The 250,522-nt window shown below is 39.3% G+C and overlaps 1 protein-coding gene across 1 annotated transcript; it reads left to right on the forward strand.

The window, feature by feature from the left end:
• The first annotated feature begins 8,965 nt into the window (after positions 1 to 8,965).
• thsd7aa (thrombospondin, type I, domain containing 7Aa) lies at positions 8,966 to 236,255 on the forward strand. The gene is made up of 28 exons (XM_084738887.1): positions 8,966 to 9,403; positions 105,180 to 106,383; positions 117,194 to 117,442; positions 122,780 to 122,961; positions 138,890 to 139,045; positions 144,198 to 144,401; positions 165,560 to 165,754; positions 175,238 to 175,478; positions 180,085 to 180,200; positions 183,358 to 183,490; positions 184,482 to 184,585; positions 188,058 to 188,252; positions 188,343 to 188,609; positions 192,388 to 192,566; positions 192,780 to 192,785; positions 193,040 to 193,173; positions 193,421 to 193,574; positions 197,257 to 197,398; positions 198,261 to 198,376; positions 198,465 to 198,582; positions 204,903 to 205,048; positions 205,354 to 205,528; positions 211,610 to 211,783; positions 211,916 to 212,011; positions 216,716 to 216,798; positions 224,682 to 224,895; positions 226,895 to 226,982; positions 232,425 to 236,255. The coding sequence occupies exons 1-28, from the start codon at positions 9,250 to 9,252 to the stop codon at positions 232,510 to 232,512; spliced, it is 5,313 nt and encodes a 1,770-aa protein (XP_084595013.1). The 5' UTR covers positions 8,966 to 9,249; the 3' UTR covers positions 232,513 to 236,255.
• Positions 236,256 to 250,522: the final 14,267 nt, after the last annotated feature.

A 250,522-nucleotide genomic window follows, 5' to 3' on the forward strand; every position in this document is an offset into this window, starting at 1 on the left:
CTTTTGTAAAAGTAAATCTACAGTAAAAGTAAAGTTACTTTACTGAGTATTTTTACTTGAGCAATTTATAGTTGTTCATTTAATAGACCTGTCTTATCTTCTCTTTTGTATATTACCATTGTTCTTAAATAAAGCAAAAGTAATGTAATAGAAAAAAATGCAGAACACATAATATTTCTTATCTGATTACTCAATTAATCACCAGAATAATCAATAGATTATACTTTAATTTTACTGGTCCATCCCACTTGAGATCAAATTGGGCTGTATGTGGCCCCTGAACTAAAATGAGTTTGACAGCCCTGATCTAAGTGAAGACTAAAGATAGAGAGAATGAGAAACAATTAAGGTGGTAAAATAAGTAGAGGAGCCTCGTCTTATCATGTGTACCCTGTGTCATGGCAGCAGCTCTGAGTTATGATGATGCTCTGCTAATGGAGACGGTAATAACTCTTTTATGTGCTGCCGTCAGCCTTTGAGTGCCTGGAGGCTTTTATTACATGGCTCCCTGTGATATGTTCAGTTACAAGCGCGGTGCACATAGCTGCTGGCTGGAGTGTTTCAAACAATGGAATTAATGTGTTGTGCTGCATTTGCATTAGCTGTGATATGCATTCCTGTGCCTGTTGATCAGAGCTCATGAGGGAGGAGGCTGTTGCTGTGTGTGTGAGTGTGAGCATGTACCACTGTCTTCATTATCCTGCCTCTGCTCGGATCTGCTCTACTTATACAACACTATTATTCAAATACACCCCCCTGCTACCCCTCCCTCCCTGGCTGTTCTCCACATATATCTGTGCCCTGGATGGCCTCCATATCTCTCTCTCCCTCATCATCATCTCACCTGATATGTCTCTATGGAGACCTGTGATATCTCTCTTACACACACTCATACGTTCCCATGCCAGAACTCTACAGTACAGCGATGTTCTCAGGGCTCTGGCGGATCCTTAAATACCCAGCATGCTCATTCAGCAGTAGCTCATCATGGAGCAGCTTTTGGTTCAAAAAGAGAATAATGAAGTATTTGATAAATAGGATATATCATTTTCTTATGCTTGCAAATGCTAATTTCACTTGTGTGCCTTTGAGACTATTTTCAGAATCATCATTGCTCAGTTAAAATCATATTAGCTTTTAAAAAGGGGCTACATCATCTTGGATTCTTTATGCTTTTCCTCTCATAAAAGCTGAAAGACACACTGATGAGTTAATAAATACATAAAAATGTGTAATATGCTCTGCTGCCATTTCTTGAATAAACTGTGAAGCTCACACTGTAACAACAATAAAACAATGGACTATATTATAGTTTATAATATACTATATACTATGTAAGTGTACTGTAGTTTACTATGCCCTATTATACTTAAGTACTTTAGGGCTGGGGCAATTCATTGAAGTAATCAACACTATCTATTACAAAAATATGTATATTTGTATATCGTGCACTGACACGTTGCTGTGTCCGGTCAGAGCATGGAGTCACCCACAGAACAAGCTGCAGAGAGCAAGAGTCACTGCGATCATCTAAAGTGGTTGAGTATTTAGACAGAGGTGCAACAGTTTGAAAGGAAACTGCTGCACACGAGTACTGGAAGTGAAGCACGGAGCGACCTGTCCTCCTCCTACAGCTGCAGCATCATCCTGTTTTACTTTCTATCTGCATCCAGACATCATATATGAAGATTATCAACATGTGGGACATGTTTCTGTCAGTAGAAGTCACTTAAAATAGATTTTCTACAAGTTTCTTCATCACCCTCATGTTAAAAGTGATGTCTGCACTGCTGCTGTTAACTTTACACCATGTGTCATTGTTATTCTGTTGTTTTGTACTTTCCGTTCACTTTATCAGCCACATATGAGGCAGAAATGGATAAAACTGACATTACAGACTGTCTGTAATTTATTTCAGCGATTTCAAGCGATGACATGTATTTTCTTTGGCCCACACTGATGCAAAAATACACTGCCAGTGATCATCTCACCTGCATATGACTCCAGGGATGAAATAACTTCATGTCATAACCAGTTTAAGTCAAAATACTGATTGTTCAGTTCAGTGAAGGGTTGACAGTGATCATTATTCTAATGTACTTTACATGTCTGTTTTTCAGGATTATTACTGAATCAAATATTTAAATATTAATGGGACAAGTTTTGGTACATATTTTAGTTAAACTAATTCTTATGTAATTGAATAATTTAAAAAGATCAGTAGATTAATCAATAAATTAATGGATTAGTCAGAAAATAATCAATAGCTTAATTGTTAGGTGCAGCAGAAATTTAATGTAAATATGCATTAATATAAAGCAGGAAATAATTATATAAGTAATTTTTTAAATTTGCATCAGGTTGAATGTAAAGAGCAGCATCAAGATGTTGATAATATGGTGAACATCTTCACATAGAAAGTTCACCACCTGGGAAACACTGTCCATCAACTGGGTATGAGTTTCATCCTCTGACATATTCAACATATCTCATGTTTTCCTGCAAGTTATAGCAGCTTGTTAGCAACAGCAGAAACACACTGTTACCTTTAATAAATTAAAGATGGTGTTTGAACTTTGTTGGAAATGTTTGGATTGGTATAAGTACACAATTCAACAAAATATATAATTCATGTGTAGTGTTTTTGGACAGTTTAATCCAGAGATGTTATGTTTTATAGCATAAAGTGTGCTTAATATTGATATTGCACTAACTTGTATTTAACAACTACAAATATGATTTTGTGCATTTTTAAAGGGATAGTTCACCCAGAAATGAAAGTCCAGTTATTATCTACTCACCCTCATGCTGTCTGAAGATCAGGTCTAGTTTTTTAATCCACAAAACACTGCTGGAGTTTCACAGGAAAACAGTGTTGCAGAATCTCATTATTCAAAACAACTGAAGTGAATAGTGACTGGTTTTCAAATGGAAAAAACACAACCAAAAATACCCCCATAAATGCCCCCATACTGCTCATCTGGTGTAATCCAAGCCTCCTAAAGCCCCGACATGCCAGGTTGACTTGAAAGTTGTCATTCACACCATGTTTTCAGCCTAAAGCTTCACTGTAGATCTTTAGCTTGGAGCCACATTCACAAGTGTATGCATACCGTCTAAACCGGGTGAGACGGTGTGAGCACGAAAGAGAACAGCATGTTGGGGCTTTAGGACACTTGGATTACACCAGACGAGCAGTATGGAGGCATTTTATTTTATTTATTTATTTATTTTTTTTATGTTTGAAAACTGGTCACCATTCACTTCCATTATTTGGGAGATTCTGCAACACTATTCAACACCTTCAATCAGAATGAAGGTGCGTAGATAATGACTGACTTTTCATTTTTGGATGAACTATCCCTTTCATTAAGTCTGAGCAAACTGAGAGTTTTAGATTTAATAGAAAGTGATGTCATATTTTAGTCTTAAAATAGTTTCATTTCATTTTTCACTTCTCTAGATAATAATTTTCCCATCAGTTAAACTTTACACCATTGTCTTCATCTTCATCTTCATCTTCATCACTGTCACTCTGTCACCTGTTCTGTTCATTTTAACAGGGCAATTTGTCACATTATCACCATTTAAATGTCAGGAAACATGTTGGGATACAACTGAAATGGACAACATATAGACAATCATTATCCTGTTAAACACTCATTGAATGATAATGAGGAAAATGAAGATGCAGTTCATGTTATTAGAAACAAAGAGAGATTACTCTCACAGCTGCTAGATTGTTGTGGAATAACTTGATACTTCGGTGTATATGAATACATAATTTGGATATGCATGAATATGCCTTCGACAGATACAAACAGCATCTGGATTGTGCATTCTTATTCATCTGGGCGTTGTCTCATTATCACAACTTCCTGGTTTTAAAGAAAATCATACAATATGGCAAATGCAATTCTGACTGGTAACAGCCCGCTGTTATGGTGTGGTTTACTGAAGCTGTTTACTATACACACACTACATTATATGTTATAGTATTTAATTTAGGCTTCATCATATCTAATACTATTATAATACATTCTAATCAAACATTATAATCTGTTTTTTACTGTATGTGATTAGCTCTGTCCTTGAGTCACTGCTGTGCAGCTGCTCCGCTGGTATCTGCTCTCTCACTTCTTCTCATTACCACTATCTGTTTGTCGTCTTAAATGCAGCAGAGACTGTAATCCCACCCAGCAGATTTCCACTAATCAGGGTTAGATTCAAGCCCCTTAGAGCCCTGATAAGCCCTCCACCAGCCTCGCACTCTCTCCCGCTCGCTTTCTCCAGACTTCATTGTCTTCCTCCATGAGATGCTCATGTTTCAATAAAGTACAAGTCACCATTATTACACATTTTCAATAAAATATAAATGCATTTCATATATATCGTCTTCAATTTAAGTTAGCTTGTGATTTTAGATAATTTATGCAGTTATGGCCGTTGCATGCATGTTAATGATTCTGGCTATCACGGGTGTCTTGAGCAAAGCATCATGCCAGCTGGGTAGTTTTGGACAGAGGGGGCCCAGCATGGCCGGTGCTGGGCTAATTTGTCGTGGGGTCCACATCGAGCAGCGGGTGGGTTTTATTAAGCTAATGGCTGTGAAATGACTGAAGGGACCTGGGGGGATTGGGGAGGCTGTGCAGAGTGCAGGGAGGGTCCGGGGTGCTGTGGTGGTCAGGGCTGGCAGCAGGAGGAGGGTACACATGCTGGGGCCCCTCTGCCAGTCAGGAACGAGGAGCCACCAACTGTTTGCAAATCACTGCTGACTGAGTGTGAGTTCATACATATATTTATTGTATACATAGTCTTTATGTGACTGATGTGATGCAAGTTATAATCTGTGGCCGCTTTATGCAGAGAGACAAAGATAGTTTCTGTCATTTTAGACAGCAGGGGCTATAAAAAGGGGGTTTCATGTCATGATTGACAGCCGAGCCCTGCTTGTGTTGGAGTCAGCTGGGTGTCCAACCCCGATCAACTGCACAGACTCCAAATGACAGTTAAAAAGAGCTAGCTCAAAGTTCACTTCACACAGAATAAAATCAACTAACTGAACCTCCTCCTACCAGGGATGCTGGAGTCTTAATGATGTTACGCTAAGTGGTGCGTGATATTCGTGTTTTAATTTGAAGTCCCAGGATTAGTCATATCTACAGTTATCAACATTTTGCAACAATTTAAGAACACGCTACTTTTACACTACAGCACACAGCAAACCTGAACAACAACATACTGTTTTCTGCAAATTGAACGCCCCATAATCCAGGAGAACTGCAAGGAGATGAGAAAGAGGAAAAAGAGTGAATATAACACAGATCTCTCAGTCTGTTTCTCACTGTAACACAACCTCCAGTCTGCAGTGTAGTTCACGCGTTTGATGCTACATGATCAACCAAAGTTTTTATACCATGTCGGCATTTCTGTTCATATTCATGCGCTCTGTCTCTCTCTGCTGCGATTGTACTTTTTTAATCAGCTGACGATGTGAGCGCTGCACAATGCTCACATTCATTAATTGCAAACTGTACATGGGGGGTCTTCAAGCTATGAACCCCTTAACTGATAGGGAGACAGAGCAGGGACCCCGTACTCATAGTTGTTCAGCAGTTGTAGCATGGCTAATGTTAGCTGTGTCAGCTTCACTGTCTCATTTACACAGGTGGTTAAATATATATTTTCCGTAATATTTTGATAAAAAAAAAGATTTTATCTTACTTGATAAAATTATCAAACAGTAATTTGCCAGTCCCCATGCAGTGGATCTCAGGCTCCCCTACAGGCCCATAATGTAAAGTTAACTTTCATTTAAGTGTAGTTAAGGGGTGATGTGGGTCCTTAAATTAAAATGAGGCAAAAGTTACAAAACAAAAAAGACAACGACAACAAAAAGAGATTAATTAGTTGTTTGCGTTTGCAACTATCTGTACAGGAAAATACATGAAATTTGCAAACCCCTATTCATAATTCATTAAACATCAAAGTTTAAAAAGTAAGTAATACTCTGAGTAGTTTTTGAAACAAGTACTTTGTACTTTCACTTAAGTATTTCTCTAGCAGCAGTACTTGTAACTTAATAATATTTTATCAGTGTAACAGTACTTGTACTTGAGTACAGATTTTCAGTACCCTATTCAACTCTGGGTGTCAGTCACTATCAGAGCCAAGATTGGTGAACAGAGAGAGAAAAGAAAATATACAGGAAGGAAATAATATAAATAAGACACGCCCTGTTGAGTGTGCTGCTCAGCCAGACACTGAACTGAACACAGACACACACGCTCAGAGTTACACACGACAAAAAATTCACTTGATTTTCTGTGCAAACACACCAACATTTATCAACAGAAAGTACAGAATGTTGGGAAATTCTAATACAGGGCTGTTTTTTTATTTTATTAAAAAAAAGTATTGAGAAATACTAAAATTTGGATAAACTGTGCAACATTATGAAAATAGACACAATGATTGGGCTAAAACCAGGTTGAAACAAACAACTTAGCTTTAGCTTTTGTATTAATAATGATTATGGTTAAAAAGACAGAAGGGTGCCACCAATCTGAAGTCAAAATATGAACAAAATATAAGGCAAACTGTCAAGAGAGAGAACAGCAATGAAATACTACCCCCCAAAGAGGTATGGATACAGTACAGTAAATGAAATAACAGCTCACATCATTCCCATGGCTGGTTCGCGGGGTACGATGACTGACACTGTCCATTTGATTTACTCACCCTCCTGCCGCTGATCAAATTTATGATCTGCTTTCATTGAGTGCAGTGGTCGGCCCTCATGAATAATAAGCACCTCTTCTAACTGAGCGGTGAGTCTGGGGCTTGAATATCATACAAGGTCAAACTGAGCCACATCAATAATTCAACCTTTTTACACTTTTTGTATTTTGGGATATCATTTTTTAACAGTTACTTCGACACACAAGCAGATGAAGATCACTCGATAATTTATATGTTTATTATTAATATTTTTATCTGCTTACAAGGACTCCAAGTACACACGCAAGGGTGCAAACACTTAATTACAGATGATTACATGACCTTTTTAGTTGTTTTATTGAGTGTATACTTACAGGGATAAGTGCATACCATGGACCAGTCCCACATACTACAGCAATTATACACAATTCAACAAGAACACACATACAGAACAACATCAAACACAATGTAACAATAGTGAAAGGGACCGGATCATTCATTTAAACGTGACGGATCTCTCTAAATTGTTTCAACTTGAGTTTGAGAACTCACTCATGATTCATTTGTGTATCTGTGGGTCAGGATGTCCATATATTGATCTTCCGAACAGAGAAATGTGTCTGTCCAAAGTAGGGGTTCCCAAATCAGCACCTTGAAAAATTGCTGCAGTGGTGGCACATGTAGATGCCGTGGTGGCCTTCAACATTCACTACTTTTCTCTTTTATATGTTCCTCAAAAATATTGAAAAAAAATCTCTGCACAGTGTGAGAGGTGTGTCGGAGGAAGATGAAACTCAAGGACAAAGAGAGAAAGACCTGTACACTGCCTGGCCTTCTGCTGATATATTTATTACATATCAACATTTTAGTCTAAATGACCTTCGTACTGAAGATTATTTAGACCAAACTGTTGATATTTAATTGTTCAATTGAGGATTTTTGCAAGCTATTTTTGTCAGTTTTAAGCCAGTCCTGTTTTTGAAGCTAATGGGAATGCCACTGCCCATTTTCTCTGTTTTCTCTGGTAATACAACAATTTCAAAAGTATTTGCATCTTTATACTGCATACAGAAAAACAGTTGGCCAATAACAGAACACGGGAGAATCCCTGTTTTACTCCCTTTTTGTTGATGTTAATGATGACGCTGTTCACACACACTCATCTAAAATTTGAACCAGTGTTAAGTTTTGTCAGAAAAGTTTAATCTGAAGGAGAATGTTCTGCATGTCAAACAGCTTTTAAAGATGCAGAAAAACTGCTTCCACAATGTCATCTTTATCAACTGAGGATTGTTGTGATTTTTTTCTCTGTTTTCTCTGCTAATGTACGCCAAGCACCATCAAAAATATCTGCATTTTTCTACTGCATAGACAGCCCGGTTTTATGAAAACACCATCTTTCTGGTGAAATATCACTTTAAGTACTGCAACAACTGGAGTAAACTGAGGAAATAGTTAGAAGTACAATACAATATCATCTACATACATGAAAATCAGCTCCATAATGTGATTTTTATACATTCTTTACATACAATTTACACTTTAAGACAAACAATTTCCTATTCAACGTCAAATTTATCAGTTGAGGATTTTTGTAAGCAGTTTTTGTCTATTTTTGCATTTTTTAAGTAAAAGGGAATGCCACAGCCCATTTTCTGTTTTCTCTGGTAATGCACAAGGTAAAGCACAATCAAAAATATTTGTGTTTTTTTACTGCACAGACAGACCATTTTTCTGAAAACACCATCTCTCTGAAATATCAAATAAAGTGCTGCAACAGCTGGTGGAAACTGAGGAATGGGTTAGAGGTACAATACAATATCGTCTGCGTACGTATAAATCTGCTACATAATGTGATTGTGGTGTATTATTTAGAGTTTTGTCAGAGAAGCTAAATCTGAAGGAGAATATTCTGGTTCAGGATGTAAAACTCCTTCCTAAAGATGCAGAAAAACTACCTCCACATCATATTTATCAATTGGGGATTTTTCGAAGCAGGTTTTATCTATTTTAAGCCACTTGCATTTTACCAACGAACACACCTCCACCTGCCAGATCCAGCTTCCCACTTCGATCGGAGTGCAGAGCAGCTTCACTGAGGGGGATGAGAGACGAGTGAGAGGGAGGGAGGGAGGGTTGGAGAGGGTGGGCGTGTGTGCATGTGTCTGTGTGTGTAAGAGAGAGAGAGAGAGAGAGGGAGAGAGGGAGGCGCTGCATCAACCCGGCATACAGCAGCAGCAGCAGCAGCAGCAGGCTGGGCTTAGGGATCTATTGTTCCCTGTTTTATTACTGCTAGACCTTGTTCTCTCTCATTAGGGATCCAAGGGAGAAAGAGAAACAGAGAGGACGAGGAGCGCGAGAGGAGACCTCAGCCCCGTTCGCCCGGGATTACTTCTTCTTGGACGCACCGGTGTGTGGACAAAGCAGAAGCAAGAAAACACACACTTTTCAGTCTACCTCGTGGCCAGGCTTGCTTTTTTCCCCCCTCTTCACTGCATTGGGAACTACAGTACTTGCCGTGCGGTGGCCATGGGACTGGCCGGCAGAGCCACAGGGACGCTGGGGGTCTCGAGAGGGACAGCGCTCCTCTGTATCTGGAGGATAGCGCTGCTCTTTCTCCTCATCTGGGAGCTGGATGCACAAACCGCAGTGGAAACTAAACCCCAGTACATCTGGCAAACAGGTACGGTCCAGCCTCTCTACGCTATCCCCTGGGGTTCTGAGGGGGGCGGGGGGTGTCCTGGAGATGCTGAGTGGCTGTATGGATGTCCCATCCACTACTACTCTTGATGAAATATTAATATGTAAATGTTTGTGTACCCAACAGCAGGGTGCAAAGAACTTGCTCAAAGTCTTCTTCTTTGTGGTTTTTGATGAATTGTATTGTTCACTTTTTAGAATTTCATCAAATCTCCCTGCAAATGAACAAAACCTTAATTTAAAGTTTCTTCCCTGAGCCTCCTTTCTTGCATGTGGCAGAGGTTGATGCATTGGAGCCATCTTGCTACTGTATCATAGTGTGGTAACATATTTACTGCAGTCCCTGAGGTGAACGTCTCTTTGCCCCCAGACTGGGGGGTTAGAGGAGCGGGGCTGTGCTGGCTGTCTTTGCATGCGCTTCCCCCGTTCTCGGGCTGAGGCAGCTGGGACTCCTCGGATGCCCCACACTGCTATTGGGCTCATTTATCACAGTTTGACATGTGTGCAATTGATGAAATGGTGTGTGCACTGTAGCTGCATGTGGCTCTGCTCTGAGCGCGGGGGAAACACAAGCATGCTGCAAAGGAGACGAGAAGTGCTCTGTAGTATTTTAGTGCTGATGCAGGTGTTTGATTTGTGGGAAAAGTAACCCAGTGGTGGGTGTTGATGGGTTAAACCAGCATGTTGTGAGTGTAGTAGTGGCTTTACAGTGGAGGCAGCGGTGCAGTACAATACAAGGCTCCCCGCTGCTGCTGTTTTGGGTGGTGCCTGCCTCTCAGCGGTCGAGGCTCATTCTCTGTGAGAGAACAGCACATGGTCAGAAGGACACAATACTGATCCATGGTCCAGCGAGCAGAGTGAAGGAGGGGAGGAGGAGGAGTGATGGGAGCAGGAGTAGGGGGATGGACACCCCCCCGACACACACACACACACCCCTACCCCTCCACCCCCCAACCCGACCCATCGGGACAGGAGTGCCCTTTGGATGCAGCTGGAGATCAATGTTCTCTTTCACATACTGTCTAATCTCTCTCTGTTTCGCTGGATCAATGTACTGGTTTCACTGGGATCCTGCAACCCCCTCCACCAGCAGGAGCTGATCAATGGGTATGGTCCTGGCAATGCAGCTCAGCCGGTATGGGATCAATGCTGGCTTTGGGTGGAGACTAAAATGTAATCTATACTTGTTAATAATCTGTGTTTGCAATATCAGGAACATGCAGGATGCAAATACCTTCATGCTTCAGTACGCCAACTGAACTGAAAATTAATGTTTGGGCCTGTATCCTTGGTGTTTGTTTTGAATTGCACAATTATTTAATCAAAGTTGTAATTACCTGAAATAATGTAATTATATTATAATTATATATAGCATCCCCTACATCGGTGTTGTCCCAGAGGGCTTGAATGTTGGTGCACTGACGATGTCAGAACTTTAATTCAATTGCGGAAATATCCTTTGTGGGTGGGCACTAAAAATAGTATGATATATCTCTTTAATTCCAGAAAGCTAACAGAATTGAGTTTAGTTATAGCTAGTCTCGGATAGCCAGACCTCCACAGCATTGCCAGCACTGGAGAAAAGTCACCACACATTACTAATACCAGTGGGGAAAATCCTCACCTTATTTATATCACTTCAACCTAATCACAATTGTCTTGGGCGGCATAAAGCCCAGGATGCAGTGATGGTTCCCCTGCAAAACAGGGGAGCTTGTTTTGGTGGAACATTTGCATGTGGGGGTGCAAGTCCTGGCATTAAAATGGCTAAATCCAGCAAAATAAAAGGTTACAGCTGCTAGCTTGTTTTTGTTTGCACTGTTGGTGGGAGGATGTACACCATGTACACGCCATTTATAGCATGCAGGTTACCAGCTCAGAGGTTCTTGTTGTTTCCCGTAGCAATGGGCATTTTGAAAACAGTTACAAGCAGATAGCAGATGCCATCTGAAATAGGCAGCTGATGGTGGGCTTATACCCACAGTGTGCATCCAGTGAGTCAGACTAAGTTTCGTCTAATTTCAAAGGGACGAACATTGTTACTTGTTGCATGGCCCAATCTGTGACACTGTCGCTGTCAGTTTTGAGGAGTTGTAATTTGCCATCACTACATCATCATAAAAGAAAGACAGATAACAATAGCTGGAGTGTTCAAGACCTATCGACACACCAACTCTTGCAAACTAGACTTCCACTAGCCTTCATTGCAATACAAACCTGAGTGCTGGCAGTTGTGAAAGGGACAGAGAGCTTAAATTGCAAAGACAAAAACTATGTATTAACTTTGGTAATCTTTACTGTAGTTGCTACCATGTCGTTCAGCAGGGAAGGTGAAAGCGCATCACCACTGCCTTGGAAACTATCCACTCAAAGGATTGAGGCTTACACAAACGGGCCTGTCTTCACCAATGAGCTCAAGTTTTTAAGAATGATCAAACTGACTGCCCACTATTGAGCCTGGTTCCGCTCAAGGTTTCTGCCTCTTTAGAGGAAGTTTTTCCTCACCACTGTCACCTCAATGCTTGCTCATGGTGGGAAATGTTGGGTTTCTGTGAATAATATAAAGAGTACAGTCTAGACCTGCTCTATATGATAAGTGCACTGAGATAACATCTGCTATGATTTGGCACTATTCAAATAAAATTGATTTAACTTGATTCCAAAAGAGCTCAAACCACATTATAGGCTGTTATCAGCTTAGTAATGGTCTTGTATTGAATATCATCTATCAGCCACTTTAATCTGAAGAGTTTCCATTGCAGCTGATAAAATTAGTCTCTGAAGCCTGGCAGGCCATTGTATTTTCTTCACACATTTTATGTTTCTGTCTAATTGTCCAACAATTGTTTTTCGTTTTAAAAACAAGCCACACACATATGCTTTTTGGCAGAAAAATGGCAAAATTCAACCACAATTCAATCGCTGCTTCCCTTTTTTCAGTCCTGTGGGAGCAAATTTTAGCAGAGGAGGGAAATTGAGAGATTTTTGGCTGTGAAAGCTTTCAGTGCCAAAAAACCCAAATTTATAATTAACTCAGAGTTTTGTCACAGAATACGCAGCTCAATCCAAAACACTTTACAAATAGGTCAAACTCTCTTTACATTCTCTGTTGTTGTACCTTGAGTGTTTTTTTTTGTCTTCCTCCCAAATTTATTGTTTACCAGCTTCATTGTTCACACCCTGTGCAAAGGAATGGAAATCCTCTGGTATTATGTGCTGTACCTCCCACCGTGTTAAGGCAGGGAGGAGATTAACGCTAGAGAAACCAGAGCAGATTGGCCAGACAAAGTTAACCTAGATACGGTATAGACATGTTTATGCGTGTGTGTCTCCTCTTGGCTTAAGTGCGTCGGCACTTGGCTCCCTGATGCTGGTTTGGCTGGCTGAAAGCGCCATGGCACCGATACTGAGGTGAATGGTGGCGAACCAGTTTCGCATGTTGGCGTGTTCTCATCTTTGATGTGACATTTTTGGTGAGGATGCTTTCCTCCCCCGACGTGCTCCACACAACAATGCATGAAGCTCAGTTTTTTTTTTTTTTTTACACCTCAGCTCTTCTTGTCTGGGAGGAAAAAAGAGCTCTGTTGACATCTTGCGAAAGGAGTTTTTTTTTAAGGGGAGTGTAATTTATGTTTCTGCAGTGATAAATGGGCTAAATCCACACCTCTGGTACAGATGGGCGGCTGAAATTAGCCACAGGAGTAATGTGAGGGGCGGGTTCTCAAGAGACCACTGTTCCCTGCAATGTGTGCGGAAGTGCCAGGAGTATGATTTCACTAAATGCACTATGGAAATATTAGTATTTAATCCGTTTAATCATCCCCCGTGGACTACTACCAAGGCGGATGTGTAACCAGGCCAAGAATGCTTAAATAAAACAAACAGATGAGTCGTGTGTCACATCACTACACTACACTACCTGCATATGTATGGAATTTTGTCGCAGTGTGTAATCTGGCACCGTGTGTTAAATCTTTTGGCAGATGACTTGCTTGTATTGTCTCAGTGTTTGGAGCTCAGAAGCCTCAGACAGAAGGTTGAGGATTTGATGGAGTTTGCATATTGTTCTCTTGGGTTTATTGGACTCTACATGAAAAGATCCTCTTCAGAAATGTTTTGGACATTCCCAGTCTGATACAGCGAGTTTATTTATATTCTGACACAAGGCAATTCAAAGTGCCTTGGATTTAAAAGACCATAAAAACCAGCAAAATGCAAAACCAAGCTAATGAATAGCTGAAACATTACAGAAATTGCATTTAAAAGACAATAAAGCAAAAGCAAATTCATATAAAATGAATAGCTACAGATTACTTTAAGAGGACGTTATGCATCTGCTTTGATACTTATACAAACATATGGAACACAAGATGTTTTCAAGTCCATTCTCAGAAAGCTTCAAGGTTCCACATTATACTAGTGTAAACTGGAAAGATTTAAAGGGATAGTTTGGATTATTTGAAGTGGGGTTATATGAGGTACTTATCCATAGTCAGACCTGGATTAAAAGCACAATAATGTATATCTATCTATCTATCTATATATCTATATATATCTATATATATATATATATATATATATATATATATATATATATATATATATATATATATATATACATATATATATATATATATATACATATATATATTATATTTTCACCAATTTACCTTGCTGTCAGACAGTCTTTTCCAACAGGAAACTGCCATCATATAGGCCAAATAACGTTCTCTCCAAAGACGCCAAACTCCTTTGAGTTCTACAGATCTACATTTCTCAATCTATTTAAATTATTTGTTTTTATGTTCAAGGGACCATGATCTGCGTGGAGTAAGTTAGCAAAAAAAAAAAAAATTTTTCCTACTCCATGTGGGCCATGAACCCCTCAGTATAACATGACTCAGCGAAATCGGTTGAAAAATAAACATTATTGTGCTTTTAATCCAGAAATATGGCAGCTTCCAGGCCAGTGATGTCTACAAATATGTCTACAGGGTTGACCACCATCTAAAGTCAGTAATACACTGACTATAGATAAGTACCAGATAAAACCCCAATTCAGAAATTCCAAACTATCCCTTTAAATCTCTGCAATTTACACTAGTCCACATGCAGTGAGAATGGACTTTTCATTGAAGCAGGAGACATCTTTTGTCCTGGACATTTGCATATCCATAGATTCTTGAATGAGAGAGAACAATGTGGAAAACCCATATCTGATTGGAAATGTTCAAAACAACACAAAATGCATTCAGTTAAGACAAGCTGTCAAAATAAAACTCATTTAATTCTGCTTCAAAAGTTATCCTTTTTCCTCAGCGTTTTTGTGATGTTACAGCTGTCATGATGAACATGTCAGAACCACTGACAGCAGAGATTGAGACAGAAATCCTGCTGCTTTGTGTGAGCGAGAGAGACGGGACATCCACATATGGACAGAAGAAGAGGAGTGTGAAACTGAAACTCATGTATAATTAAGTTCAATTCACAGCTATCTGAAAAATTTGGGAGTTTTGATCCTCACCAAAGGTTGCTGAGCTGAGTCCTGACCGGTCAGTCAGGTTATGAACAAACCTCAAAGTCAAACTTATCTGAGAAAGAACTGTAGAGATATGACCTGAAATAACTGTTGTTATGCTTCAGCTCTGACCTACTGTTCTTACTGTAATGTTGAGTGCATACAGATTTCCTCTTCAATCTTTAGAACTTGCCTGATCCTCTGACCGCTCTGGTTTCTTCCCCTGCTGGACTTCATTGCAGTGATAATACTGTAAGTTAAATGCCACAGTGTTTTTGCAGAGTACAATTTAATCATAACCAAAAGGGTCAAAGGCCAAACCTGCAGAAGTAAGTAATACACTGAAATCATCCTTTAAAATCCACTTTAAACAGCTAAAGGACTGAATATCCCAAGGCTTTATTGGATCTTTTGTAACAGATGCAATAGTGTAACGTAACCCAGCTTTGCTGATGTAGCTCTGCAGGCTTGTGCCTGAGGTAAAAGTCCTTAAGATAGGATTTCCCCTCAAACAAAACCAACTGGGAGAGAAAAGAGTTTAGGTAGAACTGTAGATTTGGACAAAAGAAGACATTTAAAATGGATTTGAACCCCGAAATTCAGAGTGTCTTGTTGATCACGTTGCTGTCTGGTTGGCGTCACATTAGTTTGTCATGATGGTGCAGTCCCTTCTTGCTGTGGTGTATATAGTCAAGATTTCTTGGATGAATGGTGTTCAGATCAAGGCTGGGTGATGTGCCTTATACATAATATCTCAATATTTTTAGGCTATCCCACGATTTACGATATATATCAATGTTAGGGTCTGACTGATACTGAGATTTTGGAGCTGATGCAGATTCCAGTATTAAGAAGTAAAAAATCTGATATTGATACATAATATAATATATCATAAGTCTTAGAATTGTGGCATTTATCCATAAACAGTGCTAAAGCAGAAACATTAGAGGCCATTAACAGAGCTGCTGACCAAGTAATATCCTTTATGTGAATTCTGACCGTAGGTAAATGCATACATTAATGTGTTGAAGGACAAATATAGGGGGTACATGCTGAGCATAGTAATACAATACAATTATGAGATGCCATACTGATGTGAATGTGATAAGATGAACTCCAGTGAATACTAAATATGAAGATTTTTTTCCTTTAATACTTGTCAAACATCAAAAGGCGTGGGGGTTACAGGGTGAGTGGAGGAGTGGGCAAAGGAATGGTTCATTGTTCCACCTTTTTTTTCTGTATTTAGGTGTAAATAATTTGTATAAGTATATGTTTATACCACCATATAGGATGGTGGTAAAAAAAAATACAAAATAGAATATACAAAATTTATTAAAACACATTTTGCTATGTGGTTAACTCTTGTGACAAACATAAATAATGGAGGTAGGATATCTTACAGTTTAACAATAAAATTCAGTGTCCAGTATGAGATCAGGACACTAAAACAGCGTACTTTTACTGGTGTTTTTGATAATTATGATTAGCCACATATATAAAAAACACAGATAGAGCCAAATATATGTATATATTAAACCTGAATTATTAAAACGATGTAAATATACACAGGATGCTGTGTATAAAGCTAATAAAAACAACTGCAATATCTTCTGTTTAATATAGGCGTATATCAGAAAACATATTCTGGTACCAATATATAAATACATGAGGCCAATATCAGACCAATAGTTTTGGTAAGGCTCTCAATATAAATATTTTCTTTAAAATAGCATCCTGTAAATTCTAAATAAAAGCAAATTCTGTAAGAAATGATGATCTTATAGAAAATGATGCATTGCTGTAGATTAAACTACCTAATGTAGGACTGGGAGATATGGACAAAATCAAATATCCTAATATTTTTGACTAAATACTTCTCAGGGATGACTACTGGTCCTTTCACAACATATTAAACAATGAGTTTTTTTGTTTTTTAAATAAAGGAAAATAACAGAACAGCTAGAACAGACAAGCTCAGAAAATTACATCACTTACTGTAATGCAGCCTTTAAAAATCAGTGATATCCAGATTGTAAGATGATATCTAGCCTCATGTCATGATATTGATATAGTATTGATATACTGCCCAGCCTGAATTCAGACTATATATACACAAGTACACTCTGAGACATCAAAGTGGCTGTTCAGGCTTCCAACAGTCCTGAAAAACAGTTTTTGGTGCCGTATATTTCCAGGGTGCACTTGTTGGTCTTTTCAACGCAGCGAACCATCTTCACCACGGGGCAGGACACTTCCTGGTACAATGCAGGACAACAAAGGTCTCTGCAGAGCCGAACAAACCAGCGCAATGACGGATGGTAATTAGCGGGGCAGCTCGCCTGTCCAGACCCAGTCAGCTTCAGAAAGAGCCAATGAATGGAGGCTATTTAGGCCTGTGTAAACCACACACACACACACAAAAAACAACACAGTGTCTCTGTATTGTCCTCCTGCGGCGTGCGGCTCTGTTCAGGCCCTGTGCCGCAGATGCTCGCGTCCATGTGGCGCACAAAAGAAAGAAGAGGCTTCACCTCGAGTCACATGGCCTGTTCTTTGTTCTTCCTCCGATGTCCCCAAAGAACCCCCCCACCCTGCCCCAACACACACGCCGCCACCACCACCCTCTCTGAAGGTGACCTCTAACCTCGGAGCTGAGAGGGGTCTCGTGAGGGTATCAACAGTGAAAAGGAGGCGGGGGGGAGAGGCTGAAATACAGCAGCTTCTCCAGATCAAGTGTCAAGTGCTTAATTCAGCCATTTACACCAGCAGATTTAATAAGGTCCGGGTGAAGCCGAGGTCGACTGATGTAGGCTGTTAAAGACGACACAGTGATACCAGACCTCTTAATGTCTTCGGAGTAAAGTTGCCAGTGCTTCCTATACTTAAAGCAGTACTGATAACTATTTTATAAAATTCAGTTTAATGGATATTTGAGGAAACAGTTTGTTTTATTCAGAAAGGGAATCTGCTAATTTACATCAATGTATCTCTCAATTTAAACTACCCAATATTTCCTCTTTGGTAGACTTTCTAGTTTTCCTTCATCACATTTTAAAACAAACTATTCATTTAGCAGGTACTTTGCTGAATAAGTTTAAGCTCCTGTCTTAACTGTTTGGTAACCATGGTAGTCAGGGTTAGGACCTGATTTAGGAGAAAAACAATTATAGATGAATAGTTCCTGAATCAATCGCAAGTTTCGTATCTTCTCAAAATCTCAAACTCCCCTAACCATATGATGATCATTAAGATATCCTCAGCTTTTCCACCTGTAGCAGTAGCTAACTTGCTAACTAGCTAAGACTACCCAATGGTAGTGTGCACTAAAGTCCTCCACTATAATGCTGTTTTCTCTTCCTTTTTAAAAAAAAATGTGTTTTGATTCTGGTTCTGCAATTTGGCAATGTTGCCACTTCTATAATATTTAGATTAATTGTGCAGCCATACTGACAGTAGTGTTAGCTAACAGTAGTTAATGTGTTTAATCCACATGGCTGTTCTTTAATTGCTCTGATACAACAGATGGTGGATATGTTGGAGACTGTACCTGCTATCTTAGCCCACTGTCTTTCTTTCATCTCCTGAGTTAGCCTTGTTGTAAATTTCGCAAAAAGAACATCTTGGATGGATTCCTCTACAGATGGCACCAACACCTCTAACTTCTCTATTACGTTAGCACCCGTTGTTATTTTTGCTCCGTTTTACATGTTTCAATATATGGTACAGTATGTTTCAATGGTAATAAAACAGCAGTTACAAAGGTACAAAGTGAGATGAAAAAAAAAAGAACTGTTGCTAGTTGACATTAAAATTGATAAGCATTGGATAGAGTCTTTAGGATTTCCTGAGATAAGATATGATTCCTAAAGTTTGTATTTCCTTCTGTAATACCAAATTTGGAAAAATCTTTTATTAGACTGTTGCTATCTTAATTTAAGACCTAAGTTAGGAAGTGTCTGTGATACACCCCAGAAAACTGATAGCATCAGTCGAGGTTTTGAAAAGCTGAAAGGGGCATTTATGAGTCTCCCAGTTTTATAGCAGTATAGTGCTGTATTTAGGCCGAACATTTTCTCATCAAGCACCTCTTGTTGTGCAAAAGATGACTGTTGTCTCCCAGAACAAAAGCCTGAAGTAGTTGTCTGTTGTTATTGCACCACTAAACCTCAAATGGAGGAGGCTGAGTTGGGCAGCTGGCCGTGCTTTGACACCATAGACTGCTGCTCACATCCCATCTCCTCCCAACAGATTGCTCAGGCTTTTGTTTTGAGCTTACCTTAAAGTTTTGGTTGTTTTTGTTTTTTCCAGTTTCACTTTCACTTAAATGTCTGAATCCTTCTTCCACCACTGCTATTTCAGTGCAGCTTGCAGCATCTTAAAATAGTTGTGTCCTCATAGTGAGGTAACTGATCAAAACCCATGACTTTTTTTTTTTGATGTTGCCACTTTAGATAATGTACAACATGAAGAAAAGACAAACCCACCTGGATTCGTCTCTTTACTCATAGTGATAAAACTGATCATTTCATTGTGACAACAAACAAGCTAGTTTCCTAAAATGTCCTAATCTATCGACAGAACTCTGTTGTGTAGCAGCATGTGCAGCGTGGGGGGATGATGAAAAAACCTGTTTTCTTGTTTTTTTTTTTTTGTTTTTTTTTTTTTTTAGTGCTGCTGATGTCGAGCACCCTTTCAATGAAAACATATGGATGTTCACAAGTGATTAAAAGGCATTTGTTGTTTTGAGCAGACACTTGAGCGTCAGATTGGCCTGTGCAGACGGAGCTGGAGGAGTGCTATCAAGGCATAATGGAGGCGGGTGAAATTATTTCTGTTTTCCCTGGGATTCATCAAGTGCCAAATTGCTGCCATTATTCTGTGTGGGTTTGAAGAAGCTGCATCCAGCTGTTCGATCCTGCCTGGCGGGCCGCCCCAGGTGGAGGAGGGCCCTGTGTGTGTGTGTGTGTGTATAAATGCTCACACACACAGGTGCATGTATACACACCAGCACTCCGCTGAACTCAGTCCTGTGTCTTTGTCTGTCTCTCTCAGCCGTCTGCTGTCTCTAATCGTCCCTGTAATTCCCATTAACATTAACACACTGTTATTCCTCCTTTTTCTTACTTGACAAGTAAAAGAAGAATTTATAATCAGATAGTTTAGAACCTCAACACCCTCACAAAAGCTGAGTGACAGTACAATTCGTCTCGCACCCACCTACTAGCTATTTTATGCCATTTCTTTTATTTCTCATTCACACAAACAGCTACAGCAACACCCATTCACACAAAAATACACACACATACACACACTCACAGATGGGCTTTGTGCTGAATGTGTGCGCATGTGTGTGTGGCGTGCCTCATTACTCCCAGAGAGAGGGTTGACAGTGGGGGAGGAGTGCGACTGTCAGTATCCCACCTACAGGCAGTGGACACGGGGAGGCTGAGTAATTACATGGGAGTGGGGTTTGTTCGATCCGGGTGCGACTCCACTGCATGACCGCCACCTTGTCTGTTAACTGACAGGAGGACAAAATACACACTCAGGTTTGACTGATAAATGGGTTTGCAGATGTGTGGAGCTGACACCAGCCAATTATTAACAAGAGGACGTGTTGGTAGAGCGTGGTCATTATGTCCACGCTATGACAGTGTTAACAGGAGCAACAACAAACTCATTGCTAAATCATGGCTATTCTTGGAGCATTTAGAGTAGAGATGTTTCTTTATCATTTTTCGCTCCTGATACTGATTTTAATACCTGAGTTTTGCATATCAGCCAGTAAAGCGTACTGATCTGAGAAAAAAGAAAAGAAAGTTCAATCCATTCAGTTAAGAGTGTTGTTGACCCCATAACCCTGAAATAGTTCCATCCAATTCAATTCATAATCACAAAAGAAAGACGACTCAAAAACTATGCTCCACATTTTACTGCTGAGCCCCACCAAAGCAAACTGAATCAGGAAATAGAGTGAAATAACAGTGTCTGTATTCACAATTAAATAACAGAGATTATATGCAACATACCTATACTCCAGGTAATTAGGGGTACCATTGATCAGTAAGTCACTAACTTTGCAACACAAGCTGATGCCGATGTGAAGTGGGGTTTCTCTCCTTGACGGAACATCCTCATACCTAAAGGCCAGAATAGATGGATTGTCAATTACTCCCAAAACAACATATATTACCAGGGGAAAGTACCGGCAGCAAAAGGCTTATTGGTCCTCAACTACATTATGCAGGTCATATGACATTTATGTTTTAAAACAGTCACAGTTTGGTTAGGTTTAGGTACAGATCAAAGTGTGGGTTAAAATACCTATGTTACATATGTCACGATGGAAGTGATGGCATTCACATGATGACAAATCACATGACACACGTAGTTCACATTGTAAAATGGTCGCAGTTTGGTTCTGTTTAGACACAAAAACTACTTGGGTAGGTTTAGGAAATTATCATGGTTTGAATTAAAATAACCGAATTTTGTATGTTACGTGACGGAAGTGACCCGACAGACATCATATCCATAACAAAACTTTAAATAACTCTTAGTTTATTTATAGTTCCACACAAGACTCTAACTGGGTGAAAGTCCAGTGCTTGTTTGAACCACCCTTCTACCCCACCTCCTCCAAATGTGGACTTTCTCACTCCTTTTAAGAAAATTTGATCATTAGTTTTTACTATCTCTTGTATAGAGGTAGAAACTATGGCCTCTTTGCCGGAACTGAAGAAACAGTTGAGCAAATTTAATGACATTGTGAATATTAAGGTAGCTTGTCATGGACTCCATTGGTCTTAGGTTAATTCTATCCTGTTTTCTGGCAGTAAAGAAAATGTCAAGGGAAAATGAAACGGCAAAATCTTTAGGGGTCATCCTCTGTGAATATGTACACAGAAAATTTCATGGTAAACTGTCCTGAAGTTGTGAAGATATCTTGCTTTGAACCAAAGTCTTGGATGGACAGATGGACCTATTTGACCCCTTTAAGGTCATGCTGACAGCAGAGCCCAAATCAGTTGTTGATTGCATGAGACATCTTAAGATTTTCTTTAATAATGCAATTAGCGACTGACTTGTAAACCACATGCATCACCCTTGGGAAAAACAAAGGCTTTTTTTCAACTGCCAGCAAATCAGATTTGCTCCTCAAATCAGATCTTTAAGACAGACTGTCTACACTGGTATTTGCAAGTGATCAGATCGGATTTGTGTGACCAGATGTCACAAATCAATGTGTAATGATTACTTTGGTAATGATGCACTTCTGAAATCTGATTTGAACATCCAGAGCATTTCACACAAACGCCCCAAAATATGGCTTGAACACAATTTACAAAAATCGCATTTCATGTGTGTTTTTATTGTTCAAATATTTATAAAAAATCTGGATGCAATATGGGTGTGCTGAAAATGTATTTAGACTAAGAGTCCGATCAAACCCAAAGTACAGCTGGCTGAAATGAAAGTCATTGATTTTGCCGGTATTTGGCAAAAAACATTATTTTTCTCCGCATCATGAATATAAGTCAATATGCACCCTCTTTTAGCCCTGTTTTGGTCTCCACCAACTCCTTAGAAAAATATCTGGCTCTTTAGCTCCCAAATGTTCCAGCTTGTTGCCAGTCAATCATGTTTTGAGATATCACCCATCAGAAATGTCTTTACCATAAATGACTGACAAGAAACAGTCCTAATTACGACTATAGGCATGTGGCGCAAGTGGCGATGGCCAAGAGGAAGAGCTGTTGAATGCCAAGCAACTGTTTGTGTGTGGGTGCAGCCAGTGGTCCAGAACAATACCAGTCCTACTAAACCACATTACAGTGATTAGCCGCGTCTTCCTGCTCTGAGATAAACCCTTGTTTCCCTCTGGCTCACTCATGCTCCCTGTGCGGCTTGATTAGCCCTGGGAAACGTGCCGGAGGATTGGCCTAAGCAGCATAAAGAGCTTTTCATCAACCTGCTTCTTCCTCTCCATGCCATCCTCTATTAGCACTCACCTCCAACTAACCCTCACCTCACATATGATCTAAAAACCCAAGCAGCCGAATCACTGTGTCTGACTACAGTTGCAATCGAGGGCATACCAGTGTTGGTATTTGATGACCAGGAAATGAGACCCAACCATGAACTGTCTTCCTTCAGAATGGCTTGTCGCAGCTTTAAGTTTAATGCAATTAAACTATGTGGTTAAGGTTAGAGGACGATGTTAGGCATGGTTAAAAGAAACTGATGTTGATTGTGGTGTGTGCAGAGAGGTGTCTTTTGCCATAATGTAATTTGGGTCAGTAGGGGAAATACACAGCATCTTAGTTGGTGGTAATGGTGCTCAGCCACATGATATAATGGCTTTAATGATGGGGTCTTGCAGAAGGACATCAGACTTAGACAAGTTTGTGTGGCTCTGGATAGTATCTCTACACTATGAGGCTGTGCTGGCAGAGCTCAATGACACACACTGATATGGTGGATAGTACTATTTTAGTTCTGTGTGATGTGTTATAAATAGTCAAGGCGCTGACACCAGCAGAATTCACCTCTGGCAGTCAAAACTGTGCAGCTAGACAAATAAGATGGAGCGCACACATGGACACATGCCCACACACAGAAAATGAGCGAGAGGAATAAAACAAACAAAGCCTAATGGTCTTGATGCACAGTAATGAACAAAAGATCCATATGTTTCTAGTGTTTTGTTAATGACTGTGTCTGTGCATGAAATATCTTACAATGCAAAGAAAGATTTTGCCTGGTTTGAAGCAGGGCTGAAGGGTGGGCAACTTATTTTCATTTTATCAGTCTGTCCAAGACTTCAGACCAAGATATGAGGTCATGGTGCAATAAAAGTTTGGTATGGACATGCATGATCCTCATGACATTCATTGAGCTCAGTCATGCTCCCCAGTGGATGATTCCTAATGATTTCCTCTTTGTCATAGACTGGATTTTCATAAAACTTGGGAACGGTCATGCATGCATGAGAATTGTTTATAATGATTTTTCATGTAAGCCTGTCCTTGAGCATAGGAGAAGGGCCAAGTGAAAATTTCACCTTAGGAAACACATTGGCAAATAATTAGTCTCAAGATTTCCATGAAATGTGTTGTCATGTCCAGAGGATGACTCTGTAACAACATCTGACACAAGACCTCTTCTCAAGAAATACCAAAATGCAATGAAAAGATTTAATCACACTGAACTCCCTGTTCTCTGTGGACCATGACAAGATATCACAAAAACTTTTGGCTGGATTTCAGTTCAGTTTTCTTTTGGTAGTCTAGATCTGGCTTTAGCCAAAGGTTCCAACAAAATACTGACGAAATAATACTGATATGCAGTTTTTGTCAGCAATTGTGGACCTTTTAAATTCCACTCTTTAAAATACATTATTATCCTACTAGCAGATTGATAATTCTTGGTGAGAAGGTTCATGCTTCAAAGGGGATAAACTCTTATGATTTTCTGAGTCCTTAATGCCATAGTAAAAATGTTGTTTAACTGCACTTTGGTCGTGATGAAGCATTTTAGAAACTTATACCTAGATTCTATTAAAACTGTGTTGAATATTCACGGTCCACAGAGGATGAGTCCTAACATTTTTACAGGTCCTCATCACCATATATACAGGAGCATCATCAGGTCAAACTGTCTACTTATACAAAAGAAAATATCATGACTGTAAAGGCTCATACACATATCCAGTTTCTTGTAGACAGGTGTGTAGGAGGAAGTATTAATAGGCAAGAGAAGAGAGAACTCCTGCACACTGTCCTTTTATTTCCACTAAACTTAATTCAAGATGCAACATTTCAGTTCCCAGACCTTCATTGTGTACATGATTCAAGACACAATGCAAAGGCTGAAGTTGTAGGTACCTGATGAAGGTCTAAGGACCGAAACATATATTGTTTATTGTAAATAAAAGGACCATGTGCGGGTTCTCTTTTCTCTTACATAAGGAAATATAAAAATGTAATGGGTTTACTAATGTTTTTAGTCAGTATCTTACCTTTTCTGTAGTGCCAACATCAGGCCAAATTTTTCACCTATACTAAAGAAATATGAAAACAGAATGATTTTAATCACATTGAACTCATGTTCTCTTTGGTTCATGACAAGATACCTCAAAAACTTTTTGCTGGATTTTCATGATTTTGTTTTTTTTGGAAAGTCTCGATCCCCCATTTGCCAAAAGTTCCAAAGCAATGCTCAAGAAATAATATCAATATAGCAATTGATTTTTGTCAGCAAATGTGTATCTTTTGAATTCCACTTTTTATCTTTAAAGACAAAAAAGTTAGATTTAAGATATATTACAATCTAATTGGAAGATTGCCACTCCTTGGTTAGAAGGTTCATGCTCCCAGGGTGATGAACCCTTATGATTTTTTGAGTCCCTGACCTTTTCTCTAATGCGATGGTCAGGTAAAAATGTTTAATTACATTTTGATCACGATGATGCATTTAGGAAATTTATGTCTTCATTATGTTGAAATTTGCTATAGATAATCATGGTCCCCAGAGGGTGAGTCCAAAAGCTTTTGCAGGTCCTCATGACCACTTATACAGGAGCATCATTAGAAAATCAAAATTTCTACTTGCACAGAAGAAAATTTCTTGACTGTAAAGGCTCATGCACACCTAGTTTCTTGTAGACTGGTGTGTAGGATGAAGTATTAATAGGCAAGTGGAGAGAGAACTCCCACACACGGTCCTTTCACTTACAATAAATGTTTCGGTCCCTAGACTTTCATTTGGCACCTGAGACAGATCTAGGCACCCGATAAAGGTCACAGGTCCAAAACATATTTTGTTGATTGCAAGTAAAAATACAGAAAATCTAAAAATCTAATGCAAATTAGACATGACATTAAGTTTACTGATATGTTCATTCATGCTCCCAGAGGTTGAACCATTTTTTATCTCAGTTGCCTTATTCTTCAGCATTAGGACAAAGAGTCATCTTTGTACACATGATATCTAATAATGTTCAGGACTTCTTTTGATATTCTGACCTCATGACCTTTCCGCCAGTGCCACCATCAGTGCAAACTGTACTTTTTTCTACTGTACATTTTCCAGAAACTCTCAGTATGGTATATTATTCAACACTTGTGGTATCCTGGTGTGTCATGTACACTGTATTGGAACCTTTAGGGGGTTTAGACTTGTAGTCTAATTTCAGTTGAGAACGAGAAACAGAGACAGATGGAACGATATGAGATGTGAAATATTTCTTCTTTATCCCAGCAAACACAGTAGAAACTCCCCTCAGTAGGAACACTTTAACTGGAGTCATCACTGTATTATTCATCAGGTCTTGGAGGCAGCAGGTCCCTGGAAGACACAAACACAGTTACACCAGTCATCCTCGGCCTAATGAGGCCCTGAGGAGGCCACTGAAGTCAAAACACAACCAGGGCTCAGCAAGTGAGCTTTCTGTCTCATGGTTGAAAGAGACACACTAACCCTTTAATAAATGATCCTCCAGTAGTAAAACTAAGAGGAAGAGACACGCTCCCTTCTGAAATGAGGGGTTAAATTCAGGTCCCGCGTCAACACAGCGTATAAAACATTTGCTGGCTCTGAGTCACAGCAGCACTTTCATTCTTGCTTAATCTCAGCATTCACTGATAACTCATCAGATCAGCTAATTGAGATGAGAGGATGCCGTTTCCTGAAAAGGGAAGTAGACAGCTGATCACAAGTGGGTGAGATTAATGAGAATTTTAGTAGAGCTAGGGCCACATTTATAATGACTATAAAAGTAATGATTTTAAGACTTATAAATTGACTTACAGATTTTAATTTGCTCAGTGTAGCATATGATTCTGCTTTATTTTTTAGAGAAATAGTTAACAAAAGTAAGCACCTTCTTCTGATTAAAGATTGTGTAAAGCAGCAATAAATATGAAAGTATTAAAGTTGGGCGATATTTAAAACTTTTCCAACCGGCCATCATCAGACCATCTATCTATATATTCCAAGCCAATGAAGCTCATTAACTCCTCGTAAAACACACTTCATTCAAACTCAACAGAAATACATGTAAAACTCACCAAAACCATCTTTGTTAGTCTGTCCACTTTTCCAACAATCACCAAGAGCACAAAGAGTCTGGCTCTGAGGGCTCTTTACCCCTCACTTCTCACCCAGCTCAGTGCACTCATGGTCCAGCTGTGTGGGTGTGTACTGTCCCACTGGATGAGAGCACGTTTTAGCAAAATAAACAGCCAGAAATTGATTCAGCCCAGTCATTAATAGGCAGTATATTCCTCCAATCACACAACTCTACTGAGTATCTACTGAGATAAGATTAGATCTCAAAATCAGCGTATCCGTTCCACTGTCTCAATGTCAAACACCACTACGACCTGAAAACAACCTGAAACATGAACGCTCAATTTAGCAGCTTTATTGGACATGTCCAAGCATGTTTGAACCATCAGAGCCAGAGGACGGTGACAGGATGGTTTCTCTTTTCTTTGGTGTCAGTTTGTTGGAACTGAAGTGAGCTGAAGTGAACTGCTGGACTGATTTGAACTGAGAGAGTCTGTTAGTAAGGGTGAGGGGAAGGGGAGGCAGTATCGTTCATGAGTGTCAGTGTTTTTGTTTTCAGCAAATATGTTCTAACACATATGTGTTTTGAAGAAAAACTCCCATTTTCCTTTACCCAGACTATAAGATGGATTGGACAGGAGCTCCTTGCATCCTTCTCAGATTGTGTAAATACTGTAAAATATAGAAGTGTGTTTTAATTCTTTCGGGTCTTGGTTCCTTGACATCCACTTTAACTTACACTTTCAGTTCGATGTATAAGTTTCTCTTCAACGCATTTCAGTTCTTGACCTTAAGTTCAATCTGTATCTCTTATCAGTATTTATTCTCAAATTTTCAGTATTTCAGCCTCAAGGCACACCATAATTTCCTTCAGCTTTCCTCCATCTACAACATTTTTACTAGAGTTGTGACCAAGTCATTTTTGCAAGTCACATGTTAGTCTCATTGTCAACATTGTCCTGTCCTAAACTTTAAGTACTGACTCCTAAATAAGTTATAATGCGCTCCTCATCAAATGTAATGTAATTTTAACAACAGAGCCTGGACTTAACATTGTAGAACTTCAAATGTTGAACAAAGTTGGAACACATGGTTGTTGTACATTGACAAAATGATCATTTCTTTCTTCTGGAGCTCAGTAACATAATGTTAGTTCTTCATGGTTCTCTCCTGCAACTTGATTGGATGTTGTCGGATTGATTCAAGCATAATGGATCTGGGGAATTAAGGGTTGAATTTGCATGAATGAATAGTGTTGGTCAATTGAGGAAATGAAGATAAATAAATCTGCAGATTCACACTCTTTCAATAAAAGACTTCAATCTTTGAGCTTGGGGGAAAGTATCTTAAGTATTTTCCAGGTAAAAGACTCCAAAGTCCAAGAGAGGTCAGGAGTCCCTGGTGTCTAAGCACAAGTCAAGCTGCAAGTCTACTGATTTTGTCGAGTCGAGTCTCAAGTGACTTGAATCCAAGTCATGTATTTTGCACAAAACCTTACGATATTCACAATATTAAGACACTGAAACTGGTAATTAAACTAAAGCTGTGAGTACATAAAAGATTTCTTCAGAAAACGTGGCCTTCTCTACTTTAATTAACTAAATTGCTAGGTTCTGTTAAGCAGAAGATAATGACAGAGTTTATTTAACACTTCCGTGTCTGCACCATTATAACTTGGCAAGTCTCACATGAGTCTAAGAGTGAGTGTTAGATATCTTTAGTTCTGTTTTCACTGCATTTCCGATAAAGTGGAAAAGATTATTTGTAGGTGAACAATCTGCAGTTTTGGCCTTTGGAGTGCTGCAGGCTGGAGGTGGATTACATGTCCCAGCACTTCAAAAACATTCTGCCTCTACCAGAAATGAATAATTTAAACATTTATGACCAAAGTATACTGAATCCAAATCTGTATCAGATGGTTTGGCTTAGGGGGTTTTAATGCAACCTGGCTGTCAGGAATGGATTAGCTACACCTTACTCCTCCATACTGCTTTGGCAAGTTGCATGCTAATGCTTGAATGCATTAATCTCCTGGCTGAATTATCAGTACAATCAAAGAGTGACTGGCATCCACTTGGTTTCTGAAAAAAAAAACTGAGAAGCTGCAGTTAGAAGTTGAGCTGTGTAAAAGCTGAATACATTAAGTAGTTTGAATATTTTTCTCACAGAACTCTGAATCAATTTTAGATCAATTTAGCAGCCATGGTACAGTATTTTTTACATTTTTTGTTCAAACTTTGATTTCGCACAGCAGTGGTCACTGAGACTCATGGTTAATGAGTGGACATACCGAAGGATGAATAACTTGACTTCTCAGAAATGTGAAAGTGAAATATGTATAACTACTGCCTGTGACATAATCCAAAGCACATTTTCCCCCAAGAAATTATTCAGCAGAGATGGCAAATCACCCAGACCCTGAACACAGTTTCTTGTGATCAATTTTAATATAGCCTGTCCTCACCAGAAAAGGAGCAGCTTATAATGATACATATTTATGGTTATTACCACCTTTAGTGGCTGTAGTACTTATGAAGGATGGATGGATGGATGGATGGATGGATGGATGGATGGATGGATGGATGGATAGATGGATAGATGGATGGATGGATGGATGGATGGATGGATGGATGGGTCAAAAAACAGGATTTTCACCCAGGAGAGTGTTTCTGTCCCTTGCAAGACCAAGAGTCAAAACTGACTTATTGTAAGTTACTTAAGTTACATTAAATCACATGATTTATGTAACATACTTACTGTAACCCAAACAATCATATTTTCCTAAACTTCACCAAGTAGTTTTCATGCCTAAACCTGACCAAACTGTGACAATTTCATAGCATTAACCACATGTTTAACATCACCTTTAACCTAAATTTTATCATATAGTTTTGGTTCCTTAACCTAACACAGTAATTTCAGTGCTTAAATCTAACCATCTAATTTTGTTGCTTAAATCTTAGCAAGTAGGCTTGGTGCCTACACCTAACCCAGTACTTTTGGTGTCTAAACCTAACCAAATAGTTTTGTTGCCTAAACCTTACCAGACTGGTATCATTTCACAAAATTAACCATGTTTTTAATATCATGTGACTTATGTAAAGTAACATACATGTTTACCTGAGCCATGATCTTTCCCTAACACTAACCAAGTAGTTTTGGTGCATCATGTGTCTTATGTTACATACTTAAGGTCCGGTGCTGCATTGGCAGTTGACCTACTCTGATGTTCAGGTATGAGGCAATGTTGATTTAACAAGCTGACTGGCAGAAAGGCATAAACAAATCATACTCATATATGCACAGCTTTTACTGTGCAAATAAAAAAGTGTATGGGTTTTTCTGTTAGAGGAGGTTGTCTTTAGTTCAGTGTAAGAGCACTGTGGAAAAATCTGTTATAATACTGTCAAATATAGTAAAATTAAGTTTAAACAGTTAAATTTTAAATCCAGAAGGTGTTCTCCATTTGATATTTCATTGTTCTTTCAATAAATATGTTAAATGATGGCCCTGCATTCAGCAGAGTATGATCAGACTCATTAAACGTTCTCTGATAACTGGGTCACGTCACATATTCTGACATGAAATGAACCCAGCGGTCGATCAGGAGTGGTCAGGGAGCTCTGCAGGGAGCTTCAACACGCTGTGGGTCAGATCCATGCCTCTGACCTTGATTCATGAACAGAGCTGTTTCCTGACTGTGGTGATGTGATTACTGAGAGATCAGTCTAGTCATCATCCCACAGCTCCCCCAGCGAGAAACTAGCAGGGACTTTGCAAACACAAGTTCTCGTCTAAGAATAAACCACACAGAACGCACAAGGCATATGTTAATGTATTCAGAGTGAGGAAAAATGAGTTAAGTGTTGATAACAGGAGGAAAATGAGCTGTTTTCTTATTTCTCAGTCTAATGTTAGAAGTGAGATTAAAGCAACTTTCAGGCAGCATGTGCCCTCCATGGGAACAAACACTCATTTACTTTTATCACCTGAACCCAAACTCCAGTCTATAGTGAGAATACAGATGGCCTCAAATTAAATAATAGAGCTGTGGAACAAACACAACATATTATCAAATTATATTGTTCATATGGGGAAAATACTGACAGACATTTGCCTATTTACACATCCAGCTGACACAGACATTATCATTCATTTAGAGTCCTGTTTGTGTCCAATTTAGCTCAGTTTTGGTCTCCACCAACTCCTGAGAAAAATATTTGTCTCTCTATCTGCGCCACTACGTTCACTAGCTAGTCACCAAGTTGTCTGTTGTTTGGTGCTGAACAGGTAGTGTACAGTTGGTTTTTAGAGTATTTTCATTGAAGCTAAAAAGCTCTGTAGAGCTGAGCGGAACTGGAACGTGGATAATTCTCTGTGGATTTGTCACTGTGTACAACATCTTTCACATTACAAACAGTCATACAATTAGTAAGACGTACAAAGATTTTTACCAAGATACACAGATTTTTTTAATGTCAACAGACATAAAAGAACATATAAAACAACTAATTCAATCCATGTTTCTAAACTTAAATCTAACAATTTATGCTGCAGGTTCCATAGAAAAGGCAAAGAAACAAAGGGAAATGCTAAAGCTGAATAACATGTTGGGTACAATAATGCCATCCTGTAAAATGACCAAAATGCATCCTGCTTGTTAACCTGCTACACCTCATCTATCAACAAATACCAGCGCTTTGGATTGGTGTCTCCACCCGAATCACTAACCCAAAGTGTCGGTATTATTTAGACAACCTGGAATGAGCCTCAACAATAAACTAGGCTATATTTCTCCAGAGAATAATCTAAATAATTAAAAAGAACAGTGACCACTAACTAGATCAGAAGGTATGTGATTAGAATATTTGAATGTAATGTTTATTAGAATAATAATCATTCATCCTCTTGAGAATTGGGACCCAAAATTTATTCATTCCAATGCTCTAATTCCAATTTTTGGTGAAAATGTATTATTTAAGGATTTCTATATATTAAATATGTGTAATTTGTTGAAAGTTTTGGTTAGTTTTAATTTTTAAATTTTAAAAAACTGATTTTTTTTCAATGAAAATGTTGGCCCTTTAAAGTTGTGCCCTAGATTTCAACTCAGATTTTTACAAAAACCTGATTTAATCAGGCATAAAAAGGGTTAGCTATACCCTAAGGACCCCTGTCTCACTTCTAGTTTTCAAAAAGGTGGGAAGACTTTTCTTCTTTTTTTTTTATTTGACAAATTTTTTCATCAGATGTGTCTCGACCATAACATGAAAACTCTGTAGCCCTTCTAAATTAATTAGATTTATCAATTAAATCAAATTATGATCTAAAAATGTGTATTTTGATTAACATTAAGAGAACTCTGAGACACTTTAAAAATATAAAATGGCTGCTCACTACGATTATGCTGTGAAATGAAAAAATGTAACATTTTGTCAGCTCTGTGGTACGCTTTCCATCTGAAGAAGTTGACGTCGAGATGTAATAAAATGTCATCCCTGGAAGGTTGGCCCATTTCATTTTAATAGTCAAGACTTTGATATTTTAAAATATATTTTACAGCATAATTGAAGAGTAAAAATCAAAACCCATTAAAAAATATGGTTTTGTCCCAGTTTTCAAAAATGACATGATGTATAAAATTGTTTGATGATATTTCCTGTGACTGGTCCAGATTGGAAATGACTGGTCCAACTCAGTTATAATGCATGTCTCAGCCTTGAAGTATTCCACTACCAGCCTCCAGCACAGCTTCAGAGCTCCTTGTCACTGATTCTATGAGTCTGTGAAACTCTACTGGAGGAATGAATGGCAGTCTTCCAAAAGATGCTCCCTCATCTGGTGTTTTGATGATGGCGGTAGAAAGCGCTGTCGGCCATGCAGCTTCAGTATCTCACCATAGGATGAGGAGTGTTAATATTGGTGGTCTTCACTTCATGACCCAAATTAGTCCATGACCTAGAAATTGCTGTCTGGGCCCCTGCTGAAAACAACACTCTACGCTCTCTTCAATAGTGGATGAGATAACTGACCTGTTCCGATGATAGGGTTACCACTGTACCACTTCTTCTTTGTCCATTCTTCACCTGTGGTGCCTCTGCAGCTGCTCACACTGACCGAGCTCCTTCAGAGAGATGTAAGCGTAAAAAAGACAAAGTTTGTGGATAAAGAGGTTGGTTTCATTCGTGTCGTTTTTCATCTCCGGGTGTCTACAGGGCCTGGAGTTAAGTGAGTTACAGGCACCGGTCGATTCATCATACTTATGGCAGTCACTGAGCTCCCCGAAGGAGCGCTCCTTCAAATCATCCTCCTCTTTCTTCCCCACAATGCACCATTACCCACAACCCACCTGCTGCCCTCGGACACCTCATCAGGTTTATGCAGCATGGGACTCGCGGGCTGATGGCTCTGTGTGGACCTGTTGACCATAACAAATACGAAACAATAATGTTTTCTCTGCAGTTCACTGTGCAACAGATTTCTACTGTTTGCACTACTGGCCTCAGATCATATGGTACAGATAGTAAAGAGCAGGAAAGATGGGGGCGAAAGGTATCTATTGCCATTGGAAATATAACTGTAGCATTTTGATGAAGAATCTCAGTTCAAGCTAGCTCTTTACAGCACTTTCAACTGCATCTCAAGGTTTTATCAGTGGATTAAATTAAATGCATTGGAATTAAATGTCTTGATACTGTTTTCCAGTCACGTCAAGTCAGTTGTATTTATATAGTGCCAAGTCTCTTTTTAATATTATGTACAGAGACCCCACAATTCCCACCATGAGCAAGCACTAGGCAACAGTGGTGAAGAAAAACTTCCTCTTAAGACAAATAAACCCCAAGTAGAATCAGGTTCAGTGTGGGCAGCCATCTGCCTCAACCGGCTGGGTTGTGGATATATGCATCCATTCTTTTTTTAGCATTTTCGTAGGTCGTAGCCCATTTCAGCATCAGAAGAAATGTTAAACCCTTTCAGGAGAATTGATCTTTGCTCTGCAAAATTCACGTCAGTCTACTGTTTCAGCAATGAAATTACTTGTAGACATAAGTGGCACTTTGGACTAATATTGGTGCTAAAGAAAAGCTTGTAGTTCATGGAAAGGGTTCATCCTCTGTGGAGCAGGAATGTACTGAATTAATGTCAGGAACAGCTACAACTAATAATTATTTTCATTAGCAATTAATTTGTCAATTATTTTCTCAATTAATATGTCCAAAAATTGTGAAAAACTTTGACTCCTGTTTCCCAAAGCCCAAGGTGACATTGCCAAATGTCTTGTTTTGTCCACAACTCAGAGATATTCAGTTTAATGTCAGAGACGAGGAACCCAGAAAATATTCACATTTAAGAAGCTGAAATCAGAGAATTCAAACATTTTTTTCTTAAGAAATGATTCAATCAATTATCAGATTAGGTAATGATTAATTTCAGTCTACTCATTACAGTTTTATACCTGCTGTGTACAGATGGAAGATCTGGTGTGACGGTGATGTCAGGAGAAGAGTCACAAAACATATTAGAATTTATTTTCTAAGACATATGAATATATATATATATATAGCAAATTCCACAGCAATCTGGCCAGAAGGGTTTAAAATATTTTGTAATCCACTTTCTCACCACTAATCGCCTACAATTGCTACTGCTACCATGCTATGCTACAGGACGTATTATGTTAATGGATTCTCCATGTAAATGCATTAATTCTCTTGGGAGTATGAATGTTCTTAGCAAATTTCATGGCAATTTTGATATTTATTGTGTACAAATGAAAACATTTGTCTCATGGTAACATAAAAGATAAGACCAGGAGGTCACAAAACAATTTAGATCATGAATATTTATGGAAAATATATTAGATTTCTTGTTCTTGACCAAGACATTGGATGAACTGACCGACCAACCAATCAATAATATTCCTGGGCCACTTTCAGGGGTCTGGTAGATTTCCAATCAAATGTGAACCCAACTGCAGACACAAAACACATGAAAGGTAACTAATAAACTGAAGGTGGTGACTTAAGGCTGTGGAGTCCAGGTGAGTCCAACAAATAATAAAGAGTGTAGTCCAACAAAACAAAAAAGAAATCTAGAGAGTAACCAAGGTACATAAAGTTCTGCCATTACGGCCTCTAGGATTCTGGAAAGAATTTGGAACCTGCTCCGATTCCAGAAGTATTAGTGACAGTGATATCAGGGGATATGGCCTTGTTCGCAGTCAATCTTCCAATAAACCCCAGAGGTATAAAGGAGAAACACTGTCAAGCCAGTAAGGACTGAAGGACTAGGGCGTCCACATACTGAAAGGAACCTTTAACCAGCTGGCAAATTGTATATAAATGGTGGATTGTGAAAGTTGTGCAGGGCAGCTGCAGTGAACAGCAGCATCAGCAGGAGCAGCAGCTGATCTATAAAGGTTACAACCTTTCATTTCAGCCAGGTCAACACACACCAATTGAAAATCCGACAGTCTTTTAAACTAGTCAGCAACTGGACATGCTGGAGCTTTTGGCAACAGTTCTTTATCACATGTAGGATTGTATTAGTACTGGTAATCCCCTGCTGCTTTTCAATCAGAACTCAACCTGGAGTCTTATCTGATTTAGCATTTGTTGTTGATGTACTGGCCAACAATATACACAATTTATATACAGGTACACTGAGAAGAAGTAACATATATTGTGTTCCATTTCATTTTAAAAGGCCACTTTTTTTCATCATGTTCAATTTCAGCCTGTTCTCACTGCCAGCATGTCTGATATGATAACAGCCTGGTCAGTTCCCTGATGCTTCAAACTATGGCTCTGTAGGTATCACTCAAGAATTATTTCTGGAGGCGTTCCTCTAGTGTTATGTTATGATGTACAGTCAAAGCCAAGTGATGCAATATAAGGAGCAGGAAAGTCTGGATGATGTATGGATGATGTGGGATGGATGGTTGGGTCAAACTTCCACAGTATTTTCAGCCAGGACACCAGGGTTGACTTCTTTTCACAACGCTATGTATGTGACATTACATAACATACATTCACTCACATAATTTAGTCAAGGTTTACTTTGTTTTAAGTTCTGGAAGTAACTTTAGATACTTTCTGTATGTTAGGACTTTCATCCAGGCGACCAGGTTTCATATCAAGTGTGAAACCAATCATTAGCATTGACTTCTTTTTAATTTAATGTATCGTATATAAGTTACATAACATATGTAAGTGATATTAAATAATCTAAATAAGTTACATTACATAGCTTGTGTATCTTACTTAAGTTACGTTACTTGTGTTATGTAACTTTCTTACATTATGTTAGTTACACTACTTATGCCAATTTATTTTATGTAACTACATTACGTACATACTTTACATATGTGATGTGCCTTATACTAACTAATGTAACTTTCATACATTACTTAAGTTATGTTACCTATGCTAAGTTATGTTAATAAGTACATTACAAGACTTACATTGCTTAGGCTAACCTATGCAACATGCACACATTACTTCTGTTAACTAATGTTGTGTAATTTGCGTACATTACCCAACTAATGCTAATTTAAATACATTAAGTTACGTTACTTATGCTAACTTATGTAACATTAAGCACATTAAGTTATGTTACCTACATTAATTTACGTAACATACTTATTTTAACCCAAACCATAGTCAAGTAGGTTTGTTGCTGAAACCTTAGCAAGTTGTTTGTGAGCCTTCATTTTGAAAGAGTACCTGGACATTGAATTTTTATTCTTTCTAACTTGACCGTGGAGCTCTGCACATGAAAAAACAACACTAGACTGATACTTACAGCATTATAGTTTGAAGTGTAGGACCTCTGACCAAGCTGCTGTATTGGATGAGTTGGGAGTGAGAATGTGCTGCTTATCATCATAGTTTTCATTGGTAAAATTAATACTGCTTAGTAAATACCATTTACGTTCAGATTAAGGGCTTTACTACTTGCGAAAACACTCTTGTGCCTTCTTCAAAAGGAAAAAGAAGAAGCTGGAATTACAGTGAAAGACTGTTTATTAATCTAATGACCATGCTCACACTTATTCCCAGACGTTGTTATGCACGGATGGATTACAGATTATTAAATGTAGCTTACAAAAACTTGTGTATAATGCTTTAAGAGGATTTGAAGACTAGGTAACATGCACTTCTGCTCCAGCTTTTCTGCTCTGCTTTAGAGCTCTGATTAAAGGTGTACAGTCACTTGAATCACTCATAAACTGACAGCCTATTTACAAATAGTCTGCAATCCTTGCCAGAGCAGATATTTTAGGATCATTTTATCCCGTTTGACCCATTTTCTCATGCCTACTGTTTGTGCTCAGTGTGTGCGTGGAGCTCATGCAGACTCTGTTTGGCTGTCCTGATTACAACATGTCACAATATCTTTTTGGAGATGTGGTGCTTGGCTGTGGCTCCCTGAATAAAGGCTGTGATGATATTATTAACAGTAACATCAGAGAGGTTCTACTGCTATTACAGGTATTTAGTGGAATTCATAATGTGATGGAAAAAGGGAGGATTTTTTTTTTTTTTTTAGAAAATAGTTGCTGAAAACACCTTCACATTTTCCGTGGTCAGGATGTTTTTTTGGTTGGTCTCCCCCAACGCTATATAAGCCCCACTAACCAACACACAAACAACTCCGCCTTCCCCTCCCCTCACCGTCCCTGATGGTCAATTAAAAACATACCAAGTCTAGTCCCCAGTCCAAATCAGCCCAGCAGTTCACTTCAGCTCACTTCAGTTCCAACAACCCGACACAGAAGTAAAAAAAGCAATCCTGTCACCATCCTCTGGCTCTGGTGGTTCAAACATGTCTGGACATGTCCAATAAAGCTGCTATAGGGAGCGTCCATGTTTCAGGTAGTTTTCAGGTCACTGAGACAGCGGAACGGACACGCCCCCCAGCGTTTCAGAGCAGAGAGAGACCTAATTAAGTCCATATACTCAGAATTTTTTTAATCATTGAAATTCAGCTGGATGGTTAATAACACATTTCTGTAATGTGACAAACTCAGAACAGATATTTATTTTTGCCTTACACAGACTTTAAGTTTTGCCATGTTTGCAGTTACACTGGTAGGTTTCTGTCTGTGAAAGAAGACATAAAAAGTCATAATTATGAGATGAACAAAACTGAAATTCTGAGATGAAAAGACCTCATATTATGTGTTTTTTTTTACTTTTATCTCATAATTACAGCTTTTTTAAAATCTCATTTTGACATTTTGTCTCATAATTATGCCTTTTTATTCTCATAATTATGACTTATCATGGGGATATATTTTTCTTTCACCGGTGGAAATGGGCTTCTATACAGGTCGGAGCACTCAGTAAGCCAAAGATGCATGTAAGCCTCTGTGCAGATTCATGCAGGGACGGGTATACACACACACACACACACACATACACACATACAGAGATACACACACCTCCTCCTGAATATTATGCGTGTCCAACAAACTGATTGGTCCACCTTTGGGTGAACATGGGGTCTCAAAAGCTTAGAAGTAGAAAGCTTAGAGAAAGTTGCTCCTCGTAGGTTGTATGTAATATCGTGAGGCACAACCTTTTCGTATCATCGCTGCTCTTGTTACACTTTAACCAGCTTTCAGTCCAGCCTCACAGCCCTCATGTGGTCCCGCTGCTGTTTATCCCGCGCTGCCTCAGTCTGTCCGCTCATGTCAGACAGCCAACATCGTGTCTGCACGCTCTGCCAAGCCTTCCTGCCTATTTAACTTCACCACTGTGTTGGATCTCCGAGGTGTGTGTGTATGAGTGTGTGTAGTGACATTCCCCGGTGCGTCTGTTTCGCACCACTGGCCAGCAAAATAAAATGGTCTCCATGCTGCGCTGACACATTGACACACACACTCACACCAGTACAAATGTATGACACCCTACACACACCTCAAATTCTCCCTGTCTCTCTCCTCTCTCTGTAACACACACACACACACACACACGCATCATTAGGGTTGTGTGGACTGCTTGGTTCAGTCTGGCCCTTCATAACCTCACCGCTACAGAAAATTATTCTTTCCACTTCATCATTTACTGCCAGCGCGTTAAACAAAATGTCACAGACCGACAAGTGCTCCACCTCCTCAATAGCTGTAATTTGCTCGCCGCTTGAGGGGCTAATGGCAAGCAAACATGACAGTTGGAATTGGTAAGTGTTGGTGTCTGGCTCGCGTGAAACAAAAGGGCAACAGGCCGGGCCGAAGTGTTTTTGTCTGAACGCGTAGTCATCAGATAACGCTTCAGCGGGAACATGAGAAGACGGCACAGTTCAGTGTTTTCGTTACGCTGCATAAACTGTTAACTGTCTCCCTCTGTGTGTGTGTGTGTGTGTGTGTGTGTGTGTGTGTGAGCAGTGTGGGATGACTGCTATAAGATCATAGTGCATTAAGATCGGTCATTTGGCTGTCCTCCACATACTTAACACGAGCAACGCTGCAACAATGGGAAGTAAATTCTTTCTTTAAGTTTCTGTTGAGCTGTAGTGAAGTCTGCCATGATAGTTTTCTTGCTGATGACACATCTCTCAGTTTACACCATCAACAGACTATAAAACAGTACAGTTTAATGACTCGGTAAGCCTGACAGTCATAAAGAAACACCACAGTGCAGTGTCGGTGTGCAGGAGTCTGTGAAACTGTGTGTTCATCACACACAACTAGTGTTTTCTGATCTGCCACCTCTACACTGTACAATATCTTACAGGAATCAACTAATCTTTTCTTATTAACTTAACATAAATGTACAACTTTTATTTTTTCAGGCTAATTAAACTTAAAAGAGCAACATGTGGCAACTGCACATTCAATATGGTATATTAAATAGATTAAAATCCTATTTAATATATGATCTATGATCACACCCTCCTCCAGAATCAGGGAAACCTCTGCAGGAGCTCTGCAGGAGTGCAGGACATGTGCAACATCATAAATTAACAATAACAAGTGAGGACAAGTGCTCCACTGTATAGTGGATAAGTGCTCCACTATAAGTGTCAAGTGTCTGTCAATGTAAAGTTAAGCTCATTATCCTGAAGACAAAAGCCCACTGCTCTGAAATAACATATTTTAAGTTAAGTTGGCCTGCTGCCAAATTCTATTAACATTTTGCTCAATTTAACTTTTATAAACATCTACTCCTTCTACAAGATTATTGATGATTTAATACATCTTTGAACAAACACTCCTTTCGCAAACATTCATCATTAATTTGAAAGGTAATTAATGTGAAACAGCAAACTAAAACAGCTACTCCAGCCCAGAGTAGAAATTTCAAATGGGGACACTGTGGCTGGTGATGCCAGAGAAGTGTCAATTTAGTATCTTTCCTTGATCTCTGGTGAGATATTGTAGTCATTTCATGACTTATTCCAGTAAATATATTACAGATTTCTGCTTTAACATTTGTAGTATTTATTATGAGAACCAAGAGTTTTTCTATCTTGAAATGATGAGTTGAATGAATGTACTGTACAGAGTTCAATCAACTCATTAATTAAAGTTTTTAAAGAGACATGATCAGCATATTAGCAGACTTCCCAGCATGCATTGTTTGAGAGTTCAATTCTCCCAAGTCCTTTCTTTTTATAGTCAAAACATATGAGTATTAATTACAATACTGGAACAACAATAACAGCTGCAGCGGCTCCAGCAGGAGCAGTTCTTTATGTGTAATGAAAAACTGACTCTTCAAACTGAGAAAATATAGAAGGAAATAAAATGTATTCGTAATGTTCATCAGTGTGACTGAAGAATTGTTGGCTCAACTTAATATCGTAATCTTACTGAATGTGTTTTCTCAAGTACAACTGAGTCAGTATCAAGTTAATTTGACTATAAAAGTTTTTGTTTTGAACCATTACAAAATTACCTCAACTTCTCTTTTAAAATTCAGTCAACTAAAGATTTAAAGGCGGTCTGGACAATAACTTTTTTCAGTTAAAACAACTTAATATAGTTTATATTTACAGTGTGTGGTAAAGGTTTAGAAAGTTTGAGAAAGATGGGACAGATGGTAGTCAATGTTGTGCAAGTTACTTTCAAATGTAATAGATTACATATTACAAGTTACTTTCATTTGAAAGTAATAAGTTATTAAATCATATTATAATACTACAGTCTCTGTAGCTTAATGTGTTACATTACTTTTGTGTTACTACCCCTATATTGCGACATTTATTCCTGTCCATCTCGTCTCTTCGCTGGCTCCATGTGTCTCAGTTGTCTCACAAGTGCAACTGAGACCAGAATCATTTATTTACACTTCAGATTTTGTAAATGTAATGCTGATTCTCAATGAAAAGGCACTAAATAAATATATTTATCTACATTTTGCAGCCTAGTCAGAGCAGAGCGGCCTGCTCTGTGGCTCTCTGCTCCTGTTTGTAATGTAGGTTAAAATTATTGTAACTATGGCCCACATTTCTCATCATGTCTATAGTGCTGGACTCAGTAGTTCAGAACATAGTGGTTTGTGTTGCTAATTATCATTTTTGTGCTGGTTTATAGTTTTAGCCATTAGTGGCTGATAGGATGCCTGTAACATTTCATGACCCCAGCTGTATTTTTTTTCTTCAGTTTCACAAACTTACTTGGTCCCTCAGTTCTGAAACCATAGCTCCACCACTCCTGGATAAAAAACCCAAATGTTGACCTTTAGCTAGAGATGTGAGTGGCACAATCTAGAAAAAGACTGTAGTCTTAGTTAAATGTTAATTAAGTAAACATGCCCCGTCTTGTTTTTCAAGTCACTCGACCTTTTCAATATTTAATAAAAACCTAACCTCAACCAAAAAACACAACCATAACAAATAATAATTATGCATTAGTTGCTACAGTTGAATATTGTATTACTAATAAAACATGTTGTCACTGGATGTTTTGCAGTTATTTTATCCTGTATGAACATATTGCAACTTGGCAGATGGGCTACATTCATTATGAATATTTCTGCATTATGTTGATTAAAAAAATTCAGATGGCAGTACATTTCTCTCTGGGAATATTTTCCATTTTTAGCAGTAGTATATAAATGTTATTTCGAGGACACAGGGCTGTGTTTGGCATCAGCATTCGTCAGCTCTTTAGAAACACGACAATTATCTCCTCACATTGGCACATCCTGCCTGCAGTACCTGTCTGCATGATGTGTTCGGTGACCACTGGCAGCTGGCTATTGAGAGCAGAGAGTAAAAAAGCCAAGTAGAGGGAGAAAAGCTGCTTACAGTGACACGGCACAGGGCAGCTGGACATTAACCTTCAGGTGTTGTCACTGCAGGGTCACTGGGCAGTTTGCTGGAGCGTATCCTGCATGTCAGAGCAGCTGTGTGAACACCATCCATACACACACACACACACACACACACACACACACACACACACACACACACACACACACACACACACACACACACACACACACACACACACACCTCTGCTATAGGACAAATAATACAGGAGGAGAGAGAAAGTTAGGACCAATCCTTCACTTTTCCTCAACACTTACATGGACCCACACTGAAGGTCAGCTACAGAAATACTACGGTAAACATAAAGATTTTAAAAAATGTATAGGCCTAACCGTTTTCCTAACAGCTGGATAGTCCAGTCAAATACAGTAGCTTAGTCAGTGCCTGTGCTTCAAACCGATGCTGTGGGTATGGTAACGCTTTATATTAAGGTGCTTGTAATAAGTGTTAATTAATAGGTAATCAGGCTCTATAAGATGCTCATTAACATTAACATGCATTAATAAGACCATATAAGTGTTAATAAATGCATAGTAAATAATAAGTAATGAATGTGTGTATGAAAGGTTCTTCAAAAATAAAGCTGAGGTGAGATGAGCTGAGTTGGGTTTCAAATTTCATGAAGTTTCTCTGTAGCTCACCTGGTAGAGTGGGTCATTATTGCAGAGTCCTGGGTTTGAATCCAGCTCTGGATGTCCCCTCTTACTCTTCCCTCTCTCATTTCTCTCTGCAGCTGTCACTGCCCAATAAAGGCAAAACGCCTCAAAATACTAATAAGTATAATAATAAGCATGCTCCCAATGCATAGTTAACTGTTAATAAGTGCATAATAAAGGATTAATTAACCTTAATAAGTATTATTCACACTTTAGATCTGTTGCATACTATATTATTATTATTATTGTTATTATTATTATTATTATTATTATTATTAGTAGTAGTAGTAGTAGTAGTAGTAGTAGTAGTAGTATCATTATACCTGCCATAACATTTGCTGAGTATCTTGATGCTCATATTTAACTCTGACCAGAGACAGTGAAATTGCTTCTTGTATTTATGTATTTTATTCCTTTCTACACAGTTGGGTTAAATGAACCTTCACATCATAAGTTTCTGACTTGTAAACTGTATTATTGTCAACAACCTATGATTTGGCACTATAAGCTTATAAATAAAATTGAATTGAAATTGAACCTTTTCAGAATTATAACTGGAGTTGTTCTTAAACATAAAAAAACAAACAAACCACTTCATCACCCATGTATTTTTAATTCTCACATAACCAACTCTATAATCCTTAATCTTTATACCATTCAGGATGTAAGGTGTACCAGAATGTTACTTCAAATATGTTTTAGCCCTGTGGGGAGAAATGCCAAGTTTTTTGGATTTCAAGCCTGTATTTCAGTTATCAGTTATGAGCAGTTATATTTCAGTGTCTGTGTTAGAAAGGGAGATGAATGAAAAGGTTTGAGTTTGGACATGGCAGTGAAAAAGACCAAAAAAAAAAGATAAAGACAGAGGCAGGATAGATTTATGAGCTGCAATATCAACTCACATCACGGTCAGTGTGTGTGTGTGTGTGTGTGTGTGAGAGAGAGAGAGAGAGAGAGAGGGTGTGTGTCAGGCTGTCAGTCAAGAAATTGAGTGATGAGACGTCAAGATGTCTTATTGCACTGAGATGCAATATCACCTCCTCCTCTCTTCCTCTCCTCCCCTCTCCTCTGCAACTGCAGCTGTTGTCACATCAGTCTAACAGTGATGACAGGTGAGAACGCAGTCTTAAAAGGCTCTGCTACCTGTCTTTTACAGTGAAATATTTTCAATTAGTGATGTCAGTAGAGGTTAAATGCTACTTATAACAATAAAACATGATGACATGCCAGTTGTGATGACATAAATTCAACATAGAAGAAAATTAAATGAACACATTCTCTCAGATTTGTTTAATCTATACACAAACAAGTGTGAAAATAACAGTTTGTATTTTGAGGGGGAGTTAATATGTCTGTGCTCACCTGTGCTACAAGGCCACGCCCACTGAAGACAAAGGGATAACATCTGGTAACGTGAAATAAAGGCTGACGAGGTGACACAAAATATTGTTTTTTGTTTTATTTTATGGCTTAATTTAACAACAATGACCTGCTCATTGCACATTATCCTGCTTGTTACTTGGTTACTTACCAAAAAATATCAATAATTTGGCACAAAGTTGATTTTTGAATGATTTCTTTTGTTCCTCCAGAGTCTGTGATTATAACTGTGCCCATAGCAACGGTCTGCTATAAAGAAATAACAGATATTAGAAATACTGTAATTGACAGAATTCAACAAAGCCATGTAAGGACAAATAATAAATTGTTCCAGCTTACTTCTCTGGTCATGTACAGATTTAACAAACCAGATACAATGTGTTAATCAGTGAGCTTTAGAGGAGGTTGGTGTGTTTTTGAATACTGGACAGAGCCAGCCTCCAGCTCGGTACTTAAAGGGATAGTCTGGATTATTTGAAGTGGGGCTGTGTGAGGTACTTATCCATGGTCACTGTATTACCTGCGGTAGATGGAGGTGGACACACCCCCAGTTTGGAGAAGCAGAAGCAGTACCCGTGTATTTAAAATATTTTCACCACTTAACCTTGCTTTCAGACAGCCTTTAGTGACAGGAAACTGCTGTTATATGAGTCAAATATCGCTCTATTCCAAACCCTCCAGACTCCACTGACAAAATCATTTTACCTCACAGCACAGAGGAATTGCTGGTCTGCTGTTTTGTGTTATTGTGTGACTTTGGTGAAAGCAAGCTAATCCTTTAAAAGTCACACAGTAATACAAAGAAACTCACAGACTAAAGCGGCGGTAGCACAGCAGCTCCTGTGCTCTGTGCCCTGTGTTTTTGTCAAAGGAGTCTGGTTGCTTTGAATAAAGGGATATTTGGCTTATAACAGTGGTTTCAGACAAAAGTCTGAAAGTGCTGGAAAATGGCATTAATTACTTAAACAGATTTTTTTTAGGTGTCTGAAATATGTGCACAGCAGTACATTGCTTAGCTTCCTACACCGGTACTCCTGCTGCTTTTCCAAACTGGCAGCTCGTTGCCACCTGCTGTAGATTATACACTGACTATGGAAAAGTACTTGGAATGATAACAAATAATCAATAAAATATAATCAATCTGCTATCAAATAAAAATCTGAAATAGAGATTATTTTTATGAGCGAACTCTGCATATCATGTGATATTAGACTTTGAAAGTATTTATTATGTAGACATTTATGTCTTCATGTGTTTCGTAGGCTATGTAATGCTGTCAGAGAATATGCAATATGTTGCTGTGGAAATGATGCTTTGACTGAGGGCAGAAAAACTCATTTGGTAACTTTTAAAAGATTTTTTTTAACAATAATGATTAATTGATTGATTATTGTTAATGTTAATGTTACCATTGATTGAATAATGAAAGTGCTTAGAGTTTGCAACCCTAATAAGTACCTCGTACAACCATGCTTCAAAAAAAAAAAAAAACAAATAAAAAACCCCTGAACTATCCCTTTAAAGGTAAACTCCAGTATATGTTCTCATAATTGCTATCTGCAGGACACCTGCAGTGTAAATATTCTGGAAAACAACATTCTGGCAATAAAATAAGCTAATTAAATTTCTCATAAATCATTTCAAATGCTTGTGTCCAGCTGACAGTAAACACAAACATTAGTCTCCTGCAGGCTGTAATTACTGACTGAATATAGATCTACTTTTGCACAACTAAACTTGAATTTTATTTAAACAAACAGGTCTTCTCATTTCACTCAGAATACAGAAAGCAGGTATATTCCCCCCAATATTTGCACTATTCCTTTAAAATAATACTGATCGGCTGGATATAGTGTTCAGGTCAAAGACAGTTTTGCAACTTAATCTCAGAGTCTGGGTTTACACTAGAACAGACAGCACAACACAATGTGATTACAGCAAACGAGGAGCAAATGGCCTCATTGTAATTAGCTGGCTGCACTGTGCCATTAGCTCAGACAAGGTCTCTTCATTTCTTCCTCTGGCTCCTCCCCCTGTGCCGCTCGGCTCGGTCTCATTAAGAAAAACTCTGAGCATCAGCACAAAGCCGGCGGTTGGGAGCGGTCGGCGCCGGCCTCCCCGGGACACACATCCCTGAATATTCTGCTGTGTTTCTAGCAGGGTGGAGGGAGAGGTGCTGCAGCATTTATGCTAAACCTCCAGCGACTGCAGAGAGAGGGGGGAGATAAAGGGGGGGGGCTTGGGTGGGTCAGTGGCTACTTTTGATCTTTCCCCCGCTGATAAAGAGCGGACTTTAAATGCAGAATCCTGCTGATTGACTGACTGTTAAAGCAGAACTGGCAGGGAGCGCTCAGTCTCACAGACGGGGGAGCTTACTGCCAAAACTACTCTTTTACTATTCTACTAACACTCACACTCCAGTGTGTCTCAAGAGCTGGAATCTGAGGGAAACGCCAACTCACTCAACTCTAAATATGTAAATCAACATGATCAAAGAAACAGGCAGACATTTTGGGAAATATGCTTCCTCCTCAGATGTGAAGATCAGTATCAATGCACGTTTTTGTATGATGTTGATGTTTTGATTTCAGGTTTTTGAGGCTCATACTGATAATTGAAATGAACAAAAATCAAACAATATCTTCACATACATATAAAACATATGCATTCATAAACAGATATGAACTTAATTAAAGTCAGAGCATAATGCTTAACAGTTAACATTATTACCATTATTTTAAATAATGCTGCATAAAAACACACTAAACAAAATTACATTACATTTAATGGGAACATTTTGGGAAAAATAGTCAAATATACATAAAATGCAGTTTTTCACTCACTGTGTGACACGTTCAGGTGCAAGTGTCTGGAGACAAATGTGCCTTGGGATAATAAAGACAATCTGTCCACGTTCTTGAAAGCTCTGTAAAAATTTAGTCGGTGGACCTTGAGTTGAGATTGTTTTGTCAAATTGAAACAAGTAGTTCTTTTAATCACAATGACAAAGACTCCCCAAGCCCAACTGGAGTGGTTTTTATGTCTAAACCTAGACTGAGAAGTCTGTCTCTGAATGTTTCGCTGAATAGAGACTGAGATTTTGAAATCCGGTCACATCTCACACATAAGGACAAACTTCACAGACGTACCTGAGGAGAGAAGACGATCTAACATGGTTTTGTGTGATCGCATGTAGCAGAAGAAGTTAAACAACTTCGGATGAGAAAATGTTTGGCAAGATGCAGTCGACACGGCTGGACTATTCTTGAGTGAGAATTCAGTTTTCACATCTGTCAGTAGTAGTATGCAAGCTAACATTAGCCAGAAGGGCTACAGTTTGCCGTTGTTTGGCAAAACCTCTTCTTCACTTATGCACCGACAAAATCAAAAGTTTTAAAGTTTTAGAGTGGCCTTGGTTATTCTAAGAGCAAACTGGAGTGGTGAAGATTGGATCTGTAAACCCCTCACATTACCAGATAATCTGAGCCGAACATTGGTACTGACAAAGGTCCAGAATTCTTGGCAGGGCTGAATCTAAGGAAAATTGGTATGAAACTCCTGAGGTGCCAGCTTAAGGTGGGTCCTTGAATAAATGTAAGGGGCCCTGTTTTTTGTTAGCAGCTGTACTACACTGCCGTTCAAGCAACTACCATGCATTTAGAAACCCCAAGACCACTGGTAGGCAGCAAGATTTCAGATTGTAGTCTTGCAACAGCGGACACAGTCTTACGATACCTGACAATCGGAGGCCAGTTACAAACGACACAACAAGGTGTATCTAACAATATTTAGCTTGGAGGACTTAACAATAAACATATTTCATTGACTCAAGTGACAAACAAAATAGAAAGACAATAACAGATGTGAACATGGTGTCCAAGTCAGTAATGAGGTCATAGACAATGGCATTAAAGTCAGATTATCCATCTATTCCCGACTGGAAGCAAATCAAACATTTCTAACACTCTAATGTTGCCTCCCTTCTCCCATACAGCCTGTATTCTGTAGCACCGGCTCACACGGGCGAGTGGTGACACCTTAACCCCGGCTTCCTTTCATTGCTCTCTGCAGCTGCCTGGCCCTCGGGCTGTTTTGACCACACTGGCTGCTTTGGCAAAGATCTGCTCCAGATACAGCTTAGTCCTCGCAGAGATTTCATTTGCCAGTTTGATGTAGTCTTTCCGTGGGTGTGAAGGAGCCACCCACCGGGTGCACCTTTAACTCTCATCTCTCTGGACTCACCTCGGCATATGGTTTCAGGTGATTGTTCGGAGAGGTTTTGTTCTGTCAGAGAGGAGCTATAAAGGCCAGTAGCTGCAGGGCTGCACGGAGTCAGAGAGGGCACACAGAAGACATGGGCCTAAAACGAGCAGTACAGAGAAAGGTTGTAGTAAGTTCAGATTCTCCACTGACTCCAGATACTTCACGCAAGCAGCAAGTAAGGCTGTGAAACTGAGAATCACACTTCATAGTAAACCTTTTCTTCTGTCTGATCAGACTCTGCTATGGTTCAAATTTCTAAACTTGTTGTGTTTCCATTTACTGCTGAGCTCTGTTACAAAAGCAGATGCTGACCTGCCCTTCATCACCTCCACCAAGGACATCATGCTTTTATACAATAAGCATTCAAGGGAGACTTCCTCTAGGCATGAGTCAGTATTGTATGAGTCTTTTTGTTTCATATCTTGGAGTTTATCAGATAGTATTCTAACACAAATACCTACTGGGGAGGTCACAGTAGTCCCACATTACCAGTTTAATGAGTTTAGCATTTCAATTACTTGCAACATTGCAGAGATATCAGTTCTGGCCTTTCAGGAGACATAATATGTTTGAATTTACATTACCATTAGTCACTTTTTAAAATTGTCCTGTGGACTAGTTAGGTCGCGACAAAAGACCAAAAAGTCCAAACATTTCTGTTTTTGCATATTTAGTTATGGTTATCAAATGGTCTAAATTTGCAAAGCAGCTGGAGTCACAAAATCAAGCGAGAATGTGCTCCTGTGTCTGAATCACAGTGGGTTAGACCAGTCAGCACACTATGGGGAACTACTGGCAGCTGGTTTATTGGTAGATGCAGCTGGAAATGAAAATAACAATGACAGCTCATCTATGCCCCCATTACGTCCTGGATTACGTTCAAAAACACACATTTTAATATTTTTTTCCTTTTATTTTATGAAATATTCTATGGCAATGATGGGACTGTTAAGGCCAGGGGTCATAAGATGGTTATAGCATGGATAAAGCTGCACTAATTAATAATTAATAATTAACTAATTAATAATTACCATGTGTATTGTGAAATGTGTTGTTCATATTAATGAATTCAAACAGAATTCTGCAGTTCGCCTCAGCTCCACAGAGCATTTGAGCCTCTCTCAGCATCCTGTTCTGGTCTACCGAAACTCCAAATTTACAGTTTTGGTTAATTCTCGCAGTTTTCATTCAGCCTGTTCTCACTTCTAATGTGTCAAATACAGCAGCTCGGGCAGTGCCAGTGACAAAGCTTATGTATGTTAACTTTGATTGTGTGCACTAACTAACCAACCGACCATCCAACCGACCATCCAACCAACCAATCAACAACCAACCAATCATTCAACCAACCAACCAACCATGTACTTTAACCTGATCCATATTTTTTTCCTAAACCTAACCAAGTAGTTTTGTTGCCTTAATTCTGAAAGTCTTCCCCGATGTTGTATATTAATTATTACTAATTTCACCACAGAGCCTTGCGTGTGCTAAAAAGACGCTATATGATAGTTGAGTTGGGAGTGAGAATGTTGTTCTAGCAGCTGTTTGCACGAGAAAGCTTCAGTAAACCCACTGTACACTACCTGCCCAGCACCAAAGGGCTGCTTCATAGTTTGCTCTGGATCACATGATTAAACCTACAACATCGAACACTGTTTCCCATCGTAATTTTAGTAGCATTTCCTTGAGTATTTTACAACAAATAAACACAATGACGGGTCCCATTGTACTCTATATAATATATGAAATTATACAGTGTCTGTTTATTGTAAAGGGGAGCTTGTGTAAATAACTTGCAAGGGCAGCTTTAATCAGTTGTTTTGCAGGTAGAGTGTTTTTGCCCAGGGGTTCAATGAATATTCCATCAGAGAAAGTCGATGCGCAAACAGCAGCAGCGCTGGGAGTGATGCTTCCTTACAAGCCACTTACAGCATGATGGCTTGTTTTAATGTAAACTGCAGTGTGTTTAAACTGCTCAGGCCAAAGAGAATAAAACTGCTGATGTGCAAAGATACTGCATGAATGCATTTATTACTGGACAAAGGCCATATATAACGATAATGATATTACTGACTCTGCGTTAGAGAGGATACAGGGGCTGTTCCCTCTCTGGCTCGCCTATTTCATCTAGTTTATCATTTCACTTTAAGGTGTTCACTGCATTTCTTTTGTTTGTTCCAGTCCCCCACAATTAAGATACATACATGAAAGAGGCCCCAGCAGGAAGTTTGTCTTTTTGTCATCCAACAAAAGCAACACGCTGGATTTTATTTCTTGTTTTATTTCTAAACTTCAGATTCACGTAACAAGCTTTCTCCAGAGCTTTCAAACATATCCCATAGCTTTCTTCAGCCAATTAAAAAAATGCTCACCACCCCTCACTTGTTATGATGTGACCAACTGTCTTCCAGTGATACATGACTTCCTGTCTCCCATACAGTTCTTAACTCTGAGCCTTGTTGTCATGGCTGTGAAAACTTGATAAGAAGTGAACTCTGACATCAGTTGTTACCTAGATAGTAAGTTCACTAAACCAGTCTATATTAGGGGGGTATTCTAGGAAATAGAACAGTATTATAGTTTCTGATGATGTTTAACGTTCTGAATCACAGACATGGCTTTTCCTTGTATGTCATTTTGCATATTCTCTGTATTTCTTGCAGAATATTTTTGAGTCAGATCACTTTGATGATATCAGAGGCTGTCTACTAGTTTGCCCCTCATTGTCCTCTGGCGCTGGCTATTTTTAAACCCTTGTAAGCAGTAGTGTAGAGCAGGGTGTGTGGAGTGTTCTCACATATCTTTCAGCTGGCATTGTGTTTCACCACTTCTAAATCCCCTCTGATTTGCATCATTAAGAAGCAGGGTGACCAGGTGTCCCACTTTAAGTGGAATTGCACAGCATTTTTATCCTTCGTCACACCGTCCCACATACCGAGATGATGTCCCACATTTTGATTGGCTGTAGTTTTCAAAAGCCAAACCAGGATAGGCGCTTTTCTAAAATCTTGGCTTTTATCTGATTACTGTGAAGAAAGCGGGAAAGGCTGTCAAGTGCAGGTTAATCTGCCACCATCTTTACTACACTACACCCAGCGGGAAAAAATGTGAGTCACCGCAAAGTCACAAGATGTGCAGATTTAGATGGAATATATGGAAACTAACACAACAAAAATGAAATACAGCTACAACACTGTAAAAAAAAACAAGCTAAAACTTTCAAGACAATTTACCTCAATAGATTTGTGAGTTATGAGCCCATTTTAAACTTTTGAAACAAACAAACAACAACAAAAAAAGACAAACAACTTATAATCTTTGGTTAAGATAATTTACTTTTCCTTTTTAGATTAACTTAAATTTAGTTTCAGAAACTCAAAAATTATGGTATTTCAAAAATTTTGTCTTACATTGTCCCATTGTTGCGTAGGCATGACTGGTCCTACTCTGTCTTTGATTGGCCAGTACTCTTTGCTTTCATTGAGTGATTCAAGAGTGATGATTGGTTCAGGTTAATGTAAGAATATCAGGGTAAGCCAATCAGAGTAGCAGGTTCAGGCTTGAACCTACTGCACGAAGAAAGTTTGGGAGTTGTGAAATGCCATACTTTGCTATTTGTAACTTTTATTTTGGAAAAAACAAGAAAGAAAATAAACAATAATTATGCATCTTCAAGTTTTTGAACCGCATACAAGATGGCAAAGCAAAATATAAAGTGATAGATATTTTGAAGAAATCCAAACAAAAACTTTTTTTCTTGTTTGAGCCAGTTAATGTTTTTTCAGTGTACTACTGTATTTGCTGCAGGCTCAGTCTCCTACTGTCTGCTCTCCTGCAGCTTTTCAACATTTCCTTGAAGTCATACACGTCCATGTTGTCAAAAATTGATGAAAAACAGCTTTAAGAGACACTCTGCTGCACTGATGCTCGGCAGCTGTTATTTTATCCAGTTTAGGCTTGACTTTTGCCTCTCATGACACAAGTACTGCAGCTGTATCTTCAGCTCTGTTCTGTTCTGCCACAGCTGGATTTGAAGTATCACACTCAGCTGCAGGTTTCCCACTGAAAAAAAGTGGAAATTATCTGGTTCAAAACTGTGAATTAGTCAGCTAATAAAGTTGTATGCTCACATACGCACACGGTGTGACGTGATGAGTGAGTGGGTGGACAAAATAAAAAAAGGGAAACATCTAAATCAGTGATGCTACGTGCCACTTAGCAGCATTTGTTCACCCACTTCACACTGAACTAACTAACCAAGTGTGAACAACAAAGGCTTTTGTTTCCTGGATGTTCAGATGGATGCTGTCAGCCTCCACCTCCCCCCTCTCTCCCTCTGCTTCCTCCCCAAACTCCACTGTGCAGCTCTCCCAGGAGCACTTATGGGCATTGTGGGTAATTTCATGCCACCAACATAATTAAATTCCGTGCTGAAAATGGAGAACTGGTTGTGGTTGTGAAACGAATGTGCAGTCCCTCTGAATACTAACCATGGCTGGAGCCTGCTGTGTGACTACAGCAGCTAAATGGAGGTTTTCCTCCGGTCATGTTAATATCTGCACCACTCAGGCGTGAACACCATTATTAGCCAATTAACCATTGTTCCTTATTGCTTTTTCCAAAATGGACTTCTATTGGTTCCCTGAGTTATCAAAGGCTGAGCTAAACAGCACAATGTTGTACTTTTATGCTGCTGTGCAAGAATAAAAGAAACAATTAAAATGGCACACATGTCATCAGTTACTGCAGTCAATTAAAGTCCTCAAAGACTAAATACAGATATTAATTTGCTCATTTTTTCTGCTATAGCATATAGTTCTGCTCTGTAAATAATGCCATCATCTTTCTTGTATGTTAAGGTAGACAAAGACCTTGTGTACATATAACCAATCAAATTATCTCTTTTAAAATGTATATTCATTGAGCATTTAATCACAGACAGCAGTTTGGTCAGTGCCCCTCACTGTAAAAATGAAAAAGTTGAGAAAAACAGGTTTTGAGTTTCAAAAAAGTTGAGATAATTGACTTTTCTTCTTTCGATAAACTTAAATCCTTGAGTTTCAGAAAGCTCCAAAAATTGTTTCTGAAAACAAAAAGGGTTAAGTTCACTGAAGTGAAAGTGAATGATGATTAAAACTTTAATATTTTCAATTAAAACCAGTTAATATATAGGCTTCTTTGAATTTGTTAAACTCAAAGTTTCAAGTTTACCCAAAAAAGAAAAGTAAGTTATCTAAACTAAATATTATAGGTCAGCAAAACTTTTTAAAGTTTGTTTCAAAACTTTTTATTTCAGAGGCCCCCTCGAGCATTATGTTTGGAAACCAAAAGTCAGCATTGATTTCTTTTTGGGTTATGTAATGTACATAAGTTACATTACATATGTGATCTTAAGAAACTAACATACTGATTTTAATGCAATCCTTTGCAATGCAATCCTTTCCTTTATTTTGAAAGCTTGGACACATGTCCTCTGCTAGCTTTTTGAATAAGTAATAAACATCCATCCAGCTAATGTCAGCCAGTAAGCTATTTCAGCTGTAGCACACTGAATAGCTTAAAGTCTCAGGGCTCTATCTTCAGCTGTCATTGCTAATTTTGATCAAAACAGTTGTCATTTCTCACCCAGTGCCCACATTGTGTAAGCAGCCAGTGTACTTGCACCCATGTATGTGCCCTTTGGTGTGTTGGTCTTAAAATGAGGCGTGGTCTGGTGCAATGTTAGGACATTGCTATCTTTAGCAGCAGAAAGTGACTGTGCCACTGACCAACAAAAACCTGATCCAAAGTCAATAGTGCAGTATTTTCCTGTTATTTAAAGGGTGCATTATTCAGTATTCATAACACGCTCATGCTGTCCTTTTAAGGCACTGCAGTTAATCTTCGGGTCATAAACATTAACATTCTGATCAATAGCAGATGATTGCAGGTGGGTGAAATGGGACAAAGCTGTGAGTGCATAAGAGAGAGAGACACTGTGTGCATTTATGCACAGCAGCTGTAACTTCATCGACTGATAATTAATGTTATGTGTTCTTCTACACGTCCAAAAGATCTCTCACGCAGTTGAAGTTCATGCGGTGAAATTGTTTGGAGTCGTATAAATCCTGACTTCCATCACAGTTGTCTAAAAATGATTATGTCTGTATTTTCCTCCTCCCTTCTCGTCATTACTACAAATTTTACCACAATTTTGCTGCTTTACTACTCACAATATTTGCTGCAGTGACATTACTGCACACATTCAAATGAAACAGAAAGCAGCCTCTCTAAATATTAAATCATTGTTTAAATGATGTTGGGCTGCTCCGGCTTTCGATGTGCTTTCTTTGTGTGTTGTATTTACTTTAATGATGAGAGAGGCTGCTTTCAGTAATTGATTTTCCATGTGTGCTGTAATGTCACAGCAGTCATCATTGTGTGCCTTGGATCTGGTGTAAAGTGTGCAAACATAGTTAGGACAGAGGAAGATTCTCCATCCTATTTCACCCACGTGGAGCTCATCCGCTGTTAATCACAATGTTTTTTCTTATGGCCTGGTCCACCCAACCAGCAAGTTAACTGCGGTACCTGAATCTACCAGTGGATGATTTCGCCATCTCTGATCATTTCTCCAATTCTTTTGAGAATTCCAACGCGTTCCCAACTCGTCAAATAAGAGTCAGTTTGGTCAGTGGCCCTGTACACTTCAGACTATGATGCTCTATGTACACTTCTAGTGTCAGTTTTGCACGGGCAGGGTTCTGTGATCAGATTATATTTATTTGACTTTTTTTTAAAGGATATCTTGTGCAGTCAGTCAAGTGCAAAGGTGTTCACAAAGGCTCTGCTGATGGAACAGACTTAGGTAGCTCATTCCACCATCAGAGAACCACAAAATGAACAAATTAGTAACAATAAATATGCAATGTTGGATAAGATTTTCAAAATGAAGCTTGCTGGGAAGTACTAACTCGATGCACATGTTTAGCAATTTGAAACTGTTGCATTTTGGGTAGGTCTGGGCACTAATACTGCTTGGTTTAGTTTTAGAAAAGATCATGGTTAAGTTACGCAACTTATATAACTTTGATATATAAGTGTTCAAAAATTATTTTTGACATACTTTGACTAATATGAAGAAATAGCACAGCTTGAAAACTGTATTCTATTTTTCAATTTCACTTGAATTCTTATCTGCAAAAGTCAATACAAATGCTAAATATTAATCATATACCTCAATATAACTGTCAACAAGCTAAGCTAGTTAACAACAAACTGTTTACATTGTGTCTCTCTTGCCCAAACACACAGACAATTGAAAACTTGATCAACATTTATGATGTCTTTTCAAATGATATTCATGATTTAGTCTGTGTTGTTTGTTTCACCAAAATCCTACACAAGGCTGAAGACTTTGATGCCGTGTGAGGCTTCTCCTTCTAACACTATCTGCTGTAGATTGTCACACATGCAGATGTTGTGATGTTTTAATTGTCTGCTCTCATGCTGTGCAGAAGAAACAGTCACACAGCTGTAACACAATAATACACGGTAGCATATGAATCACATTTAGCTTTCTGTTGGAGAGAAAAAGGTTGTAATGGTGTTATGGATCTCAAAGAAAATAAAGGGCAGCAGAACAGAGCGTCAGTGTCTTGCTGTGAAAAGCGATTGGCTTAGCGGGGCGTCGATGTGATTGTGGCTGACTGAGTCACTGAATGATGCCACGGGTTTATGTGTAATTCAGTTTTCATGTGCATTGTCTTTGTGTTAACCAGGGATTAGTGTGTTGTGTGTATGTGGTTTTAGTGCAGCAGGTTCAGTTTGGATTAAGACATGCCCTCTCTTCATTCTTAGCTTTTTTTACACAGGTCCTGTGGGAGTCTTCAGCTCTCCATTATGCCCAGCCAGGTGAATATCACCGCGGGGCAAGGCAATCATTCCCCAGTCTGCACGTGAAATGATACTTTAACATTAAATATTAATGCCAGTTATTGTCTGTCAGTGGTGCCCTCCAGAAGACTGATGAACTCATGGAGCCCACGTTTGTCATTTTACATTCTGGGTGTCAGCAGAGTGTCAACACAAAGAACCAACCACTGAAACCCCCAATTATTTCCAACAGTCTGCTGCTACAGAGGTGAAGACCTGTGACAATTTATAACAGCCTTGTTGATTTGTACAATTTCCTGTGACACTTTGTATTCAGGTGCATATAAGAAGTATTAGTTAATAAGTAATAAGATACTTACAAGATGCTTATTAACATTAATATGTGTTAATAAGACTGTTAGTAATAGCATAATAAATATTTATTGTGAGTTTCTAAGACATTATAAGCATTTATTGATTTAACCTCATTGATTTGTACAATTTTCAGTAAAACGTAATATTAAGGTGTATGTAATTAACTACTATTAACTATGTAACTGTTAGTTAATTGTAATAAGACACTAATAAGATGCTTATTAACATTAATGTGTGTTGATAAGACTCTTCCAGTGTTAGTAATAGCATAATAAATACATTTATGTTGCTTAAAATGATTTATAAGCATTTATAACAAACATGTAAACAGTTTATAGACTGCTGAAGAACATTAATAAAAACATACAAGTTTCTTATATATTTTTTCTTACAAGTTTATAATAGAATTATAAACACATTTATTCACTTTAAAAACATAGCTATTACTCATAGTTAGATGTTGACTAAGCTTTTGTTGTTGCTTTACTATTATTTATACATACTTTATTATGCATTTATAAGCAGTTAACTATGCTTTTTGTGGCTATTGGCTCTAAAGTGTGAACAAGGATTATTCTAATTAATAAATCATTTATGATACCTTTTAACATGTATTTTTGGCTGTTGATTGTAAGGATGCTCAAAGCTTATTAACTTTAGGAAATCCTTTATTTAGCCACAAAAAGGAACTGTTACTAATAAGTGCGTAGTAAATGATCCATTAAACTTGATAAATATTGTTCACACATTGGATCCAGTAACCACAAAATGTGTAGTTAACTGCTAATAAGTGCATAATAAAGGATTCATTATCCTTAATAATCATTGCTCACCCTTTAGATCCAGTAGCCACAAAATGAATAGTTAACTGTTAATCAATGTGTAATGAAGTATGTAGAAATCTTAATCAATCAGCAACAAAAGCTTTGTGGAAGTTTAATAATGACATTATAGGCAAGTTAGTTAAACTCAATAAATGCGTTTGTGATGCTTTTATAAGAAATTCATAAAACTTTTATTAACAGTCTATGCTATTATTGACAGAGTCTTATAAACAAATATGAATGAGCATGTTATGAAGGCCATACTACCTATTAAGTAACAGTTATTACAGCCATTAACACAAAGTGTTACCCAGTTTTCTCTTCTTCTTTGGTGCTCTGTGCTCATGATTGTGATCTGATGTGGTGCTTTGATTTTAAATGTTACATGAATACACAAGCTTCTTCTCTGTATGGTTGTTTTTGTTCCACTTGGCATCACACTTGTATCCTCGGGGACACTCAGAATAAAGCTCTCCTCCATTGTTGAACACAGCTGGATGTCTAGTCTACAAATCAATTAGTGCTGAAATAAATGGTCCATTAATCAATTAGTCAATCAACGGAAAACTAATTAATTTTTATGAGTCATTTATATGTAAAAATACCAAACATTCTCTTGTTTCAACTCATGTATAAATTTGCTGCTTTTCTTTTTAACACTGCTGTATCGTGTTTTGTCTCTTGACAAAAATAGTCATTTGAAGATGTCACATTGGGCTCTACAAAACTGAGTAAATTGGAATTGTGAGCAGAAAACCTGATGCTTTGCTTCTTGAACTCTGCGTCGTGTTTGATCTTTAGATGTTTGCTTGTGTTGAGTGCCTACTTTTCATGACGTGGTATCGGGTGTGGGGTATTGGAGTCATTTTATGAGTGCAAGTACATGAGGACAGTATGGGACCGATACCTGATGCTGATATCGGTATCAGTGCATCCATCGTGATAAGCACTCATAAATATTCTTAATGCTTTTAACACATTATAAAGCATTTTGCAATGATGTATAATGTCGAGTTTCTTAATATTATGTAATTACTACTCAGTCACTGATGTTTCGTCCTGCAAGAAACACCAGAGACAGGGTTAGAGTTATTTCAATTTAATTACTTCACTCAAAGCACCCAGTCACCACTTAAAGTAACTTATAATCACACTATAATGCTCTATAACAGTGATTATGATGCATTACTAAAAAAAACGTGAGTCAGTGAGTGACCAGCAATTATGAGGTATAATGACCTTGTAAGTCATTATAAAGTGATTATTGTTTTATAGCATTACGAATATTTGTGCTTAAGGTACTAATTATTACAGTGCTATAAGCAGATTAGAATGTGTTTTAAATATGCTTATAATGCATTATAGACATGGGTGTCATAAAAAGTGTCTGGTTAGTGAGAGTTGATTTCAGCACCAGGAGCTGTCCACAGTCTGCTGCAGAGGATCACTGTGCACTTTCTTCTCCCCTCATGCAGTCTATGGATTATAAGTAAATACAGATAATAAGAGTAAATTAAGGTAATTTTTGGTATAATATGCATAGGCTTTTTATAGAATCAGCATTTTAAGTACAATAGAATTATGAATAATTTAACTTTCACCATGTGCTCAGAGTCAACACAAAGCAGCTTTTTGCTTTGTGTAAAAATGACCACAGGACTGTTTGTACACATGCGTTCACTCTTCACCATGCACCGCCTGTTCAACATACTGTACACGCGCACTCTGGGAATCATACAGCCGTGGGATAAGTGTGAATTTTTTTTAGAACATTCCCAACCTGTGCAGATATTTCGTCACCTGAAGTGATATAACCCAGGGTGAGTTCACATTGAATAACACTCTCAGCTTTCCTTCGATACAAGTAAGAAAAAAGGTTGGGAATGATCCTGGGAATATAGATGATCCTGAATCATTTTTGGGACAACTGTTTCCAAAAACCCCTCAAAGTTGACATTTCTAAAGCAGAAGACCAAATGAGAAAAGATGTGGCTTAACTGAGAGATTTAAAAGCTGAAAGAATTTTGCGTCTGCGCCAAGCCATTTTTGAGATAACTGTAAAGATGTTAATGGAACACCACCACCTTGAGGTCATTGAGTGTCATTTTTTCTGTTATAAGTGTTCAAAAATTATTTTTGACATACTTTGACTAATATGAAGAAATAGCACAGCTTGAAAACTGTATTCTATTTTTCAATTTCACTTGAATTCTTAGCTGCAAAAGTCAATACAAATGCTAAATATTAATCATATACCTCAATATAACTGTCAACAAGCTAAGCTAGTTAACAACAAATTGTTTACATTTGTTACATTTTTTTTTGTAGCAGGTGAAACTTGCAACCCACCTGCCAATTTTGGTAATTTTTTGTCTTACAGTGCATGAATGCTTTTAGCAGAGAAAGAAAGAAAGAAGAGTGACACTGGTGCTAATAGTGCATACCACCAACTTAAATAATAGAGAGATTCTGAGCCTGCAACAAGCCTCCATATAATCAATGACAAAGTTTTGGAATATTTAAAGCCCACGCTTTCTTTCTACAATATCTGCTTTAACAATGGAGACAAGGGCCAAGGTTACAGAAAGATTGTGGTTACAGTTAAACAAAATGATGGTATTCATTGCATTCTGTGACAAGAACTTTCTCCCTCAAGAAAGTCAGACACGCTCTGTGCACAAACCACCACCCTGACCTCCACCTCTTACTGTCTGCTTTCACTAAGGCCATGCTGTTTCTCCCACTGGTACTTGCAACATGTGGAAACATCCAATATGGACAGAATTCCTGGGGATACTGTGCTAAAGCATGTTTACTCTTTCTCATATTGTATTTGAGTGCTTGTGTGAAAGTCTTGTCAACGTAAGTAACTGCACACCAGAGGAAGAGCAACCAGACATCTCTTCCTAAGAAGTCTTCTTTTACTGTTTTGCTGATTAAAACATTTGTCTAAAAATGTCATGTATCATTTAGGTTTTAGCTGGTTTTTTGTCTTCGGGGAGAGGGGCAGACTAATATCTTGTAATTTGGCTGTTGCGGAGCAGCGCCCATCATCCCGTCGCCTGCAGGCAGACTGCAGCAGGGTCAGTCAGCGGTTCATCTTCGCTCTCAGTGCGGCCCATGATGAAGCTTCATGGTAAACAACTGTCAGTCAGGAGCGGCTGTGTGTGTGTGAAATAGCACAGTGTGTTTGCAGAGCCTTAAAGACGCTCGTGTGCTGAGGGCTCTATTGTTTGTCTCAGGTGATGTACACACCTCTGCTGGAGCTTCCAGATGACAGATTAGAAAATGTCAGGGTGGAAGTGACAGACAGCCGGTACACTGGAGGACGCCGCCTGTAGCTTTCACTGGTCTGAATCCTGTTGTATTTTTATTAAACTGGGTTCATCATAATTTCCATAATCTCTTCTAGTTTTAGAATTTATACCAACATTGTTTCTGACATATAGCAGCAGGATAAAATGAAAAAGTTTTTGAAAAGGGGTCTTGATAGGAATAAGATATTGGACCTCATGCAAGCACATTTTTGTGTTCTTATCTTAAATTTCTCTTTCATACAAAGGGCTCATATGAACACGCCATGTCAGGTTCAACAAATGCATGCACACCCCAATAACACCATATAAGGCTATGCTTCCTGCCCCATATTTCAGGAAGTATTCGCTCATGAAAATAGCATCCAAGAGAGAAAAAGAAGAACTTAAAGAGTTTAGGGTTTGATGTTCTGTTCAGAGATCCATAAAGGAAAATCTGTCATTTTAACAGCGTCAGCAGTGGAACTAAAAGACCTGCTAAAGCAAAGAAACGGGAAAAGCGAGTGCTGTAATGTGGTGTTACTGGAAGGTTGGACTGTCACTGAAATAAAGAGGACATGTCTGGATATAAAAATGACTTAAGAGAAAAAAAAATGACTCATTGAAGTAAGGGGTGACCAATGACTGCAGTGAGAGGAGAAGGTTAAGGGGAAGTCTTCATCATGGAGACAGAGGACAGAAAAAGTGAGGATGTTTATCTGGACAGAGACTTCATAAACCTGAACCATAAGCGTAATTTATTTTTCAAACTCAAATGTCTTCCAGCTAATGAAATATTCAGTCGTTAGTGAAAAACTTTGGTCTGGGCACCAGCAGACTGACTGCACAGGACTCTACGAGGTCTGGACCTCGTAAACTGTGTTCTTATCTCTACGAAAATTCAAAATACAAGAAAATTGGTGAATGCAACAAGTTCTCCTAAATCACTTGTACATACCACTTAAGAACAAATCTATTTGTACGAGTAGTTCTTGCATGAGGCCCATTCCCTCTTCTGTGTTACAGGTGTTTAGTTACTCAAGTATTAGACACATTTTGACCTCATGATGGCGCTAGATGGAAAGTCAGAGCAGGATTAATTATCTTGGAACAAGGAACGTTTGTTCATTTTCAGGTAAATTCATCCAATAGTTGTTGGTAAAAGCTAAAAATGTCAACCTGCTGCTGGCGTTCAGGGGTCAGAGGATCACCAAAGTCAGTTGGACTCATCCTCTGGGGACCATAAATGTCTACATGGAAGAGCCACAGTCCAGCCTTGCATTGCCATCTTGGGAACGTGGCTAAAAATAGATATTAACAAAGACAAACTCATTACACATCTGTTTCTTCTAATAGACGCTGTGTGTCAAGACTGTGACTGGCACTTCAAAATATGAGAAAATTGGTGAATGAGACAAGTTCTTCTAAATCACTCGTACGTACCACTTAAGAACAAATCTGCTCATACAAGTGGTTCTTGCATGAGGCTACATATAAAAATGTCCTACCCTTTCTTTTTGTCAGTGCTGTTGTGACATAAGTAGCTGCTACCAGAGGCTCTGCTGCCAGGACCAATGATAAGGGTGATAATGGGCACCCTTGTTCAGTAGTGGAGGTACATACTGTATATAATGACAATAGGCCTAGATATATGTTAAGTTGTTTGAAATATTAACTGTTAGAGAATGAGAAAGCTATTGATAAAAAAAGGCGCAAAATGGCCTGTTAGTACAAGACTAAAAGTATTCATATTTGTTTCAGAGTATCTAACCTGCAGTACAGACTGCAGCAGGGTTCATGACTTCTAAAAGTGGTGCATGTAATTGATGTTGAGAGCCTCACCGCTGAGTGTCGGCTCCCTGCTCAGCAGCACATCCACCTGCGTGGCTGCAGCCCTGCACACATCTCTGCTAATTTACCACCTTCATTAGGCCACGCACAACTGTGCACATTAATATTTCAATAGAGCCATATGCTAATTTGAATATTAATATACAATGGTCAGCGTGGCTTATCTGAAGGCGTTCTCCAGCCGTGCAGGAGATGGAGGAGAGGATATTAGAGAGTCAAATCAATTATGGAATGTGTTTGATTGTACTGCATGTAGAAGTCATCTGCACATCTACATGCCCCACTTATGCGGAGATATATCTCATATCTCTGTGGTTTGAAGAACATTATCTCATCTGCAGATCCCATTCACACACGTTCACAATGATGCTTTCATCTAATAATACACAGAGCCTGAAGAGTTCAAGACTGTGAGATTTAATTGAAACCCGTGTTCTTGGTGACAGCGCTGGAGATGGATCCTCTCAGAGCTTTTGTGCGTGTAACTGCTTGTGTGAAGAACACAGGGAAATGGATTACGCTGTGTGTATTAATACATTTCTTTTAAAAAAGGGAGAAAAATGGATTAAGCATCAAGTCTGTGGATTTCCAGAGAGCGTGGCAGCAGGTTTATGCCAAGTGATAAACCCACCGAGGCTGGAAATCATCATCCACACACACCCCACCCTGATCCTATATGTGAGAAACGCTCCTGACTGCGAGTGATGGAGCTAAATATATCATTGGCAGCACGTCACAGCCGAGATCTCGGCTAGTGTACGGTGGGCTAATCAACACCTCTCCCATCCTCCCATCCATCCCCCACCAACACACACACCCCTTCATCCTCCCACCTTCACCTCCATAAAGCCCTCCCTTAGGTGCCACCGAACCCCATCTGCTCTGTTTACTGCAATTAGCCGGAGCAGGAGGAGATGGCGCACGAGCAGGGGGTCACTCGCTTATTTTCCCAGAGTGCCTTTCTCATTCTCTTTCATATTGTCTTTTAGATTCTCTTCTATATACCTCATCTATCTATGCATGTGCATGAGTTCTGAACGCGACAGTCATGTTTATGTTGAGTAGTTCACAGGCCGCCCCCACCACCTTTCTTTTGTTGTGGGGAGAAAAAAAAAAGGTGTGTTGTGATTCACATCCTGAACTATTCCATATTCATTTATGAAATCACACATTCTTGAGAACTGGGACAAACCATCTTCTACCAAAAGAAAAAACAAAAACAAAGAAAAGGTTTTAAAAATTATTAATACCAGGAATGTAATTCCAATTTTTTGGTGAGGTAAGGATTTACATACAGTATATATGTTTTTTGGTATTTGCTTAAATTCTGTACTCTCTACTTGAAAACAGCCTTGTCCCAGACAACAATTCACAACCTCAAACAACCCTGACTCAATTCCTGGTTTAAAAAAGTGAGAATACTGCTCAAGCCCACCGAGAATGGGAAAGAACTACTACAGCAAACTGTAATCAGTCTCTGGCTTGTTTACATCTGCTTCAACGGGATGATGTGAAATCACGTTCCCCGTGAGATCTTGTGAGATCATGCTACCCCTCTCCAGTTTAATTTTACATTAAAGAAAAGTTGCAAATTTTGCACATTCTGTCAATTATAGTTCTTAGAAAGACTGAAAGTTGGAATCGGACAAAATCTGAATCGGCAGGTCAGACCCAAAAAAATCAGAAATCGGAAATTGGAATCTGCCAAGAAAATAGCGATCAGGGCATCTTTAATATTATGCTCTTTCAGCATTTGTGAAAGACTTTAAATTTGAAACTGAGCAAGAAGTTTTTAGTGATGGTAGCTTAACAGCTACAAAGTAGAAAGAACTACAATTATCTTACAGCATGGTGCCTCACTGGTTAGCACTGTCACCTCACAGCTGCTCCTGATACTTAGGATCAAGGGGTCAGATGCAGAGAATACACTGAACTGTACTGTGTATGACTATGTTACCTTTTCCTTTAACTTGAGGTATTTATTAACCAAATAGAGAATGAAAACAGTGTTTCTGTATTCAGAGAAGAGACACTGTAACATGACAGTGTAACATGACTGTTTTTGAACTGATGGATTTTTCCTGTGGAAATGTCAGAGGTTCTTCCAGGTTCATACGCCTCTACCCACTAACAAATCTTTGTTCTCAGAGTGTGACCTCCTCCCATCTCCTGCCTGCCTTCCCTTCACCTCGTTATTGACTGAAAATGAACCAAAAAGGATTAAAAAAAAAAAAAGAGAGAAAAAGAAAAGAAAAATGACACCCTCTGTCTTTTTCATATTCTTCTATAGTAAAGAATACTTAGGTGATATCACACAAAAACACACATGCTGAGGCTTAACACTGCACAGGATAAATCTCTTTTGCTATGGTTATTAATTTCTCCACCATATTCAGATCAGATTCTTCGGAGCTGCTGGCCAGCACATGGAAGTGTTTTTTTTTTTTTTTTTTTTTTGTCAGGGGATTTTATACGTGAAAAGAGTCCATGTATGAAGCTCTTCTCTGTTGCTAGGGAGCTTTTTTTGCTTTTTGCTCTTACTACTTACTGTTTTCTGAATGCATTCCCCCTCTCACTAAAAGATGGCATGCTACCACCCACATCACAGTTGCAAGTGTTTGTTTTTTTACACTACAAAGGCTGATTTGATTCAGTGTTTCTATGAAAAATCTTGTTTGATGCAGCTTTAAAACAGTTTTAAATTAATTCTGCAAATCAGCAACCCTGGTTACTCGAGTGGCTTTAACAGCCTGCTGTTGTTGTTGTTGTTTACAGTTTACAGAACGCATTTTATGCACTGTTGAATTGTGTTGCATGTGTATTCATACTGAGCGACTGTATGTGTGTGTGTGTGTGTGTGTGTGTGTGGACTCCCATCCCCCACACATCAGCGTGGAGCTTCTTTTGAAGAACATGGCCCACAGGCTGGCTGGCAGACACAGACACAAGATGACAGCTCTTCCCAAACATGGTGACACATGGTGACCAATAATGTTTGTTTTGGTCTTCAGTCATATAGCTGACTGTAGTGTGTGTGTATGCATGCGTGTATATATCTATATTTTACATACATATTTTATTTATTGTTTTACTTTTGTAAAATTGGATCTTTTGTCGTAGTGTTGTCATAACTGGGGCAGTCAAAATTACATCATCATTCTTAAAATTCAAATGTGGCATCATATTTAGTGATGACTGCTATGAAGCTATGTGATTATGATGATTCTCACATAGGCAGATATTTCCTCACGGTACTCAGTGGTGGAGAAATGTCTGGTTCCACGCACCCACATCCTGCTATAGGGGAAAAAACGCCCTGCCTTGTTTCCATTTCTTTAAACCAGTCACAAACATCTTGGGCGGAGCTAAGCCCAGGATGCAGCGACGGTGCTGCTGCAAAATAGTGTCAACAGGGAACTCGGTTTTGGTGGAACATTTGGATATAAGGTGGCGAGCTCTGGTGTTTAAATGACTACATCACTGCAAAAGAAAAGCTAACAGCTGTTAGCTTGTTGACTTTTGTACCATTAGCATCCCAGGTGCTAATTTACCGTTTTCAGCATGTAGGTTGCAGCTCATATGTTGATCTTGTTTCCCGGGGACTTTTAAGTAACAAAGGCAACACTTGTACCAGCAGCGTGCATCCGGGGGTCGGATGAAATTATGACAAACTCCTGATAAATTCTTCTATTTAGTTGCTTCTAGTCTCAGTCTCTTCTCAGTCCAGTCGTGAGTTGCTGCTTGGCCTATAAGACTATATTGTGATGATGTCACGAACTGAGAAATTGCTTTTTCTCAGCTTGAGGAAAGTTTTACAAATATAAAAAAACTCCATGGATCAAAAATTCTTAATAGAAAGGCTCATAACTGAGCTTGTTTGCAGTTTGAAGTGTCCTGTATCTTATATAATGGTGGCAAATGGGGGAAAATGCTTTTTGGGCCGGTGGAGGAATACCATGAGTGGCCACTGGGAAAAACTGGCTACTCTGGAGGCACTGCTGTCTAGTGAGAACCGGAGTTCGAAAATGACACAATCAGCTGATGCTTGCTTGTTCAAAGACCTACAGGCTCACCACTCTGAGGGTCTTTTAGACTATAAAAAGATGCAGTCAGCTCCATTCACTTGTTATGCATGTTAACTAGATAACAGCTAACGGTTTGGTCAATGGTGGGAACTGGGAAATCAGAATATCCCAGCTGGAAATTTCAGCTGCTCTGTGCAGCAATAGTAGTGAAAGCTGCAGTAGTACATACTGATGGCTGTCTTTTGTGTCTCATTAAAACATCTAAATTATGTCTGTGGACATGTTGCTATAGCGATACAGCATAATGCTTTGTTTTCAAGACAGAGCAAGCATGCATAGTTCTCCTGGAGGCATCCCTCTTGGTTTTCCAGCCTGCACTGGAACGCAGTCAGCCTGGTTGTGATGTCATTCCCACAGCTCCGACTTCAGAGGGAAGCAGTTTAATTAACATGAACTGACTACAGCATCAAATCCTTCCCTTGTTTTTACACACTGGACACAGTGAGGAGGCAGTGACAGGACATTCAGCAGGGCTGAGATGGAGAAGTGGCTGATGGTCTGTCACAGATAGTGACATACTGTTTTCTTGTGTCATAAGCTGATGGAACAGCAGCGACATCTTGTACAGTCATACTGACATACCACTAAGGCTCAATATGGTAAACAAGAGTGAACGACCATCGGTATGCCAGTGGACGCTGATACAGTAAATGTAAGCCATTTACTGTATAAGTCACACACGGCATCACAGGCGGCTTTTCTTAAAAACTTTGATACATGTTACATTGTTTTGGGGTGTTTTATTGCATTGGAGTTGTGGAAGCAAATGAAAATTGCAACATTTTCTTCTCTATAATTCATTAAAAGTCAAAGGCATCTTGTTTCAGGAAGAATAAACCCACTCTTAGTTCTGAATATTCTAGGTGACCTTACCAAAAAGACTCACAAAAGAATAAAATATGCTTTATTTGTAAAAGAATAAGAGCACCTGGAGGGTGTTCCACAAAGAAACTAAATGTTTTTGGAGCTCAAACTCAGTCAAAGTAATAATACAAAATTATAAAATATAAAAGCGCACAGAGCATTTATAAATGTCAGTAGCGATAACAAAAGTGTGACAAAAAAAAACAACAAAAAACCCTGCTGTGCGGTGATTGGACAAAATTGCAAGGTTGTGCAGAATTCCTGTGAACTGGCTGAAATTGTTTTAATTATTGCAACTGCAACATAAAAAACTTCCTAGAGGGACTGAAAAACTGACACTCAGAGTGAACACAGGAGACAAAAGCATCACATCAGCCACTTTTTGAGTTTAACATCGCCATACTTTTGTTTCAAATGAGGAACTGTTGCATTATATTTTTTCCATCCCATTTATAAAAATGAGGCAGACTAAATATCAAAAAATCAAAAAATATATTGCCAGTATAATTTAACATAAAAACGAGCCTAAAGTTGTGTTAATACTTCTCCAAAACAGTTTCCACAATAACTACACATTACAGCTTTCATGAATGTAGGATTTATGGCAGGATTAGACTGCATTAGTTATATCTGTGTGGTTTATATTCACAGAGTGAGACAGACCAATATGCTGCATTGTGATGAATTAAGTGCAGCTTCTGCATCTCTGAAATTTGAATATTTTTACTGATGGAAATTCAGGCTCCCCTGGGCCAAATAGTAGCATGCACCGGGGGGGAGGGGGTCATCACTAAGCCTCGTCAATACAGCCTAAGCTTGCATTTCTCTGCATGCATTTTCTTACTGTGCATATGCATATGCATGCTGCATGCTTTAAACACACCAAACATAATCCAACTCTCGTTTTCTACACAGTACACACTGCGGTTAAATGATTCTCAGAATCTTTCAGCTGATAACTTAAACACCCAGTGTCATATTGCATTTCATTTGTGTTTGCCACCATCCAGGAACAACACAGCCTGATCCCCGCTTTGAATAATTCATCAGTTACAGTATGCTGCCAGACATCGACTGGAACAGGAGACTGTTTCAGAGCGGGAGGACTGTGCTGGCAGCGGCTGGGTAGAAATGCCAATGAGGTTTCATTTCTGTCACATTATACTTCAAAGGCGCCTTCAAGGTAGCAGCTCTCCTCCTCCAGTAACACAGAAGAGATATCATCAGTGGCTTTCAGTTCCAACACAAGCTGTTAAAACGGCGCTATTCATTCCTATCAAGGCTGCCGATAAAACCTGAAGACTGTTTTCCTGATTGAAAATCTTCCACTAAGTCTTACACTGAACTTGTACAGTAAAAACTATGGTGATTGATGAAAAAGAAAGTAATGATCTCTTTGTGTAATTTGTGTTGGTGACACTATGATTCTGGCTGACTGATTCACATGGTACATTTGTGTGTGTTCACTGACACACTAGCCTTGATCCTCAGAGCTAATGCTACGAGGCAAGGCTGTGTGTGTGTGTGTGTGTGTGTGTGTGTGTGCAGTGTGCTAATTTCATTCCCGTCAGAGTGGAAAAGCCTCTGAAACAGAATTTGACCTAAATGACACTGTACCACTCCACTTAAACCCTGCACATTAATACTGCTTATGATACTAATGCTACATTACTGCTGCTGCAACAGCTCCTAAAACATACTTGTTTTGCTGGTCAAAATGTCAATGACTAACGTCAAATACAGGTGTAATATTAACCAGCTTTCCAAGAGATTTCTCAGTCAGTGTCAGCTGGCTTGGGCTGCAGCTCTCTGCTTCCTTTTAAAGGATAAGCAGTCATGGAAGGATGGATGGAGCTCAAATGAATGCTAATTTTTTGCAGAATGAGTTAGTGTTTGTTTGTGAGACATAAGAAATCATTAACAATCTTGTAGAGGGTGTAGGTGTTTATAACTGTTAAGTTGAGCAAAATGTCAATGGTATTTGGCAGGCAGTGAGTCATTTAACTCGTCATACAGTGTGTTATTTCAGAGCAGTGGGCTTTTGTTTTCAGGATAATGGGTTGAACTTTACATTGACGGACAACTGACAGCTGTAAACAGCTGACTGCCAACACAGTCTCATGGCAGTTTGTGAAATTGTCACACAATTTAATCTATAAATTCATGTGCGTAGGCACAAATTTTACTTTTTTGTGACACTGACTTCCAAAATAATGTATTATCCACTGTTATTCTCATTTTGTGGTCCAGTTAGCAATAATAAATATGTAACATCTAATTAAACTTTCAAAATAAAGGTCTGGCCCTGTACAGTGTGTGTAAGCCCTACAACTCCAAAGGTCTACTGTTTCCACATGGATAACACAGACCACACTCTGCTGCGTTATTTTTCCTTTAGCAGAAGGGCAAAAATTAAATGAACGAAAGAAAACTGATGAATATTAGTTTATGCCTGAGATTTACACAAGTTTCTGCCAGAGGGGCGACTCATTCTACATTGTCTCCCAAGAATTTTTTAGGTCTCAAGATTGGCAAGTATGCAACCCATCCACCCCGTCTTCCTCCCTACAAGGACTGACAGTTCTGTGTTTGTCCTTATTACTCTGACAGTCATTCTGGCTGTTGAGAAAAACAAAAAAATCATGTTCATGTACACAAATGTATAGAGTACATTCTGTGACTTTTTCGCAGACTGCTGTGATACTGAGCTGCCTCAGCAGTAGTGTCACATGATGATGATGTCATTGATTGTTCAACAGGATCATTTATCTATCTGAGCAAACTCCGCTGCAAGGTGACCTATGACAGTGAAATGAGTGGAAGCCGATGGCCACCTGTCAGAGGTGGCAAAAGTACATTTGTTCTTTACTCAAGAAGATGCAGATAATAGGGTTAAAAAAAGGGGGGAAAAAGGACTTCTTTACTACAGTAAAAATGAAAAAGCTCTGAAGTGTACTCAAAGTATAAAAGTAAAAAGCTGCCATCTTTTATTTATTTTTTTTTAACTTATTACTTATCTTTTCAGTCTTCTTGTCTTTTTTGTCGTGTTAAGTCATTATATATATATTTTATATTGTTACTTTTTTGCATCTTGTTATATACACACACAAACATATATTTATATATTTTTTTTAAATTAAGTAATTAATTTATTATTTGTTTGTCTATTTACGTCTTTTATGCCTTGTTATGTAATTTTTAACTACTTTAACTTTTAAACTAGAGCTTGAGATCTGTGCCCGAACCTGCAGGGACCCAACAGGACCCAATGGGTTTGGGTTGGGCCGGGCCTTATTTCTCACTTATTTCATGTGCTTATGTCGGGTTTGGGCTGTATTATTATTATTATTATTATTATTATTATTATTATTATTATTATTATCATTATTATTATTATTATTAGTAGTAGTAGTAGAAGTAGTGGTGGTGGTAGTAGTAGAAGCATTATTATTAGTATTTTTTTCTCCATTTTGTTTTCATTGCTGATTCCAATTCCCCCCACATATTGTCCCCGTCACTGTCAACTCCACCTGTTTGGAACACAGAGGGAAGCTTGTTAAGAAAAAACGTCGAGTGTCGGCTGTAATGAGGTTCAAGCTGAAATATGCTAATAAGGGATGTGTTCAAGTTGGTTTTGGACAGAATTTTATCGGGCTTGGGCCTTGTCAGGCTCAACTTTTCAGACCTGATTAAAGTTCTACTGGTTACGTCTTTTCTATGTGTTATTGTTGCATCCATTAGGTTGAAATCAGTCTTGATGTTAGGAAGGTGGCGTACAATGATGCAAAATAAAAATAATCAATAAATCTCCACAAATACAAGTTTTGAAAATGTACAGAGTAGAAAGTACAGATACTTGTCTTCAAATATACAGAGTAAAAGTAAAAAGTTGTCAAAAAAATAAATATTAAAGTAAAGTACAGATACCTGAAAATTCTGCTCAAGTGCAGTAATGTTATTTTCCACCTCTGCCACCTGTAAACTAGAAAACTGATTTAAAAACACATCACAAATTTCTTGTTTTTGTTGGAATAAACCCTTTAACTCCAAACAAGGCAGAGACAAATGGGACCAACTAACAGTGTACTGTTATTTGTGGAGACATAATTATGCACGCATCCAATCTTAAGTGTCTGCTTAACACACACAGAGGACAGTATCTAAAAGCAATTGACTGTGTGACCAGGAGACACGCTGGTTCTTATACCGCTTCAGTTTCTGCAATTCACGGGAGGAAAGAATCAATTTTGCAATCAAATTATTCACACATACAGCGAAAAACAGCCCGGGGGAGCACTCCACTTAAACAGAGTGGAAACACAAAAATGATCTGCCTCCTCTCTTGTTAGGCAATAACTGAGAGCTTGTCAAACACAAACAATGAAATATTCATCCTTCAGGCCCTCTCAGTGTTCACCTTTTCACACTTTGACTAATCACTGCAGTTCAAAGAAGCTCCATCAGAGGACCTACAGAGCTTTACAAATCCTGTCTCAATGAAGAAGTCTGATTCGGGGCTGGAAAGTCATTTCGGAGACACTCGGCACTGAAGAAATGGCTGTTCTGTGTGTCATATCTGAGCCCCGGGGTGCTCCATGGGTGCTGCTGGTGTCTCCACCCATGCAGGGAATCCCCTCGTATCATTGTCTCCACCCCGCTGTGCTCACTGAGCCGAGCGGCCCTTCCCTGCACCTCGCAGGCCGACGGGGCCGCTCTGATGAATATTCAGAGCTTTTTCGGAGGGTTTTAATGTTGATTCAGAGCAACTACGGCGCAGCATGCTCATTTTAGTGACCTTGTCGTACAGTTACTGGTCATTAGTATTCAAAGCACAGAGGACGGTCACTGCTATCAGCCTCATTGTTGTCCGTTAAATCATAAGCTCTGCTTAAACAAACCTGTAATATCTTCCTGATCCCTCCTTTCTCAATACAAAATAAATATCACTACTTTTCATTTGCAGTGATTCACTCCACAAATCTCAGAGTTCATCGCTGTCCTTCTAAAACCAGAATAACTGAATGATCAGAAAAGCCAAACAGTGTGAAATGAATCCAACTTTTTCTGACTCTTCTAACCTTGCTCTCCTCTAACCTTGCTCATGATAGCACTGGGAATTATTCGGTCCCACAAAAATGTGTCTCTGTCTACTATTTCTCATTAATCAAGTGGAAGCTATTTCCCTCGAGACAAATTTGACTTTGCCTCTATTTCTAATCAAAGTAGCGACAGTTCTTACACTCATCGAGTCGTTGTCTGTTCTTAGTGTTCAGCATTGAATTAAAGAGGAGTTTGACTACTTATTAGTCAAATGGAGATGGGGATGGGATGGAGACTTTGTTAACAAACACATTTTTACAGTGAGGTCTCAAATTGCACAGAGAAAAAACAAGGCCTTTATTCAAAGTGGTCTTATATTAGAGACAGGCCTTTATTTCTAATTTTCCATTTTCATTAGTATGTCTTTTTATTAAATATTTTAATTATAATACACCCTGATTAGTGATCCACAGTCATTTTAATCTGCTGTTAATTCTTCATCCATGTTAACCTGTTAACCCTCAAATTCATAGTCAAGTCCTTAGCCGCCTCAGAACTACTGTATATTACACAATGTCAATGTCAAACTATTGTTTTTAACAATGTTCTGGTGTAAAAATGCCATAAAAATCTTGTTTTTCTGATGTTTTTCTCTGAACAGTTAGGGTCAAGACAAACCCGAGGCATGTAAGATTCAGAAAGTCAAAAAGTCTATGGTTGAGTCTATGGTTGTAAACATTTAAAAACTGACAAACACATTTTTGTGTGTTTGTTATTGTAAATGCTATGTCATGTTTACAAGCAATATCATTTTAATGTTAATATTATTAACTTAATCTGCATTTTGTACACTAAAAAACATTTTTCAACTATTAGATGTTGTTGTGACTGAACTTAAAAAGATATGTTGATGCAATTTGTAAGGTTCAAAACAACTAAACTTTTCTAGATAAAAAATGTAATCTATGTGAGAAATAGTATCATATGGACAAATGCAATAATCAGTAATGAAGGTGAGTATGTTAAGAGGTCATGAGATGCCTTTTTATCTCGATGTGTTGCTGGGACACTGTAATGATGGAGCTGCACCGCTGACTATAAGACTATAAGGTTTGATTACACTGAACAAATAAAGCATGTATATTTACGTTACGCTAATGAGAAAAGTGTTAGGTTGCTAAAGGCCAGCGGTATATTGGAATGGCTTTAAGTCCATTTTGCTGTCTGTTAAGCTAAAATTGATCAATTCAATCCTTCCTGCATGGATGTTTTACATTAAAGTTAGTCCAGTGGCTCAAAGTGCATCATCCCTTTCTTGTCTGTTGGGCTTTTAATGTGAAACATCTCTGGAGCTGTTGAGTCTCCACAGCTTAGTTTGACCACCAGGCTGATTGTGTTTATTTTCCACCAACCTGCCATTTGTCTGTACCAACTATACAGACTAATAAAGCAACACACACCAAGTGTAACAAGAAAAATAATTAAAATTACATATTTCCTTTCAAGAGTTGCCATTCGTGGCAACTTTCCAGAGATTTTCTCAATCCTGGGGAATCCCTGATCCCATTCTTATCTCCTAAAGAGCTTTAATAATGACCTCTTGTACTCATGACCTCTGACAGACCTACCCAGCTAGAGGACAGTCAAGGATAGGCTCTGATAAACACCCATCTGATGAACAGAACACCTGACAGAGTTTTACAGTGTTTACTTTTTAGAGATATAAACTAACCCAAAGAAAATAGGGTGTTTGTCATTGCTTGCCAAAAAATCTGTTTGTTTTGCGACCTGCCAACTGTATGGTGCGATTAAGCAAATACTTTGATTAAGGTTAGGGGAAACCTGTGACTTAGTTAAAAGAACTTAGTGGAGAAATTGTGCTCCCATCCATCCACCCCAGCATCCTTCCTAAGAGGATTTCTAGGTGATGTGTCGATGTCATGCTGCTTCCACCTTTGCTTCTGAAAGGGGACAGTCATTATTAACATAACCACACAACCTTATTGCCACTGGACTGTCCTACCCAACTCCAGATAGCGTTCAATGCAGTTATGCTCTGCAACATTTGTGCATGTCCAACTGCATGCTGTTAAAAAGGAACTCAAAGTTTCGCTTCAGGTTTTGAGGATGATGACTTCATATGTGAAAAACATTGTATAAAGCCGTTTTGTGTCTCAGAGGGTGCTTTTTTCTGATTAATTGCCTCAAGTGATGTCACCTGAGTCAGCATCAGTTGGGGCTGAAGACTACAAGTTTGACAAAGAAACAAATCAGAGGGTGTGGAGTCAGAAAGATGTGAGCTCAGACCAGACTTCTGTAGACTGCTCCTCATCTCTGCTTGAGGCTAGACGCTCCAGGCTACATTAGTCACTACTAGACGAATCTCCGACCAACCTGTCAGTGGTTGAGTTGCATTGTGGGTGATGTTGATGCAAGGTTTTGACAAGGAAGAAGAATAAATGGAATAAAAAAAAGGATGCTATCTTGGGTTCTGCTGCATTGATTTATAGGCTTTTTGTAAAGACTGTCCACCAATGTTGTAGGAGTGAAATCACAAGAGTACTAAAAACCTTCCCTGTAAAAATAAAAAAGTTGGGAAAACTCAACATCTGAGCCCAACTCAAACTCTGAACCACTAATCTTTTATTGACATCACTTGCTTTTCTTCTTTAGATATAAATTAATCTTTAAGTTTTAGATACCCAAATAAATTTATTCCAAAACATATTGAGTAAACTCAGCGAAATAAAATGAATAATGATTAATATCCCATAATAAATCATTCAATTTTCAGGTCTCCAAATAATTAAAAATAAAGTTTGCAGAGCTTTTTTTGAGTTTCTAAAATTCAAACATTCAAGAAGAAAAGTAAATGATCCATACTAAAGATTATAGGTCAGGAAAACTTTTTATAGTTTCAAAATTCAGAAGTTTGAGTTGGGCTCAAAACTTTTTTACAGTGTTGGTATGGGCAAACTATAGCTAAAGAATGTAAGGCTGGACTGTTTTATTATTTCTGTATCCACCTCCTTTACACAGCATTGTACAGTTTATGTTAAACATGAACCAAAGAGCTGGACTGGATGTTTTACAGAAACTATTGTAACACTTTTGGTCAAAAAGGCACCATATGCCCTCTTGACATGAAGCTCCGTCTTATTGACTTAATCTCCATCTTAAAATTTAATCCTCATTCACATCCGATGTAGAGACGCTTATTCTTAATCTGCTGCTGCTGATCCTGCTGTGCAAACTTCAGTCTCCTCACTGCTATGAATCTGCATTTTTATTAAAATTTCTTCTGTATCAACTCGTCCTTGCATGATAATGGAGCCCAAAGAGACATTTTCATCCCACTTTAAAAGAACAGAAGTAAGGTCAGTTAAATGTCATCCACAGATTAGTGGTATCCCAGGTCTGATTTAACTGATGTATTAAGATGTCTTTGTGGACCTGATCAGCCCTGGCTTCCGTATCCAAACAGATTTTCCAAGATTTCATCTCATCTGCTTGTGCTTTGCTGCGACACTGTCTGTTCTATCCCCAGAGTCTGCAGTCTATTATTCTTGCCGTTAGCTGGTGCTGATCGTGTGAATGCATCCGTGCGGTGTTATCTTCCTGTATCCTGACAGGGAGGAGCAGGTATTTCCTGGGTAATGTACCCTGTGGGGCAGGAGCTAAAATTGATGCATGAGTGTGATGATGGTGGTTAAAAAGCTTGAATTAATTTTTTCACATCTGGAGTAAGAATGTGTTATCCCCCCCCTAAAAAAAATCTTAAAGACTTGGCAGCTTTAATGTCTGACTTCTCTGGCTTCTGGATTTGGGAGAGAACAGCACATTTTACAAGGTTACAAGGTCCATTTATTTATCATTTCACAGCACAGGGCTGCATAACAAGATGCTAGTTGAGATATCAGTTTTATGTGCGTGTTAAGTACACACTGGAAGCAGTGTGAAACAGCTAGACTGGCTTTGCCAAAACTGAAAACATGTCTATCAACATCGCTTAAGATAAAAATGATAAAGATTATGAACATGAACAAACATATAAAATGGCCATTTGTGGTTTTGTGCTCAGACTATTTCTTGATGATCTTCAATTTCTCTGTGCAGTGTCTTTGACTAAAGTGTGGTTTATTTGATCAGACTTTGTTATTGAGCACAGGTTTTGGTTTTGGTCTCTGGACAGGAACAGTGGTACCAAAGATGACAACCTCAACTGAAGTCATTGTTACTTCTTGCTTTCTGTATAACAAATTAAAAATGAAGAGGAAAAAAAAAAACAAATACCACATTATGTTACAGTAATTAGCAAACGTCAGAGGTATTGGTAACCTATTTTTGAACTTTGGACAGAGTCAGGATAGCTGTTTCCAACTATTTCCAGCCTTTATGCTAAGCTAGGCCAACCACATCCTGACTCCAGCTCTCTACTGTCAACATGTTCTCATACGTTCCCAATGCATCAAATACATTAGCTTGGTCACTGGCCCTATGCTATAAACTATGACCCCTTTAGTGTAAATTTTGCACTTGCAGGCCTCTGGTCAAGTAAGTAATAATAAATATGCAACGTCCAGAGAGATTAAGTAACTATATATTACATAAGTTAACATACAGAATGTAAGTTGATACTTACATAACAAAAGTCAACTTAAGGAATGTAACGTAGCCAACATAAATTATGTATTTTACATACATTACACAACTTACATTGTACAAAGAAACTGGTTTCACACAGGACCTGAATCCCAGGTGAAAGTCCTGTGTTTGTTCCATCCAACCCACCTCCACTGTATGTGGTCGCACCTCCAGAAATTATGCTAGATGGATACCTGTAGTGTCATAGTTTGAAGCTGGGTTGCCATGTTTGACATGAATGAGAACAGACTGGTACTAAACACACAGACATAGGTATCATGGAATCAATCAGTCTCACTATCATACAGAGAGTGAATGTTTGCATTTCCCATAACTATTCCAACTTTGATTAAATCATGCCTCTGTTATGAATTGTAATGTCCACAAAGAAAGTATGATTGTGGCTTTCTTTTTTGCTATGTAGATCTGAATGGCTTGTGCATTTCAAATAATGAATGATATTTTTTTGATTTGAGACAACTTATAATAATCAGTTTGCTCCAGCATTCGAAACATGAATTGTATGGAGTTAAAAAATGTCAGGTTTAACTGAATGGACTCTTTATATTAAGCCAATAAACATGGCTTTTTTGTATTTAGGACAACTTGAAATAATTGTATGTAATAGTATGTGTGGAGTTAAAAAAAAATATATATTAAAATTAATAAATTATTTACTCTGTATCAACCTCAAATATTACATGTCATCGATAACTGTACATTTTTATAAAATTATACTGACATCCTGATTGGATAATGCAAAGTTCCTGTTTTCCTGTGTTTCCTTACATTATGTGTCTCTTAGTAAGCAGACACCCCCATATCCACCCACCAAATCCACCCTCCTTCTCTCCTTTGTCTCATCTCACCTCACTCCCAGTGACATTTAAGCAACCTGCCCACTTCCCCACCCCCTACCCCACCATCGCCATCATCCCTGCCACCCTTTGTTCCCCACCAGCCTGCAGAAGGTCTCCTTTTTTCTTTTTGCATTGCACGTGTCTGTCTCTACCCTGCACCCTCTGACATTACAGCTTTAAATCCTCTCTTCATTATATCACCTGCTCGAACATTAAAACTAGATTTAATAATCTACTGGTTTCATAATACACCAATTTATGTGATCAATATGAGCCTTAAGCTTTTATTAAGTTCAAAAGGGAATGGCATTGTCCTCCATTCACTGAACCCTGATATTAATATTTTAATAACCTGGCCCTCACCACTGACTTATGGTGATCATTATATAAAGAAAGTAAAAAAAGATGGTAGAAGAAATCCTCCCACTGTCATACACACTTCTTTGATTTCCTACATGCTTTAGTCTTGGATATTTTTTATTGCTCTCAAGGCTCGGCTAAGCTAATCAGCATGCTGATGGCACACATAACTGGTACATGGTGATTCAAACTGGTTATGCTGCAGTTTTTATTCACCTGGCAGTTACAGTATCTGCCATGAGAACATGCATGAAAAGAGTTCATTTCAGTACGATGGATTTTTGCAGCTTGATGATTTGAACATTTCTAAGAAGTTGTTTGTTGGCTTCCAGTGACTCGTGCTCCTTGAACTCATCACATCAAACAAAATGTATGGAGGGATCCTGTTGTAGATCATTTTCTCCATTTATTCGCCCTTCTTAGATATCTTGTGTCAGTGAAAATGCAGTAAGAACATCTTGGATTTTCGGTTTCCTGTTGGTTGTGGACTTTTCTTTTATGTTTGCTCAACTGCAGCAGCTGTCACTGCTCATTCTAACAGCCCAGGTCTTCCAAACTGAAAATATAAAAACAAGTATATAAACCACAATGTTCAGAACAGCAAATGAGTACTTTATTTTTAATTTAAAGGATTATTCCAGTTTATCACAGTTTGGGCCAACATTCCCATTTGTGTTAATATGTTGTACTCAATAAGGATGCCACGGTGAGGAAATTTTCCCACCAGTTAAACTTGACAACACCAGGGTTACCAATTACAAGAAAGGACAATAGCCTTTAGATCTTCCTCTTACTTTTAACACAACAAATGTTTATGGTTCAATATTAAGTTTTGAGGTGCCAGATCCATCAAGCATCCCCTACGCTGACCCCAACAAATATAAATGCCACCGATGAGTTGTGAAGTGATGCTAATGTAAAGAATATGTCGGTTGTAGTATAGCTTCTTTCCAAGGCTAGCTTGGTTTAGCCAAGTTAGCCTTAGTTTAGATAATTAGCACCACCTAATGGCTTCATTGACTGAACAACAGAATACTCACTTTTATGTCTGTGCACACCTTATGACCATATGGGGATGCTAAGTCTCTGTATAACTGTCCTTCCAGCAGATTTCAGTCTGTGCAACCATATCCAGTGTTCAAGCAGCCTCATGTCAGGCTGTGATTAGTCTAATTTTAGAGGTTTCTGTTTGAAATCATATTCCTGCTACTCTGGGCTGTGATTGGACTGCAGACACTTTTAGCTGTAACTGTAGCATCCATTGTCAGACTCAGCGGGCAAGTAATATCATCGTTGTATGTCCGAACACTGGTAACACCGGTAACACCGACAACCGTAGCAAGTCTTATACTCATCAAGTTCAGTTTGACATCTGAAAAAAAGGCTACATCAATAGGCTATTGGCATCAAAAGTTTGACAGTGCAAGACACATGAGCAGTCAGCAGGTCAGACAAGTTGCGAACAAGCCCCAAAGTTAGCCAAACTTATTAGAGAAAATGAAGGTGAACAGTGAAAACAAAACCCAAACTGTTTGTGTAGGCAGTCTTTAGACTTTACAGACCTACTTCCTGCTTCAGCTTTGACCAGGCATGCATACTGAAATTGTATGCACACAATGGCATACAATTTGACAATATGTTTACTTCACTTCACTTTTAGTTTTACCCAAACCATGAAGTGGTAAATAGTGGTAAATTGGATAAACAGCTATAGTTTGCATCTTATCAGCATATTTTCCCTTGTTAGCCTCAGTTATAGGGGTTAGGGCTGGGACATTATGGTAACAGTATCAATACTAGTACCCTTACTGGGGATTTCCACCAGATGAGGCTCTGTGATGTTGCGTGTGTGCTGCGGTTTTGTTCTGTCATACGAGTGATTGCAGTTCCCACCAGCAGTGTTTCAGAAGCGTTTCAGCAGCGGAGCATTTTGGCCGTCTGACTATGTTTACTTCCTCTGATTTTGTTGATTAAGTCCTCTTACCTTGCTCTTTGTGCTTCTACCGTGGATAAGCAGGCTACGTAGTTATTATAGTTTATTTTCTGTCTGTCTTTATGATTGTGAGTCTGCATGGGGTCTTTTATTTTGAAAATTAAACAGATTCTCCCTGCCTTTTCCATGCTTGACTTCCTACCCGTTCGACCTGCTCTGTGCTAATTGACGTGGCATCCATCTAAAATAGACTAGGTGCGTATTCTCCACAAAGCGGAGCGCCGAGCTGCTTCTGGGAAGCGTCTGAAATGCGCCACAGCATTTCTGGTGGAAACACAAGCATTGTCTAGAATCGGCTCAAATGCCACGGTGTAGCCGTGATGCAGCACAGACACGCCTGGTGGAAATTAGGGGTTAGAGTAATACTGATACCAATAAAGTACTACATTTTTTCAACTTCATACGATACCCATCTTGAATGGAAGCATTCCTGACATAATCCTTCCATATTTTATGTATTTATCTTTATCAGAGTTTTGAATGCTTTGGTGGCATCTCAGCATGCTGAACTGACAGAACAGTGATCGTCCGCAAGCAAAACCATGCTATATTTTTGCTTCAATCTGGATAGAAAAAGACTTGTGGACAATAAAATTTTCATATTGTATTCCTTTTAAAGCCACCTCAAGGAAAGAAATTCCAGTGGTCAGTCCCCAGTCTTTTTCTGAACCCCTCTCTTTGTTATGATAACGGATGTGTTTATATAGTGTTTCAAGATGCCATTCCGTTCTTTCCAGTAAAAGGCTGCTCGGTGTTTGCATTTCTCAGAAAATGTTCTGCAGGTTTCTGTGTTCTGGGGCCCACAGAGCATGCACATTACAGGTCTCTGGCTATGAGATATGATGCATAATTTGGCGTATTTGTGTCGCATTGAAAATGTACCTTTTTTTGGCCAGTTGGTGCAGCCTAAGAAATGCTGTTGAAATTGGATGATTCCACCTTCACAGTTTACATCTTATGTCAACGTTCAGTGGCAGTGCAGGGAATAAGATGTCCTTAATGTAGCAAGTCAGAATCATGACCGTGAACCGACAGCCCTTGGGTCACTTTTTGCTTAACTAACCCTAACCCAACCCTACCCCCAACTCTGACCAATTGTTTTAGCATGATCTGTAATGTAATCTGGGGGTTTTGAAACAGAATCACCAAATATCATAGTTATGCTTTGTGTTAGGATTGATGTGAGTCATGGGGCTTTCAATTCATACTGCCTCAAAACTCCTGACTGGGGCTTTGGTTTGGCATCATATTTTACCTCCATTTCATGTTGAGCTGCACCATGGCATTGCATTGTGGGAAGGGCTTTCTATATGCAATTTGTATGATTATGTTAGGTTGACGGGTGGTGAAGAGCAGGTAGAGCAGAGCATGGACTGAAGCTACTGTTGGCATTTCCCACGTTGCCAAGCAGAGTCTGATAATCAGATGAGGACATGTGGATTAGTGCCCTGACTGCAAAGCTGGTGACAACAGCCTCAGCCACCGAACTGCTCCCTCATAAACAGCCCCTGGCTTCAGCTCTCTTCTTCTGTCCATCGTTTTTCTTTCTTTCCACACCCTCATCCTGTCTCCCGCCCTCCTCCTCCTCCTCCTCCTCCTCCTCCTCCTCCTCCTCCTCAGGGAGTGTACTTCCCCATGTTTCCCAGCCAAATCCAATCATGTTAGCCTCTCCACTCCCTGGTCCTGGCTGACTAATGCCTTTTCATCTAAAGGGCAGATTTCGCGAAAGAGTCACCCTGCTATCTCCTCTCTGATGCCATTCGTCCTCTCCCTCTCCATCTACTCACTATGTGTCTCCTCCTCCTCCTCCTCTTCTTCCCTCGGGGCTCCTATTTCTTTTCAGATCAACCTCAGCACAGCCGGGCCCTCAGGTGTCTTGATAAGGTCGGCAACCACTCAAAGCATGATGGTTCTTCATATTTCCTCGATGCTCAGGGATCCATCAGCACAGCAACACCTTTAACCCTTTTTTCGTCCAAACCTCATGTCTTGGAGGGGGGATCAGGCTGCATTCACCTTGAGGACATTTTTATCAGCACCTATTATTATTTTTCATTCCTACAGCAGGCAGACTAATTAATATTTCACAGTTCTTTAGTGTTGCTTCTCATCATTTATTTCTGCGAGCGGCGGTTAAAGTGGCAGATGAAAAACGTGGGATAATTTAATTTCAGGAGAGGAACACTGTGATACATTTTCAAACCTAATGGGTGCTTTTTATTCACCGCGTATCTCTTGCTTACAGCGGCTGTTTTTCCTGTTAACATTGTGATGAGGACAAACAGTCCCTGCTCGCCTCAGTCGCACAGTCGCTGAAGTAAAGAACAAAGGAGGAATTCTTAACATCTGGGGGTGGTGGGGTTTTTTTTAGGGTGAGACTGTGGGAGGATAGGGGGGTGGGTTGGCAGTTGCTACCATTAGGGGGAACAAACCAGGAGTGATTGTTTTCAGTGGAGCTCAAGCTGTCACAGCAGGAATGGTCAGTTAAGGTGTTACCAGCGAGCAGGCTTGCAGAGCGTGGTTAGAGTGATAGTTGGAGCCTGTAATGGGATGTTATTACATGTACTTATCACTGTGTAGCTGTGTTTGTGGCTCCATGGCTTGATCTAGCCTGAACCATTCCACATTTCCACATTTCATCTTGTGGAGGTGTGATCAGCAGCATGGTACTACACCAACCCTCTCTAAATGGTAGCCAAGGAACTGACCATTTATTGCAAATGGTTAAACAGTTCGACTGTTCCGAGCAGCTCTTTCTCATCTCCGGGTCATGAAATACCAACATTTTGTCATGCCCCTCCACGTGTTACACTGATGCACATACCCTTTAGCATGTGATGCACCAAGCCTTCTAGAAACTTCAAAATAAACCCATCAGGGGACACAGAGCAAGAAAGCCCATGAATGGAGGAGGTGGAGTGGATGGATGAGTCAAGCAAACACAGCAAACATGGGACTTATAGCCGGGCTGTATTTTGGCACCCATATTAATATGTTAGAGCAGCCACACACCCCGTGTGAGCAGGGTGGCTGCAGCTAGGGTTAGGGGATGTCTACTGAACTGACACACACAGGCTGTGTGTTTGCTCTAACCCAGAGATTCCCAGTCCTCTTCACCCACTGTTCTGCATGTTTTAGATGTTTTCCTGCTCCAACACACCTGATTCAAATGATCAGCTCATTGTCAAGCCTCTGCAGAAACCGGATTATGACCTCTTCACTTGAATCAGGTGTACTGCAGCAGGGAAACATCTAAAGCATGCAGGGCAGTGAGCCCCAAGAACCAGGATTGGGAAATGCTAACCTGTTAATATTGGTGCTGAAATACAGAGGCTATGTCTATGGAATTTGCATATGATGATTTCCACGGTGAAACATCATGACAAACAATGATCATCATCATTGCTGGGTGTAAAAGGTTCTTGGCCTCGATACCACATGTCTCTGACTTTGTTGTTTTTTTTAAAGAAAATAATAAACAGGCCATGGAGATGCAATGAATGAATGAATGAGTGCAATGAATGGCAGCAACAACTTATGTCAAAATGGAACTGGCAGCAACTCTACGGCAACTCTGAGGGAGCACACAACCTCAACAGAAGGCTTTTAAATCATGATGTTACAATGGAAGAGAGATCAGGTGTTGATAACTGTCAGCCATCACAAATGACATACTTCATTTTGAGATTTGGGGTCTTATCTGTATTTTCCATGAGACATGCACAGTTCTCTGCAAAAATACAGTGAAAATGATCTGCTGACAGTCAGTCTGAGATCATATCAGCAACATGTCACATTTTACTACAGTTTTTAATGTCTACATCTGTAGAATATGTCACAGATGTGAAAAAATCAGGTGCAGAGCAGGATTTTTCCAATGCACTTTCTTTTTCTTTCTGTTTTCTCCCCTACTCTCTGAGGGGGAAAAGTCACCTTGCTTTCTGGTTACATTTCCATCTTTTCAAAACACTTCTGCAAACTTTATGTAGAAAGATAGAGGCTGGAGCAGGAGCAGCACCACAGTAGCAACACTGCCTGTGTGGACACCACGGGTGTGCAAGATGCAGTTTAGCGAGGTAGCTATCACATGCAGGTACATGCTACCAATCTGGCCTGAGTGTTTTACCAAGGTGTTGGTGTTCCATGTTAAACTGTAAGACAGCATCATGTAAGGTTATTTGACTTAAGGACCATGATGTTTTCCTAAACCTAAAGCTGATATTTCAGGTTTAACTGTGCAATGTTTGTACTAGTGCTGATGCCAAAGGAAAGGATTACTCCTATGGGGAGCATGCAGGTGCTCAGTAAATTTCATGGTAGTCTGCCAACTAGATATTTCTTGCATAGAGGTTTTCTTCTTCCATCAGCTGCTCCCAATTTAGGAGTTGCCACAGTGGATCATTTATCCAAAGCAGATCATCTGTGTCTTGCTGGCAAACCAGGCAGCATCCAACCAGGCACAGGAATCTATTTTTATGATCCATTACTAGATCTGCATAGGTTTTTTACACTGGATGCCCTTCCTAATGCAACCCTCCCCAGTCTGCTTGCGCATCTGTAGTAGCTAGGGTTCACTGTCTTGCCCAGGGATACTTTGACACATGGACAAGTAGCAATGGATGATGATGCAGTCTACCTCCTGAGTCACAGCCACCCCATTTCTTACATACAAGGTCAGCGGGGTCAGCAAAAGCACCAGGAGCCATCTTCTGGGGGGGTCATGAAATCCATAGACAGTTTCCTGGAAATCTCAGCAGTACCTGTGGCTGAAGTATTGCACTCTGAACCATCCAAGACATTGCCATACTCGCACAATCAGTAATTATATGTATGAAATGCAATTATTATTGACTTGCTGGCTGTCTGTGCACAATTGTAGTGTTGCTCTGTTTGCTGCTTGATGTGCTTTTCCTCCATGACAGGAATAGATTTTTGGCAAGAAACAACATTTTCAGTGCATCACAAAATATTGACTGGCTGCAGAGCCGGTTCAAAAATATCTATGTATATCAATACTGTTTGAAGCATTGAGTAGTAGAGAGCCAGGCAGGTATTTTGTGCCTGTTTACAGCTTGTTTGTGTTTCATTAATGGTAATGTAGCAGCAGCTGCTGCAAGGTTAACATGGCATAGAGAGGTCCTCCCTCTGCAGAAGACACGCTCTTTAACATTGCCGTCATGTAGTAATACAACTATATTTGATTGCATGCTGTATGAATATCAATTAGTAATATTAACAGTGGTATATGTGTGTTTTTCTGCGTGCCTTCAAGTGCTGTGGGTGGGTGGCAGTGTGTAATTAATCCTTTTAAAAACACTTGAGATAAATGTGTTCTTATCTGTCTCCAGTCACACTGGCATATTTAGTCTGATAACCAGCATCTGTTTTCTGCCTGAGTGGTGCAGCAGCATTAAATAGACTTCTCTGTGCATGTGTTATGTTTTTGTTGACTGCATAGGTAACACACTGATGAGTCACTGTGGGCTGGCAAACACTGCAGTCTGCTTTGCCTCTAAGGTCAGCCCGTGTTTACATGAACAGATTCAAAAAGCCATTTTAAACAAATCAGCAGCTCAAACAAGCTGTGTCTGCATGGCACTGTTACAATTAACGGAAACCTTCTTGAGTCTTGAGTCTGCTGAGTTTATGACATTTTTATCTGCTTTTGCACTCACATACTCCAAGCCAAGCATTCTTCACTTCATTTTTCAGGATCCAGAGTTGGACAATAGACCCATGTGATGGTAGTGGTTATTCTACTGGTCTGTGTCACCACTATGGAAACAGGGCAACTTTACACAGCCTCCATGTGAGAACGTTTTCATTTACTTTTACACATTGTATAAAATGACTGAATGGCAAGATGTTAACTGTATCCAACTACCTCTTGTGTCTTTCACGTGAAAGAAAAAACCCTAACATTGCGAACTTGTCCATAAGCAATATAGGGGGTTTGCAATGTCGCGATCACAACAGTTAATGCAAATTCAACCAATCCCTGGGAATTCTGCACGACACTGCAATCTTTTGCAATCACGGCAAAGTTGACCAAACATCATAGCTTCCCATGAGTTCCACCAATTTTTTATACAAAAAACTGCAACTTTTTTCACTTCACAAAAAATACATAAAACCATTGCAACATACATCCCATTTCTTTTTAGAAAACCTGCTATGAAATCAGGCACCCTGATGTATGCACATGGGCCTGCTATGACCGGTGAACCTCGCAGGAAGCTACAATGCTGGATCAAATTTGCAGAAAAAATGCAGTGGTTGGACAAAATTGCAGGTTCATGCAGAATTCACTGAGATTGTTTGAGTTTGCATAAATTGTTAGGATTGGAGGATGGCAACTTCCTGGAGGGACTGATTGTTAGTACTCACAGTAGTTGTGTTCCACCAGCTGATCACTCAGTTTCTGTGTCCTTCACAGCACAGAAAATGCCCTCCTTAGGGTGAGCTATGAACCTCCTCGACTGCTGATTCAGGTAGCTTCTCAATCCTGGGCCTCCAGGACTTGAGCTCTGCCTCTGACACCATTGATCCCACTGTCTCTTAAACCAGCCGATGGGCTGCAGTGTGGCCGTTAACTGGTTGCTCTCCTGGACAGTTAGTATAGGTGATGTCGTATAAAACCACAACACTCAGTTCCATTTCTACACTGAAGACACACAACTTTACCTGCCAATCAAGTCTAACGACAAAACCAGCCTATAAACTCTTCACACCTTGCGACTCCGACCTTAAATAGATCTCCATGTAGAAAAGGTTGTTCAGTCCTATTGTTTATTAATTTAGGAATATCAGCAAAACCAAAGAACCTTGTTGTCATTCACCAATCTGGAGAAGATATTCACACTTTCTGAAGGCCTGTGACAGCCACAAATACTGGATTTTTCCTTTGTTGGAGCATTTGATTTATTGATTCCTGTCTGGATGTAAAGACAAATATAAAAAAAACAAATAAAATACATTACTCTACCAACTCTAACTTATAAAGCAAATTATTAATTATTATTATTATTATATTAAGAGTTCTGTCTTGTGTCTCATAAAAGGTAGACATAGGTTTTTGTTCACAGAAAATCATATTTTTATATCATCAGATTTCTCCTTAAATTATGGCAAGTCAGGGCAAAGAAACCAGTAAAACACTCTGATGTCTTCAGAAGTAGAATCTGGTGGATGTTTTTGGAGAAATTTGGCAATATGTCCAGCTGAAAAAGTGTCCAGTTGAAATATTTGAAGCAAAGACCAAAGATCTCACAGAGACCTAATCAGGCGTAGGAGTGATTCTTGGATACGTCTGTATGATGGTAAGAAATATGATTTTAAATTAGACGATTGCAAAAGGAATAGCAACTAGTACAGCATCATGTAATACAAATAATGGGAAAATAATTCATTTAAGTGTAAATAAAATGTCATGCATGTCAGTGAAAAGACTGCATCCTTTGATTTTTCCATTCCAGTCCATCCATTAAAATGACTCGTCCAGCAGAGTACATGTATACTAGTCATATATTTTTACATAGTATATTCATTAGGCATTGAGTCTGACCTCTGTCGCAGTATTTCTGTAGCTGCTTGTATGCGTTTGTTAGCAGCAGAATGATTTGCCCTTTACTCACGTTTACAGAAACCTTGCAGAACTCTTTTGTTCATCAGTGTGTGGACCTAAGCTCCATCTATCCAATTAGAGTGTTGCTCCAATCCTATGGAACACTGTAGCAGCAGGAGATTCAACTAATTACTCCAGGGTCTATGCCAAGACTGCTTTTCTGCCTTTCTTGATTGCATGGCTAGAATTTCACACAGCTTGGAATCGTCTTTATGTGGGTGCTTTCTTGTGATGTAAATTGTGAATGTCTTGTTTGTGTTGTGTAGTTAATTCTCAGTTCATTTCAAGCTGATAAATCACTCCTTTGCATGTTTCCATTTACCTGCTTCCTACTTAAAAGGACTTGGAAAAGTAATTACTCCCACAGTTGAACTTCATTCTCTCCCTCTTTCTTCTTTATTGCTCTTTTTTGCCAGTGACATTTTTAAAGGTCAGGGTAAGCCAAAGAAAGATTCTAATCGTGGCAAGACAATGTGAAAATGAACATAGTAGCGAGGGTAGGATGACTTCTAGGAACACCAGTGACTTCTACATTCATTCACAACTGATGGAAGAAAGAGCTGTAATATTTTTAGAGGAAGAATTTAGTAGTTTTGGGTTTGTTCCAAGTTCTCACACATTGTAGAGAGATATGTGCCACAACAGTGCAAGGTAGAAGACTGACTGGAGTTTTTATGCTAATGTTAGCATAGAGCATCTGAGTCACACAGTTGCCCCTGGTGAGGGAAAAATAGAGTTGTACAGCAGTTATAATGATGCATTGTTCCAAAGCTGTTCTTGTTAATTCACTTCGTTTAATGTTGCTTCCTAGCTTGCAAGAGGTGCAAACCAGTTTGATGAAGTAAGTTTGGTGTTGGCTGAGGGATAAATTGTATTTATACTCTTATCTTAGCTGTCTGTCTATTGGTTTGAAATCAGATGTTACAAGAATAAATCATTTTTTTATGATTCAAAGCAGGGATATGGATATAGCAAGTTAATTGAATTCTTATGTTTAACCAAAAAGACAAAAGATTGGAATTGGAAAAGCCATGGTAGGAGCTCTTTGAGGCAGTAATGCTCACTGTTAAGAAAACTTCAGATAAATTCACTTGACTTAATTTCTTCTTACATTCTGTTGTGTTTGAAATTTACACTGATGAAACTTTTCATCATGTCCTGCCTCTTCTCTTCTCTGCTAGCTTGATAAACGTTAGCTCCCTGCTCTACTGGCACAGAGTCTGCAGAGGTACTTGGGAAATCACTGTGTGCGCTGCAGGTGCTGCTGTCAGCCATGAGTGAGATAGGGTCGTGTCTAGAAGAGAACCCCAGATCCGTGAAATACTGCATTAAAGTGATGATTTTTATGAAATAAAAAGAAAGAAAATGAGTGCAAATCTCACAAGAGCTTTGCAAATAAAGGGTTATCTGTCTAGACACGACTTTAAAAAAGGAGTGTGCAGTATAGAAAGTCAATATATGGTCGCTACAAAAAAAATATGAATGAATGGGAAACACTGGATTTTGAAACAAAATGTATTAGTAAGGCTAACAAAAATCTGACTATTCTGATTTTGGGGGTGTGCCAACTGTCTTTTTGGGTGGTACAGGCATACACGTGGCTATGCCGTGGCTTGGGGATATGAATGCCGTGCAAAGATTTATTGCAACCCACCCAATAGTTGATTTCAGTCTGAACCAAAGTGGTGGACTGTGACTGGCTGACCAGTATTGCGTTTGAGTCACAATGCTAAGGGCTTGTATCTTGTAATTTGATTGTTGCGTTTTGGCCAGACAAACATATTTTAGCCTATCAGTTAAGATTTTAAGGTAAATTTACTTTGTCATGAGAAGTGCAGTATTACAGTCTTTGGAAAACGCAGCTTTTAGAGAACTGTGATACCAGAAACTGGAACATGACTGAAGTTTTTCCATCCTGTCAGAAATTTTGAAGAAAACACCGCATAACTGGATTTTCTGAGCTTGAATGAACAGCATGCGTCTATACGAATTTCAAAAGTACCAAAAGAGATGGCTGCTGGTCATAAAATATCCTTCTTAAAATTCTGACCCAGGCAACAAACACAAAACAGAATACAGTCGGTACCATCTGTTTGTGTTTAGCTTCAGGTCTGTGGTACAGTAGCCACAGCCAAGCACTGCATTTAACAAGCAGCATGCCCTGCTCTGTACTGCTGTACTGAAGCTGTTTTCCATGTAGCAGCACGACATCCCAAATGAGCCGTGTAATGTCCCTTCCTGAAAGGGATGGCTCCGCTATTCTGACAAGCCTTATGAAAGATGCATGAACACTGGTTTGTTTGAGCCTCTGGTGCTTCTACATACCTTTATCTAATAAACCAGACAAATTGTAGCTGTGTTATTATTCTCACCATGCTCTTAGGTTACAAACTAAATATTGTCTTTGGATTAGTGTTCACTGCTTTTCTGGATGTAGTATAATGCTTCACAAAGCCTTCACCATGTGAGGTCCAGGTCTTACAAATCGACCAAATCTACTCATATTGTGCAGCTGTGTTTGGGAGGCTGATACGGTGCAATCATGTAGAGGCAGATCTGCTTTCATGCTATACCTTCCATCAAGCCAGCAGGGGGTCTTTGGTGACCCTGGGACAAACACAGACCACTGTCCTGTCATTCCACAGCAGCTCTCCTTTTGATCATCCTGTCTGCAGATCAAAGACCGGAGGCACTCAGCCAGAGTCGAAACACAGTGAACCTGAAAGCCGTTCGCCCTGAAACAAACAGGAGAGGTGTAAAGATCGGAACAGACAGATAGTGATGATATGAAACAATGTTCCCCACAGGTGAGACGATGCACAATAATGCAGATAAAGCTGAAACGGGGTTCTGCTTTCATTTGTGCTTTTTGGTATTTTTTTTTAAATTCTTCATCCTTAGTGACACGCTAACAGTAGAGAAGCGGTTATCACATATGTTTTGCGGTTTACATCAATTATACACCAGTATCTGCCCCAATAAAGACCAAAAAGGTCATTTTGTAAGTATTCTTAAAGGAACGTATGACTTCCTGGAAAATGATGTTAATGATTCATCCCAGACTTGGGGACATGTGCTAATTTTCTGTCCAATTAAATGTTTCTTGCTTTCTTTTTTAAAACGGAGCATGGAGAGTGTTTCCGGGGACTGATTACTGTCAGAGATGGTTCAGTCTGTTGCAGAGTGTCTTTTCACTGTCAATAATCTGGGTGAAACTGGTTCATATTGTGTGGAGAAAAAATATTCTGTTTTTTCTTCAACTCTTTCCCCCGAAACTCTTGGTGAGTTACAGTTTCCTGATAGACAGATGGCTTTACTTGTTTCTGAAGTAGCTAACCGCTAACTGCTGCTAACTAGCAGGCGACTGAATCATGCTCAGCCTGGGAACAAACACAGCCTCTGAGACAGATGGAGGCCAGTTTGCATGACAACATGGAAGACAGTATCAAGATTATTTACTGAGTTTCCTGATTGACAAATGGCTTTACATGGAAAAAGTAATCAACTTTTATCAGCAGCAAGTTAGCTAGGTAGCCTGGTTAACCATGCAGCCAGCTGACTCAGCGTGAGGTGCCAGGAGCCAAACCCTGCGAACCAAAACAAACCACCTCAGTACTTTATTCCTTGTTGTCAAACTGGCCTCAATCCAACCTGTTTTCATCTGATGTTTTGTCGCCACCCCTCAGTGTTATTCCGAAGCACAAAGTACCCTCTAATGGCTGTATGCAGTACAGCCAGAGAGACTTTTTAACACATTGTTAATATTGTGAAATGGTCGCATTTTGGTTAGGTTTAGGTGACAAAACTCCTCGGGTGGGTTCAGGATAAGACCGTGTTTGGGGCTACAATAAGTATATTACCTCATGTATGTCATGTGACATCATGGAGTCACAAGATGAAAGTCATATTGTGCATGTAACGTTGTGTACTTTATTACATTTAATAATGGACATAAACCTGGTCTCCTAAGTCAAAGTCATGTGTTTATTTGACCCATCCATCAATGCCACAACTTCAAGATGCAGATTTTCCCTCTTATGCTCTGTTGACAGTCTGGTGCATCTCATACAGCTGGGAACGGGTACCACGTGTGTCTGTATAAGTCACTGAGAAGGGGTAAAAAAGCATCCGTATCTGAAGAGTTGGGAATGAGACCAAGCTGATAAGACAGAGGGAGGCCAGTTTGCTTGATAAAAGGGAATACAGCACCAAGGTTATTTTGGGAGTTTCCTGATAGCAGATGGCTTTACTTGATGCTAAAGGAGTAAACCATTATAAGTAGCTGGTTAGCTGCCATTAGCTAGTTAGCTTGATTAGCAATGCAGCTAGATTACCCAGCGCTGGAGTGCCAGGAGCCAAACCTGACAAGAAAACCACCTTGGTACTGTGTTCCCCGTATTCAAACTGGCCTCTGTTGGTCTTGGTGGCTGTGTTTGGTCCCAGTCTGACCTTGCACAGTTGAAGCTCCCAGTCCACAAAGACTTAGACCGCGATGCCAATCATGAGGACTTTGTATGTATTCTCCTGTTCTCCTGCTACTGTTTCTCCTAGTTGATGAACAGCAGAATTGTGCATTACCATCAGAGGTTTCTATACTATACCACGCATACCTACAAGAACCATACAAAGCCAGAGACAAGAGAAAGATGGTATCTTACTTGTGCACAAATGGTAATAATAATGATGAATGATAATTTAGTACCACCTGTGTCTCATCAAACCCTCACCAACACTGAGATGCAGTGTCTTTCCTTGTTTCATCCAAATCTGAGGCAAGATATCGTGAATGATGCAGTGATGAGCCCAAAAACAAAGAATCACTGATGATGAAATCAGCAAAATGAGAGTGCAAGAAAGGTACAGCTGCAAAAACAAGACACGCTGAATACGTGAAAGTGGCAGAGAGAATGGTGCAGAGTAACACAACGACAGAGAGGCCGGAGAAAGACGATAAGTGAGTTAGCTTGTAAGTCTGCAGTGATATCAGTAACAGATTGCTTTCCCTTGAGCCCGTAGGGCTTGGCAATTCTTATGTTGTGAAAGCTGCCAGGAAGAAGTCAGTAATGCACACAGAGAAGCACCACAGGCTGGCTCAGACCATTTAGGGCCATTACGTTGGTGAAGTCTGTATTAATATGGAGCCTTGAGATTTTAGCATTTAGCAAAACAAACAGCACACCTGTGCTAATGTGGCAAATATGCTTTGCTCATTGACTCATCATCTCATTGGGTAGTATGTTTCTCATTACGGCATGCTACACTGCTGTATTTTTTTTTTTTTTATCTTTTGAACTGATAATTAAACACACCACAAAATAATAAGTGAAGATCTTCTTGATGTGATGTGATTAATTTTCATCCATTTAATTGTGTTGCTAGATTTGAGTGGCTTGATTTTGAGCTTGCTTCTTTCAGCGAGGTGTAGTGTCTCCGTAGCTCGTAGGCATCGATCACATGGGTGCTCTGGCACAGCCAAAGGGAATGTGGCCAGTGGATAAGGTAGTAACTCAATTTGGGCACGAATGGGCAAAAACATAAATCAGTGCTTATGTTGTAGCTCAGCTGCTTCCAATGAAAAGTTGCCTGTAGCTTCACTAGCTACACTTTGAAAGCTTTTTGCTTTTGCAAAACTGGTTATCATTAAATTTCATGGATATTGTACTTTTGTCTGTGTAAGTATAATGGCATGTATAAATTGTCATATCAATATACTGTCTGGGAAACTTAAGAACTTGGGGCTATGACCAAAAAAGTGTGATTATATATATATACAATAGACATTTGTATACAATGATGCTATGGATTTTTTTTCTCCCTGTGGTGTTTAAGCCACCAAAGAATCTTTAGTTCAAATTTTATCAGGGTCTGAAGCTTATAACTGTACCCTGACTTAAGGTAGCATCTGCTCTCCTGGCTTAACTCATTCTCATCCCAAATACCGACATCTCTGTCACACCCCTCTGCATCTCAAACTGATGTATAAGGTCCCCTTGTGCGTTTACCATTTAGCATATGTGTATGAGACACTGCCAGAAAACCTTTATACACATTGTTAATATTGTGTTTGGTCAAGCTTAGGCACCAAAACTACTTCATTAGGTTTAGGAAAAGGTCATAGGTTAGATTAAGGTTGTTATGTTGTGTTCATTATGTTACATACCTTGTCGCATGTTGCATAGATTTTGTCATGTTTGTCACGCAACGTTCATTACATACAATATGACACATACATGTTATGTACATCACTAGACATTAACAAAAGTTGCAAGGCACCCACGTAACTTTCTGTAATTTAAACCTTTATATAGCGTTGTCCTTTGGTTTCACACAGGACAAACCCTGGCCTTGTGGGTCAATGTCCTGTGATTGTTTGACCCATCCATCCATCCACCCCACCTCTTCCATAAGCAGACTTTCTCACTGTTTATACCATGTCACCTGATGCCTTTGTGTTTACACTGAAGTTGAACTGAAGCTAACTGAAAGATTGTTGCATCTCATAAATACACTAAAGTGTACATTGTTTGCAGGGAACAAAATGAACAAAGATTTGCCAAAATTTGAACATTCACTAGCCATTTTGCTTTAGAATTTGATTGATCAAGTAAAATTTAATCAATCTCCTATCAAATAAAGATCTGAAATAAAACAGATTATTTTTATGAGCATAGTCTGGATATTATGTGATATTGCAGTATATGTGTTGCCTTAATATCTAATGTAATTCTGTCAGCAAATATGTAAGATATTGCTGTGAAAATAAACCTTTGATTGGGGGAAAAAATGTTTAGTATTGTTTGGCATGAGTAAAATTTATTAATCGATCAATTGATCATTAATGTTACTAATGATCAGGTAAAGAAATGCTCATAACTTGCAACCATACTGTGGACAGAATAGTTCATTCTGCACCCTGCTTGTGATTCTGTATGAGATGTCGAGGGCCATTGGCGTTTGACAACCTGGGAATGAGAAAGGGCTCCTCTGGCCACATTTATGCTCACCTTCATTACATATCAGCTGTCCATCAGATGCAGCTGCCTCACCAGCTTTTCAGCTGCCATTTCCAAGGCATGCAGTATGTTCATCTTGGGATTGTTTTATATTATTTTCAGGGTCAAAACTGAACTTAAATGCTTATTTTTTATTTTAGTAGTGGCTTTTTTCCCCATCAAATCAAAAGCAAAAACAGTGAGACGTTAAAGGGTTTACATGCTGTTTGCTTGACAGCAATTCACTGATGCTGTTTACAAGATCCAAAAGCAGGGCAGTGGGTCAAGGGCTCTATTGTAGGAGCACTGTATGTAAATGAAACCAATTTCCAGTACAGTCAGACAGTCTGTGGTAGCAGAAAATTTAAAATCATTTGCTGTCTGTTTATCTTTGTGGCACGCCTGTTATTGGATTTCCAGCTGGAATAAGAATTCTGTCTTTCTCTGTGTTATGGAAATATTGGCTCTGTATGAGGGCATCCAGTAGTTAATGGTAAATCCCTGACCTTTTCACAGTCTCTTTATCATAGACATGTGTTCAGCATATGAATACAGATTGACTGCCTGCTGCTGCTCTCATTTCTCTTGCCTTTCTATCCAAAAGCCACTGGTGGGATGCACATCTCACACTGGTTTCCATTATCCCTGTAAATGCCAGTGCCAATCTTCTGTTTGGCACCATGGGAAAAGTGGGAGGGAGATCGGGCAGGAGGTCTGGGGGTTGCAGGGTGGGGTGCGGCCAAAAAGAGCTGTCCCATTATTGGGGGGGGTGAAATCATTTCACACAGATGTCAATTTTCTTGCGCTGGCAAGCTACAGACAAGATAAGCCTGTTGAGAAACAACAAGAAAGAAATCTTTTTTGTCCTCCCCCGTGGCCTGACGCCTATTAAGTTGACTTATCTCTGAATAGTGGGTATTAAAGAAGTGTGTTGCAGCTGTACAGACATCATTTACTTCCTTCAAAGATTGACCTTTTCTGCTCTATTGATTTGTATCCATCTGCTGAGCAAGTAGCTCAAATAAAATTAAAAACTACAAAGAAGAAAATTGAATTTCTGCATAAAAGTCAGGAGGTCAGTATTAGAATTTTGTGTGAAATTAAAGTGTGCAGGGCACGGAGAAGCATTTCTGAAGCCCTGACCACAATTTTATTTGAATTTGAACTGCCTTTGGGTGGCTATGCATGTAGTTGCAGGTTAATGGAGTGGTAATTTATGTGTGTTATGTGCTGCTGAACTACAGCTTTGGATTTGTCCACATGCCAAAGTGCTGTGATGAGATATATTCATCATTTAAAGATTTTGGAGGTCTTTTTGTAAACCTTTCTGAATGGACTAGCCAATGTATTTCTCTGCTGTAACCCACAGTAGCAATCAAGTGAAACTGCCAAGGCCAGACAGAGCAGATCATAGAGCAGAGCATGAAGGATGGTAAACCTCCTGGGAGCGTAAGACACATTATTCCACTGCTGACTTTGTAGTCACATCATGTAAATAGCCTAAATCAGCTTTGCTTAATCTGATATAGGTTTATAGTGTTTGTTAACAAGTGCAGTCAGGAACATATGGTGCAAAGCTCCTTTATAATTAGCTGAAACCCTTAAATTAAAGTTAATATTGGATTTTATTTCATGAACTGCCAGAAATGGTTGCTTTTTTGCCACTGCCTTTTAAAGTTCTTTTCACCAAAATGCAGATGTCTGACAAAGATTTCTAACTAGAAGATGGATGTGGGCTTTTTTTTTTTGTAAATTATGTACAGCCTGAACAAAATGCAGTGATAGACAGTGATGTGTTAAAGTAATGTGATTACTTTTCTCAGTAACAAGTAGTGTCAGGAATGGCTACTTGAAATTCAATACTGAAACCTGTATCACTTTATGACTCAGACAGTGTGGGGGTCAGGTTGTTTGGTTGGTTTTATTGGGACTTTGATAGATGGTTGATATCAGTTTGTTCTCTCTGCATTCTGTGCACTGACTGGTACAGTACATGTTAGCCTGAAGATAAAAAGAGGCAGTTGGCCTCTACCAAAAGAGGACACATGGACACATGATGACATCAAAACTATCTTACCTCGCAACCTTTGTAGCATACAACCTTCATTCAGGAAACACCTGGTTTTGTTCAGAGTTGGAAATCCGACCCGTTCTCATCCCAGGTTGTCAAATACTGATGCTTCTTTGTCACAGCCCCTTCATGTTTAATATTGATGCACAAGGTACCCTTCAGTGTCTGCATGAGACACTGCTAGAAAGACTTTTAATCCGTGGTTTATGTGAAATAGTCATTTTGGTTAGGTTTAGGCACCGTAACTACTAGCTTTAGGAAAAGATCAAAGTTTGGGGCAAAATAAGTATGTTACAGGATGCAAGTTAAGATGCATGTAAAGTTATTTACTTTAAAACTTGAGATAATTGACTTTTGGTTTCACATGGGGCATGAGCTGTGGTCTCCTGGGTGAAAGTCCTGTGTTTGTTTGACCCATTCATTCACCCCACCTCCTCCATACACAGACTTTCTTGCTCTTTATACTACTTCACCAGATGTGGATGGGTTTAACTGTAGTTTATATGACATTGTCAGGGATAATAGAATAAAGAATATTATTTCCAGTGTGCTCCCTGATGTTCCATCAAACTGTCCTTGCTATAACAAGATAGAGCCAGCCACACAATGTCCATGACAGGAGATGCACAAAGTACAACAATCCACTCACATTCACACTTACAAATATACTTACAATGTGTATTTTCTAAACCCAGTTATAGTGTTTTAAAAATGCCCATAACCTTATTTGTAGATGTTATCTAACAGCCACTATTTGACCTTTTTCTTCAAGGCTTGTGGGTTCTTCTCCTTGATTACAAGAGGCAGTGTGTTCCATTCCATTGCTCTAGTTTATATTGAAGTAATTTGAGAGTCTGGTGCATTTCATAAAGATCCTCAAGGGTACCTTGAGCGTCTGCATGAGACATGACAAAAGGTCGGTGTTTGATGACCTGGGGATGAGAATGAACTGATGGATCACAGATTCACTGAGGCACAGTGTTCGGATGGCCTTTGTTTAGTGAACACTTTGATTAAACTGATTACATTTTTCAAGTAACTTGCCCAACTAGTATGACAGGAATGTGCCATTAATCAAATGACTGTCTTCCCATGATGGTAGTGTCCAAAATCATTCATTTATTCACTACTACCCACTCACTATTTAGGGATTTCTATGCAGAGGACCATATCGTGACCTTTCGGAAACTCTGCACTGTTAATTATGTAATTGCTGCAGTTTTTCTTTCAGCACAATGCATGATAGTATAGTGCTTGGTTAGTGACCATCAGTTCTGCATTACTTGTCATAATGCATTGTGGGATACTTTGAGTCCAGTACATGGATTACAGTGAAGAGTAAGTGATTTCAGTCATAGCCATAGTTAGTTACTTGTAGTTTTGTTACCATAAACACCTTTTATTAAAGTCTTTGTGAAGGAAAAGGGGATTTTTTTTTTTCTTGCTAAAAACAAGACATCTATGTGTTCTTTGTGTTAGTAACGCTTCTTGGGAATCAAAAATAGACTAAGAGGTTCTGGTGCAAAGATAGCGCAAATATTGGTCATATTGGTCATCCCCTAGATAGTTATTTAACCCTGTTCAGTGAGATATCTCAACATCTACATCATGGATTGCCACAATATTTTGTACATATGTTCATGGTTCCTAGATGATGTATCCTATAGTCAATAGGATACATCATCTAGGAGCCTGTGACTCCTTCTCTTGAACCAGTTGCAGTTTGACAACTTTGGCGTGTAATGTCTCAGCAACTATTTGATGACTTGTAATGGAATTTGGTACAAACATTCATGTTCCCCACAGGATGATGTAAATTATAGTTTGTATAGTCTATTCAGTTTAGCGCTTAATATTGTGGAGGTGCCTGAAAATTTAAACTAAAAGAAAGAGGGAGTTTTTCTTCTAAACACATTCTACATGTTCAAAAATAGTTCCTGAAAATGTGTAAAAAGCTTGAGAACTGTGTAGTACTGAACTGTGGAGTTAGCCATTTCTGTGTTCAAGATTTTTTGGGCAGTCATGGTGCCCCGGTAATACTTAAGCTCCACAAACCGACTCAAGAACGACACCACCCTCCCCAACCTCCACCCTCCCCAGCGTTCATTTATAAATGAACCTTCAGAGACTCTCAGTCCAATTCAGCCCAGAAGTTTACTTCAGCTCTCCTCAGTTCCAACAAGACATGATGAAAGGTCCATGTTTTAGGTGGTTTTCAGGTCGTAGTGGTGTTTGACACTGAGACAGTGGAGTGATCACGCCCCCAGCATTTCAGAGCAGAGAAAACTACTCATTTTTTCATGACTTTTAGGCCTAATTTTATATATTTACCAACTGCTTTAATTATTCAAATTTGGCTGGGTGGTTAATAACATGTTTCTGTGGTGTGACAAACTGAGAACACGCATTTATTGTTGCTTTACAAGATCTTTAAACAAAAAACCAGCCAACACTACGTACTCCTTTATTTGCAGTGAATAGAAACCTAACTCCTCGTCAGTATAATAGTAGCATTGCTGCTGGCTGTTTGTAGTATGAGGATGGAGGCGGGCGATGATTAGATGTGTGACATCCCTCCTGGAGTTTCAGTCTTGTTGGCACAGTGCCCTCCATCCCTCCTGGCTCTTCTCAGTGGGTGATGGGCGATGTAGGCCAGCATTGGTACACCCACCCTCCTTCAGCTTCTTTGCTCACCATCAGCCCGGAAAGAACCGTGTCATTCAGTGGCATGTTCATAAATTATGTTGAACACCTGTGTGGAGCTGAGACAATACTGGCTGCCAGTGAGCTAATACTTTATGGCCGTGATCACGCTGGCCTCTTTAGAGAGCCGGATGTGGTTGAAAATCCCAGCCCAGATGGCTACTTAGCCTTGCAGCATGTAGCCTTTTGTCTATATTGTTAATTACAAAATCAATTTATGGTTGTTTTTCAGCGCTGACACAGTATGCTACATTAAATGTTACATTAAATGAGCGGTGTGCCTCAGAAATCCTATTCTTCCTGTGGTGTGTCTCCTCATTCCCAGTCAGAGAGGATAATGGCAGCTAGTGAGATCTGTGACTGGCTGCAGCTGTCTCGTGTGTCTGGGGCAGTTTCTTGCTACCTCTATTGATTTGTATTGATCCAGACCCTCTGCCTGCAGCTGTAAGCTAATTCAGCCTGCTGCTTCTTCCGCTGACATTTTCATTGCCGTATCTTCACTTTATTGAGTGAAACCATAAAGCACTGCCTCTGAGTCTGAGCACAATAAATTATTGTATTGTACTGTCGAGTGGAGACACTTGCAGCTCAGATTTTTTTTTCCTCATGGCTACTCTCACTGGGAGTTTTATGCAGACAGTCTGGCAAATCACTCCATTTGACCCAAATTTGCATCGCAACTGGTTTTGTCGAAATTCTTTTTTTTTTTTAAGCCACTCTGGCAGCAGTCTGTGGGTCTGGTCGATCCAAAACTTTCAATGGATTCATTCAGTAGATTACTGTGAGAGTTACCACAAACATTCAAGATCATGAGAGGATGAATCATATTGAATTTGGTTATCCCTGACTTTACCTCTCACACCACTATGATGTTAACAGTTTTAGTTTTAACTGAGATACGTTGACAACTATTGGATGGATTGGCATTGGATTTAGTGCAGATGTAACTTGGGAACAAGACAATTCTGCAGAGTTCATGTTTTCATTTGCTCTGGAAGATGTCTGTCCCCTTCCATTCAGACATAATTTTACCAACCTTGGATCCGAGCCTCCACTATTTCCACTATGTCACACGTTTCATCATTGTTACTGGTTGTAGGTCTATCCAATACTGCTCAGACCCACTTTGGTTGGTGTTAATAACGCTCCATGGAAAATCAAAAATGAACTAAGAGGTTCTAGTGTTGCAAGGATAGTACAGATTGGTCACCCTCCAAATAGTTATCAACCACCACCACCAGGTCAAAGTTGTTCAACATCTACTTCATGGATTGCCAAAAAAATTGTACGGACCTTCATGGTTCCCAGATGATGTATCCTGTTGACTTGACTGAACCTGTGACTTCTTCTCTTGCACAGAGCAGGTTGACAATTTTGGTGTGTAGTGTCTCAACAATTATTTGACGACGTCATGGAATTCGGTACAAGCATTCATGTTCCACACAGGATGATGTATAGTACAGTATATTTAGTATATTCAATTTAGTGCTTAATATTATGGAAGTGCCTGAGAATTTAAAGTTTGTGTGAAGGAGAAAGGACGTTTTCCTTCTACAAACATCAGAAAATAGTTGCTGCAAACATGTGAAAAGCCTGAGAACTATGTAGTACTGAACTGTGGAGTTAGCCATTTCTCTGTTCAGGATTTTTTGGGCAGACCTGAAATATGGCTCGGTAACGTGCAAACCCGTGGTCTCCCAAAACTATACAAGCCCCACAAACGGACACACAAATGACACCGCCTCCTCCTCCCCTCACTCTCCCTAACAGTCAGTCAGTTACAAACGTACCTTTGGTGATTCCCTCAGTCCAAATCAGCCCAGCAGTCTATGATTCAGGTGGTTTTCAGGTTGTGGTGGTGTCTGACACTGAGACAGTGGAGCGGACACGCCCTCAACATTCAAATTTGGTTTTGGTGGTTGATAACACACGTTTCTGTGGTGTAACAAACTCAGAACACATATTTATTGTTAATTTATGTGAACTGTAAACAGATATGGACCAACATTTAAGGTTCAATCCCAAATGTAAGAGAGGAAGAGAGCCAGAGTTACTGCTTCCATGGACATTTATGTTACACACACACACACACACACACACACACACACACACACACACACACACTCTCACACATATATGTATATGCACTTCTACAGTGCATGATGGTAAACCCTGGAGTCAGTTAACCACAGCCTGTGGTGTTTTCACTGCAGGGCCTGGTTGCTGATGGGAAGAAATGACCCACTTCTCTCACTGCACTGTGATTAAAATGTCTTTGATCAAGCCGGGTTTCCCCTCGGATAGGCTCCAACATCATCATGAACAGGCTCTGTAAGACTAAACCAGTGCAGCAACATTCTCTGTGTTTTTACCAAGAGGGCATGGGCAGGAAGTACCTACTTGTGGATGATTTAAGGATTTGAATTTGAAAACATCAAACTTCTCAGTTGAGATTCATTTTTATTCAGATTTAATTGTGCTGCATTTTTAAAATCTCATTGCTGCAGTGTTTTATTTCAATACTTTTTCCCTTTTGCATCGATGATCTGAGCTAAGTCACTGATTTTCACAGTTTTTTCCCTACAATTGATGTCAAAACAAAAGTGTGGGGAAGGAATGTGGCTTCTGTTTCTCTGGATTTTCTCTTGAAGCTTGTTTCATGTCAACTGCTTTATTCTATGGAGAATGTGGAGAATGTTTGGAATAATTATTTCTTGATCACAATGTAACAGCTGTGTTTTTTTTTTGTGATCATAAACCACTTATTTCATGATCAGGAACACAAATGGCCAACGGGAAACTGGAAAGCAAAAGATATTTAATCTGTTATTATTAAGAAAATAAAATAAATAAATAAATTAAAAAATGAATAAATTCACATTTGTTATCTGTTCATCTAGCAATTTTTTTACTCTGAAGAAAAATACATATTATACTTGTTATACTGGAAGATTTTTCTTTTGATAGACCGAGCAGATAGATATTTTACAGGTGCAAGTGTAAACCAATTTTAATTTAGCCACTGGCTGTAAAATAAATAATAATGAATAACAATCACAGAAGTGTGGGGAAATGCACGGTTACATTTGTTTTGGGTCTTACTTTAATGAAAATATTAATTATGATTCACATTGATATCTGCTAAAAAATAGCGATTAAGATTAGAACCACTGTTCTTAACTAGCTTAAAATCCCACTGAAATATAAATGAACTTCTCTAAAAATCTCTGATTTTGCTGCTAGGAGCCTCATTACTGTGTTTGAGTGATGCTTTGCCAAGTCTCGACCTGAAGGTTCCCAGCATTGTAGCACCAGACAAGGCTAATGATGTACAAGGCCGCGCCATTCCTCACATCAGCTAATTTTTATGTTGCCGCTGTATTGATTGAATCTTCAGCTGCTTTGGCTTTTCATCTGCTGCGCCCCTAACAGCCATTTTATCCTGAAAGTCAATGTTTACTTAGACCTACAGTATAATTGCATTCTCATAAATCCAGTGGAAGTGTAATCACAGTATTGAAAGAGTGATTTAACAGCAGGCCTAAGTGTGTATTTGTCAGGGCATTATTATTGCAAGCGGAAGCACTTAGATTTCAAATACACATTGTGGAAGAGCAGTGGTGTGGTCTTTAGAAGCACTTTAAAACCATTAATAACATTAATTTTCTGTGAAAAACTAAGTCTTGTTTTGTTGGTCTTTTTGTGATCAGTTTGTACTGACTGGGATAGAATGGTCTCCAGTGGATCGTTTGTTAGAGTCCGACCGTGAAACATAGATACCCTTAATATTTTCTTAATATTCACGTTCAACAGCCTTTTTGATGAAAGAGAGAGAAAAATATGCCTTTTTAAAATGAACCAAGTCTGGCCATGGTCTTCCATTTATACAGCTGGAACAGCTCTCCTGCTGAAGGGCTGTCAGTAATAGCTGTTAAAGCATAATTCTGATGTATCATATCTTAGGTCTTACTTTTGTTGATTTTTGGTTATGATACCATTGCAGTCACTAAAAGAATTGCTTAGGTCTGGGTACATGGGGGCATATCTACAACATGATCCAATAAGACAATGAAAAACCTGTAGTCAGGCAGTCAGGTGGGTTGCAAGCAAGCTGAAAGTATCCAAATGATTTAAGCCCAGACTGTTTACTAGAGGTAAAACTGAAAGTGATTGCACTGCTATTAACTATAGGTCAAGGTTGAACCATGCAGTCAGTCTGAAAATGAGATGGAAGTTTACAACAAAGAGTTACTCTTCACATTCATGTCCTCATCTGAATAGGTTTGGCTAACCCAGAGGTTTGTTTTCTAATTTTTGTTCATTTGCTGTATTCTGCTATGGTGCTATTACATGGTTTTAATAAGGGCTGTTCCGATACCAATATCAGTATCAGAAAATGTCTCCAATACTGCCTAAAATGCAGCATTGGCTATGAGCAAACACATGAGTCTGTGCAGTGATCCAGTGTCATGTAATGTATTAGCACCGAAACGGAACCCTGCAGCAGCTTGTGGTAAACAGAAGCCTGGTCTCTGGAGTCAGTGTCAGGAGGAGGAACAATCTGCTGGTTTTTGTATTTCCCAGTTGAAGTTTCTCCTGGAGTCACAGGTGTCTTCGCAGAGTTAAGGCAGTTGCTGCAAATCTGACCAATTTGCTCACTGACTGACTGATTAACGGAACTGCAAGCACCCAGTGTCTGTAACACACAGTGTGTGTTAACCTCTGTTATTGAACAGCAAATATACATGCCTTTGTTTCAGTCTTTATTTCCTGCTTCAGTTTGTGTGTGTTGTGGGGATCTGTGGGAGCTTTTTGCTGGAACAGACCTTTCAAAACACAGTTTTTGTTATTTTGTCATTGTGAACTGGACTAGGCTGAACTGTTTTAGGGTGGTGGGGAAAACAAAATAGACTCTACCAAGTGAATTTTTTTGTTTGACACACTGGTAACGGGTTGGTACTTGCAACTGGTCAATATGCAAAGGTCAGGTATCAGGGAGAAAAAAATGGTAGTTTAGTTGTAATAGACTGGTAATGAATCCTTTATAAAAAAAAAATGGAGGCCTCTATTACATCTCTGAACAGAAACCATAGTTCTATTTTCACTCTCATTATGACCCTTCTTTGACCTCTCTTTTGTCTTACTCTTGCAGGTCCATGGGGTCGTTGTATGGGCAGTGAGTGTGGACCCGGCGGCAGCCAGAGCAGGGCAGTATGGTGTGCCCATTCTGAAGGCTGGACCACCCTTCACACCAACTGCGACCAGTCAGAACGGCCGAACAACCAGCAGAGCTGCTTTAGAGTTTGTGACTGGCACAAAGATCTGTACGACTGGCAGCTGGGTGCCTGGAACCAGTGTGTCCCGGTGTCAATGCGCAGTGCCGGGGTGCAGCGCCCTGCTGTGTGTACCCGGGGTGAGGAGGGTATCCAGACACGTGAGGTGGGCTGCGTCCAGAAAGCGGATGGTGAGCCTGCAGAGGATGCAATCTGTGAATACTTTGAGCCTAAACCACGTCTAGAGCAGGCCTGTCTTATCCCTTGTCCGCGGGACTGTGTGGTGTCTGAGTTCACCCCCTGGACTCTCTGTTCTAAAACCTGTGGGATGGGTTTACAGAACCGGATCCGCTTTGTTCTGGCTCCTCCGCTGTTTGGTGGGGCAGCCTGCCCAAACCTAACAGAGTTTCAGACGTGCCAACCAGGGTCCTGTGAGGGAGAGGAGAGCCTCTACAGTCTCAGGGTGGGACCCTGGGGGCCCTGCTCTGTCCCGATGCCAAGGCAAGCCAGACATGCTGAAAAGCCAGGCAGAGAGGGTGAAAAGCCATCCAAGGACAGTGACAAACTTTCCAAAGAGGGCGACATACAGTCTAGAGAGGGCGAAAAAACATCCAAAGCAGGTGACAAACAAACTGCAGAGGGAGTCAAACAGCCGAGTGAGGATGACAAACAGTCAAAGAGGGGAGACAAACAGAGCAGAGAGGGGGACAAACAGCACAAAGAAGGAGACAAAAGGTCCAAAGAGGATAAACTGTCCAAAGATGGTGAAAAACCATCCAGAGCCAACAGAAAACTGGGCAGGGCCCACAGGAAACCAGACAGGCCGTCCCGACAGGCAGACAGGCCCAAACGAGAGAAAAAGGCCAAAAACAAAGAGAAAAGAGAGAAAAAAAGAGAGAAAGTCAGAGAGAGGTTAAGGGAGAGGGGGAAGGTGAAGGATCCTGAGACCAGAGAACTCATCAAGAAGAAGAGGAACAGGAACCGCCAGAACCGTCCAGGAGGAAAGTTCTGGGATCTGCAGGTTGGCTACCAGACCAGAGAAGTGACCTGTGTGCATAAGAACGGGAACGTTGAGGCTCTCAGGTAAGAACGACTCACATCCTTCACAGCCTTGACTCATCTCCATGTTTTCATCCACAATGATGTGCTTCTATCCAATAACTGTGTGGGACTATTCGAGGCTGGTTTGGTGTCAGCATTAAGACTAGAACAATGGTTATGCATTTTTATCAAGGTTCAGTGATTTTAGCATCAGGACTTTCATCTTTATTTCATTTTTTTACATTCTTAGAAATAAAAGTGCTACCATATTTGGCTTGTCCCCATGGCAGAACCTTTACTGGGTGTTCTATTTGGAACTTTTCCACCTTTTGAAGGTGTTAACAAGAACTAACCTGGGGTGTTCTTAAGAAAGCCCTTTTCTATTCCAAGGATTTCATCTAGAACCCATCTAGAGTGCTCTACTGAGAACCTCTTTAAATTTATAAATAAATAAACTTTTAAATTTTAAGCGTTTAACCTAGAACCCACACAAGGGGTTCTACCAAGAACTCTTATATTACAAGGGTTTCATGTAAAATCCTGTTGTTTTCCAAGGATTCTACAAAGAACTATATTGTTTTCTACAGATTAGACAAATTTTAACAATCTGTGGTACAATTATCAGAGCTGGAACTGAGAAAACATCTTACACCCATGCTTTCAACAATCCTCCAGGAGCTCTTTCTTCCTAAAATGATTCTTTGGATGTAAATTGTTCTCAGTGGAATCCCTTGTCTTACAAAGAACCCTTGATGAACCCTTTCTTCAAAAAGATTTCTTCCAAAGCAAATTGTTCTGAGCAGAACCTCAACCCTTCAGGAAGAACCCTTACTTCTAAGAGTGTAGGATTAGGATAAGGCAAAGGTAAAATTTAAGGTTAGGGTTGTGGTGCCCGGGTCAGAGTTAAGACCTGAATATACTCCCAAGCAGAAGACTACATGGGACAGTATTCTACATGTACACCCTATGATGACAAAAGCTGCATGAATCCTTGTGTACACACAGAACTTGTAGGTTTGGGTTCTTTTATTCTACGACACAGGGTTATAGAAGGAAATCCCACAGCGTACCACTCTGTGGCATGGTCTGCAATCCAGCACAATGCCCCTGAACTTGTACTTGCATGATGAAGTAATCATGTTTTTACTGTGTGCCAGGATAAATAAAACTGAATTGTGTCCTCTAATAAAAGGTTTAAACAGGCCCTCATCCTGTTTAGCATCAGGTCAAACTGAAAGGTGACAAATCACAAGAAAATACCAATAAATCCCTCAAATTTAACAAGAAATAGTGTTTGTCCATGCCCTCTAGAGCAACACATACTACTTTTTGATCAGACGGCAGGACAGCATCATTTGTCTGTGCCTTCCTAATCACTGTTGAGAACGTTAGTTAGTTTTATGTTATGAGGGTTTGTTAGGTTCAAGCAGATTTAGTCGTTTTGGGGCATTTATTGAAACAATTGATGCTGTCATCTTCAGACAATATCAGAAATACACAGTCTGTTGTGTTTTCACTCTGACAGTCTTGAGTTATTGTAGCATTCATGCAAAAATCAAATATTGCTGTCATATAGGTCATTGCTAACACTGGTCAGAAGTCAGGTTAATGTAAAGGCTGATATTGTACAATTTACAACAACAGATTGTGCTATCATAACATTTGCAAATGCAGTATAGAATATAAAGCCCTCATGCCTTTAATGCCTTTGGGTACCACTTCACAAAGTGTTTACAAAGTGAATACAATTACGTTGTCCTCAGGGGATGGTTGCTTGACTCTGTCTGGGGAAAGTGGCTTCTCAAAGCAAAAGGAACAGTTTTAACTCACAGTCAGTCAATTCATGGGACTTGAACAGCAGCCATATAGGTGACCATCCTGTATTTGCTCATCCATCCATCCGTCCATATATCCATCAGCCTTAACAACTCCAGACACAGATTTCCTCACTCTTTATACCAAGTCTCTTGACTTGGATAGCATATTAAACATAATGCTACGACATACCACAGTGTCATAGTTTGAAGCAAGGGGTCACTGACCAAGCTGCTGAATTTGGTGCATTAGCCGTGAGAACGGGCAGGCTATTCTCAGATTTGACCAATGAACTTTAAAAACATTGTCGTTAAACCTCTGTAGCAAAATAGACATGTATAAATTTAAAAATGACTTAAACTATTATTTTTTTCTCTTTTACAATTTCTTTGTGCAGCATTATTGCTACATTTCTTGCATGAAAATGATCCCTTTGGTTGCGTTTCATTGGCCGTTGAAGAACGGTGTTGTTTAGTTTGTTGACATCTTTCCACAGGAGGCTTGTGGCTTGTTTGTTGTGCACTGTCAGAGTGCTGCAACTTCCAACTCAATGCACAGTCTGTGGCACTCAGTAGCTTCAAGTGTCAGTGCTTATAACACTCAGTCTTACTGTATGTGCTGTGAAAGCCCCTAAGCCTTCAGTTTTATCTCTGTTTTCTGTCTTGAATCTAATATTTAGTCAGTGCTAATTAAGATTATTCACCATGTAGACTTGAGTTTAATTAGTGACCTGCGTCTGTGGGTCTTTCATTGTACTAACATAATTTAGACTTATATATACAGTGATTTATAACACCACAATGTAGGGGCTCAGTAATTATGACAAAGGTCATGAGGAAAATTCCTGTCAGTTTCAATTAGTCAGCTTTGAACATCATTTTGTCTATTCTACTTCCTCAGCTCCTCCCAGCTCGATAACACTGAACGCATTCTTCAAAGCTCCACTGTGAGATCCATGCTAAGACGTACAGTCTCTATACATGTTTTTCTGCAGCGAGGTCAATGTCCATGTGGTGTCTGAGAGCCACGCTCTTTGTTGCGAGATGAATGCCCTCATTCTGTCTCACTGTGCTTGCTCGGCTCTAATAGAGGCCAGTGAGCAGCTTCCATTACATCCTGAGAAAATCAAGGCTCTTGTGATACATTTGCTTTTAATGCCCGAGAGAAGGTCAGAATTCATAAATCATTCAAACTTCAAGCAAATGCCACTCGTCATATCCCGGCACTCAAGTAGAATATTATATTTGCATGGTACACACTAAAATTGATATCTGCTCTGGAGTATTTATCCAAAACAGACCCACAGATCCATACCAATGTTTCAGCACAGATGGCTGGAAGCTTCAAAGAGGATTAATTGATAGTGATGACCGTATTAATGTTGGCCAGAGCTCAGGATCAAGTTTATTTACAGTTGGAGCCATCACTATGGGAATTTCTAATTTTATCTGGTGGCTAAAACTGCTAATTATCCCCGCAGGTCCAGGCTTTAAAATGATGAAGAACTGTACATTTCACTGTAGCTTTATCAAGTGTTTTAAAAAGAAAGACATATTTTAATTGTCAGAAATTTTATTTAACGTCTTCCACTTCCCCCTCCCTACCATAGACTAATTTTTGTCATTTTTATAGGGGGACAGGGATCCTTAGGGAGATAGCAGGTCAACAGTGCATGCCACATAGAAGTGGTATACATTATGTGAAATCTGAGAAGCTGAACAGTAATTTGAGATGTGACTCAGTATTCTGTGTCAAGTTTTTCTAGTTATAAATATGTAATAAACATTTTAGGTGCCTATTCAAATTTCGAAAGTTTTGAGTATAAGGCACAATTTCACCATTTCTGACTACTCCCAAAAATGGTAAAAAAAAAAATCCTTCTAAAATACCACATTAAGACACCAAGACCTTGAAGAGCATCACAGAAACAGTCATGCTGTGATTTGGGACCAAAAACTTTTGACATTTGGAGATTTCAGTAAGAACTGCATTTTTTTGGTGATTGGATGGCGAACACTTCTGTTCTGGGGATTGCTCAGTGACCTTCTTTTTGTCAATATATGTTTCGGAAAGCCATCGATCCTCTGAATAGTACAGGTCTCTGGTTTGCGGTTGTAAAGTCTCATGAGGCTGTGATTATCCTAGAGGTCACTAAAGGTCATTTTTTTACAGTGAGGTCAAGTTTCAGCTTTCCAGTAAGACCCAATTTATAATTTACTCCAATACTGTTTAGTGGTCCCAGTATGCAGGAATTTTCAAATAGAAGAGGTGAAAATAACACATTTATTGCACATGGTTTTGCTCAAAAATATATGGAATTAGAATGAGGTGGGTATGTGTAAAGGGGAAACTCTTGGGTACCCATAGGACCCATTTTCATTCAGACATCTTGAGGTGAGAGGTCAAAAGACCCCTTTTTCCCTTGCAAAAACTTAGCGTAACTTTGGAGCATTATTTAGGCAACTTCCTGACAAGGTAATATGACATGTTTGGTATCAATGGATGTCTTAGGTGTTCTAGTTTCATAATAGGCTACCAGTATCTAGCTATAAAACTGAGTCCTCCACAGCCTGTGACAGACAGCAGTGTTGGCCATGGACATCCAATTGGAGTTGATTCTATTTGCATTAGAAAAAGGTTATTATTTTGACTCTGTTATTAAGATTTGAAGTGTTAATATTTGAATATCAAATGTTTTTCGTTACCCAAAAAACAGAAGTTGTACGCCCAATAACTAGTAGGTGCCATTTTCATATTGAAGATGATGTAGTCTCTAGTGGTAATGGCCAATATTTTTGGGCTTCCATTGTGGTCAGCCAGTATCTGGACAACAGTTAATAGATATCTGGACCAAGACTTATTTTCTTCTTTTCTGTTTGCAGGTCATTGTTTACAGTCCAATTAGCAATTTGAGACTGTGATCATGAAATACTGCAGTTAGTGGCCCTACACTTCAAACTATGAGGCTATAGGTACCCCCCTACCATCAGTTTTACACGTACAGGACTCAGTGGTCATGTTGCAATAATAAATATGCAACATCCATGTAGACTTTAAAAATAAAAGAACAAAAACTATTTCAATCAGGAGAGAGTAAAAGAAAATAGTTTATTGGCACGTGCATGAGATATGAAACACGAAAGTCTTTGGTGGTTAGACTCCGTTGAGGTGAAACAATAAGCACATATATAAATGGGGGTGATGAAGCTGTAGTGAAGAGAACCCCCCGGGGTCTAGACACTGGTGGTGGTGAAGAGGTGAAGTGGCTCTGGACTCCTGCTGCCTGGACCTGAAGACTGGAGGAGAGAGGGGTGGAGGAGGGTCACACGACTGACTGAATGACAACTGATGGAGCAAAGACAGAGGCAATTTAAAGTTTGGCAGCAGCAAATTGACTGGCTATCGTGACCGTGGCAAGATTTTAGAAATGTTGGCTTTGCACATTAAAATTATCATAAAATAACTAAAACAAACATGAATGAATTGGCAGAATTACTTAGCTTTTTCCCCCTTTTTTCCCTTGCTACATTTCTTACATGTATATATTTTATATTATGAAAATTATCTTTTTTGGGTGCATTTTATTGTCTGCTGAAGAGCAGTGTTGTTCGTGTCTGAGTTGTTGACATATATTTTACAGGGATGCTTGTGGCTTGTTTGTTGTACACTGTCAGAATGCTGCATCTTCCAGCTCAATGCACAGTCTGTGGCACTCAGTAGCTTCAAGTCAGTTTTCATGGCACGAGACACGGCATGTCTGTAAACAGATATCTGTATATGTATATTTTAAAAAAGATAAATTGATGACAGATGTTAGCTGATTGGATCAGAGACTGCATTTTGGCCAATGTGTTCTGCCTCTAGTGCTCGCCGTACAGACTGTTAACCTGTATGCAACCAAAGCCCACTCAAATGTGATTGGCCAGAAGATTTCCGATTCCAAAATCTTGCCACTTGCCTACAGGTTCTGCATTCATATGCAAATATATGTTTATAGTGATGAACTATTCTAGAATAACTCTTCTCTGACTTTCTTTTGTGTGAAGGTGCCTCTGGTCACTTTCTGTCTGCTCGCAAACAGCATAAAAATGTCTGAAATCTGTTGTGTGGTCGGATGTAATACTAACAGGGAAAGGAAACCAGAACTAAGTTTTTCAGACACTGCCGAACTGGACTGATAACAAAAGAGGATACAGACAAACTGCAGATGATAGTGCTAATTGGGCCATGAAAGATCTTTGTTAGGTTAAAATGATGATCTTACCTGGTAATTCAGCCAAATAGTTAGGTAGGCACAGGATGCAAAAATAATCATTTAACCTGCTAAAAAAAAAAAAATAAAAAAAATAAGCTCCCAAGCCTAATTGACAAAATAAGTTGTTTGCTGGTGCCTTCCATAACTGCTCAAGTGATTGTTTTTTTTTTTCTATATTGCCACCTGTACTGCTAAGGTTAAATCTAGCCAACTAAAACTATTTCAATCAGGAGAGACTAAGAGTAAAAGAAAATGGTTTATTGGCACATGCATGATATATGAAACATGAACAGACTTTGGTAGTTAGACTCCATTGAGGTGAAACAATATGCACATATATAAATGGGGGTGATGAAGCTGTAGTGAAGAGAACCCCCCAGGGTCTAGACACTGGTGGTGGTGATGAGGTGCAAAGCAGAGACTGGTGAGGTGAAGTGGCTCTGGACTCCTGCTGCCTGGACCTGAAGACTGGAGGAGAGAGGGGTGGAGGAGGGTCACACGACTGACTGAATGACAACTGATGGAGCAAAGACAGAGGCAATTTAAAGTTTTGGCAGCAGCAAATTGACTGGCTATTGCGACCGTGGCAAAATCTGATTGGATAGTAAAGACGAAGGTGATGGCCACAAACAGCTGATTAGAGGGAATAGGAGGAGAGAGACAGAGTAAAGGAAAGTTATGAATGAAGGCAGCGTAATAGAAGGTCTTCCTGATTGAACTTACGCTTCATTTGGGTAACATTAGAGAAATACGCTTGTCACAGTTAAAAGAAATGAATAATGATAGTTGGTAGCAGAGAAGATCCTTTGGCCACCAGACACAAAGCCGTAGTGCTCCTGGCACACCTGATTCTTCAAGGTGATAAGAGCTGACTTTTTCATTTGTTAATTGGATGTTTGGCCTAAGCTTCCCCATGAATTAATCAGGGAACTTGGGTACAGCTGATAGGTGTATCCCTCTGTGTGCAGTTGACACTAGGGGCAGGACAGGACAGGATACCCCTGCGCCCCCTGGTGCAAGATGGCACCTTGAATAAATTAAATGCATGCACCTCGTGCTTTCAACTTGCGCTTTAGATCAGATATGGACTTAAGAGAACTCACAAGAAGTATTTGGAGGAAAATGTAAATACAGGTTATTCTGTATGAAAACCTTTTCCCCTGATGATCAACGTCAAAATGTTACATTTTGTAACATAAGTTTGACTTTTTATCTCATAAATATGACTTAATTACATAATTCTAACTTATTAACCCATCATTTTGACTTTTTATCTCGTAATTATGAGTTTCTATCTCATGATTTCAACTTTTTTCTCACAATTTCTGAGACTGTTAATGTCATAATTATAATTATTTTATTATTATTATATTATAATTATTTCATAATAATGACTTATTGTGTCATTTCAACTTTTTTTATCTCATAATTTAGACTTTTTATCACACAATTTTGAGTTTTTATCTTATAATTATGAGTTTTATCCCATTCACCTCATATTTATGACTTAACATAGGAATATGTTTTCTTTCACTGGTGAAAATAGGCTTATTGCCACCTCCGTGATCAAGGTTTGTTTAAATCTAGCAAACCAAAATTATATGTTTAAAGTTAGGGAAAGATGGTGACCACTGTTAAAATAAATGAATGTTGACTGTTGGAAGGAGAGAAGATGCTTTTGCCAAGAAACTGCAGTATCCATATGCCTCCCACACAAACATCTATGCTTCTGAGATTGACAGAACTCACAAGAGATAAAACATAAATGCAGGTCATTCTGTATGAAAACCTTTTCCTGCTGATGATCAAAGTCAACAAACTGTTTGCATTTTGCATCTGTAAAGCTTCACAGTGCCGTGGTGGTGTCTGTGTCGAGACACAGCTTTACCATACAAGGTTTAAAGAAAGAACCCTGATGGCTGCAGGAGAACTGTGATAACAACCTGAAAAAAATAGATTGAAAAAAAAACTGAAAGAGCACACAGTGTGTGTGTTTGTACACAAAGCTTCAGAAGGCCTTCACAAGTTCAGGGGAGTTGAAGAAAAAATTGAACTGTTGAGAGTAAAAGGGAAGAGAAGCAGAAAAGAGAAGCAGTGTGTCATTATCCCAAATGGCCTATCAGCCTCTACAAACCACAGAGAGAGAAACCAGCGTCTTTCAACTCCACAGCAATCCCATCATCAAACAAAGCCCTGGTGCTGTGAAGCAGCCGCTGCAAATACGGAGAACAAATTGTTTGGGTTTGTAATGAACAACTTTCAAAGCCCATTTATCACATCGGCTGAGTCTGACAAAGGGAAGCTGTAGGGTGTACAGCAGTCTGTTACGTCTGTAATCCCCCACACTACACTCACTTTAGAATCATCCACACTCTGAATATAGAGGCATTTTAACTGGAAACTCTTTGTTTCCTGTCAGTCTGTTGTCTTTATCTACTGATGTATGGATGACTTTCTCTGGATATTCACATTCATTTGCACAAAGGCATTTCACCTATTCTTAAGAACTGGGGCAAATCATGTCCTACCAAAAAACTGTAAAAATGATTAACAATAACACTCAAACTCCATTGTTTTTGGTGAAAATGTAAGGATTTATATATATTAAATATATGTTGTTTGCTTTAATTTTTAAAATTTCTAAACTTGCTATGTGCCAGAAAACAGCCTTGTTCCAGACAAGAATTCACTAATACAATTTGAAAATGTGTTAAAAGCCTTCAAAATCAGCACAAAGGACCAACTATTCAAATCAAACTGCCTGCAGGAGGTCCTGCCACTTTCATATTTTTTGGAGCTGTCCCACTGTCCCTCTGTGGATCTAGGCAGACTTGAATATACAAAGCGGGATAAATACCTTTTGAAGGTGTTGATAGTGGAATGCAAAAAGGCTTTGACCAGAAAATGGTTTAAGAAAGACAAACCAACAATAAAGAAGTGGACTGATATAGTTTATAATATATACATGATGGGGAGAATTACATTCAAAATAAGAAACCAAACAGATATTTTTGAAGAAGACTGGTCAAAATCACCTCACCTATGTGCCAACTGTAAGACCTGATTTTAAATAAATGGCAAAAGTAAGGTCAAACCCTTTAATAGAAAATAACTTTCCCTATTTCCAACAGCAGAATCTTTATGTTTCTATGTATGATGTACTTATGTTGACTCTGCTGTCTGAACTAATGCCCGAATCCTCCCCATGTCATGTTATGTCATGTTGTGTGTCTTGTGCCCAGTCGGCGCAATGTGTTAATAAAAGAAAATTAATAAAAAGTTAAAAAAAAAAGCCTTCAAAACCCAAATACCTATTGATACCATAGGTAAAGAAATGTGCTGTTAAAATCATCTTTGTTCTAATTTTTCTTTTTTTTTTGTAAAAGTTGAAGTTCTGTCCCAGATTTCCATCATCTTTGTCAGATTTTTCCAAAAACATGATTTAATGAGGTATAAAAATGGGAACTTTACCTAAATGGAAGGAATGTTAAAAGATCCCACTTATTTTGAAGAATGTGCAATATTGTAGTTAGTAGAGAATTAAGACAAATCATTTAAAATACCATTTTAAAAGAAAATGTAATCTTTAAGAATTTATATATATGAAATATATGTAATTTATGAAATGTTTTGGTTTGCTTCATTTTCTTTAATTTCTAAACAGCCTTGTCCCAGACAAGAATTCACAACTTCATACTATTTAAATATTAGTTAAAAGCATTCAAAATCTAAAATCTAAAAATCTAAGTACCCCTGTCTCTAGTTTTAAAAAAGGCAGGAAACTGCTCAAGCACTGGTAAACTTTCTAAATATATCATGAATTACTGATATTAACTGTGTATTGGTTTTTCTGTAACTTTTTCAACACGTTTATCATTTGTATTATTAAAACAAATAGCATCATGCCCAGCTCGTCACTGCAAATGTTCTCAGATAGTCATATAACCTTTCATATATACCTCTTTGCTACATAATATAAAGCAGCAATTACAAAAGACAAAGGGAAAGGAAACATTAAAAGACATTTTAAAAAGAAACTCCTCGCCCTGCACAGATATTGTAGACAGAAAGAATTTGAAAAATGTCAGCTCTGAATGTAATGTGGGGCTTTGCAGAATTATCACTGTTCATTCAGGTGATAGATTTATGAAATGATGACTACTAGAGGTTGAAAGAAACCATTAAAAGGAAAATTGATATTCAGAACTTCCACAACTTCACTCCTCCCTTATAAAATTACCACTATGTTCTTTTTGACCCCCCAAAAAATTGCTATTACAGATTTCATTTAAGCTTGAGAAACGGAATAAAACTGTATTTTGAAGCAGTTTTGAGTTTTACTCTTCAGTTATGCTGGAACATATATTTTAAAAGGTCAAACTCTCAAATGGAAAATCTGAAAGTTGATGTCTTACAGAGTTGACAAAATGTTTCATTTTTTTTTTCATTTCACAGCATAGTCATAGTGAGCAGCCATTTTATTTTTTAACGTGTCTCAGAGTTCTCTTAATGTTAATTAAAATACACATTTTTAAACCATAATTCTTATTTAGCTTTGATTTAGAAGGACTACAATCTGATGTATTTGACAGAAATCTGGGGCACAACTTTTAAGGGATAACATTTTCATAATTTGTTATAAATTTAAAAAATATGGTAGCACATTTTATACCTATATTATTAGTAGATGTTTATTTTAGATTTTGAAGGGTTTTAACATATTATTATCTTATCTGCATTGAATAATAAAAGTTTCCTCTTGTTTTGTTTTGTCTTCTCCAGCCTGTGCTCTCAGGAGACATTGCCAGTGACCTTCCAGGCCTGCGTGCTGACCAAAGACTGCGATGTGACTGAGTGGTCTGAGTGGTCGGCTTGCTCCAAGGAGTGCTACGACCCAAACGGGCCCATGGGCCAGCGCACTCGCACCAGAAAAGTGAGCCAGTTCCCGATCGGTGGAGGAGCAGACTGTCCAGAGCTGGAGGAGAAGGAGCCCTGCAGCCCCCAGGGAGACGGAGTGCCGCCCTGCATTGTGTAAGCACTGCACAAAGATAGAAAGAGTTATCTGCCTGCTCGAATGGGAGAATATTAGCAAGTAACCTGAGGTGCACTGAGCCTGTCTCACAGCGTATGTGTCCCGAAATTATGTTAACAGTCCGGGGTGAGAAAATGACAAACTCATTACTGCAGAGGTCTGCAGGTTTAATAATCCCAGACACACTGAGGCTGGATGGGGTCAGTGAAAGGAGCTTGTTGGTGTGTGTGTGTGTGTGTGTGTGTGTGTGTGTGTGTGCGCGTGAGAAGATGTGGAGGAAATGGCTTGTGTCTGGCTCTGTGCCAGCAGAAATATATAAATGGAGTGTCTGAGAGGAAGCTGCTGCGCCGTCTGATTTCTTTCTCTTACTCCATCATTCTGTCCCAACCAGATTCTCTCAGCCTGCTGCCCCCATCCTCAGGAGGGAACGTCACTTACCTTTAAACTCCCTCTGAGTTCATTCACCAATCAAATTAAGAGATCGGTGGTAAAGTAGGAACTGATGTCTAGTATTCTGTATGATACAATATGTCTTCTCTCATTGAAAGTTTCTCTCAGTGTTTTTTTTATGAATGAGTGAAGCATGTTTCTTAGTTTAACCCTTCAGGATTTTAATAAAGTTAAGCAATGATTAGTTTGTGAGTGTTAAAAGACTACAGCTCAGTTTTTCCAGTGTTGCAGTAGGCATATACATTCAAAAAAAGATTATTGGCTCTAATAAACATGGAGCAATATTTTTTAAGTAAAATGTAACTGAAATATATCAAATCAAAACTTTATTTATCCCTCCAACACAGATAATGTATACGTTTACATTAACTTAATCAAATCTGACTTGAGGTATTTAATTTATTCATGCTTGCTCAATGTGAAACATTGTATTAAATGCAACTCATTACATTGAGCTCATGTAATAAAATTACATGGAAAATGTGCATATAATTAAAACACATAAAGTCATAGATTATGGGTTAATTATTTGTATTTTTTTGGGCCGCCGGCTCATTTAACTGTCCTCCACTTAATTTTCAACAGTGCTGCTTGAAATATTCTCCACCTGAGCTGCACTCCTCTTCATCATAGTTCCTGTTTGGAGGCACGATTACAGTGTTTATGAATCATTTGTTTTCATTTTAATCAATTTACCTCCATCTTACCATCAGAGTGTAGCTTCTTACTCACAGGTAGATGATATATGTCCACACTTTGTGCATGATCATGATGATGCAATTGACTGTTATGTAAATATTTTAGTGAGCTGATATTTTATGTATTTCCAAATTTTGTAGTGTTTGGATAGTAATACATTTTTTAAATGAATTTATTTCAGAAGTTTTTTTTTTTTTTATTTAAATACACTGGTTGTGATTTACTGTTTTAAAAATCACCTTTGCTATGATTGGTTGATTTTAAAAACACCTATGATGTGACTGGTTGTTTTAAAACCAACCTGTGGGGTGACTGGCCGTTTGAAAACCACCTTTGCTGTGATTGGTTGCTTTGAAAAACACCTGTGCTGTGATTGACTGCCGTAACCATCCTTGTTATGTTGCTATTTTTTAAGAACTAAAAAAATCCACCTGTGCTGTGATTTGTTGTTTTCTGTTGGGCTGTGTATTGGCAAGAATATGGTGGTTCAATACAAATAATGTTACAAGGGTTATTCAGTATATTGCTATAAATTACGATACTGTATGCAAGGTGATATATCGCTATTTTTTTAAACAGAGTTTTTAATCTAAGCTGTCATAGTATAAATAACACACAACAATATGCATACAAAAGCACAATGAAGGTAAATAACACCACTACTATCTAGCAGTCAGGGGTTTAAACACAATATAATATCAACCACGGCCAAGAATCTTTGCATGTATCATGATATCACGATACAGTGTTTTTGAGAATCAATGCCCAAAGGTATCGATATTTTCTTACACCTCCACTATAAGACATATATTAAATGCAAGAAGACGTCTGCTCAGTTTATTGGTCTGTTTTATGGCACAGTCGAATCAGTCATGATGTGAAACAGTAAATCACTGTGCATCGACTCTCTGCAGACAGCAGGCTCAGAGGCAGCAGCTCTGTCCATGGTGCTGAAGAACTGCTCTGTCTGAGTGTCCCCATCTGGGCAACTTAAAGCCCCAAGATGCACTACTCTCCCAGGGGCCTCATTGTCCCGCAGCAGTGCAGAGAGAGAGAGAGAGAGAGACAGAGAGACCTCGCTCATGAATATGGAGCCTTTCATTGGCGACCTCAAATGAATTCCATTATGAGCAGAGATGGAGGCAGGGTTTACATTTTCTGACCTCAGGGTGGAAACCACAATGCATTACTGCTGGAGCAGACTGCTGCCAATTCACCGACCAGACGCAAACCCATCTATGAATAGCTGCTGCAATTAACAGCCTCCTTTCAGCTTAAAAAACACAGTCTTAGAGAGCTCTCAGCGGACGCTCTGGTTAAATTGCAAATGCTGAGGTGTATTGTAAACAGAGATCTAAGGTCAATAACATAAAAAGTCTTTCTAACAAAGCTGAGAGATGCCCGCCAACTGATGCTCATCGGCGCCTGCAAAAAGCCATGCACACAGAACAAGCTGATAAAAGCATGCTGTTATCTTATTTTCCATGATCTAATCTCTTTTGGGGGTTATAGTTCATGTAATAATATAAGGATTGCAGTAAAAATAGCCAAAAATGAATGCCTTCTACACAAATACTGATAACTATGAATAGGTCAATATGCCATATATGATGGATATGTGCCATAATGCCAAAAAAAACAAAAACAAACAAACAACAAAAAAACAAATACATCCCTTTTTATTGTCTTTTAATTTAATTTATCCATGTCAGAAGTTCAAAATTCTAACATAATAACATAAAATAAACCCAGGTCACATCAAGCATCCATCCGTACATCTGCTTATTATATCATACACCATCTAGTTCAACTGTAAAGGCAGGAATCTCTGTATGTCCTCTAATTTTATCAACCATCCAAGGATCCAAGGGAATACAGTCTTTAAGAGCAGTTTAGCCAGATGGTGGCGCTGTAACAATGAACTTTATATTTTGGCCTGTAACTTTTGAACCATGAGCATAATATGTTTTTATTTGTATCCTGGATTCTGACAGTGCAAATGAATCTATCCATATAAGCAATGCCCATTTGTGTCTAGAGAGGTTTTGAATTATTCCAACAAATTTTGAACGATTATTGAACGCTATTGAAACCACTGATGGACATGTGTGGATATGTAGATATGCTGTCTGAGAGACCATGACAAATTTAGTCCCATTTGGCCAATAGATGGCACTGTAGCAGCATCATCTAACTATAAAGAAAGAAATCTTTGTATGTTTGTAAGAACCGTTCACCCGATTGACTTCAAACTTGGTGGGTGTATTGCTGAGGATCCAACGCAGTGCAGTCTTGAATTTAGTGCAAACTGGCCTGATGGTGATGCTGTAACAACAAACTTTATGTTTTGGTCTGTAACTTTTAAACCATAGGTGTAAATGTCCTGGATTCTGACGGTCCAACCAAATCTATCCATATAAGCTACGCCAGTTTGTGTCTAGAATGATTTTGAATTTGTCCAAATCTCTTTTTTCTCAACAAATTTGTTTCTGGACTGAGATGGAAAGACTTACTTTTTCTGTCTTGCTGTAGCTGACCTTCAGTGTTGGCTGAAATGATATGGACACGGCTTATATTACCAAAAATGTCATATGAGCCACTAATGGACATGTATAGATAGGTAGATGTAAGTCTTTGGCCAATAGGTGGTGCTGTAGCAGCAACATCTAACTATAAAGGACGGAATCTTTGCATGCAGGCATAGTATGTGTGTACAACTGTCCTTCATTTATCTCAAGAGCCATTCATTCAGTCGACTTCACACTTGGTGGGTTTATCACTGAGGAGCCACAGAAGTGCAGGGTCGAGTGTGAATTCAATCAGATGCTCATCTTGAGAATGGTGCAAGCAGTCATATGGGGAAGCAAGCAAGCATCCTGTTCTGAATGGGAATGTGATCCAAACGGACATGCGGGCCCTGAACGGGCACTGCACCAGTCTAATCTCAGTCTAATAATGCACACACAAACACAGCAAATGACACATTTTTGACAGAGAAGAATATGTCGGTCAAGGAAGATGTTTAGATGGTGGATTTGGAGAATGACAGGAAGCAAAATGACACAAGAGACACAGGAAACGTTTTGAAATAGAAGCTGTAGCTATAAGGAAATGAGCAGTGTGTACAGAAATGCGTTGGCACATTTGACAAGATGAATAAATCCTCAGGAAATACAGACCCAGGCGTAAAGAGTATCTGTGTTTCCTGCACCTAAACACAGCTCACCACAGCTCACTGTAAACAGTCTGAATATGCTTCTGCTGAGAGCAACTACAGAGAAATATAAGCTATATAGAATGACTGTGGGGGTCTCTCAAGGCAATTACAACAAATGTTTCAATGGCTGTTGTGGTATTTTTGTCTTGTTAGTGTTTTGTGTTCTTTGGTTTGTTTTAGATCATCTTTATAGTCAAAATAGACCAACAGCTTGTACTGCAGTTGTTTTGTGTCTTTCTGTGGTTCTTTTGTACCTCTTTGTGATACTTTTGTGTGCCTTTCTGGAAGCCTTGTGTCTCTCTGTGTTACTTTTGTGTCACTGTTTCTGTTATTGTGTCTCTTTGTAGTTGTTTTGAGTCTCTTTGTGGTAGTTGTGCATCACCTTGTAGGTGTTTTATGTGTTGTTGTAATTATCTTTTTGTGATACTTATGTGTATCTTTGTGGTAGTTTTGTGTCTCTTTGTGTTAATTGTGTCTCTGTTGCCAACTTGTGTCTCTTTGTAGTTGCTTTGTGTTTCTTTGTGGCACTTATGCATCCCTTCATAGTTGCTTTGCATGTGATTTTGTAGTTTTATTTGTCTTTGTGATACTTTTGTCTATCTCTGTGGTAGCTTTGTGTCTCTTTGTGAGACCTTCTGTATCTTTGTATTAATTTTTTGTCTTTTTGTGGTACCTGTGTGCATCTTTGTGGTAGTTTTGTGTCTTTTTGTTAATTGTGTCTCTATTGCTATTTGTGTCTCTTTGTAGTTTTTTGTGTCTCTTTGTGGTAGTTGTGTTTCCCTTTGTTTTTTTCTCATTCCTCCTGCATCTTCAAGCTGATTCTGATCCAGAACATTTGAAAGATCTTTTTTTTTTATAATGATTCACAGTGTTCTATTAACCAATAATTTCTTTTAAGAAAAAAAACAATATGGGACAGTCACACTGCATCAGACTAACTCTTGCTGTGTCCTCTCACCTTTGTCCTCAGTTACAGCTGGAAGACGACAGAGTGGACGGAGTGCAGGGTGGATGTGCTGCTGAGCCAACAGGACCGTCGGCGTGGAAACCAGACGGGGCTGTGCGGAGGCGGGATTCAGACCCGGGAGATCTACTGCATCCAGAGCAGCACTGATACACCACCTAACCTGGGCTCGCTCAGGAGCAAAGAAGGTGACTTTCCCAGCATTCTTTTCTTCTATCCCCTCTATTCTTGTCTTGTATCGCTATATTTTATCTGCAGCCTTATTCAGCATTTGTTAAAGTGTTATACACATAAATGCACTTATTTAACCCACAGGTAACCAACAGTTAAGTTGCCCTTTTATGTTGAAAGGAAAATACTTTTAGATTAAGTCTCAAAGCAAAGGTTTTATTTTCTGACTAAAAAGTCAGTGGGTGCTGGAGTCCACCAAGTGTGTCCCCTTGTCATTTATCTGTTTGTGATTTTCATGCACAGCTAAGGGTAAAAGAGCATCCAGTTTGGAGAAATTGAGATTGCATCTCTGCTTTTTTTTTTTTTTTATAATACTAATACTAAAATATAGTGATATTGATGCATTTCACATATTTGTGAACATTATGTTCAGACACTACATATCCAGACTGCTGAGATGTCTATATACCTCAATAAATTTAACACTATGAGACTTCTGTTCTGCAAACACTTTGCCAGTAAAAACATTCCCCAAATGGTGTGGCTCTGGCTCTGAATTGGCACCATCTGGGTGTATTTACTTGGTCACCAGGTCACTGTCTGTCCTTATATTATAGGAATATTACAGGAACATTAGAGGACTGCTTGTTTGGTTGTAGGTGTTGGCTGTAATAATGTTACTGATGGGAATGTGAGAAGGAGATTGCCTGCTGATTATAGATGATTACCACATCAGAATATTGGGTACTGATATCCCTTTATAAATGATTTATGAGTTGTATACCTTTGTAGATGTCCCTTTATATCTGCGCCCAACCCTCATGGGTTTATAAGACACCAAATCCAATTGCGGTGCTCAAACCTTTTACTTTCAGTACAAAACTACAGTCCATTTTATAGCTCAGACTTAAACAGAATACTCTGCCTTTTCTCCCAAGCTTGACGAATAAAATCTGCTACAAAAAAAGGCTCCTTTTCTAAAACACAACTCAAGTTTCTCACACTCATCCAGCCAAAAGAAGTCAGCATAAATAGAGGACATTTTAGTAAAAAGTACATCCCTTATGTCCTCATAGGCAGGACAGCAAATCAAAAAATGAATTTCACTCTCAATTCCACTGAGTTCACAGAATAGTCTGTCCTCCTAAATGTCTCAGAAGTTCCTGAGTGTAACTGTGCACCTAACATACATACATCACATAAGGTTCTACATTATGACACTTCTTTACAAGAGAGTAGTTTCATAATTTTGATTTATGCCATATATCAACAGATTATGTTTCTGTATACATGAGAAATATTTTACCTCTAATCCTCTGTATATTACAAAGTAATCTGTTATGGAAAATGAATGAGAAATCCTTCAAATGACATAGGGATACCATCAAATAGGGATTTTATGAATGCTGATACACTGCCTGGCCTGGCCTTTAGCTTTGATTACAGCATGCATTCACCATGGCATCATTTTGATAAGCTTATGCAATGTCACAACATGTCCAGAGCTGCATTAATGTTTCACAGAGATCTTGCATTGATGATGGGAGAGTCAGACCACTGTTTAAAGTCTTCTCCAGCACATCCCAAAGATTCTCAGTAGGGTTATGGTCTGGACTGAAATGATGCCTCATGCTCCCTGAACAACTTTTTCACTATTTGAGCCCGATGAATCCTGACATTGTCATCTTGGAATATGACCGAATCATCAGGGAAGAAAAAATCCATTGATGTAAAAATCTGCTCATTTATTAAGGAAGTGAGCTGACCTCATTTTTTTGGACACATAACGTTGCTGAACCTCGACCTGAGCAACTGAAGCAACCCAAGATCATAACACTGCCTCCACAGGATTGTACAGTAGGTACTAGGCATGATGGGAGCATCACTTCATTTGCCTCTCTTCTTACCCTGATGCTCCTGTCACTCTGGAACAGGGTAAATCTGGACGCATCAGACCACATGACCTTTTTCCATTGATCTACAGTCCAATCTTTATGCCCCCTAACAAACTGAAGCCTTTTTTTTTCCGATTATCCTCACTGATAAGTGGTTTTCTTAAGGCTACACAGCTGTTTAGTCCCAATCCCTTCAGTTCTCTTCACATTGTGTGTGGAAATGCTCTTACTTTAACTATTAAACATAGTTCTACCATTTTATGATTTGATTTCACCAAACGTTTAAGTGATCTCGATCATTCAAGATTTTTTTTCAACCACATTTCTTCCTTGAAGATGATGGTTCACGACTATCCTTCCAGGTTTTAATAATGTGTTGGACAGTTCTTAACCCAGTTTTAGTAGTTTCATCAGTCTCCTTAGTTGTTTTCTTTGCTTGATGCAGGTCAATAATTTGACCCTTCTGAAACAGAGTAACAAGATTTCATGAAATTAACACACAGCAACATGAAATGCAGGTTTTTTTGCTATAAGCAAGTGACCATTCTTCTGACAGGAAATGTAGTTCTTCAGAAATGCTTAGAATGTTTGCTAAGCAACACGGTGGAAAGATTAAGGTGATTTTTAACATCCTGATATCACCATAAAGTGTGCAGTTGCTGAAGCAGTGTTCAGTGGTGTTTCACTCTGGACAGGTGTGTTTTAATTGTGTGATGCCAGAAGCTCTCATCTCCTTTTGTTGTCGTTTGGGCTCCAGTAAGACTGCAGAGACGGTTCACTGCGCCCCATCACTGACTTGATTTCTCTGTTAACTCACTGTAGATGGTTGGTGTAGTTTGTCTGCTTTGGATGGAGATAAAAGGCCAGTGCATGGGTCAGCAGTCAGCAGCAGCGAGCGGTAACGTTATTGCTCCAAACGTTTGGCTGCTCAAACATAAATCCCTGCAGGCCTTTGTTTGTTTCTTTCACCAGCATCTTTGAGGTTTTTGCGCACTCTTTGAAAGACAGCATTGCGTTCTCCTGACCGCTCTCGTCCTGGCAGATGATAAATGACCACACGATCTATTTAACAGTCCTGGCTTCGTTCTCGACTTTTCCAGCTCTTCGATTTCTCTCTCTGTAATTTCAGCGTCTCGCTTTTCTTTTCCACCTCCCCTCTACATCTCTTTCAGCTGCTCATCCACGTTTAGCCCACGCCATAAATCATTGTAAAGTCACAACAAAATCAGACATTGTGACACTGATGTAATGCAGTCACAGGTGTTTATAGAATATTTTCCAACAGCTTTAAATAGGGTGCAGCCAATAATAATCAAGGACCGGAACAATCCATTTTATAATGATTCATTAATCATAATGAGGCAATCAGTGACAACTTATAAACCCTTTATAAAGAGAGCCTTATTAAAAAGCACATCTAATGTCCAAGGATCTACAGGTAACATTAAGATTAAACAATCTGAATAATTTCATGTGGTCATGAAAAAGAAGTGCTATGTTGAGATCACAAAATAGTAATTTCAGCTTTATGTTGTACTCTGGATGATGCAATTTGGCTCCATGTGTAGGTTTTTAATATCACCAACCACATTACTGCATTATTATCACAATCCTGTCTCAAAAAAGCACATTTAAATGTTTAGTTCCAGTAGATTGTAAAGTAGTTTTGGTAGATTCTACCACAGAAAGAAAGTAGTTCCGACACAAAACTGCTCATAACAAGGTCTGTGGATTATCTTGAGTAACTGGGTCATGATTTCTGGAAAGAGATACTGCTGTAGAGTTTTTCAGATGTGATTTTTTTGGTGCTCTGAGCACCACAAGCCCAGTGACATTTAGTCCCAGAGAGAAGGCAGACACCTCTACAGCCGATATCTCCAAAACTCTGCAGCTCACACTAAAACTATCTAGATGGATAATCAGGACTCACACACTCCCATGTCTGGTGTCAAAGTCCTGCATTTGTCCACTTTTTACATCTGTAGACTGTCATCCTCTGACTTTTGTAACTCTTCCTCAACTGGAAAAAAATGATGCCAGTAGCCATAATATGGCAAAACCACTTGGAAAAAAAAAATCTTTCCTATAGCAATTATTTTCATTATTGATTAAGTTGTCGATCAGTTGTTTGGTCCATAAAATTTCAGAAAATCATGCAAAAAGTCAAAGATGACGTCCTCAACTGCCTTGTTTTGTCCACAACTCAAAGATATTCAGTTTGCTGTCAGAGAGGAGTAAAAAAAAACAGAATTTTTGTTTTTGTTTTTTTATTAAAGAATGACTCAAAATATTAATAAATTATCAGAATAGATGCAGATTAATTTAATAGTTGATTAATGAATAGATTAATCATTGCAGCTCTAGTTTGTTGTTAGTTTTATTAGTCTGTCCAGCTGTTCCTTCCTTTGTTGTGCACAATTTATTGATTGATTGATTATTTTAAAGACAGAAAATGTTGAAATTTCCACCCAGTGAAGCATTTTTTCACTAGAAGCCATGATAATGAATTGGCAGCTGTGTGTGTACTGTGCATGGTAGGATATCTTTCTTTATTTTAAAATTATAATCCTGCTAATAATCCTCATTTTTATTGAATCTATCTCTTTTAATCTGTAACTATAATGGAATACAGTTACCTTTTTGTATCCAGATTATGCAACGCTGTTACATGCAATTTGTTAGTATATGAATTTTAGTAGACAAAATTTAATCATTACTATAAGCAAAGAGCAAAACGAAGAGCACTGGCAGCATCAGGTTGGATTTAACAAGAAAACATCTGCTTTTGTTCCCAAATGTTGCTCAATGGTCAAATACTGGGACCGTTTGCAAGTAATCCATGTTTTCATTCCAGTTCCACTGCACAGTAATCATTTTATTAGACAGAATTTTTATCACCTTTCAAGTGCTGTTATCAGCTCAGATAGCAAACAAACAACATTAGTGAAGAGTTGGGGGGCCAGAATCAATATCTCGGTGACAGAAAGCAGAGAGAGTTCGTGAGGTAAATGATAGCATTTCTAATAGCTCGTGTTTTGACACGGGCTCGTTAAAAACAGCTTCCAAACACATCTGTCAGAGCCGAGTGGCAGACAAAAAAGTTGTTTATGAGCTTTTGAATCATCTGTTCAGGCTTTCATTTCGCACACACACCAAAGTCATGTCATCTGTTCCAGCTCTGCAGCGAGTCACTGATATCCTCCCCCCTGCTTTACTAGCCATGTGTGAACCAGAGAGCAGAATTAAAGTGGTTTCCCCCGCCTCATATCAAATCTGCGATGGAGCTATATGAATATGCTAATGTGCACGCGAAAGCCACACAGAGAGCGGGGCGGATGAAATATGAGCTTTCACGTAAATTGGTGGCATTACTGAGCGCGGCGGAGGCTGGAAGTGGCCTGGTAGCACGCCCATGCTTATCCAGCACTGACACAATAAGTCTCAGTCCATCTGGCCGGGGAGGCTGAACTGGCTCTGCTGCTCCAAATTATTCACATCAGATGCTCACAAGCAGCAGCATGCTTTCATCCTTCAGTGTCACATTTTTGTCAACAGCACTGAGTCTTAGTGAATGGTCACACTTCATAATAAGGGTCCATTACTTAACATTAGCAGTAATAAGCAGTAATAACAGTTAATTAATAGTTAATTACTCTGTCTGATAATATTGTACTAACAGTGTTCATGTAAACCATTGTATTAATTAATACATATTTAGTACTTTATAGAGGTGCTATTAACATTATTTAATCTGTAATAAGCATTAATTAGCAGTTAATTAATAGTTAACTAACATGTCTGACAATAATTTACTAATGGTGTTCATGTTAACCATAGTATTAAATCATATATTATTTAATAGTTCATGAAGATACTATTAGTTAATCCATAATAACATTAATTAACAGTTAATTAGCGCAGTAATAGGCATTTGAGCAAAAGTTCAAATCTCCTGTTACCAAGGTTTAACAAGGTTTAATTAACATGTTTATCATAAAGTTCACAGCTAAGCATTTCATTAAAGGGACAGTTCACCCCAAAATCAAAAATACATATTTTTTCGCTGGCCTGTAGTGCTATTTATCCCTCTAGATTTCTTTGGTATCACTTGCAGAGTTCTAGAGATATCAGCCGCAGAGATGTCTGCCTTCTCTCCAGTATAATATATATAATGGATGACACTCAGCTTGTGGTGCTCAAAGCACAAAAAAATGCGTTTGAAATTCAAAACCAGTGTCTCTTTCCAGAAATCATGACCTGGTTACTCAAGATAATCCACACACCTGTTGTGAGCAGTTTCATGTGGGAACTACTTTGTTTCTACTGTAGAATCTACTGGAAGTACTTTATTTCAAATAGAAAGACTACTACTATCATGTCAAAACAGCTTAATGTATCTTTATAAGTGACCCATTATATTAGACAGAAGGCAGACATCTCTATGGCTGATACCTCCAAAAATCTAAATGGATAAAAAGCACTACAGGCTTAGGCTTAAAATGTATTTTTAATTGTGAAGCGAACTGTCCCTTTGAGAGAAAGTGATTTTATTAATGTTTATTCAAAGGTAATAATTGTCCACTACTTGTCCATTCTCCAGCAATGACATCAGTGGACATGGTGTACATGTAGAAGTCTGCTTGTTCCTTTATTTTAATGTAGATGTTTATTCACTTAAAGCCTAACATATAATTGATTGTACATGTTATATAAACATTACTTAACTAACTAGCCAACCAGCTAACTAATTAGCCATGTATTAATGCTGAATGAACATTACTTAACCATAATAACCATGTATTTAGGCTTTTTGTGACCCTTAATGTAAAGTTGAAAACACCTCTCTTAAGTAAGACCTCATGAATACATAAGGATGCTGCTTCATAGATGCCCATATGGTAGATCAAATGTGATAAAGGGCCATCTAGAGTGCTGTTAGTGGATAAAATATGGTAAACTGCCCTCTAAAGTGCCCCTCTAAGAGTGCCCATCAAACCATGACAAAATGCCCTCTCCGATGCCCTTCAAGTGGACAAAAGGTGGTAAAATGCGTTCTAAGTTGCAATTCCTGTTGGCAAAACATGACAAAATGCTTCTGGGATGTCCTTCTAGTTGACAAAATATTGTGAAGTGTCCTCTAGGGTATTTGTCTCATGCCCCACCAAGTACAGCTAGGGCCCTTTTAATTTCTTTTTATTACCCCTGCTTCTCTGACAGCCATCAGAGTCAGAGACAGAGTCCATGACTGCTTATTAATGTTAAATAAGGGACCTTTATTATGTTACCCAGTATATAGTCAGGATAAGGTAGAAAACATTTACAACAAGTTTGTTTAACACGATTCTGATGTAGTTCCCTCTTTGATTTATTGATTATATTGGCAGATAAGTTAAAAAAAAAACAAAAAAAAAACAAGGAGTACTGAGGGTTAGTTAAGCAGTCTTGCAGCCTGAGGGAAGAAGCTGTTTTCCAACATGGTGGTACAGCAGTGGATACTTCTGTATCTCTTGTCAGATGGCAGCAGGGTGAGCAGCCTGTGGTTGGGGTGAATGTTCAGTAAGCACTTCTTCTTCTCAATAACTGAGGATGGGTAGATGGGTACCAGGAGTTTTCTTGTCCTGGACTGTGCACATCCGATGATGCTAGTTTGTGATGTTTCCTGTCAGGATGATTTATATGCTTCTCTGCAGAAGGTGACAAGAACTTGTCAGTAATGACACCTTCTTGCTGGTTGGCGCTTGTTTTTAGTACATGGCCTGGGGATGGCTGATACATGACGGGGGCGCTGCCTTTTGTAACCTGTAACATTTTTAACTGCCTCCCACATATCTTTGGTATAATATAATAGCTGCCGCACCTCCATCCAAGCTGCCCTGCCTGCATGTTAACACACTAATTGTTATGGAAAGTGTTTTTGGGTGGAAGCAGGGACACATGAATGGAGGTATTATGACAGGTGAAAAGTGACTAGATGTGTCTTCAAGGTGCCACCAACAAAGGGTGGCGGCAGGAGGAGAAAAGTGAGAAGAAAGACGAGTGGAATGGGTGTGATAAATGAGGAGAATCTCTGCCAGCTCAGCTGCACTGCCTTGTCCCCCTCTGTCTTTTCTTCACCCTGCACCTGTCCTTGCTCTCTGACAGGTTTTGTGCTGTCACATCTTGTATAATTTTAGCCGCCGCCTAACTTGGACCCACCATGATGTAAATGAGAGCCTTTATGCATCGCAGGTATTCATTTGCACACTTTCTCCCTCCTTTCTTTCAGCTGTTTTTCTCCGTTGCAGTCTTAAAGTGGAGTTTTTCCTTTGGAAGCAGAGGGTTCACATCTGATTGATTTTGTGTTTGCATGATTGGCTAGAGGAAATGAAAGATCTGGTCAGCTAACTTTCTCAATCTTGTAAACACCTTTTGCACTAGCATATGAGTCAGCAGTTACACTGGAGTTTGCATCAGTGGGAGTCTAGACAGGGAAAATGTTCAATTCTTGTTATGCCAACTGAGGGCTGAAATAGGAAATTTTCATAAATCTATTTTGCTCAAGTCTATGTTTATGGATATTCATTCTTGTACTTCTTGACCACCTTGGGCAGTGATCTTTTTGTGGAGATAGCAGGTCAACACAATATGCAACATAATTGTAACTGGAAACTGAATATTAATTTGAGATGCAGCTCAGATTCAGGTTTGGAGTGGATAGAGGGCTAAGAACATTATGATGGAAGTATAAGACAGCCTTTGCCATGCTCTATCATACATCATAAGAAGTTGCAGCAGTTTTGAGGTTACCATTTATTGCACAGATTTGGTGCAAAATTTAGCATTTTTTGACCACTGAAGGACTGATTTAAAAAAAAAAAAATGGCAAAAAATGTCTTCAAAATACCACATTATGACACCAAGACCTCGAGGAACACCACATAAAAACATGCTTCATTCATTCATGATTTGGTATCAAAAATGTGATATTTGGATTTTCTGTAAGAATTGCATTTTTCAGAGATTGGATGATTGAGTATTTCTAACATGGGGATTGATCATTATACCCATGAAAGCCACCCATCCTTTGAATGAATGGGATTACCATACAGTAGGCATATCTGTTATGGGAGAGAGACTCTTGGATACACATAGAACCCTTTTTCAGTCAGATATATTCAAGTGAGAGGTCAATGAAAATGGCAGTTTTTCAGTCACCAAAATTATCCCAAACTTCGAGCATTTTTTTTACCAAGTTAGCATGACATACTCCAGTTTCACTGCACTCCACACTCTGTCTCTCTGATAGAGAGTAATGTCAGAGGGACGTTGACGCAGAGTTCAAGAGCAAGCAAGCAAGCAATTTTTATTTATATAGCAAAGTTCATACACAGGGGCAATTCAGTGTGCTTCACACAGATTAAATGAGCATCCATAAAAAATACAATTATAAAGAAGAAAATACATAAAAAAGTAGTTAAAAGGGGATCATTCAAAATAAATAATGTAAAAGAGATTTGAGTGATATCATAAAATCAGTGAAATAAAAAATTAAATGCCAGTACTTCAGAAAATTGTGGAACAGAAACCTGTCAGCAGAGTTCAGCTGTAAGCCCAAGACATTGCTCCCAGTGGGAGTGATGAGAGTTCTAGTCCAGGATTAAAGAGCATGAAGTGCAAATTTTAGTACTCAGACGAAGGCCAATAAAAAAAATGAGTTTTAGTTTTTAACCCAGAATTGCTACATTAGGGGCACGTCTAAGATTTTCTGGCAGTTTACTCCAGGCACAAACAGCATAACAGCTACACGCTGCTTCACCATGTTTGGATTGGACTCTGGGCTGAACTAATAAAGCTGAGTCCATGGACCTCAGAGCCCTACTAGGTTTATATTTGTTGAGCATATAAGAAAAGTACACCGGGGCCCAAACCATTCAGGGATTTATAGACAAGTAGCAGTACTTTAACATCCATTCCATAGCTGACAGGAAGCCAGTGCAGAGATTTCAGCACTAATATGATCTGTTTGCTTGGTCTTTGTTAAGACTCGAGCAGCAGCAGCACCAGTTAAGAGAACATTATGGTAGTCCACTGTACTGGAGATAGATGAGCTTCTCTTGTTCATTTTGTGAAATAAAACCCTAGATCCTGGCATTTTTTAAATGATACAAGGCTGTTTTTGTAGTTGTTTTAATATGGCTGGTGAAAATGAGACCAAAGTCTATTAGTATGCCAAGATTGTGGGCTTGGTATTTAGCTTTTGGAGCCTGACAGTGAAGGTGATTACCAATACTCTTGTCTTTTTGTTGCCAAACATGATCATCTTTCTTTAATTGCAAAAAATTATGGCTCATCCAGTTGTTTAACTCCTCTTAACACTGGAACAATGAATCTACGGGACTGAGATCATCTGGTGAGAGTTCCAGATATATCTGAGTATCATCCATGTAACTATGATAATCAGTGTTGTTGTTCTGCAAGATGAACAATACTCAGTGGAACCTCCTAAAATTACCCAGACGCATGAGGAAAATTTAACTGATTTTACCCGTCACTTCAGTGGAGTCAGCAGATATAGAGGAACTACGTTCAACATGGACTCAGCTTTTGGATGCATTCTAATATGTGACTGCTCAGTGACTGGTTCATTTCCTGGTTCTCGTGTGACAGCATGCAGTGGATGATTTCATTGTGATGAGCCAAGCAGCCGTGTGAAGGGAGTCTGCAGCCCAATTAAGCTGATGTAATCTTATCATTTGCTTTCAAGGATGATGGGCAAATCCCAGAGCGACTGAGACGGGATAGTCTGGCATCAATATCTGTGAACACACATCATTCCCAGTCCCATTACTGGGAGCTGCTACCATCCCAGATCGCTGCTCGGTCTTGATTTGATAGACTCACAGTTGGAAAGGATTTACTAAGTCCTGAAATTCTGCCACACTCATGCAAAGATTACTGCTGACAACATCGCTGTTTATTACAGCGCTACATTTTGGTTAATCATAAGCAGCTTTTTATTCTCCCTGATGGTGCATATTTCATTGCCAGTTTCTCATGTTCCTCAGAAGATGACACGATATAGAGATGTTAGTGTAAGTTGTATCAGCTGTTTTTCCTGTTCTGGTTCCGGTGAATGTGATGGCCTATTGGGGAGCAAAGCGTGACATGCTGTATAACAGCTGTGCCACTGTGATGCCGCGAGTCCTCGGCTGGGAGAGGAGCTGGGCGTCAGGTTATTGATGGCAGTTGGCACGTAGCAGCGCGGGGCGGCAGCCTCTGAGGTTCCTAATTTGGTGGCTGGAAGCGCGGCGTGGGGAAAGACTAGACCATCTGGCACAGAGATACCTGAGCAAGGTCAATGTGTGTGGAGATTTCCATTAATCAGCCTTTGTTATGGCTGTGGAGAGCTGCTCAGACTGGACAAGCAGGGAGGAGAACAAAGAGGCTATTGTCCTCCAAAAGTTCCTAATGAAGCATGAGGATGAAAAGCTTTTTGTAAGACAGCGGATGTCTGAGTGCTCCGTTAGCGTGACAATATGTGGACATGTTGGAATTAAAGCCATCAACAGGTCATTTGGAGAATCTAATTCAGCACCTGTTCGAGCAGTGGCATATTTGCTGCTAATCATCTGTTTAATACGTCCCAGTTTATAAACTACACCTCAATGATATGGAATTTTCACAGCCAGTACTGACAGTTCTCTGCCAATATTATCTGCATTTCCCATAAGCCCTTATTTGACCAGTCAACCTGAGTGGATTGGACTGCTTTGTCCAAATATTTACCCACATTAGAGGTTTGGTTCTGGGGGTAGTTGTGTCGGTTGGTCTGTCCAGATGGAAATATCTTAACTACTATTCTTCAGTGTGTGGAGTGATGTATAAACCACACAGCTGTTTACTTCCTGTCAACTCAACATTATGTTTCTAACCTTAGTGGTCACCTTACAGTCCTTTATCATCCTTAAGTTAATTTCTTCATTTTTCTTATCTTTGTGCAGATTGTTAATATTTTTTGTCATTTACTTTTGTGCATAGTGCTTTTGATCATTTTTACAATCAACTCTTTGATAACTGTTAGCAACATTAGCTAATGGTACCTGTATTGCAAGGTGCATTTGATACAGGGCAACATGCTGGTATTGGTATTAGTGACTATGCAAGTCTATACGCTGATCCAATACCAAGTAATTTATAACCTCAAAATGGGACCCTGCTACTTCCTTTCCACACCGGAATGGCAAAGCCATATTCTGTGGCAATCATTCTCTGTAGGTATTTGTTCATGTTTTAAAAGGGGCTTAACTTGACCATATAACAACAATAGCAATCATATCATAGCCATCCACTGGACAGGTACTCAGTACCAATAGTTCTTGGAAATAGCAGCCAAAAATGAAAGCAAAAGTGACGTAAACTGTCTTGTGAAAGTGAGCAGTAAAGCTCCAATATCATAAACATTTACCAACATTGTTCTATTAACATTACCGAGCTACCAATTAGCTAACTAATTACAGAGTACACATGATCACTGAAATTTCTTGGTGGCTTATAATCTGGATAATTTTAACAAAGATAACACCTGCATCTGAAACTACATACTAGCATGCTATTTAGTGCACTATAATTATGTGAGAACCTTTTAGTATGTCGAAACCTTCGTATGAAACCAACAGTACCGACGGTATTTCCTTTGAAATATAAGCACTGGACACTGTGCTGTTATGAATATCCCACAATGCAATGCAGTAGTGACAACAACAAAAACATAACAGACAAAAGAGAACAGCAGCTAACGCAGCCCTAGCATAATGTTGATAATGCTTCAATTTAAATGTAAGTAGGTTTAAGTTTGCATAAAATATTTTTTAAATGAGGTCATCGTTGGCATGGGTTACCATAGTTACGTGTCTACAACCAGCAAGGAAGCTCTCAGGAAGTGATGTGATATAGAATAGTGCATCCAAAAGTACACAAAAGAATGATTTTGATCAGTTTTTAGTTTGAGAATGAGTTGAGATCTGTAGTGACTGTTGTTCTGAGCTGTCAGGAGAAGTTGGTGTTGGAAGTCAGATATTTATATCCTAACACTGAGAGTAAAAAAAGAGCTACAGGAAACTAACTTTAGCCGAGTGGCTAGCTAACATTGCTAATGGTTATCTTAGACACTGAGGTTATTCAAAATTATTAAAAAGTGACTTAACAATGAAAAAGCACTGCTAGGTGATCACTAAGGTTGGAGGTGTAACGTTACTGTACAGATGGCAAGAAGATGTTCGGTTCATAAAACAGATATATGTCACACTACATTGTGCAGGTAGATAATTTGATGGAATTTTGTACAGACACTCATTGTTCCCAGAGTATTAAATGTACATTAGTGACTTTGGTGATCTCAAACACACTGCTCATATAGAAGCACTGCAAAATGCACAAGTGGGTAAGGTGTGGTGGAATATTCAGAGGAGTGTGGTGGTAATTAATCACTGTCTTCTCAGCCAGTCACATTACAGTCCTTAGACCCTCTACACAGCTGTGCCAGTCACAGTGGGGCATGACAGCAATGATTCATGAAATGGAGGGCAGGGTGCAGAAAGTGGAAAAATAATAATGTTTCTCTGAAGGTTCAGAATGGCAATAAGAGAGCGGGTGACACACCATAGGTCTGTGAACAGAGGGGGATGGCTTTTAAAGTTTAATTTGTTGAGAATTTTGCACATTTTGATTTTGCAGACTTGTGACTTTTATTCTTCCTGCCACAGTCTCTTCACTTTTACTCCCAAATAGCACAGCACAGTTCCCATGTGATACACCAAAGGGCAGAGGTGGGAAGTAACAAAGTACAAATATTTCAGACTGAACTACTAAAGCAGTGTTTTTGGGTATCTGTATTTTACTTGAGTATTGATTTTTCTGACATCTGTTTACTTTTACTCCCTGCTTTTCAACACAAATATCTGTACTTTTTACTTCTTACAGTACATTTTCAAAACAGGCTTGTTACTTTAGTTTTAATACATTTGAGGAGAATTATTCAATATTTATGTTGTGCATCATTGTGCGGCATCTTTCAGTATCAAGACTGATCTCAACTGAAATTGATGAAACAATAACACACAGAAAAGGCAATGCTTTGGTGTTTCCATCAGTGCATATCACACACAACAGACGCAACAAGACTAAAACAACAGAATTGTAGATTTAACAAGACGAAAACAATGTAATAGATGTGACCAGACAAAAATGATGTAAAAGACATAAGAGAAAAATGATGTAAAAGACGCAACAATACAAAAATGATGTAAAAGAAGAAACCAATGTAAAAGACATCACAAGACAAAAATGACATAAAAGACAAAAACAACATAATAATTGCAACAAGACAAAAATTATATAAAAGACATACCAAGACGAAAATGTAAAAAACATGCAACAATACGAAAATCGTGCAAAAATCGTAAAAAGTCAAAAACAACATAAAAGACATAATAAGAAAAAAACGACATATAAAAGACGTAATAAGACAAATGGCATGAGAGATGTAATAAAATGAAACCTATGAAATCTTGACAAGATGAAAATGACGTGAACGATGAAAAAGACGTAGAAGATAAAAACAATGTAAAAAGACAAAATGGAAAAAAAAAAAAAAAAAAACTTGCCTCAGGGGAAAAAGGGGGGGTTTAGTTAGCTTTGTAGAGAAACAGCTGGTAGAAATGTCCTTCAGTTCTTTGAGTGCATTTCAAAGCCTGTAGTTTTTCACTTTTACTTGACACAAAGTTGAATCAGTTTACTTTAGTTTTACCAGACTCTTTTTTACTCAAGAATCCGTGTACTTTTGCCAACTCTGCCAAACAGTCTAGATACAAAATGCAGTTCTTTTTAAATAATAATAATAATAATGATAGGGGCTAACACTGGCTTAAATACTAATAATTTTTAAATTTATAACTGTCAGAAATTTAGTATAATCAGTAGTCCTGCATGTGACATGACCATTAGATGGTAACACACTGGTGAAATTTAAGGTTATTCATTCTCTTGGCACAGTCCTATTCCACAGGAATCATACCTGGCACTGATTCCCAATCAGATGGCCTAATCTTACAGCCTGATCCAATAAAAGTAGTCCCATATCAGCCAATTCAAGTTGTTATTGCTCTTAACACAAATATGTGTGTTCAGAAAAAAATAAATCAAACTATGTAAAAGAATTAGGAAATGATTAGATATTGATGTAGGTAAAATAGCACCTAATCACGTCACACCGTTCGATATATATCACCATGTTCCATGAGCACTCAAGGGCACGCCACATGTACGCACACTTAAGCGACACCATTAAAGGACGCACCTTTGGCCAAGCGGAGGCAATTTGCATGTGAATGAGGCTCGGTCCTGTTGTGGCACAGCGAGAATGATTCATCAGCCTGACGACCTTGCAGAGAGTCACCTACAGCTGTTTGGAGCCGGGGTCCGCCGAGAATCAGGCCAAATGGAAGACTGGCCTGCTGTGCGGGGAAAATAAAACTGGCTTTGTTGTTTCAAAGTTGTCTGGTTTTGGAAGATTTGGGGGGTTTGGGGTGCTGTGAATGAAAGAGTGGAGTGTCTGCATTTTCTGGCTTTGATTTTTAGCTGAAAGGATTTGTTTCTGGGGGGATATGGGGTTCTGAAGGGAGATCTAAAAGACCAACTTCTGCCTTTTTTTTTTTCTTTTTTTAAATGTTTTCATGTCTATGTGGCGTGTTCTGTTAAACTACAGATTTCACAGAACTTTGAAGACTGGTGTTGAAATATTGTACATAGTCTTGTGTCCAGCTTTGAAAATGAGTGGAAGGTTCTGATGTAAGCTGGTGGTGCAGAGGGAAACACTTCCTCTGCCTTAGCAACCTGGATTCATTCCCTCAGTGAGATTCTTCTGTCAAATAGTGTTTGCAGGGTTATCAATGACAAGAACTGTGAAAGATGTTATGGACATCTTCTAAATGTGTCTTTCCATATCTTTAAGGTCTTTGAGGTTTCATCACATCTTTCCTACATTGTGCCATTGATCTTGTCTGTGTCTCCACAGCTTTGCGACCAATGGACAGTGATCTGTGTCTGGGGATCCCCCCGAACACCACCCAGCTCTGCCACATCAGCTGTCCTGTTGAGTGTGACGTGTCTTTGTGGAGTGCCTGGGGACCCTGCACCTATGAAAACTGCCAGGACCAGGCAGCCAAGAAGGGTAAGACCTCACTGTGACAATTATGATGCCAGTGTGCTATAAAGTACTTGACAGAGTTCTGTGGGCACATCAGACTTTGGAATTTTCTGAAACTGCACAAATTCAAGTGTGATTATATACCAAAGTTTCCCTTTGAATAAACACAACCTCACCTTCTCCATTCCACCTTGGGTCTTGCTGTGTTATATCTGATCAATTTTATGGTCAAGAAAATGTTTTGCTTAGCTCAGAACTCACTCCCAGATCATCAAATACAGCAGCTTGGCCAGTGGCACTACTCAAACTATGACACAGTTGGTCATCAGTTTTGCACTTCCAAGGCTACCATGGTCAAATTAGCGATAATACCTATGCAATCACTCAAAATAAAGGCACAAAAAAACTACTTGGTTAGGTTTAAGAAAAGATCACAGTTTGGGTCAAAACAAGTGCATTAGTTACACAAGTTAACACACGTAATGCAGCTTATGTAAGTTACTCAACCTTACTTAACTATGTCATGTAACTTCCGTGCATTACGTAAATTAAAAAGAAGTCAGCGCTGACTTTGGTTTCACATGTAACACAAACCCCAGAGTGTTGGTGTTTTGTTTTTTTTTTTACCCATCCATCCCACCTCCTCTACCTACAGCAGCATAGTTTGAAAGAAATGGGCCTGACCAAGCTGCTGTATTTGATGTGTTTGAAGTGAGAACGTGCTGCAAAGACTGTTAACACAAATGGCTTAGTATGAACTGTAGGCTGGTAAAATATTGACAAACAGGTTCCAAGTGGCAACAGCATATACCAAAATCATGGCAAAACTCCAATGCATTGTAGTGATATTCCAGCTGCACACTTGATGGCACCAGGTGAGGATTTGCCCACTGCCCTGTATGTTTTAAGTGTTTCCCTGATGATTCAGTTGATCTGCTCATCATCATGCATCTCTGCAGATAAGCCTGATAATGACCTGTTCATTTGAATCAGGTCTGTTAGAGCAGGGAAACATCTAAAACATGCAAGGCAATGCTGCAATAGGTCATCCCTTACATAGCCACAGTAGTCTTGTTACACTTTTTACTCCATTGTCTCTCCTGTCTATCTGGCTTTTGGTTCCAAAATGGAATGGTGTGTTTAGCAACTGCAACCAACCCTCCTGATTTTTTTAGGGACTGTTAGATTCTGCATAGTGTTTGTGTACATGTGTACATGCAGGTCACAATGTAAATATGTAACCTAACAAAATAGCTCACACTGGTATTCTGCAGTATTGCTATCATACAAGCATACTTCTAGATCTATGCATGACATCCCTACATCCTGTGGTCATCACATATGTGAGTTTCATCTACCTATACTTGCAGTTGATTGGTACGTAGACAGGTGTGTGTCTGACATTGTTGTGTTGTTATTCTATTTCCATTCCCCTCTATTTCATCCTCCTCGAAAATAACTGAAATCTGTTGGATTTTTTTTCAACTAACTCTTTATTAAGTTGTCAGTCCAAATGTTTTGTTGCATAGTTTTTCAGTTTTCTGGTTCTGAAGATATCCTGCTAGAATGTCTTGCAGTTGGGCAGAAAATCAGAAGTACCCCCCGCCCCCCGAAAAAATTTAACACTAGAAAGGAATCAAAGCATGGTTCAATTAGATCTGGACTGTGACCACCTCTTTTTGTTGAACCAAGGTTTGGCTGTTTGGTCCTGACCACAATCCAAAGGAGGTTTCACATCTGTAATTTTGTTTCAAACCAAACTGAAAAGTCCGAAAGTTTGGACTAAATTTGGGAGGTGTGAAAGGGCCCTTGGTATTAGCATTAAAATCAAAACTCTGGCTCTGTGACAGCACTCGAGGAGGCCAAAAGTTTGGAGTGGGAGCCAAAGCATCATCACCTCCTCTGCCTGGCCTATTTGTTGGCTGTTGTGGCAGGTTGTGCTAGTCCATCAACGGGGTTGACACGGTCGCTGCTTCAGCCCTTAATTATCCCTGGAACAGCGGCGTCCGCCATGACTAATGCCTGTTGACTCTGCCTTAATGAAGCGCCTCAAATGAAGGGGACAGTTGGAAATTCTCCTCCATGCATCTTAATGATGGATCCGCTCTCACTCGCTCGTTTGCTCACCACGCTACTTCTGCTCTCGCTGTTGTATACTGTACATAATGGAAAGCGAACATGAACCCACACACACATTCTCAAGTGTGTGTACCGTGGCTCTCATTATCCACAAATCTATGGACTCAAAATGTGTCCACCTGGCTTCAAATCTCTTTATCCTCCAACATGGGAATCATTTGGCTGTGGTTACAACACGTTAGTTTACTGAATGTTAGTTTGTACTACTGATTACTTTATGATCTACTGTGTGTAGAAGGATGCACACCTTTCTAATATCTAAGCAACAGTTGGGGCTGAACAAATTGCATTTTCGCTCAGCAATATTATAGTTGAGATTCACATTATAGAATCAGATTATGTTTTGCCCTTTGGACTTGGTGGCGACCTAAAAAACAGCTATGAGTAGAATGAATATGGGCTTGCATTTATCAGTTGGCTACAAATACAGCTCCAAATAAATGCTGTTATTGCTTCCTTGCTAATCTATTTACCCATAAGTGGACAAAAAACCTTTTAATACTTGTTTAAAAGTTTGAATAAAAGATAATGACTACAGTTTATTTTCCTGAAACTGTGTGTCATTCACTGTCTGGCAAAGAAGATGTCTAAAACTTACGCAATGCAAAGCTTTTTCTTTTTTTCATACATCAGAATGATACAGATTGATGTTTGTTATTATTAAAGGAAACCACCTTTAAATGAACATAATTACTTCAACATGAAGAACCTATTTTATCCAGACAGTTTCATTTTACATTTTGGTTCTCACAGAATTAATGTTAGTTGGCCACAGCTCATGAAATTTAATCTAATGAAGGTAACATGGTAATTGGTATCAAAGTATAAACCACAGGGTTAAGCAACAAAACAAATTTTACATGAACAATACACAGCTGGAACTCATTTATTACGTTATACCCAAACATACATCCAGGGAATAATTCTGTAGGGCATTTTTGGATTTGTGTCACATTGAACGTAAAGAGCAGAAGCAAGATGGTGATGATAATATGGTCCACATCTTTACATTAAAAGTCTCACATCTGGGAAACATCCATCAACTTTGACTTTGTTTGAGCATGAAGCATCATCAGTATGAACAAGTCCTCCTCCTCTCGTCTTGCCGGAGTCTTGCATGTTGTATCCTGTCAGCTCAGAACGTGGTGCAATAGCTTGACCCAGGAAGTGATGGTGATGCGGGTCTCTGTAAGATTTCCTGTTGTTTGGTCAAGTCCAATTACTCCCATTTCATTTTACTGACCAGATATTAGCCATGAGCAGCCATAACGGCTTGATTGCACCAGGCTTAGCTGTATTGTGTTATGGTTGTGCCACATCCGCAGGGGCTGACCACCGGCAGTCAACACAGTGCTTTTGATTCCACCAGCAATGCCGTAGAGTGTCCCAGAAGCAGCTGTCTGCTCGTCTATGTGCTGAGTGTATTTTTGACAGCTGCTGCGTCAGTTTGCACAGAGCAGATCGAGTGGGCAGGAAGTCAAATAAAGAAAAAGCAGAGAGAACCTGGACAACTTTCAAAATAATAGAAGCAGTGCACACTCGCAATTATAAAATCAAGTAACAAAAGTAATTATCTCAATATGTAGCCTAGTTATCCTCTGTAGAAGCACAAAAAGCAAGAAAAGACAACAAAATAAAAGAACATCTGTGCAAGATAATCAGGCACACAGTGGTGGGACATGCAGCTGTGTGACAAAGATGAGCTATGCCCAGTGGCACCAATGGTTCAAGCTGGTCCAAGCTGGGTTAGCATGAGTCTCATCCCCCTCACCTCCTCTCTACCTGGGGTGTCTACAGCAGTGTAGTGGCCTAATCTCGTTGGGTGTTAACAGATGCCGTATGCATTGTTGATTGTCTCAGGGTCTGCTGCTCTTTAATCCAAACGCCACACTTCCTTTTCCGATGCCAACGAGTGTCTTTCTGTCATACTGTTTCAACAATAAAACTGAAAAGCCATCTACCTGTGTGTCATTGCCATAGAAACATAAGATAATGTAAGATATGATAAGATAATCATCAAAGTACAATACGCTGTATGCACAAACCAATAGTGCAGATACAGCTTTAACACTGTTAATGATGTCAGATAAAAAATAGCGACTCTTGTGATTTGTGAACTCTCTCTCAAATTGCGATTTTATTTTTTAAAACTGTTCAAATATGTCATCACATCTGACTGTTTACATGGATGTGTGTCTTTGCTCAGAATGAAGCCTCTTGCTCTGTGACAGCAGCTGCCTGCTCGGCGCTGCTATCTTGCAGCCATGCCATTCATAACACACCCTGCAGATAGCGAGTGAGTGATGCCTGATAGAATTGAATTCCCTGCACCCCAAGTCTCATCTTCCTTCATACAACAGCCCCACCCCCCACTCAGATAAAACCTCCATCAATGGGTCTAGACACATGGCGCTACATGTTCTGCTGACCTGCCTGATTAAATAAAGGGTTTTGAGGGGAACAGAGAGACAAAACTGAAATAGAAAAAGGGGTAGATTCTGCTGTCTCCACCTGACTCCTGCAGGCACTCCAGGGCTCTGCTGCCTTATCGGGCCGGCGCAGGAGTGTGGATTAGGGGGTGGGTGACCTTGGCTGGGCTGCAGTTAACATCCCCCCTTCCCAGGACCTGGGTCATGGAATCCCATGCCCTTGAGCGGAGGAAACGACACACACAGGAGAACAAACCCCAGTTGAATGAATGGATTCCTGCATGCATTAGTCACTTTGGATAAAAGCTGCAGTAATGAGGGGAGAATAAAAACAGTCATTACGTGAAGTTCTTCTTAGATTTTCTGTCAACTTCAGGCTTAATGGTCTGTCACGTTAAACGCAATATTACGGTTATCATCAAAGGCACACTGTGACCACAGAGTGGAGTTAATGTGCTTACAGTTGCACATTAGATTCTGTCAAATTGCAGCGAGTTTTGGCGGAGCAGATCACGGGGGGTGGGGGGGGGGATGCGGCACGTGGTTGATTAGCGTGGGGGTTGTTTTGTGTTCATTTACTTCATTAGATTCCCGTTGTTCCCCGACAGGCTTCAAACTGAGGAAGAGGAAGATCGTCAATGAGCCGACAGGCGGCACGGGGAACTGCCCCCACCTGGTGGAGGCAATACCGTGTGAAGACCCCAGCTGCTACGACTGGCTGGTGGTGAAACTGGAGGAGTGCATTCCTGATAATGAGAAGGAGTGCGGACCAGGAACCCAGATCCCACAAGTGCAGTGTGTCAACAGTGATGGTGAGTCGATGCTTGAAACACTTTTCCATAAAGCAGCTCTTTAGGGCTGTGAATAACTGCTACCTAAAGCATATTATAATTGATTTTTTTTGGCACTCCACTTCCCAGAGATCTCTTATGAGTCTTGTGCAGGGGTGGCAGCGTGGGCCTTGGGTCAGTGAACTGTAAAATCACTGCAGGCTGCAACTAAACTTTTTGTTTGTTAAGACATTTAATTGTGGATTTTTCTCCATTTACCTCAGTGACATCCATATCAACACCATCTCCACATCCACCTGCTCAATCTGTCTCCCACTTGCGGGTGTTGTGTGTCATCTCCTTCTTGTTAACCATCAACTTCTTTATTGCCTTTTTATGTATTAATAATTAGATAGTCAGCTAATGATCTCATAAAAATCCCACCTCTGAACTGCACTTACGAGCTCTCTCCTCTTGTGAGTGCATCTGGAGGTTCAGTACCACGCACGGTTCAGGAGCTGACTGTGTAATGAGCTGCTGTCTTATCTAATCAGCCGCTGAATGCACACAGATTGTGGCTGCAAACTCCTCAGCGAACATTTGCATGAAGCCATTTTTCTGAGTAAATCTGGTCCACAGCACCGCGTCATTTGATGTGCATCCGCTGCACAAACTGGGCGTGCCGCACAGACAGATGAAGTGGTCAGGATGCTGCAGGTGAGATGTGCCAAGAGTTGACACCTCTTGATGCTGGAAAATTAGGCTGCGCCATATCTTACACTCTTACGAGGGTTCCAAAAGGGTTCTTCCTGAATGGCTGAGGTTCTACCCAGTACCATTTGCTTCTGAAGAAACCTTTTTTTAAGAGCATTCTTTGTAAGACTAAGGGTTCCATTAAGAACCCTGTTTATCCCTTTTTGAGAGAAAGAATTCTTCATGAATTGTTGAAATCATTGAAGAACTCTTTCGTCAAGGGTTCATCAAGGGTTCTTTGTACCATAATATAAAAGAGTTCTCAGTAGAACCCCTTGGGTGGGTTCTAGATGAAAAGCTTTGAATATAAAAGATTTTCTTTGGAACCCCTTGAGTGTGTTCTACATAAGCCTCTTTGAATATGAAACGATTCTTAGTTGTACACCTTGAGTTTGTTCTCACTAAAACTATTGGAATATACAAAGGTTCTCCATAGAACCCTTTGGATGGGTTGTAGATAAAAGCCTTGGAATATGAAAAGATTCTCAGGACTACACCCTGAATGTGTTCTTGCTAAAACTGTTGAAATATAAAAAGGTTCTTGGTAGAACACCCTGGTGTGTTCTTGTTAGCACTCTTACATTCCTGGATGAAACCTCAACACTAAAAGAGGGTTCTCTGTAGAACTTATCTTAGGGTGTTCTTGGTGAAACCTCTCACACATGGTTCTTGGTACAACCCTTTATGTTAGGTTCTAGGAAGAAATCACTGAAAGGGTTCCAAGTGGGATCTTTATAAACGGTTTTAACAGGACCCCTCCTATGGAGACAAGCTGAAGAACCCTTTATGGTTCTAGTTAGCACCTTTATTTCCAAGAGTATGATGTGCTGATGTGCATCAACACATGATGACACACATCGAGTTAAAGCTGGTGTGCAGGCTCGGGTGTGTGATGCACATCTTACATTGCATAAAAATTGTGTGGGCATCACTGTGATTGATTTACTGAATGAAGCCTCAGTTTCACTGTATTGCTCTCTTTTCTTGGTTTGTTCAACAATGTTGGCCAACTGCGTCTTCTTAGCAAACTTCGAAACCTACCAGTTATGACAATGCTGTCAGACAATATGAAAATGTTGGCATACTGTTTATACTATCTATTCCAATAGCATGTCTGATTGTATCAGATCATTGTGGTAATGCTGTGTATAAGTGAACATGACTGTTTTTGTCATATTGTAATTTTATATGATTGATGTATCAGTAAGATTGCTAAGTAGTTTACCAGCTGACCCTGACTGGAGATACTGTTGAGCAGTCGAAAGGGCAAACCTGCACAATGTGTCCTCTGTGTAAGAGACAAAGTTCGAAGACTCTGCGGTAAAGTTGCAGAGGTCATGCAGAATTGACTGGGATTGGTTGAATTTGTGTGAATTGTTACGATTGCAACATTGCAACTTCCTGGTGGGACTGACTAATAATAATGATGATGGTTAGTTGTAGCCATACATTTTACTCTTCAGTGTAATATTTCTGTCCAGTCAATTTTTAGTCAGTTTTCACCAAATATTTTTAAAAGTTGCACTGAAAACTCCCAAGCAATAATTATTACATTCAGATCCATGCAAGAAAGGCATTATGATGGTAACCACTGTATTTTTTTACCAGTACAGAGTGTGTATTCGGGCCCAGGTGAGAATAGTCACATTGCTGCAATTAAGCTATGTACACTCAGGCCCCTAGTTTAGTTATAAAGAGTGATAACGTCTCTGTATAGAGGAGGTTGTGGTGAATAAATATACGTTACACCTGGGTGTAAATAGCCACATTTGTTATTCCATTGCTAGCTGACACCCTGCCTTATATATATATGCTACCATCCTGAAATGCAAATGTTGTTAAAGAAGATTTTTAGAGAAATCTCTTCAGTTCTGGACAGTCAGACAGGTGTTTGGAACAGTAAGCGTAGCAGCATTGATGAAGTGGTCCTGTTGACCCTGCAAGCTAATTACCAGATAACTGGAGCTGTTTCTGCTTTGTTTGGAGGTTGTGTTCACTGTGTTGTTAGCGTGCTCAGCTCTGATTGCTGCAGAGTTGCTTGGCCTCTCTTTGAACCACACTGTGGGGCCTATAGCCTTGGCTCACTGCCCAACATTGTAATTGCTGTATTTGTTGTAGGGAGATATTCCTCCATTGTTTGTGCTATTCTAAGCAATTTCATTGTCTTTATGTGTGTGTATGTGTATTTGTGTGTGTGTATATGTCTGTGCGTGTGTGTAGCTGCTCTCCCCTGGGGTCCAGCATAGGCGACTGGCCAAAACTGGGCTGGAAGAGAATGTGAGGCACCAGGAGAACAGTGCTGGCACTGCCTGAGGGAGCTCTCTGTCTCACACACACTCACACACCCTCTGACCCACGGACTAAGCACCTGTTTTCTTGTAAACACCTCATCATACCAGGCAAACAGCAGGCACACCAATACATTATTTCCTTTCTAGACAGTAGCATATGTAACACTGTTTAGCATTAAAAAAGAGCTGTGTTCTTTGCACATGTTGCTCTTCATCTCTACGGCTCAAAAGCAGATTCCGTCACATGTCGGTCCAAACCATGCACACGGTTTTTGTGAAGCTGCTTTGAAAGTCAGGCTCCCAGCTTCTTCACACGGGAAGAAGTTAAACAACAGCAAAGATTCCCTCAAGAGAAATTCAGATAAAGTTACTGAGAAAAAGTACTTCAAGACACTTCATCTGACTTTAGATGCCACATGTCAGCAAAAGTAGTTGTAATAACAAAAATATCTGACATTTGATATAAAGCATAAAGGTTACTGGCTGTATTTCTAAAGGCCATGTATATAGCACTGTCAAGTAACTTTATTTCTTCTTTTTAAAGTTTGTCGCATCCATCACTCCCAGAGTTTTACTCATTCTCTTCTTTTCAGGCAGAAAATTCAGAGTGGCAACTTTTAGCGTAGTGGATCTCAACTGGCCTGGCTGCAGAGTCCAAATTTTCCCCCAGACGTTAATTCACAGTTCACTCAGCGGCTGACTAACCACCTATCTGCCCATTCCACCTGTCGATGGTTTCTAACAGGACCCTTGATATCACTTTACAAATGAATATGAAAGAGCTGCTGCTCATTTACATACTCATCTCAGGTCTTTTTTGTGTGGAATGTAAGCAAAACGAGGTGTAACTAACTGAGGCTAGAAACAATACTTCAAGCCAGACACGCCATTTTTTTTTGCAGAAATTTGCCACACCATCCACTTAGACTCCATTGGGGGAGTATCACATGCCTGGTAAAGCAATCACACTTAAAGATGGACAGGTAGATCGGTGTGGTGTCAGAAATAATGCTGGCATATAACTGAACCTTTGTTCTCAAGAGGGAGCTGAGCTGGAAGGGAAGGTTTTCGATTTACCTGTCAATCTACTTTTCAACTGAGTGACCAGACGATTGAGATCATGCATACAAGCAGCCAAGACAAGTTTCATGGGCTCAGCCTTAAAGATATCTGAGCTTGGAAGCTTGGAGTAGAGCCGCTTCTCCTTCAAGTCGAAAGGAGCCACCTGAGGTTTGTCACGGCAACACAACCCTGAGAAACTGAATTGTCTGTGAATATTCACGGTCATCCAGGTCATAGAATTTAAGGGTTATTGTAGGTAACTGGACCTCTTAGGTTCTTGAAGATGTCTGTCTACCTTCATGTGACCGTACAACTCACATGATGGCAGGGTGGGTGCGTTAGTCACATACCTCTCAAGGTGTTAACAGCCTCACAGAGGTTAAATAGCCAAAACTTCCTAGTCAGTTAGAACTGAAGAAGCCTTTTGGGTGAGAGGCGAAACATCTTCAAGAACCTAAGCAAGTTCAGTTGCCTATGATTATCCTTGATGGAAACTTTGCATTAGCTTGTCTTGGTTTGGTCGCTCGTGCATGTAGGAAACAAGAAAATTCAGGATTTGGCTGCCAGGCTAAAGATAAAAGTGTGAGCCCAGCTGTTTCCTCTCTGCTCTGGTGCCAATCTGATACTCGCTACTCATTCAGCTCACTGTCCTCGGTCCATCACTGCTTTTCCTCTGTGCTCCACTGACAGTTCAGTTTTCTGGGAAGGTTTCGAGTCCTAATGCGCTCTACATCAAATGTAATGCCATGTCAACAAAAATGCTTTGACTTACTGTTCTTTGTTCAACTTCAAATGTCAAACAGTTGCAAATTGTTGCATCTCTGTCTCTAATTTTTGACCTGCACGCTTTGCATAATTAGTTTTTTGTTGACCAGTACTCAGCCTGCTAAGCAGCAATGGTGCCTATGCAAAATAGACCACATGACCACATCACTGCAAAACAAAAGGTAACAGCTGTTAGCTTGTTTACATTTGTAACATTAGCATCCCAGGTGCCCTAGTGAAGTCACGAGTCATTGCTGTTAAGGTCAAAATTGAGTTGCAAGTCTTTGTCAATTTGTAGTCTTGGATAGGTCCACACATACACATTCTGCTACAGTGGAAAAATGCCCTGCCTTGTTTGAATTTCTTGAAACCAATCACAGTTGTCTTGGCACGAAGCACTAAACCCAGGATGCAGCGATGATGCTGCTGCAAAATAGTTTTGATGGATGATAGGAGACAGATAGGAGTCTACAATCATCAAATTTGTGACTCAAGTCCACACCTGTGATTAACATCCATAAATCTGCTTGGAAATCATAGATCTGGTGTAAAATATATCCGGTGACAGTTGTCTGTATCCATTTCAACAGCTATTTCAGCATAATTTTAATGATGCCAATTTGACGAAATGTAAACTCTTGTCTCAATCTTTTGTGAGGGGGTGGATATATTACCAGTGGCATACGAAAAAAAATCATGGGATCATTAAAGGGCAGCATTACTGCAAAATGTTCAAAATGATCAGTTTGAGACAACAGTTCACCATAAGCAAATGCAGCTTTTATTTTGCATCGTACATCAAGTGCCACTGGGTCCAATTAAAAGTTACATCTGCTGGACTTTTTGTACTTCTAGCATGAGTGGAGCTCAAACTTTCAGAGCTTCTCCTTACAGTGGTGAGTGGAATAATATGTTATTAAAAATAACACATGCTTTTTGTCTTCAGGGGAAAGGTGGGAGCAGGAAACAAGTGGGACTGTGGGACATATTTTTTGTCTTTAAATTCTGTTCATTTTTGTTCATCAGATCAAATTCACCTAAACCAGAGGAGATGTTAAACGCCAGCTTCCATCACGATCACATATCCTCTGAGGCAGTGTGAGGAAAAGCAAACATTTGTTTTGGTAAACTGCACGAGCCAGAACACACTGACAGAATTGTTCTGATACATTTTTAATTTGATTTATTCAGGAGGATGATGTAGGATTTAGATGATAGCTTGCTGGGGAAACGTCCACTGACAAATGGTGAAAGGACAGACTGACAGTCGAATAAAGAAACTCAGTGCATTGTTGATGGTTGTTCTTTAATTCAAACCCTGTACTTTCTTTTTACAATGTCTGCATGGGTATGTCTGTCATAGGTGATGCATATTTCAGCAATAACGCCACAAAAATGTAGTGAAATTTGAAGTAAATGTCTTATGGATACACTAGACTAGTTATATTCTAGAGTAGGGGTGTCAAACTCAATCACAGAAGGGGCCAAAATTTAAAACACAGTCTAAGTCGCGGGCCAGACAGGATTAACATTTATTAAACTGTCTAAAACTGACTATGTTTTATTCAGAAATATGAATTTGAACACCCAGACTGCAACAACTTTTTCCTCCATAACATAAATAGAAATATAATATAATATAATATAATATAATATAATATATAAAATATTTTTTTCTTCAACAATAACAAAGGAAAACGAGAATATTTCAGCTCAGAATATTTAAGCTCACAAATCCAGGTGGGGGTTACATTTGAAAATGCTTGCTTTTTGTCTGGACACAAGATATCGCACACTTTAATCATGCAAACCCTCAGTGGCACTGCATTTGACATAAAAATATGTTCATATAATAATATTACAAACCGATCAGCCCATCAGGTACAGATGAACATATTGACCTGCTCAATTTAACATTAAGGCCAAAACACACTGAAAACTTCAATAGAAAAGTCAACTGTGGCTTCTATGGTGCACTGCAGGCTTCAGATTTAAAATGTAACACCACAGAACCAGCAGTATTTTAGGAAAAGGTTAAACTGCACACTGACACACACTGAGGAGATGAAGAGGAGAGACAGAGTCTGGACTCTTCATCATCACTTACAATAATGCAGCAGTTAAGTATTTAAAAGTACAGACATCAGACTTGGAGTAAAAAAAAAATAATGCACCACAGAAGTGTACATTAATATTATGAGTCATGATCATAAAAAGTTTTTATATCAAGTCGACACATCTGTCCATATTGACTCACTGATTGATGTGGCCCGTGGGCCTTGAGTTTGACACATGTTCTAGAGTTTGACCAATGGGTCTTACAATACAGTATACTCACTCATGAACACCTGTTAGAACACCCCAACTCATTGCTTCAAATAGTGAAAAGAAAGCTTGATGAAATGCATTAAATGTATATCCCTTAAAGGGATAATTCACCCAGAAATGAAAATTCGGTCATTATCTACTCACCCTCACACTGATTGGTTGGATTTAGTTCTTTAGTGTGTAAAACACTGTTGGTGTTTCACAGGAAAACTGTTGCAGAATCTCCCAAATAGTGGAAGTGAATGGTGACTAGTTTTTAAATGTAAAAGAACAACAGAATAAAAACATAAAATGCCTCCATACTGCTCATCTGGTGTAATCCAAGTCTCCTAAAGCCCCAAAATGGCAAGTTGACTAAAAAAATGTTATTTACACCATGTTTTTAGCGTGAATCTTCACTGTGAATCCTTAGCTTGGAGCCACTTTCACATGCACACTGTCTGAACCGGGTGTGCTGTGTGATGGTGTGCAAGCGACATGTTGGGTTTTAAGAGACTTGGATTATGCCAGACAAGCAGTATGGTAGTATTTTATGCTTTTTTTCCAGTTGTTTGTTACATTTGAAAACTGGTCACCATTCACTTCCATTGTTTCAACACTGTTTTCTTATGAAACTCCAGCAGTGTTTTGTGGTCCAACAAAATGAACCCAACCATCAGTCAGCATGAGGGTGAGTAGATAATGACTTATGTTTTCATTTTTGGGTGAACTTTCCCTTTAAGATTCAATTTCTAAATATTTGCTTGTAATTCTCTGCATTTGTGCGTCTTAGATAATACTCACTTATTATCAGGGTTGTGAGAGTTACTTTAAAAAAAAAAAAAAACTATAAAAACCTGTTATACTCAGTAACAAAATCACAATAGTAAAGTAATGTAACTTGAATACTTTCTGTTACTTTTGGATTAATGATTAAATTAAATTTATCAGTTGAAATCATTTTTTTCAAGTCTTTCATTTTCTAAATTAATTGATCAGTTGTTTGGTCCATAATATGTCATAAAATTATGAAACAAGTCCAAGATGATGTCCTCAGATGTCTTGTCTGTCAAAGATATTCAGTTTACTGTCAGAGAGGAGTAAAGAAACCAGAAAATATTCATTTTTAAGAAGCTGAGATCAGAGATATTTTTCTTTTTTAAAAAAAAAAAAATACTCAAAATTGATTATCAAAACAGGTGCAAATTAATTCACTAGTCAATTAATAAGTCATTAATTGCTGCAGTTCTAAGTGTTTTATGTTCATTGTTAGGTTTATTAGCTTGTCACCTATACAATTTATTGATTAATTGATTGATTTAAAGACAAAACAGGTGAAATTTCCATGCAGCGAAGCAATTGTTACTGAATGTAGCTGCAATGTTATTCCATCCATTATATCTGTAAGTGTAATGGAATAGAATTACTTTTTCTATGTCCAGATTATACAGTCCTGTTTACATGTAATCCATTACTCCCCAGACCTGTTTGTGATGCATAGATTCTTTTAAATGGAAATACATTATACTTTACTTACCACCAACACTGAAACATTACGATGAAGAATGCATTAATAGATTGATCAATGTATATTTGACTTTAGTTAACATGTACAAAGATAATTTATACTGCATGGATTATTATAGTATACTACAATCCCTACTGCAGTTGATGGTTGAGGTTTGTATCAGTGAGTATAGGGCCAGGGGTAAGAGGAAGAAATGGAGAGGGGTGTTTATTTAGCATTTTTAAGATTAAAGTATACATATAAAGAGAGCTCCCCCTGCACAGCCAGTGTGAGGGATCAGGTGCTGACTGGTCACAGGAACATTAAAAGTAAACAACTGCACACTGAGCTGACTTTACTGAGACTTTATTAAGAACAAACAACATGTTTCGCCTGTAGTTTCTTTTGGTTCGCTCAGCGAAACTGCATGAGCTGTCACAGCTGTGATAAATATTCATGGTTCATGTCACTAATTATAACAATAACTTCACTTTTTTCAGTGCTATTTAAAAAGAAATCATTTATCCAAAACGTTTACACAAAATTATATTTATCAAAAATATAGCAAGATTAGTAAAGATAAGAATTTTAGCTATTTTTATATCATTTAAACTGATAATATTATACAACTGACTGAATAGGAAATGTTAAAAATCTATTACAGGTTTTACTGCTGTCCCTCTGCACCACTAAGTGGGAAGGATGAGAGACAGAGGACATAGTGGCTCGTCTCTCCCTGCAGGTCCAAACTATGTGTGGAGAGACAGACAGATAAGTTATATAATATTGAAAACTTGAAAACTGGCATTTTGGGGCTTTAGGAGACTTGGATTACACCAGATGAGCAGTATGGAGTTATATAATATCACAGAAAAGGAGCTCAGATCCTGTGTTTCATTAAGTCCACTGGGTTCAAGTATGTTCAGTTCATGAATCCAAATTGCCTCCCCTCTTAAGAGCTGCTTAATCAAGTTGCCTTCTCTTAGACTGGCTCACATTTTTTCGATACCAGTAAATTTAAGGGATGTAGCCAACCTATGGTTTTTCTCCTTGTCGTGTTTAGCAATGACATAATCCCTGTTACCATTTTTAATGACAGCCTGATGCCGTCTGTTTGAGATCACGCTGTGTTTGGCCCACATACATCAAACCACAAGGGGATTTCAAGATATATATGTAACGTGTGGAGAGTCATTTATTATAAATAAGTATATATGTTGAGAGGTTGAATTACCATTTCAACTTTAGCCTCAAAATGGCATTTTAACTTTATTTTTGACATTTTCACTTTATTTTTGACATTTTCACTTTATTTTTGACATTTTCACTTTATTTTCAATGACTTAATTTGGACATTTTAAGTTCATTTTCAACATTTTAACTTTATTTTTGACATTTCAGCTTCATTTTTAACATTTTAACTTTATTCTCAAAATGTAAAACAAAATTAAAAACTGTCCTCCCCTGATTTATTTTTTTCTAATGCCTGGCATTAATACTGAAAATACATTATTTTCAGCATTTTGACTTTATCCTTGAAATGCAAAATAATTTTCATTTTTCCTTATACCTGGTCCTGTAATTATAACCCTCATCTGTCAACCTCTAGTTTATGAGTAGTCATGATTATCCTTAAGTCACTTATGAGTCATTATAATTCACATTCACAATGCTTTATGACATGTAGTCATAAAGTATTATAAATGAATTATGATTCACTATGAATGTCTCTATGACACACTATAGATTGTGAGTGATGCCTGCCACTCTGTTCTCATCATTCCATCAGTATCAACACACAAATATGTAGGAACGCACTTTTCATTAATGAGCAATTATGACCTGAATATTATAATTTCACCCAATCTTTTTTCTTCCTTTTTCCTCCCCAAAATGGGGTGTGTATGTGTGTTTGTGTGTGTGTGTTTGTGTGTGTGTGTGTGTGTGTGAATGTGGCAGTTATGGGTAGATTCCTGAACCATAACACAGTAGCTGCTAATGAGGGCTCTGGGGAGACAGAGAGAGAGATGGGGGTTGTTCATCAGTTTCCATATTATTCTCATAATCAAGGTCCCCATTCACAGACTGCAGCGCTGCGTGTTGTTGCAGTGGCAGCAATTACCATCTTCCCCACACCAAACTGACTTCTTCTCCACAACTAATTATCTTTACTCCCTTTCCCCTGAAAAATTAAAGGAGAGCCGTCCTTGATAGATAATTTATTATGAAGCAGCAGGACATCATCAACACTGCTGAGAACTGTGTTATAGTTTTCATATTTTGAATGTTCAGATTTACAGTAGGTCTGTAGCGGAGCACGGCAGGCATGTTGAACACGCTGTTTGCTGGAGTTTATCCTCTGGTGCTCTTATCACTTCAGAATAAAAGAAGAAACTGCTGAATGTTCAAGCTGCGGGCATTAATAGAATTCAGCCCAGATAATATTGTAGCTGGGCTCAATTCTAGACATTTAATTATGGGGGAAAGGAGGAAATGAAACATTTTAGTGCAAGTAGACCCTCATATTTCACACCATCAAAGTAAAATATTCATGACACATTTACTTAATCCATTTTCATTATTTTACAGACACTGTAGGCTTATGTTTAATGTTTAAGATGAAAATGTGGGTCAAACACTTAATTCTTTTTCTTTTTTTTTAATTAATTTCATTATGGCACCACAGTTGTTCTCATTCATGAGAAGACAAAATACATTTAGAATAGATACATTTTTGAAATTGAAGTTTGCAGCTTTTGATAGTTTTGCGATTTTTGTTAAATCATGTATTCTACAGAGGTTGTGGTGTGATTTCTTTGTGTCTCTTCGCAATTTGTCTGATCAGACGAAGCCAAACCTCTGACAGAAGCTACAGCCACTGGCTGTGACAGCCACAGCTGTAGCTGGCACCTGCTTGTTGGTTTGGGGCTGAAACACCTTCTGTGGCTCTGGCTGCAGCTACGGTTGAGGCAGTCCTTCCTCACCAGAAAAACAGCTGCAAAGGTCGTCTCTTCACGCGGCTTATTATGACTGTATTTACATTTACCGTCAGGTGGCGACCTCTGAAGTGAGGAAGTCACATGGTGGAGTTGGGGTGGATGGATGGGTCAACCAGGGCAGAAATATAGAGTGCAACAAAGTGAATATGATTTATGTAGGTGAAATCAACAAATAGGAGCTTGCTAATGCTATTATACTGACCTTTATTCCACTGAAATTCAGCTTAAATTCTTTTTTTATCAGTTGCTTACGTAGTTTATTGTTAATACACTTTTTTGGCTTCTGAACGGGGGCGTGCTAGAAAACGTTAGGGAACCGCTGCTTAAACCTAACCAAACTGTGGATATTTCACAATGTTACCCACGTGTTTAACATCACATGACATCATACACCACATGACATATGTAATATATGGTAGGTCATACAGTCATCAGTCAACAGTCATGTACTATATGTTGTTTTGGAGTCTTTAGCAATCAACTTTTTCTGTCAAAGCGCTGGGCTGAAGCTTTGGCATGATTATGACAACAGATGTATGTTTCTTTTATTTCTCTTTCTAGGGCTGTAAGTTACATCATTGCTGTTGTTACAGAGGTAGTTATGGCTGTGGAAACTGTGTCTAAATGGTGTTGACAAAACCTAGAGTTTGCGAAATCAGGCAAGAAATTGTTGGAGATCGAGATACTCCAGTCAGGATTTGAAGCCAACACTTCTATCAGATGTGGCAGATGTGTCGCTCTGCACCACAGGAGTCCAGAAATAACTTTATCATAATACTCAGACAACACAACCATGTCAAGTCACTGCACGTGAACAACACTTGCACGTAGATGAAGATAAATGTTGATAAATGTGTGGAAGCCTTTGTGATCAGAACAACCACAGCTGAGGCTAAGACTAGTTAAGCAATAAAGCAATAATTACAGCACCAGGTATGTCAAAGCTGGAATGAAAAAAGTATTTTGAGGGAATACAAAATGTAATGTAAGGGAATGTAATAGTAGCTCTGAAAAAAAGGTCTGACTGTAACCTTTCAGTCTACATGAGATTCCAAAAGGTGGCAGAGTTTGAAATACTTTCACCTAAAATACATTTAAGCTAAAGATGGAAAATAACTAAGTACAAATACTTATTTACTACAATTATATACTATATTTATGTAGATTTTTGACATATTAGTACTTGAGTGCTTGAGTATTGCTTTGCCTGACAACTTTTTTTTTACTTAAACTACCTCCTTTACTTTTTCAAAACAGGCACATTTCTTTACTTTTAATGCAAAGACATAACAAGATGAAAATGATTGAACAAGATAAAAACGACCAAAAGACGTAATAAGACAAAAACGATGTAAGAGATGTAACAAGATGTAATGAGATGAAAAAGACGATAAAGTTGTAACAAGATGAAAATGATGAAATGAGATGAAAACAACAAAAACTATACATCACAAGGTGAAAAGGATGTAAAAGATGTAACAAGAAAATGTCATAACAAAAAGAAAATGACTAAAAGAAGTAACAAGATGAAAAAGAAGATCTAACAAGACAAATATGACGTAACAAGGCAAAAATGACACACAAGAGACATACAAAAGTATCTGCATATTCCAGGCCTTTGATAGCTCAAGCCTTGGATTTGACACAGTTGATGTATTGCCACAGTAAGCATAATTATCCTACTTAAGTATATTTTATGTCATTTGGTAATGTACCAGAACACCCTGAAAAATTCTGTACAAAAATGAAGAAAAAATCCCAATCCCCCATTGTTCAGCTCACATCACTACAGACCGTGCGAACACTTTCTTTTATCAAGCAGAGATCTTACAGTATAACTTATCCTTTAGCCAACCCTCATATATTCATTGCTCCATCTTTTACCTATTCCCCTCCGTCCCTCTATTCCTTAGGGCACTCTTTATTATCTGAATCCATTTAAATGGCTGGTGGATACTTCCAGGTAAGTACTTTCAGTCTCAGCCGTAAAAGAAAAACTCCTCAAGGTGACCTCATCTTCATCTTTCTTTCTTTCTTTCTTCTTCTCCTTCCATCTTCTGAAAGGCTCTCAAGCTAAAGAGGTGTAGGCTTCCTTTTATGGCACCCTGTTGAATCAGAGTTATTGGTAAATTAGATTAACGCAGCCTGCTCCACACAGTCAGCTTGGATTTAGGCTGCCTTTCTTCCCCATTACCTCTGACTGCGTGAGAGGCAATCTCCCCCGGATGTGGCAGAATTGAATAGAGGAGATGTCAGCCTCCGTCTGGTACATTTCCATCAACAGAGGTTCAGACAGCGGTTTGACTTGTCTGATGTGTGTAATGTTAAAAAAGAATATTTTCTCTTTGATCGCTTCAATTGCTTGCTGAGCTCAGGGCGAGCTGATATCACTTGAGCTGCTCAGATCTGTGAGTTTAGCAGAATGATTTTGAACACCATGCTGAACAGGAGAGGAGGGAAGGTGCTTTCTCTGAAACTCATGCTACAAGGCCGTTTTTGATATGACTTTCATTTGCACTGAAAGTCAGTCATCTTCCCAAAAAGTGACATATTTGCTGTTATTCTGACTGGTAGTCATTCAGCCTGTTCCTGTAATCTAATTCAGCCTGTTCCTGGAATTTATCTTCCCTGCTTATGTCATTCTGTAGCTGCTGCCATGATATGAAACTCATTGGAAACCTAACCCCCAAATCTAACTGAAAAAAGATTATTTCCTTATTGCCATTCACAGAAAAACAATGATTTTTCTGATCTGGCACCCTCACTGTCAGGGAAACATCTTTTGTCAGTACTTTCCGAAACAATGCTAAATTTAGGTAAGTATAACTACAATAGATAAGGAGATAGATCCTGGTTCTTGAGGTTGGGGAAAGATTGTGGCCATGGCTAAAAGAACCGTTGAAAAGTGTAAAGTAGCACTTTATTTGGATGTGCATAAGACCATGTCACGACACCCGTCATGAGCATAAAGCTGTCTATGTTTTATAAATTATTATAAAAGTTAACACTGAGATGCCTTTGTTATGACAACTTGACATTATTCAAGCCAATAATATCTTTGTTAACACAACATGACATTAACCAAGCCAATGATTTCTTTGTTATGATAACTTGACATTATCAAACTTAAATAAACTGTTCAGTTTTATGTTTTAAAATGACAGTGAACTGTCATGTGTGGTTTGTTTTGAAAACTGGCCTTCATGAGACCATTGTAACCGTGTTATGCATGTTTTTCTTGACTTCAAGTAACGTGGTACTATTTGGATGTGCCATAAAGCTGTCATTAAATGTTATAAGGCTAGTTTGAAGATAGAGTACTGACCAAAGGAATTTTAGCTTACAATTGGCTGATGAACAGACAGCGGTTCGTTCACTTGTTGCTAAAGTAGGCTAGCCACTGTCTGCTGTTATCTACAGCGGTTAGCTTGTTAACTTGGTCCAGCTGTGGAGTTAGCTGTCTAATTAGCTGACTCAGCCCCAGGGTGCCAGGAGCCAAACCAGTAAGAGAAACACCAGAGTACTGTGTTCCCTGGTGTCAAACGGGCCACTGGAGGTTTCGGAGGCTGTGTTTGCACACCAATGTGGGAATCCATTAGCTATCATCTAACATTGATTTAGCCTTTTGGGGGAACTGTTAATGTTTCAGGACTTCTGGGGAAGTCAGCAGATATCCAGGCCAAGCCAGTCCAATTACAGTCCAATTCACAACTTGAGAAGCGAGGAAGGAGTTTGAGGCTAATCTCTATCTGGTTATGAATGCATTTTTTAAAGCTAATTAAAAGCCCATGGTCAAGTGGCTCTGAGACTGCATTTTGGCCAATGAGTTCTGCTTTTTTTGCTCACCACACAGACAGTTTACCTGCATGCAACCAAAGCCCGGACTACAAACAAAGACACATCTGATTGCAAAATCCTGTCCCTTGCCTACAGATTCTGCATATTACCTGCACACTGACTCAAAGCCACGCATCACTTGAACAAAGAAAATGATGATTTCAGAAAGATCTTTTGATGAATCAGAAATTACAAAAAAAGACCATTTTTTGACCAGATGTAGATCTATCAGGTCAAAAGTCCTGATGTAGGTCTATTTTGATATTTTGTTCAAAAAGTGTCATTTTTTGTAATTGCTGAACTTACAGCCTGTTGTCTAAACAACCTTTGATCATGGTAAATTTTTGTCCAGGTCAAAATTGACCATATGTTTTTGATCTAACAAAGATCCAACTAGGATCAAAACATTTTTATGTCTGGTTTGGTGTTACTGTGCAGGTGAAATTCTTTTTCATCATTGCTGTTTTCAGGCTGTTCAGCATTGCTTGACATGTGCAAATAAACTGAGTGACTGTTGGTGGCAGATGGGATCCAAACCACTGCCTCCTATGCCAAATTTATGCACCCTTTTGACCAGACCATCCACCCAGACCGATCTAACCTGATCAACCTCATCTCTCAAGGTTTGGAAGTGGTACAACAGGACAAAGAAAGGGTCCAGAATGCCTATTCGATTTTGACATATCTTGTGTACAACTGGAAAAACCTGTTGGTGGTGTTAAAGGAATGGCCAGAACACTAAGAATCTCTGGACAAGAAGTCTACTCCAGATCAAAGAGGTGAATAGACTATCAGTTATCTCGAATAACCACACAAAAACATCTTTCAGTACAGATTGTTAATGGTAACTTTTCTAGCTGAGTGTGTGACTGTCCTTACTGTTGCTTTGTGTTAACCAGTGCAGACTGCAGGATGTGATAAATTATCAAAAAGTAGAGTCAACCCATGCAGTGATCCAATAACAAAAGACATCATGAAAGCCATCAGTGTCATACAGACACTTTAATGATTTCCTCCAGCATCGAACACATGGAAGTCTTCTATTACCCCTGTCACACATCCCCCATCACCATTCCACCCCCACAGCCATGTGGCATCCCTCAGAGTTTCTGTTGACTGGCCTCTTATTGATCTCGTGTTGTCTCCCTCTGATGAAAATGGATCTGTTTTTTCCCCGGGGTCCCAGACGTATCACTCAACTCACTGGTTGCCATTCTTCTGGGCCTTCAAGATGAGATTTTCACAGATACGGTCCTTCAGCCACAGGATGGGCTGGGGTGGAAAGGGATGAGGGGGGCATGGAGAGTGAGGTCAGCCTAGCAGATCTACATCAATACTGGTCACTTAAGCATCTCTGTTCTACCATTGCATCAAAAACAAATCTTGGAAAAAACCTCCATTATAAACCAGTAAACATCTGACACCCACTCTACTTGAGTCTTTCAGAACTATCTGTATTGAAGAACTTAATGGCCTGCAACTCCTGCTTAACCTTCAAAGTTTCAGCAGTAGATCTGAGCCTCTAGCTCAATTATTTTCTGTAAAGAAATTAAAAGCAGAAATGTTTCCAGCCTTGGTGTCCTCGTAATTGAACACTTGGATGAATAGTCATCAAAACTAAGGACAACCCACATTGTCTGTGGAGATTCTCAGTCTTCTAGGAGCAGTACATAGACATCTGGACTTGCTTAAGGTTCTTGAAGACATCCAAAAGGGCTTCTTCAGTGCAGTCGCAAGGTGTCCATCCCAAAGTGTAAAGCAACACATCTGTGGAAATTCTCAGTCATCTGTAAGCGTAGGCTTAGTGAACACTCCTGGACACGGGTCATGAATTTCAAGTTGATATCTGTGTCCATGCACTAGAGCAAGTTTTTGAAAATTAGCTATTTTGATTAAAAAACACTGATTGACTCGTGAAAATTTCCGTGATAACTTTAGATACACAGAGTCCGTAGATGATCTTGAGTCATTTTAATTCTACGAGGAGTTTGTGAAAATAGGATTTTGACATATATGAGAAAAAGTCATAAAACTTTACATTTTTAAAGCAGAAGACCAGTTGAGAAATTAACTGATTGATTGCAGAAGTACAGAAGAACTGATTCAGAGTCATCCAGGTCATGTATTATAGAACATGTATTGAAGTATTCTCTAGGATCTGCACATAAATGTCTTCAAGGACCTTATGCAAATCCAGTTGCCTGCCATTTAAAAAAGATGAAGCGCCTTTGTCTGCAGTACAGTAGGGTGCAAGCTACTTTCTTTCCAAAACAATTTCAAATTTCTATTTTAGAAATATTTCATGTGACTGTTCACTCATCATTAACCACAATGATTAAGATTTGGCTAGTCTCAGGCACAACAACTAATTAGTTAAGGAAGGATCATGTATTGAGCAAAAAAACAATCGAATCTAATGAAGGCAAAGGGTAGTTTCATTGTCATGACTGAAGCACAAAAACTACTTAGCTAAGGTCCTTCTGAGTTTAATGGCAAATGTTCCTGCAAATGTCTCACAATAAAAGTCTTATTAAGAAATGAATGGATTCTGTCCACTGAAACAATATAGGGCTTTTAATTTGAAACGGATACAAGAAGTGTTGAGTTTATGCTATCAGCATACTGCATTGACAAACATTTAAGAGGGTAAACAGGAGCAGATCAGAAAACAATGAGGCTTCATACTAAAATGTGACCAAGTATACTTATCAGATACTGTGAATTAGAAATAAAGGCCTGTGTCTAATTTAAGGCCTGGTGCCCTGTCAAGCTGACATAAATAAAGGCCCTGGCCATTATTTGAGAAAATCCTTTCCAAACATTTCTCACACATGCTGTTGTAGGGAAAAATGTGACTCTCCTACATGAGGAAAAAGATTTCTGAACACTCATTAGGGCTGCACGATTAATCATAAAAAAACATGATTTGAATTCATACATCTATTTTTTCTAAATGACGAGGATTCACTTGATCCCAGTCCCCTATGCATTCACATCATGCTGCATTCTCCTATCAACTGATTTGCTTTGGAACAAGTCGAGAATTGCGGTATTTTACAAGAGACTTTTAAGTTTAAAGCACTTTGATATGTGTTCAATTTAAGTCACGCACTTTGATATGTCATATGTTTGTGTTGTCTGTGTAACACCCAGTAGACAGGCATCTCAGACTTGTTTTTTTTTACTGCATCTAAGAGTGTAATAAATGTTTTTGTTGAAAAAGTAAAAGAGTGAGAGAATCATGATCTCAGTTTTTAGTGAGGAAAGTCGTGATTCACATTTTAGCAAGAATGATGCAGCTCTAGCACTCATATGCAGTGTAGTCTTTCAAATATTTGCTCGCCTTAACATTTTCAGCCATCCGTTTGCTCTACTTAAACCGCCTCATCTGATTTAGTGTGTCAGAGTGGAGTATGTTGAAGTATTAATGTCCACTTAGGTGGTATTATGTATTAAACACATGAAAATTATTTATTAGAGGTCAAGTCTGTGTCATTTATGCATTGCGGTGATTGAAAAAGTATGCAAACACATTTTAGATTAGATTGGCACAATATAGTCAAAAGCTGCTTCGGGTTTTCTACTATTTAACATGTGTGTGTGTCCATTTTCAGTTCCTGCAACATAGATAAACAGTGCTGAGCTGCTGCTTTTCTAGTGAGCATTCATGGTAGTTTTGCTTTGCTCAGACACATTGATTTAGAAATGAACATGTTAGTGCTCAGTGTAGCTGTCAGAGTCACCAGTGTGTACACGTTCATGTTCATTTCACGCTTTTTCAAACCTTCCATTTATTTATGAAGATGTCAACTTTTGATGTCAAACCTTGTTTCTTGGCGAACAATAAGCAGGAGTCTGATGATTTTTATTTTTCTCTTTGATTTTGATTTTGTTCTGTTTTGTGGAAGAAATACAACTAGAATGTGATGGTAAATCTTAGCTGCAGTATGAGATACATACAGTATGCTTTTTTATTACCATGAAGCAGCCTGATAACAGGTCAGGATGAGGCCTGTTCACTCATATGGAATAGTGTCTAATTACTCACATATGCCTCAGCAAACTATCCATTAATACTTGTGTCATGGAGTAAGCAGTCAAGGCACAAGGAAACACAGCTTTTCCCAAAAACTACAAAGCAAATAACAGAAGGCAACTGAAATAAAAGTGTTTGTAGGTCCCTTTACGTACCTCTAATGAAAACTAAGGCACAAAACAAGACATTAAGTCAACTAACAGACATAACATAATGTATGTACGTATGTACTGGCTGATCAATGTGTGTGGTTCTGTGATTCCCAAACTTTTTCTGGCATACCCCCTGTTCAGAAGCTCTCCTGCAACCCCATAATTTTTTATCAGTTATATAGTGATATAATAGGGGATGGAACTGAAAAAAATTGATTGATTGATTGTATTTGTTCAATTTTGTGTCATTCTTACATCTCCCCTGGTCTTCTTGACTCTGCACATCCCCCAGACCCAATTTGGGCACCACCGACTTAGGCAATAAGTAAAACTCAACACAAAAAACCCTGATCCCCCCTTGATATCAGAGCTCTTGGTATGGTCCATGCTTGGGCCTCTGCATAAAATCAGGCTCCGCCCTCAGCCCCATGTTTTGTCAGACCAGGAAGGCTGAACTCAGCAGACAGGTAACTCAACTAGAAAACAGTGTGTTATCAAAGGTGCTAATAAAGAAACTGATGTGTTTTATGTGAGTGTGTGAAACGTTTCATTGTGTAACTGTGGGCACAGCCATCACAACTTGCACAAGGCTCATGATTAAGGCAGGATTTGAAAATCTTGAAAATATTACAGCAACTTATATCCATTTTGTAACAGGAATTCAAAACAAAACCCCTTACATTGTTCCAATGGACAAAACGCCTCTAAGCTTTTGGTCACAAACTTCTGGTATTTGCTTTTAAATCTCAGCAATGATCCATGTTTCTGTTTGCTTTGTGATTGTTTTCACCTCATAGATATTTTCATGGCACGATGACTCTTCTTGTATTCAGTAGCTTTCCAGAGGCAAACCATGCAACTACTGTCAGAAAAAATGAGCAACTCCTCCACTATGACCAACTTAACAGATACAGACAGTAAAAGTTCTCCCTAGTGCATAGCCCACGAGCAGGCTCCAGTAGAGACCACTGAAAGATGGTTTAGCCAACAGCAATAAGTTAACAATATGAGATTATTTGAATAAGGTTTTTATAAAGCTCCATCCATCCTTAGACCTTTAATGTGCAGATATTTTCAAATGCTTAAACAGACAAACTTACATTTTTACAGCTTTATGATTGTTACCGGCCTTTGAGTCTGCAAATGGCAGCAAAGTAGAAAAAAAATGCTGAAAGTTCAATTGTAATGCTTTTGGATAATGTGTCTTTCTAATTTGCTTTTGAAATCTTTTATTTTTACCATGTTTGCACCTCTGCAATTTTGGTTCTTTATCACTTGGATTGACCTAACCGACTCTAAAGAGTTAACTTTCCAGAATATATGATAAAAAAAAAAGCTAATAAATTTTCAGAAACTTTGACATCCCAAAAAATTGTTGCTGTTCTTGATCTTGGTCATATTTAATGATGATGTATTAATGAGAGTAGGAATCGCGTTTTATAAAACTTATGACACATTTTTAATACCCGAAATCTGCTTTTTTCCATCCAGGTGAATATGTGGAGAGGCAGCTGTGCCGCGATGCCATCCTTCCCATGCCGGCCATCTGTGAGGTACCTTGCCCAAAGGACTGTGCCCTGAGCCCCTGGACCCCCTGGTCTCTGTGCTCCAACACCTGCTCTGGAAAAAACACAGAGGGCAAGCAGACCAGAGCTCGCTCCATCCTCGCCTATAACGCAGGAGAAGGTAAGACTCATACACTGACTTATTCCTAATTGACTGAAAGGTCCATATGAGACCCATCAGTCTGTCTTCAAATCGTGACTCTGTAGGTATTTCTCTGCAGTGTGAGCTTTGCATGTTCAGAACTCTCAGTAACTCAAAAGTTACATTGGTAGGACATGGAACCAAAAGTGCTTGGATAGGCCTTTGGAAAAGATCACAGTTTAGGTTGAAATAAGTACTTTACTTATGTAAGTTACACTGTCTTACACAAGTCAACATTCATTTTTAGTAATAAGCTTTATTACTTTATTTGTGGTTACACAGTGAGTATATCAAGCTAGCAGCACAACATATGAAAGCAGACCAATCTGTTTAGTTTCCCCAAGTACTGAAGTTTTGCAGCCTTGCTAACTTATGCCTTCCAATATATGGAGCACAAGTTCCTGCACTTTGTGGTTGGAAGTAAGTTTTCCTCCAGTACTGTGGAGAAGAGCCACAAACACAGGTGGCTGCAGCTCGGGGGAAACAAGCTACCTCTCACCTTCATATATCGAAAAAACAGGAAAACCTTCTAGCTAATATCAGTCTGCTTGTCATAGAAACAAACCCACATGCAGCCTTTTTGTTTGTCTCTCTCACCACTCATTTCTGCTGCAATTGAGCAGTGAGAGAAGTGCAAAGGGGAAAACGATACATGGACACAAGACCTGATGAGGTTAAGCTTCACACATTGAAGGGTAAAGGCATGCAATTTTGCAGAAGTGTGTCTAAAAGATTTGTAAAATGTACTGTGTTTGACTGTAGCAAAAATACAGTCTAAAAATACTCTGTCATGTAAGACTTTTGCATTCAAAATCTTACTTGAGTAAAGCTACCAAAAAGGTAAAAGTACTCATTATGCAGGCCCATTTCACAATAATACGTATCATATTCTTGAAATATAATTATTGATGCATTAGTGCGTCAATCAATTTAATTTTTCAGCAGGTAAAGATCTTTGTAAATGACTAACCAGAATTCCCTCTGCACAGGCAGCATCAGGGATCAGGTGCTGGTTGGTTGCATGACCATCTCAGGTAAAAATATCAACATAAACCACTGCACACTGAACTGAGTTACTGTGATTTTATTTGAAGCGAACAACACATTTCGCCAGTGGCTTCTTCAGGTTCACTCAGCAGAATTCTGTTGCAGGAAGCCACAGGCAAAACACGATGACTTCAAATAAAATCACAGCAACTAGGTTGAGTGTGCGGTGGTTCATGTTGATGTCTTTATGGTAACTTTATACTGGCTGGCTTAACCTATACTTATAAGGAATGGCTACAAATTTAGATTAATAATACAAAGTATGAACAAACAAGTAACTAGTTAGCCTGACTGCACTGTACAATAGCTAGTTACATTCCAGCACTGTCACTCTATTGGTTTATGTGATTTTGCGAGGGAAGCACCATCACATGGTGACACCTGCAGTAGGCAGAAAGAAGCTAGAAACTGACTGGGAACTGGCTGGAAGCCAGAAGGCTTTTGGTTGAAGGGGAATTTGCGATCTGATCGATCAAATGAAGACAATTTATAATTGTTAAAAACAGATTTTTTATTTACCCAGCTGTGGCCACCTGACTTTGACCACACATTAAAACATAATTCTAGACACACCTCCAGAAATGATGCTACAGGGGTGACTACAGAGTCATGATTTGAAGCATAGGGCCACTGACCAAGCTGCTGTATTTGAAACCCCTAACCCTGACCCAGCTAATCACAAGATCAATATCTACCTTCACAAACCTCTATTGTTCTCATGCCTCTCTGCTTTATTTACCAAAAGTGAATTGTCAAAGTCAAATGAATTATTCTGTGTTCCTCTACAGCGACTGCAAAAGTTGTGGCGTGGGTTACTGTGATGCAGGGTAAGACGAGACTAGAAGGATAATTAGCCCTAAAGCACAGTGTTTAAACTCACGTTGTCAAATTTAATTTTACAATATGTTCACGCCTTTTAAAACTTGACAAGGATTTTGCTTTTACTTATGTTCAAGGTCCTTCCCTGCTGTCGTCGGTCCATCCAATCTTCGGTACATTCATATTTGATGTTCTTAGACGACAGCCAGTGATTTTTTGCTGATGTAGTATGTAGTGTCCATATGTTTAACTAGAGGGAAATAGAAATGTGGCTACCTTGATTTAATCTCTTTCCACCGATCTGCTGGCTCTGCAGAATCCCTGTGCTTTTAGAATAGAAAAAACGCAGTAGTAGTAGCGTTGAGTATTCCTTAGCATTAAGTGCTTCAAACCCCAAGGTGAGTAGTGGGTATTTAAATGGTGCTGGAATGATAGTGATGTGAGTGCCTGTGGGTTAAAGCCCAACCCTCCAAGCTGCCAATCACACTGTGAGAACTGAGCCATTCTCACCAAACCTCGTTATGAGAAAAAAGCGGAGGCTGCACAGATGGTTAGCGTCTGGCTTGGCAGCACATCAGAATTTTATCTTTTACGTCCCTGCTATCATTTTAACAGCTCTTACCGTCTGACTTGCGGACCACATTGCGTGACATGCTGTCTCTGGCATATTCACAACAAATGCAGCATCCATGCTGGAGTACGGTGGCGCCTCATCCATTATGGATTTCCTTGTGAATGGATACTCCTGCTCCATCGTGCATGCTGGGCTTCAGGAGGGAGTCCATGTGAGAACGCGGTGCAGACTGCAGGCTGCATGCTGCGACTTGTTTATTAGCTTTCCTAGCATTTAGGAGGCAGACACTGCTGCAGGAGTAGATGGATGACAATTGACACATCATGAGGCCAGTCAGGTTGATGTGGTGTGTGCTGAATGAGGAGTCATGTCATATAGATCTCACCTGGCCATAGTAGGATTACACTGCAAGAACCCCCTTTACAAAGATTTAAATCAGTCTGTTAGAGTTTTTCCTAATGAAGACCAGGAAGGTTCATGTCTTCTGTTCTGTCTTTCTAATAACACTTTTTTAAAAACGTGGGTCAGATCTGCCAGACCATATCTGGAGGTAGTCTGGCTTGCGTTGTGTTTGTGTGTAAATGCAATCTGTACCATAATCTGGATAACTTATCTGGATACAGATCACATTTTAATACCAGGTGGAAATGGGATGTTGGTGTTCACCATCATTCTTATCAGTTACAACATCGTTTTACATATCAAGTTTTTCTTATCATCTAATCTTTGTCAGTCTTACACCTTGCACAAAGTGGCGCGCAGCACAACACAACTGTCACTGCTAGTTTCCGACCAACGCAGCTGCCTTTTTTTACACTAAGCACCCTGCGAGGTGAGGTGTGGTTAGGTGCATTGTTGGTGCATTGCTATCTTGAGGAAGCAGGAAGCAACTGCACCACTCACCTCAAAAACCTGATTTAAAGTCAATGGCGCAGTATTGTCCTACTATCCAAAGTTTGCATTAACAATGTGCTTACACTTGTATGTCACACACATACATACATTCCTCATATGTAGTCAGTGGAGTTGTTGATAGGACAGAGGACTTGGAGATGGTGGAAGCAGAGGGTCCACCAGCAATGGTCCACATACCTGTCTCTCATTGAAGACGACTGTAAACTTAACTTATCCCACCAGGCTGTAACAGACATCTGTGGCCTCCTGTCAGATGATTTGGAGATTAATGCCAGCTGTCCATATGCACATCCTGCTCTGTCACTGCTGCACTGCATTTCTTTGCAAATGCATCATTCCAGCATCCCCTAAGTTTCTTTATGAGCTGATCCATAACCTCGGCAAGAAAATGTTTGCTTCTCCTATTTGCAGAATGCAGAGCGTAGCTGCGGGCACACCTGGCTTTTGAAGGGAATGGGAAGTGACACTCCAATTGGTTTAATTAAAGTTACACCCAAAACACACCTATGATTACTCACTTGATACTTTGCAACCAGATTATGCATTGTTTAAATTGCAAATTTGAGCTGGACACACTTTAAATGCACTTGCGCTACACACCAGGCTATGTGCTATTGAATCATTTAAATAGGGCCCCAAGTTTTAATAGAAGAATAGTGACAAAACCTAAATATTAAGTTGAGGAAGTTGCATAAAAATATGTCACCAATTGCAGTTGTTTTCACATGAATGTAGAGTCATTAAAAATTACACTTTTCTGTACTGTATATGTACCATTAGGCTATATGGTGCTGACTAACAAACCATTAGCTGCATAATTACACTGACACATTCACACAAAACATTAACATACTGTAGGTATGAGGGCAGCGTGTGTTGGTGTTGGTACGAGCTAATTATTCAGATCAAGACAAACATTGGGAATGACAGGGATTATCGCCTGACAAGGTGGTGTTGAGTAAATAACTTCATTATTCACACAGTAAATAATGTGTGGAGACTGTAATGATACAGAGTGTACAGATAAAGAAAAGAAAGTATATAGCTAATTTGCAGTCATTTGAGCTGTGCATTTTTCAAAAACATGTTGACTTTAATTGGTAGCACTTAAATATTTATCAATTAACTATTTAATTAGCGGGTGCAGCAATAATGGTGTGTCCTTCTATGTGCTAATGAGCTCCAGGCCTGATAAATGACTGCCCTGATAGAATCCAATAATATCTTTTATAAATGACCCTGTGAAGGACATTCCCCCTGCGCTGTTACACAGAGGTCAGCCATATTGTCTGTCTGAGGCTCTGTCTCATGTCCAATTCAGACGCTCTGTCTCTACTGAAAGATGTCGTTCAGCGCCTTCTGAGGCGCTAATGGTTGACCTTATCCTCAGGAGCTCTCCCTTCCCGAGGTGATGGCTGCCGCTAATGACAAGGTTTCGCGGTGAAGGGGGTCACATGGTGTGCACACCCCACCTGGGTCCACATCCAAGCTTATAGCTCTGTACAGACACTCTGCCCCCTGGGTCACCTCATCTCCGTCGATCCCTGTGACTGGTCATCCCCCAGAGACGCTTTTCATATAGACTGTTTCATGTGTCACGCTGCTTCAGCCTTGTTTGTTTTCCAACAAGTGATGAGAATATCAAAGCTAAGAGTTAATATATAGTACTGCACAAACACTCATACAGCAAAGCACAGCCAGCACCATACTGCAAGCCAACCGGCATTCTGTTATTTTCATTATTGTGGGGCTTTGACAGAGAAAATGTTCCCATCATTTAAGATAAAGATTCATCCTGTTTGCCAAAAAGTACTATACACTGATGCAGTATTTGGTTTATATAACAGACCCTGATAAATGTGTGGTTACCTCCCTCTATGGTACACTATTGCCTCTGGGTAACAGACCCATTTTTGGTCCACAATATATCCCCAATTGTGGTGAAATACTTTTAAAAAGAGGTAGAGCCCTCGGGAAACTAATAGCAGAGTTTCAATTTGTCACATGACTCTCTGGAGGTCATACTGGATCCATTTATTGCATCCTTCCTCACACGTTTCAGCACGATTATCTCTCACCAAAAAAAAAAAAAAAAAAGGTCTAAAATGTCTTTCTGTCAGTTTGCTATCTGGAAAAAAATTGATCCACATTAATAGATGAGTAAAGTTCCATTTTTTGTTTAATGCATTTTATTTGGTAATTAAGTCATGGAAAACTGTTAAAATGTAAATGTTGCCATGTGTATTTAGGTTTATATACTGTTCAAACAATATAAGTTAGAGTGTGAGATGCATTGATAACTATTTTATTTTAACTCATAAGCACTTAGCCAAAGATGGCAGCAACAACAAATGGTTGCAACACACTGTGTGTCAGGAAAGACACACACCAGGAAACTGAACACAAGCATTTAAATATAAACACAAATGATGATTGAAACGTTTATGGAGGTTTATGATAGTTTGTTGATATAAAGTTTATTGAAATATTCAGATGATCTTTAACACTTTTATTCCTATAGGTTGTTCCGCAATGATACAATGTTGTCTGGATGTAAAAAAAATACAAACCTGTTTTTAATGTTTAATATTTTTGTAGTTTAGTTTCAGATGGCATAAATTTTAAACTGGTGAGGCAGTTGAATATTTTCCACTATTAATGAAATACATTCTATTCAAATTTTAAATTATAACTCTTTCATTCCTCATCAACATAATAATCAACATTATGGTACGGTGTTCTTTAAACTGCCACTACAAGGAGGGTGTGGATGACCAGGGGAGGAATATACAGAGTGAATGGATCTGATTTATGAAGGGGAAATGAACAAACAACAGTTTGCTGATGCTATCATACTGACTTTTATGTCAGTAGAATTTAGGTTGAGTACTGCTGCTTTCCATATTATGATTAATAAAAATGGTAATAATTTTGGGTTAGGGTGCAAACTTTTTTTGGTTTCTGAAGGGAGGCCCATGAAAAGGTTTGGGAATCACTGCTTAATGGTAACACACCCTAAAGTTTACCATATTTATTTATTTATTTAGAAATTCTTCAAATTATGTTTACTTTGTCTATTTGATGACTTTTTTTTCTTTTTAAATCTGGCATCATAATGCATAACATAAAGAGCTAAAGCTTATTTATGCCCATTTTACAAAGGAAAATGGAAACAGCATGGATGTTAAACAATACATCCACTAGATGGCGCTACTCAGAGTCAAAAGTTACCCCCAAAAAAAGGTTTCTGACAGCAACAAACATGGTGACGCGGGCAGAGGTTGTAATAATGAACCTTTTGAAAAAGAGGAGACAGCAGTGGTCTGTGCAGCCATTGCAAACATTACGATGCGAGCTTCATTGTCATGTCCTGTCGTCATGTCTCATCTGTACTATTGACTACACTGCCTCTGTGACATCCAGTGGTATTGCTCGGTTTTGTCTTTACCCATGAGCTTTCAGACAAAATGAACTCAGTACAGACAGAAGGCTCTGTCTGTATTCGTAAGCATATCTAATGTTAAGGTTTCATGAGGTTTTTTGCTCTAAAATGCAACCATTTTTAAAAAAGGAATGCACAAATTTCTTTTTCATTTGTAGTCTCCATCTTTGGTCGATTACACTGCAGGCATCCCTTTTAAATCGAGCATCATTCTTAGTATGTGGTATTATTATTTCTTGGATTTTCTGAAAGTGGTTCTCTTATCTTTATCGAGCCAAGTTAGCTGTTTCTTTCACTAACTGCCCAGGCATTCTTCTGCCCAGCAAAGTCCCACCAGGCAGCAGGTGTTGTATATTTATACGAGTATCCCACTGCTCAGTTTGCTTTTTGTAAAGTGGACATCCAAATTGTGCTCTTTGTCTTTGTACTCCATGGAGTACACAGCACAGTTTAACTACCTCACTGTCTTTCATATTGAAAGATGCATCAATACAACGCCTACATATATTTACAAAAAAAAGCAATAATTACATTTATTGTTTTTTAGTACAATTCATGCATTGATTGCATCTCAACTTGCTTTACACAGAAAAGATTTAAAACCGATAACAATGAATTATTAAATGCAACATAAAGAATAAAACAACAAAGCTTTAAGATAAGAGAATACTTGGTATGAATAATAACAGTGTAGTCTAATTAGAATTTAAAATGTGAAAGCAGGATTAATCTAATCAGTTATACGTTAGAATATTAATGAAGAGACACTATTTAAATGCAAGGTTAAACAAATCTATCTTTTACATTTGTTTGAAACAGGCAAAGTTTGGTGGCAGACAGAACCTGCTTTCTCACCTTTCCTATGATGGGGGGTAGATGTAACTAGAAGACTGGCACAAGACTGTCTCAGAGTATGTGATGGGGCATCAGATGTATCTGCAATATGAAGTGGAGCTTGTTCAGAGCACAATATACAAGTAGACAAACATTTTTGAAGGCACTGGAGGCCAGTGTATCCTGGCTAGAACTCCAGTTCCAACTGGTGTGTTGGCATGTACCAGCATGCATTGCACTTCATGGTGAAGTCGCCCCGCAGAGTGAGATTTTTCCCTCGACTGTCAATTAGTTTTTTGCCGCCTGCCAGCCAAACAGACGATTACTCATTTAAGTCAATTTTATGACCACTTGCCTCTGCTTCATAGCAATGCGAGCATCGTTGTCCTCAGTGATTGACAGTCTTACACTGCAATGTGAAATTCTTCGTCATGTACTGTAGGTTTGCCTCGCTTGAACTGCTGGCTACACTGCCTCTATGATACCGGTGGTTCTACTCTGTTGAATCTGTATGGACAGAAGGCTCTGTCTGGGTCCATATGTGTATGAAATACAGTAATTTAGTTTTTACAATAGGAATGTACAAATTTCTTGATTCCATCTATAAGACTCAGTGCAAACACAATAAAACAGGCAATGTTGTTAACGTAACAGGCCTCTCCCATATGCAGAAAACACAGGCTCTGCCTCAGCCTCACACTGTAATTTTACAGTTTAATATGCATTAAAATATCTTTTGTATTTATGCAAACAAATGTCAGATGCCCCAAATCATCATCATCTTCTTTGACGGTCGCTCCAGTTGGGGATTGCCACAGTTGATCATCTGCTCCCTGGCAGACCAGGACCCACTCGACCGGTCGGAGGGCCTTCCTGACACAACACTCCACATTTATCTTGCAGTCTACACATGAGCTGCTCTTCCACCTGAGTCACACCTCGTCACGTTTTAAAAATAAAACATGATGTAGTAGGCTAATTTTCACCTGCTTTGCCTTTCTTAAATCATACCTGCTTACTGTCCAGAGACAAACTCAGTAAAATAGGGAATGATTTACATCATTAAAAATGATGAAATAGTGGAATGAAATTTCAGCTTTTGTGGCCCAAGTTTTTAGAAATCCCTGCTGTCAAGACAGCCTTACATATAAGTACACAACAGTCATTCCATGAAATTCAGAGATCAAAGCTTCACATAGAAACATTCTTTGAGGCTACAGCCTATGTTCTGGCTTTCATTGCTTGTATATTTGCACAGGTCTACCTTCCCCTCTGTAGGTCTACTGGAAAATAAAATCAATTCAGTGATCAAAAAGTTCTCTCTTAAACTGCAGTGTGCTGGCAGCTCCTGATAGCTCTGGTTAAATTCTGGCAAGCCAATTGTCTGGTCCCCTTTATAGTGATTTTCTTAGTAGTTGTTTCTGTCTCATGAGATATCAAAGGATCTATACTCTGATGGTGCCAAAACACAGTGGACAATGTTTTTTACTATAGCTCTGACAGGCCAGATACAGGACTGTGGACAAGATTGCCTACATCAAGTCTGGGACTAATCCAAGCCAGAGCAAGATTTCAAGATTGAGTCAAGATTGAATATGAATTAAGTCGAGTTTGTGTCAAGATTGGATTTTAATGAGGCAAAGATAGAGAGAGACCTGTGAGTCAAAGACAAAGACATAAAAATGAGAACAGATTCAAGTGCTGAAGACTTCAAACAGACTTTTTGGCTCCCTTGGATCTGTGTTGTGATGATTCTACCTCCAAACCGCTTTTCTGTATCAGTGGTTTTTGTTTTGACACCAACACTGGTTTGTGCTCTATCATTTCTCAGGTGGAATCCAGTGCCCCAACACCACCTCCCTGCAAGAGGTGAGGAACTGCAATGACCACCCCTGCACTGTGTACCACTGGCAGACCGGCTCATGGGGACAGTGCATAGAGGACACCTCCATCCCTGCCACCAACACATCTGTGGGAAGAACACGCGGCGATGACGTCTCATGCTCAGTGGGGATGCAAACCCGCAAGGTCATCTGTGTCCGAGTCAACGTGGGCCAGGTTCCTCCAAAAAAGTAAGACTCCACATGATTCCTTATGCATGGATTTCAGTTATGATTAAAGGCTGTACATCCAACTTTCCCTGGATCTTTATTTTGAAAACACAGAAATGACTTACAGAGTGTGAGGAGTTGTGGTTCATGAGGTAATAGTATTGTTCAATTCCTGCAAAAACAATGACGCTAACAGTTAGTGAGCTTTCAAGCCTTGGACTGAAACTTCAAGGTGGAAGCTACCTTTGATAAAAGGTCAAAGATATAAGCCAAAAATGAAAATTCAGTCATTATCTGCTCACCCTTATGCTGTGAGGTTGGGTTTAGTTTTTCAGTCCACAAAAGACTGCTGGAGTTTCACAGGAAAACAGTGTTATAGAATCTCCCAAACAATGAAATAAATGGTGATTGGTGGAAATTCAAATTTTCTCAATAATGTGGAATATATCAAGAGAAAGAACAGATCTTGTAGATCCCATCACAAAAAAAATGTTTTGTTCTAGCTTAATTCATTCTTTTTTTTATAAGCACTTGAATGTTGGTCCGTTCCATAAAAAAATCCACTTTCCAGACAAAAAACTGAGAAAACAACATTTTTGTGAAAGGTGTTTTTAAGTAGAATGTCGATTTCACGTTTTTATCTTGGGATTTTTATTACTTCATATTATGTGTGTGGCATCGCTGTCATAGTGTGGTTAACGTTAGCTTTGAATGTCCCCCGCCTGAAACACTCAGTCTGAGAGGCCCGGGTCTGGAGTGCTCTCTGCCCCGGCTGTGGTGCCAGTCCCCGGGGCTGCAGTATGAGTAGCCTTATTGTGTCCCAGCTGCTTTGGAGACCTTGGCGCTGCAGTGCGAGAAGCCTCGCTCTGTGCTCGGGCTCTGAGGCCGGGTCGTGGTGCTCTCTGACTTATGGATCTGTGGCTGAGCACTGACATTGTCATGCTACAGAACATCTTCTTCTGCTGCTGCTGTTAAATTCTGGCAGTTATCATCTTCTTCGAGTGACAAATTTTTGCCAGATGATCTGTAACAGCATCTCAAACTGCCTGGCAGTGAAAAGAGCAGTTGTCGAGATGTCTTGTCAATGGTGGGGAAAGAATTGAAGAAGTTCAAATGTCACTTAACAGTATGGAAACATACTTACAAAACTTGGAGCACATCACACTCTTTAACTCACCACCAACTGCCCACCCCATGTGAAATGTATTCAGTGATTCAAATATATGTTTAGATGGAGTTTTAACATATTTTCTCAGATGCTGACAAGTCATGGACACTACAGTGTTAGAAAACATAGCCTAACACAATAACCCTGAAAATAACAGAAATTGGCTTGATACAATATCAGGCTGAATAAAGTGAAACCAACGTGGTGATTTAGTCTCATCAGGCTGTTAGAAAAACCTGTTTATATATTTCATACATGTAAATCCTTGGATTATTGAATACATTTTCACCAACAAATTAGAATCAGAATGTTGGTATTAACATTTTTTGTAACATAATTTGTCCTAATTCTCTGGGCACACTTGTCTAATACTCTTCCATTTGTGTTAAAACTGACTGTATACTGAAAATATTTTCCTTAATAGGCCAAAATCTTAATTTCCTTTCATCTGAAGTGAGTTGTCTGCCTGAACTGAAACTTAACCATTTCTCAAATCATGAAGTCTCTTCCCTGTAGAAAACAAGGAGCCAACCAGTAAATTAGCTCTGCTCACAATTCCCATGGGAGATCACCAATTAAATTTTTGCAAGAACCTCATCTATACAGCAAACAAAGACATGGTAAATGCACATGTTGTTCAACAAGAAATATTTTACAACTTAACACAGTTTTTACCACATTTGAACCACACACCTAATTAATGTCTTAATACATCTTCCATTTTTGTCTCATGCTAATGCCTTGGAAAGCTTTAATGCCACTTTGTGTGTACTCGTGGCAGTCCCCACATCCTGGCCACAGCTGGTGCTGCTGGTAAAACGGGTGCCCCCGTCTCCATTGATGTGAAAGTGTGTCCCAAGGCAGCGGGCTCACAGCTCAGCATGTAACAGTAGGTTTAGGAGTAAGCGCAGGAATAAAAAGCGATATTAATTTCCATACCCAGCACGGGGGCTGGCGGGGTTTGTCTGCGCAGCGCTGCTGTGCTGCCAGAATAATGCTCCCGTTCTGTTGAATAAATAAATAGATAATTCACGTTCCCAGCAGATGCCTTCGGGGGGGAAACAGACCCTGATGCTTAAAACAGTTGGCCAACAGCTCATCAGCTCATTGGCTAACACCTCTGCCAGACACCAGCAGCAACACACTAACCGGGAGACTAAATGGCACTACATGCCACATGCAAACGAAGTGTGCAACCAAAAACAAAGGCTTCTTTTCAGACCTACAAATGAAAGCATTAGTAATGAAGCAGTGTTAATTATGTCACCTCCTGAGGAGTTATTAAACTAAACAGTCATGCTGCGTGGATTGATGGTTTGCGTGGACAGGTCATTCTCACTTTCAACGTGTCAAATACAGCAGCTTGGTCGCTGCAACCTGTGCTTCAAACTATGAAGCTGTGGAGACATTTCTGGAGGCACCCCACAAGCATTACGTCTTAATGCACTTGTCAAAGTCAGGTGACGTAATATAAACTGTGAAAAAGAGAAAGTAGGGATGTTCGGTTTTAATTTGAACATCCATAAGCGAAGTAGAAGTTTAAAGCTCAGTCAGAAAAAGTTGGTACATCTCATGAAGCGGATGCTCACTGAGTCACGATCACTTCACTGGATCAATTAATTGGTTTGAGTGATTTTTAAAAAATCTCTGAATATTTTCTGTTTTCTTCACTCCTCTATGACACGAAACTGTGGGAAAAACAAGACATTTGAGGATGTCATCTTGACTTTTTTTTTACATTTTGTAGATGAACCAACTAACTGATTAAAATCAAGACAGCAATCATCAGATTAATCGATAATAAAAAATAGTCATTAGTTGCAGCCCTAATGTAATGTGTAACTACTTTTAGCACAGGCACGCAGACATTAACCTGCAAGAAGGACAGGCTGCTGGTGCTAGCACCGCTAATGTTAGCCACACTGCAAACCATGACATTGTTTATAGTCCTGAGTTCTTTCTTACTTTTAGACTAGACTTAATTTAAATTTCCATTTAATCAACAGGGAAATTAGTCTCTCAGAAAATCTGTACTGTCACTTCTGAACTACTGGCAACACTGCCCCCATGACTACCCATGGTACTGCTCTGTTGTATCTGTATAGACAGAAGGGTCAGTCTGTGTCCATATGCAGGCATCATTTTTAAAACAAGCATCATACTTAGCGTGTGGTATTTTATTTGTTGGATTTTCTGAAGGTAGTTCTTTTTTCTTTTTCTTTTTTCATCAAGTTTTACACAGCAGAGCCATATATAAGATGCATTACAAACATACTGTACATTAAAACAGTGTTGTCAAAGTAGCAGGCCTCTCCTGTATGAGGCTAACAAGGGCTCTGCTTCAGCCTTAAATGCCTTAAATAAAAAAAAAAAACATTGCCATTGACCAATTATGCAGTTTGAGTAATTTTAACTGTCTAATTTGCTATATTACATGTATTTACGACGTTTCAGTACTAGACCTTCATCAGGCTAACAGTTTGTGTCAGTGAGAAGCCGTAGGGAGGGGCTGTCAGTCCAACAACCAATCACAATCCTCACGTGCAGAAAAAGGGACAAAATTATCAATGTGTGTGACCAGAAAAAATGAAACACTTTTGTTGTATGACCACAATCAAATGTATCCCCAACATGTCTGAGTGGGCAAATGTTAAACCACAATAAACTAAACTAAAACAGTATATATATATATATATATATATATATATATATATATATATATATATATATATATATATATATATATATATATATATATATATATACACATACATACATACATATAAATCGACACAATCAGCAGGTCACATTGCTAGATGGGCCTGATGATATACACATATCATCATAACCCATTGATAATTTTGTCCCTCTTTTTGATTGTGATTTGGCAGCCACTTCCTGTTTAAGGCCTCTCGTGGACGTGAAGTGTTTGCCTGATGAAGGTCTAGTACCAAAACATTGCAAGTAAATGTTAAATTGCAAGTTACACTGTGTGTCCTTGTGCAACTTTTTGGTCTACACACCTCTCTCCTACGCACCTGTCTCATCTAAGAGACATGTAAAGTGTTCCTTTGTTCTAAAGGGAAAAAAAGTCAAAATTCTCCGATTCCAGCTTCTTATATGTGAATATCTTTTGGTTGCATGCAAAACGAGACATTTGGGGATGTCATCTTAGGCTTTGCGAAACATTGATATTTTTGGTCATTTTATGAAGCACAAAACAAATCAATTAATTCACAAAATAATCAACGGATTAAATGATAATTAACATAATCATTAGTTGCAGCGCTAATTACATGTATATGGTTATCAAATGACTGATACTGTCAGTGTTCTGGGAGAACAGTCTCGACCTTAACCTCACAGTCTTTGTTTCATCTCAAATGAGCTCTCTCTGATTTTCAAGGGTACTCTGTGTGTTTGAATGTGTGTCTGAGCATGTCAATGATGTACTTGCAGGTGTCCGGAGAGTCTGCGGCCAGACACCGTCAGGCCCTGCTTGCTGCCATGCAAGAGAGACTGCATTGTCACCCCATACAGCGACTGGAGCCCATGCCCATCTACATGTCAAGCAGGTAGCTCCGGCTCTTTGTTGGCCTCGGTTCACACAGCGGGGCATCGCAGAGTGTCACACAGGCCAGTGTTAACAGAGGCAATCCATGAAAGCTTTTGTACGGCTGTGTTTCTGAATTAATGAAGCAAACCAATACGCTCATCATTATTTCAGGCTGAGCAGACAGACAATGAAATCATCATGCACACTGAGGCAGAATACCAAAAATTCCAACTCTCTTTGGGTTGTTCCATGTTTAATAAATGTTATAGGAAGGCAGTTTTCTTCACTAAAAGGAAAATATCAGTGTTTCCTGCAGGAAACCGGTTAGTGGAGGTGGTAGCTCTTTTATTCTTTTTTTTCCCTAAAGATCTCCCAGGTATTATTTCATAAAGGGGTAAAAAATTCTTATGATGTTAGTGGAGAATATTGCCAATTCCATGGGGGTGGACCGCCTCCACAACAAATAGCTGCTGGAAATCCTGATAGTGTTGGCTAATTTGGAACCTATTTGCCAAGTAAATAAGGCATGTTAAGAGAGGTCCAAGCCTCAGTGTTCGACATGTGTGGGGCTGTCATTCCCTTGAGTTTGCTTTATGTATTGGCATAGCTCTTCCCCAGAGGCATCTGTTGAACAAATCCTTTAATCACTTCGTTATCTTGTATCTATATACACTATCCATGTGTCTTTCTATTCGTTCAGTGGCTCCAATGGGAGAGTGGATCATCTATTAACAGTGTTGTTGGTGGTTCCATCCACAGCGCCTTCTGTCACGTTGAGGCCTGTTGTTTTTTAATAAGGCATATGCATACAAATCATGATTGATACAATTTGTGTCAGAAATCACACCCTTTATTCTGCTTTTCTTCATTGCTAAGACCCAGGGTATTCAGAGAAAGAAGAAAAATATATACTGAGGCCAGAGCTCTCAAAATGCAATCGTGTGCACAATAGAAAAAATCTGTGGTATTTTTTTTTTGTTAATTCATTTTTCATAATTCAGTTGTTAATACACAAAACATGCCTTACATGATACAGGTGCACTACATTTCATGCTCTGGGCAAGAAGGCTGGTCTGTTGTGTTGGCTGTCTTGATATATACTTATTTCATGCATATGAATTAACTAGAACGTATGGGAGAATTGTGTTCCCAAATGTGTGTCCAGGGATTAACCACAAATGTGTGAAGAAATAGATTTTTGTCTCTGCAAATTAACTGGAAAAGTAGGAATGAATTATATCCTGTGTCCAGGAATCAACCAAAAGGCGGGAACAGATGGTTACCAAATGTGGGAATGAATTGTTCCTTTTGCCTATGAATTAATCAGAATATGAGGATGAATTGTATCTTTTGCATGCACAATTATATTTTGACCAATCAATGTAGTGAAACGCGGCCTCTACATATGTTTTTTTTCTATCTATGGTCGCTCCAGGGTTCCATACTTCATAACACAGTCAAATCAAAATACAATGAATACCAAGCACATGCTTCTGCAATCAGCATGATGTATTACTGATAGTGGTATCTCTGTTAATCATAAACAAGAAATGCCCATAGAATTATAGAAAAAGATACTCCAACTGTAGATGTTTCCCTATAATTATCATGTTTAGATGTTTTCTTCAGTATCAAAGCTAATATTGTACAGTGGAAGTGTGGTCCTGAGTCTCCTGGACTCAAGTCAGACTGGTGAATTTAGACTCGACTTGACAAAATCACAAAAGACTTGCAACTCAATTTGAACTTCAAGACCAATGACTCATCACTTCACTTGGACTTAAGCTTTTTGATTTGAAGATACTTGATACCTTCTTCTAATGTACTAAAATTCAAAGGTCTGTTATTTAAAAAGTATAAATCCATGAATCAATTGATTTTCCTTCATGTTCTGAATATGTGAACGTTATATATTTTCAGCAAGTTGACCTCAGATCCACTTTGTTTGATCTGACATTATCCAGTCAAGTTGCAGAAGAGAACCAAGAAGACCCAAGATTACATTACTGAGCTCCAGTTGGAAAAAAAAATGATGCTCAACAAAAAAGAATTGCAGTGTGCAAAATGTGCAGGTTGAAAATTACAAACGGAGATGCAACAACTTCCAACTTCATTTGACATTTGAAGTTACACAAAGAAGAGACAGTTGAGACTCACATTGACATAGGTGGCAACCTAATGCTTTGCTAACATCAGCTAGTGACTTTGTAAACCAATGAGGCTGGAAACCAATTGTTACATTCTGACTTGTTTAGGACCTGAAACTCAGAGTTTAGAACTAGGAATTTTCCTGTCTTTGCTTGGGACTTGACTTTGGGCAACTTGGAACTCGAGTGAAGACTTACTTGTGACAAAACAACGATGTGGTTCCACCTCTGCTGTACAGTGTGGTGTAGATAGATTTAGTGGTGTAGATTTGCAAAGTGTAAGGAAATACAGGCTAAAAATAGGATTGATATCAATGGAACACTAAAGATATTGTGAATGTTTGGAAATAGAGGCAAAAAAAATCAAAACAATTTCAAAGGTACTCTAGCCCTTGCCTAAAGCATGCTGGGATAGGCAGTTCCTCCCATGACCTTGAACAGGATCAGGAGCAACATTGTGTTCAGGATTGGTATCCACAATTTGACATGTCAGATGGTCATCTGCATTTCTAGCCTTTTGGTGCATGAGCGCTTTTTTATCTCTGTATGATGTCATGAAGCTGATGAATGATGTTGAACAGGAATCAGGAGGATTCTGGCATTGGCAACTTTACTCCGATATGATCGTCCTGAAATAGATGTGGATTTCCTGTTAACTCAATAACCTCCACCACCCGTGGAGTTGTATTGGATACCACAGAGCAGATGATGGAGATGGTATTCAATATTCCACCTGATTGTATTAGCCTCCCCTTGAAGTGGTCACCATCAGCAGAGAGTGAGCAAATAGATACATTACAGAAAAATGAAGACCAACCGGCCTTCATTACAGTCAGTCTACAGATTTAATGAAATACAGCTAAGAGCACACAAAAGACTCTCTTTTTCAAGTACCTTTTCAAATCTGGGACATGCTGGAATCATAACAAAGTATTTTACATTTATACGCCAGTGACATTTTATTAGATACACTTGGCTAAAGGTACATATGTACAGTATATATGTGTGTTTTCTTGTGTCTTTGCTTAGGTGGCAACACCAAGAAAAAGCAGTACAGGAAACGTATTGTCATCCAGTCACCAGCCAATGGGGGACAAGACTGTCCTGAAGTGCTGACCCAGGAGAGAGAGTGTGAGGCTCCATCAGTCTGTCAAGGATACAGGTACCTGGTCCTCTTCAATATGAACACCTACACACATTACTGACTAACAACCTCCTACAGTAATTGTAATTACAAGTGGGCGATATGGTGAATTTTTGATGGCTATAAAATCCTTAAATGCTGAATGGCCTACAGATATGAACACTGGTGCCAAATAGTTGAAAGATCACCAACCTCTGCAGTACTTTTTAATTAAATCCAATATCAATATGCATTCATTTAGAAAGGAGATGTATACCATACATTGGCTTGTGGTGGAGAATAAAAGAAAAAAAAATGGTTCAACATAGCCAGAGATATTGTCTTCTCTGTTATGTGCATTATTCTTCCTTGTCAAAACCTGGTACCTACATTACCCACAGTGCAACTCAACAGCTGACAGTTTGGTCAGAGAGCTGGATTTGTCATGCTAGAAGTGGCTAATGTAGCCTGGAGCCTCCAGAAAAAATGAGGAGCAGGCAACAGTGGTCTGATAAGATCACTTCTTTATACGCTTAAACTGACACAAACAGCTGCTGACATGGCAGATGTGTAGACCTACACACACACCCTCTGATGATGAAATTTACATCACGTAGATCCTCATGAAGCCACAACATTGGGGTATTTACCCATTCTTTTCACTGTTGGTCTGTGGAGGATGATTTTGGTCCTCTAGTTTTTACCTAAAGTAAATGTTGGGTGGCTACAATATTTCCTCAGGGTTCTTCCAGGTAGAATATAATTTTTTTCCATTCCCTTTTCTATTGTGCATTCTTAGGGTCTGAATGAATCAAAGCCTGTGAGTTAGTTTAGGCTTTAAGATTTACAAGATAATCAGGCTCTGTTCAACGCTTTTGTAAAATATGTAGTGAACAGTGCATCTAAGGTTTACAAGCAAGGCATCTTATATTCTTGTTCTCCATCTGGTCCAGAAATTCAATTAGCAACCATTCACTCCCTCCTGCATCCAAAAGCCAAGACACCTCTGATTCTTTTGCTTCTCTTTTAGGTGGAAAACCCACAAGTGGCGGCGATGCCAGCTGGTTCCGTGGTCAGTTCGTCAGGACAGTCCTGGAGCCCAGGAGACCTGTGGGCCGGGCATGCAGGTTCGAGGTGAGGAAAGCCACACCACACACAGACTACACAAACATTCACATCTTATCCTCTTCTCTATATGAACACATTAGTTAAACAGAGCAGGAAAAACAGCGTAACCATGAGCAGTCTTCAGGAAAAGGCATTTGACTGAGCTGAGATAATTGATTAGATCCTTCCATCTAAATGCTCTCTTTGCAAGAGCCTGGAAGAGCAGAGTTGCAATCAAAGCAGCACCTGGGGTCTGAATACAACTTTAATCTAGCTGTAAAATGGTAAGGGATTTAGAAGAGAGAGGTTTAACACAGCCTCAGATCACACCATCTTGACTCTACAGTACTGATGACTAATGACCTGACTGAGGTTGAAATGCCAGGGTGGTCAGAAAGTCAGTGGATGGTTTATCATTAGTTGAGTTTCTTCAAGACGAGCATAGAAAGGGTTCCAAGATGTCTGGAGGGGAAATGTCTCTTTGATAGAACTGCTAACTCATAGACATCTGAAACTTTTTAGTGAGTGGTCACAAGCCAGAAAGGTTGAAAACAACAAGCTTGTTTGTGATCCATTATAAAAATAAATTAGCAGGCTCTTGAAACATGTATAATCCACTAACATTAAGGTTTTAGAAATCTTTGTCAAACCTCGGGTAAACTGGTCTGGCATTGCCAGGCCAATTCACTTCTGGAAACACTGTTTTGAGTCTGGGATCCACCTAGTCTCAATCTTTCTTGTATTACAGCTAAATGATATGCTAAAATATTATTGCTGTTGGGCACAAAAACTCACATGTCCAAGACTGTTACTTTTCAGGAAATGAAAAAAGAAGTCTTTAAACTAATTTAATTCTGCTTAGTCAGAGTTAGAAACTCCTTTTAATACTTTCCAAGAATTAAATATTTGTAGTACTGATTCATATCCAATCAGCACTGCCAATTCTGACATATTGATGTTAGTTTTGTGTGGTGTTGCGCTAAACAGACCTGCTGGTACAACCAGCTGGATAGACTCACAGTTGATCGGAGCAGCAAAACGTGTGACATGGGACTTTTCAAATTTGGATCAGTGATGTTCCTCTGTCAATCACTGTATAGACCTCGCACAGTATTGAATAAACAGTTCCATTTCACCAGTATCCAAGGCTGGAAATAAAAACAAGACCTCAGTAGATTCTTCTGATTCCCAGGCTAATATTGTATTGACCAATGGAATCTAAAAATCCAAAAACTCTATTGGATGTATTTGAAAAATGTAATATAACAATAATCCCTTTATAAAGAGACATGGTTAGATTAGCTATATTGACTTTATTTTTCAAATGCATGCACAGGCTGTGTTATAAAACACAACAACAATGATTTATTATGATATAGATTTGAGTGCCTACTTAAAACCAGCAGGAAAATCTCAGAACAAATTATGTATAATTTCTTTACGATGACTTGCTGATTGCCTGTGGCCTGAGTGAGCATTCAGGCAGACAGTTGACTTGTTATCAGTGCACACACTCAGACTCCTATTAAGGTCTCAGAGACAGGGAGCATTATCTGATTCCAATGATGAGCATCCTGCTCCTCCATCTTGGGAGCCTCTTGTCATTATCTACCATTACCTGTAATAGTATACTCTGAGCTGGAGAGACACAATTCAATACAAGCCTCTTACTGTTCACCCACTCACTCAATACAACCTGCACAAGGCCATGGCCACTTTACGGACTGTTCTTCTAGTATTTCCTGTGAATGTGTATGCGTGTCAGGTAAATGTGTGAATGAGAATGTGTATGCGTGTCAGGTAAATGTGTGAATGAGTGAAGAAGACTGACAGATACACTGAAATGACTGTTTTAATACTGGTGTTTGCATTGCCACCTATGTTTTCTTTACTATGGGACAAATTGGCCAATTTAGTCATCTAACCAGCCAGTGGTGTGTTTACCGCATTGATGAGACTCAAGCCAAGCCAGTGTGAAGTGGCCACAGTACAACTCCACAGACCATTTAAACCATCAGCCCATTACCAACTCCCCAATGAGTGTTGTACATGCATTTCTCCTCTGACCTCTGTGGGTTGAAAGGTTGAAAGTCTGGTTGATTAGATGACCACACATATATTCACAGCCGGAACTGGTCAGGTGTGTAACCCACTGCTAAATTACAGCAGTTGAATGTAACTCAGTGCAGTATATGTAGCTTACTCAGGTACATTTTCCAACACCTAATTATAAAATTCAGGTACTTGTACTTTATTTGATATTTCCATTGACTGCAACTTCATACTTCTACTTTAGTGTAATTCATGAGTGAAATATACTTTTTATTTCACTCAGGTTATTGGAAGGCTGTACTTCTTGCATCCCCTGCAGACATGTATCAAATGCTTGGAACAATGTGTGTCTGATATGTTTTATCTGTAAAAGAAGTAGAATTTCCACATTAAAATCTTTATAAAGGCACCTGCACCTTCCACCATATTAAAAATTCCAGAATCTATGCATATGTAAATTTTGTTAATTTCTTGAGTTTTACTCTACATTGCACTTGGATGGATGGATGGATGGATGGATGGATGGATGGATGGATGGATGGATGGATGGATGGATGGATAGATAGATAGATAGATAGATAGATAGATAGATAGATAGATAGATAGATAGATAGATAGATAGATAGAAACTTTAAACTTTGAGCAGATGAATGTGAAAATAGCTTTCTAGAATCAAACTCTGCAGACATCAGGCTGCACAGTGAGGCTCAAATATTCAACCGTGGGAGCAAGAACAAAGCCATACTTTTGAGTAGAGGAGGACTTTAATGTTTTATGTAAGAAGACCTATAAAAAGCTAAACATATGATGCATTGCTATAAATTAAAAGTAATAATAACATTTTAAAAAATGCAATTAAGAGTACAAATAACGCATTAACTTGGAAGGGACATTTGTTTGCACTGAATTAGTTTGATAACTTTTAAAACATGAGCCTCATAATAATTATGTACTTTTGACTTTTACCATTGACTGAGTATTATTACAGGGTTATATTCCTATGTAAAGGTCCTGAAACACCTTCCACCACTGTTGTACTGTAGTGTGAAGGGCTTCACTGCACAGGGTGTGAACAGAGCATGCAGCCATTGCCAGATGGGTAGTACAAACAGGACGGCTGGCCTGGGTCTAGTTACTCTTTCAGTGATGAAAACATGAAAACAATCTCCAGTAGGTGATTGACTCCTTCATTTCCATGCTAACACTCGAGCTTACACAACACGGTCGAGTAATGGCAGGCAACCAACATCTCAAAAGTAAAAAAAAAATAACACTTTTTAGTTGGAAACTGATGAATTTAAACGCAATATTTAGCACATACAGCTTGTTTTTATCACAAGCTACCAGGGACGCATGGATGACTCAACATTCACATAGAAATTGACCACGACCCACAAAATGAGAAGTCTCCCCCCTCATAAAACTCAATTTGCTTCTCTCCCTGTAGCTGTTTCATGCCGGAAGCAGGATGGTGGGCAGGCAGACGTTGAGGCTTGTCTTAAGTTTGCCAGCGCCATGCCGCCTCTCACACAGCCCTGCCAGCTGCCCTGCCAGGAAGACTGTCAGCTCAGCAGCTGGTCCAAGTTCTCCCCCTGCACAGCCGACTGCGTAGGCGTCAGGACCCGCAAGAGGATGCTAGTCGGTGAGTGGCAGGCTCAAACTTGTAGCCGACTTCCAGGTTAGTAAAATCAGTGCATGTGAAATTTTGAATTTGAACTTTTGTGTATTGCAGGGAAGAGCAAAAAGCGGGACCAGTGTAAAAACCACCAGATGTATCCTCTGAGTGAGACCCAGTACTGCCCCTGTAACAAATACAATGCCCAGCCTGTGGGCAACTGGTCGGACTGTGTCCTACCTGAAGGCGGACGCATGGAGGGTCAGCTGGGCATGAAGGTCCAAGGTGACATCAAGGAGTGTGGCCAAGGATATCGTTACCAGGCCATGGTGTGCTACGACCAGGACAACCGCATCGTGGAGACCTCGCGCTGTAACAGCCATGGTGAGTTTTCTATGCTCAAAAACAGCAGTAATCCCAACTAAATTATACTTTACACAACTCGGATTATAATTAAAACCAGAAAGTGTAACTTAAATTAAGTTTTACTTCAGCTGGTTAAGTGTGTCCGTTAAAGAATGAATGAGATAATTAAGGAATCCTATTTCTATGAATATTATTTCTACAACAACCTGCATGGGCAACATTTCCAGGCTGAATAAAAATTGGAGTTTATGCTTGACATACCCTATTTATTCATCTCTAACTTTTTCTGTGATGTGTGTGAAAAATTGCCCACTCTGCTTCACAGTGTAGTACTTTCACCCACCATCACTGATCACTGTGGTCAGAAATAGAGGTCTTCACACGTCCGGAAATCTGTGCCTGAACCCACCCCAAATCCCATCTATTATTTGAAAGAATCATGCAGAACAGAGTAATGCCAGACCAGAACTCAAATAGGACATGGACCCAAACATAAGGTGGCCTGGTAGTGCAGTTGGTAGAGGTTTCGCCCTGCGTTCTAAGGTTGTGAGTCCTCTGACTGTGGGTTTGACTCTCATCTACATCCCTTTGCTGAATGTCATCTCCCCCTTTCCTGTCCTATTAATTAAAGCCATAAAATAAATATTTAAAAGAAACAGCATGCCTAATCCACTCATTATTTCAGCTTTATGACAATCATGACTCACTGAGAAACAGCTGTTACACCTGGCATTAAAAGATAACTTCAGCTGTTTGAATTATAATAATGATTGCTGTTTTGTTTCCATGGCTGCTAATCATCTGCGCCCTCCAAGATGGGTCATCTTGGGTCCACTCAGAAAAAGAATGGGACCCAACCCAGACCTGACTGACTGTTTAAAATGTGAATCCCTACAGGTCTCAGATTGGGTCTTGGGTCCTTGGGTTTGGGTGGACCTGTGCAGACCTTTAATCAGAAGTGTGCTCTGTTTTACCTGTAACCACATCCAACAATGATGTCATGGTGTCCTGACACATCTTGGTTCCCCCCAACAGTCAACCGTGATTTCTGTATCTAGGACCACAATCTTGGCTTAACCTTAGAGGGACAAATCATATGGATGTCCCATCAGTGTTGATCATAAATGTAGCCAATTGAAACTATACATTCCTCAGTGTTACTACATATACCAAGAGAGCTAGGTTCGCTGGCTTGCAGAACTTTGCAGCAATGCCTACATGTACCAGGATGCAATTGATGTCGACACCCATGATGCTGTGTTATTGCCACACTATCTAGGGTATCCGCCATTACTTCGGTGGCATGCTGCAATGTGTCACTCTCAGAGTACTTTTCGTGAAGTAAAGGTTTGTGTACTTTGCATTTCATTTTTTTTACAAAGTTGAAGTTCGACTCTACTGTTGGAACAACTGAACTGCACAAGTTCTTCCCAACTTTCTAGACATCATTGTCAAAAGTAACTTTACATAAAATGTACAGGTAAAATTTAGAAAGCGGGCATTTCACATTCAAGTCAGCACATACTCTACATACTGTACACACTGCAGCAATGGCGGCTTGTTTACTTGCGATACTTCCCCAGATTCGTCTATTGCATTAGGTGACAAAAAACTGAGGCATGGAAATCCAAGCTGAAACAGTCTGTATGATGTCACTGGTGCAAGAAGAACAGATTTTGCAGTATTAGAAGTCAGCTTTCTCGGTTAATGTAGCACACACAGGAATTTAATGGGTCAATTGATTGCATCATGCATCCACATGAAATATTGTGAATTTTCCCTTTAAAAACATAATTTTAGCATCCTTATCTTACCCTACCTTAACCACAGATTATATCAGTATCTGCTTTGTGTGGCTCATATGGTTTGTGTTGGAAGGCACTGACAGGCAACGTACTTTGGTAAAGATACAAAGATTTTTTTGGATGTGACTCATCTTGAAATGTGAACTTCAAATGATACAGAAATGGGTCACAGCTGGAAACTATTGTCTCCACCATCATCTTAGTTTTAGTCATGCTGTAGGAGAACACCTATTAATGTATTAACTCACTGAAATTATCCCTCAACCAGCAGTCCTGTCCACATATTTGGGGTCAAACAACCTTTGAGACTGATCAGATTCGACCCAGCTCAGAGTCGGTTATCAGTCTGTCCTTTTATCAAATCTCCTGTGTAAACCCGGCAATCAATCAGGAGAACCTGGGCATGTATGTATTTGCTGCCAGCAGCCCAGATATGTCAGGCTACTTTGCAGTGAGCTGTATTAACATTCCACAGTATTTTCCAGCAAAAGGAGGAAAGGGGATTAAGAATCAAAGTGCTGTCGTATTCTGCATCTTAGCCCTGGGAAAATATAGAAGACATCAAAGCACTCGGGGGAATGAGCGTGTCTGTGTTTGCTCATTGAGAAACCCATCTCGTTGTGAGTCAAAGCTCTTCCTCCCAGTATGGGGTTGCTTGATGGTAACTGGCTGTAACTGTAGAAGGATACTGGACTCAGCGTTGGCACTGCTGCTTGCTTTCTCTCTGTTTTAGGTAGCTTTGATTGGCTCTCTTATGCCAGATAGTATTGTGGGAGTAATTGCATGCTCCTTCCTGTTGATATTTGCCCTCTGGCTACAGCTGGATGTCAGTGATGCTAGGTTTGTTTATGGCAGGAGTCAGGGAAAGGACCGCATCTGGAGTCGCGAAAACACTTTCATGCCTGAGGAAAGTTTGTGATTGGCAGCGAGGCTGGTGGTTTCGCTTTGAGTTCTGTTTTTGATAAAGTTTGACCAGCAAATTGAGTATCCCATCTCCCTTACATCTCTTCACGACAGGTCCGATCAATATGCAGTCAAGATGCTGTCAAAAACACAACCTCAGATGCTCTTATACTGCCACTTTAGATCCTGCAATTATTTATTAATTCACTTTCCTGGTATGTTGACTTTTCTGAAGTTTCCAGAGAGATTCCTTCCCTGGACCTTTCACTGATTTCTGACTGAAAACTTTTAGAGAACAGCTGTACATTTTTGCTTCCAGTCAAAGTTGTGTTCATGGACACACATATAGCAGCCTGTTCTCACTTGCAACATGTCAAATACAGCTGCTTAGTCAGTGCTTCAAACTGTGATGCTGCAGGTACCCTTTTAGAGTCATTTATGGAGGCATCCCTCTAACCTTATATTTAATGTGCTGTCAGAGTCAGCTAATGCATTATTAAGAGCAAGAAAGTGTGTGTGTGGAGGAGGTGGGGTGGATGGGTCAAACAAACCAAAAAACTTTTGTGCTCCATGTGAAACCAATAGGCAATGTTGACTTCTTTTTAAAGATGCAACTTAAGTAATGAACCCAAACTATACATTTTGTAAGACATGTAACTAACAGATGTAACATCCTTCTGTTACATTACATACTTATTACATATTGTTACATCATACTTATTTTAACCCAAACTACTTGTTCGTTGTGTTTTATTACATTACATACTTTTTAACACAAACTATATGTTACATAAGTTATGTAACTTACATGTGTTATGTTACATTAAGCTATGTTATGTACTTATTACTTCTAATTATGTTACATACATACTTTTTTTTAAGCCAAACTGCACATTATGTAAGTTGTGTAACATCCATCTGTATGTTACATTACCTTACATACTGATTACTTATTATATTACATACATACTTTTTTTTAGTTATGTTACATGTGTAACGTATGTACGTTACATTACCTCATGTACATATTACTTATTATTACTTTATATACTTATTTTAATCTAAACTGTGATTTCTTTCTCCCACAGGGTACATTGAGGAGGCTTGCATCATCCCCTGTCCGTCTGACTGTAAACTGAGTGAGTGGTCCAACTGGTCACGCTGCAGCAAGTCCTGCGGCAGCGGGGTCAAAGTTCGCTCCAAGTGGCTGAGAGAAAAGCCTTACAACGGTGGGAGACCGTGTCCTAAACTGGACCATGTTAACCAGGTGAGACGGATTGTGAAGGATTGCAATTTAATGTTTGTCTTTGTGAGGTTGGATATGCAATTTTTTTGCAATGCCAGTTGACAGGAAGGTTACTTTTGCTACTATTTAAATGTATATTTCTGTTAAATTCCTGACTATTATATATAAATAATCTAAATAACCTTTTTTGCTGTCACTCCTTTCTCTTTTTTGATGAATGGATTCCATCTACAGGCTCAGGTATGTACACTGATTTATGTTTTTTGTTACATCTTTCTGAAGTAATAATTTTTAGAACATAGTCTTTCTTTTTTCTGAAATAGTATTTGTCTTCCTTGTAATCAAATTATTATATGAAAAGTCCAATAAAATAGTCTAATTCAATATAATGTACTGTTATTAACCAGTCAGTGCAGATAAATTCCAGGAGACATGAAAATTTCAGTTTCAGGCACTTTTTGCTGAATTTCCTATGCTGAACTGTGCTGTTTCAGGTGTATGAGGTGGTGCCGTGTCTTAGTGACTGTGGGCAATATGTCTGGGTGGCAGAGCCCTGGAGTGTGTGGAAGGTCAGCAACGTGGACCTGAAGGATAACTGTGGTGAAGGTGTTCAGACCCGGAAAGTCAGGTAAGATGAGCCAAACCACGTCATCCCAGCCAGACACCAGGCCTTTCTAAATCTGTACTTGTGTTCTCCTGGGCTTTTGTAATGTTGCAAGCAGTCACGCAAGTTCCAAAACTTTGGGTAGAGTGTCCCAGCCAGCACTCGACCTCAAACAGCAACAATGATGGAGAACAACCAGATTCAAAACTAATTTTCATCCTATAACTGTTGTAGTAACACTAATTACTTACTTGAACCACTTTTTGTCCAGATGTATGCTGAACACTATAGACGGACCCTCTGAGCAGGTGGAGGACTACCTGTGTGATCCAGAGGAGATGCCTCTCGGGGCCCGCAACAGCCGGCTGCCCTGCCCTGAGGACTGTGTGTTATCAGACTGGGGAGCTTGGAGCCCATGTCCACTGGTAAGGATGACATTTTTCCTTCTCTGTCACTGTCCTTCTCCTCTACACAGTGTTTTATGTCCACAGAGGTAGATAGTCTTCAAAATGTCAGTGTCAGTGAAGATCTTCACTCATCATGTTCATGAATCCAGGCCGAGTGGACTTAGCTGTAATCCAAGGGGCTTTGTCAGTTCAAACTGACAGGTGGAGAGCCCCAAGTATTTAACCTTTGTGAGGTTGTTCTCAAAATCATTGATACGACTTGGTTCATCAGTTCTCTTTGCTGTCGCTGTGGGAATATTTCATGCCACAGTTGGTGGGGACAAATAAAATGTCTCAGCTAAAACAGGAAGGGTCCCTCACAGGGTGAGTGACGAAAATAGCTTGTGGTGAGTGAACGAAACAAATCAGGCTACTCTTTGCTGCGAAGGTTTTCGCAACTATCTTCTATTCCATCCTACCTGTGCTGCTGCCAGAGGAGTGCTGACTAAGATGACAACATGCATGAGAATAGATTCATAATAGATTTATTTATATTTCTCACTTTAAATTCATTTTTATTTTGTGCAGTGCCAAATCTTAACAAAGCTATCTCATGGCACATTTCATATAGAACAGCTCTAGACTGTACTCTTTATAAACCCAGTAGTTCAGACCAAGAGTAAACACTGAGTTGACTGTAGTGAGGCAAAAAAAATCTTATGACAGACAGAAACCTCAAACAGATCCAGACTCTTTCCCCTTGAACATCTGAATGACTCACTACATTTGTGCTGGTCGATTAAAAGTGAAAAGACACCTGTGTCTGTAGGTAGGTAGTGGACCAAACCAATGTGAGGCATAATGAAGGGGAACATGCCATCTTTCAAAAGTTGAACTAACTTTGACTAGACAGTGACAGATAACAGTGCTTATGGCTAATTCTTTGGTCAAAATGATTGCCGGGGACAATTCAGTAGCCCCTGTTTATTGATAGAGACATGTCATTACTGTCTCCACCCAAGTCTACACCCTTTGTCGTTGGAGTCACCCGATGCCAAGTTGAAAGACAGTCATTGGACTACTCTACATGAGGCTTAGTTTAAGTTCCTTGAAAATGTTTTGCCTCCCATCCATCGGGCTCTTTCTGTTCTCCCTGATGCAGCCAACAGCAGTCACTACATTCACTAAATGGCATCAGAGACGATCCCCAAAAGGCCCCCAATTCAACCTTTCTTGGATCTTCAGTCTGTCAGTATTTTAGGGGGCATTTGGCTTCTAGTTTTCAGTGAAGAGTTGAGAGAAATAAAGCAAGTAAGAGGGGCATGCAACAAAAGAACCCAGCCAGGATCAAACCAGGGATGTTATGATCACAGTATATGGAGAGTGCCTTCACCACCAATTTCTACACCTTTTTATTTGTGGGAAGTGGTATCATACTGATGCAAGCCACACATCATCTGTTGCTTATTTCCTTCTATTTGTCCTCTCCTTACCATTCAGTTCACTAGACAGCAAAGAAACACTGATTGTTGGTAATGGCAAAATAAAATCCTTTCCAATTGCTCGTTTGGTGATCAAAGAGCCTGAAATTTATCACACCAAAGGCAGAGACCAAAAGGGAGTTTTAGATGCAGGGAAAGTTACTCAACATATGAATAATGTTACCCAACATGTGAATAAAAGAGCGCTGAAGGATCTAACTTGACATGTTTGCTTGGTACCCTGTATCATAGCAAATTCTAACTGCTGTACTGTCTTTTGGGCTCACACTCATGTTCATGATGCCAGTCTACATGAGTGACTGAAGTGATACTTATGCTTGGGCCACACTAGTGGCTTGTACCTGTGCATGACAGGTAACTTGGTGAACTGCTGTGGCTCGCACCTCTGTGGCACAAAGACAACATATCTGCTGCAGCGCTGCTACTGCCAGCCCTATGTTTCTACAGTGAGTCTGCAGTGCAATTTTGAGAAAAAGAAAAGAGAAACTGTCGTGAAAGGTGTCATGTTGCTGACATGGTGTCGACTGTCAACAGATAATTTTCACAGTGTATTTTTGTAGCGAACCACAAGCGTCATGCAGAGTGTGACATGCGTGTGCAGTGCGGCTCATGCCGGCTGTGTTGCTGCTTTAACCTGCTAATATGGGCACTGAAATAAAAACCAACGCTGTTCAAGCAGCATCAGTGTGGCCGGGCCTTTAGAATTTTACACCTCAAGAGGAAGAACTTAATTTGTCTACAATCAATAGTTTTATAATAACACACTGTCGTTCCCCTGACAGTGAGGTTACAGTGAATTTCAGCTTTTTGTTCAGCTGTCTGGCTGCAACTTGACTGTTACTCAATAAAGATCTCCCACTGTACACTACTTCATCAGCTACAAACTGCAAACTCATTTAGAGACTAGCTGGTGAACTTAGTGGTGCATTTATCAGCTGAAGAGCCAGATATTTCCCTCTGGTGTTGGCGGAGACCAAAAACAGAGCTATACAAGCTAACTGCTGAATGTGTAAATTAGCAACTGTTTGCCAAAAAGTTTTTCATATTAATTTAAAGTCGATGTAAAATGAATTCATTTTCTTCTAAACACATTCTAAATGTTACACAATAGTTGCTCAGAGATGTGAAAGGGCTGAGTATGTAATACTATTGTGAATTAGACCATTAAACTGTTGTTCACCACTTCTGTGTTTATGATTTTTTTGGCGGTCCTGAAATATGGCTCGATGGCGTGCTGGAGGCTTGGTCCCCCAACACTATAGAGCCCCATGAATGACAACATCTCACCCTCCCCACAATGTCAGTTATGAATGTACCTTCAGCGACTCTGTCAGTCCAAATCAGCCCAGTAGTTCACTTCAGCTCACTTCAGTTCCAACAACCCGACACAGAAGAAAAAGAAAAAAAATCCTGTCACCATCCTGTCAAACATGCCTGGACATGTCCAATAAAGCTGTCATGTTTCAGGTTGTTTTCAGGTTGTAGTGTGTTTGACACTGAGACAGTGGAGCGGTCATTCTCTCCGCATTTTAGAGCAGAGAAAAATATTCTAATAAAGGCCTAATTTTATAAACTAAACAATAATAACATTAATAACACGTTTCTGAGGTGTGTCAAACGCAGAACATATTTATTCTTGCTTTAAATGAACTTACAGTTAATGCTGTCAGTGTTCTGTTCATAACTGGTTCCACAAGATGAGCAGAAACAACTTTTACATAATAGATAATAGTTTTAAGATTGATTTATTATTTATAGGCTAAATTGCAACAGTTGCAGCTCAGCAGGAATAACACAATACCTGCACCACTTGCAAGTCATCATCTTAATGCATTTTTAAACAATACAGGCTATCACAGAGCTATGGACTGTCAATGCCAGATTCTTCAGCAGCGTACAGTGCATTCTGTCTAATTATCACTTTAACTTTTCAGCTGACTCTTATGGTTTCATCTCTTGTCACAGGACAACACTTTAAACCACAAATTCGCAGCCAGAATTTTATCAGGGTTTGAGCTGTTCTGTAGTTTGAAGCGTGCGTAAAGTACTCTTTTCATGAGATGCTTCAAACTCCGCAACGGCACAAGTAGGCACACAGTGGGAAACACATAACCTTTAAACATGATGAGTACATTGATAAAAGGTTATCTGCTTGTCATGTGTGCACATGCTCGAACAGTGTGGATGAATGAGTCATGATCCCTTCTCCTGCTCCTCAGCCATGCAGCGGGAACAGCACTCGGGAGAGGAGCGCTTACCCGCTCCGCCAGCCTGGAAAGGAGAAGGAGTGTCCTCCAACCAAAGAGACCGAGGCCTGCAAACTCAACAGCAACTGCTTCCACTACTCCTACAACATCACTGGTGAGATGACTCAGACAAAGCTGGCAAAAGTACACACAAGTACTATTACTTGTTATAGAAAAGATTTCTCGAGTAAAAGTAAAAAAGTACCAGCTCTGAAATGTATTCAAAGTATAAAAGTAAAAAGTTGTCCTCCGAAGGACATTTCTACCAATTGTTTCTGTGCAAAGCTAACTGAATCTCAGCTTTTCTTTGTGGTCAAGTCTCATCTGTTACGTCTTGTGTTTTTTTACAACCCTGTTGTCCTGTCACATCTTTTATGCCTTCTTCATCTTGTTATTCTTTTGTTGTCTTTTACATTATTTTTTGTTTTGTCACTCCTTTTACATTGTAGTCATTATGTGACGTCATTCAACTTATTTTTGTCTTGTTACGTGTTTTACGTTATTTTCGTTTTGTTACATATTGTGACATCATTTGCCTTGTTAGATACTGTGATGTCATTTTCATCTAGATGGGTATTATTATTATTTTGTTTTCAACTTGTTACAACTTATTACGTATTGTTGTCTGTTATGGCATTAATGTCTTGTTACATTGTCTTTGTCTTGTTAGGTGAACAAGTAATTTTTTTCTTGTTACATCATTTTCATCTTGTTACGTATTGTCATTTTCATCTGGTTAAATCAGTCATGTGTGATATGCACTGTGTGTTATGTGTCATAGTCCCATCCATTTTGGTTCAAATCAGGGGACATGGCGCACAGTGATTCAAAATAAAAATAATTGATTATTACCCTTTATGCATTAAAACTAAAGTAATAAACATGCCTAATCAAGTGGAATTGACACTAAAACATGAAGTTGTGCTCTTGAGCAGGATTCTCTAAGTTGTGTTTGCTGATGAAACATCTCCCTGCAGATTGGAGCACCTGTCAGCTCAGTGACAGAGCAGTGTGTGGAATCGGCATCAAAACTCGAATGCTGGACTGTGTGCGGAGTGACAGCAAATCTGTTGACCTGAAGTTCTGCAAAGAGGTGGGCTGTGTAACAATTTTTGGTAAAGCCACTGTTATTTTTTTCCTTGAGAAAGACTGAGTAAATAAAATCCTGTTTTGTCTTGCAGCTGGGCCTGGAGAGAAAGTGGCAGATGAATGCGTCCTGTGTTGTCGAATGTCCTGTCAACTGCCAGCTGTCTGATTGGTCACCGTGGTCTGAATGCACCCACACCTGTGGACTGGCAGGTATGTGTCTGTACTTCTATTCATTGCAGTGTTTCCATGCCAAAGTAACCAACCCTTGGCCATGGTGCAACATACAAGGTAGATTTATTCAGCATTATAAAACGCAAGGTAGTATCGTGAGATTAAAGTGTAGCTCCCTTTTTGGTATTCCCCAAAAATTTTAAGATGACATATAGTAGATTGGTTGAATAAATAATAAGTCTTAGAAACTATTTTGCATGGTGGATTGCTGAGGATGAGTTAAGCAGGGAAGGAGCAGCTCTTCAGTCTGGTGGTAGGACAGTGGATACTTCTGTATCTCTTTCCAGATGGGTATCTTTGATGTTCTGAGAGGTTGTAATCACCCACTGTAGAGTCTTCCTGTCTTGGGCTTTGCACATCCGATGATGCCAGTTGTTTCTAGTCAGGATTTCTACTGCTCTTCTGTAGCAGTTAAGAAGAAGTTGGAACAATGATTATGCCCTCTTAAGTTCCCTAAGATATTCAGCCGTTTCTGAGCCTGCTTTACCATGGTGGAGACGTGATGTCTGTGACAGGTTCTCTGTGATGTTGAATTGCAGGGACCTAAATCTGCTCACCTGATCCACCTCAGCTCCCAGGACAGGGATATGCATCTTTGCATCTTTTTTAAAAAAAACAACAACTAGCTCTTAGTTCTGCTAATGTTGAGCCATATGTTGTTTTCTGTGCACCACTCTGCAAGACTGTTGATTTCCTCTGGCTGTGAAGTCTCACCATTATTTGAAATCCGGCCTGATGGTGGTGCTGTCATCTGCGGTCTTCCCAATAAAGTTCTCTCCATGTTGGATGCTGCAGTCATGGGTGTAGAGCGTGAACAGGAAGGGGCTGAGCCCTGGGGGGGCTTTGGTGTTGAGCAGTAGAGTGGAGGAGGTGTGACCACGAATCCAACTTGTCTGGTGTCTGTTTGAGAGGAAGTCCGGTATCCAATTACAGAGTGTGGTGCTCAAGCGTGTCCAGTTTGCCAATCAGTGTGCTGAATGCTGAGCTGAAAACAACAAACAGCTTTCTGATGTAGGTGTTGTTGAGTGAAGACTGAGTGCACGACAGTGGAGATGGCATTCTCTGTGGATCTGTTGGTTCTGGGTGTAAACTGGTGAGGGTTGTCAGTTCAAATCCAGATTACCTGAGAAACCAATCAAGGCATTGTCATTATTTGATTACATTTCAGTGAAGTTCCAACATGACAGCATCCTCACACAGATTTAATGCCATAATACTTTCATGGCTGTGGTTGATTCATCACCGCTGTAGGTCAGCAGTGCTCAGCTCTCAGTTGCGTACTGAAGAAAGTCAGCCTCTCCAACGATAATGATGGAAACCAGAAAGGCTTTATGATGTGAGGAACGATGGTGTTATAGCCCTAAACCAACTGAGAGAGGGATAATAATGTCCTCACATGTAATTCCATAGGATCAGGCCATTGATTGGCGGTCCATTACGAGTGTGTGCTCTGGGGCTCAGGGAGCACTCTCCTCTCCACGAGTCCTTGAGAAGAGCAGCAGCCAGAGGCAACAAAAGCAAATAGTAGATATGAAACCAATACAGGCTTTAGTCATTGTGGTAACCTTAATCTGCCCCCAGGCGATGAGGATTTCTCTCCTTGTGTGGAGAAACAGCAGGTATGCCACAGGAAGAGAGGCCCTCCTCGCTTCCCTTCCTGTGTTTCTTTTTTATCTCCCAGCCGGCTGTGAGGACATACTTCCCTGGAGGAGCTAATTTCTGTTCCTGAGCCAGGAATAGCAATGAGCTGGATTTGTTATTTCAAGCAAATGAACATACCTGGAAGCAGCAAGGTGCTGTTATCAATCAGGCGGTGTAGAAACACAGCTATTTTCCTGGATGTGACCAACCTGTGTGCATAGATAATCATGGCATTGTGTGTTCTCTAGCCAAACACTGATAGTGACAGCTGGCACGGGCCTTCTTTTACCCAGCAGCCGTCACTGCCACCCACCGCTCAACCCCAAACACTGCCACGGCCCCCTGCAGGGAGACCACTGAAGCGTGAGAGTCGTAATGGAGGGTGATGACTGGTTTCTGTGGGCACAAGGCGCTAGCATCTTCTGCAAAGCAACCAGTGAACAAAGCAGCACCCGGACATGATGCTGGAGATGGTGAACTTTAATTAGAAATCTGAGGCCCACATTCACTGGAGGTTTTATTAGGGGTGATGGAGGCATTTAGCTGGGCATTTTCTTTTTGTCCAGGACCAAACATGGTGAACATAGTGGAACACTGAGCAGCTAAAGAGACAGATATTTTGCATGAGCTGGTGGAGAGAAGAACAAAGCTAGAGGGAGACTGAATATTGGTCTATGTTGGCTGGAGACACAGCTACAAATGAATGCTAATGTTGCTTTGTGTCTGCTCTGTGTGTATGTGGGCAGTTGTTAGGTAACTCTTTTATTTCTGACATATGTCAGTGTTTGTTTTTCAGCTTGTTGTGGAGCTCCTCCATCCCTAGTGGCCAAAACATTATATAATGTATACGAAAATGCTTAAAAACAAAGCATGCAGGATTTAACTAGTCGCAAAGACATTGTTCCATCATGAAATGTCCCCTTAAAACATTCAGTGGACGTAGCCATCAGGATATCAGCCATTGGTTTGGGGACTACCATTTTGAAGCCTCAAGTTTGACATTGTGGCTGTCACAATCATGGTTTCTGGGAGCCCGAAGTGACCATATTTGGATGAGAGGAAGTTCTGGGGAGGTCACTGTGGTAGTCACTTGTCAATCACAAGGTAGCCCCACCCTAAAGAAAACCCTGCTTTATGGTTTTCTCTGAATGGGACCATAATTTACAAAATGAAGATCATGATCTACTGAAGAGAGCTTGAAAATATTTACTGAGGTAATAAATCAAGTAAGAAGTAGGTCAGTTTTCTCATATAAAGACCAATGAAGTCGCTCCCTGCTGGCCATTAGAAAGAGGTTTAAGGCACTTCTGCTACGTCCACTTATGTTAGACAGGCCTTGTTTAGACTGCCAGCACAAAATTGTTTTTTGGCATATCCACGTTGTCTCCAGATTGATTTTAGACATTGTGAATGGCAAAAAACAACAAATGAAATGTGATTTTTGCTAATCAGATCCAATCCAAATTTGGAAGTGATTTGATTCCAGTCAGATTTCCACAGATGCGTGGATATGAGTCTGGATGCTTGGCTGCTCAAAGCAGATTTCAACACAATCAAAACTACGCACTACGACAATGTCAAATCTAGAGCGATGGAAGCGTATCAGAGCAGCTGAGCACTGTGCTGTAGCCTCCTCCATTGCTGAGTTTGTCTGCTATGATGGAGGTGTTCTGCACTGCACAATCTGACAGCACAATTGTTTGGAGGGCGAGATCATAAATCTTTGTTTCTTACCCTTCTGCACTGGACCACCATGTCACAAGTGTATGTAGGTACTGACATCTGTGTGGTTATCACAGCAACCCATGCAGATAGGTTGGTAATGTCAGGACACACTAATCAGATCTGATTGCTTGAAAAACAGTATGGACAAGTATATTTACCCAAATTTGTTAAAGCCATTAAATGTCATTCCCCTTTTATGGAAACACAGACACACTGTGAAGGACTAGCATGACAGGACTGAACCATGAGCGAATTTCTTTTGTTCAGAAAATGTATGAGAAAACATATAAGAAGTACTGTAGTGTTATATAGATAACCTGGCCTAAAAATCTTGTTCTCCAGATGAAAGATAACATGTTTGTTTGGTGAAGACATCAATGAACATAAAAATTGTAATACAAAACTGATAATTTCCACTAACCATATTAGAATTTAATTCAAAATAATTGCAATATGACTTTTTTTGGTTTGTTTTTTTTACCATATTGTGCAATCCTATTTGGAATACAATAAAGTTACTGAGTGCAACAAGTTCAAGTTAAATCACTTGAATGTTCATCTTAAGACTGAATCTGTCCTTGCACATACTTTAGTTCTTGAATGGGGTCAGTTGTTTCATACAGTAGCAACAGACACATCTCCCTCTGTGCTTCATGGGTGTTAGCAGGTTTGCTGGCAGCTGGTGAGACCTGCTGCTGTGGAAGCCTCACCCAGGGACTTGTTCCTGATAGTGTTCAACATTAAGTGGAGTTTTACAAGGCTTGGCAACAGCAACACTGGAGATTAAACCAATTAATCCTGCATGTATTTGAAGAAAGGAGTTAATGATATCTCTGAAAACGCTTGGAGATCTGAGAATGACCTTTTTGAAGTATACGAAGCAATTTTATAGCTACTGTCTCCATTCAAAAGCATACATACACGACATCAAAAATAATGTTCTGATGCTTCAAAAAAATGTACTTTTAAATGTACAAAGTTCTGTGATTTTTGAGACCTACTTTCTGATTTTGCATCACTTGTGAAGTGTTCTTGCTGAATGTAGTGTTTGTTTTAGGTGGTACGGTGGGCAAAAAACCACATGCATTTCCTTTGAGACAGCAGATAATTGAGAGTTTTCTCACATCCCTCCCCTGGGGCTCTTTGTTAAAATGCAGAGTGAATTCGGTAAAGGGCACTCCTCCCGTCCTCCCCCACTCATATCCTCCAACCTAAGACAGACGCTTGTTCAATTTTACCACAACAAAGAAATATGAATATTCAAAAAGGCTACAGGGAGTATGATGAAGCCTCAAAATTGCTCCGTAGATTAAGTCAGCTGAAAGAGAAGAGAATGTGTTAAATTATTACAATGAGACAGAAGACAAGGAAAAGGGAAGTCAGACATGGAAAATTAAATTACTTGAGAAATTCACCCAAATGTAGAGTATGAATGACATTATAGGTCTGTTTTCACATAATTTCACATAAGTGACCGTATTGTGAAAAATTAGTGGCATATCCCTTTGGGTTTAAATTTGTTTGTGTTTTAAAATTTTGAGCTTTGTCAATTTTTGATTTTTGTTGTGAGTCAATAACTCTGTGGTTAGATGCAGTTAGAGCTTTTGAAATTTTTTATTGTGCTGGATTTGCAACCCCACCAGCCCAGCTGGAATTGCCAAGGTGGGACATACTTTGGTGATCCAAGCTGGCCCCAGATAAGATGTCCATTTTAGTCGGATATCCATTTCCAATAGTGGTTCTTTAATAATGACGACAGCGGCTCCCTTTATCCTACACAAGTGTAGATGTCATTAAACTACGTATTTTGTTATGGGTTTTATATGAGAGACACATACTGGTAGAGCTTTTTAGCTAATGTTAGCTAAGCATTAGCTTGCTAACTATGTTCATTATAGCCTTTACTTGCCATTCTTTGTGCAAATTGAAATGTCAAACACAGGCAGAAGTTGTATTTCTGTGTTTAATTTTTGACCCACATGTTTTGCATACTACAGTTCATGTTTAGTTTAGCACTTTGTAGTTTTTATATGCAAAAAATTTATCTTTGGTGTCATTTTTTCCAACTGGATCTCAGTAATGTAAGATGATTTCTGCATGGTTCTCTCCTGCAACTTCATTGGGTGCTGTCAGATGGGTTCAAACAAAGTAGATGTGAGCAATTACGTGTTTAATTGAGAGAGAATAGCTTTAATGTCAGTTGATTCTGGAAATGAATTGATTCATGAATTCACCCTTAAAAAATAGACTTTTAAATCTTTGGGCTTGGGGGAAGATATCAAGTATTTTTAAGTCAAAAGGCTCAAGTCCAAGTCAGGTCATGAGTCATACTGGAGGTGTTAAAGTTCAAGCTGAGTTAACATTAAAACTGTGGTTGATTACTTTGCACTGAAGAACTCAAGAGTAAATACTGTCCAGCATCCACCAATGTTAGCAAAAGCAGTGATGTGGGTTTGTTTTGTGTCAATAAAAATACTGAAATCATAAAGGACATGATGCCTTTTAAAATCATTGAGAGATTTTCAGTATAAAAAAATATTTCAGTACATTTTGAAAATTTTCACCACATTTTAACAATATTTGTGATAAGTTTAAAATATTACGCTTTTCACATGGTTTCATCTGTGCATGTGACTCCACACATCTGGATCTCACCTCCTTAGAGTTTTTTTTTATAATCTGGCTTTCATTTCTTCGTGCTGGCCATCCTTTGAATTCTTTCATTTAAGACCCTACAGTAGCTCAAGTAGAGAAAAGCCCTGAGGTCACCTTGACAGACTATATTCAAATCCTTTTTACACATCCACTCTCCTCCCGCTGCTCTGACCTGACTGTCTTCCTGATCTCGACTATGGACAGGTCAAATTTCAGCATTCCAGTCAACGTCCTTATGTATAATTCATTTCTTCCTCTCTTTATCTGCTTTCCTGCAGGCAAGCTGTGGAGGAGGCGGACAGTGATCCAGGCTCCCCAGGGCGACGGGAGGCCGTGCCCGTCCCAGATGGAGCAGTGGAAGCCCTGCCTGGTGAAGCCCTGTTACAGCTGGAGATACGGTGCCTGGTCTGAGTGCAAGTCTGAGGTCAGCCAACCTCCATTCTGCTGTCTGTCAGAACACTGCAGCCAATTGGGCTAATATGATCTGAGCACCTTCACTGTATAGGTTCTATTGAAAGGATTGAAAGAAAGTCAGTAGTTGCATTTTTTTCTGACCAAAAATTTATCACAAAGGGCAAATAAGGAAGCTTGAAATCTTGAAAAATTGTGTAACCAGCTAGTCAGCTAGATCTTCATGATTGTATTTGCTGCATGAGTTAAATATACCCTAAACATAGTGGCGTGTATTGACCCATAGGTATAATAGTTTTTCTTTTTTTGGTCTATCAGGGGGCGAGGTGTGGGGAAGGCCTGCGCTTCAGGAACGTGTCATGCTTCGTGTCGGACGGTTCAGGTCTGCAGGATAGCAGCCTGGTGGATGATGAGCTGTGTGGAGATCTAGAGCCCTCGGTGGACGGAGACACACACATCGTTCTGCAGGAAGCCTGTACTGTACCCTGTCCAGGTAAGAAGACAGTGTAGAGCGGGTGGTCCCCGAGTAGTTAAATTGCTAGTTTACAGGTATGATCCCAACACCCACTCACACCTAGCAACAAAACCAACCCTGCTTTTTTGGAAAGATCATTTAAAATTATTACAACTTAGGTCGTTCGTATCAGTAGCAATGAAATTGCACTCATTGAATATGGAGATCTAGAAACACTGCAACATTGCTAAAAGACGTACAGTCAAATGGTCAGACTCAGATTTAATCCTGAACACACTGAAAGCTTTGCATCAATAAACATAAAACACCTTGAATGCAACTGACTTAGTAGGATTGCACCTTGATGGTTAATGCAGTTAGTATGGCGACTCGTAGGCTCTACCTTCTTAATTAGGCTAAAACAGCACAATGTCTGCCACCAGCTGTGTGTGGAAATACTTCAGAAGATTGAACAATGATGGTGCAAAGTGTACGCTCTGTGAACAGGTGATCAAATGTGATCAGCCGTTCAGCAAACCCAAAACTTTTGTGTTCATGCTGTATGGATCAACAATTGACCACTTGAACTGTTGAGTTTGGTGTTACCAGTTGGAAAATTCATTTTGAACACTTGCCAGAGGTCAGATTCCTGAGTTTGAAAGTTTTGACTTATCTCTCCGACCCGACAACCACAACCTCAAAATCCAACACAGCTGCTCTGCACATCAGCATTTAACCTGCAGTAATATAATTCCTATTTCTCACCACACCAGTTGTACACAAAGCACTGTCCAACTGCCATCTGTGGACATGTTACTACAATGTTTATATGCACACATATTTTAAGCAAAACAGCAAGGACAATAAAGATTTTCCAGGGGGCATCAATCTTGGTTTTCCAACTTGCTGTATGGGAACACAGTCAACTCGTCTGCAAAGTAACTGACAATTCTGACTTTCTGACCTTTTGTCCATTGACAGTTCCAATAAAGGTTATTCAAACAAGACAACCACATCCTCAACAATGTCATCAGAAAGAGAAGCAGTGTTACTTGGTGCCTTCTACTGGAAAACAGCAAGAGAAAAAAGAACAGTATGGTGCCACAGACACCTGGAAAGATGCAAACAATATTTTTTTCTGTTGTTTGGCGAAGTTCAGTTGTTTTACTCAAGGCTACAGTAGTCATAGCACACAAATTGTTCCTCTGAAGGAGTGCAGGGCTGCTCTCTACTTCTTCCATGTAGAGGTTGGCCACTATCGGAGACACAGGTGAGCCCATTGCACAGCCATGTTTTTGCCTGTAAAAACCCCCGTTGAACTGGAAATAGGTGGTGGTCAAACAGAGGTCAAGCAGGGCACAAAGAGGAACACCGCCAAGCCATTGGTTCAGGTATGTTGATGACACTTGGGTTAAAATAACGACACAGGAGGTTGAAGCCTTCACAAACCATATCAATGCTGTGGACCAAAACATCAAATTCACCCGAGAGGATGTCCAAGGCAACAGGTTGGCCTTCTTGGACTGTGCAGTGCACATTGAAGAGGACAGAAGCCTCAACATCCAAGTTTACAGGAAACCCACACACACGAACCAATATCTCCTCTTTGACTCACATCACCCACTGGAACATAAACTAGGGGTCATCAGAACCCTCCACCACCGAGCACAGACCATTCCAACCAGTACAGAGGGAAAGGATAAGGAACAAAAGCACATCAGGGCAGCGCTCAAAACCTGTGGTTACCCAAACTGGGCCTTTATCAAAACCAACAAAGAAACAGGTCTGAGAGAGAAGAAAACACCATCAAAAGGAAAAACATTGTTATTCCTTACATTGCGGGCGTTTCTGAAAAACTCAGGAGGATTTTCAACCAACACCACATCCCTGTCCATTTCAAACCCAGCAACACCCTGAGGCAAAAACTTGTCCACCCCATGGACAGAACATCCAGACACAAACTAGAAAATGTGGTTTATGCCGTCCAGTGTAGTGAGGAATGCACAGACCTGTACATTGGGGAGACAAAACAACCGCTGAATAGGCGCATAGCACAACACAGGAGAGCCAGTTCCTCAGGTCAAGACTCAGCAGTCCATCTACGTCTGAAAGCCACAGGACACTCCTTTGACGATGACAGTGTCCGTATTTTGGCCAGGGAAGACAGATGGTTGAGAGAGGAGTGAAAGAGGCCATTTTTGTTAACCTGGAACGGCCATCTCTCAACAGAGGAGGAGGTCTAAGGCACAATTTATCTGCCACTTAAAATGCATTCTTAAGATCACTCCCCAGGCAGTTGGATACCCACCTGAAATCATGTAACCCTAACATGTCACATGATAGCAGAGTCCTTAACGACTCATTCACACCTCCCCCCAGGTGAAACTCACGAGTCACACAATGGAGGGGTGGGCACATGAGTCACATGCCCCGCTAGGTGCTAACGACCCCATTAGGTTTAATACCTGAACTCCCAAACCAGTCAGGCAGAACTGAAGAAGCCTCTTGGATGAGAGGCCAAACATCTTCAAGAACTCTATCAAGTCCAGTTGCCTACTACAAACCTTGATACAAATACCATGACCTGGATGAATGAGAATATTCAGACACATAGCACACAAAGTACAACTCCAGCAATAAATCCGATAGTAGAACTGCTCAAACTGCAACACAGCAGACCAAAACTTCAAACCTGGCAGAAATCCAACCAATCATTGTTCATTCAGGAATCTTGACACTCCTCTAACCTGCACCTCATCAATCACCAACCAATCTGTCAGAAATTTGGCCCAATCTTAAAACTTGTTGAGGAGACCGGCCTGGGAACCAGACAAATCTGAAAACTCATGTTTCATTTGCTCTGGCAAACGCATCTGGCCATCCTCCAGTTCAGAGAGTCTCTTCAGGCCAGTCACAACCAATTTATGTAATATGGGACAGGTCTGGTACAATGACTGACAGAGGATTGGTGAGCAACTCACCAGACTCACGAAACTCAAACTGTCAAAATAGGCAGTGCTGATCAAATATGAATCAAGATTCTGTCATTGCATTGCCTGTTTGTCACCTCTGATATTGTCAGAAAGACATTTTAGCATTCTGTTTAGCTGTAATTTGAGAAATTTTGCGACTAGGCAGCCATTTTTGTTTGCACCATCCCAACTTACATATGCTGCTCAATGCTACGTCACACGTTCCGTTGCTTTGATTGGTTGTAGCTCTATCCAAATATGTCCAGATGCATTTAGGTCTGCACATGTTGATAACGCCCCTTTGACATTGGGCTTAACCAGATGTTTTCAATCCAAACTGGACAGACAACATACACATATGACTGTGCCGAGGATGTTGATCCCCAGCACCACCGATAGTCCAGGTTTTCACAATAACAACAAAGGCCTGCCTGGTGAAGCAATTATCGTTGAGTGTGTTTGATTGCATGAGCATCAAGAGCTCCAGAGTGGACCACACAATGCAACACTAATGTTAACAGGTGGGCGGAGGGAGGCTGAGGACAATGCAAGAAGCTTTTACACGGCTGATAATGGATGTTTGTGGCAGATCGTCAGGTGTTATTGTACTTCAGTGAAAGCTTTTCAGTGGCTACCAAGTCAGTGGAAAAAAAAATTGGCTGGCTTTGGTTGCAGAAGCTTCAGTGTGTGTACTTACACTGACTACTCTAGTTTGGATTGTGTGTGGGCGTAATCAGCACATAATCAAGTTAATTGGGTTAGTGGTGATCACAAGGTCAAAAAAGACCCTCAGATTTGGTTCCTGTTTGTGTTCATTCTGACTTCTGAAGCAAAATGTTCACTCGGAAACCTACACGAGAGAGAAAATGTGATTATACACTCCTACTCTTAATTACCTGATTTTTTTGGATGGGTGGCTTCATGATTAATTGAATGTGTAGAAATGTGCAGGAGCAGTGTGACCTATTTAACAGAGAATCTTCTTTTTGCTGCAAATATCACGCTTCTGGGCAGATGATCCGAATGAAAAATGGGTCAGAATTTTGGTGGGAAAATATCTGAAAGTAGGTGTAGCGATTTTGATTTCCCTTCGGTCTGTTTTATTGACCTTTGCCCCGCACAGACTCCCACCATCAATGAGGGAAGCTGACAAGTTGACAGGCTGTACGTGAATGCAACACGTCATATCCTTTTACAACAACTTTAAATCACAATTTTAAAGAGTTTCCACTAATATTTTGCCTATTTTTTTTAAATATATTCTATAGCTCAGGGTATAGTTTGCAATTATTTGCTGTCTGTTTTTTCAAATTTCAAAGTATGAGGATGTAGGTCATATCTGAGTTTTCAGTGTTTCCACTGGTCACTGCTGAGTGCCATAAAGTCTGTAGATCAGCTCAGATCACAGTATTATAGTTACTGAAAGACTGTCTGTTGTTTTTGCTGGTACAGACAAGAAATAAAAAGGCCTTTATAAGTAGCGTTGCCACAGCATTTTCCTGTACTCTTAACAGCAGAGCTGAAGCTAACTAAGCTTGTTAGCAGGTATGAGAAATAGTTTTTTTCATTGTGGTCAAAAAAAAAATCACATGAAAAAATGCACTCAGTCATCTCATCGAGTTTGCAAGTGAACCTGCACTTCTAGCTAAAATGGTATGTGGAAGACTGGTTTTAGGGTGTTTTAATTGTCTTAAGTCTGACTCATCGCAGCTAATTAGCTAACCTACTTCACAACAAACCCCTCTAAATCTCTGTCACACAGGTTACCCACAAGCCCACCTTCCTTAAAGGGGAAGGCTTGGCCGGTAACAGAGGTGCAGTGGGTGTGTAATTCAAGTCCATTACAGTTCTGCATTTTAAACTTTACTAAGCTAAAAGTATGTCAGTATTACAGCAACATTTACTGAAGGTGTCAGGAGTAAATGTAACATTACTCATTGTGTAGTAAAATCTTTCCTGTCAGTGTTTTACTGTTATATCTAATGATTCTGGATTAATATTACTTCTGTATTAATGTGTTGTATTTTACTGCTGCAGGTGTTGAAGGTTGTGCTCATTTTAACTACTTTATGTACTGTTGGGTTTTTTAATCTACACTAATGCATTATATTCTATAAGATAATCATATGTTTGCATTATTTGAAAAATTACTGTATGTTATTTTAGAATGCTATAATGAAAATGTGTATATTGAGGTATATCTCATATATCTCAAAATAGCCAAAAGACATTGGGATATTTTTTTTAAACCATATTAGCCAGCCCTCGTGGGTACCCATGGGGTCATTTCTGGAAGCACCCCTCTACCATTATGCTTTGATGTACCATTGGTGTCAGGTGATATAGTATAAAGAGGGAGACAGGAGTCAGACAACTTTTACCCAAGCTACAGAGGTTTGTGTCCTGTGTGAAACCAAGAGTCAGTGTTCTTTTTAACATATATAAGTTATATTAGGTAGATAAGTAGTGTAACTTGAATATGTTAAGTTAATTATACTACTTATTTTACCTAAAATCATGATCTCTTCTTAAACCTAATCAAGCTGTTTTCATGCCTTTATTTTGAAATTTAACCCAAATATTGCATATTTATTATTGCTAACTTGCACATGCAAAACATTTTTATTAAATTAAATTTTGTATAGTGCCAGATCATAACAAAGTTATCTCAAGGCACTTTTCAAATAGAACAGGCCTAGACCGTACTCTTTATAAACCCAACTGTTCCCACCAAGAGCAAGCACTGAGGCGACTGTGGCAAGGAAAAACTTTTTAACAGGCTTTACTGAAAGTAGCTTTACAGTAAGCAAAGTAGAGACAAGTTGAATTCATTGGTGAAAGTACAGTTAATTCAACTCCCTAAAAGTGATTTTCTTTATCTGGCCTTTATTAGCTCCCAGCCTTTATTTGTTCAGGCTGGTCGAAACACGGCACACATAATATGAAGAATTTTTTGGATCTACGAATTTTCTGACACATGTCAACTAAATTTTTAGTTATCAAATGGTGGAACTGGTGTTTGGTGCTTATTAACATGAATTATAACCCTATTTAATGTACTTGCTTTTGCTGGAAAAAAAACAACAAAAAAACAGTATGTTCATTTGAATGCAACACGAGCTGATGTGAGACCCCTGTGTGTTCTTAGGAGAGTGCTACCTGACAGACTGGACTGTTTGGAGTCCGTGCCAGCTCAGCTGCGTGAGCGGGGATGACCTGGGCTTCGGCTCAGTCCAGGTGAGATCCCGAGCCGTGGTGGCTCAGGATCCAGAGAACTTGCTGCAGTGTCCAGAACAGGAGCTGGAGGCTCGGCCATGTACAGGTCAGTCTGTTAGAGTCCCACCAGAAATAAAAAATGAAATTCAAATGATTCGCAGAGGTATATTAGGGGGAGTACAGTTGTTATATGTACAGCATAAGCTACATTGTTATTAAAGCTTTGCTCTTCCTGCAGAGGGCCGGTGCTTCGAATACAAGTGGAACACCGGACCATGGAGGGGTTCATCTCGCCAAGTCTGGTGTCAGCGCTCAGATGGACTAAATGTTACAGGTAAGCATACCTCTGGATGAAATTAGGGCCAGGTTAATCAACGTAGACCCCTCTGTAGTGTTAGCCGGTTTTAATTCGACTGTCCAAGGTTAGCCACTCTACTTCGAGGAGTTGTCAGGACTTACAACTGGTTCCCACTACACGCTGGAGCAGTGCGTGACGGCACCTTCGCCAAACTGCTGGGGCTCATACATACTGTGCTGTCCACACAGGCTGTTTCTACTGCGAGGCGGCTGCTGAAAGTTCTATCTTTATACACAGAGTTTGCACAACAGTTTGAAGAGACAAAAATAGGTGTTTTCTGAAGGCAATCAGTGATTTTTCTCCCTTCTTCAGAGAGGGAGAGAGAGAGAGGGTTGAATGGAGGGAAAAGAGAAAAGAGGAAAAAACCACTGACCTGCACCCAACTTTTTCAAGTCTGTGACATACTGCTCAAATGCAGACAATGAAACTCTACTGAGAAGTGCTTTGTTGCTGATATAATGTTGATATGAATTTCAACAGATCATTTTTAATGTGTATTTTTTGTTGAGAACCATAAGTGTCATGCAGTCACGCCTCCAAATCTCTAAATGAAGAGTGGCTGCAGCCGTGCCTGACAAGTGAGAGCAGCGCTGGACACGCAAGCTGTGAACACTCTAACCTGTTAATATTGGCACCGAAATAAAAACCAGCAGGTACCATGGACTACTGTTTATCTTAAACGGACAGTTCACCCCAAAATCATAAATATATCTAATCATCAAATTTTTGGTGTGATTTGCAGAGATATCAGCTGTAGAGATGCGTGCCTTCCTTCCAGTGTAATGGGATGAAATGGCACATAATAATGTGCATTTTTAATTTGGGGGTGAACTGTTCCTTTAATTATCACAGTCGTACCACTGTTGACCCCCAAAACTATCTGGCTGAGCCTTATGTTTCACTTTAAAAAAAAAATAACATTCTCCACAGTATTATTAATATTTTGTTTTGACCCTCACCTTGACTAACAGAAGAACTGAAATATGAATTCAATACTGCATATTTGTGATAATTACTTTTTTTTTTTTTAATTAAAAAGACTGCCTCTCGACAAAACTACAATCAGCATATTCTCTTCTGAAATTTCTATTCCAGGCCAGAAAAACTGTTTTCATTTTCCCATTTCACATTTATTAGAGTGAAAATTAATGCAGACTGTTCCCTGAATTAGTCAGTGTCTGTTAATGAGTCATAAGAAATCATCAATAATATTTTAAAAACAGTAAATCTTCTTAACAATTAAATTGCACAATATTTTAATGGAGTCTGGCAGGCCATAAGGGAGGCAGTCCCTGAACTCCAGCTTCAGAGTTTGTATTATCAGAGCAAATGGCTTTTTTGTTTTCAGGATAACAGATTTAACTTTACATTGGCACTGACAGTTATAAACAGCTGATCAACTTACAGTGGAGGACTTGTGCTCGCTTGTCTTCATCAAAATGTAATGTTGCACTTGTCTTCCACTCCTGTTCAGTATCCCTGCAGACTGCCTGAGTTTCGGTCTGCAGAGAAGAGGTGGGGGCAAAACATCTCGTTTCATCCATAGAGCATTTATTTAATGGGGATTCAACCTATTTAATATGTGGCTCTGGTCCACTATTTGGACTGCAGTGCTCATTTAAGGTCTCACATATTCTCCTTTAATGGAGCAGAGGTTATTAAATAGCTGCCAAATAACAGAAGTGAAGTTCAAAGTTTCTGGCATGCTAAAAACAAAATATTGCATGATCTTTAGTGGACAGCCCAAACACTGAAGTTTTTTCAAATGAGTGCTAGTAACTAAAAAGTTCTGAATACATGTACCTCTGAGAGAGGCAACGAGTCACAGCCGCCAGATCTGAAGATGAGCCTAAAGTTTAAAACACAACATAAATTTTGGATGTGGATGAGGAAAAAGTTAAAAGAACCTTGCAAAAAGATTTAGACTTCCCTGCAGTCAGCAAAAAGAAAAAAGTATCCCTTCCCCTTAACTGATCCCTCCAATTATTTTTTGTATGATCCCAAACTGAATGTTTTTGCTTTAAAAGACTTTAAATGCATCCAGTTAGTCCACAGGAATCGAGAAGTAGACAGTTTTTGCAACCAATGAAATAAGATGTCTGCAGTCTGACAACTCGTTAGATCAAAGTTAAAGCTATCCATTTGAAATCAGTCCTTGATATTGTGAATACTCAAACAGCCTGTGAGGACTAGTCAGTAGTCTTGACTGGAGTCAAATACCATGGATGTGACGTTAAAGAGTTAAGCTGCCACCACACAGCTCAGGCAGGTCTTGCACTGTGTGCAGCAGGGTGATAATAGAGATAAGGTTACTTAAAACTGTCTCCGCCAGAGTGTCAGAATCCCGTATACTTTCGCTTTCCAAGCATTTTTTGACAGCAAATTCCAGGAAACTGTAAGCAGATGAGGCTTTAATCTGTCGCAGCACCACAGTCAAAATTTAATCCCATTGTCCATCACATGTCAGGGTTAAGCTCAGCGCTGGTAACATTGTTCCCCAGTTCCATGAAGCGTCAGTTCCCATCTTGAATACCATTTGTCTGGAAGAATGAGTTCCTCTAGCCAGGGCATCTGCTTTTATTTACAGCTAATGCTTTATACAGGCCTGGAGCCATGTCATATTTCTGTGTTAGGTAAGCGTACAACAGTCAGCTCTGAGTTTAAGTGAATGAGGAGTGTCAGAGCACCCACTACTCCAGATGGTGTGTCTATGTGCGGCTGCTCTGATTGGCACGCTGCGTCTTTTTCCTGCTTGTAAATGTTTCCTCGTGAGCAGCGGCGTTCCCCTCATGAATATTCATACTGAGCTCTCTCCCGGAGCATGCCATCTAATAAATATTCAAGAAGCTCTCTGATAGATTACCATGTTTTTGCAGACATGTGTTTTTGCTGAATGTCTGCGGGTTGGATCAATGTCAGTTGCACTGTCTGTCTACGTTATCCAGCTTATTTTGGAAATACACACTCCTCATCCTACATAGTCTACAGCTCAGCAAGACCCCAGATAAACCTGATTACCAAGTGACTGAATCATAACCCAAAATTGTGAATTCATAGTCATGAGTGGCATGAGGTTAAAAAAACATTCCCAAATCCCCCTTTTACTGTAAACGGTATCTTCCTTCTTATTTGTCAATGTATTGATTTACTTCAGGGTGGTGGAAATGAAAGCTTGCCTTTGCCTCCAGGCACTTTATACCCTAGCAATGATAATGGGACAATATCATTCTCGCACAGGATATGTCCTGAACTTCATTCCAGTTGTATACTGAATACCAGGACACCAGTTTTACCCAGTTAGGAGTTGTTTTTTTGGGACTTTTAAAGTTAAGCTAACCTATCCCATGATCTGGTGATTTAGTTTAAATTCAACTAAGGATGTTGAATACCTCAACAACTATACCATGTTCATAAATCATAAAATGTATATACAAGGGATGCTCATGCCTTCTAGACACATTCAAACCCTGGCATATAACTTTATGATGCAGTGTTGATTAGATTTCCATTGAGGGCATTTATAAGAGTGGGTACATCAAATGTACATGCTCTTGTGAAACTTAATTTCTTTATGAACCTAAAAACAAGTTCAGATTAACAAAAATGGTCCAAAGATGGTCCAAAGCAGAGTTTAATCTGGAGAAACCCTGTGGCAGAGACGATGGCAAACAATATGGCATCATCAGCATAAAGATCAACATTGCAGTAGCGAGTTTAGAAATGAAGAATAGTCCACTGTGTAGAGTAAATAGTGGGAGTTCTGGTATTGATCCCTGTGGAACACCTGTGTTACCCATTTGGGAACTTAATTTGAAGCCATTGGACACTACAGTCTGACCTCTGTCAGAAAGTCATGATTTTAAAAAGCCAAAACGAAATAATCAAACCAATGAAAAGGAACTTGTTTAAACAAATGTCCTTGGATTCATTAACAGTTTGCATGGAGTTGCAGTGTAGTTTTGCTTTTGTCGATACAATTTTTTTATTCTATCAGGAATTCTAAAGCCACACAGTCAATGTTATCTTTTTGAAAGGTACAGAGATGTAAATTGATCAGTCATTTTATGATTTTAAAGAGATGAGATAGCATAGACATTGCCTAATAGTTGTTTTGGTCACAATTTTCACCACATTTGTGTCGTAGTATGGGATAGGCTATTGTGTAGAGACAAGAATTTGTGAGATCTCAATTTCAATCACCACATACAGGAAAAAAATAAAATCACTGGGTATAAAATCACTTCTGGATGCCTGTATACTCTCAGCCCTCGTGCAATGTGTCTGCCGAGTAGTGAATTCAAAAAGTGCCTGAATCAGGCAATCAGGATTTGAGTGTAATTTTTAGTGCTTTTTAAACTGAGCTAATTATCAAATTGTTCCAGCATCACTGCCCATGGTAAGTGCCGTTGTAATGAGCTGAAGTGAGTGTTGTTTTCAGAGAGACAGAGATGGCTGCCACCACTCATAACACTCACTGCCTCCAGCTCAGCAAACTGTGAGCAAAGTGTGCAAAAAGTATTTGGGAAACTGGGCCACAATACTTACACTCCATGGATTTATTTTTACACTAGACTCTCATATTGTTTTGTAACAATGTATCTTACATCTTACAGTGACGGGAAAAACCAGCTGTCAAACTTTGACACTTAAATTTTTTAATTTTTGCACTTTGCTCTGCAGGTGGATGCCCAGTGTCAGCCAAGCCGATGGCTGACCGTTCGTGTGACCCGCCCTGCACCAAGCCACGCTCCGTGTGCACAGAGGTGAGTTTTAGATCACAAACATTGTATACATCTGTGCACCCACACAACAGTATATCTGATTGGGAGCAGTCTTCACAGGCTCCACCTGCTTTTGAGATGTGGGCACTTTAATGAGTATTTTTCTCTTCTCAGATCATTTCCAATGAATAATTTGAAGAGACCTGAAAAAACAGAAAATATTGGAGAAAAATCAAAAAGATAAACCCTATTTTGTGTAGTAGATTCTTTTTCTTCTTCTATCCTATCTTAAACATTTTGTGACTCCGCAGAGTTATCTTGCAAAGTCTTTCTAATCCAACTCCAAGGCTGGGCTGGGCTAGGCCTTGTCTGTCTCTTTGTTTTTTGTGTCTCTAGTGTCTTATAGTGTCTCTTTTCCTTTGATATTGTTTGCATGTCTTTGAGTCTTTTTTTTTATCTCTTTTGTTGTCTTATGGCACCCTTGGGTTTCTTGCAGTCTCTTGGCATTTTTCTCTCAGAGTTTTTTTGTTTCTTGGTGTCTTTTGGTACCTTAGGCATCTTTTGGTCTTGTCTCTTCATGTCTTTTGCTGTCTTGACATCTCTTGTGCCTCTGTGTGTGCTTTTGCCATCTCTTTTCTGTTGGTGTCTGGTATCTTGGTTCTCTTGACATCTTTTGCTCTCTCTGTGTCTTTTAGCACCCTTGGGGTCTGTTGCAGTCTCTTGGCATCTTTTGTTATCTCTCAGTATCTCTTGACGTCTCTTGGAATTTCTTGGGTTTTGGTATCTCTGACATCTTTTGATGTATCTTCACATCTTTTGATGTCATTTGAGATGTCTTGTCTCTCAGTGTCTTGACACCTTTTGGTGCTTCTGAGTGTTCTGTTGCTATCTTTTTCCTCTTCATGTCTCTTGACGTCGTTTGTTGTCTCTTGGTGTCTACTGCCGTCTTTTGGAATCCCTTATGTCTTGTTTTTTTTCTTTGTGTCCTTTGACACCTTTGGCATCATTTGACTCCTCATGTCTTTTGAGGTCATTGTCTCTTGACATCTTTGGTGCTTCTGAGTGTCCTCTGGCATCTTGTGCTGTTTCTCAGCATCTTTTGGTATTTCCTGGTGTATCTTGGTGTCTCTCTGTGCCTTTTGACATCTCTTTCTTCCTCTGCATCTTTTCATGGACCTGGGCATCTCTTGGTTTCTCATGGCTTTTTTCGCTGTCTCTGCTGGTGTCTCCCAGGTATATTGTAATATTGTGTGGCATCAGTGCTGACTCTTTAGTTAGGGATAGAAATATTTCCATAAAGTGTTTTGTTTTTGGCCCCAGGGGGGAACTCAGTTAATCTGAATAAAACTGTTTTGGTTTAGGTCGCTGGTTCAGTAGCCTTCAGGCGGTAAAAAACAAGCAATGTTAATTTTCACATACAACTATTTGCCAGCTAGTAGTGTCCTACTGCAGCTATAGAGTGCCAGATACATTTCCCAGTGAAAATACAAGGGAAATGCCTATCCAACTTCTTTCAACCATGTTAGAAATTAATCGGCAGTTCAGAGCCCAGGGTCTGTGTCTGAAGAACTTCAATATGGCTGAGAAAAGGTATGCTGAAGGCCAGGCTGAGTCCCAGACCCCCTGATGGGATGAAAGCAGTGCATCTGGGTAGTTTAAGAAAAAGGGAGTAGAAAAGAGAAAAAAAATAAAGGAAAGAAAATACAATAATCTGACTCACTTGGTGTTGCCACCTGTTGTTAAGCTTTTCCCATTATCCTCTTTTACAGTAACACACCTAGACCAAAGCACTGTAGGTTAAAGAACAGCTGCTGTTTTTCGGAAACACACTGCAGAAAAACAGATACACTAAGAAAACATGCATTTAAGCCTGCAGAGTTCACTGAAATGAAAAATCCATCAGCTATACCCACTTATCCTTTGTCAGGGGCTGGAATCTTCTTCTGATGAGAGTGACGTGAACAACATCAGTCAGTCGCAGGGCTGACATACAGAAGATGGTGACAAAAATGAAAAATTCTGACACTTTTCCATCGGCATCAACCTGTGAAAACACTTGTAAAATGTCTTCTGTTGCTCTGGAGGAGCTGTGTCTGAGATGCCATCAGGGTTTTTCTCAGCTTGGGCTAGAGATTTTTAAGAGGACTGGTTTTTCAAATTGGGGGCGTGGATAGGTATTTACCAGGCAGAAAGGGTTTAATTTTAAGATAATATTTTTTGAAGTTTGACCCCTGATTGCCTGACTTGTTATTTATGGAGTGAAATGTTTAGATTAGTGTTCAATGTGTCAGCTGAGTCAATATGACTTTAGAAACTCATTTGATTTTAGAAATTGAATGATATAAGTTTATTCTCTTGCTTCTATTAAATTAAATCAACTTTCTGAAGCCAAAAGCCGTTCAATTGAATATATCATTTATAGGCTTTAAAAGCTAAGCTATGTCTTATGGATTAATTATGCAGGCTCAAGCAGAAATTAATGCAAAAGGAATATTTTATTCTTATGAGAGTCTATTTTCTTCTACCAGATATCAATGACACTAGGTTTCGAGCTTTTTTTAATCCTTAGATTTTGATGTCAGGCTGTTTGTTTTGAGATCACATTTGCTGTGAATGCCAGGGGAGAATTTAAAGTGCTACTCAGGGAGATAAGGAGGATAATCAATAGTGTTTTGCTGAAATGTCAGGTTGAACTTGGATCTGCCAACACCCTCCACTTTTCAGTCTGTGGTCAGGAATCTTCTGCTGATTCTAGTGACATGAACAATACAGAAAAGCTAGCTGGCCTGTTTTACTTGTGTTTGCAGTAAAGTAAAGCTGCTACCATGAAAATGGCCAATACTTTTGATCGGAAGCTGGTGAATAATGATCGACCGGGCTGATGCAGAGATTCTTTTGACCAGATTGGGTCTGTCGATTGTGTATCAATGCAATAATAAATCATAGATGCTCAGGGGGATGTGTTGTGTTCAAGTGAATAGGAAAGAGGAAAGGTATCTGCAATCAGAATGGTTCATCAACTGGGGAACTTGAATAGTGAAGTATTCATTTTTTGGATTTGTATTGGACAAGAAAATTTTGGCCTTATGGTGATATGGGAGGACAGATCATAAGGCCACTGAAAACAGTAATTAGAATTAATTTTGTGCATATCTATTTTATGATATTTTGTACCAAGACCAAGCATGAACATCACCAGTTGTAGCCTTGCCTAGCAGGACAGTCAGTTTCGGCTGGGTACTTTTACAGAATAATTTTAGTCAAACCCAAGGGTGTGGCAAGAACTGTACTCTGTGAGAACTCAAACCTCAATGCTTTTGCTAAAGCAGTGTGTCTATAAGCATCAAGTATCACAAAGTGCCAGGTATCAAAAACTGACCAAGAATGCTTGATCAGATTCTTGACCTTGCTTGCTTATTCTTTGATGAGATAGTGTTCAAATTACGGAGGAACGTAACAATTTTTATCATAAATATATAGAAAAACATGTTTATATTCCTCAAACTCCATCCATCCATTCAGATGACATATATAATCACTCCAGTGCGTTCTGGGTCTCTCCTGGGGTCTCCTTCCAGTTGGAAGTACCCTTAAAACCTCCATGGGAAGGTGCCCAGGAGACATCCTGTTCAGATGCATGGTCCTTTTTAAGTGAAGGAGGAGCAGCTCCTCCTCAAGGTCCCCTCTGGACTGCCTGAGCTCCTCACCCTATCTCTGAGGCATAGAAGACTCGTTTCAACCACTTATATGTATGATCTCATTTTTTCGGTCACTACCCAAAACTAGTAAATTGCAAGCTTCACCTTCTGGCTCATTTCTCTTCACCAGAATGGTGTAGTGCAACATCTGATGCCTCACCAACCCATGCGTCCACTCATGAATAAGACCATGATACTTAATTAACACATTATACAGAAAATAGTTGCTGAAAACCTGTGAAAAGACCGAGAATTATGTGGTACTGTGGAGTTAGACTGTTAGACGATTTCTGTGGTCAGGATTTTTTGGCCATTCCTGAGAAGTGGTTTGGTGACCTGCCAGAGCCACGGTCCACCGAACAAGCCTATAGCGACTCTCTCAGTCCAAATCAGCCCAGCAGTTCACTTCAGCTCACTTCAGCTCCAACAACCTGACACAGAAGAAAAAAAGAACATCCTGTCACTGTCCTCTGGTCTGGTGGCTGAAACATGCCTGGATATGTCCAATAAGGCTGCTAGATGGAGCGTCCATGTTTCTGTGGTGTGACAAACTCAGAACACACATTAATTATTGTTTTACAACATCTTTAAACTCTATTAGGGCAGTAATTCATTACCAACCCTGAAGGCACTGTTTTCCATCAGAGACTTGGAATCAAACTCAAGCAGTGAAAAAAGTATTGTAATGGTTTTCACAGTGAAATGTAGGTATCATATCTGCATTAGTATTGTAAAATCTTAAACAATACCCAGCCCCAGATGGAGGATGAGGTTTTTACATTGCAAATATAAGCCAGGAGGCACTATACACCACAGAAGAGAAGATTAATAGTGTTTGTTTTAGCATGTGGTTGCATGATTCAGAGATGTGGTTGCTAGAAGGAAGCAAGAGATGCCTGGAGGATGAGAGGAGTGTTGGTAAGTTTATACTGCGATGTATGCACTTTACAGCAGCCTCCTCCAGAGACTGAACTCATATATATATATATATATAAAATGATAACATGCTGCTGAACCGCACTTCTTTTCCTTTGTTTGCCACTATGGAGATGTAAATGTTAATTTCGTCATTTTCATCTCTGGCTGGTGTTGGACGTACACAGCTACTGTTTGCGCGGCAGGGATTTCTGAGGCCGATTATCCTCCAGAGATTGTCGGCGAGCTGGGGACCCCCTGCAGGGTGATGAATAGAGTCAGGGATGAGAGAGAGAGAGAGAGAGAGAGAGAGAGAGAGAGATGTGGAGGAGGGGCGGTTTCCCTGCACACACACACACACACACACACAGATACACACCGCCCTATGCAATCAAATACACACCCTGTCTGACAAAACAGACAGCAGTATCAGACTGTTGCTGATCTGATTTTGTAATGAGATTGTACAGCTAAATCATAGCTTTATCAAAGGCTTTCTAAGATTTGTTAAAGATTCTGTATGTATTTCAAATCAATCCTACATAATGAGAGTGTGATTCTAAACACCCTTGCAAAAGACAGCTTATGAAACCTACTGCAAACTGCATGACTTTTGCCATGATTTGTCTCTCCCAGATACATTCTAGAGATCTGAGCCCTTAGACCTTGATTTGGCACAGAATCCATGCTTGTGCCAATCAAGCAGACGTCTCAACGGGTCCAATTCTCTGACCTGATGAAAAAATGGACCAATGGAAAACCTTTTTCAAGTCAAAGTAAATGAGACAGAATGCGGTCGACCCAAAGAAACATCTGCACAGGCATAAAACAGAGAAGGTCAAAGGCTGTGTTTTGTAATTCCTTTCTGAAAGACGAAGTGAAGTGGTTGATTTGGAACAATGGAAACGCTTGCACAAAACAAAAAGACTTATTTCACAAGACTTATTTCACAAAGTAAGAGAAATTTCGAAAGTGATTAAGTGAATAACCAAACCTGACGGCAACCAGAACACAACAAAACGGCATGAACGCTGGATTCAGTCTTAATAGTACAACTCTATAACAGACCCAGACACAAAGAACATTGGGACTGCCAGTGCATGATGGTCTACTAAAGCCAGTATTATACTTTCTGCTGCCACGAGCAGATGAGGGTCTGCTTGAGTCTATGTGACATACATTTTGTCATCAGAGGATGTACAGGACGGCTCTGTGTGGACAACCTCCACTACAGCCGCTACGCCAACCCTGTAGAAGGTAATCTCTCATGCATGCGTGGAACGTGTCCTCTAAGTGGACTCCAGAAAGTAGTCGAAACAAAACTGCTATGCATCTTTCTGTTCAATATTGTGATGATCTGCTGAAGTTGCAGATCTTGCCAAGGGTAATCCGCACGCCTTGTATGGGATAAGTTGTGTAGCATGTGCACCCACACATGACAACATGACAGCATCAGTCTGGGCAGTGGAGGATGCAGGCTGTCTGAGTGACAGGGGTGAAAAAAATATATATATAAAGGACTCCAGCTGTAGAATACATGGTCGGGCGCCAGTGTGGCAAAAAACATTATTGATTTAGTGTGAAAAAGCTCCAATTCATGGTTTAGATTAAAATTGTTTGGTTGTACAACTGCTACAACTTTGTATTAAAAATACACAGGGAACTGTTTAATTATTTAAAGGCACAAAAAGGCCAAACAGTTTTTAGTTATGTAAAGCAGCCTATATAGCACCTCAGAGAGCATTTTACCATTTTTTGTCTGGTATAAGGGCGCACTTGGGTATTTTATTAGGTTTTATCTACCACAGGGGCATCCAAGAGGGCTGATTGTTAAATTCCTTGTTTGTGGTACTGAAAAGATTGATACATGATTTTAAGGTAGCATAGAAAATGTAACTGTCTGTAAGCAATGCTGTATGATAGAGTTGCCTTTTTATGATGAGCTAAACACAAATTAAACAAAATGTAGAAGAAAGAGGACAAAGTTATGGGAAATGAGGGGGGGGGGGGTCAAGAAAAGGAGAAAAGAAGCTAAGCTTAAAATTAGTATCAAACCAATGGAGCTATGGACCAATGGACCAATGGAGTAAAAATGAAGTGGAATGGCTTTCTTCAAGTAGAATGACAGATTGATGGATGTTAATCAGTGCAGGGTCACAGAATCCAGATCTGATGTGGGAGTTACTTGAGATTTTCTTCATAATCTTTCCTCCACCCCCTGTGGTCTCCCTTCATCCATTCTTGTTTATTTAGCCTGCGTGGGCTTATTTTCTTGATTTCTTTACTAAGCATCTTTCGTCTGTAATTTTTTCACAGGATATCACTCATGTTGCATAAAATTCAACTTTTATTCACAGAGACCTTCAGTGGTCATAATAAAACAAGTATTTCTGAGATATAGTATATTTCGTGTTGTATCAGTAAGATACAACAGAGGATAATGAATAAAGGAGCTTTGTTGGTGTTGTGGGTGACGTTTCTCCAGCCTTTGTATTTTTTTTGTTGTCATCTAGCAGTGTGGGTGTATGGATGTTAATGTTGGTCAGCTGATCAGTCCACTGTAGATTGACTGATGTCTCAACAACTATCGAACAGATTATTATGAAATTTAATAAGACTTTCATGTGATCCTCTGTCAGGAGGTCAAATAATGTGTCCAACACTTTGGTTTGTGATGGAATACCAGCAAACTCAGTTATATTCCCATCAGCCTCAGCTGTACTTTGTCTTTGGTGCTACTTGTCAAATGTTAGCATGCTAACATGTTAAACCAAGATGATAAACACGGTAAACCAGGGGGTCTTCAATGTTTTTCAGGGCACGGTCCCTGCAGCTGTTGGAGAGATGAAGCAGGGACCACCTACTACATATACTGAATATTTTCCTGTGTCTCCTTTGGGCTTACCTGAGTCAGCAGCAGTTGTATAATGGCTAATATTAGCTGTGTTAGCATTTGCACTTTCACTGGTGGTTTCTGAGATGGAGGGTCTGTCAGAGTCTCCTGCTCATGAAGTTACAAATAAGCTCACAGACTGTCTGTGCACTTGGGATAATAATGCAGCTAATTGGCTTATATGTATCAATAATATAGAAGCTAGTTTCTCATTGAACCAAAAAGTTTAAATTATTAAGAAAAGTATAAAATTAGATGTTGGGGCTCAGATTTATCAGTGAGTCTGCTGTGTCTTACCAGCCGGTGCTGTTTTTCACCAACGCAGCAGAACTTTTAGCTTTCTGATGACTGCAGAGGGAAGAGTTATAAGCCTGATTCGTCCATGTTTTAAACCCTTGTGGTTCTCTTTTGTGTGTCAGGCGGGGGTGTGTGGCTGCGAGGAGGGCTACACCGAGGTCATGACGTCCGACGGCCTGCTGGACCAGTGTACAGTCATCCCGGTGCTGGAGATCCCCACCGCAGGCGACAACAAGGCCGACGTCAAGACCATCCGAGCCTTCAACCCCACCCAGCCCGAAGCCAGCACGCCAGGCAGGGCGGGACGCACCTGGTTCCTGCAGCCCTTTGGCCCAGGTAACACACCTCAACACAGCCTTAGACATCTGACTGATGTGGATTTTAAGATAAAATGTGGAATTATACAGTGAAGCAAAACATGGATTAGGAGAGTAAATGGTACATTCTGATGGTCACACACAAAGAAACATTAGCAGAACTTAGTGAGACAAAAACTTTGTCTGTATTTAATTACTATATATTCAACCTAGAGTGGAGGAAATGTGTGTGATTGCTGAGAGAACAAATTGATTGCTTACTAGGCTCTGAAGGGGGGTGGAAGGAGGCATATGAAACAGAGGGAGGTCCTCTGACAGAAAGGAAGGAGGGAAGGGAAAAATGATAAAAGAAAACAAAGATTAATGATGGATGGGCAGAGGGATTTTCAATTTTGAGTGCTGAAAGAGAATATTTTTCTGTCTGCATGTGGTTTCTAAATGTAGCACTTTGCAGCAGTAAAGCATATTTGATAAAAATGACATTCTTGCATGATCCTTACAATTATCCACATTGTTAAAAGCATTGTTAATGTAATGTAATGGGATAAGGGTAAGAAAGAATGGGAAGAAAAGGAATGAAGCTTATTGATAAGGGGACACAAGGAAAAATTAGAGAAAGAAAAGAAGAGGGAGAAGGAGATATAAAGGGAGGAACAGAAGAAAAAGAGATTAAAGGATAAATGATAGAAAAATTAATTTAGTGAAGAAGGAAGGAAAAAATAAAAGACTAGATAGGGAAGAAAAACTGCAATATAGGAAAAAAAGGAGAGAAACAGAAAATAGTAGAAAGAGGAAAGGGTTTTTAAAAGACAGAAATGAAGAGGAGGAAGGAATGAATGGAGAAACAGAAAAGAAAAGGAAACTTTGATTCAAGGCTAAATGGAGGACAAAGCAATTTAGAAATGAAGAAGGGAAGACAGAAAAACAAAACAAACAACAGAAGACTAAGAAAAGAAAACCAATAAAGGAAGGGAAGAAAGAAATAAAAAGAAAGTAGAAAGATGGAATGAACAGGAAGAACAAAAACAGAAAAACAAAAGAGGTGGCAAATGAATGAATAAAGTGAGGAAAAAAGAAAAATAAAGAATGAAGGGAGAAAAAAATACAGGAAAGGGGGTAATGGGGGAAAGGAAGAAAACATGAATAAAGGGGGGTGAAAGGGGACAGGAAGAACGGAAAAAAATAATTAAAAGAAAATGGGGTAAAGGAATGAATTAAGAGTCTGAAAGGAAGAAAAACAGTAATAAAAGAAAAAAAGGAGGAAGGAAAGAGGAAACTGGGTGATGGAAGAAAGGGAAGAAAAACAAGAATGAATGGAAAAGGGGAAGAGTCAAAGGATGAAGGCAGGAACAGCAGGAAGAACAGAAAAGGAGAAAAAAGGAAGCAGGTAAAACTAATTAAGGGAGGAAGGGGTGGAAAAAAGTTTTTCAAAAAGAAAGTAGGAAGACAGAATTAAAGCAGGAAAGCAAAAATAAAGTAGACAGAAATAATAGAAGACAAGCAAAAAAAAGAGGGAAGTAAAGATGAAAAGAGAAAAAGGAAAGACAAAGATACAGTATAACAAATTTGAATGAAATTTACAGCTTATATATGAATTTGAATTGTTTTCAATAACACATTCATCTTATCAAACAGTGCAGATTGAAATAATGAGTTACTTCTACAATTATACCTCCATATGTAGACAACATACATGTGACAGTGTATAATGAACATGTTTATTTTTACCTTTCCTCATTAACACTGACTTTTTCCTGCATGTTTACAGATGGAGGTGTTGCAGCATTAGCACATTTTACTCACTCTGCTGATAAAGGCTCTGTGCTGTTGATCTGTACGCTGCACTGATGATTCATTGACCAAAAGTATCTCAGGATGAAATGTGACAGAAAAATGTGGCTGAATACCACCTCATGTTATGTGTGGAACTCTACTGCCCCCTTCAGCTCAGATGAGGAAATGAACTGTCCTTCCAGTGGATTAACAGTCTGTGTGTGTGTGTGTGTGATTGTGTGCAGATGGGAAGCTGAAGACCTGGGTGTACGGAGTCGCAGCAGGAGCGTTTGTTCTGCTCGTCTTTATAATCTCCATGACGTACTTAGCATGGTAACGTACCGACACCTATGTGTGAACACTGTGTCCCGAACATCTGTTTTGTTTCATCATCACATCAGTTACCGTTCATGTCGTCATCCACCTTCATTCAGTGAAGTAACGGAGATCACAGTGAGGGAAAAGACCCATGGAAGGTTTCAGTAGTTCTCTACACCAAAAAAAAAAAAAAAAAAAAAAACATTAGCCAAAATGCAAATCCTGATTTGATTTGCCAGTTTATCAGTTGTAAAGATGGTATTTATTATTTAAAAGACCATTACGACAGTTTTACTCAAAATGTCTCTAAGGTTATCTTTATCTATGAACCTGGTCTTGAAGGGTCTTCAAGAGTTTGCAACAAAAAGCACAAAAACAAAAAACACCAATAACTGAGTTCAAAATGTCTTGGCCCCTATTGTATTGATTTAGGTTATTCCTTTTAAGTGTGTCTGTCACAAGGTCCCCAACTTTATTGAACTGCAATAGTAAATCACTGAAAATACAGTCATTCCCAAAGAAAAATATTTGGATCACTATGGAAGAAATTCTGCAAATTTAAGATTCATATTGGCATTTAAAATGTGTATATTCTGTTACTGGTGAGAGGAAAAAACAAGAGCCTGTTAAGTCTGCCTAAATACACTTATTTTACTAAAATGTCCTTTCAATAGATTTTTGAATTTTGAGCTCAACTCAACCACTGAAGTTTTTAAAAGGTTTTACCAACTAAAAATGTTTTGTTGAGATAATTTAGTTTTCTTCTTTAGAAAAAGTTAAATCCTTCAGTTTTACAATTCCCCAAATATGGTATTTCAAAAACTTATTGAGCAAACCTGAAGTGGAAGTGAATAATGTTTTGTTTTTGTTTTTTTAATCTAATACCCATTTAATTTTCAAGCACCCAAAAAAGTGACAAACAGGTTCACAGCTCACTGTGAAAGACTTTCAAAGATTCAGGTTTATCAAAAGAAGTACACCAAATTATCACAACACAAAATTATAGGTCAGCAAAACCTTTTTAGTTTATTTAAAAACTCAAAAAATCTATTACAGTAAGTTTCCTTGAATTTTTGAGTTGTTTAAACTTAAAAGATTTTTTTTCTTTGAGAAGAAATGAAAACAAGATAACCTCTTAACTGAGCCTAAATGCATTTATTTGTCATTTATAAAAGTAACAAGATATATGCATGCATCAGAATATAAGGTCATGCTGAAATTGCAGTTATCAGTTTAACCCGTCTGAAGCAGAGCATCAATTTGATACTTTAATCTAGAGCTCTTTAAGACCATGAGGTTAAAATTTGTCAGCCCAGAATAGTGTTGTCAAGATACTGAAACTGCTAATTTCGATATGGAATCTTGAAAAATGTCAATATTCAATGCCATTTTCAATACCATTGCATTGATTAAAAAAAAAATACTCGATATTGAAGGCATAAAATTTGAGCTTTTTATCTAAAGATAGATAAAATGAGGCTATAACATGATAGCAGATGTAGCTAACAGTTGTACAAAAATGTGGCAAAGTATTCCTGCTCATCAGTGGTAAAGGAGATTTAAGATGATGTGACCTCCATTACATCACTCCTATGTTGATTCATTTATCAGTTCATTTTGTTCTGTTATTTTGAGTTCCGTCATCATTTCTTGTTTTTCTGTCTGTCTCCACCCGTCCTCACCCTCACACTCCCTGCTCAGTTACTGTGGTTGTTGCCTTTGCTGCAAGTCGAGACCCAAGTCCCCCTCAGACGGGGTTTACTGGACGGACCCGAACAGCTACACTGTGCCTTACGTCTGTCCTGCCTGCCAGAAACTAGAGCAAGATGAGTTACAGCAGCACAGCCAGCTCCAACAACAACAACAACAACAACAACAACAAGAGCAAGAGCAGCACGAGCAGTACGAGACTCTGCTCCCTCCAGGATCACAACCACAACCTCAGCAGCAGCAGTCACTGCCACACCCACCACCTCACTTTGAAACTCTCATCACTTAGCCAGAGTCCCAGCTCACCCTCCTGTAACTCACTGTGCCTGACATTCATTTGTGCCCAAATACCTTCAGTGCCTGTTCACTCATGTCAGGGGATCACTGCCTGGAGGTGAGACATCCAGATCCTATCAGACTCACCACACTACTGCAGGCTGTTACTGTAACTGGGAGTTAGTAGTAACTAAATAAGTTTATTATTTACTATAAGCAATTAAGGGAAACACATATACACTAAAGAGTTTAACAAAACTAGGCTTAAAATGAGTAAATCCAGATTAAGCAGAGCTCTGTTGCACAATTAAAAACTAATCTTGCACAGGCCTAGTAAATCAACAATGTACACCAAAATGTAATTAATAGAGTGTAATATGTGGAGATAATATGGAGATGCTTTTTAACTTTTAAAAAAATAAATGAAAAATAATAACTTTGAGTGCTGTCAGGACCTAGTAAGCTAAGTGTCAAAAAGGGAGTAAACTGTAAACTTTTGACTGGTCTAAAAATTTATCAAAATGTTGCATCGTTTGCTAGCTACCTAAAAAGTTAACAAAATGTTACATTGTTTGCTAACTAGCTAAAGAAAGTTAGCAAGAGATTTGGCCTTACTCACCCGATGCACACTGTGTGTTTAAGTCCTGCCATTGGTCGCTTGCTTGCTTGTTTTCAAAGTCCCTGAGAAACAAGAGAACAAACTCCTTGTTGCAACCTACACGCTGAAAATAGCAAACTAGCACCTAAGGCTAACAGCTGTTAGCTTGTTCCACCAAACTTTTTTGTTCTCAAACTTTTTACACCCTGTACCACCTCAGAAAATATTAAACTATCCAAGTACCACCTTACTGTTTTGCGACATTTGGTGCTAGCTTGGTCTGTCGCCACTTCACTGGTGCTTCTTAAATAGCCAGTAGCCAGGATCACTTGCCACTATTACAGTGTTTTTGAGGCATTTATTTTCAGTCTCTTCATTTTTTATCTGCTTACTATCTGCCATCACAATTTCGCTTAAACCTACCAGTAATCATGGATGATGTATGCACTATGTGTATCCTCATTACTACATAACAGGCTGATATTGAAACAAAAATATAGGAAAGACATAACTTATTTTCAGTAACATTTCAGTAGTGTCCCATTAAAGGGACCACAGTACCTTTTTGAAAATCTAGGCACTAACAGTAGTACAACGACCACTACTACTGTTGCTACTACTGCACTGCTAATACTACAACCAGTAGCCTTTGTGGTGGTGAGTTGCAATTATAGGGAAACAACACTGTCTGTTCTGTGTTAGTTATTACCTCTGGCCAGATACAAAGGGCTTTGAAACCTCCTGATATGCCAACCTGCAGGCCAGTCATAATACCTTTCCTCTGCTGCCATCTTGTGATCATCCATACACATTTCATGTAGACCCTCCTCTGTCTCCTTTACTTCTGTGTTCATTGTTTCATTTGTTTCTGGTATTGCTTACAAGTCGGTTAGAGATGCCTTCAAATGTACTTAACAAAATTTACTCCAAATCACATACAGGTTGGTGCTGACAGTTTTGCAAAGCATCCAAACATGTTCAAGATTTTAAATTAGTTTTTCTACCTTCCAGGCAACCATTTTTAATCATGTCCCTCTGGTATGAAAACACTTTGACAGCAAAACTTAATCTCCTTAATTAATCCATCAGGCTAAACATTATGCCAGCTGTTGTTATTTGGAGCGGCTGTGGTTTAGGAGGTGGAGTCGGTCGTTCACTTATCAGACGGTCAGCAGTTTAATCCTTGGTTCCTCCAATCTGCATGTCAAAGAGTCCATGACAAAATTTTGGACCTGAAATTGCTTACATTGGGTGAATGACGTGTAGTTGTACAGCATTCTGATAGACTAGAAAAGTGCAATATAAAATGCATCATGGTTGTTAATGGAAATGTATTCCTACCATATATGTTATGGTGCAGACAAAATCAATCTGCACTTACAGATGTTGTGCAGTGGTTAGCACTGTCTCTTACCAACATTTACATCCTGGGTTACTTATGCTTCAAATTATGATGCTGTACGTGGCCCTTAAGCATCATTTTTTCAAGTGCAGGGCCCTGCTTTCAAGTTGGCAATAATAAATATGCACCATCCTGCTTTTCAAAATGAAAGCACTAAAACTACTTGGTTAGGTTTAGGCAACAAGACTTGGCTTGATTAAATAGGCATCTTAGGTACATAGGTTCTTGCAAGTGAAGCAATGTACATACGGTTACTTGCATACATAACATAACTTCCATAATTACTGTATGTTCACTACATAAATTTAATCAATGTTGACTATTGGTTTTACACAGGACACAAACCCCCATCTCCTGGGTGAAAATCCTGTGTTTGTTTGAATGAATAAACACTGAACTTCCTATGAATTCTTTACGATAAAAGTTGTCTGTGATAACGTTATTCAAAAACTTTTATTACGAAGCGGTAAAACCACGAAATGCTGGGTTTTCAACATCAGTAATTTGACACAATCCCTGTATGGAGTACAGCAAACATGACAGAAAAATAGCAGTAGATATCTGAATGTAAAAATAGCAACACAGGACAGATACTAAACTTCAAACCACAGAGATCAGTTAGAAACTGCAAAAGGACTGACAGTTCACTTGCGCAATGAAATTTGAGGGTCGAGAAAGGGGGACATCCTGTGTTGGCCACAGTGGATGAGACATCATTGCAACATGCTTGGCACTTAGACCCCACTCCAGAGAAGGTCCATCTTGAGCCTGACTCAGTGCAACTTTGCAGATAAAAGCGATAATGGAAATGCAAATCAATACAGCATAGTTTGACTCAGTATGGCCAAAAAGTGCCAGTGGAAAATTCCCTCTAGTTTGAAGCATAGGGCCACTGACCAAGCTGCTGTTTTTGACACGCTGGGAGTTAGAATCGGCTGCTGCAGCCCAAAGACAGTAACAAGACAAGATTGCCAAGGTTGGAGTTGGTGGATGGGTCAACAAATCAAATTACTTTCACATGGGACTCTAATATTCATTTTCCCTTTCCTTTATCAATAACAACAAGTGCACTCTAACCCTATCCAAGTAGTTTATGTACCTGAACCTGAACAAACTGTAGTTAGTCATTTTGGTGAGTTTGGATGTCAGATCTGACTGTCATATCTCAGTGATATGACAGTCACTGTCATAAAAGTCACTGGCTGCCTGGAAGGTAAAATAACACTGGATATTCAAATAAATCAGTTACTGGAAATGTATGAATGAAATGTAAATTATATGCGATTTGGGGTAAATGAAAAGATAGTGGCATGGTCCATAATCACAAGGCAACTCAAGAACATGGATACATCGTGACTGAGCTTCAACAGCACTGTACCTCTCAAACTGAAGTTGTTGGGAAAGTTTAAAGCCAGACTATGTTGTGATCAGATTATCTAAACTTTCTTTCCCTTGTTTGTTTGTTCTGCAGCAAAAAGCCAAAGAGGCCGCAACGACGGCAGATGAACAACAGACTGAAGCCGCTGACCCTGGCCTACGACGGAGACGCCGACATGTAGAAGTCTTCCTGGTGACCACACTGACCTACAGACATTCGTCCTGTACTGCAGGACACACAGGGTTTCCACGGAAACCCCTTGATGTCAGGGCTGCCGCTGGGCATTGTTCAACCTTCAGGTGGACACCCTGGGAAGATGATTCTGACAGAAAGAGAAACCTCAAAGATCAAGACCGTGAATCCATGTCATTAGCAGCCTTGATGTTCCTGTTCTCTTTTTTTTTTTTTTTTTTTTGATTTTCATTTTGACGTTTTGTTTCACAAGAGCCTTCATGAATTCTTTATCTTCTTCTGGAAGTCTGCCTTTGCTTCTCTGCCATCTACTACTGCCGGTAACATCCAATCCACAGTCCTTGAAGAGGGTCACCCCAAAACAGATTTTGCTCTAAAAGCACAAATCTTCATTGGTGTTTTTTGTTCATTTTGTCACTGCTGAATGGGCTCGTCTCTTTTAGAACTTTCAAATTCTTCTGTGTCATTGTGGCCTAAGTCCATTTCACGTGAAAAGATACAACCAGAGAACAAAAGTGTCATTCCCAGAGCCACCATCACTTCTGCCTGCCTCTCCCTTCTATTTTTCAGGCATAATTTTGCACTATATTAGTGCAGCATGATATGTACTTATGTCTAGCTTTGCCATAGGAAACTGCCTCTCTCAATACAAGATGGTGTACAGTCTTGTGCTAGAAATGTAAAAAAGTAGACTTTTTTTGCAAACGGAACTCACCAATGTTTGTTAATACTTTTCTTCTATTACCTCTTCTGTGTGATATGATGGGACGCAATGTAAATAGGATTTTTTCTGTCTTCTCAACTTTACCTTTCTAGTATGTACAGCTACATGTCCCAAACTTTGCCTGAGTTCATTTACGATTTTTCGACTGTGGCTTAAGATCATGATCTTTTACTTTTGTAAATTATTGATACGCATTACTATCATCCACTCAGACTGCAGGAGGTACTTCCATTATGAAACCCTTTAGCTGTGATATGAGAAGAACATTAGCTTAAACAAAGAGAGAAGATGGAGGATCATTTAATATTGAATCTTGGCTTCAAGTATTCAGATGTATAAAGGCCTGAGGCATTTGAGTTTGCAGATTAATCTTGGAGGTCAGTTCAATTAGGGAGTTTAAAGTCTTGGAAAGACATTAGACAATGAAAAACTTCAGTTATCAGAGATTAGAGAATACCGACTTCATGGATCCTGACTTATATTTCAAAATTCTTTCATTCTTAATCAAAAGACTTCTGTACTCCTTCATTTCTTAAAAGTGCTTCAAATGATTTCATATGATGGATCTCCAGACCACATCTAAAGGCAAAAGTCTCACTCAAAGCAAGGGTGAAAAGCCTGTCGTCATTCCTTCCTCCTTGCTGAATCCCACTGCTTCCTTGATCTCTCTAAGAACTCTTGGTCTTTTGTGGGTCTTTGCATCATCGACCCAGCTTGTCATGGTGTTGAACTTGGTTGTACACAAGAAAAATGACAGAGAAAGTTATGTGAACAATGCAAAAGAAACATGAAAGAGAAGTTCAAACATCCACAGACCTTGCCAATGGCTGGATAAAGTCAGGGAGCTTAACGGATTGTCAGTTTCAGAAAGTTACAGAAAAAGTGGGACGTGGCCTTCCCAATTCCAACATTGTAACAGGTGTTTCAGACACTGTTAGGCAATCTGACAAGCAACTAAGGTTGTCAGATTGTGGAACACCTTTGTAAATCCATTCCATTGGACTGGGGAGACGTCTGACCATTTCTGTCACTTTTTGAAACCAACACTTTGAGTTCTTTTGAAACCACCAGTCCCACAACTCCTTTTCCACCAATGTGGAACCACTTCCAGTCCAGACGGCACACCTAATTTCAACCAAAGATTAATTGATTCGGTTGGTGGTTGTCTACCAGTTTGTTCCAGACTGGCACCAAAAGATATGACTTTTTCCTAGATTTGACCTGCAAACTGAAGTGGGCATGACATAATCTACAGGTCATTCTACACTGTGCAGCGCCTTCCACTGATGACATATCCTTGATTGCAGTCGTTGTGCTCAAAACTAGTGGCTGGCTCGCTAGCTAGGACCAAGGTTCCAAAAATGACTGGAACCAGTCCGAGAACCAGAGGTAATTTGGTGGATTAGGGCAAGTGGTCTGACAGGAGCCAGAGTTTGAACTTCTCTCTACTATCTTTCTCTTTTTCATTCTTAACAAAACTATATCTGTCACCATTCAAATATATAACAGAGTGCAACACTATGAATGACTTCCCATCTGAAAGTGTGTGCTGGTTAGCCCTATGTTTCACGTCTTTCTCCTTTCTGTGATGTTTGGCTTTTCACTCGCCTTTGAGTGTTGCCCTTTTGGAACAGCTATACACTACTTTTAGACGAGTTATTTCCTAGCATAACCTGGCCCTAAGAGTTTATGTGGACTAGATGAAATCCAGTGACTCCTCCAAATTCAGTACATACCGTAAATGTAGCTTTCTTATTCCTAAAACAAATGAGACAACTGATGGACACATTGTTCATCACACGGTGTTCGGGTAAAATATCTTACACTGACCTGGTGCTTTGGTTATCAGTCGTCCATCATGTCTTGATTGAAGTGTCATGCATGATCTTAATATTTATACTTTGTTGGCCATTTGAAGGCACTTTTACAAGGAGTGCACAAATGAACCAATCAGTTTTTTGTCTCTAGGACATCCCTTCACCCTCCCCCTTCACAAAATGTTCAGCCTGGACCTTAGGCTTTCCAAAGGATCATTCAAAATATCAGGCACCAGACTTGAGGTCCAACTAGATTTCTGACTTTAATTAAGTTTCTTATGACTCCTTGCTTTATAAATTACAAGCAATGGCTGTATTAAAAAGTATATTTTACTAAACAGATCCCTTTAGTGATCCTCTATAAGCCATCAGGTTGTTAATCTCATATTTATGGCTCTATCAACCTCAGATCCAGTCTAATGTTATATGCTGTCGTAGGCCACTTCAGGAAACAAACAGCTCTCTGTAGACGTTCCAGATGGAGGTTCCTCCCTGTTCACAGCTACAGAAATACAGTAAAAACCTGCAGGATTACATTCTGTCTTACAGGTTTTATTCACCCATTCAGGTGTTTAATGACACTGAACTCAGTGAACCCTTTTGCCGTGTATCTCTGAGTCCTTACCTATGAAGAGTTCTTGTGGTCTCCCTGTCTTGAAGAGCTTTCAGCCCTGAAACAACTGTCACTCTGGGCGATGGTGTAAAGTCCTTTCACAAGCATTTCTACTGATATAAATTCAGTTGTATGGGATTGTTATTAAATTCTGCCCAATATAAGCTAAAAGTCCAATCACCCATCGTGAACAGTATATTATTTATCAATATGAGACATCATATCATTGCCAGAGAATGGCAGTTTAATATTCTGTGGAGTTTGTTGCTAGTAAGTTAACGGAATGTTTATTTTATATTTCTTGGAATATGAGTTGTAAATAAAGTGCTGAATTTTTCTTTTTTTTAATTTGTTGTTCATGTACCATAATGTGTTTCCTTTTTTTACTGCACAAGATGTTGCGCAAAAAGACAAAAAAGAAGTAAAAAAAAAAAAAAAACTGGCGGCGTGAATGGGGTGTGCTAAAGGCGATATTGATAACATGAAAAACAAAGTCGCTGATGAATTCTGTCCTTTTCCTACTGTTTGTTTATATGTATTTGACTAATTGCTGATAATAAACAAGGGAAATATTTGAATGTGTTGTTGTATTTTTCGTAAGCTTTCCCAGTTTGAAATAAGAATCAGAATTAGTTTTTACAGAAAAATATGTTTTCACACAGGCTACAAGGAATCTCCTTTAGTATATTGGTGCCTAACAATTCAGATAATACAAAAAAATAGATATAAATTATAAAAATGACAAGAATAATCCAGAAAATACAAATTTTCAAATTACATGAAAAATATATAATATTTTCTAAAAATAATGCTAACCCATTAGCATTACACAATATAATTATGTACAATATGAATCAGAGCTATGTAGGTATATTGTTACATTGTTTTTGCAAAATATACAAATTTTTGTGCAAAATACAATTTCCTGTTATCTATCACACAGATAAATCAATCAGACATTATTGATATGGCACCCAAAATGGAAAATCAATAAGGAAGTAAGTAAATAAATAGGTTCATAATATTAAGTGGATGAAGTAAAAAGAATTTGGCAGCAGGGAAAACAGATTAAAATGTATCAATAAGTACATAATAAATAAATAGATAAAGACGGAAGGTGTAGTATTCCACTTTTTAAAGTAAGTAATCAGCTTTGTTTCATTACAACGATGTATTTATTTACAATTAAGAAGAGAATAAACAACCAAATGAATAATATTCTATTCATGCAGTGGTTATTACTATCACCTCACACAAAGGTTGTGAGAAAACCACAGAAAACTTGTTTTTGAGATACAGAATAGAAAATATTAGTTTTATATCTGTGCCATCAACTGACAATAATAGGGCTAATCTTAAGGCTCTGTCTGAAAGAGGGTCCATATATTCTTCACCTGATCAGCATTTCTCTTTGTGATTGTTCCAGTTTTGATCCACAATCATTGTCACAGTTCACAGCTCATAACTAACTAGCTTATATCCACCTCACATCCCTGGTGTGCAATTACCTTGTATATATTATATTGTTTGTTTATATTGTTGTATATTTACATTTTCTACTGTCAAATCATTTTCTGTGCAATATACAGTATATTTTTCAAACTGTATATCATCACTTTGAATTTGTTGCTGCTTGTATTCAGTGAAATCCAGTCTGTTTTTCTGTGCAATCTGTCTTTACAAGGCAACACTATTTACATTATTTTTCTCTTAATTCAGTGTTGCTGAGGAGGCACACTATATTTAATCCTCCATACTTTTTCAGTATATATAATCTGCCACATAAAATATAATACTTACACACCTTCTCATACACACACACACACACACACACAAAAGCTGTTCTTTCTATGTGTAAAGGAACTTTTACTGACATACTCTCTCACCCATATACATACAAACACACATGATAGCACATGCACATACAGACACACACTCATCCACACATGTACAAATGTGCATGATAATGCACGCACATACACAAACATACACACACGTGTGTGACAGCGTGTGCATGTGCACACACACAGACATATGCAACCTCAATGACACATCCACTACTATTATTACTTCTGGCAGTATGGTGAGGATACTAGTCAGCAGCGAGCATCAGGCACACTTAAAATTTTGTGTGAAATTTTCTAGTTATAATGCTGCAAATGTGTACTACAACTTGTATGCAATTATCTAGCACAGTTATCCATATGTCTGTATAAGTGAAAAGTGTATATAATGTATATAGTCTCGAGTATATAGTTCTGACAAATTTAGTACTTTGCCATTTTTAATTCCTTTATGTATATACATTTTTTCTATTTTACCTTTATTTTATTTTAAGTATTCTATTGTCACTCACCCCTTTACCTATACTTTTTTTGAGCTGCTGAAATGTTAATTTCTCTGGTATGGGATCAATGAAGTTTATCTCACCTTATCTTACTAATTGTGATGGCCAACGCCACACAAAGTCTCAGCCAGAAATAGTAATATTGTTCACACACTCACCTCCTACTTTGTTAAGTTCACTGGTTCATTTTATTTGCAGTCAACTTAGTCTGTTTAAATGGAGTGCACACATTTTCATGCTGTGGGGTTCGAACAAGCAACATTCTGTTATATTAATAATTTCTGTTTGTTTCTTTGTCTTGAGTTACCTTTCATGATGCTGGTTCTCTTTCTGGAGCAGCGAAAGGTGTGGCCAAGAGTAAAGGCTCATCAGGCCATACCATCTGCTGCCATGTCAGAGGGGGGATTTGGGTTTAGTTGGGGTTTGGTTTTTTCCAAGCCTGTAGTTATGTCCCCTCAGGTCTCAGTTTGTTCAGTTAACACCTTGTTTTGTTGCTGTTATTTTGAGTATGGTTCTATTTTGTTGACTTCTTTTATAGATCTAGTTATTAAGTTCTTGGTTTGTATTGGTTTATATCTTGGTAAAGTATTTTTTCCAACAAATTCCTGTTCTCCTCATTACCTCACTGCTTGGCCCCTGACACTAATCATGGATAACATGTGTGCACCATTATGTAAACTTATTTTAAGTTGTGTTTCAGTGATTACATATTTTATGTATTTCCATTTGAGATTTTGAAGTATTTTGTCAGTATTAGTATTAGTATTTGTTAGTGGACATTCCTCCACACCACTTGAGCTCATGTACCACCTGTGGTATTTGTACCACAGTTTGAGAATCTAGGCCTATGGTCTGCAACCTTTACTATCAAAAGAGCCACTTTTGGCTGAAAAAGGGGGGAGAAATCTGTCTGGAGCTGCAACTATTGGGATTCTCTATTTCCCTCAGAGACTCTTCTTCTTTTGGATTTGGCATTCACAGCTAGAAAAGGCATGGAGCCACAGATGTAGGCTACATTCACATTCTAGTTGACGAGGCTTCACATTTTTACAATTTGAGAATGTAAGAATCACCTGCAACAATAAGTGAAAATTAAAATGTCAATAATAGTTCTTAAAATAATAGGAACTGTTATTTATTTCCATTTAATTTTTCGTCAAAGCCACACGGAGTCACTGGAGAGAGGCAGAGGAGCCACATGTGGAGCTGCAGGCTGCAGACCCCTGATCTAAGCCTTAAATGATGAATGTAAGACAGCTGTTTTAATTGGCTTTTAAATTAATCAAATCGCTTGATAATTTCACTTTTTGATTTCACTTCCCTTTCTTTTTAAATTCACTTGCATTTTCATCACTTCCATTTTTGTCACTGAAGTTGCTTTCACCCCTCATAATTCTAGCATTTTGTTTGTTCAAGTTTCAGCATGGAGCACTAGAGCTAAGGTGACCAATCTCACTGTGATATTTTATAACTAATTTATCTGTACTGCTTTAGAATGAATCTTGAATTCACACTGACAAAGGTGAAATCCTGAATGTTTTCAGCAGGAAACTGAAGTACATCCACCAAACCACCAGATGTCAGTAGAAGACAGCTAAAGGAGAGCACAGCGCTCAGCTGGATGCAGGCAGGATTCTGCTCTGGTGATGCTGTCATGCCTCTTCACATGCAAAAACCCTTAAAAAACAACATTTGGGTAATTTTGACTCTTTTTTATCAGTGTTCTGAGAGGGCTGATGGCCTTCATAGAGGTGGGACAATATTCTCATTATCTGCGCTTTGTTCATGAAGTGGGCTCAAAACTTCCAGCTCTCTGGGAGACAAAAGAGGAGTTCTTAGCTGGAATGAGAAGGGTCAGTGCAAATTAACCTCTGTCATGAGGAGTGGATACAGAAATGTGGCTGAAAACAACACAGACAAAATACTGAGGTCAAGCCGTCTGTGCTGGCTCAGACAGATATTTGCCTCATTCTGCATTTTTTGGCTGCAGACCCTGAAGGCGCCACTTCTGTCCTAATGCAGTCATGTAGATAGACAATTAGGTCTCATTATTCTATTCCACCATTGGTTAAATTGTTGTCCTCTGCTTGTTGAACTAATGTAATTGCTTTTATCATCAGAGCCCCTGATTATGATCGGATGTTGGGAAGTAAAACAGAGACAGGCTACATGGTTTTCGTCCTCTCATTTAATCAGCACTTCACATAATCATGTCTCCGTCTTCCAATTAAATTCCCTCTGCCAAGAAAAGGAAGGCCCACGGACCGCCCTAATCAATTAAGTCATGTTGTGAAACCCACTTCAAACGGGCGACTTTGCCGCGACCTCAGAGACATCAAGATCTGGCGGAAAAAAATTTGATTAAGGATACTAGGTCAAACACTAAAGAGCATCTACGCAGCACTCTTTGTTTCTAAGTTCTGTTCCCTCGAGCCCAAAGATAAAAGATGTCTCCTTTAACTGATAATCTCCTCCTGATAAAATAAAGCTCTGCCTCAATCAAGGGAAGTGGTGGTCCGTCTTAAAAAAGGCTGCAGTACAGTACAGCAGAGTCTGAGAGAGGAAACCCGGAAGAATGTTCTCATCTTTGGTTTAATATAATTTGTGTTTTCTGCTTTTACATCAACTGTAGCCAGTGACAAAAATAGCCCCTTTCACTGCTGAGAATTCCTCTGATTTAACATCAGTAAGCCGCACACAGCAGACTAATGTTTACAAGAAACTGCTCTTTGATGATTTATAGAAAAAAACATACCAACGGAACAAGAGAGCATCGGTCCAGATTTTTCTTTCACTATTCAGTTCTCGGATTCTTTCTTCCTGCGGGTGGAAAATGATCCATACCTGAGAGTAGATTTTCATGTGAGGCAGGCAGTGGAGCAGGTGGAAGGTTTTTGTTTTTCTGCCTGATCAGATGGATTTTGACACTAAATTTTTACAAAGAACCCTCAGTGTCTTGGGCCTTGCGGTGGCCCAGTGGTTAAGATGTACATCTACTGTGACCACAATCCTGATTCAATTCAGGGACCGTTGTTGCATCATTCTCTCTCTCTCTCACTTCTGTACAATCCACCTTTTCAACAATGCAAACACGAAACCGTTTCATTGCAGAAATGTTTTATATACGTAATGCAACTAGCAAGAATAAATATCCAATGCTGTAACACTTGGTTAGGTTTAGGCAACAAAACTACTGTAAGAAAAGACTGCGGTTTGGGTTAACCTCCTCATAATAATCAGTATTTACTGTTGGACTCACCATGAGAAATGAGGGCTGGTCTCCTGTGTAAAAGTCCTGTTTTTGAACCATCCATCCAACCACAATGTCCTATATGGAATTCTTGTCCATGTAGACAAATCTAGAGATTTAACTGTTTGACTATATCACAAATTGCCATGATGTTGGGCTGACAAGTGCCCCAAAAATACTTTTAGAAAGAAGTCGACCTATAGACCTTTTTACGGTTTGTAAACAATGAGAAAGTTGCGTGTGCATTTTGGCAATGGAAGTTTGATGGACGACAACAGCTCATCAAAGGGCTGTCGCGAATCCACACAGTTTTGATTGCGTCCTCAGTCCAGTCAGCACATTTAATAGCTTGCAGCTGTAGACGCCACAGATTGCTCTGAAACGGTTGTGATCCTGCTGGAATTCTGAACAACTTAAGTTGACCAGTGGAATATCAATCCTGACGTATTGTATACGCAACAGCCAGACATTTTGGTGATTTTGGTGCTGATAAAACGTTTAATTCAACATTTGCAGCTTGATAACTTGTCTGGACTTTGGGGGAGACTGCTACTTCTGATACCGAAATGTTTGTGCAGCTTTTCGATGATGTCGGCTGTAAAAGGATCTGTAGAAAAGCCTTAATTTGTTTTACCTTTGATCAATACTTCTCTCTGAGTTAAAGCATATTTCTTGCAAGTTGCTGTTTTTCACTTGTGTTGTTTTGTCATGGCAGTAAAAGTAAGGCTGTAGATTAATTTGCTCATTTATTCATTCAATCTTCATTTTAACTTGGAAATGCATTGAGGTAGAGATTTCATTTATAATGTAGCCAAGTAAAACAAAAATAAATTCTCCTATAAACACCAAAGAGGAAGTTACACAAAAGTGGCAACAAGGCGTAAAAAACAATAAAAACCACAATAATATTTTAACAAGTTTTTAAAAAATATTACTCTGACAGGGAAAGAAACTTCAACAATCTGAAGAGCAAACAGATTTTAAAGAAACGCAGAATGATCTAGAAGAGAAAATGAAGGTGAACAGTAGAGACATTTTCCAAACCGTCCATTGCAAACATCCATTCCAGTTCACTGAACAAACTCTGGGTTCAGCTTCAACCTACACATCTTAGAGGAGTTGGAAACATTAACATTATACGTGTGCACACATTCAGCTTTACTTCCAAATGAAAAGGTTCAGCTAATCTGGATAAACTTTTGGCTACTTCACGACATGTCTACAGGTTACACTACTTCTTGGTACTGGACACTGGAATCATCTATAAAGGTGCAGAATTATCTACTATAATAATATATAAATGTAATTCCTTGCAGCATGTTCTCAAATCAAATACAGCAGCTTGGTCAGTGGTCCAATGCTTCAAATATGATGTTTTAGGCACCCCAACAGTGTCAGGTTTGCACAAGCAAGACACCAAAGTCAAGTTAGCAATATTAAATATGTAATGTCCAGGTAGACTTTCAAGAAAGAAAGACAAAAACTACTTGATTAGGTTTAGAAAAAGGATCCTAGTTTGGGGTAAAAAATTGTTTGCAAGTTCATATATGTATATGACATAACTTAAAAATGTTAGGTAACTTACTTATATAACGTAGCTTGAAAAGAAATCACCAATGACTTTTGGTAATATATACACTATGTCACCTGACTTTGTTGGCATATTCACATATATGTCTACAGAATCTCCTCCAGAAATGATGACACAACTGTACAGTGTCAGTCTGAAGTATAGGGGCACTGACCAAGCGGCTATATTTGAAGAGTTTGGACTGAAAACGTGAGCATTTATATAAAAGTGCAGAATCATCCAATGTGGATTTAACTGCAGCCATGTCACCAAATTCCAAAATCTTAGCAACAAACTTAATGTGGACACTATTACCATGACTAAATTATTGTCATGAATGGAAACAGTGATCAAAGGTACAAAAAATAAGTCTCAAATTGTAATAAACGTGATTTAACTTGTCACAGGAATTGTTCAAGAATCCTTTCACTGCAGACTCCCTAGTGGTTTTTGCAGCATAAAGAAAGAAGGCATCCTACATTCATCCAAGTTAAGTTTTGAAAGTTTTCTCCGAAAATAAGTCTCAAATCTTTCACTTGAGGACTTGCATTCACACCCTTCAATAAGCCAAATGGAAACTTGAGTTTCCGTCCCTGCTCCTCGAAGCTGAAGCCGGCAGTCATTCTAATTGTGATGAGGAAGCGATTGATGTGCAGCAGCTGCATCCTGTGACCGACGCTCTGCTCAGCCATTTGTCTCTGTCAGCTCCCCCTCAGCCCGCCCACCCTCCACATCCTCCTGAAAAGCACTGGCAGCCTCGACCGTGACTGCACACCGCCGGGCCTTTTGTCGCCACACATGGCGTGAAGCGCGCCCTCGGCCCTTCTGGTCAAGCCCAGTTTGACTCCTATCCCTCGCCGTGGATGTGGAGTGACACTTCAAATGGCAGCTGGTTGGGCAGCAGCCACGGCAAACCTGCTGCCACCGCCTCGCGGCCACGCCTGAGGGCCCGCAGCAACATCTGCCCTCACAATCGGCGGTGGAGCCGAGCCAGCCGAACATATTCATGCCACCGGACGCCAGCGTCACTCAGCTGGGCAATCATCCTCTTCCTCTCTCTTGTTTTTATCTCTTACCCCTCCTCTTTCCAGCCCAATGGTAAGCTATTAGGAAGAGGCTACCCTGTAATTTTCTCCCCCAGCACTGAATGGGCACCAAAAGGTGTGCTTGGAAAATTAGCAACTTGACCTCCTGATTATACTCTATCAATGAGAGACGATCGGGTGCTGCAGAGAGGAAGGAGAGCAGGTGTTTGATTGAGAAGTAAGAAATGTTCTCTTTCTCCCCTTTTTGTGCTGGTCGACAGGCCCCGGCTGTGCTCACATCACTCTTGTGAATGCTTCCCATTCTGTGACACTGACACAACTCAGCAGCTCAGTTCTAACTCTCTGTGCTTCACTGATGCTCTATAGTGCCCTTGAAATGCAATGAGACTCATACTTCCCCGCTGACTGTCTGTGTTAGAGACCGGGAGCACATTCCAAAGCATTACTCAAAGCACTAAACAGCTTTTATTCACACTTTTATTATATACATTTTGACACTAGCAAGGCCAGAACACCTTCAGATAAGTGGTGTCTCTATACTCAATGTCTGCACAAGCTGGTGTTGTTAGATTTTCACAATCATTAGGGGAATGTCTGTTATGAATTTGAGTTCCACTAACTTCCCGCAGGCCTCCTGTTAACTTCAGCAGTGCTGCATGAAACCAAACACAGTTACTGTTGGAATTCAGCCTGTTCTCACTCTCAACGCATTAAATATGACATGTTGGTCAGTGATTTCTTTTTAAGTTACTTAAAATACGCAAGTTATGTAACACAAGCATGTTGCGTTGCATTGCATTGAATTGCATTGTGTTGCGTTGCATTGCATTGTATTGTGTTGTGTTGCGTTGTGTGCCATTGCATTGCGTGCCATTGCATTGCATTGTGTTGCGTTGCATTGTGTTGCGTTGCATTATGTTGCATTGCATTGTGTTGCGTTGCATTGCGTTGCGTTGCATTATGTTGCATTGCATTGTGTTGCGTTGCATTGTGTTGCATTGCACTGCAAACCGCTGACTAAGCTGCCATATTTGACAAGTTGGGGAATTTCTTGCATGTTGGTTTGCGCCTCATAATTTCTGTCAATTGACGATGTTCAGTGTCAGTGTCGGAAGTATTGCAACGTACATGTCATTATTCAACAGTGTATGTTCACATAAAAAAATACCAAATAAAAGCAAAAAGACCCCTAATAAAAACAACCTCAGCCCCCCTAGGTTGTCTGGATATACTAAGTAATATGTTAGTACCGAGATGACCAACCCATCATCCAACTTTGTGGAGGCTTTCTGACTGCTTTTTTCCCTAGTTGGAGAAATAAAATAAAATAAAAAGTCAGTTAGATAGGATTAAGATGGAGACTTCATCTTGCTACATGGCTAGCAACCCAGCTACACCTATGAAAAATAGAGACAGAAAATTGCCACAATCTCAACCTCTTTGGAATACTTCTAGCTAGTAATCATGGTAACATAGCTACTACTGGCTAGCTTGCTAGCTCCTGGATGCAATATTGTTTTTCTTCTTATGGCAAAGGCATGACCCACCCTGCTCTTCCTTTAATTAGCTCACCATGACATTCTTACCTTAACATTACCCAATCTCACTCCTCATGCCTAAAACCAATCAACCCAATCAATAACAGCAATGAGTACTAGCCAATCAGCATCAGAGTAGGGCGGGTCCTGATTTAGTCTCCTGGACTAAAGTTAGTGAATGACTTACTTGAAACTTTGGACCAATGTCTCTCTTTATTTTACAACCCACCCACAATGAGTTTCAGGACTAACAGGTAAACGAAATGGTTGAAGGTCTTATTGCAACAACACTTCTTCTTCTTGACATAAAATGACATTGTTGGATGTAAATAGATCTCCCTGGCCTTGGTAGACTAAAATACTGGTCAACCCACCAAAGCCTTGTTTTGAAATCAAGATGGCAAAGTGTGTAAATAAGGCAAATGGAGGGTACTTACTGTAAGCCTCTCAGACGCATCTTCCAAATGAACATAAGTGAATGATGCTTACTTAATGTTATGTCGAACTCAAGTACATTTTAAGCCTTTGCATATTTCACATTAAACAAGAATTAATGGAAATATAGTAACTTCATTGTAAACCCATCCACAGCTGTAAATGATGCATTGGGCTTTGGATATAGTATAAAGAGGGTGAAGTCCACATCTGATGGAGGTAGGAAAGCTCAAATAACCATGGGACTTTCACCCAGGTGGCCGGGGTTCCACATAATATGAAAACATTTGTAAGATACATAACATCTAGTGACTTTTTTTAAGTGACTAGCATCAATGACTTCATGTGACATATGTAACATAACACACTATTCTAACCCCAAACATGGTCTTACCCTATACCCAAGCAGATGTTGCGCCTAAACCTACCCAAACTGCAACCGTTTCACAACATTTAACCACGTGTTTAAAGGTTTTCTCTCAGAAAGATCTCATACTCGTTGGTGGATACCAATGAGTACGAGACACAGAGGGGCTTGACAAAGCAGTGTCTGTAGTTGACGATCTGGGATGAGAACGCGTTAGATGCCCAGAAGGTCTTAGAGTGCCACGAAGGGGTTATTATTGGAGTGAATGGACTGCCCGGTGTGCTTCATTCAGACATTAAAGGGTGGTTTTTGTATGGCTGTATGAGATGCTGAAGAGGCATGACAAAGTGTCGGTATTTGAAGAATAGGGATGACAACAGGTCGGCGGTGTCTTGCATGGCAACCAAAGTATAATTCGGGTTAGGAAAAGATTGTGGCTAAATAAACTGTGGTTTAAAGTATAGTTAAACTCTGCAACCAGACAAGAATGTCACTATGGATAATGTCCTGGATTGTGTTAAAGCTGAGTTTTGACATCTTAAACCAACCTTTTTTTTTTTGTTTCTGTAAAAAACATTGTTTTCTACAATGTCTGCTATGTCAAATGTGGCACAGTTAAGGAAAAGATTATGGCCATGGTTAAAAGAAAGCAACTATGACAAAACCCAAACTCTGAAAGTTGAATATGCTACACGCTCAACCTCCACACCATCCATTTCTGCCTCTCTAAATAAAGGACACTGTTCTTCCTGCATTGGCACTGACCATTGGCACTGGACATAAATCATGAGGCTCCGTATTGTCCAGTATTGTCCAAGGAATACTGGGCTGGGTCCCTCCAAGTCCTGACCCTACTGGCCTCTGTAGGGCTGACTCTGGCATTTGAAGAAAACCTGTAGTTCTGAGGCTCTGAGTGTAAACTGGCCTAACTGGAATTTAAAAAAAAAAGAAAAAAAAAAGAAAAAAAAAAGGCAAAATGTGGATGAATCTTTGATCAACGAGAAAGAACTGTTGAGTTAATCCTGAGTCATGGGCCCTTTAGCTTACCTTTAGACCAGATTGTGCTTCATTGCAGCCACAATGGAAGTCAGCCAGACCCTGGTGATTTATCTCCGCCTGCTCTACCACTGCATGCCATGCTGGGCCTGTGAAGGCTATCTGGGCCATTCAGAGCAGGATCCCATCAGCCCTGCTGGCTGAGTTATGGCGACAATGCTTGACCACTGTAATGTTGTAGCAATGAGACTGCTGGGGATTTATTAAAGCACAGCTCCTCCTGTCTTTTCTTTTCTACTCACCTCCCCGCCCCTTCTGTTCCTCCACAAAAAGGATCCTATCTATCTATCTCCAAGCCAGAAACACACACTCAGGATTCAGTCACCTTGTCCTGCCTCTGCTGGCATCTACAGCGCACACACACACCCACACACTGGCATCCACCCACATCTATAAACACACAAACACAAAAACACAATTATTTTTGGCCCTTATCTATGGTACAAATTCAGCCCAGTGTCAAGGCAGTTCGTGAAATAGTCACAAAATGTTATCTATAGATTTGTATACATGGACACGAATTGTTAATATTTTTGTGACAGTCAGCATGACTTTCAAAGTAATAAGGGTGAACGTGGCGTAAAGAGCAAGAAAGACTGGAGTTCAGTTGATTGCTTTAATGAAATTGTTCTTTTAACCTAAATCATGATGTTTTCCTAAACTAAACCAAGTAGTTTTTGTGCCTAAACCTACCCAACACCTTTATTTTTAAAATCTAACAGATGTTTATTGATTTAATGTTGTCTGTAAGTAGTTTGTTTAATGCAACTGTGATCTTTTTCTAAACCGAGCCAAGCAGTTTTAGTGCCTAAACCAACCCAAGACCTTTATTTTTGAAGTCTAACTGAATGTTGCATATTTATTGTTTCTGAAATAGTTTTGGTAGCCAAAATAGACCCTTTATTTTGAAAGTCTAACCACATGTTTCAAATTTGTTTTAAGGAAGAAGTTATTTTAACCCAAGCCAAAATGTCTTTATAAACCATACCAAGTACTTTTGGTGCCTAAACCCACCCAAGACCTTTATTTTGAAAGTTCAACCAGACGTTGCATTTTTATTGTTGGTATCTTGACTGCAGAAAATCATGCTGAGTGTCACAAAAAAGATGGAAAATTCATGTCCATATACACAAATCTAACTTTACTTTGATTAAATTGTCGTGAGTATTTCACAAACTTCAGTGAGATTGTAATAACAAATTTGGATGTGCAATTTTACTCTTAACAGATACAGATACCACAGATACAGATACAGACACAGATGGAGCTATCTGTCCACACTCTGCATTCATTTCTTCAATATTAATGTACTTTTTCTAAAAGCTTACAGATACGGATGAAACAGAGCACTACCTCATGGGTTTCATAAAGATCTAACAGTGGGAAATAATACACTTTAGTTTACAGTACAGTTCTGCTAATCACCCTCTAAGAAAACCTAATAGAGGTCTATCAGTGGGATTTAATACACTACTTTACGGTACAGTTCTTTTGTAATATGTTTGTAATTACCCATTCTTAAAGTCTAATAATGTTCTAATGAAGTATCTGATAAGGAAAAAAAATATTTCTAGTCGTTGTCTACTTTTATACAAATCACGTCTGGTTACATTCTATTATTGTACTGTTATATTAAATAAAAACAACAATACAGCCCCTTTACATTAGTGACAAAAGTCTCAACTCCAAATTCCACTTGCTGGCATTTTCATAGCTTTTAACCACATCTCATGGTCTTCACCAGCACAATAAAAAACTGAAATGATAAGGATCTCAAGGTGGCTAATGACTTTTAAGCCAATCACGACGACCTATATTATAAGAGGGGCCCAGGTGTCAAAATGTAGTATTGACACCTTTAATATGTTGATGTTAATCTTACATGGTACATATTCTTGAACAAATATGTACATAATTGTAAAATCAGAAACTTAATTAACATACAGTAAACCTTGCACCGGGCAGTAATCCAGTGCAGCTACACTGGTTGGTTTCTGGGACTGTGTGTGTGGGTTCAGTAGGGACTATTTTTTTCTAGGAAGTTAATCCAGCCCTGTTTTCATCAAGTCTTTTGTCTATAATTGTTTCCATTAAGTCGTATTATCTTAAAAGAAATGAAGAATTCTGCGAGTTCTATTATAGAATCCTGAACATTTCTGTTCTGGTTGATTGGGTGAGACTTTTCGTAACTGTTGGCAATACTAAAGACATCTTAATAGTACAAGTCCCAGAGTTTATTTTTTTTTTACTATTTGAAAAGACACTTTGACAGGGAAATATACTTTGATTGGCTGCTTTGTCAGAGACTGTTTACATTGCAAGGTGAAAAGTCTTCTTTATAAATTGCTCTTGCCATACTCAGTAGGGGATATGAGGAGGGATATCATTCCTCCTCTCTAGCAAAATGACCAAAATGCGTCCTTGTTGTTAACCTGTCATCTTTCCTCTCCATCCTGAGGTTTGTGACAGTTGGAATCTGTGGCCCTGACCATGGCTCTGAAACATCAGCAGTCTAACATGGAGCTGTCCGTGGTGCTGAAGTAGCAGCCAGATTTATAATTGCACATTTTCACATTGAGTCCTTTACACCTACAGAGGGAGGGTGACGTTCTCCACAGAGTATGTCATGTTGCCTTTTGCATTTTTTGTGAGTTTCACAGCTGCTGTATGTTCGTGCAAGTTTGGAAGGGGAGGGTGAGGTGAGTGGTATTCAGTTCAACCTCACCACTAAATGCCACTAAACCGTACATGCTGGCCCTTTAAACTTAAACTGCTAAAATATGTTTCAAAGTGCTGGGGACCTGCTCTTCAGTCCTCGCATGCACAAATTAAACTTATTATGCACGTAACTCCTGTAGGTCATTTACGTAAATGCAGGCCATTTGAAACAGCACACAAATGGCAGACCCAGCCACTGACAATACAAAGTACTATACTGAAAAGCAGCTATTGAGTTCAATTGCATGGCTTTAGCAGAATGAATGTCAAACACAAATTGAATAAAATTGAGTTGCATATGAAAAGCTTATAGATTGTAGCTTAAGACTTTCAGCCTGTGCAAATCATTTTTTTCCTCTCAGTTTTCTGTATTCTAGTGCAGCAGCCTTGTTCTTATTTTTTGTTGTTTTGAGATACTAACAGTCACTTCCTAGAAAATCCCAAGATAATGTCTCTTGCAAGAGCTTGAAATGTTTTTTAATTGAAAGGACAGATTTTTTTTCATGTAAGAAAATTAG

Source organism: Lutjanus erythropterus, chromosome 16 (genome assembly GCF_056507025.1).
Source record: "Lutjanus erythropterus isolate fLutEry1 chromosome 16, fLutEry1.hap2, whole genome shotgun sequence".
Classification (NCBI taxonomy): Eukaryota; Metazoa; Chordata; class Actinopteri; order Lutjaniformes; family Lutjanidae; genus Lutjanus; species Lutjanus erythropterus.

Coding starts and splice junctions, on each gene's coding strand:
- thsd7aa (XM_084738887.1), top strand. CDS start 9,250: ATGGGACTGGCCGGCAGAGCCACAGGGACGCTGGGGGTCTCGAGAGGG. Junction 184,586..188,057: donor GCCGGGCATGCAGGTTCGAG/GTGAGGAAAGCC, acceptor CTCTCCCTGTAG/CTGTTTCATGCCGGAAGCAG. Junction 205,049..205,353: donor GGTCTGAGTGCAAGTCTGAG/GTCAGCCAACCT, acceptor TTGGTCTATCAG/GGGGCGAGGTGTGGGGAAGG.